This window comes from Callospermophilus lateralis, chromosome 10 (assembly GCF_048772815.1).
Source record: "Callospermophilus lateralis isolate mCalLat2 chromosome 10, mCalLat2.hap1, whole genome shotgun sequence".
In the NCBI taxonomy this organism is placed as follows: Eukaryota; Metazoa; Chordata; class Mammalia; order Rodentia; family Sciuridae; genus Callospermophilus; species Callospermophilus lateralis.
In genome coordinates, this window is record NC_135314.1 from 37,354,797 (window position 1) to 37,643,154 (window position 288,358).

General features: G+C 33.6%; 1 pseudogene; it reads right to left on the bottom strand.

The window, feature by feature from the left end:
• Window positions 1-249,614: 249,614 nt before the first annotated feature.
• Window positions 249,615-252,841, bottom strand: LOC143407783 (tetraspanin-3 pseudogene; annotated as a pseudogene).
• Between the last annotated feature and the right edge of the window lie 35,517 nt (window positions 252,842-288,358).

A 288,358-nucleotide genomic window follows, 5' to 3' on the forward strand; every position in this document is an offset into this window, starting at 1 on the left:
TCCTATGGCTTGAGGAAACAACACAGTAAAAATGCTTGAGTATGAACTTCAGAATTCAACAAATCTGAGTCCAATCCTGGCTTCACTACTAACTGTAAGTAGCAAAGTTCTTTAAACTCTAAGTGCCTTCTTCCTTGTTTGGATGAGGATTGAATAAAATGATTTATATAAAAAATATATATATGTTCTTATGCTTGCTCTTACACATTACCTCTACATATTAATGACTCAGCAATTATTCACTATTATTATTATCACTTCGAAGTTTAATAAACAGTTGTGGAGTGCTAAAATTTCAGAGTTACACAAATGTTAAAAAAATGAACAAGAGCTGGGCTAGGGATGTAGCTCAATGGTAGAGTGTTTGTCTAGCATGGGGAGACCCTGTGTTCCATACCAGCACTGAAGAAAAAGAGGGGAGGGTTGAACAATTGACAAGAGATGAATAGAGCAATTAGAGTATTATAAATATTATATAGAATAAATTAAAATGAAACATCAAGTGGGAATAATCAGGGAAAAGGAAGAAAACTAAGGTAAAAATCTCTAAGCCAAATCAGGGATCTTGATAATTCAAGTTCAAAATTATTTTCCTGATCAAGTCCCAGGATACTCATCATCTCATAGTAATGGAAAGTCTTGACCTCTGCTGATTTTATTTCTGACCCTCTTTATGTGTGCTGAAACCCCTTCCCACCCTTACTCCATGTAGTTGCTAATGCTCAGGAGAGAAACATCTGTTGGATTTGGTTCTGTTTCAGGGAGCCAGCTGTTTCTTGTGCAGAGCTGTTCTTTATCCATTGTTCCAATTGTGGCCATGGTATAAGAGTAGCATCACAGAGTGGTGCTGCCAGTTGTTCAAGGTGGTTTAGCTCACTCTCATAATCAAAGTGTTCTCTTAAAAAGGAACCAGTCTTGGGGCTGAGATTGTGGCTCAGCGGTAGAGTGCTTGCCTTGCACATGTGAGGCACTGGGTTTGATCCTCAGCACCATATAAAAATAAATAAACAAAATAAAAGCATTTTTAAAAAAGGAACCAGTCTCAGAGCCCTAAATGTCAAGATTGTTTAAGTTCTTTTACCCAGATTCAGCCTGTGATAGCTACATCCTACCAACCAAGGCCCCTGTATCACATATTTAGCACTTACTGAATCAATAAATCCCTACACAGTTCACAAACACTGATCTTACTCAGGGTAGAAAATAAACTTGGAGGGCTGAAGGAGAACAATGATTTCTAAGCTCTCACAAGCAAACCCTAAATCACCATTTAATTCATTTTCTCTTGTCCAATGCCATGGTTAATACATTGACTTTTTTTCCCCTTTGCATCTGTGTTTACTCATTTTTTAGTGCTGGATGCCTTTTCCTACCACAGAGCTTTGGCTGTGACCACTCAACTCTACCACAGTGAATCACCATCATAAGAAATCGTGGGGAGATGGTGTTGGGAAAGATTGGTTATTTCTTCCCCAGAAGATTCCTAGGCAAATGCATATCTGTCCCTCTTAAATTATTAAATGATGGGTTCCTAGGCAGAGGCCTATCCTGTACATTGCCCATACCTAAGGAGACCTCCCATATTTGCTACATTATGATCCAGCTCTCAATGAACATAAAATACTTGGTGATTTTAAATAAAGCACTAAATAAAACATATGGCATATAAAATGGGCAGGTTTAAAATGCATGTAGATATAAAGAAAGAATAATTGGGACGGATATCATTGATGAGTCCAAGGGAGAATGTGATAATTAATCAGTCTTGATACTTTTAGCAGAGTTTCATCAAGTAAATGATGTAATTACCATGAAAATTAAGGAATGATTGCATTTTGTTTATGGGGAACCCAACAAATGTTGTTAATTATTTGAGAAAATCACAATACAAGCTCAAGGTATTTGCATCATTAATACAAAACAACAAAAACAAAATAAGAACCTATGTGAATCTACATGTTTCACTTGTGATTCCATAATCACTCTTGATTCTGTAGGTAGGTGCAAACATTTGACTCCTTCACTCTGCCTAGTAACAAAATCTTCCTCAAACATACAGATATTGAAATAACTATTATTTTATCATAACTTGTTGTATATGGATTTTATTACAATAAAGACATAGTACTGGTTTTTCAATATTCATGTAGATGGGCTACATTATCTATGAATTTCCTTTCAGGATAGTAAAGGTGAGAACTTAGACTCTTCCAAAGGACCCCAGATAAAATTGCTGTTAACAGATGTTTTCTAATTGAGAAAGTAAAGGCTTTGTGTTCGTGTCTTGTTGTTCAAAAATATAAATAAATAAGTACCACAAACTGCATGATTTCAAACAATAGAAATTTAATGTCTCAAAGTTCCGAGGGATAGAAAATTCCAAAATCAAGGTGGTGGTGATTATGCTCCCTGAGCAGCCTTTAGAGAGTATTGTCCTTTGTCTCTCCACCTTCTGGGGAACTCAGGTATTCCTTGATAAATGACAACATAATGTCAGTCTCTGCCCTGCCTTAACATGAAGTCTCCACTCTGACTCCCTTCTTCTTCCTATAGGGTAGCCAGTCATTTTGGATTAGGTCCACCTTAATGACTACATCATAATCTGTTTACATCCACAAAGACCCTGCTTCCTAATGGAGTCACATTTACACAGTTGAGGGGTTAGGACTTCAACATATATTTTTGGAGAAACACATTCAACCCCTTATAGACTTATTGTATAAAATATAAAAAGCATAAAATATTTTCAAATGTTTCTAACAGAAAATAAAACTTGCATTTCCAAAGTATTTTGCTATTCTTTAGAAGAGAAATAAAATGTGGGTAAATATGTTTTAATGTTTAAAAATTGGATAAACAAACTTAAGCTCTTACTGTATACAATCAAACTGCCAGGCAGAAAGTCTATGTCAATAGGCTGATTTTCAATCCTTATGTCAAATTGTGTCCTCCAGCATTGTGTGCAGTCATGGCCAGTCTACATAATGGAGTCTGTGGTTTCTACATATTCACTTATTTAGTCACAATAATAATGGAAATAACCACTAGTGCTGTGAATGACATATCATGAAAGAATAAAACAAACCAAGCAACTCCTAATTAGTAAATGGTGGGACTAATGAAATGCTTCATTATCAAAGTTTGAACAAAGCTCTTACTCGCTTCCCATTTGCTATTAAAGTTTCAAACAAGTCTAGAGAATCTTATAGACAAGGTATGCGATATTACACTGGAAAAAAATTGAAAATCATAGGAATATTTATTCATTCAATGTTAAGAATTTAGTAAAGTTCTTTTTTAAATTAATATAAAAGATTTCATATCAATATTCTACTTTTCTCCCTAAAGATACCATGAATTTCATACTGATTCATCAAAGTTCTTACTCACAAAGAAGTTCTTTAAACAAACTCTTGTTGTAAGATCTTGAAAAAAATCATAACACAAGCTCAAGTTATTTGCATGGTACGTGGTGGGAAAAAGAATAAGTTGAGGAGCTGGGGCTGTAGCTCAGTGGTAGAGCGCTTGCCTAGCATGCGTAAGGCACTGTGTTCGATTCTCAGCACCACTTACAAATAAATGAACAAAATAAAAGCCCATCAATGTCTAAAAAAATTTTTTTTAAAAAAAGAGTAAGTTGAAAGTAAACTCAGATTACTACCAATATGATTTTGTAAACACAAGAATTCACAAAAGTAGCAAAGAGAAAATATGGGGAAATAAATGTGAGATATGGCTATGGTCATGACTTCATAGAAAACAGATATATTTATATATTTATATGAGATGATTCTGGAGAGATGGTATGGAACCACAAAAGGGCGGTTGTGAATAGCCTTCACAGAGCAAGTGGAGGGAATAAACACTGAGGACTAAATTTCCTATGCCTTATGTAGGTAAACTAAGGAGAAGATGAATTATGTAGTTATGCTACATGTTGAAATCTGCAAAATTCTCATTATGGACAGCAAAATCAACTAGAGAAGTTAAAGATAGGTCTTATGTCTTAATAAACCACTCAAAGTTAGAAGTGACTTCTATATGGATCCAAGGTGATAGTTTAGCAAAGAGATAATTGTTTCTTAGGGAACTTTGTGGGTCACTCCTTTCCAAACTTGTCCCCTATATTTCAGACTTGTATGTCTAACAGCCTATTAGATACTGTCACATGGATGTCAAAAGAACAAAATTTCTCAAATTTTCTAAAACTTAACTATTTTTCAGCAACATTCTCTCAGCAATCAAACTAAAATATGCTCTTTTGCCATACTTCCTGTCTTAATGAATGTTACCATCATTCATTCCGGTTAGTATCCAAGAAACTGAAACATTGTATTTGGTACCTAACTCTCCCTTGTGTTTCAAGTCCTTTAACTACCTATTAAGTGATTCTTTTTTTTTTTTTTTTTTTTTGCTACCAGGGATTGAACTCAGGGCACAAGATCATTGAGCCATATTCCCAGCCCTATTTTGTATTTTATTTAGAGACAGGGTCTCACTAAGTGGCTTAGCACCTCACTATTGCTGAGGCTGGCTTTGAACCTGTGATCCTCCTATCTCAGCCTCCTGAGCTGCTGGGATTACAGGCATGTGCCACCGTGCCCAGCTTTGAGTGAATCTTAAATCCACAATTATCTCCATATGTCTACAGCCACCATTCTCAAACAATTTATTTAACTTTTAAGGTATTGTAATTTATTTCTAATACTTTCCAACTATCTATTCTTAATTCCCTCACCTCTTATCCTACCTGCACCAAACTGATCTTAGCATGACTAGTAGAAGGATCAGTTGAAAGCATGAACTTTACTGGAAATATGGCTGAGTAGTATTTCAATGTGTGTATATCCCACATTTTCTTTATCTACTCATTCACTGATGAACACTTGGATTGATTTCATATCTAGTATATTGTGAGCAGTACCACAATAAAAAATGGTCACAGTAAGGTGACTATACTTACTAATTTATTGCACATTTCAAAATAACTAGAAGAGAACTTTGAATATTCTCAGCTCAAAGAAATGATTAAAGGACTGGAATGTAGCTCAGTGGAAGGGAATTTGCCTAAGAGAAATTGAGTAGATCCCTAGCATTGAAAAAAAAAAAAAAAAAGATTAATGTTTGAGATGTTGGATACTCTAATTACTCTGATTTGATCATGACACAGCCTTGAAATATCACATTGTGCAATTATTATGTCAATTGAAATAAAATTGAAAAAACAAAAAAATTACAACTTAATATGACATGTAAAGTATTACATAAAACTTTACATTTGCATGAAATATGAAAAAAATTGGGAAGCAACAAGGAAGATATAATGGTTATAGTTTTATGCATCAACATCATTGGGCCAGATATTTTGTTGAACTTTATTCTGAATATGTCCATGAAGGAATTTCTAAATAGGATCAACTTTTTAAAGTTTGTTCTAATTAGTTATACATGACAGTAGAATGCATTTTTATACATAATGCATAAATTAAGTACAACTTCTCATTCTTCTGGTTGTACACGATGTAGAATCTCACCAGTCATGTAATTATATATGCTCGTAAGGTAATAGTGTGAGATTCATTCTGCTATCCTTCCTATTCCCACCCATCCCTTCACTCCCAACTTTCGAATGTGTGAACTGAGTAAAATAGATTGCCCTCCTCAACATTAGCGGGCCTCATACAATTCTTAGAAGGCCGAATAGAAAAACAAGACTGAGTAAGGGAGATTTAATTCTCTGTATGATTGTATTTGATCTGGGACTTTGGTTCACTCCTATCTTTGGTCTCAGACTTAGGCAGGAGTTTACACTATCAGTTCTGACTGCAGCCTATTCTCTCCTGGGTGTCATCTTGCCACCTTAAAACCTCGGGTCTTCTCTGTCTCCATAACTGTATGTGCCAATTATATAGATAACAAGATGTATACTATGTTATATATCTATCTTCATACATAATCAATTACTAATGGTTTTGTGTTTGAGAAGTCTATAATGCTATGTATATGTGTGCATATAATATAACATGCATCATACATATATACAATTACATGTATATAATTGATTCTGTGCCTCTAAAGAACTCTGGCTAACACAGAAGGCTAGGCAGCACAGAAGTTGGCCAAGAACAGTATGGTTAAGGCATCTCTGCAGCCATCCATCTCCCTGGACACATGCTTCCCAAGCCCACTGCCAGTATCACCACCAGCATGACAGGTGCCACCATCATTCCTGCCTCTGTGATTTTTCTGTAACCACAGTGCATATGTTTAGCTGTTACAGAATTTTAATCCATTCACTTCAAATGTAAAATTTAGTGTGGAAATACACTACCAGTGCCAGAAAGTGGGGAGAGAAAATGTCCAGCCCCCTTTATTTTCTGTAGAGGAAGGACAGACTCAACATTTCACCAAAGATTATATAGGATAAACCTTGAATTATGGAGGGAATTCTCAGGTGAGTCAGTAAAATAAATACTGCATAAATTTCTGTGAAAACCTGAGTACCTGGTAAGGTGTCATCTTCATTCCCCCAAATTTCTCATGATACTTCTTCTCAGCTAAGTATCTTTATATTTTTTTAATCCTTTATTGTCTTCCCTTTGTTAATTATTCATATCTCAGCTCATTATCACTTTCTTGGGAAAGCCCCATGTACCAGGCAGGGTAAAAGATTCTCTCATTTTCTCATTTTACCATATATTCTTTTTACCTTTGTTCATGTTCATTTCAAACATATTTTTGCAATATTTGACTAACATTCATTCATCATCCTCTTAGATATTTATATATGTTAAGTAAAGTAGTATTATAAATATATTAGTAGTGTTGTATATATATGCAAAGTATTTAAAATACTTGATATAAGGAAGTGTTGTAAATATATAGAAAATAAAGTAGCAGTAAAGAAGAACATAGATTTTGAATGTGTAAAACATGGAGCTGGAATTCCAGGAAGAACAGGAAGAATCTAGTCAATCTAGAGGAAGCCCTCTCACCAGGTGTCCTATCTAAGAGAGCTGTGTCTTGGGATGTAGATTCTACTGGTCAAGCTGAAGAGAAATCTTTTCCCAATTTTTTTTTCTTAATTCCAAACCTGAAAAGGATTTGTTGTTATAATAAATACAAAGGGAAGTGAATTTTCCCTGGTCTGGTAATACACTTTTCACAACCTAGCATCTGAAAGAATTCTCTACTGGCTTTGCCCAAAATACAAGTTTCAGAATTAAAATTTTTCCGTCTCTGTTTCCCTATCCTATTTTAAATAATTATATTCTATTTTAAGACTATATATATATATATATATATATATATATATATATATATATATATATATATTCTAAGGATAAAATCATGGGTTTTATCTTCTATAAAGTGAACTGTATTGTGATTCTTTCATAAACTCTTCTCTCTATTCTTTTAGAAAACACTTTCACAGATACTATCACAATATAAAAATCAAGTATTCTTCTAATATTCAAAAAAATCAATTCCAAACAAGTTAAAAAAGAAAAGCAAATAACTAAAATTTGAACAAAATAAACTGATGTCACCAGTAGATAATATCCAAAGACAGAGCTTACAGGAAATTTGAATATCATAACAAAAATGTAAGTGACACTGAGAAAATTCCAAGATTGAAAATAGATTTTTTTTCAGTAAATGTCATAATAGACAAATCAGAGAAAGTCAGAAGCTATTCATTCTCACACTGTTTTCAGATTGCTCAGAGAAAAGTGACCTTCTCCATTGCTAAATTCAGGATGCTCTCTATCTAAAATTTTGTCAAAATGTTAAGAATAAAAAGCAGATTTTATAGAACAAATAATATTTAGACACTTTAGATTGTATATTTTACCCAATCAGTTAATAATATATTATTCAATTAACTTTCGGTAGCTTCAAAAGGTAAAAATGGGGAAGAGTTTTCTTTCCAAACAATTTTCTATTCATTCACAATCATTGTGAGCACTCTTTATGTCCTGGGACCAGTGTGAGGCCTCTGTACCTGTGCTACATCGTGGAATCTGCAAAGCCTGAAGACTGCACAGAGAGTAGCTGATTGAGCCACTTTTAGACTGGTGGTATATCTGCCATGTCCTTTCTCTTTCAATTAATTTCTCTGTTGAAGAAACAGAGAATATGTCCTTTGAAACTCTTTCTACTATTTGGATTTTTTAGAATATATAAAATTCATCCTTCATTGTAATTTTGTTTTCTTCATTTTTTTTTTCCAGTGCTAGAGATAGAACCCAGGGCCCTTCACATGCTAGGTAAGCACTTTACCACTGAGCTACACCCCAGTGTTTATTTTCTTTATTTTTTTAAAGGAATCACTTCATAGGTAGTGTTAATTTCTTCTATCTGGAGATACATACCTGTTGGTTTTTCTGTTTATGATAGTAGCAGTCATATGTGTGTATATATATGTATACCTAATGGTCTTTGTTTTTAGTTTTCAAATTAGTGTATTAGTTTTCTAACATGATCTAACAGTGACCTATTAGTTTATATTTTACTTTCTTTATGAAGTCACAAATTTAAACATACTTTGGGCAGTGCAATATATTCTGATTATTATATTTATTGATTATCTAATTTTCCATTTGTAGTCAATGAATGCCTCTTTGTAAGAAGTATTTTGGTCATAACTGCTTACTCTCTGCTATGACATGCCACAATCTCTCCTTCAAATTTTCTGCCCTTGCCTTGAAATCAGCACTTTCTCCTAAGAATCCTTATTTTCTTTTATCTGAAAAATATTAGGCACATTTTGGCACTCAATGGCACTGCATTTTTAATTATAACTATTAGTGTATATTAATTTTTCAAAATAATGAGTTTCATTTTGAGAATGTCATGAATGCATATACTTTGATTGTATTCATCCTACTTCCTTCTCCTAACTGCATCCCAATCTCCTAGCCCTTCTCTTATAGTTCCCTGTCTATAAGGGAAATATATGTTGTCCTTCTGCCCTGTCAGATTCCACATATGAGAGAAAATATGTAATATCTGTCTTCCTGAATCTTTGTTTACTTTTTTGTTGTTAAATTTTTGAACTCTTAATATATTCTAGATATTAATCCTCTTCCAGATGAATAACTGACAAAGATTTCCTTTCCCCAACTGTGTAGGCTCAGTATTCACTGTATAGATTGCTTTTTTTTTGCTGTACTGAAAATTTCTGATTTGACATAATCCCATTTGTCAATTCTTTGTTATTTCCTGAGACATTAGAGTTCTGTTCAGGAAATCATTGCCTATACCTATATCTTGAAGTGCTTCCCTTGTTTTCCTGTAGTAGTTTCAATATTTCATGTATTACATTAAGTTATTGAATCCATTTTTAAAATTGATTTTTGTACAGGGTCAGAGATAGGATTCTAGTTTCAATCTTCTACAGGTGGAAGTCCAATTCTCCCAGCACTATTGTTTTTTATAAATTGCAAGATGGGTGCAAATACTTTGTCAAAAATTTAAGCCAATGGAAAATTTTGACTTTACATGAAATCTTTTAGATCAGCAGCCAAGTTATTTTCAAACAAATTTCCTTGTTAGGTGCTCAGATATTACAGGAGCAAGGAACATATATAACAAAAATCATAAAAGCATTGTCAACCAAGAAATTGACTAACTCTCACAGATTTGTTTCCTTTCTGTTTTATGTTTAGCTCTGAGAAACTGATATGACTCCATTTTAAAAAATAAATAAATAACAGCAGCTTCTACCTCAAGGTCTGTCCTAAGGAAGGGGGCATGACCTTTGTCCTTGGAAAAACCCACAGAGCACTCCTAGGCACATACCCACCCTACTGAGTTGTTTGTCTGTAAATAACAGGAGAGATCTGTTGCGCCAGGTGTCCCTGACTCAGTTAGGCTAGGTGAGGACCCATAGCAACCCCCCTAGCAACCACCAAACAGCATGAGACAGGGAAAATACCTGGGATGCCAGATGATACCTCAATAGTTTATGGTGGTTGATAACATGTTGGGAAACCATGTAGTTCAGCATGTATACCCCTCGTGGCCTAAAACAATCAGTTCAAAGGAATTCCCCTCTTGTACTAACCAATCACCCTTACCCAACTTGTTCCCGCCAGTGAATGTGCTTACCAATGTTAAGAGTTGTTGTTTGATTTTCCCGTGGTATGGAATGATTTGCTGTGTGATGTTGTGATGCATACAGTATCCCCCCAAAACCTATAAAATCTCACTGGACAAAGAACTAGGACTCACTCCCTGGGACCGCTGCATCTGAAACAGTGGTGAATCCAGGCTTGAGCTTGCAATAAAGACTCTTTTGTGATTGCATCGGATTCCGCTCCTGGAGGTCTATTGGGGTCCCAGGAATCTGGCATAAGAGCTCCCAAACTTATAAAAAATGGTATTTAAAATTCTGGATTTGCTATATCCCTTTTCAGGTACCACCATCTGCCATATCACATGGTGCTTCACTAGCCTCGGCCTTTTAGTCAAGGACCTCTGCTTTTGTGACATACTGGATTGTATCTTGACAGCAAAGAAGTGCTCCCAGTATTCTTCACCTGGAGCTGAGGAGTCTGTGAGTCATATAGTCATGCAGAAAACAGTCAGATATCTTCTCAAAAATTTTAACTTTTATGTTGAATTTTCTATTTTCAGTTTTTATAAATGACACTACTTCATAGTCCTTGATAAGTCAGGTACTCTGGGGGAGAAATTTCCACATATAGCATTCTATTACTAACCTTGACTACATTTCTAAAATCCTCATGGAATTAAAATACATTAGATTTTGTAAAAGAAAAATAACAATAATCTTTGTGAGTGTAACTATTGGAAAATTGTTATTTAATGAAAATAAAACACAGAATATATTAAATAAATATATAATCAACATAGCATAAGTTAGCCACTTTCATTCCTTTGAGAAATATATGTATTACAAATAAATAATTAATAGCATCTTTAATTTGTAATATGGAATCTTTAATTAAAGGAAACCTAAGGGTTTCCTTCCCATGAGAACATTGTAAAAATCATTGGTTTGTTGAGGATACATAAACACCAATAATTATGTAATTGATTATATTTGTGAGATAGAGTGAAGGAGAGAGAGGGGAGAGAGATAAGTAAATACATTTTCAACGATTTCCTAACAGAATGAGCTGGAAGTTTTGCCTAGTTTGGCATCCAACCAGAATTTCAGCATGCATGAAATCACTTGGAGCTTCAGAGAGCAAAAACCTCTGGATGACCTTGGAGCGCATCAGTTAGACATGACTTCATAGGTACTCTGGAATCTGTAATTTTATTCAATGTTCCACCTACAATGACTTCATACCCCTATACACAAAAATGTATTTGAGAACTTTGCTCTGACTTTGCCAATCTCTCTCACACATATTATTTACTGCCCTTCTAATAGGTATAGGGTACAGTACTAAGGCCTATGTTCATATTTTTCTTCAGAATCCTTAATTTAAAAAAATTATTGGTGCATATGAATTACACAGAATAGTAGGTTTCATTGTGGAATATTTGTACCTATCCAATGACATAATTGCATCAATTTCACTCCTTCTAGACCTCTCTTTGCATTCCTCCCTTGTTTCCCCCAATCCTTTTCTTCAACCTTATGGTTTCCCTTTTATTTTCATGAGATCCTTTTTTTCCCTCCTTAACTTCTTCCAAGATTGTTCCACTGTTCATTCTAATTCTTCACACATTGTTTAGCTCTAGAGTGTTCTTTTATTCTAAACTTATTTTCTTCTCTTTTTGATTGCAACTAATGAATTATGCCTGTGAACACATTTATTATACTTATATTTATTTATGTTTATTTAAATTGAAAAATTATAAATCCTCATCACATATAAATATTGTTTTGAAATATGTATACACTGTGGAATAGCTAAGTCAAACTCATTAATGTATGTATTACCTCATGTATATATTTATATTTTTTTTATGTTGAGAACACTTAAACCTACTCCTTTTAAGCAATTTTCAAGAGTACAATATATTGTTATTAGCTGTAGTCACCATGTGATACAGTAGATCTCTTGAGCTTATTCCTCCTGGCTAACTGAAATTTTGTATCCTTTGATCTCTCCAAACACCTTGGTCTCTCTCCAGCCCCTGGGACCCAGCATTCTACTCTCTATTATGAATTTAACTTTATAGATTTCACAAATAAGTGAAATCATTCCACGTTTGTCTTTCCAGCCCTGTCATCTTCCACTTACCCCAAGTCCTCCTAATTCATCCATATTGTCATAAATGACAGTATTTCCTTCTTTTTAAAGTTAAATAGTATTTCATTATATTTATATACAATTTTCTGTATCCATCAATCCACTAATTGACATTTTGGTTGATTCCAGACCTCCATACCATGGCTACTGTGAACAATGCTGCAGTGAACACAGAAGTGAAGGTAAATCTTTGACGTGGTGATTTTTTAAATTTGCTTTTGTTATTTTAACTTTTGCAGTGATTGAAATCAAACCCTTGGTCTCACACCTGCTAGGCAAGTGCTCCATCCCTGAGAGCTACATCCACAGGCCTGCGTTTTATTTTATTTTGAAACAGCTCTCACTACATTGCCAAGGCTTGTCCTCAAACTTGCAACCCTTCTGTCCCAGCCTCTGGAGAAGCTGGGATTACAGACATGAACCACTGTACCTTGTTCCTTTAAAAAATACCCAGTAGTAGAATTGCTACATCATATGGTAGTTGTATATTTAATTTTTTTTAGGAAATCCATACTGTTTTCCATATTGGTTCTCACCATTTACATCCTCACCAACAGCATGCAGGGCTTTCCTTTTCTCCACATCATGTCCAACACTTATTTACTGTTTTTTTTTTTTTTTTTTTTATGATAGCCATTCTAATCTAATATATAACATATCATATTCTTGAAAATTGCTAGAAGGAGTAAGTCTTAGGTGTTCTCAACACTTAAAAAACATGTATATGGGTAATATATTAACTCTACCTCATTGTTGTTTTAATTTACATTTCCTTGATGATTAGTAATGTTGAGTGTATTTTGGTAGGTCTTTTGGCTATTTTGTATATCTTCTTTTGAGAAATGTCTATTATGATGCTTTGCCCATTTTAAATAGTTATTTTTCTTACTATTGAATCCCTTGTATATTCTGTATATTCTTTATCCGATATGTGGCTTGCCATTATGTTGGTTGTCTCTTTACTCCATTTGTTTACTTCTCTGTGAATTTTTTTATATGATCCTAATTATATATGTTTTTGTTGCCTACACTTTGGGGTTCATATCCAAAAAGTCACTATCCAGACCAAAGTCATAGAGCTTCCCCATACAGTAGTTTTATAGTTTTGGTAGTTTTATAGTTTCAGATGTTAAGTCTTAAATCCATTTTGAGGTTAAAAAGTCTAATTATTTTCTTTGCAAATGGATGTACCTAGTGTTTTAGTGAGCTTATTGTCTCTGTGACCAAAATACCTAGGAAGAACAACTTGGAGATGAAAAAGTTCATTTTGACTCACAGTATCAGAGGTCTCAGTTCACAGACAGTTGACTGCATTGCCCTGGGCCCAAGTGAGATAGCACATCATGGTGGTGCCGGCAAAATAGCAGGGGTCGGGGGGAGTGGTGACGAACAACTTGTGTACGTTGATACAGCAGGAGTGGGAGCCGTTTATTGTAGGACAACAGAGGCATTTATACATTCCACACAGCTTATCTTAACTAACATAAACTAGATACAGCAGTCAACCAATAAGGAATCTCACACTTAATGGCTCACTGGTGTTACTTCACAAACCACTCCCTCTGGCATTTTGCCAGGCGCCATCTGGGCTTGTTTACAGACTCTAACAGGTGGAAGGGTATAGTGAAGGAGGCTGCTCCCCTCATGGCACACAGGAAGCAGAGAGAGTTGGAGGCGAAAGGGCCATAGGGAAGGTGCACTCTTCTACTGCCTGCCTCCAGTGATGCAACCCCTCCAGTCATACTCGGCCCATTTATTTGTTTTCTTAGTATTTTTATTTGTCTTAATTAGTTATGCATGACAATAAATGCATTTAATACATCATACATAAATGGAGTATAACTTCTCATTTGTCTAGTTATATATAATATAGAGTTACACAGGTCATGTACTCATATATGCTCAAGTATAATAATGTCTGATTCATTCTACTTTCATTTCTATCCCCATTCCCCCTTCTCACTCTTCACTCCCCTCTTTGTAGTCCAAAATAGCCTTATTCTTCTCTCCACCCTTATTGTGAGTTAGTGTCTGTATATCAGAGAAAACATTCAGTTTTTCTTTGATACCCCAACCATTTATAGTTTATACCCAGTTAGTTCATTCATATTAGAATGGATGGATTAGGTTACAGTTTTCACTATCTAATCATTTCACTTCTGAATAAGAGCTTGGGAGAGACACCTCACTTTCAAAACATAACACCTGGTAATTCTGCATTAGGTTTACCTAGTAATACCTTCTGAAGAGACTGGCCTTTCCGTATTGTGTTTTTGGAAACTGTTAAAAACCAATTTACTATGTGTATATGTGGATTTATTTCCAGGCTCTCTATCCTGTTCCATTGATCTCTCTCTGTTTTCATTTCAAGATGATGCTCTTTTTATTTTTATAGCTTTGTAGTATATTTTGAAATCAAAGAGTATGATGTCTCCATCTGTGTTCATTTTACCCAAGATTGCTTTCCCTGTTACAGGTCTTTTATAGTTCCATACTCATTTTAATATTTCTTTCCTATTTGGACTTTAACTTGGGATTGTATTGAATAATATTAATTTTTCTAATACATGAACATAATATATATTTCCATATATTTGTATCTTCTCCAATATTTTTCATTAATATTTATAGTTTTAGCCATAAAGTTATTTTACTTCCTGAGTTAAACTAGTACCTTAGTATTTTATTCATTTTGATGCTATTGTAGACAGTATTCTGTTCTATTTTTCAAAAAGTTCATTGTTAGTATATAGAAATGATGCTTTTGCGGGGGAAGAGGGTGGGTACCGGGGATTGAACTCAGGGTCACTTGACCACTGAGTCACATCCCCAGCCCTATTTTGCATTTTATTTAGAGACAGGGTCTCACTGAGTTGCTTAGTGCTTTGCTTTCACTGAGGCTGGCTTTAAACTCTCAATCCTCCTTTCTCAGCCTCTTGAGCCACTGGGATTCCAGGCGTGTGCCACCGCACCCAGCTGATATTTATTTTTGTATGTTGATTTTATGTTCAAAACTTTACTGATTTTTTAATTAGTTGTAACAGTTTTTGGTGTGGCGTCCTCAGGAATTTCTCTACACAAGGCCATGCTTATCTACACACAGAAACAGTTCTTTCTTTTCAACTTGGGTGCCTGCTATTTCTTCGGCCTTTATTGTACTATGATATGTTTCTTCAATACCTAATTTATTGAGAGTTTGTATCATGAAAGGATGTTGAAATTTGTCAGATGTTCTTTTGCATTTATGGAGAAGCTCATATGGTTTTTGCCCTCCATTCTGTTAAAGTGGTGTGTTACATTTATTGAGTCCCATTTATTGAACTATCTTTGGATCCTCAAGTAAATCCCACTTGATTATGGTGAATGGTCCTTTGAATGTGCTGTTGAATTTTGTTTGCTAGCATTTTGTGGGTGATTTTTGCATCTGTGTGCATCAGACTGGCTTCTAACATTCTATTCTTGTAGTGGCCTTCTCTGTCTATTGTGTCAGGGTAATGCTGACATTGTAAAATGAGTTTCAAAGTATGTCCTTCTCTTTAATTTTTAAAAGAATGTATCAAAGATTGATGTTTAGGCATTCTTTAAATGATTGAAAGAATTCAGCAAGGATTTTGTTTTATGGGAAATATTTTATTACTGATTCAATCTCTAGTTATTAATCTGTTTGGATTTTCTCCTTTGTGATTCTCCTTTGGTAGACATTTAGAGAGTGATCTGTTTTTTCTAGGTTATCTAATTGTTAGATAATACAATTGTTATCTCTTATGGTCCTTTGTATTTCTGTGGTATCTACTTAATTTCTCCTCTTTCATTTTTGATTTTATTTTTCTTTTCTGAGGTTTCTTTTCTTCTTAGTCTAGCTCAAGGTTTTAAAAGTCATTTATTTGAAAAAATCAAGTCTTGGTTTGGTTGATCTTTACAATATTTTCCATCTCTATTTCATTTATTTCTACTTTGATCTTCATTTTTTATTCACAAATTTTGGACTTAGTTTGCTCTTGTTTTTCTGTTTACTTGAAATGTAACAATAGGTTGTTTATTTGGAATCTTTCTTCTTTTTGATGCAGGTATTTATAGCAACCAACTTCCCTTTAGAACTGCATCTCATAAGTTTTGGTACATGTGTTTCCATTTTCATTCCTCTCATTTTACTTTTAGATTTCCTCATTGAACTCATTGGTTATTAAATTTTCATGTATTTTGAAGTTCTCTTTCTTTCTTTCTTTCTTTTTAATTATGCCTCTCTGGGTTGTTTATACTGGCCTGAATCTTCTGATATTTCTGCTTAAACCTCCTTTGTAGCTAGGATTATAGTTAAGTGCTACTATGACCACCTTGTGAATGTTCCAGAAATTCTCCTGTTACTGATTTCTAGTTTTATGCCATTGTAGTAAAAAAGAAGGTACTTGATTTTTATATATGTATATATTTTGGAGATTGAACCAGGATTACATTATCTCTGAGCTACACCCCAGTCCATTTTAGAGATGGGATCTTGCTAAATTGCTGAGGTTCTCACTAAGTTGCTGTGCATGGATTTGAACCTGTGATCTTCTTGCCTAGCCTTCTGAGTAGCTGGGATTGCAGGCATGTACTACTGAACCTAGCTTACTTGATATGATTTGAATCTTCTTATATATTTTAAGATTTGTTTTGTCCTCTAACATACATTCTATCTTGGATCTTAAACCACTATAAATAGTGTGATAGTTGAGGAAGAATACACAGAAGGAAATTTAATGCAGTAAGATAAACTTGAATGCATAAATAAAATTCACTATTTGGAAGTATTATTATGATTAAAGACTGGTAAAAGGAAAGAAAAGGGACTGTGGTTGTAGCTCAGTGCTAGATAAGTAGAGTGCTTATCTAGAACTTGTGAAGCACTGGAATTGATCCTTAGGAATACATAAAAAATAAAATAAAATAATTGTGTCCATGTACAACTAAAAAAATATATAATACAAAAGGAAAAACATTTTCTTTGCTTTACTCTATTTTCAGGTCATATCTTCCCCCTTGGATTTAATTTCACATAATTAGGTAGCACTATTATGTAGTGTTTGAGTTTGAATTTTTTCAATCCAACTTAATATATGGTTGCTCTTCAAATTCTGTAGTTATGTTCCAGAAACAAATGGAATGATCTTCATAGACATTGAACCAGAAAAATAATTATTTTTAAGCTGGTAAAATCTGGTTATATACAGATTCTTTTAAAAATGGAAATTTATTTCATGACCAAATCAAGAATGGGCTATTTCAGTCTGAAATGCAGTACTTTAGTAAATCATTTGGAAATTGATAATTGTTTTAAAGTTCTAGGAATAAAATTTGAATTAGAACAACCTATCAATATTTATCAAATTGCTATTCTCAATTTAATCTCTGCTCTACCAAGCTTTGTTTTACAGAGGCCTATGTGTTCCACTATTAATACAGATGCAAGAAGAGTTGGGAGAAGTGTGTGAACTTTCTTAGTTGATTTCATAAATTCATTGTACCGCATAACCACCTCCCAGACAATGTCCACTAATTATTCAATGCAATAACCATTCAGTTTTATAAGTGAAGCTTTTAAAGGAATCAATTGACCTTGCAGATGTTCTTTTTGGAGAATCAAATTAGGATTTATTTTTACTTGAATCATCTGAATCTAAATATGTTAATTAGGGCTTGAGAAGACAAAGAAAATTGTGAACAAAAAGGACAACCTGGATAGGATCGAAGAGATTTAGCCCAGAACCAAACATTAGTATGTTGAGGTGCTGGTTGAGATTGAAGGGAGGTCAGTGGAGAAGAAAAGATAACTAGAAGTGAAATTTTTTTTTTTTCAGAAGGATGAGGGAGAACAATAACTCAAAATACATTAGCTTAGGATCTTGAAGGCAACCAATGGAGCAATAAGTAGGCTAGACAGATCCTAATGTTAGCAGCAGAGAGAGTCTTGTGGGAAGGGACCTATTTGTTATCTGACAGAAGAAAGAGCATTGCATGTGGACAGCTTTTATAGTGTTTCACTTTGCTGCTTTATTGAATATTTCACTGATTCTTTGGAAAGACATTTTAAATCATAGTTTTAAATGTTATCAGTATATAAGTTCTAAAAACTTTTAAAAGTGACCATTTGTGAAGAATGTGATCCAGGGAAGCTATACATACTTGTTCTCATCCTATATGGCCCAGCTAAATTTTTTGTGTCAACTATTAAAATAGTATTTCAAATATGAATGGGTTTCCCAAGACTGGGCTAAAGTCTAGTCTTCCCCACAAATCCCAACTCTTTCAGTGTTGAGAAGGGAGGAATAAGAGTGATACCTGTTCATTCCTGTACTGTGCTTTTACCTTGAGAGCATTTTGTTAGTCTCAGCATGGAATTAGCTTTTTTTATTCTTTTTATTCATTGATAGGTATAATTATGGAGGGTATTTTCAATATTTTGAAAGTAAAGAGTTAGTTTCCCTGTTCAGTAAAAGGTGAGATACAAATCTATCGCTGCATTGGATTTTTAAATTTTTTGGCACAGTTTTGACTGTGGGTTTGGTTTCACATTTCACAAATATATCAAGAGAGAAAGGAATATTTTTTGGTTTTTGATATTTTTTCCCCTTTCACAGGCTTTAAAGGCTTCATTTTAAAAATATACAATGCCATCACCCTAGTTCTGATGTGAGAGGACAAAGCATTGTTGTTATCATCAATGATAAATCTGGCAAGATAATTTTTAGTTGTTTTCCTATTGAGGTTTTTTTATACATGTCACATGAATAAATTTTCATTTTGATCAAAATGCCATAAACATTTTTGTTTCCTGCTAAAAATATTTTATAGAGAACACTATAATTATACATCACCATCATGTACATCAACCTCTAATACAAAATGTAAGAAACTATTGACTTGAAATGAAATATATAATTTATCTTTCATAAAACAGTCCAATTTAACATGTATAATTATTAGTACAACTGTTGATAAACTTGGTTTAAAAAATAGTTAAATTTACAGTTGAATTCTACAAAAGCACTAATATTTCTTCAAACATAGTTATCCAAGTTTGTCGTTTTATTACCTGCCACTTTTTACTTCATAGTTTTAGCAAATTCTCACAATCTAGTTCACAATATTGAAAGTTCTAAAAGTCTTTTTGTGAACATCTGATAAGGAAGGTTTTGAGAACCTTCTCTAAAAACACACCTGTGTTTTAGAGTGGACCATGTCATCATAAGAGAGAAAAAGACAAATGACTAAGACAAAGTTATAGAAATGGGTCAGTGGTCTAGAAGCAGGTGGAAACAACCCAGAGCCCTCTTCTGATTGACATTGTTCAAAGAGTTGTTCATATATCATTTCAATTAGTCCTCATAACAACCTCATAAAGTAATTACTCTTACTAATTGTCATGTCCTGCATGACAATTCATTCATGACTACATGGACCAGGCTGTGAGAAGGATTAAGACAAGACAGAAACAGAAGTAGAGAAAAAGATGGGACAAGGTGGTTCAGCCTGCCTCTAATGAAGTAAGACTAAGAACAAGCTCGCACGTTTATTATATAGATTTAAATGTCAGAAGGATTTATTGTAAGAAAGTTTCTTCAATATAAACAGAACCAAATTTAAGGGTGAAAGCAGCCCAATTAGAACTTTTCAGCTTGCGCCCATAATTCTCTACCTCTGAGCAGCTAGCATTTGAACCCAAGGTTATGAACTGATAAAATTCCTTGTCTAGCAAGGAATTTCCCTTTGAACAGGGTATCACCATACAACTGGGTGGTCTCAACAGGCTCCTTCACACAGAGAGTTCTCAGAGGGACTTTGCCTCTGTCTCTGACAATCCTTCATTTTCTGCTCCTGATAACTAATCATTTTTTTTTTCAAGACAGAACTGGGATAATAATCACCTTGCCAATCTCAAACATGTAATCGAGGTGACCAGAGTGCACGTAGCAATCTGGGGCAGAGCTCAAGTTCTCTGCCACTAGACTGTTGCCTTCCATTCTAAATATTTCAATGATAAAAAAAAGGAAATTGTAAAGCATTTGGAATTAAGTGGCAATGAAAGTAACAACAAAATTTGGGTGATGTTCCCAAAGTTATGCATAGGATCACATGTTATTCAGACTTTTGCAAACATAAGAAATATGTGAAATAAGAGTAAACATGCAAGTTAGCATACAAAAATAATGGAAAATACTTAAAGGAAATACAAAATTGGGGTTAAAAGATAGAATTAAAAATAAAGCCTGGGTGCTTTGGCACATGCCTGTAATCCCAGCAGCTCAGGAGGCTGAGGCAGGAGGATCAGGCAAGTTCAAAGCCAGCCTCAGCAACTTAATGAGGCCCTAAGTAACTTAGTGAGACCCTATATCTAACTAAAAAAATATTTTTAAAAAAGGGGATGGGGATGTGGCTCGGTGGTTAAGTGCCCGAGTTCAACTCCAGTACAAAAAAAAAAAAAAAAAAAAAACAAGGAAATTAAGTAGATACTGAAATATTTTATAAAGATAATATAAATTTATTATTTGTTTCAGTTGGCTTTTGCATTACTGTGGTCAAAATGCCTGACAAGAAAAATGTAAATGAGAAAAAGTTTATTTTGGCTCATAATTTCAGAGGTTCAGTCCATGGTCAGCCATTGCACTTGGCCCAGGTGAGCAGACATCAGGGCAAAAGGCATGGTGGAGGAAAGCTGCTCAGGATACAACTGCTAGGAAGCAGAGAGAGAGAGCGCCACTCGCCAGGGGCAAAATATAAACCCAAAGGCATACTTCCAGAGACCTACTTCCTTCTATCACACCCTACCTGCTTGCAGTTACCACCCTGTTAACCTATATCAGTGGATTAATTCACTGGTTAGGTTATAGTTCTCATAGTCTGATTGTTTCACTCCTGAGAATTCTTGCATTGTCTCACACACCAACTTTCGGGAGACACTTTATATCTAAACCATTGGAGTATTAAAACATTTAAATAATTAGTTTTGATGAACAATTTTTAGAAAAATTGCTAACATTAACTCAACAAAAGAAAAAAAATAATGAAAAGATAGCAATTTGAGAAATTTAATTGTTAAATAAAAGTAGCCTCCTTTTTTTTTTCTTTAATTTTTATTGTTGGTTGTTCAAAACATTACATAGTTCTTGACATATCATATTTCACACTTTGATTCAAGTGGGTTATGAACTCCCATTTTTACCCCGTATACAGATTGCAGCATCACATCGGTTACACATCCACTGTTTTACATATTGCCATACTAGTGTCTGTTGTATTCTGCTGCCTTTCCTATCCTCTACTATCCCCCATCCCCTCCCCTCCCATCTTCTCTCTCTACTCCATCTACTGTAATTCATTTCTCCCCCTTGATGGAAGATGAAAAGTAGCCTCCTTTCAAGTCATAAAAGAAAGTCATTTTTTTTCAATTTGAAAAGGTTCTAGTTAGCAAAAACTTATAGCATACACAGGAAACTTTAGCCATATCTTCATTAAAATCACTATCATTCTGAGAATACTTGTTATCATCTCTTGTGTTAGTCACCTCTTCATCGCTGACCAAAATACCTGACAAGAATATCTTAGAGTGGTGGGGGGGAAGCTCTAATGTCTCAGAGAGACTCACTGTTTCAGAAATTCAGTTCAATGTCAGCGGACTCTGTTTCTCTGAGCCTGAGGTGAGACATAACATCATGGCAGAGGATGTAGCAGAAGAAAGCTTTTCAGCTCTTGGCAGTCAGGAAACAGAGAGAGAAAGAGGAGCCAGAAACAAAATATAATGCTTAAGGAGACACCCCATCCATGCAGTGATTTACTTCCCCTGTCACACCTCATCTACCTTCAGCCACCACCTTGTAATCTATTCAAATTATTAATCTGTCAAATGAATTAACCCACAGATTAGGTTACAACTCTTATCATCATTTCACTTCAGAACATTCCTTCATTGCCTAACATGAGCTTTTCAGGGAAAATCTCATATCTAAGCCATAACATCTCTATTATTTATAATTCTGCTGGAGATCCCAATCAAATTTTAAAAGTAAAAATATAAGGAAGAAATTTGGGGAGCTCTCAATATTTGCCAGAAAGACCATTTGCCAAATATCAAATACAATAGAAGTGATGTACTTACAAGTGAAGAATTATAATTAATAGAATTTAGGAAGGCTCCTAGAAAGGAGATGAACATGGAAAAATAGAATTAATATTAAAATAAAATTTTCTGAGAATTAAGTCATGAATTGAACACAATTCCTATAAAAATGATGAGGCTACTTTTTAGAAACAAAAATTATAACCATCCCAAAACTCAAATTGGGGGGGGGGGACAGATTTGAGAAGAACAAAATGATTTTAAAGATAAACGATGTGAGAGGACTTACTCGACCGTATACTGATATTTTCTTAAGAGGTAAAATATTCAAACTGACATTAGCTACAGGGCAGAAAATAAAATAAACTGCACAAAGAATCTGGTACAGATCCATATATACTTGTCATATGAGAAAAATAACATTTCAAATGAGTGAAAATCTAGACAGATGGCAATGTTGAATTGGGAAGTTTTGGTGACCGTATTTGAAGAAATTATGAATGTTTCTGTAAAAATATTGCTCAAGAGTGAAAGTGAGATTGTTCCTAAAGTTTTGTTACCATATAAGAAAAAAATCATTTAATATTACACAAAATAAATTAATGATGGATTAAAGGGAAAATGCAGAAAATGAAATTATAGGATATACAAAAGACGATATCAAGATAGGGAAGGATATCTTAACAAAACACAAAAATCAAGATTCACAAGAGGAAAAATGTATACATTGACTAACTATATTAAAGTTTAAATTATTCATATGACAGAAGACACCATAAATAAATTATAAAACCCATACTAAGAAAAAATATTTGCAGGGTTAGTACTAATATAATGCTTTTTGAAAATACAAATTTGTTCCAATACAACAAGGATGTAATTTGAGTATAATGAGAAATTCATGTTTGCTTATACACAATTTCATGTGAGCAAAACACAGGTAGAGGGAAATAAACTTTACCCTGCTGAACCAAACTGTGGTTCAGTACACAAAACTCCCTCCTCAAACTCCACCAACTGCTTCAAACTACAGCATGTGTTATAAGCCACATACCCATTCACATCAGGAGTTATAACTTTCTCTAAAGTTTCAGATCACTCTTCTTCCATCATTTCGCCAAAAATAACAGACCCACGTCTAACTTTTAGTTGGGTCATTGCCCAAAGTAAACATCAGCTGTTTTTCAAGATGATGTGTCATATTTATTTTGCTTTAATGCATTTCTTAATATCATTTTTATGTGTTAGTGATGAAATTTTTAAGTGTATGCCTGAAACTTATTTTCCTCAAAAGTCTGTAATTATTGCAAGATTTAATACAGCGTGGTGATTCCTAAGAAGTTTTCTACACACAAGAATAAATGAACATAACAGAAAAATGAATATGGTAGATCAAAAATGTCTACAAATCATTTGAGCATCTCTTAACAAAAAATGGAGTTAATTTTCCAGCCCTTGGAATCTGGGTTGGCCTTGTGATCTGTCTGATCAATAAAATCAGCGTCTTCTGAATTGGCAACTTAGCACAGGTTGGTAAATAAAGGCAGCAAAGTGTGGGGGCTCCACCTTCTGCCAGCTCTTCCAGTGCCATCTTTCTTTTTGATAGTGTTTCTTTCTTTTCTGATATGTGTGGTTAGTAAATTTTCCAATGCACTCCATGTAAAGTCATAAAACATATCCATCATTATTATGACAGCCCCAGTTTGGCTAATTCAAAACAGGCAGCCTTCAAAAGTAGAAGAGCTATGTTTGAAGAATTTTTAATGTTATTATTTTAACATATATATTTAACATGTTATCAGGCTTTATTTTCACATATCCAAATATATTTCACTTATTTTTATACCTTACATTAGTATATCAGTTTAATCAGTTACATTTACTTCTGTGAACATTCAGTTTAAGTTTTGCCATATCACAATGAACTGGAGAAAATAATGCAGTAGGAATGAGGATGGAATAGAAGCAAATACACATCATCTTTGTTATTGTATGGTAATATTACAAAGAAAAGAGTTAGTTTGGTTATAGTAGAGAGAGAAAGAGAGCTACAACTTGATGAATCAAGTCATAAAACTATAGTTGATTTTCTGCAGTGGTAAATTTTAAAAAAAAAGGAAAAAGAAATCAAAACAAATCAACCATAAGGAAATGAGATACTTAAAATGATAAAATTATATATGTAATTTAGACATACTGAGTCTGAGATGATGACTGAACTTGCTTAGAAAAGAGATAGATATTTGAAGTCAGAAGAGGTACATGTTAAAAATAGAGTCTTTTCAGGTATATCATTTTGTCTATATAAAAGCAGATGAGCCACATATGGAGTGGAATTTAGAATAGCAGAGATTCAATGCTTTGTTAGAAGAATGTACATTAACCACTCGTAATACCTGAACTTTCCAAAAACTTTTTCAGAAATACTGAAATAATTACACACATGCAACCCCCCCAACCCCACATACACAAATTCAGTCATTTCTATGGTTTCTCCTTACTGAATTAGGCATCTGTTTAAAGCAATGGTTAATGGAACCAGCTTAAATTCTGATAAAATACATTTCAGTCTCACAGTTTTCATCTGTCCATCATGTTAATCCAGCTCAATAGAGGGCACTCAGGGTTTAGAATGTTTTTCCTTGGATTAGTAGGAAAGAATTCCTTAAGAGATTCCCATAAGGTGATGCCTTCACTGGCATTTGACTTTAATGGTAAAAAAAAAAAAAAAAAAAAAAAAAAATTAAAGTTTTTTAGGAAGTAGTAACCATTTAAATATAAAAGCAGGATTTTATTCAGTCAGAATCTTGACAATATAGCCACTTTGATTTACTCTGTACTTTCTTCCTCCTAGTCCCCTATAACAGGGTTATCTCCAAAAGGAAACACAATTTTAAACTGTATCACAGGCTCTGATTTATTTGTAGTCATTCATTCACTCAAAAATTTTAAAAGCAGTAAATAAATTAGGATTAATTACAAAAGGTTTAATTTTATATTTTACATTAATAATTTTAAAATAAAAATTTCTCATGGTGCTTGGGGAATGATACAAACATGAGACTTGCATCCATACTTTCTCAGTAGAGCAGGACTCTCAGAGTTGACCATGACAGTTACTAGAAAGTCATTAAGACACCATAGACAAAATGCAACAATAGCTGCAGGCACGGACTACTTGAAGTTACCTGAAATTAAGTGTGCTATTTCATGCCTAATTTCCTTTCCTTTTCTTGTGCTTTCACCACCATTTCAAGAGAGCCCATCCTAAAATTTTTTTTAAAGTTTCTTTGTTTTAAGCACTGTAACTGTAAAGCTGGCCAATTGAGACCTTAAAGCACATTTCCTAATTATCTCATCCACATCAGTTTGTGTCATAGCCATCAACTAGGAAAACTGGTTTACACAGCCACGTAAAAGAAGCCAAGAAGAATGTTCACAGCTTTCTTCATGACATCCTTTTATCCTCACTTTCAGACAGCAAGATTCTGTTCCATATTACATTTTAATTTTTCAATTCTCCTGATAATCATACTTAGTCCCTCCATTCTTTTCAAGTTAGGCAAAAATCATAAAAAATTATTCTAGAGTCACAGTTATTACATTCTGTTTTCCAATCCGTTTTAAAAATTCATTGTTTAATTCATTTCAGAGAAACTGTGCTGAGTGTAAGTCAGTCCATGAATTGTTCTACATGCATAGTTGGGTGATGAATATGTGATTGAGATCTGAAATAGATGTATCACTCTCAAATATCTTCTCATAGTCTCTCTTAGCTTCTAAGGTTACCATAACAAATTAAGCCACAAATCTATTGACTTAACACAAAAAAAAATTGTTTTCTCACCATTTCAGAAGACAGAAGTGCTAATCAAGATGTCTTTGGGATTGTATACTTCTGGAGGTTTCAAGGAGGGTTCTGCTTCATGATTCCCTCCTAACCTATAGTAGCTGCTGCCAATCCTTGGTGTTCTTTAGCTTCTAGATGTATCACTTCTGTCTTTCCCTCTATCTTCACATGGTGGCTTGACTAGGAGCTTGGACTCATGGTTGCTGTCCAGCATGGTGAGAGTATCCCACTGAATATCATTTGTCTGGAAAAAGTGCTTGTGTGTGTGTGTGTGTGTGTGTGTGTGTGTGTGTGCAGACACTATAAAAGGTGTACCTGTCTTTACCAGAGTGAAGCAATATCTTAAAGCATAGCTGAATTGTTATTATGGTAATCTAAGGATGAGAATGCAGAAAAACAAAGGTTTAAAAGAAGCAGAAGATTCTGGGCCAACCACAGAATAAGATCATAAGATAAATGAAATATAACTGATTGAAACAAATGATAAAAATAATTCTCTTCAAAAACACTGTTTTTTCTAAGTTACATGAAGTATAGCATTGCTTGATAACTTTTATTCTAATTTTTAAAACCAAAATTTATAGTTTTAAATATTGTTTTATTGTGTTACATTATATGTGTGCATATATATGCATAGATTGATGCTTGGAAAAAAGAATACCTGATACAAGGCCTTTAACTACTGAAGGTAACAAATGTTATCAGAAATTAAAGTTTCTGTAAAGATCAGTTATACTGTTTGACCTTTATTTATTTATTTTTTTATTATTTGTTCTTTATTTGTTTACTTTTACCAGAAAATAGTATGATAAAGACCAGCACAAAGGATGAAAAACAACAGTATCTCTAGAACTAAGACAGACATTTGGTTTGGAGAGTAGTTATCATTTTCTTTTCAAATCTACCCAATCATATTATAGAAAAAAATTGAATAATTTTGTTCAGACTATCCTTTTACTGGAAATATAAAGAGATAGATAATAGTAAAACAATAGTTACTATGACTAATATTCTTTAATTAAGTAAAATGTTAATACATATAAGAGAATCTAACATTCAAACCAAGCAAACTGAACAAAGAATAAAAAACAACTATTTCCTACTCCCCATCCATGCCTAGGAAATTGGGTTAATGGCCTGGTATCCAGAGAGCCTCACACAGAACTTCTTGTTCCTTCCACTATGTTATTCAGTGGAGTTCAAATTGTGGTGTGCTTCAGGATCATCAGAAGAGCTTGTTAAAATGCAAATATCTGGCCTGTCATAGACCTACTGAAATAGAATCTTAGCAGATGGGCTCCTGTCATCTGTACATTAACAAGTTCTCCCCAAGTGATTCTGATGCATCCCAGGTCTGACTCTGGACTAGGTGATTATTTTAGGACATCTCTGAAAATTTGCCATCTTCTTCTCTTTTCCCTATACTGCAAATAATTTAGATTCTGGTATCTATAACATTGGGTTACTTAGAATCTTCAAAACAACAGCAAAATGTTATCTTGATTTCTAAACATATGATATGATTAAAAAACATACATAGGTGCTTTTACTACAGGTGTCAATAAACATAAGATGTGTAAAACTGATTAGAACAAATAAATTAAATATATATATATAAATAATGCCCAAGTCCTCTCATCCTATTGGACACTAATAAGAAAAAACTTTTGTGGGCTAAATAATAGGTCAATATTTGTAATAACTTTGAGAATTCAGAAATTTTTTCTCCTAAAAAGGTACTTGTTCTCATGGAAATATTTCTATAAACAAGATTTATGTTTGTGTTTTCTTTTTCCTCAACTCTCCCAGAGTGCACTTCTGCTAAGATTAATGACCTTAGACTACTAAAAGAAATAGGTTTGTGTGTTTGTCTGTAATAGGGTCCTTATACTAGCTTAGGAGATCTGACAACACAATTCTTTTTCCCTTTATTTCTCAGCTCATAAGCAAAATTTTCCTTCAAAATGTGGAAACTATCTTTGTCTGATTTAGATAAAGTGGAACTCATTCTGTATTTTATGTGATTATTATTGCACTCTAATAGCACATTCATTTCTTTTGATTGTCAAGAAAATTATTTTCCCACTGAATTTGTGATGAAATAATATTATGAGAAATTTTTAAAAATAGGAACTGCTTTCAGGCTTTGTCCCTAATCGATATTAGTTTAGTTTAAGAAATTCTATTAAGTTTAATGTTATCATTTTGACTAAGTCATAATATTCTAAGATATAAGACAATTTTGATTCTCAGTATTCTTATCAGTCACATTAATTATTATAGTACTGTATCATTTGAAGATTTCATAAATCTGACTTCTACAGTTTTGTCCAAATTTATTTAAAAATGTGAATAGCACAGGATGAAGGTTATAGATTTAAAAGACTAAAACCACTCCCATTTCTCTAGTAATCACTTCAAGTATAGGCATAAGACCATCCCCAAACCTCCTGACATTATCATCCAACACCCAGTTTACTATCTCCCACAAATAATATTTAACTGTATTTTACATATGTGAGAATAAAGTAAAAGAGGAAAAATCATTGGCCTTACAGTCCATGTGAATCAGGAAGAGGTTAAATTTAGAATTGGCTATCTTCATAAAAAAAATCATGAATGTAGTCCAAAAATTAATATCATCTGATACTAGTCTTTTGTGATAGGCAATTGTATCAAAACCACAAGTACAAAACAGTTATTTATAAATATATGCATAACTTGATATCTCTGAAAAAAATTTAAAATGATTAGGTTGTACCTAAAATAATTACAGAATTAAGAATATTTTAGTTTTAGAAATTGTTGTAGTCCCTATTAATAAATACAAGTAAAAATAAACATTATGCTCTAATGAATTAAGTCAATACTTTATTCTGTTTATTTCATATGCTAATTCATTTAATTAGCATAGTCATTGTCATTTGATAGAGACAAAATCAGTAACATTTATGTAATGTACCCCAAGTTAAATAGATGATAGAAAGTAGTTTTTGTATCCAAAGTAGTCAAACAAAAATATGTTATCAATATTGATGTTACTTTAAAGATTATCATGGAAGGGCAAAATGTAATCACCTTTAAACTGAAACCCAGGGGAGCTAGTAGTATTTTGGGAAAGAAATTGTCTTTTGTGGGGAGAGTGAAATAAACTGATGAGCTTCCTGGGCTAATGGGTGACACCCTGAGGTTTTGAAATGGGAAAATCCAAAAGAAAAGAGTGGCAGGGATCTATGGTATGATAACATGAGAGAAATAATTATGTAGAGTTTTATTTGCTCTTTATTTTTTCTTTTAACCTTAGAAGGAATTATTGAGGGAAAAGGAAATAAATAATTAAAGAACAAGATACGAACAATAAAAATAAAAATCAGATTCTTAGGGTGATGATCTAATAAGAAATCCAGGTGGCAAATAGCTTAAGAGGCTTTTAAAAGAATAGAAATTAGATATGCTATATTAAGTTTATATGTTCTTCTCACAGAGGCCTCTAAATCTTTAGTAAATATTATTAACTTATGAAAGTTTTGAGTGTTGTTTTTTTTTTTTAAGTGACAAAATGATAGTGTACCAGACAGGCTGGTGTTATTTATCTGAATCAGAACAAAGTTTCCAGGGCCAGCCCTGACTCAGAAAGAACTGACTGTGGCCACTGGCAAGTGAACATGTTCTTCCTGTGTTTCTGTCTTCTCACATGGACATAACTTACAGATCAAATTTGACCAGTTCATATACAAAGGAGACTAACTTTTTAAAAAGTCTGTATTTTTGGATTCTTGTCAGATATATTTTGGATTATTTATCAGATACATGTTTACAAATATTTTGTTCCAGCCCATAATTTGTCTTTCTATTCTCTGAATAGTTTTTGGTAGACCAGGATACTTTAATTTTAATGAAATCCAACTTTTAACTTTTTTTCTTTCAAGAACGATCCTACTGTGTATCTAAATACTCATTACCAAACCCAAGGTACCCTCGACTTTCTTTTATTTTATCTTCTGGAAGCCTATGTTTTACATTTAAGTCTATGATCCTTTTTAAGTTAACTTTTGTGAAAGGTGTGAAGTATGTTTCTAATTTAAAATATATATAATATTTTCACAGGAGTATCTACTTGTTCTAACAGCTTTTATTGAAATGACTATCCTCTCTCCATGGACTTACCTTTGTGCCTTTGTCAAAGATCACACTGTGTGTGAGCCCATGCTTGTAATCTCTGTTCTGTTCCGTTTGACTATTTCTCTAATCTGCTCAGTGCCATACTGTCCTGATGACTGTTCATAGGAGGTCTTGGTGCTGTCTAGGGGTTTCTGTCCATTCATTCCATGTTGTATCAATGAAACTCTATTCTATATACTTAAATACTGTAAGTTTCATCTCCCTATTTAATAATTCTCTTATTTCTATTGTAGAATATTCTGCCATTATAAGAAATCCAAGAACTGCCAGGGCTTTGATTGTCTAAAGCAAGAGTCACCATCGATTCCAATCACTTCATAGAAAAGAAATGGAAAAGTCCTGGCAATTGCAGCATTGTCTGTTCTGGTGTGGTATCCCTGGCTTCATGTAACTGCATTTCCACAGTCTACATTGTCCATAGTGGAGGTTTTCCTTAAATCTAGCCCAGGTCCAACTGATGGGTTGGGAAGGGAGGAAGTGTACCTCTCTGTAGTATGTTCAACACTGCCAAGTCATGATGTCACAGGTCTGAGTCTCAAATATCACCGGCCAACTTTTTATACACATAGGTATCTATATAGTCTTTGCTGCTATTGAAATCCCAAACCCATGGAGCAGGCCAGGAAAAGCTCCCTGGATCAGAGCATCAGGCTATTTTGATCAAGTTATATTTTCTAGATCACTCAGACCTATGGACTGAGCCCTGTGCCAGGTGACTTTCTTCTTGTGGAGCTAGATGGATGGGAGTTGTGTTGAATCAAGGCTGACAGAGTATTAGATGTGTTCTCATTTCAGTTGAGTGCAATGGAAAAAGAACGAAGAGTTTATTTTTGCCCCCACTTGCCTTCTAAAAGAAGTCCTTACATGTGAAAATTTGCTTTCAATTTTTTTCTCCTCAACAACAATTAAAACACAAAACAAGGAGACAGATGAAGAGAAGCTTTTGTGGAGCCAAAGGTGTCCTGTTATTCATAATTTTTCTCACAACAAGGAGTAGGTAATTGCCAGAAGCCAACAATTTTAACTTTGCCTAATGTTCAGCTAACCTCTGTCCTAAAATTGCCCTCAGCAACTTGCTAAAGAGAGTACATATTTGAATCTTTTATAGCAATTAATTTAATCTCACTGGCATAAAAATAAATGAAAACTTAAACTCAGAGCAGCTAAAATGTCCCAATGGAAAATTTGATATATATTTAAAAAGAAACCTGATTGAAAAAAAAATCATATTCTTCTTATAGCATTAGGAAATGTGACCATTGGTAAAATAAAAATTACACCATGATGGTTTTGTAATATTGTGAAATAATTTTCCTCCTTCTTTCATCATCCTCCTTCTCCTTTTTCTTCTCCTTCTCCTTCTTCTTCTTCATGTATCTCTCAAGCACTTTTATTAGCGCCTCAGGGGAAATTTGTAGGAGAATAGAATATAGAAGAAGGCTATAGTTTTATTTTTTATATGTCCTAAACCCTTAGAAGAATTTAGAAGCAAAAAATAAGGGCAAGACGGTTATCCTTAGTCAGAGGTTGTGCTCCCTTGAAGCAGCAAAGCAAGTGGCAATCCAAGACCTAAAGATTAAAAAGCATGCTCCAAGCAGTACAGCAGAGAGATGTCCTCAATCCGTGCCTTAAGAGCAAAAGGAACCTGTTCCCTACAGACTAACAGCCTTCTAGGACAATGAAGAGGTCCCTGAGAGAAAAGTTCACATTGTGCACAAACAGATGAAACTCAGGTAGGAGGCCATGCTGGTGATTTCTATGACAGCAAGAGATCATAAGAAATGTACTAGTACTGAAGGGGCATGCAGAAAGAAACCACACATCTTCATGAACTTGAGCAGACCCAACACTTAAGAGGGAAATCAGCCTCTCCCAGTGCACTGGCATTGTATACCCTGAGGAGAAAGAATTTTACAGAAGAGGTCAGAGACCTCCAGGGAGAGCTGAGATGAAGGTTTCTAGAACTAGAAATAAGTACTTGAGTTAGAATTTAATTTGACATTATAGAAAAGAAAGTGATGCTTGATATTTAACATTTTTACATTTTAGATATCATAGAGCTAACCAATGAAATATGAACTCGGTTATGTAAAGTTTCACAGGCAAATCCGAACCTGCCTAAACATTAAAAAATACCTAATATTTTGACATACTTTACTTTTTTTCAGGTTGACCCAAGAATGTTGGATTTGTGGATGAATTGTGTGCACAAAAAGAGTTCCCACTGTCAGAAAAAATAAACAATAAAATTTTATAGAGGAAAAAAAATGATAGGTATCAAGTGTATTTTAGAACAAGTGCACATAACAATTATTTTATGAAAATAATTGCAGTAAATACAAAAAATGAAAAATAGTTTAAATTTGCTAAATAGAAAATGATGTAGGCAACTGAATTTGCTTAATATAGCCTATTTTATTGATGAAAATGCACCAATGTTGGCATAATTCTGAGATGAAAACATACATTTATTAACTCAGAATAAACTATTATTAGGCTCTAAATTCATGCAGTTGTGACTTCAGGATTCTTCATTCTGATATATTGCCTACATAACTAAAATATAACCTTCAAATGATTGCTTCTAGAAAGAAAATATAGTTCAGGATCATTTTCTCTTTCTACTTAGAATGCAAAGTTCATCAAATATTAACAGTTAGTTTTAGTCACAATAAACAGGGGTAAAAGTGGCAGGAAGACGTCAAAGAAAAGAAGTAAAAGAAGAAAAGTGAAAAGAGAAACCAAGTGGAAGAGTGACTCGGTCATTTGAGAGTAATTTCAGTGATATTATTTCAGTTAGAGTCAGACTGAGATTACCTGGGAAAAACAGAAATTCAGAAATAAAAATAAAACGGTAGCCTTAGAAAGGCAGTTATTAAACTCATAGCTCAATTTTATGTTAGTTTTAATGAATCTTTTTTAAATTATATATTCACCCTTGGATTCCTCTTCCTGACTTGGTCTGATATTTCTTCCAAGGTTATCAGTTCATCAATTAGTCCTTTAGAAGGGATTTTTTTTTCCTCTGAAATTATGAGGTTGATCCAAATAAACTATCCTGTCCTGACTTGGATTTAGAAGTTTCTTAATAAGTACATGCGAACTCTCTTTGATTTGAGTGGACTATCCGAAAACATTGATAATAACACTTTGTGTCATTGTTTTACAACCTTCAATTTTATTAGTTTTAGTCTTTCTGTACTGACTAGACTCTCAAATAGACCATTAAATAGATGAACTATTAGTACAGATACACTCATTCCAGGTTTTAATTTAAACTTATTCAAAATTTAAGAATAAGTTTTACTGTAGGTGTTCAAGTGCTTTCCTTTTAAGATTTTCAAGATTTTATGTCATGAATGGTTGGTGAATTTAGTCTAATATTACATTTATTTGGGTTCCTATATAGTTTCTCCTTTACAGTGTCACTGCAGTTAAATTTAAAGAGTTTCTGATAAGGAACCTTTCATGCTCTTGTGGGTCACACCTAACTTGTTTATGATGCATTTTTAGTACATTACCAGATTTAGTATCTCTCTTTCTTTGTGATTTTTGTATCTGTGTTTATGAGACCAGCATCATGATGTTTATTTGTTTGTTTTATTTATTCATTGGTTTGGGTATCTAGTTTATGGTAACTCTCAAAAAGTAAAATGAAAAGTATTTTCTTTATTGTTCCTACCATCTAGAAGGTTCCTTCAATAATGTTTGGTAGAACTCATTGGTGAGGCCATCTGGAACAGGAATTTTGGGGGGAGGGAGATTTTTAACATCTGTAAGAGTATAGGAGACAGCAAACTCAGTTTCTCCTAATAAGCTCATAATTCAATCAACACTGAATACTTTCATGACCTTAGATGTGGTGAGATTTTGCACCAAAGAAGCCATCACTTCTATAGCAAACATCAGCTGCTAAGCGTCCTCTCATTCAATTCAGCTCAATGTGACCTAGAAGTACCATTCGATCACAAGAACTGTGATCTCAGTCCTGCCCTCCATTACAGACACCAGTCACAAGTGGTACATTGTCATTTGTACTTCTCATCCACCAGCTATAAATTGGGGGTACCCATGACTCAATGCTTGGGACTAGTTTATTTTCTAGAATGACTCATATAGAATTCACATAAACACTGGAGTGTCCTGGTTGATAACCTTACCTGATGTCACCAGTCCCACCCAGAAGGAAGAGGCTAGCCTACAATGCTGGCTCCTCCAGAAATATTCAGAGAAAATTAGTAGGAAAATGGATTTTATTCAAAGTGAACTTTGAAGAAATATGGAACTTTTGAGACAACAAGTTTCTTTTATCTTTCTGGTTTGATCAAAAATGCATAAAATTCCTTTTTCATCTTTTGCCTATGCCTTATACAACAGGTGGTGGAATGCAGCCAGCCAGGATCCAGGCATGATCCTTGGGCTCGGCTGCTAATAACAAAAACAAGCCTGTTAACAAAGGATATAGATCAATGGCCAGATAGAGGAGCTGCATAGGGTGCAGTATCAGAGAAAAGGCAGGAGATGCCATGCTCTCTCTACTTGCACCACCCTCCCGGAAGCTGCATGTGTTCAGTTATCCAGAGCTCCTTGGACCCAGTCCTTTTGGATTTCATGGAGACTTCATAGGATGATTAATTATATCATTGACCAAGGTTAAAGTTGACTAACTTGAACCTTCAGCCCCTACCTCTCCCCCAGAGGTTGAGCTGTGGCTGAAGATATTACCCCTTTATTCATGTTTTGGCCTCTCCAGTGACCAGACCCCATTGGCAGCTATCTAAGGACTCCAGCCTTCATATCATTAAGATATGAAGGACACTCATATAGATTTTAAGATTCTAGAATTTTAGAAGCTGTATTTCAAAAAACTGGAGAAAGACCAAACACATATTCCTCAATATCAATTGAATTCTTTTAATGGTTTTACAACATAAAAATATTCTATTTCCTCTTAGACAGTTTTATATTTTCATATTTTTAATATTTTATATTTTTTTTATTTGTCTCTAATTTCTTAGTTCATTGGTCTAAAGAAAAGGTTGAAAAGCTTGTTTTGAAAAGAGCCAGATAGTGAATATTTCAGACTTTGCAGGTCCCTATCACATATTTTTGCTCTTTGTTTTTTCTTTTAGCTTTGTCTTTGTTTTCACGGTCCTTTAATATGTAAAAAATCAATCTTAGATTTATAGTTGTACAAAAATGGCTTTAGGTCAACCATAGCCTAAAGTTTTTTGTAATATGTTTATAATTTGAAAACCTATAATATCTAATAATTATAGCCATTTGTCATTATCGATATTGGTTATGTTTGACTTTTCCATCTGGATTCATCTCACCACAGTATTATCAGTTTCATTAGTCTTTTAACAAAGCACAGTTAAATAGCAAGATCATAGCTTAAATCCAACTACATTGAAAATTATATTAAATATAGATCATCTATTCACTCCAATTAAGGGATTGTTGAACTGGATTAAAAAAAAAACACACAACAGAACACCCAATTATTTGTTGTCTACAAGAAATAAGATAAAAACAAAAAGATGGATTAAAATAGGCTATGCAAATACTAATCAAAGGAAGCTGGAGTAGTTTTATTACTACCAGATAAAGAAGGCTGAAGGACAAGAAGTATTGTCAGGGTCAAAAAAGACAGTTCATAATGGGGGAGAAATAACTAATCTATAAACTGTAAAAGTCCTTAATGACTCCATACCCAATGACAGAGCTTCATTACAAATGAAGCAAGAGCTGACATAACTGATAAAAGAAATTGATAACTCTGCAATTAAATTTGAAGATGTTAAGCCTCTTGTCTCAGTAATTACTAGAACAACCAAGCAGTAAATTAGGGAGGATATAGAATTCTTGAGCAACACTGTCAGGCAACTGAGCTTAATTGACACATATAAAACACTGCACACAGTCTTTCCAAACGCACATGGAACAATCACTGAAATAGACTCCTTACTTGGCTGAATAACAGGCCTCAGTAAATTTGTTTTCTCTTTGTTTTCTTGGTCATGTTCTGCTCAATAACAAAGCAACTTAATTCAGAGTCATCTTTGTCCAGGCAGGTGGTTCAATGTATTTCTGATTCTTCATTACCATGATTGTGTAGCCCTTTCTACTTTCAGTTTTATGGGAAGAGGATTAACTGTTAGGTTTCCACTTTTAGCAAATTTAAGCTTTGGAATTTTTTTGCTCTAGTTCCACCTGAGCTTTCACAAAGCAGGCAGAATTGGTGTGTAGTTAATTTGGTAAATGCATCAGGGAAAACATAGGTTTTGTACTCTATCTAAATGTTATTTTTTGTTTCCACTTTGTTTTAAGCTGCTGGTTTGTTTGAGTTTGATACTTTTAAATGTTTATATTTCAAAATTTTATCCAGATTTTCTGTAGTTTTCAAGAGGTATGAAAGAATGAATACTCTGGCCTGCTATAATTATAGAATCCTAACCCCAGTAAACTGCTTATCTGCACTCAATAATATACAATAATGAGATCTGAGTGACCTTGGGTTTCTATGTTACTAGTGGCTGAATGGTATTTCCTGATTAGCAATAACTTCTCTGTGTTTTTTTTTCAATAAATAGCTCACTTATGATTTTTCTGTGCCTTTCTATTTTACCAAAATAATTTTCGAGCATTTAGCTAAGATAAATTAGAATTTCAACTATGCTATTCTTAGTAAAAACAAAGGATAAATCAAGTATTGACTACTTAATATAATTCTGGATAATGTCATGATTTAACAATTTTCACTTTACATTTGACTTTTGTAGCATGAATTTAAAGAGGAAAGAGTTTGCAGAAATTATCCATTCCTTTATCTGTTTTTTCCTTTCAAAATAATTTTATATTCAAGTAAATCTCTTAAAGACTTATCATGTCATCATTCTTGATAATTTTATCTTTTTCAATTTGTGGAAGCATCAGTTATGGTATATTATGATGGACTTTAATATGATGGAACTTTGTATAAAATGTAAATTATATTTACTAAGAAGCCTGATGGACATTGAGTACATGGAGAATTTAAATGCTGCATAAAAGTACTTTTTTATGATATTAAGGAAAAAAATATTTGCATTCTTTTATCAATAATGGGGCTAGAGGCCAACAACACTGTTGGAGGTTAGCCAGTTGAGTTCAATGTCTCAGTGAAGACTAGAGATATGTGTGCTTCTCTACTGCTGTTTATCAAGTTTACATATATTCTCTCTTCTTGTGTCAACTTAATCATGTGGGTTGTAAAGCATATTTATTACCCAAAGTTGAATTTTAAGCTGTGAGGAGCAGACATTCACCAGATTTGTTTAGTTTTTTAATCTACCAATATTGTTTAATATTTTCTCAAGAAAATTTTACCCAGATCTTTCCTTGGCCTGTAGAGATGAATGTTAGCTCCAAAAGATCTGATCCCAACACGATATGAAGTTTAATTTATCTCACAAAACATTCATTTCTTCTACTCATGTGTCCATGACTTTGTATTTCACTTAATTAAATTTATTATCCTTCATGAGATTTTCAATTTCACTTTGCTCTCATTTCACATTGTATTTGAACTTTATATCTGTGAGAACCCGTATTTTAAAAATATTCAGTGATCTGAAAAGATATTAAGAGCAGGCTTAACACCATTTTTAAGCGAGAAGAAAAGGTTATAAATTATCAGTGGTGATGAGTTTTAGTCTCCGAAGCAGAAGCATGCATTACTTCAGGGCCTCGTATTATGAATATTCAAATAAAACAGTCTATCCTGAGTCTGTTTTTTTCTCTTTAATCTTTCCCATTAGTCTGTATATCATAGTTGATATGTACTGTTTCTCTTAACTTGTGTTTTTAATCCAGAATTGCACATCTCACCATCTTGCTATTAGCTTATAAAACTTTTAGGTGGAATTCTCAACTTCTTAATAAAATGTTGTTTGATGTATCATTGGAGTTCTAGTTTACTTTGAGAAGAACTGGCATTTTTACAAATTTGAGTCTTCACATCAAGAGCAGTTCAATTGCCAGGAAAAGATGAGAAGACAATCAAAAATAAAGATAATTTGTTTTTAGGTTTTATTTTGTTTTCCTGAAAACAAATAAGGAGTCATAATGTAATGGGAGTTGGTAGAGTATAATTGCTAAGAGCACAGTGGACTCTGAGCTGGACTTACTTCAAAACCCAGACTCAATAATAACTAGCTATGTGATTTGGGACAAGTACATAATATCTTTCAGCCTCAGTTTACCCATCTACAAAATGGAGTTAACAACAGTAACCATTTAATACGGTATCTGTAAGGATTAATCTGAGTATATTTAAAATGTTTAGAATGGAATTGGCCTATAAGCATTGTATAAGCAAAAGTTTGTATTATTATTTTCCTTCTCAGATTTAACTAACAATTACACTTTGGCAAAATCAAGAAATAAAGACTGTGTTTTGCTGTTTGGGGTTTGTTTTGCTGAATCATACACATGTAGCATGAATCATACACATGTAGCATGAACTTTCTGCAAGTTCATGTAGATCTCTAAAAGACCCAAAACAGTATACAATGTGACAAAGATTCAAATATCTTAAAATCTACGACATGCTAGAAATCGTGAAGGCAGTTTTGCAAACTCATCCCCACTTGACATAAGTGAAGAAAACAAATTCACTGAAAATCTTGGTTTGAAGAGATTGATGGAATTCTTCCAGATGAAGGTGTTGAAGAACTATGAAAGTTTGACTTCTCATGTCAGGTTAAATGGTAGTAACAAGCCAGGGATTAGAGTAGGATTGTTGAAGAAATAAGTCTAAAGTTAAAAAATTGGTATCTGGGAACAAAGGTAGTGCTGTTTGGGAAGTGACCTACATTTTCATATGCATCCGGAGACTGGCACAAACTCATAGACACAGCCCCAGTCCATCCAAGATAACCACTTGGAAAAGCCAAGGGTCTTCCTAGAGGGTTGACTGAAGAATTTAGAGGCAGGCAAAGATGGGAATTGAAAGCAACAGCACAAAGAAATGAGGGCCTCACCTAGGGAGCCAAATTCAGAGAGGTTCTTTAATAGGAGATCTCCAGGGAAACCCAAGAAATATCTTATCACTGGAAGAGCTAGCAATTTGTATTATCTTACTTAGACACTCTAAGCACAGATTCAAATTGCACCATTGAAATAAGACTGTGTTGTTCCTCTGTCTCTTGCCTCTAGTATGACTCTGCAATATCCAGATACATTTAGAGAGCAAGAAAAGTAAGGAAAACAAGGTGAGAAGCATTCCAGTCTGGAGCAGATCCTATTTGCAGAATGGATAAAATTTGAAAATTAATGATGTTTGAAGATCTGTGGTTATTAGAATATTTTTGCATAAAGTTTAAGGAAATGGAAATAGAAATGACTCTAAAAAGTAGGATAAGAAGCTCAGCTTCATTCAGATATAAATAATGAACCAGATACAAATTAAGACCCGAGCATGATTTTACTTTTCATTTATTAAATTGGTAATGATAAAACGTTTGTGACACCATGCTGAAGAGGACACCTGAAACAAGGCACAGTTGCATGAATGGTTGGTGGGTGGTGAATGGGAACATATCCCAATGCTGTGACTGTGAAAATTTTAAATGTACATATATCTATTTACCAGGAAAAATACTTCCAGGAGTATTTCCTATATATAAACGGACAGGTGGGTAAAGTGAATTCAAGTAGAAACCTTTTCATTGCAACATGGTTTGTTATGCAAAATATGGAGAATCACTTTAAAGTCCAACTGAGAAGAATTGGTAAAAATATTAAATAAACCTTTATACAAGGGAACACTATGCCATCATCAAAAATATTGAAAAAACTCTATATAAAAAGTATGAAAAATAACTGAAGACACATCATTAAATAAAATAAGGCAAGGTGCAACAACACATATTCTATGGAATCACTGGTGAAAAATATATCTATGTACATCTTATATACATAAATTTATTCATGTTTAAATGCTTGTAACATCTCTGAAGATACAGCAAAAAATAGCAGTCTTTGCTGAGATTTGACTGGCTCAGAAACAGGGAAAGCCAGAGACTGTTTCTTCCTCATATGTACTTTTAAAGGCTGTATCCTGTGCATTTAGTACCTATTCATATAAAAATAAAACAAAACAACAACAGAATATAGTCTCTCAATGTAAAAACAATGAAATTTGGAAAATTCCTAAGTAACAGATTATCAGCTGCAGTACAAATCAGAAGTATGCTGTTCTTAATAATTCAACAGATATAAATAACGACAATTTTTTTTATTTGAAAGAAGAATACACCCACAGTAATAACTGGCAGTGACTCAAAACTATAATACTTCATTTTATGGGGGAAAGAAGCATAGATATTTGAAAGTGGCAAAAAAAAAATTTTAAAAAGAGAGAGAGAGAGATTGCAGTCAGTTAATCCAAAGGTATATTTGGGGACAGCATCTGGAGTTGCCAACTGTTTACCTTTAGAAGCTCTAGAACTAAGCATATGTGATTAGAGCTCTGATTTTTTTTAGTGACATTGTACCAAAAATAAAACTGTGACATTCTTTTATTTTCTGCTTTTTATAGAAAATTTTTTAGTCCATTGACAGCCTAATAGACCAGCTCATCATGATAACTTGAGACTGGATAAAGAATAAATTCACCCACTTTTTGAAGAAACATCTAATTGCAGGCAAAAAACCACTGCCTTCACACTTCAAAGCAGCCTCATAAAAATCTGATCTGGAGTCAGTCATGGATGGGTTCAGGAATCACCAGGCAGAGAACTTTAAATGAAGCAAAACCCCGAAAGCTTCAAGGGGAATAAACAAAGGTTTTCTTTCTTTAAAAAAAAAAGAAAGAAAACATTAGGGAGAAAAATACACAAAACAAATTCTAAACACAGAATTGGGTCATTAAAAAATAATTGATGCAAAAAAATCAACATTTGCAAATTTGAAATAATCTGTGCATTTTTAATTTGGTAGAATTTATGAAGTCCTTCGGTGTCAATTGTTTCATTTGTCTGTAATAAACCAGCCTTCAGGTATGGAATTTCTTCAGGCTATATCTCTTTATGTAGGAATCTTTGAACCATTATTTGTAGAATCTGCATTTTTTGTCATATTTCAAAAAGTTCTACCTCTCTCAAGATTAATTTAAAATGTGTATCTAATTTACATTGTCCTCCATAATGAAGTCTATGTTAAAGTGAAGTTTGATGCAAATTCCTTTGAAAATATGTCTCATGCTTTTCAAGATTAAAAAAATATATATACTAATTGCAGAAAATTGACAGCAGTTTTCTAAAGGTTAAATGGTGGTAAGCAAGATGGAAATTCTCTGTACCTAAACCGGACAACAATAAAATTATCAATGAGGCACAAGCATCCTAACTTGATAATGATAATCTTCAATGAGGCAAGCCTCCATGTGTCTCATTCACGAAGGAGCCATCGCAGTCCCCTCTTCCAGCAAACAACTGTTTACCTGCCACCCACCTGAGGTGCTTTCTCGAGCACCATAGGTACATCCTTACCTGTCTCAGATTTGAGATACCTTATTTTCACTGTCACTCTTTACTTTTTCTTTTCACTCCACAGATCATTGCTAGTGTTCTATTTTTACTACTTAGTATCAGGGAAATTTTGCAAATTTAGCAACTTTTTTCAAATAACTATAAAAGGAAAGTCACTTCCTTACTGACATTTTTGAAGGATTCTGCTTCAATTCAAATAACTGGTATATTTCATGTTGATATTTACAATAATTTGTTACACAAAATAGATTTTTTAACTCCTAGTTTGAGGATTAAAAATGTCAGATAAATTATTACAAAAACTAATGTTAAAATATAATAATAATAAAGGGATGATCTGATTTCATAAATTATATATATTTTCAAAGGGCCAAAAATCACCAGGATTTTTGAAGAACAAAATTGGAGAGTTTATTCTACAAGATGTCAAGGCATCCTATACAACTAAACAAAACAAAGACTAACAACTAAAAATGAATTGAGAGTCCAGAGAAATCCACAGAATTTTTTTTTCACCTGATTGACAACAAATGTGCTGGAATACTAAAAAAGAGAAAAGGATGATCTCCATAAATTCTTTTTGGACCATCAGGTAACCATATGGAGGAAAATGAATCTTAATGCCTAAATAATACAGAAAGCAACTCCAAATGGATTATAGGTGGTATGCACATATGCATACACACACACACACTATACATGTGCATCTTATTTATGTATGTGCAAATAAAAAACAACAAAGCTTTTGGGATATAACATAGAAGGACATTTCTTAACTTTGGATTGAACAGATATTTTAAACATATAACAAAAAGCACTAAATATGCAAAGAAGAGAATGACAAATTGAACTTTATTTTCATCAGAAAATATCTAGGAAAAATGTAAAAAAAAAAAGACACATAGGACTTTCATTCCATATGTTTAATGAAGGATTCATATCAGTAATATGTAAGGAATTTCTACAAACCAGTAAAGAAGAGATAATGTAATTAAACACAAAATTGATGTACATCAAAAGAGAAGATTCCCAGCCAGATGACATGCCACCATCTGTAATCCTAGTGATTGGAAAAGCTGAGGTAGAAGAACTTTGAGTTCAAAGCCAGCCTCAGCAACTTAGAGAGGCCCTAACAACTCAGTGAAACCTTGTTTTAAAAATAAATAAATAAATAAATAAATAAATAAAAAGGGTTGGGGATATGGCTCAGTGATTAAGTGTCCCTGGGTTCAATTCTTGATACAAAAAAAAGAAAAAAGAAAAAGAAAGAAAGAAAAAGATAAAGAAAAAAACCCTGGAGAACTGAACAGAGAAATCCTAATCTTTTCAATAAATGGTGTCAAAATAAATAAATGTCTATAGATAAAAAAAAGAAAAAGGACAAAAAAGAGCCTCAACTTTTGTGTATGATATAAAGAAAGTGAGCTCCAAATAGATAACAGATGTAATTAAAATTTAAACAAAAATGTTTCTGGAAGAAAACATAAGGGGAAAAATATGGTAATCTTGGATTAAGCAGGAAAAAAAAGAAGAAGGAAGAAAAGAAAACTTAGATCTCTAAAACCATGAGTCATAAAAGATAAAATTCATAAGTTGAACTATAAAAACTTAAAAATCTCTCCTCAAAAGACAAAGAGTAATAAAAGGGTACTCTACTGGTTGTACTCCAATTCCTGTGAGTGTAAGGAGGTTAAATGTTAGGACTCAGCACTGTTTCAAAAATGAAACCACAAACCAAACATATGAGAAAGTCTAAAACTAAAACAAGTAAATATATATCCAGGATATATAGGAACTTATGTCTTAGAGTCTGTAAACAAGTCTGGATGGCGCCTGGCAAAATGCCAGAGGGAGTGGTTTGTGAAGTAACCCAGCTGGGCTGCGGCACTTATGTATAATGGTATAGGATACATAGGTACTCAAGATATAAAAAGAACTTTATATGCCAATGATAAGAAGACAAAAACCCAAATTAGTAATATGTTCAAAAAGTTTAACAAAAGAAGACATATGGATGACAAGCATACAGAAAGTTTTTAGCATCATAGTCATTCAGACAATGCAATTTAAACAATGCATGAATGATCAGAATTTAAACACAGCTGGCAGCATTTTAGCCTGGGAAACTCCAATTAGAAAACATCCATAAAAACTGAATTTACATCTATTATATAACCTATCAATACCAATTCTAGGAGAAACTTAGACATATATGGGAATTTTCTCAGAAGCATAGTTTAATTTAATTTATGTTTTGGTACAGGGACCCAACAAAGGGGTGCTTAAACAATGAGCCACATCCCTAGCCTATTTTATTTTTTACTTTGAAACAGGGTCTCACTATGTTGCTTAAGACCTCACTGAGTTGCTGAGACTTAAACTTGCCATCCTCCTGCTTTAGCCTCCTCAGTTGTTAGTATTTTAGGGGTGCTCCATTGCACTCAGCTAGTAGCACAATTTTAATGGCCAAACTCTTAAACTAAAAATCTTAAAAGTCCATCAATAATACTAAGAATAAATATGTTATATTTATATGTGTGTCATTATATATTTTTTCTTTTTTCCTTTTTTGGAGACTAATAATTTTTTATTTTAAGTTACATACCAATAGATATAAATACAAGTACATAACAGAGTTAAATTTCATTCAGAAACATGTCACAACACGTATCTATTTTTTATTCTAGTAAAGTTTTAATTTTTTTTCCCAGTGTCATATGCCTTTCAGTGAAGTGTATTTTAACAAGACATAAAATTCTCATTTAATTAATTACTTGTATACTTTTCAAATGAACTCTAGATGCTGATAGTTTCTGTGCTCTAAATGGTGATAAACTCTTTTACTATAAAAGGCATTTATAAACTAAACTATCATAAATTATGGTTTTTTTAAATGCCTATATATTTTTGATCAGCCAGCAATCTAGAGAATCAGGCCTTAACTTTAAATCAGTTTGAAAAAAAAGGCTTGCAATAATCAAATTACTTTTTTTATGTAGGTATTTGTATTTTTTTATTTTTTCCCAAACTGCCACATACTGTTGTTATTTGCTTTAACTTAACAGAAAAAAGAAAAACCTAGAAAATAAAACCCTAATGTATTCTGAGTTAGGAGATTTGAGTTCTAATCTGATCTTTGACATGGGTGAACTTGAATGAGCCCTTTAAATCTCCACATGTTATTTTAATAATTTTTTTTAAATGAGAGTTGCAGGTTTTATGGAAGGTATTCCCTAGCTTCAGTATTAGCTAATACAGATGGTTCTAATACAGTTAGTTAATATAGGAAAATCGATTTAAACATAACTCTGCTGCCTTAGACAATTCTTATGCATGAAATACTTACTTTTTATGATGAAAAGATAAATTGCCACACACACACGCAAAGCCTCAAAGCAAGACACGAAACAGGCTTGATTCCAGGCAGTAAAACTGTTCAACTGTTTGTATCCATCAATTTTGAATCTGAAACAAAACAATTTGTTATTTTAGAAACAAGCATGATTATTTCCTTTCTGAACTGTAATTGTACACCTAAAAAGCCATCCTGAAATATTTTCAAATAAAAATCAAGCAACCCTTTTAACTTATTTCAAAGCAGTTCAAAAATTATATTATATGAATTACATCCATAAAATAAACAGAAAGATGACTGCCTAAGTGATTATAAAAGGCAGCAATTGCTCAGAATACAAGAGATTATGGAATGAATTAATTAATATGAAAGCAATGTGTCCAACTTTCTGAGATATGACAAGTGAGGCAAAAACAAAGACAAAAACCACTGCAATTTGCTAAAGATGTAATAGATAATTAACAAAAGGAAGACAAGAACTCTAGCCATCTGTGACCTAAACTCTTGAAATTCCCACCATATGGCATTGCCTAATTCACTCTCCAAAGAAAGTCCTTCTCAGTTTTTGCTTTCGTGAGAGTCAATTCCAGCCATGTCAGTGTTACCCTAGTTAGCACATTCAGAAGGCTAACTTAAAGGCCAGTATTAGTTAGCACATTTAGAAGGCCACTTAAAGGTTAGTATTCTCTGATAAACAAAATCCTGCTTTACAGTATCAGAATGAGATAAATACTAGCTCAAATGTAAAAGTTAAGCTATTTGATTGAATTCATCTTTTATCAAGTGATAGATGAAAATCATAAAACTATCTCTAGGAAGAAAAATTCAAGCTTCAGTTTTCATCCCAAAAAACAACTCTAGTATAAATTACCTCTGCATGCATCATTTACTGATCGTCCCAATCACTTATTCTCTCTTGTCTCAAACCCCATTGTTTCTTTGGCCATTTAATAAAACTTGCCATTATCATACTACAGTGGTACTTCTTCATATCTTACCCAACCTTATCTCTAGACCTGTTATTTGATCCTTCAGGACAAGAATCATTATTTTCCTTCTTATATCTTTAACAGTGCTGCATAGTAATTACTAGACAGTCAATAAATGTTCTTGCTTATATGGATGGGTGAATAAAGACTTTAGCGTAAGAAACATAAATCAGGATAAAAACATAGAAATCAATGCTATAATAACACACCTGTTAATAAATAAGTGATTGGACTAGAAGTAGTCTAATCCATTATACCATAAGGTGCAATTTCTTTAAAAAGCTACGACAATTATGAAAAATTGGCAAAATGGATACAGCTGAGTGGTGATAAGTGTTTAATAATGTTGTACCTTCTACTTCTCTATACACTTGAAATTTGTCACACTTTCAAAATCTATGGGACTCAAGGCAATGCTAATATTTTAATATGTGCCTTAATAACTATTTTTCAAAAACAATAGTAATATTCCAGCAATATACAGATAATATATGATATAAACTACAAGGAAATAAATGAGTGACTAACAAAAAATAAAAAAATTAAAGATTTCTGAGCCAAATAAGGAACATTTGTACAATAGGAACTGCAAGTTTACAGGTTACATGTTTAACAAACCTAGTTTCTTAACACATTTTACTAAGTTTAGCCACAAAGTTGTCATAGTTACTTAAAATTCAAAGGATCAAATGCAAGAATGGGGTTGTAGCTCATGATAGAGCACCTGCCTAGCATGTGGAAGACCCTGGGTCCAATCTGCCACACTGCAAAAATGAAGTTAGGTATTGAGACCATTTGGTAGGATAAATTATTTAGGATCACTTCACAGAGTGAAATGATGATACCCTGCTTGGAGGCAGGGGTAAGGAGTGAGGTCATCAATTCTATTCAGTGCAATCATTAAGAACTCAAAAAAAAACTAATAATTATAAAGATTATGTACTAAAAGGAATTTTACTATTTGTATAGTATTGAAAATTTTTAAATTAAAAAAAATGGTTCAACTTACTTGAAACACCCTATTTCTTAATGATTTGTCTAAGGTCAATTAAACTGAAGAAAACATTTTTAAACCCCTACTATATGCCATAAATTGCTTATGAGGTACAAGAATGATATGAAATTTAATAAATTCAAAAAGATATTGAATGAAGAAAAACTTCAATAAAGCCTATTTCTGAGAAATTATCTTAACAAGGTGCATTACTTAAATATACAAGTCAATTGAGATATGAAATGAAAACTCATTGAATATAGTCAGAGGAAATGAAAAGACTGGAGAGCTATAAAGGGACTGTTCTTCAAAGGAATAGTGTTATAGCAAGTTTTCTGCAAGACTAGCATTCTATTCAAAAGTAATATAATGCCTCTGCCAAGAAGGACCTGAAACAAAGACCCTAATATATGGCCCCAGCATCAGCTTTTAATCAAATGAGCATGACATAATCTGGCAAGAGGTACTTCTTCCTCATTTGAAAAGAAAAAAATAAAATCCCTGTTTCAAAACAAGAGCTGCAACCACAAGGAGAGTCAAAAATGATTAAAAAGCCACAGAAAACTATACATAAAATGACTGCATCTGCTTTTAAAGCTTTAAGGGTCTTTGAGCTTCATTTAATCCAGCCTCCTATTTCACAATTGAGTCAATGAGATTTGCTGATGATTGTTCAGCTTCAGATCTCCTGACTGTCAGTCTACTTCGCAGGATGCTTTTCAAAACCTAAACTACAACAAATAAATAAAACAAATAAAAACATTTGGTTTTGCCTCAATGATCTGATGTTTATTTATTTTCGTAGGTATTAGTAAAAAAAAAAAAATCAAATAACATATGCCTTCGTTTTGGTGTATCCAAGCTTAAAAATTTTCTAATCTAGAATTGCTTCCACACACCAACTGAGCATTCGGGCAAGACAAAGCAATTTTGTAAAATAACAGGAAGAAATTACCTCTGCATGCATCATTATTCTTTCAAAGGTACTGGAGAGTATTCCTAAAACCATCGATCTTCAAACATTCACAGAAAACTGAGGAATTAGCCTGATGTCTGTAACATGTTTCACTGACAAGCAAAATGGAATAAATATCTGAAATCTATCACTTTAGAAATATTGAAGAAATTTTCAAAAAGTATTTGTATAGTAAGATGCTAGGGCAATAGTAGACTAATTATTTTAATATCATATTATTGAAAAATTGTCATATGTTTCACAAATTCTGCAATTATAATTACAAATACAAAAAGAAAAAAAGAACACCATTGAAATGTGGTGGTATACTTGAAGTAAATTTATTAATGTTTTTATCCAAAAAGATTTGATTTATATTCATTCACCAGATTTTACTTTTATTCAAGCCCCATCTATTTGGCAGTTTGAAACCAAATGTCTGGACTACTTGGGCAGCTCTATAAACATTCTGGTATGAACCAGCTTTAGCTCTTGTATGTTGCTCAGGGAAATGCAAACAAGTTCAAATGCTTTGGAAAACTGTCTGCAAGTATCTATCTTCTAAAACTAAACATATGTCTTACCTTATGACCCAGCAATTCTACTCCTAAGTGTATATCCAAAACAAAAAAAAAAGAAAAGAAAAGAAAGAAAGCACAAATCCAATAAAAGACATTTTTTAAAAAAAGTATTCTTAAATACAATATTTATAGTTGCTCAAAACTAGAAATGCACCAAATATTCCTCCTAGGAAAAAACAATTGAGATTTTACAATGGAATATTATACTGCAATGAAAGAACAAAACATAATAACATGTAAAAAATGTCGATGAATCTCACAGATGTTATGTTGAAAAAAGAATCCAGTCACAAAAGCACCCATATTGTGCAATTCCAATTAGAGAAAGTTTATTTTTTTTAATAGGTTAAACTTTCTTTATTGTGTCACAAATGTTGGTACTGAGCAGCAACAGAAGTGAACAGTGTTGAAGAGGTTGTTGGTGCAGGGTGGAAGGAGACAGGAAAAAAATTAACATTTACTGGAAACTGGACAAAAGGCAATTCAATTTACACACTGGTAGAGAAATTGGGAAAACTCTGGTCTAAAGTAACATCTGATGCAGAAAGTAATTTCCTTACAAAGATTAGGGAGCTAGACTCAGTGACTCATGACTACAATCCCATCTACTAGAGAGGCCAGGACTGAAGATCACTTCAGCTGAGGAGTTTGTGTCAGTCTGGGCAAAATAGCAAAACTCTGTCTTAGAAGGAAAGAAAAAAAAAATGGAAAAAAGTAGGGGTGAAATGGGGGATGTGGGGAACAAGGAAGGGATTCATTGTAAGGGACATTAAAAGAAATAGCCTATATTCTCATAGAAGTATGATTATTCTTGTAAAGTGTTTGTTAAAACTGCTTACTTATGTTCAAAACCTTTTGTCACTGATAAATTGTACCTCAATTTTTAAAACTTGCAAAAGATAACAAACATTTTTAAAGTCATTAAAAGACGTTCAGAGTTATTTCCTGATGCAAAGTACTGATCCATGTTAGTCTAAAAGTTGTGAAAGATACAAAGCACTTCGGATTTTTACCATATGCTACAATTTTCAAGTAGCACAAGGCTTGCAACACCTCTAGTTTATAATTGCACTGAGATTTTTCATTTATCTCAGGGTGTGCCACAAATCTCCCTGAATTATCCTGGATACTTCATAGTTTTTAATACTAAAATGTTAAGAAATCTTATGTGTCTGTAACAAACACATGTGACTCATGTTAATAAAAATGATAACTTCATAGTTCAAATTACTTGTTTTAACTTGGAGCTATTTATATAAACCTGTTGAAGCTTTCCATAGAAATAAAGAGTTTAATACAGTTAGAAACATAAAAAAAAACCCTTTAAGTTTCAAAGTACAGTGAATAGACAGATAATTATCTAATGTATGTAGGGAAGCTAAGATAATTAGAAAATATCACATTGAATATTGAAACATATATTTTGATGCATATTTGCGTTGACATTGTTTTTCATGCAGAAAGAACACATTGTCCTACCATTAATAATATCTATAAATGTGAATGATTTATTTTTTGTGATCATTCTGTCATGGAAACATTCATCCTAGATGCAGTAAACAACAGCTTTTCACCTACATAATTTTGTTTTCTTTTGTGGTGCCGGTGGACTTGGCACATGCTAGGCTTGGCATTCACCACTGAACTACACCCCCGGCCCCCTTGTATATTTTCAAACAGACATTTAAGCATGCCCAAATAGCATTCTTTCCATCAGTTGGGCCTGAATTGTACCCTATACTCACAATTCATATGTTGAGGTCTGAACCCCTGGTACCTCAAAATATGACTGTATTCGGAAACAGGGTTTTTAAAGAGGCAATTAAGTTAAAATGTGGTCCTTTGCATGGCCTTATGAGAGGAGGAAATACAGACATAGGCGTAGACAAAGAAGGAAATGGCTATCCATAAGCCAAGGAAAGAGGCCTCCTAAGAAACTACCCCTGATCACACCTTGACCTCAGACTTCCAGACCCCAGGATAGTGAAGTAACACGTGCTGTATAAGCCTCCTGTCCTATGGAACTTTGTCATGACAACCCTTGAAAATTGATGTGCTACCTTAATACAAAGAATAAAGCTGGAAGTAGCGCACTCTCTTTTCTTTTTAGTTTTTATAATCTGTCATTTCACACACCCATTGAGTAATTTGGGATGACCCACATCCAGGTGATTGGAATTTGAGAAGATGACCAAACCAGTTAACAACTCTCCACACTGCCAGGAGAGGAGCAAGGACTCTGAGCCACCCTCTTCCAATGCATAACCTCACAATTCCACTTAATCATCAAACATTTCAATCAACCTCACGTCTTTCTCGGGAGTTTGTTGGAAGTGTGGGATTGTTTTTGGTCAGAATTCTATGAAATGTTCTACTCTAATAATTTAAAAATGAATGTCAGACATTTTAGAATTTTGGTAGAATTTAGAAACTATGTGAGACAAGACAGTGGGGAGGGAAGTACACTGACTAGAAATGAGACTGACTTAATGGCCCTGCTTAAAGGTATCTAATTACCTGAACTTGGACAAGGCTTGCTTGTTTGGGACAATCATTGTTTATTCCCATCAGGGAGTCACTAGCCTGCACTTAATTAGAATACCCTGTCCTAGGAGGGAAACTGAGCTCTCCATGGGTGAGGCGTTGGGTCTGCTCTGGTCCAGCCCACCTGCTCTATCGTCACTCTGTCTTCCCCCGTCTGAAGCGCTCTCTCCATCCTTCCTTTCCTCAACTTCTCCATCCTGTGAGGAGGTTGCCCTGTTAGGGTGATCCATATGCCCTGCTTCTGAAAAACCAAGGTGCTTTTTGAGTCCTGCCTGTTTGACAATAGAAGAGTGAGAAGCTTTGGTGTAGCTTTGGAGTCATGAGCTAATTACAGGCTTTGATAGAGTTTCTACTTTTCCTATGTGTATGTGTGTGTGTGTGTGTCTGAGTTCAGTTTTAAGTTCCCACGGGAAGAAGTCACCATCTTCTGACAGCAGCTGTAGTACACATAAGTACCACTGAGACTCACTGCTCAGACCAGTGGTTAGCTGGAGCATCCTTGCCAAGTGTGATAGCATGCACTTAGTGTGTCTACCTTCAAATTTACACAGGGATCCAGAGGGCCACCCAGTTTCATAAGAATTCCAAGTATCATTATTTAAAGTTAAGGTGTTTCACATAAAACCTGGAGAGATCGGACTGCTCTCAAAGGGAAATATGGTAACAATGGGCCACTGTCCTCCCTTGGCCTCAAAGAGAGAACCAACCTGCAGGGCATGCCAAACAAAGTTAGCTGCAGAATGACCTGGCCTCTCAAACCCTCTGTCTGGTTCTATATCACCTGTTTGCTTCAAGACCAAACGCCCAAGCCCCTGCTCAGGGTTGAATACTTAACCCCCCCCCCTTGGGCCAACAAGGCAGCTTGCAGACCCAGAGACCCCATTAGATTTGGGCTATAAAAACTCCCTGTGCCTGTTCCTTCCCCCTATCATAAAGTTCATTCAGACTCAGGTGGGTAAAATTTCTAATCAAGCTTTTACTAGCTTCTTTTCAGGAATTATAAACTCCTGGCTACTGATGATACCTCCAGTCGAGACCTATGCCGAATGGACTGACGTCATTGTGGAGCTGTGGTGGCAAGGAACCTTCGTTGATACTGGTCTTCTCTGCCCTCCTGTGGGGGCTCCTTACTTCCCTCCTCTCTTTCTCCTACACTGCCCCATTTCAGCAGGAAGCAGCCAGAATGAGTCGACACCCACTCTCATTTAATAACAAAGAGGGGGGAATGTTGGGAGTTGCCCCGGCTCCAAAGACTAACTTCCCCATCCCCCAAGAAGAGCCGTCCAATGGTGAGCCCTGCTGGCTCACATGATTCTGTCATCCAATGGTGAGCCCTTCTGGCTCACGTGATCCTGCTGTCCTATGGTGAGCCCTGCTGGCTCACATGATCCTTATCCACAAATTAGAACACACCCCAAGCCAGCTGCCAAAAAAAAATGTTAAATTGTTAAACTGTTTCAACTGTCAAACCACCCCCGGCTCTATAAATATGCAGAGCTGCCTCAATAAATGGGCATTTTTTCTCCAACAGCAAGCCTTGATTGTTCTTTCACCCTGGAGAGCACTTTAAACAGACTATTATCTGGGACCTACACCTTGTTTTCAAAGTTGCCTAGACATTAGATTCATCTTTCAGATTTAAAAAATAATATCTAGCATAATGATCTTCATTATCAAATTATCATCTACTATGTCCATTAAACTTATATAATTTTTATGTCTCAATAAGACAAAAGGAAAAAAGTATTCATATGTACATCCATCCTCTAGAAATTTTGATTTAATTTGTTTAGTTGATTTGAAATATAGCCTTAACATTGGGCTTTTTGAATGCTCTCTCATTTCAAGGATGATATCCGTTGCCCTGGACATTATTTTTGAATTGGTCTATGGAAGCATCTAGGCATTAATATTATTTAATTACTCAGGAGAATTCAATGTACATTAATTCTTCAGGTTTTATCATGCACAACTATATGATGTAAAGATTAAATAAAACTATTCTAAGCTATAATATTTAGTATTTTTTCTTTCTGTGACATACTTGGTACTGATAAGACATTTCAAATCACACACACACACACACACACACACACACACACACATATACTACAATTTCATTAACTCATTAGAGAGCATGAACTTTTATTTATGTGATTCAAATGTCTTTGACTATTTCTGGGGATGCCCAAGGCGAGAGAGAGAGAGAGACAGAGAGAGACGGGCTCTGTATGAAATTGGGTTATCAACCCAATCCCAGCTGTGTGATGGGTACAATTATTTCAGGGAGGAACACATGCACCAAAGATGAAGGCACAGAACAGAATTGCTTCTATGATAGTAATTTAGTTTCCAAGGGGAAAGATTCAAACCAGCTTCTCCCATTTGTCTAACAACAATTACACAGTTTTCCTTTTCATCCATTTCTTTCAGCCTTTTCTTATATTTGAAGCTTTCTAAAGGGTATTTGAGTGATCTAACATTAACCACCCACTTACTGTATTTACCACTATTATTAGCACAGTGGATGATCTTTACAACTTAGTGAAGCTCCAAGAAGCATTATTAATGATTTTCCTTAAAAGTGCCTCTAAATCATTTGCCATTTGTTCTGATTTATGCACTATGAAAAATTATTTTTAAGTGACCTTGTAGTTACTTCTCTTACCTTAAGCTTAAAAATGACTACAATTTGTGATATGATGTAAATATGCCTTGAACTATGAAGTTTTACATTTTAGTCCACATAAACTCAGAAAGATTATAAGACAGAGGTGACAAGGTGAAAAATAATAGAGGAATGTGGTCCTACATTTACATCTCCCAAACAACTACATAATTATCAGAAGTAAATTAGGTGAAGGAAGGGGATGGGGGCTGGTTTATAACCACTCATAAGAAAAATTGTTACTAAATTTTGGTAGAATGGAAGATATGTAAAGGTCTATATTTAACCTTTAGGAAAGTGAATTCAGTTTTAGTCTCTATATATAGAATGTCCGGAATTGCTCAGATAATTCTGATCATTCATTGCTTACAAAATCAAACTTTTAGTATTATGTTAAGCTTTGAAAAATATTTCATTGTGTTAGTAAACACACTTCATTGTATTAAACAATAGGACAAATCCAGTAGGAAGTAACCAATCCTAGTACATGTGGAAAAGCTGAAAGAAAAATGGGAAGAAAATTTCATAATGTGATCAAAATTTTTTTTTAAAAAAGCTCCATATGTAACTATCAGAAGCCATACTGTGAATTAAAGTACAGAGAATTTTCTAAGCTTCTACATTTGTGAAATTGATAAGACTCTAGAAACTGCAAGCTATTTATGCTAAGGCTGAAAAATATTTGATAAGGAAACTATGGAAAGGATTTATGTGTCAAAGCGTAAGACTAGTGAGAAGGTAGAAAAAATATTATCAGACTTCAGTGATTGCATGATACAACGAAACAGCAATTGTGTTTGACATTAATAAGATAAAAATACATTCAGTCTTGAGGTCTCAGACCACCAAATACTAAGAGTATAAAAGCTTAATTTTTTCTTTATATATTAATACATCTGTCCTCAATTATTTTGACTAAGGCTTTCAAAATTGTTATTGATTAAGTGATCATTTAAAAAAGATATCGTTTTCATTACCAACTTTTCTGTGAGTAGCATACACAGAGTGGTATAAAGCAACTGGATCTTAACTGCAAAAATAAATAAATAAATAAACTGATTAATTAATTACCTCATTTCAAAGGTAATGCACTTCTCCTAAATTTCAGAGACTAAACATGGAAAAAGGGAAACGCTGTTCAATGTACTGTAACACATTTCATAAAGCAGACGATTGGAAGCTGCTGAGTTTTGAATGACTACCCATTAAATATTTTTCAGTATTTGTAAGTTTCTAAACGGCAGAAAAATAGAATTTCTTTCTATTTTCTCCAAACATCTGGACCCAGAGAAAAAAATTAAAACAATACAGATTAATAAAGAAAAAATTAATTCTGTTTTAGTCCTGTCTTTTATTTTGGAAAAATCATGGCCTTGCTAATAGTTTCTGTTCTCCCAAGTACCAAGAACAGCTGCGGGGGAGATGTTTCACTGACATCCTCTCTCAGGAAGAGCTGGTCAATCTTCTGTGTCAATCTAGGTGTCTGCAGGAAAAGATCAGAAGAAACTAAAACAGCCTGTCCTCATCTTGCCTTCCTCACATAACCAATTTTTCTCTGGAGTTCCTTGACAAGTTTAGACACATTGAATGAAAATAAGAAGTTGTTGGGACAAATCTCCTTTGAAAAGCAAAGCCTAGATAGATTAGGGGGAAGATATAGGCACACAAAGAAAAAAATATTTAAGTACAATAGTACCTCCTTCCTTCATTCATTATAACTACAATGGTTAATGTAGTCCAATGATGTTTGAAAGATTTTAATTGAAAATATTGTTAACATGCGGCAATGTGTCACATTTCCAATCCTACATACCAAATTTTAAATAATTGAATCAATAGAAATATTGAGAAGATGGTTTTATTAAATTTGAGGATTATATAGAATTATAGGATCTCAAGGAAGAAGAGAATCAACCCAATGTTTTACATATATATATATATATATATATATATATATATATATACTATATTGTATAAAGATATAAATATAGATGCTATATTTTAGAATGAATAAGTGATACAGTAATACAGACTCCTTAGGTATAGAGCTGATATTGAGCTTCACAACCCAGCCCCAAGAGCAAGAGCATCTGAGAGTCTCTAACATTTGAAAGTTCAGACTCCATGACTAAACCATTTAGGATGTGACAGAACTTCTCTTGACTATTTCCAAGAATGTTATCAATTTAGACAATTTTACATGTTTACCAGTATGGATTTTCAATGACCAGACCACCTGAACCCTCGCAGCATTCTTCTTGCACCCCAAGTCTGTGTAGTACTCCCACTGCCTTCTCTTGCCCACGCACAGAACCACACTGCCATGGGAATTTTCCTGAAAACCTTTCATGTTGTTGCCGTGGGGTGAAGGAAAAGGCCTTGAAGGGAACAGGTTTGTACAAAATCAAGTCAGATACCATTATCCCCAAACCTGTTCCTCTTCTCCACCCTCATATTTCTATTCTGACTTGCACTCTTGTCAAACAAGTTGTTATTCTTTGACTATGTATTGATCTCTCTGCTCAAAATAAGTTTCTCCTCCTTATCTTTTCCTAGGGAGTCTTCCTTTGAGGTCTATGATAGCTTAAATATCCCTAATTTCCCTCACTCCTTTCCCTTAGGGAATAAAATGTCTATTCCTACCTTAGATTCTTTCAGCACATTTTAGTCTCTAATAACTCTTACTCTACTGTATCATATAATTACTCTTCTTATACTGCACTGTGTGTTAATTGCAAGTGACAGAGTTAATATTTTGTAGTCTGTCATTATTCTTCCTTAACTTCACCAAACCTCATCCCCTCAATAGTATTTTGTCCAGGGCCCTTTTATTCCAATGGCTCAGTAGTGCATCTGTTATGTGTCAAGGTAAATTCCTGAGTTAATTTGATACTAATAAAGTCAGAAAGAGTTGATAGAATTTCTATATTTTTATTAAAACCAATTGTCATAAAATTTTAGAATTGGAAAGTCTTAGAAAAATATGTATCTAAATTTTATCCCTCTTATAATAAGGACCAAAATTTTCAATTGATTTATTCAACAAATATTTTATTCCATGAGAGCTGTGTGTTAAGCCCTATTCTATGTGCCACAGGTAGGTGGTTTCATATAAAAATATTTCAATGAGTTTTATTTGTGCAGCTTATATCCGGGGAGGGAAGCAGGCAACAAGTAAACAATCAAGTAAACAGAATATTAAATAGCTATAAGCATCATGAGGAAAATAAGCTAAATAATTAATTCAAGTTCACCAAGTGTCTCAGCTGAACTTGAGCTGGGGTATCCTCTGTTTGGATCCTGATCTCATGTATCTCAGTTTTCAGTTTTACTTTTACAAAAAACCTTATAGATTCAAACTGAAGTCATCATTCAAGGTGGCAATTGTGGAATGGACTATATAGGTAAAGGTAAGTTTTAGGTTACTTTAACAAACATGTTCATAAAATGCCATGACTTAATTAAGATAGACTTTGTTATTTCTCACAAATAGCCCTAAATTCAAGTTTCCAGGATTTGGAGAATGTCTGCCTATATTCTTTCTTTCAAAAACTTAGGATACTTCCATCTTATCATACCATCATGTAGGTTTTTAAGTTACTGGAGGCCTGGAGGAGCCATATTTTATTCCAGCCTGCAGAAAACAGAGGAAAAGTTGAAACACATATGCCCAATTATTTAAGACCAAGGACTGGAAGTGGCTACATGACTTTGCTGATATTCTATTAGCTCACCCACTAAAGCATATCTGGATCCAAGGGGGGCTAAACATATAGATTGTAGCTAGAAGTCACCAGCCCAGCTTAACTCTGGTCAGTTCTGGGTGTTTCTATCAGTTTAGAAAAAATGGAAATTATAATACAAGGAGGGAGGCAATTAGTCACCTCGACCTCCATGGACTACCGTGGACCACCATCATTTACTTTTGCTTGGAGCCTGGAACAAAATTAAAGAATGAGATGAACTGTTATTGAAAAACCAGTTATGAAAAACAATTTCTACTGCCTGAGAGACTCAATTCTAAGTTTTAAGAATATTTTTGTTTAATTCTCCAAGAAAAAGTGTTAAAAGAAAAAAAAGTATAGTGAAAAGAAAATGTATACATTATACATGGTGTCTGTCTGTGCAGTCAAATTGATTTAGATGAGTAATAGTGTCCACTTTAATGAACCATAACTGTAATTTAATCTGGCTGCTCTAGGCAATATTCTAACTCACTTTATAGACATAGAATATTATTTGCAATAACTGTGGTTACACATTACCTTGCTGTGAAGTCAATAGGAAGGGCAGCTGCCTAAAGCTGGTAATTTAGCACTCCCTTGGCAATTCACACAAAATGGCTGAATAACAGAGATGAGAAGTGTAATTGTCTAGGATCCTGGGGTCAATTGTTTCTGTTTTCCCGGTTTGTAAGAAGGCAATGCATTTCGCAATCAGGGCAGACACTTAGTGTTATAAAGAACTTCCTGACCAGTTCTTCATCTTTCAGTCACATGGAAGAATTCACTGTGATGGTATACTTTAACTAGGCAATGATGTTAATGACATCATATTTCTTCACTTCTCATTTTCTAGTAAATTCACTCTTGGATGGATGAAGGGAAGGAATTAGTCAAGTCCTGTCTCCTCTAACAGAGGAAATATATTTTTATAAAGCAAAAAGATCTGATGACAATACAGCAGAGACTAGAAGTCTAAACAACTCACTATCTCAAGGAAAAGAAAAAAAGGAGAGAGAGAAAAAGGAAAAAAAAAAGAAAGGAATGCTGAGAGTTAAGAAAAATACTTTAAAGCCTAAAAAGAAAACATAAATAGTAAACTGTTGAATATTTTAGGATAGAATTAGTTAATAGAGGAGGTACTTAGATTTAATAAAAGGGTCATAAGGGGCTGGGGATGTGGCTCAAGCGGTAGCGCGCTCACCTGGCATGCTTGCTGCCTGGGTTCGATCCTCAGCACCACATACAAACAAAGATGTTGTGTCTGCCAAAAGCTAAAAAATAAATATTAAAAAGCTCTCTCTCTCTCTCTCTCTCTCTCTCTCTCTCTCTCTCTCTCTCTTAAAAAAATAAATAAAAAAATAGAAGGGTCATAAAAAGTCAATGAATGTAATACTATAATTAGATATTTGGAAGCAAGAAGAGGAACTGGAAGAATCTAACAGTATGAAACAGGATTAGTTAAATGTTATAAATAACAATGAATTTTGAACTCAAGGAGACCTACCAGTATGTATTTACTGAGCAATTTTTATGTACCTACTATAAAACAGGAACTGCTGTCAACACTGTATCAAGCCAGTTATGACACAGTATTTGTACCCCACAATGAAAGAGTTTATTCCCATGCATGTATTTTCTCCTATAATACAATAAAACTATGTATACAATATTTTTATTTGTGGGCTTCTGTTTGTTGTTATTGAAGCAGCACATCTCTGTTTGTGAAAGTTAATACATCATAACTATGAGAAAGAGAAACAGCAAGAATGTCTAAGATACACTGGTTAATGATAGAAATACAGAAGATGGGAAGGACACTTATCTTGCATATTTGCAAATATAGTAAAAAAATGAGTTCTCATGAGCTTTGATTTGAAGGTATATTCATCTATAGCTCTACATGTATTTCTAATATTAGGCTTCTCATATAGAAATGCCTGCAGATAGACAAAATGGCACAATACATTGCAATACAGAATGTTGTTCCTGTGAGTCTATAATTCTAGATCCTGGTTCCCTACTCATTCAACCCTTGTAACAACTATTTTCCTTAACTACTTTTGTAAATATTAATGGAAGTTGGTTCCATTAATATTTACAATAGGAGTTAAGTAAAATAGGTCACAGAGCTTTTAAGTGATTTTCAGAATGTCCAAAGAAAAGTCACTGAAAATTCCAGGAATCTCTCTTATACATTCAGGTAAAAATCAAATTTTAAAAATCAACAGAAAATTTTTCATTTTTCTTTGGCTTCTTACTAATTATTACAACATTTAGCTTTACTGGTTTTCACTTTTCTTAGGAAATAAACCAAATATATCCTGAAGTAAAGCAAAGTCTTCATTGAAAATACTGTTTTTTCTATTCACTCAATAACAGTCATTTTAAAATCAGAGAGAAGGTAAGTAGTTTCACACAATCAGTAATGTACTTTATAGTCAGTAACTTTATGTAAACAAATATTTAGAAAAGAATTGTTTTTCCTTTTTATGATTGTATGACTGAATCCTTGCGTGAACTGGGGAATACAGCCTTGTTCCTAGAGTTGGCTTATATTTCTTGTGTCTTCCATGTGTCCATACCTTCACAGGCCATGAGTTGAGTATCTCTCATGCCTCAGACTCTCTCTGACTTCTATCACATGTCTGACTTCAGCAGAGAAAGTTTTCCGCTTTTCAGGGCTATGTGATTAGACTGGACCCAGATAAACCAGAATCACCTTTCAGTTTTAAAGTCTGCAATTTACTGACATCTGCAGATTCCCTTTTGTCTGATAAAACAATATATTCACTTATACCAAGCTTAGGGTGGAGCATCTGGGGAGTCAATAGCATTCTGCCTACCATATCAGTAACCACATTTTCACTGGATGCCAAAGGAATATAGCACATTTTAGTTTCTGCCTTTCTGTTAACTGATTTTTTTAACCTAGGAGATTTTCCTATTATTCTTTTATTTTTTATTTATTTCTGTTTAGTGGGAAAGCTGGCTACTTTTTTATAATTATTACATTTATAATCATTACCACATCAAAAAGTGACAGATTTTTAAAAATCTTCTGAAATGCAATATCATTATGAGAGTTATATTTCTACCTTACATTCGGAACTTTTCACTATGCTTTAAACAAATTTTTAATTCATTTTAGGTAAATAATTAAAGCAAGCATTTCCTGAGCATAGTGGATCTGTCAAAAACATCCTTCATCGTCTTCATTTTTTTAGGAAGAGACAGGGATACTGTGCAGAATATCAATAAATGGAAATGCATTTTCGCGAGGAAACCATTTGAAGTGTGAAGAGAGAAAACATCACACTAAACATTAGAGATGGCTTCTAGAATGCAAAATTTTTGTGTTATAACATTAACTTCACAGTAACCTGTTTTGTTCCTTCTTGCTTTATTTTGTAGTTTGGGGTTGGTTTTCCACTGTTTACTCTTTATCTCCTTCATTCATAGCCTATAGTTCTAGTTAGTCAAGAAAGGAAGCAGAAGTTTATCCTTAGTTTGCTTAGACAGACTTCTGAGTTCATTATCATTTCTCTCTTGCTCACAACTCTCATCCTATTCATCCTTCTGCATCTAACTGGAAAATTTACTCCAGATCCAATAATTTTCTCATACTCTCAAGATCAATTCTAGTTCAGATCAGTCTTATCCTCCATGGTGACTATGTTATTAACTTTCTGATTGCTCTCCCTACTTTAACTCTTTCTCTTTACACCCATAGAATTCGCTATCCCACAGAGTATCCAGAAGTATCTGTCTAAAATGTTAATAGAGCCATGTAATCTCCCTGTCAGTGATTTCCCATTGCAAAAATCAACTAAGTTCCAAATTCCTTACTGTAGTCTCCTAACTTCTCCGTATTTTTGCCAAACTGTCACTACCTCACGAGTCTCCCACTTTCCACCTATTTCTATGCAGGTCACTTTCCGACTGGTGAAGATGGCAAGCTCATTAGTATCTCACTTGGCATTCTAGTTCCTTCTCCTGTCATCTTCAACTCTAAGTTACTTTTAAGATAAACCTCAACACTCAGTCCCTTTCTGCTTTCCCTGATAGAAATTACTGTACTGTTTACTTGTCTTTTGTTTCTTTTCCCATACTCAACATCTTCACCTCCATTAATACATAAACTCCTTACAGAGATAAGGGGTGGCTGGCTTGTTACCTTCTGCAAGTGCTAATACAAATATCAGGCCCACAATGTGAGTATTTACAGACTCTTAGAGAAATTTTGTATCTTTATGATGATTATTTGTGTGTGTATTGTTTGTGTTTAGGATTAGTACCAAGAATAGTTAACTGAATTCTCTCTAGGTGCCAGGCACTGTGTTAAATGACTTTCATGCATTGCCTCATTTAAACATAACAAATGCCCTGAGGTATATATAGATATCATTCCCAAGTGAAATATGAGAAAACTGAGGGTTAGAAAGGTTGAGTGAAGGTTGTAAAACAAGCAAGTGGAAGAGATTGGATTACTTCTCACTTCAAAGAATTATGTGTTTTTCCATCTCAGACTAACATCTAAAATTTCTAAATTTAATAGTAAATGCGTTCGAGTTGTCTGTAATGGAATTTGGAATTAAAATGACTATGTGCCTTTAAATTTTAATATTTCAAACAATTTTTTTTATTTCTTCAATTCTTTAGGCATATATAACTTCCTATCTCATTTCTTTCCCCATGGTTTGTCATTTATTCTAGGTAATCTGGTTCATCTTCTGCATAAATGTACAAATCATTCAGGATTCACATTGAAGCTCTTAGCCTCCAAGATTTCCTATTCTCTGTAACCACTCCTGTTATTAGTAGCTCTTAGAAACCATAAGATCTGAATTGACCAAATTATGTATGTGAATACACAAATATGTAACAATAAAGCTCACTATAATGTACAATTATAATGTATCACTAAGAATGATCTTGAAATATTATGAAACAAAAAAGAACAAAGGGGTCTAATATTCCGAGTACCTCTCAGTGACATCAATACATATAATGTTATGTAATGGCAACACTTATGTTTATTGCCTCTGGTTGCTATTTTAGACAATATAGACTCAGAAGCCTCAAATAAAATTATTTTCTAAACAACAGAACAGCATCTCAATGGCTTCAAACTATTTCTGTAGGTGCTTTTTTATTTTGTTAAACAGTCCACCCAAGAAAGGAAGACACCTCTTATTCTCTCTGAGTTTATCATGTTTCTGTCTTGTTTTGTCCTTGTTCCTCTTTCTCTCAAAGATGAAACCAAAACCATATTAGTGGTTTGGGTCCTGAAATGGCTGTGTGACTCTCACCTGCTGTAGAAAAGCATTTATTAAAGAATTGCTTCTGTTCTACAACATTGCAGCTTATTGAATATAAAGAAAAACAGCATGAAAAAAACAATGAGATGCAGATCTCATTGTTAAACCAGAATCAAAAGCATTCAATATTCAAAAGCAAATGCTACCTATTTATATACTTGCTTTTTGATAGAATTATGAAAAAAATGTGTGTTTAGTTGATAGCATAGGGAAGAAAGAAAAAAAATAAAATTTATAAAATATATCAACAAGGAACCACTCAATAGGATAGCACAGGAGAGTACACAAAATTATGAAAAGGAATGCTCAGAACACCTAGGTATTTTTTCCTAAGAATAGGTAGTTTAACTTTGGAATATATATTTTAAAAAACATCTGATTTGAGTTTATATGCATTTCAAGAAAATCTCCCCTAAAAGTTGTATTTATGAAACATGCTATTATTAATTTTTAATATTAATATTTATAGCATCCTGAATATCATCAGGAAGTTCCTAGGTCAAGGCAGACTTTTCTGTGGTTTACTTATGACATTGATAATAATTCTGATGTTTCAGTTCTTCCCTTTTCTGGACCAGCAATGAGACTGGAGGCCAAATGGACTATGAACATGCACAAAAGCAAATTTCTTGTATTGAAACTATGAATTCAGGAGTTTATATGCTGTTCTTCTCCCCTCCTGAGAGAGGGAAAGAAAACCTTGGTTCCCTTTTTGAAATATAAACATTGCCTCCATGGCTCAGGGCATCTTATCCTGTGGAAATATAAACACAATAGAGATAATTCTATTGGTCTTCTGAGTATTTAATCATCCTTTAACTTCCAAAGCTAGTCCTTTTTCTAGTCTCTAGTTCTCTGTGCTTAGGAATCCCTAGATGTATGGAAATATGAAACTATTCACTCCCCAGCAACAATTCATCAAAAATACTTAAAAATGAATTTTTCTGGATTTAACAATAGGGATTTAAATTTTATAAATCAAAACCAATTAAATATTTGAGAGGTCACAAATAAAATTTAATCAATTATAAAAAAATAAGTATTCATACTACATTTGTTAATCAAAAAACAATAACAAAATCATAAATTCATAAAAGGATTTAAAAATATCTTTCCCAGTGGAAGTTAAAAAAAAATTTTAAACAACTTGTGGTTTATAATTATTGTGAGTGAAATTGTTCCCCCTCTTTCTAAAATCATATGCTGAAGTCCTAACCCCCAGTTCACCAAAATGTGTCCTTACTTAGAAAGTATTTGCAGATGTCATTAGTGAAGCTAAAATGAGATAATATTGGAATAGAGGAGGACTTTACTCCAATCTGGCTGAAGTCTTTGTTAAAAAGGAAAATTTGGACTCAGGCATATGCAAAAGGAAAATTAAGTAAGGATACAGAAGAATCATTCAAAGCCAAGGAGAGAGGCCTGGAACAGTTCTTTCCTTCACAGCAGCCTCCAAAAGGAATCAACATTACCACATCCAACACCTTTATTTCAAACTTCCAGCCTCCAGAACTGTGACATCATAATTCCCATTTTTTTATGCTGTCCAGTTTGGGGTAATTTGTCATGGCAGCCTTAGCAAAAGAATACAACTGTTATCTACGGTCAGTGGTAATGAGAAAACTTTAGGTTAAATCCTCAAGGAATGCTGCCAAAACATGTCTAAAAGGAGAATAACAAACTTAGAGTGTATTTATGTAAAGATAAAAATTTTATAATTAATTCATGTATTTTAAAGATTGAGGGGAAAGAGACATTACCTGTGTAGAAAAAATAATAATATTTAAAAAGAAATATGAGAGAATTAAAGAACAAACATATTATTAAGGCAACAATTTTAAAGATACATTAAAGTAACTGGATCTATGAAAAGATGAATAATATGTGCACAATCTTTGCAAAGGCTGACCAATTAAAAGCATTAGAAAGGCAAAACAATACTTAAGTACAGAGAGGTAAATACTATGCAATAAAGTTTAAAATAAATTATACTAATTAATGAAAGTTAAAATAAACACTGAAAGATGATTTTTCTTTTGAAAGAAAAAATTACAAAAATTGTCTCAAGCAGTGATGAAAAAATCTGAGGAACTCAATGAATATGAAATGAATGGAACAATCAAAAAACAAGCACAGACAGTTTATCAATAAATTTGTTCAAACCTCTAATTAACAGAAATTTTGATGTTTTCTGAATACTTTTCAGAGAAGTGTAAAGAGTTAGAAACTTTCCTGTTTACCTAACAAAGGTATTGCAACTTTGATTCCCAAATGGCATGAGAAAAGTTAGAAAGCTTCACAATGAATTCAATAATCATCATTACAATACTGACTCAATTAAAATGGAAAAAGAATGAACAGAAAAGAGGTAATAGTTCAGTCCGCCTTTTGAACACAAGTGTGATTTGAATATATTACATATAAAAGAGGCTAGACACAAAATTTCTGATAGCTGATTTAGCCTGGCCAAAATTAAGATTTTGAGGGTGTATTAACCAATGTTATCCAGAAAAACAGAGCTAATTGGAATTGGGTCATGTGGATGTGGAGGCATGGAACTCAACTGATCTGTTATCTGCAAGTTGTGGAGCTAGGAACCCAGGTAATATGACTTGATCCAAGTCTCAAGTCCTGAGTGTGAAAGTTTGAGAACCAAGCGTGATGATATGTAAGGGCAGAAGAAGATGGACATTTAAGCAAAGAGAAAATTCATTTTTCTTCTGCCTTTTTTATTTTAGTCAGGCCCTCAATGGATTGTGCTGTGGATTGGATATGTGGTCATGTGTGCAAGAATGTTCCATGCAAGAATGTTCAGATGTAACATGATAAAGCTATAAGAGTTGTAACATAATTAGTGCTTTAATCCACTAATGTGGATTAATTGGATGATAACTGAAGGATGATAGGGTATGGCTGAAGGAGGTATATCACTGGGGACATGACTTTGAGTTTTATATTTTGTTTCTGTTAAGCAGGAATCCCTCTGTTTCCTGGGTGCCATGTCCCAAGCTGCTTTCCTATGCCATGCTCTTCTGCCATGATGTTCTACCTCACCTTGGGCCCAAAACTACAGAGTTAACCAAACATGGACTGAACTCATGAAATAGTGAGTCAAAATTAACTTTCCATCTTCTATTGTTCTTGTCAGTACTTTTGATCACAGCAACATAAAAATTAACTAAAACATATTGGATGATCCCACTCCCACTTATGAGGGCACATCCTCTTCTCTCATTTCAAAAGCTAATCTTTCCCTGAAACACACAAACACACCTAGAAATATCATCTTACCAATTCTCTGAGCTTCCCATCTCTCAGTCAAATTGATTCACAAAATTAACCATCAGAGTAGGGTAAGCAACATTCTCTTGCTATTTTGGAGACAGTAGACATATAAAAGTGATAAGAAGTGGTCACCCTCCAGGAGAATTAAGGAGGCTGATTGAGAAGGTGTAACTGGCAATTGAGCAGAGTTATCGTATGAGCAGCAGACAAAAATAAAAATATCCAAATCACATTCAGATTTAGTTACCCTACAGTTATTAATGCTCAAATCCATCATGTCTGTAAGCATGAAACTTTCATGATGTCCAAACCACGGAACAAATTCCATTTTAATCTCTGTATTATATATCTGATATGCCCTTTAAATTCAATATGCCCAATAGTGAACCTATTTTACACTTTTGCACAAGAATACATTTTTGTGAAAACATACAAATATGTATAGAAGGTAGATGCATGTTTCTGTGGAATAATTTATGTAAAAATGTCCCCTTAATTTAGAACTTCAAAAAGAAACCATCTGTATTAAAAGAGTAAACAAAGATAGTGAATATACATTTTTTATTTGACAGTTTCTTTAGAGAAAATAAATTTATATTTTAATATATTATATTAATTTATATTATGAGGTTACCTCATAATGTAGTTTCATTGTATGCATACAGGTATAGGAAATCACCAAGAAGTCCCACACATTGATGTTTGAGGGATGATAGTAATTAAACTTAGCATCTACCCTGAGCTGGGCATCAAGAGAGACAGAGAAGTAAAGGTTAAAATACTATCACTATATTGAAGGTCTGCTAGCTAAGGCCCATATCAAGGCAAATTTTGACTCTCCAGAACAAAGCATTTACTGTCGATTATTACATTATACTGGTTCTAGGAGAACAGAGGAAAAATGTAGTGAATTCCATGCTCATAGATTTGAATAGGTTATATTCACTGACTAGCAACCATAGGTGAATAGCAGCTACCACCCTCAAGTACCACATTCCACCTCTGTAGAAATACTATAAAAGAGACATTTAGTAAAATGCTTTCTTCTGTAAAACAGAGAGGTAAAATTGTTATGTTGCCAGGAGCCCCTGGCTTGAGGAATTGTCCTTCTGCTGATGTACTCATAATATGAGCACTTTGCTGTTTAATAGGTACCTGGCCAGGGAAGAGCATTCTTATTTAAATCCACTTTTATCCTTACAGTTTTTTAAAAGCCTATGGGCAAATTATGATAAGTGGTGCTTTCTTAAGACTAAATTCAACTTTTCAAAGGAACATTAGAAAAATATGAGAGAATAAAACAGTACTGTATTCTCATGCTTAAAATTCAATGATTTTTAAAAATTATTTATTCTTAAAGTCCCAGAAGGAAATTTATTAAATGGAAAATAAAGTAAATAGCAACTGAACTTTGTAGAAAACTGAAAATAAAGGACAAAAAGGTCTCACTAATGAAGTCTCTATTTTACTTACTCGGGGATCTTCAATACAACAGGAATTACCTATAATATTCTCTCTTTGTACCTTAGATGAGTAAATTGCAAGTTTCTATGAGGATACTTACCCAGAGCATAATTGTTATGTGTTTTGAACCCTCATATGGTATTTTAATTTTCCCATTCTGCATTGCAACATGGAATCATGCATATTTCATGGTCCTGGTGGTACTTACTAAGCATGAATCACTAGGAGACAGCTGCCAAAACTCAAAGGCTATGACAACACTATAATTTTGCATTTCTAATATGGAAGAGAATATAAAAGTTGTGTGTATGTGCAAACACACACACATGAGCATGCATACTCACACACACACACACACACACACACACACAAGGAATTTGATTCAAAATTCTCAAGGGCAGGATAGAACAAGGACTAATAGAATATTAACTAAGGTAATCAGGAATTATAAAATCTTACTGGGAAGCTCTTATGTGAGAAAAGAAAGAAGAAACAGAATCTAACAAATATTCTAAAGTTAATAGCAGTGAAAAATAGGAAAAATTGAAAGTAAGCTAGGATTCTGAATTCTTGTGAAATTTTAAAATGTGGGTAAATGAGCAGATTGGCTTTCCTAATAAAAAGTTTCTCATAAACACTGTAAGTGCTAAATATAGCTCTATATATGTTTGATGTAAATTATTAAATAAAATTTTTGGATGGAAATTACAGAAATGAGAAGATTTCATAAAATTTGGCATGATTATGTCATGTAATTCTATAGATGGCTTGTGTTCTTGAATTTCTCAAATGGTGAGAGAAATCAAAAGCAAAACTAGAACAGTAAAGCATCATTTTCTATATTTTATCATGTCCCAAGACCTGAAAGATCAGGAGTGGGTATGATGGTAAAACAGATTCTTATCACTACCAATCAGAGTACAATCAATTCTGGGATTAAAGCTACAACTTACAAATGGAGAAGAATTTAAGTTGAGACTTAACATTGTGATATTCTTTAATTAAGCTCTCCTCAATTAAATCCTTCAGGTGAGCATATTGGATAACATTTAGTTTATAACACAAGCATTTGTCTGATACAACCATATGTTTATTATTAGTTTGAGTCATCCTACAAGCCTCTTTCCTACACAGCTCAGCTGGCCACTGTTTATATTGATTTTTTTTTTACTTATTCTGGGATAAGGAGGATACATAAAAGTGTTTCAACCAAGCTGTTCTAGTCTCTCAAAAGAGGGAAGGAGAGAGAAATACCCAATACTGAGTATACAAGGAGACCTTTAGCTAGGAAGAGCTTCTGTATTTTTAGGACCAAGACATGAGGACCATCTTGGAATTTGTTAGAAATCTAGATTCTAGACTCCAGTATGGAAGTACTAAATACAAATCTACATTTTAATAAGCTCTCCAGGTGATTCCTAAGCACATTAAAGAAGCCTTATTCTAAACATTATGAGAAAAAAAATTTCTTGATTATTCACTGTTTTTTATCCTAGGTCCAAGCATCCAGAAGAAACTTGATATCATTTTCTAGAAGAATGAATTAATAATAAATTGTGGACTTTTTTTCAACTATCAATTTAATACCCTAAGATGTTAATTTTTATCTTGAAAATGCTTGATTGCAACAATTGTTCAGGGTTACCAAAACATATCTTGACTACTTAAAATGAGTAATGTGTTATGCTGAGATTAACACACCAGGGCTATAAAGCCACACTATTCAAGAAACATATTCAAATTAAGTATTAAGAACTAGATATTTAATTATATGACTGATATATTTAAATTTAGATAGAAGTAAATATTTAAGTAATAGGTTAGGCAACAATAACAAGAAGAAAAAATATTCTAAGAAGAAAATAAAACACAAAGAAGATAAATTATTGGATTTCAGAAGAAAAATCATTTATTGTTATTTGAACAGATAATAATGGGGGTATCTAATGTTTATCATATATTCAGCAGAATTTTCCTGATAGAAGACCACAGAAACCAAGATTCAGTTGTTGTTGAAAATAGCTGATATTACTATGAGCACATAGTATGTATTAAGTGCTATTATAGAGTATTTTTCATCTATTAAGTCAATTCTTATCACATTCTTAGCATAGGAAAATTATTATTGACAATTTTCACTTTAAAAATGGAGTCATGAAACAGTTCTTTAATGGGTCTATATTAGTCATCTCTTCAAAAATACCTGACAAGAACAAATTAGAGGAGGGAAAGTTTATCTGGGCTTACGGTTTCAGAGCCTCAGTCTATAGTCACCCAATACCACTGCTCTGGGCTTGAGATGAGGCAGAATGATGTGGTGGAAATGAATGGCAGAAGAAAGCTGCCCAGATCATGGGTAGCCCAGCCTGTAAGCAAGCAGAGGAAGGGACAAAGGAAAAAAATAAACCCTTCTGGGGAACACCCCACCCTCTGGACCCTGATTTCTCCAACTAGGTTCCATCTCCCAGTAGTAGATTCAGTTATAATGATCCATTCAGCTCTCATGATCCAATCATTGCCTAAAATCTCCACCTCTGAACTTTGCTTCAATGGGAGACCATTATTTCTTTCTTCACTTCCTTTTTTTTTTTTTTTTTTAACAAAAACAAGACAGAGATGCCCACTTTCACCGCTTCTATTCAACATAGTCCTTGAAACTCTAGTCAGACTAATTAGGCAAAATAAAAAAAAATAAAGTGATACAAATAGGAGAAGAAGAGCTCAAACTATGTCTGTTTGCTAATGACATGGTTCTATATTTAGAAGACTCAGAAAACTCCCCCAGAAAACTTCTAGAACTCATAAACAATTTCAGCTAAGTAGCAGCATACAAAATTAACACCCAGAAATCAATTATGTTCCTATACTCCAGTGACAAACCAGCTGAAATAGAAATTAAGAAAACTATCCCACTCACAGTAACTTCACTGAAATGAAATAAAATACTTGGGAACCAATCTAACAAAAGAGATGAAAGACCTCTATAATGAAAACTACAGAACACTAAAGAAAGAAACTGGGGAAGACCTTAGAAGATGGAAAGACCTCCCATGTTTTTGGATAGGCAGAATTAATATTGTCAAAATGGCCATACTACCAAAAGCACTCTGTAGATTCAATGCAATTCCCATCAAAAAACCAATGTCATTCTTCATATAAATAGAAAAAGCAGCCAAGAAATTCATTTAAAAAAATAAGAGGACCAGAATAGCCAAAGCAATTTTTAGTACTAAAAGCAAAGCAACAGAGCAGCAAGAATCATAACCTGACTGCAAATTATACTACAGAGCTGTAATAACAAAAACAACATGCTGTTGGCACCAAAGTATGTATGAAGACCAATGGAACAGAATAAAAGACACAGAGACAAACACACATAAATAAATTATTCATGCTAGACAAAGATGCCAAAAACACACTTTGGGGAAAAGATAGCCTCTTCAACAAATGTTGCTTAGAAAACTGGAAATCCATACGTAGCAGAATGAAATGTAACCCCTCTCACCCTGGACAAAACTCAACTTGAACTGGATCATAGACCTCGAAGTTAGATCAGAACCCTGAACATGCAAGAAGAAGATTTAAGTCAGACACTCCAACATATCATCTCACGATGTACTTCCTTAACAAGACTCCTGAAGCACAAGAAATAAAATGAATAATCAATAAATAGGATGGCATCAAACTAAAAAGCTTCTTTATATCAAAAGGAGACCGTTATTTCAACACATGAGCTTTTTAAATATATATATTTTTTAATTTTTTAGTTATAGATAGACACAATGTCTTTATTTTGTTTATTTATTTTTAAGTGGTGCTGAGGATCAAACCCAGTGCCTCACACGTGCAAGGAAAGTGCTCTGCCACCCAGGCACAACCTCAGCCTCATTAACACACGAGCTTTTGGGGGAACATTCCAGCTCAGTGCCCAAAGCCCCACATCTACAAACTGGGAGGTCATTTATCTCTGATTCCAGAGTTCATTCAAACTAATGAAGCATTCAAAGTGGAGAATGTCATGGGCAGGAAGGTGAGGAGTAGATTTGAAGGGACTGGAAGATAAAAGAACTGTGTGGTCAGATTCAGGGTGCTGACATTAATGTACTGGTTTTGAACATCACAGGTAAAAAAATCAGGATTCTGACTTGGCAAAATCTAAGAAAATCAGGTAGTGAAACAACAGAAAGTGCCAGGTTCTCACCTTTACTACATTGGACTTGAATCATAGCCTTGTGACTATTTGTGGGTTCTGGAACTTCTGGCCTCACTGACCCTCTTTTTCCTCAAATATCTGACAGGCATATATAAGAACATACTCAGTAAGGCAGAACATTATTTTTTGTAGTCACAACTTCAGGTTAATAACCATACCATAAAATTATAAAACTAATTTTAGGTTAATCAACAAAATCACCAAATTAGAAAAAATTTAATAGCTTTGCTGTGTCTCACCTTTGACAAAAGTGACTCAATTTACAAAACTGAGCGCGTTGTTCTAATTTGTACAGCCAATTTTCTGCATGGGTTCTCTTTCTCCCCTTATATAAAAGATTGGGCTTTCTGCCTTTCAGTTGTCTAAGTATCTGAACCAACCTTAGTAAAAAGCAATGCTTTTACAGAAGCCCTCATAACATTAAATGTTTCCTGGCTTTCACACGATTCTCTGCAGCATTATATATGTAGAGGTACAATACTCGTGGGATAATTGTAACACATGCAAATGATGTCAGAAGACTATTATTGTGACACTGTGAAGACTGTTTCCAAAGCATTTTCCTACAAAGTCAATGCAAGTTAAATATAGTACTCCAGCTTGGTTCCGCATAAATTATGGAATTGGTCAGTCATGAGAGATAAAATTACACTTAGAGTTCTCTCTGGCATTATAAGAAGTGAAAATGAAAAGGGCATTCTCACACTGAATAACAGTGCCTGAGATACTTAATGTTGTTTTCTGAATTGAAACAACCTCAGGAGTTTTAAAATGAGCCCTTGGAAGCCTGAGAACATTGTTGCAGTTGGCTGATAAGTTTTCTATTTTCTACTAGGAAACACCATGATTTGATAGAATCTGGCTTATTACGGAATAATTATATTTTTGTGATCTAATTTAATTCTAAACTCATGGCTGCATTTAGTTTTAATATTTTGTTGACCTTCATTTAATAAATCTTCTACTCACAGTGGCTGTGAAGTGAAACTTACCTCACAGCTTGGCATTTCCTTTCATTTCCTCCTAAGATATAAATACTTTCAACCAGAAATTATGCACATACTAGAAATAATATGTTTTAACAATATTTTAAATTTATTCTAGCTAGGTTCAGACCTTATTCATGTATTATTATTTAAGAAAATTAGAGGATTTTTCAGTTACTGGAAATATTGACTCAGTCCTTGACTTCTAGTGGTCAGGTTAGATTTTTTTTTTATCATTGAAACAAATTACAATGTAATTACAGTGTAACCATCCAAGAGTCAAAGTAATGGACTTGGAACCAAGAGTCAAGTAGAATCATGATGTCAGAGTCTTCAGCATATCTTGATAAAAGACCAATTTTATACCACTTCTATTTGCATTATATCATTTAGTTAAAGAAAATGAATAAAATAGGAAATTAAATTGTATACAAAAACATATGAATTAATAACTTTTCCACAAACCAAATCCATGCAATTATTTGAATTATTAAAAAAGAATAACAAGAACTAGAAAAGGAATAGCTGATTCAAAACAAGTTTGTGAAAAATCAATCATTTGTTCCCAAAGTTTATTATCTATTTCAGCAAGCAATCACTCCAAAAATGGTGATTAAGATAGAAAGGAAGAAGAGAGTTTAGAAACTATAGGGGAGAGTACAGAGTACATAAAGTATCTTAATGACTAATGCAGAAACTGGTTAATAGAATTCAAAAAAAGATGGTGATCAGAATGTTTTAAAATCATAATCTTATTAAACAAGCAGAATACACTTATTCATTTTCCTGAGAAAGTGCATTTAAAAATCAGTGAATTTGTTGTTTGTATACATTTTATTGATCATATTTATTCATTTAACACACTGAAGTAAGATTTTATTAACATACACTAGGAGTAGAAATGATATTTAAATAAGAAGTATTGCTTATTAACAGCCCCAAAATCAAACAGGAAAAATATGATTCTTCCCATGGAATGAAAGCATTACTAATTAGGAATTGGAAGCAGCAGTGAGAGTTGCAGAAATTGTTCAACTTCCCCAATATCTATTCCCTGGGAAACAAGTGCAGTTAGAGTCTGTCTTCTTCCTGTATGGTTTGCATAATCTCAGTGAATTATTTTCAATTAACCCTGGACAAAAGCTTTATATGTTACAAAGTTATTATTGCACATTCTAATGCATATGCCATTGGTACAGTGGCAAAGATTATTTTGATTTATTTCATAGATCCTTTGGAGTTATTAGAAATTTTATTCTCTATCTTCTATTTTTTGTTATTACTCTTGTTTTCTGTTTTGCTTTTATTATTGTTCCAAAAGTATTACACCTGCTTCTTTCCTGCCCTGTCCTGCCCTGCTCCTTCTCTTCTCTTCTTTTCTCTTCCAAGCATACTTATTGGCAGGTGTCAATCTAAACTATTTCACGCAGATCTTGAAGATCTGATTATCCCATTTTTGTGCAGTAGTCTGGAGATCTACAAAAACTTTTTTTTTTTAAATGAGGGATTAAACCCAGGGTTACTTAATCACTTAGCCATATTCCCACCCCTTTTGTATGTTTTATTGTGAAACAGAGTCTTGCTAAGTTGCCTAGGGTCTCCCTAAATTGCTGAGGCTGACTTTCAACTTGCAATCCTCCTGCTTCAGCTTCCTGAGCCACTAGGATTACAGGCATGCACCACAACACCTGACTCTCAAAAACAGCTCTTAAGATGCAAGAAGTTTAACACAATGAAGTAAGATTATACTATTGTTACAAAATGTTCACATCCTTCCCTGCCTTTGCATATATTTCCCTACCCACTGTCAGGCTTGGCCACATAAATTGCTTTGATCACATAAATGTAAGTAAATATACATGCTGCATGCTTCCAAAAAGAAGCTTTAAATATAACTTCATGATTCAGTTTGACCTCTTTCACATCTCTCCCTTTTTCTGTCGGGACAGCTTAACCTAAATAGGAACTCCTGCTTCCATCTTGGGTTCTTGAATGAGAATTAACGTAAAGCTGACTACAGTCATCAAGATATAAATAATACATAAGACAGCAAGAAACAAATATTTGTTCTTGTAAGCCATTGAGATTTTTGGAGTTAGTTTTTACCAGAGCAAAAACAATAGAATAGATCTGGCATCTGACAATGTAACTTTGATGTTAACAACAACAACAACAACAAAGAACAAACTAGTAGTTGTCTGCAAGTTATACTCAGAGCCTGAAAAAAAATCAAAAAAATTATTATGTAGTACAGTACAACCCAGGATGATCTGGAAAACAGAAAATGCACATAACATACTTATAATTGGACCAAAATGCTTGAAGCAGAATATAACTAACATGGATTGATTGTCTTCTGCATTTGGTTAATAAACTCAGAAAAGATTGTCTCTATTTGTAAGTAGATATGAAAGAAAAACTAATCCCAGACATTTTGAGACTAGTAAAGTTCAAAAATGAGACTTCTTCTCAGTTACTATCAGAAAATGTATATAAAAAACAGAGAAGCTTTGGACCATTAAAGCTGGTTAGGACTCATTGGTAGGAAGACTTCAGCTCAGCAAAAAGATCTACCAAAACCTCTAATTATTTCAGGTGTATTTTTACATGTATTTAGACATGTGGATATAGATATGGCTATTTACACACAAACCTTGTTGTAATCCAAGAGAGTTCTAAAGTTTGTTTGTTTTATTTATTTATTTTTTTTTCTGATTTGCACTGGTGAAAGTGTAGCATCAAACTGGATTAAAAGAGGCAGATTGTTAGAACAATAAAAAGCCTTTGGGTAGCCAGCCTTCCAGGACAGAAAGAAGGCTGGGAAAGCTTCTGATTCTTCCCAAAATCCATGTCAGCTGTAATCAAGAAAGAAATTAAAACAAAAACCAAAAACAAACAAAAGAAACCCTTCCCTTTAGAGTAGATATCATAGCTATAGAAAATAATAAAAAGTTAATAATAAATAATGAAGAGTTAATCTCAGGGACAAGACTCTGGCCTAACTGAAGAACACCTGCCAATATCAGGGTAACAAGACCTCACATTATCCTGTGGAACTGCAATTCTTACCCTTTCTGAATCTAAGGGTTTATTGTAGTAATTCAATTAGAGCTGGCAATATTCAATAATAACATCACATGTTTGTTATGCTTTTTGGTTATGTGGACATGATAATTTGTCTTCATAGGAAACTTTATTCAGATCTGAGACAGACCTCAAAATCTTGAAGGATCCAAAATATAACAAAATTATACACATATGGATTATTTTAGTTTAGGCAGAATCAGATGTTAGCAAATTTAGAGCATGTGGAAAGGTGTCCTGAGACTTCCAAACTAGGATCCAAAGGGGAAGCATAAAAAGAACAGTGGGGAAATAAAGTTAAATAAGAAATGACTCTTATCCATAAATCTCACAGCTCAGTGTGGAAAAGACAGCAACAGTTTTGTCCAATTTGATAAGTGCAATGAGTCCAAATCAAGATACATTAAGAGAAAGGAAGAAAGGTCTCCAATACTATGAGTGTATATTCAGGTGAAGGAAGGATGGATAACACCTATTGTGGTAAATTATGTCTATCTCAAGCTACACACAACACTGTACATGATGTGGTTTTGTTTTTTATTGTTGTTTTTGTCTTTTGTTTACAACTTTATTTCAAGGCTCCATAACTGTCCATAAAAATATGTAAAAATAAAATTCCCTGTAATGCTACACAAATTTTCATTTATATGATTTAATCTGCATGCAAGTGTTACAAAATATGGGTTGATATAGTTGTTCACTGAAATGGGTAAAGCTATAAATATCTACACTAAACAATGAATGACTCTTACAAATATTTCTTCATGAAACAGAAAATGTTCTTGGGCCATTATAACCTTAGTCCCATACATAAATGCACTGATAAATTATAAATAATAAACCAGACCATGCACAGTTTCACTGGGTTTGTAGGTAAAAGATTGACTAAAATTTGTACAAAAACAGCTATGAGCCCTCCTTTCATTAGAGAGTGGGACTGATATCAGAGAGTCTTTAGAATAAAAGAAAAGCCAAAGGCATTGCCACTTAATTTGTTATTCTTTACATTTATTTCATTGTTTTTCCTCTGCTTGTTGATAATATAAATTAGAATGGAAGACATAAGTTTGAGAATATACAGAAAATTTCCCCTTAAATTCCAAGAGAATAAGTAATTGCTAGATACTCTCTTGGTCTTTACTGAAATGAAGAGATTCTTATACAGAAATATTTAAGCCTCAATCAAGGGGGCCTTTCAGAAATATACAGAAAATATCACTGGGAAGCAGAAAAGATGAATCAGGGTCTGAAAGCCTTTCTTTAATGACTTCCTTCCATTTAGTTTTATTGAGAAATATATAGCTAAGATGCCATTTCTGCTTGACTTGGGCAATCAAGGCCTCATAAAATCTACTTTTCTTTCTTTTTAAATTAAAAATTTCAGAAGTTCTCCCTGCCTATCTACAGTTCACCTATCTTTGCCCCTCTTAATATCTTTATATATGATGCATATTCATTTTAGAAAGAACCAAGCAAAACTCTCAATAGTTGCCTTTTAGATAACATTTTCTAATTAAATCTTGAAATATAATATAAGGTGAAAGACATTAATCCAACAAGAAGAGATATTTAGTATGCTCTTGGCACTTTTGAAACTGAAACTAGAATAATTACAATGCCTTATGATTGGTAACACAGTATTGTGCTAATTCAAATGAGTGTTATAAATCTCTTTTACTGGTGTATATATTGCTCTTCATTTAGAGGAAAAAAACTTTCATATTCTCATTTGACCACTGATATATTCATTACAAGACATCCTAAGGGTTTGTAAAAGGCATGATCAGTGAAATTTGATTTTGTATTTATTACATCAAAATTCAGCTTTGCTCGTTGCAAAGATGCTGTCAATTACCAAGTCTTAACTGAAAATTCTTGAGCACAGAAAATGTAGGTACTTTATCCAAACAAAAGCAAATTACACCACAAATGCTATGACCTTAGTTAACTTGTAATTCTGTCCTAAAAATTCTTCAATGACTCATTTAAATTCTTTTGCTCAGATTCCACTTTACCATCTAATTAGGGCAGTCCTAACTATAGGTCATCCTACCCGAGACAATAAAAACAGCTTTCAGCCATCTGTAGTTAGCAAAGTCATTTTTTTCTAGTCCTTGAGTAAACCGCTTTTCTAAGCAAGCAAACAATTTATGTTGATTCTATGGTCAGTGATGAGTTTCCGTTTGTATTAAAGTCATAAATGTACATGATGAGAAATTTCTCCTGGTGCATGCAATTCTCTCAGACAACAAGAATATGGCTGGTCTTGACCTCATTCAAAGCACACAGAAAAATCTCAGTTGTGGTTTTTGGTTCGGCCATGCAGTCTTAAAAGGAGCAAGGGGTGCCATCAAGAGATTGAACCTGAGGCTTATATTTTTATTTGCTTCTCTGCCCAATCACTAAACAAAGCAAACATATATCCAGTGAGTTGGGAATTAGAATCCATCAGAATCTTCATTGTCAGCAGCCTCCAATATCCCATCTCTTCTACTTCTCTCTGACTGAGAGAAGTAGGAAACCTTCGGCCAAGGTTTTCCTGATTAAAATGCCTGTCATTCTGATTTCAACTCTTGAGTAAACCTCAGTCTTTGTCTATGACCATTGTCTTCTAGCATGCCTTTATCACTCAGTAATTTTATCTCAGTTAATAAAGCATTTTAACATATTAAATGCACAAAAATATGAATTGGGTCAACAGATTGTATGTCCTTTTTTATAGGTAAAAAATAACAAAATTGTAACATAAAGGCAAAATTAGACATTTCAAAGACTTATCAAATTTAATACATCCTTTCCAATTATCACTGAAAAACCAAAAGAAAAAGGAAATTATTCCTGAAATGCACAGAATGCTTTAGTAGTCATATTTCTTATTCAAGTAAAATGGTATTTTGAGTGAAAGCATCCTAGCTTGAAGTCATATATTGAAAAACATGTGCAATAATATGCATCAAAACTTAGTGAACTAGAACCTCAATTTCTGGCAATGCTGATATATAAAATCCAACCTGTAAGGATTACATTGGAATTTTATTTAAGAGATTAAAATAGAATAAGTTCAAGGGAACCATTACCCATCTACGGGTCTGACTCTAGAAGGAATTAAAAACTGATTCTATTTTACTATTTTATTTTTTATGTTTTTGATACTAGGGATTGAACCCAGGGGCACTCAACTACTAACAAAATCCCCAACCCTTTTTTATATTTTATTTTGAGACAGGGTCTCACTAAGTTGTATAAGGTCTTACTAGATTGCTGAGGCTAACTTTGAACTTGCAATCCTCCAGCCTCAGCCTTCCAAGGTTCTGGAATTACAGGGGTAAACAATCATACCTGGAAATTCTATTATCTTTATAAGGGTAGAAAATAGAATTTATACTGCTCCTCTTACATTCTATGTGTGTGTATGTAAAAGTGTCATAGTGCTTGTTGAATTGACGTGAATTTTTACTCATTGATTAATTATGTGAAGACAACTTTCCTGTATCTTAGCACTGCCCCATTTCTGTTTGTCAAATGTCGATCTCAGTGTCTTGATTTTGTATTTCACTACTGCTGCTCTTCATTTGTTTATGGACTACTTTCAACTTTATCATTGTGAAGAAACTAAATCGGAGAAAATTTAGAATTTCTTTAAAAAATGCTTTCTAAAAAGTAAATTCATTAAATTTTAAAATTGGACTTGTTTATGGATCTCAGCTAAACCAACTCTTATATTTTACAAATAATTAAAATTCAGAGACACTGTTACCTGCCTAAGGACACATGGCTAGTTAAAAATAAGGAAAGAAATCAGGTTTCTCACATCTGGTTAGAAAAACTTTCTATTGTTCATATGTTATTAATAAGTTTTATTTTATTGTTTTGTTATGTTTCATTTAGTTAAAAAATAAAATTAAAACTACATAATAGAAATGATATATAGCAATTTCTACAATGTAGAAAATCTTAGATTTTCATTTCCTTTACCATGTTTATCAATGAAAAACCTCTTCCAATATTTATTCCTGTCTTATCATTGCTGTATTATGCATAATGACCTTCAAAATTTGACTTTTAAAAGATATTCTATAAATACCGAAATGACATGAAAGTTGTTACAGAATAATTTGTTATAATACATGAAATATTTTTCACTTCGATTAATCAAATTTGAGATAGCAAAATATCAATAAATGGCATTAGTTTATTTTTCTGATAAAATTTACACTAACTGGAACTTTAAGATATAAAAGAATTTATGTACTTAAAAATTGAAATTATGTGAATTCAGATATATGTTCTTCAATTGAGTTGAAAATGTGCTAAGCAATTAATTATATTTGACCTGAAAGAGAATATAATGGATACTGTTTATTAATGCCTTCCTTTTAATCATGAACAAATATATTTTTAGTACATTGGGAAATAATGAATAATAAAGGATGTGTTGCATTCACAGCCCAAGTGAATGTTTAGATATGTTTTATGCTATAATAAATCGTTGAAAACTTACTTTTTGAATATTTGTTGGAAGGAAGATATTATTTTCTTAATGCATGTAAATTCTTCCTTTTTAAATTTTCACTCAAGTACACTTAAAATAAAAATCCTCTTTGGAGGAAGCAGCCAGGCAGAATAAAAGACCAAAAAAAAAAAAAAAAAACTGTCAAAGGAAAATATGCAGTGGTGACAACTTGTTGATTTATTTTTTTCACTCATCTAGGATAAAGAAGCCCATGGCCTGGTACATTTGCAGAAACTACACTGAGTATTTTTCTCCTTCCATATCTATTTCTTCAGAGTATGTAAAATTTATAATGGCACATATATTATGGCTCTAGAATATTTTTCATTCTGAACTTAAAATGTTTGCTTGTCACTACACTAGCTCTGTAGACTAAAATAATGATTTTAGAAAACTAAAACTATATACCGCATTATATCACATTCTCTCTCTCTCTCTCTCTTTTTTTTTTTGCAATTTCAAGAGTTCATTACATATCCCTCAATCTAAATCTACTGTTTCCTTATTCCAGAACAAACAAAAAACAAAAACACGATAGCAATCAGTTTAGTAACAAATGCAAAGATTAATTTTATGTCATCTCTTTCCTTAATGACTTTATTCTACTAGGAAGTTTTCTTGTGTGATTATTTAAACAAAAATAAGAATCTACAAAATTTAAGGAAGAAAATGGAGGTTCTAGATTTGAATTTTCCCTAACTCAGATTTTTTTCTTTGCTCTTAGTTATATTCCTTGCCTCTCATATCTTTATTACAAAATCAAATAGGAAATAACAAGTAAAGACAATAGTGTTTTGCTACCATGACTGTTGTATTCAAAATGATATTTCACATGATAGCACAGTGCCCAGAAATTGTTTGTTGAATTATTTGTTGAATTCAGTCATTTATCAGATTCAGTACAAATATTTCTTCAGAGCTATGTAATTGTCATAACCTAATTTCAAATTTTCCCCTTACTAATGAACTATACTTGCCCATTTTGTCATGCTATATTTAAAAAATGCTATTATCTCTGAGTGAATGTGAAATCTGATGAGAAAGATCTTAAGAAGTTAAAGAAATGACATATATAGAAGCAAGTTTTTCAGCAAGAACAGACATAAAAGTAAGAGTGTTGAGTTTTTATTTTAGAAAAAAATATATAATTGTTTCAACAGTAAGGCAGACCTTTAGGAAAGATCAGAACATTTTGTGCAGGGTGGACATTTGGAGGTTAATCTCTGATGTTAGTGGATGGAAGCATGCTGTGAGAACTATTGAATAAAGTGGATGAGGCCTAAGAGACCTAGCTCTTAACTGCTTAGTTTTTCATCCAATTTTATTTAAACCTCAAAAGCAGTAATATTGTATCTGAGAAGCAAAAGCTGAAATGGAACAACTTATCATAAAGGTTTTCAAACTTAAAACTCATATTTCAGATTTTTCATGGCTCTATGAGCAATACAAGGCCCAATACCCTGGTGTTATGTGAATTTAAAAGCTAAAATTCAAATTTATCAGATTGGTAGACTGAGGCAGGACAATTTCATGTTCCAAGGTGGCCTCAACAACTTTTCGAGACCCTGTCTCCAAGTAAAAGACAAAAATGGCGTGGGTACATGGCTCAGTGGTTAAGCACCCCTGAGTTCAATCCCTGATACCAAAAATTAAAATATAATATAATATAGTAAAATTCAAATTTATTTAGCAAATAGAAAAGAGACTTTATATAAGTACATGGATTTTCAGTTCAAATGTTGACTTAGCCTCAAAATCTGAAGGACAGACATGGCTTTCACAAGAAATTCTTCAATAAAAAATACTTCCCTTTTTCTGTTTCTAAAAGAACATTCATTTTCTCTTTGTTCCTTTTTAGAATTTTTCTACTCAGAATTACTGCACATTTTTATATCTTCAATAGTCAACAATGCATGGGAAAATGTTCAATATTGTTAGCAATCAGGATAAAATAAATCAAAACTACACTGAGATTTTGTCATACATATATGCTGACACACACACACACACACATACACATAAAGATATATATATACATATATATCATCCAGTAGAGTTCTACTTAGCCATAAAGAATGAAATCTTGCCATTTAAATAGAAGTGAAGTAAGCCAGACTCAGAAAGTCAAGTATTAAATGTTTTCTCTCATATGTGAATAACTAGAGAGAGAAAAAAAAATAAAAATTAAAGGGATCTCACCAAAATAAAAGGGAGATTGGAGAAAAACTGGGGAATAAAATCCACCAAATTATGCTACATTCATATGTGAATATACTGCAATGAATCCCACTTGTATGTGTAATTATGATGCAGCAATGAAAAAAATCAGAAGACAGAGGAAGGATAACAAGGGGAAGGAAAAGGGAAGTACAAAGGAATGAATCAGAGTAAAATATGTTATGTGCATAAATGAATGTCACAATGAACCCCACTAGTATGTAGAATCATAATGCGCTAATAAAACAAAACTAGTTACTTCCTCTCACTCTTCTCTAAACTGAGGTCTATAAATTTAAATGCTAAATATTCTGTTCAGTGTTTTCCATTTTCAGCCTCATTAATACTTTCAATGCAATATGCCTAAAATTGTCATCTACCTCCTCTTCTAATGCCTCTATCCACAAAAGTCTTAAATGCTTTAATGAAGCCAAAATTTTAAATGTTAGGGTGAGTTATAATTCAATGTGTTTCCCAGTATTTAGTTAATAATCCATTTCTGGTGATTTCTCTTTCAAAATGTTTATCAATCAAATTTTCATAGTAACTATTTTTTTTCAGTGCTGAGAAAATCGAACTCTGAACTTGTGCAAGCGTGCTACCACCAAGCCATGTCCCCCTCAAGTAGTTATCTTAGGTTGATTTCACTAGAAGCAGAATATGGGACAAGAATGGGGCACGTGTGATTTATGGTGGCTGTATTGTCAAGAGGAAGAGGGGGAAGGAGGCCAAAAGGAAGGGATGGAACTAAGAAGGATGAGTTTTCCTCATGGGTCTCCTTCCATTTTGATCTCATGAGGCCTCTCATGTATGAATAATGACACAGAGTTGACCCCGCTATTGGGCAAGGAGTCTGCCTTCTGTATCTCCATATTGGTCATTGATTCTATAAATCATTGGTCAAGGAAGCTCCCATTCTGTCAAGAAGGCAGCAGTTCTGAGTGATTAGAAGCCAAATTCAAAGCCAGGGTTGGGTGCTCCAGTCCTTCAGTCTGGATCAGGATGGAACATAAGAGTGTCCACCACCATACCTCAAGGAAAATTTATGCTTACAACATAATATATTGCACACAAAACTTTGCCTTTAATTGGAATTGAAAAAAATCTAAGATTAGTAATGACTTATAAACCATTTCTCCTAAGTAATTCTTCTATCGTATATTCACAGAGTTGATTTCAAGACATATTTATAAAGTCTATTTTCACTGTACTATAACATGTATAGAAATGTCATCCACTACCATAAATAACTTTTAATGATACTTTAGATGTTATAGGGAAAATTACTCTCTGGATTCTGATTTTCAGCAGATAAAAGTTATTTACATGTGCTGAAATGAAAACACATATGCATGCCTATAAACACATTTAAATAAGCACATGAGCACACAATCTGTTTTGGACTCAAGTCTTTTGGAGCATACTTTGTGACTATCAAAAGATTGGATGAAACAAAATGTAAAGGCACAGGAATTCACTCCCTGTGGGGTAAACTTTGATTAATGCTGGATGGGGACAATCTGAGAGAATTAATTCTTTCATTCTCACTCCAGTGGGGGTACTCCAAAGGGCAATACATCCTGTAATACTTCTGGGGAAGTTCTATGGACCACGTGAGCCTGCCTTCTGAGTGACAGAATGTTTCCCAGTATCTAGTTAATAAACCATTTCTGGTGATTTCTCTTTCAAAATGTTTATCATTCAAATTTTCATAGTAGCTATTTTTTTTCCAGTGCTGAGAAAATCAAACTCAGAACTTGTGCAAGCGTGTTACCACCAAGCCACGTCCCCCTCAAGTAGTTATCTTAGGTTGATTTCACTAGAAGGCTCTTTAGGGATCTTTCGATGCAGAGTCAAATGTAGTCATTCATCTCATCACATTGCTTCTTGTCTTTCTTTGTCTTACTTCCTTTTTATTCTTTGCCTTACTGCTCTGGGCGTGATCTTTCCAAATAAAGTAAAATTTTATCCTTGCCATATGTTCTGCTTTCTTTCCTGCTATTTCAAATGTTGTCTCACCATTAATATCAAAATGTACCTTCCTTCATTGAAAAATTCTTATGATATAAAAAATAACAATATACTAAACACTCTTCAGTGCCATGGTTGATTTACATTCTGGTACAAGTTCCCTATTTCATTGTGGACCGATAAATCAACCAGCTAAGAGTCTATAAGTTATTCCTGAGGAACTCTGTTTTAGAGGACAAATACTGAGACACGCAGCATAGGAAGATGACTCTAATTATGTCATATCTTGCCAAACTAAAAATGAAGCAGAAGTAGCTTAGTTGGAGAACTTCCATATCTATATACCTTTCACACAGAACAGACAGAAGTTGAATAATCCTTTCACACTTCTAGTAAGTGAAGAATCACAATGTACTATTTGGCATCTACTTCTTAGTATTTCCCATAGTCTTTGTAAATTCTCCTGACATATTTTTCTTATCTTTGTTTACCATGAGACTCCAGGGATAAATTTATTGTTGGTAAGTATCCTGTAGCTTTTAGAATTGTGAAGCATAGTATTTTTAAATTCACATAAGTTCTTCCTTAGACAGTAAATTTAAAAAAAAAAAAAAAAAATCAAGACTAATTTATCCCTTTCCAATTTCTCATTAAAATAGTCATAAGATACTTATATAAAATCAACAATATCTTAATCAATAGAAATGAAATTGAACACACACCAGCTGTAAAGTCTTCTAAGTGTTATTATAATCACAAAATGATAGATTTTTAAGGTTTACCAATGATTGATTCACAATTTTTCTCCTAAGCTAATGACATTTTAACTTTTAATACAGAAAAGTATAATAGATAATATAAAAAATAGTGATGTGCTTGTCTTACAAAATAAAAATTGCTGTTTTGTCATGCTTTAATAACATTGTTTTCCAAACTATAAATATAAATGTAAGCCAAATTTTCCTCTAGAGTCTATTTCCTCTCTCTCTTTCCCACAGTGACAATTAACATTATTTATATTTATGTACATTCAACAAGAATACTGTGCTATATCAATCAAATGCTTTGCTGAACTGCAAATCCAGGTAACCTTTCTTGGGGCTGTGCCTCAGTAGAGCAGCTGAGGCTATAAAAGATATGAATGTTTCTATAGTAACATAAAATGTCATGTATAGTGAAAATTTACATAAATTATTATATTGCAAATATTTTTCTTGAAGTCATTTTTATTTATTTTTATATTTTGATAGTTCGAGGTTATATACATAGAGCAAATGTATTTATTTTAAACCTGAATAATATCTCATCAAATTAGTATACTCAATTATACCAATAATTAATCCATGTTTTTACTGATAGACACTGTACTGTTTCAATTCTTTCTTCATTAGAGTAACGATGCTGTGAGTATCCTTAAACAGGTCTTTGCAAGAATTACTAAAGATGTCACATTAAACTGGGATTCCCAGGGTATGCAGTACGTGCAACTTCAATTTAACCAAATATTGCAAATTGTTTTTCAAAGTCAACCTACAGTTAAAGATTCATCCAGTCAAAAGTCAAGTTGTGATGTTTTTATTTATGTGATATAGTAGCAAAAAGTAATTTAAAAATCATTAATCTATTTATTTAAATCATTTTTACATTTAGGATATAAATTTTATAGGCTGTGCCATTTTATTTTTAATGATCTTATATGTCAAAGACCTAATCATTAACAGAATAATTATTGAGATAGTAATTTGAGTATCCTTTATTTATATACTGTCTATGAATTTTATGTGAAATTGACGAGGACAAGTTTTTCAGTGGCTAAAAATGTTCCATATTTCACTTTTGAAATTACTCTGGTGAAAATACGAAGCCACTCCAAAAATGTAAGTGTTTACATATTTTTAAAAATTATTGTAAAAGCAATAATATTTCTTTAAGAAATGCAGAAATAATAGAAAATTGTATTTAAATAATATGAAGTCTAATTATCACTTCTATCAATTCACTGAATTTTTTATCAAGTGAAAAGATACATTTATAATGTGAATTTCTCTTCTTAAATCTTATTGCTTTTATCTGAATATTTTGGTTATAACAGTTGACATAAAGCAAATTAAAAAGCTGAAGTTGTGTTGTAGAAAAGATCTGCAGACGAGAGCCCAGGCAAGACAGCCATGGATGTTCCTGTTCTAGATTCTTGTACTTGATTCTGTTGCTTGAGAGGATTCCAGGAAAGACAAAAAACTCAGTAGAAGTCTAACAAAATTTGATAGAAGGGATATGAAAAGGGGATACTGTATAGGAAGAGAGTGGGTTCTCTCAGGAAATGGATGGTGTACGCCTCCTGCCCTCCTAATTCATTGGGGGTTCCAAGGAAGTTTCCAGAGTCCTGTCCACTTAACTTTTGAGTGACATCAGGATGGCATCAGACTTTTCATTTCCTTCTGTGCATGGTCAAAGTCCAAGCCTAGTCACTTTGGCTCATGCTGACCAGTTCTCATTGAAACCTCCCCTTACAGATTTTATGACTAGGCAGAATTATCTGTGTTTTCTTGAGTTCTAAAACCTGGTCTATGTAGGGTTCCCAAAAGTTCCTACCTTCATATAATAGGTTTTTTGCTGAGGAATATAATATATCCTATTGACTTATGCTGCAGGTAAACTGCTTTTTTAAAAGAAAGCACATGGGGGTCAGCCCAGTGAGCCTAATTTAAAGAATTATCCCCTTAACCTCATATTTCCACTACTCTTGTCTCTTTGTAACCTATTTAGTAAATTTTATAATTTTATTATCTTTTAATACTAACAATGTATAATATTAAGTGCTTCTTACATACCAGCCACTATGCTAAATATTCTACATTCTGTACCAGATTGTATTTTGCCAAGAATGTAACATTATCTCCCTTCCCACATGTCCTTCTATAATACAACATTGTATTCCCCTATCATATGTTAGTGTCTAATTCCCCTCCCTTCAAATATGGAAACATTTTTGACAATTAGATTTGGGTAGAAGTGACACTGTGTGACTTCCAAGGCTGGCTCCTGTTGGTTTTTGTACTGCATGGAAGTCATGAGCTACAAGAAAATCCAGGGTGTACAGAATCCAAGCCATAGGGAAATGGGTAGGTGCTCTAGTCCGTGATGCTGGACTTCTGGTAGGCCCAGCCAAGGTACCAGGCATGTCAGCAAACAAGCACTAGAAAATCCCACCCTTGACTATAGATCCTTTCCTAGAAGTAGAGTCTCCTCAGTTGCAACAATGAGGAGCAAAGACTAATATTCCCAGTTGTACCCCATTTCAATTCCTGACCACTAAATCTGTAGTCTTGTTTTAAGCAAATAACTTTGAACACAAGTGATAACTTCTTAAAATCCTGTAATTATTTTTCTTAGATTGATTATTAATCAATGAGTAAAAATGTTTCTTAATGGTTTCTATTAACTGCTAAACTAAAAATTACAAAAATTAATGACCTCCGTCTACTACATATTGTCACTATCAATGCTTCCATAGCATTCTTGAAAGCATTCCTTCTACTAGAAGGAGGGTTTTTGTTTTTCAAAAATATTCATTAAAATGTCCTACATCTAATTTTATATTCTACTCAGAAACCCATAATTCTGTCAGTTTCAATGAGAGAATAAAAGATAAGAAACACAACCACAGAAAAGACATTTGGGAGAGGCCAACATTTTCTAATTAACACCTTTACCTTTTAAACAGTTTGTTCACAATCTACTGGGTCTACATCTTGAATTAGATGATTCTTATTCAAATTTATACTGGGAAGATAAAAATCATTAAGACTGCCTTTAGGATAAATTACACATTTTATTTGAGGTTTTTTTTCTATCTAGAAAAATAAGTCCAATTTACTTTTAATAAACCTATCTTAAATATTTAGTAAGTAATGTCTAAATATCATACATTGAAATACAAATAATCAATTCCAACATTAGGTGCACTTTATCCTTTTAATAATTTAAGCAAAGTCTGTAATTGGTGTCCCTGAAATATTTACTTTTAAACATCATTAAGTTTATAGACTTAATTGTGGGAAACAGACTTGCTTTCACCCTCCTGGATTTGAGTTCTTTCCCCAGAGTTTGCGTTACATTATTATGAATAAATATTCCTATTGTAATCACCCTATTTCAAACCATCAGCACATTCCTGAATTTAAGAAAAACCTTGGAACTAATCTTCCCACATCCATTATTTCCTCCTCAATCCTATCCCTAGGATTTTTAAAGCATACTTCTTAGATATTGAAGAAGTAAATTAAAGGCTATCTATGCTAAGCCCCAGGCCAACATCATTCTAAATGGAGAAAAATTGAAAGCATTCCCTCCAAAAACTGGAATGAGACAGGGATGCCCTTTGTCACCACTTCTATTTAACATAGTTCTTGAAACTCTAGCCAGAGCAATCAGACAGATGACAGAAATTAAAGGGATGCAGATAGGAAAAGAAGAACTCAAATCATCATTATTTGCAGATGATATGATTCTATAGTTTGAAGATCCAAAACCTTCCACCAGAAATCTCCTAGAACTAATAAATAAATTCAGCAAAGTAGCAGGATATAAAATCAACACCCATAAATCAAAGAAAGTTCTGTACATCAGTGACAAATCCACTGAAAGAGAAAGTAAGAAAGCCACCCCATTTACAATAGCCTCAATAAATAAATAAATAAATAAATAAATAAATAAATAAATAAATAAAAAAAATACTTGGGAATAAATTTAACAAAAGAGGTGAAAGACCTCTACAATGAAAACTACATAATGCTAAAGAAAGAAATTAAAGAAAACCTTAGAAGATGGAAAGATCTACCTTGTTCTTGGATAGGCAGAATTAACATTGTCAAAATGATTATACTACCAAAAGCACTATACAGATTCTATGCAATCCCAATCAAATCCCAATGGCATTTCTCATAGAAATAATAAAAACAATCATAAAATTCATCTGGAAAAATAAGAGACCCAGTTTGAATCCATCCCATTTATTGATTCTTGGTTTTAATTCTTACGCTATAGAAGTCTTATTAAGGAAGTTGGGGCCTAATCCCCCATGATGAAGATTAGGGCCTACTTTTTCTTCTATTAGGCACAGAGTCTCTGGTTTAATTCCAAGGTCCTTGATCCACTTTGAGTTGAGTTTTGTGCATGGTGAAAGATAACGGGTTTAATTTCATTTTGTTGCATATGGATTCCCAGTTTTCCCAGAACCATTTGTTGAGGAGGCTATCTTTTCTCCAATGCATGTTTTTGGCACCTTTGTCTAATATAAGATAAGTGTAATTTTGTGGTTTAGTCTCTGTGTCCTCTATTCTATACCATTGGTCTGCCAGTCTGTTTTGGTTCTAATACCATGCTATTTTTGTTACTATTGCTCTGTAGTATAGTTTAAGGTCTAATATACTGATGCCACCCACTTCACCAAAGAAACAAATAACCTAATCAATAAATGGGCCAAGGACCTGAACAGACACTTCTCAGAAGAGGATATATAATCAATCAACAAAATATATGAAAAAAAAATGTTCACATCTCTAGCAATTAGAGAAATGCAAATCAAAACTACTCTAAGATTTCATCTCACTCCAGTCAGAATGGCAGCTATTAAGAATACAAACAACAATAAGTGTTGGCAAGGATGTGGGGGAAAAGGCACACTCATACATTGCTGGTGGGACTGCAAATTGGTGCAATCAATCTGCAAAAACAGTATGGAGAATCACTGGAAAACTGGAAATGGAACCACCATTTGACCCAGCTATCTCACTCCTTTGTTTATACCCAAAGAACTTTAAAAAAAGCATACTACAGGGACAGAGCCATATCAATGTTTGTAGCAGCACAATTCACAATAGCTAAATTATGGAACCCACCTAGATGCCCTTAAGTAGATGAATGAATAGAGAAACTTTGATATATATAAGCAATGCAACATTACTCAGCATTAAAAGAGAATAAAATCATGGCATTTGCAGGTAAGTGGATGAAGTTAGAGAGTATAATGCTAAGTGAAGCAAGCCAATCCCAAAAAACCAAAGGCCAAATATTTTCTTTGATATGAGGATGCTGACTCATAATGGCAATGCAGGCAGGTAGCATGAAAGAAATGGAGGAACTTTAGATAGGGCAAAGGGGAGGGAGGGTAAAGGAGGGGGGAAGAGAGTAGGAATGATGGTGGAATGAGTTAGACATCATTACCCTAAGTACATGTATAAGACAGGAATGGTGTGAAAATACTTTTGTGTACAACCAGTGTCTTGAAAAAATGTGCTCTATATGTGTAATTTGAAATTAATTACATTATACCATCATGTATAACAAATCAGAATAAAAAAATAAGTAAATTAAGTAATGTTCTTCCCTCTGCTTTAAACTTTCCAATGAATCCCATAGAAAATAGAAGAAAAGTTCCCAACTTTTATCACTGTCCCAAAGACATTTATTTATATCTGACTTCACTATGGAACTCTTTCCCTGTCACTCACTGTATCCCAGGCACACTTGCCATTCTTTCTGTCCCATATACTCTAAAGCTCATTCTACCCTTAGAGTTTTTACATGTGCTGTTCACTGTCCAAAAGCTCTGCCCTCAAACATTTAAATCTCTGGCTCCTTTTATCTGTCATTCATTTTTCAATTAAATGTCAATTTCCAATTCAGAGAAATATTTTCAAATACCATAATCTAACATAGCCCTGTTCTTACTTCAGTTCCTGCACTATCAATCCCCTCTTCCTAATTTTACTTAGGTCTTAATTGCTATGTGAAACTATACTATTGTTCATTTTCTAGATACTGTTTAATTCTAGAGAACATAAACTTTTTGATAACAAGGCCTTTATCTGCCTTTCTTTTTCCAGTAACAAATAATCATTTGTTCAATAAGTAAATTATCCAAAGTATTTTTAAAAAATGATTTTGAATAGTAGCAGTGTGAATGGAAACAGATATGAAGAAGATGACTGTATTCATACAAGCTCCAGGGAGATCTACAATAATGACACTGCCCTAAGCAAATAAATATTCTCTTCCCATAGGAGGAACAAAAACTTAACTGCAGACAGGCCAAAACCTATTAACACATTTAATGTATCTGTCTTATCTAAATACAGGACTGAAACAGTTTATTTTTATTCCTGTATATCCAACTGTAAGGCAGTAGCATCTTATGACAAAAGAAGAATATAGAAAAAGTTAGTGAGATCACATATATATGTATGTAAATATTATGGGTAGAATTATGTTTCCCAGAAAGATATGATCAAGTAATAACACCTAGTACCTGTGAATATGATCATATTTGGTTAATTTCATTTTGTGAATTAACTTAACTGGTCCATGTTGCCCAGTTATGTGGTCAAACCTTAGTTTGTGTTTCTGTGGGGTGTTTTTAAGTGAGATTAACATTTATATTAGTGGACTTTGATTAAAGCAGATTATTCTCCTTAATGTAAATGGGCCTCATGCAACCAGCTGAAGGCCTGAATAGGACAATAAATTGACCTTCTCAAGCAAAAGGAAATTCTGCCATGGCCTTGAACTTGAACTGTAATATCTGCTCTTTTTTTTTTTTTTTTTTAAAGAAAGAGTGGGAGAGAGAGAGAATTTTTTTTAATATTTATTTTTTAGTACTTGGCGGACACAGCATCGTTGTTTGTATGTGGTGCTAGGATCGAACCCGGGCCGCACGCATGCCAGGCGAGCGCACTACCACTTGAGCCACATCCCCAGCCCAATATCTGCTCTTACCTGATCTCAAAACTGCTGGCCCATGTTACAGATTTTGGATTAAGTTTATACAGTTGGATTAAGCTTATACATTTTGGATTAAGCTTATACAGTTATACAGATTCATCTATAAGCCAGGGAAATCCAAGAATTTCTGGCAACCACCAAAAGCTAGGAGAGAGGCATGGAATGATTTCTCTGTCAAGCCTCCAGACAGAACCTACTGGGGTCAATACCATAATTTCAGAATTCTAACCCCAGAACTGTGAAGGAGTAAATTTCTGTTATCTTAAGCCATACAGCTTGTGGTGGTTTGTTATGGAAGCCCTAGGAAACTAATACAATGATTCTAAAAAAAAAAAAAAAAATAGTTCAAAACAAAGTATCCTGGGGTGCTAAGTTAAAGGCATCCAGGAAAAAGAGATTAGAACTGACTGAAACTGGAAAGATTAAGTTCAGTGATAACATGTGCAACTCATTAGGTTCTTTTCTCTATTTTATGGTTTTGACAAAAAAAAAAAAAGGTACAAAAAAAAAAAAAACCAAAACCACATGTAAAATGTATTTTTACTTGCTTTGAATTTTAAATCAATTTTTTACATATTGATGGTTCAGGTTTTGTGTCAACCTTTCTTAAATAATTCAGTGTGATCTTTTGTTTGCTTTTAGAGAACTGCTCACAAAAAACCCTCATCACCCCTCATCACTCAGCATTAAAGGGACAATATTTTTTAAGGGTAAGAAAGAAAAATTCCAAGTTACAGAAGTGGATCTTCATTCAGGGCCTGCCTCAGCAAAGTGAAATTATATGACAATTATTACACTTGCAAAATTAATTCTTTAGACAGTATGCCAATGAGTCCTGATTTTTCAAAATAAAACTTGGGTTTGATAGTGCTTTCTACTGCCCATAGAATAATTACTTCTCTTATCTTGGCTAGAGAGATTTCTTTTTTTAATACTCAAGAAGCTTACTGAATTCGTTTCCTAATGAATGCTATAACAAATTACTACAAATTTGATTGCTTAAAACAGCAGCAATTCATTCTTTGGTGAACTCTCTTTGGAAAATATAGGAGAGAAACTGTGCTTTGTCTCCTTCAGCTGCTGGTGACTATCCATATGCCAGTCTCTGCCTCTGTGCTGACGCTGCCTTCTCCTCTGCTGTGTGTTTCTTATAATGACTTTTGTCATTGCATTTAGGATACATTGGGATAATCTGGGATCTCATTACCTCATCATTTCAAAATCCTTAACTTAATCACAATTGCAAAGACTCTTCCCCATTCACCTGCTCCAAGGAACAGAACAAGGACACATGAGAAGGGGGTGACCATTTAGGCTACTATATTTAGATTGAGTTTTACTCATAAATGACTTATTAATTCATTAATTTTGTAATTAAAAACTGATAGTGCTTTATTCATCTCTGGATGTTATTTCTTGAATGAAAATATTTTGCATATCAATCTTTTGAAGCATACTCAATTAGCAACAATTTGTTTTAATTTTTCAACTAATTAGAAAAGGAACAGAAATAGCTATTATCTGTCAAATAAATGGCTAAGGACTCAAAAAAAAAATGACTGAACCTTTGTCACTCCAATTATAATCTGAATGACATTTTATAAAGAAAGTATAAGAGCAACTGATATTAAAATGGACTATCAAACTATAAAAATCTAAGTAGAAACATAAAGATGAATTGATTCATACATATTTATTTAGACTAACAATGATTTTTCCTATTTTTTAAGTATTAAATCACTTTATTCTATTATCAGATTATATCAATTTTGATTCCCTTCTTCTTCAAAGAGTATTGAATGCTACTGTGTTCAAATCTGCTCTGTTCATATTTTTCATTTCTGTTAATGTCACTATTATCCTCTACAACCTGAAAATCTATTATTCCTTTCTTTTTTCACCTACTCCACATTCAGTCATTTATAGAGTCCTATGGATGTTACCTTCTAAAAATCTTTGAAGTCCATTGCATTCTTTCCATCTGTCTCTTTTCCCCCGTTACCTTGGTTGATTTTAAATGGTAACATAATATTCTTAGGTCCTTTAATGTCCCAGGACTTCCTGACGTTGACTTTAGTTACTGGCCCCTTTCCAAAATACAAACATACTCAGTGCATTTCCTGATTTAGAAAACTCCTAGAGTTAGACGTTCATAGGCTGAAGTCCAATTTTTTTTTATGACATAAAAAAATCTTTCTATGCTATTCCAATCACTTTCTCTCTCTCCACATTCCAGCTAAACTGTTGGAATAAAAAAATAAATAAATGCTCATACTATTCCTCAAGAATTCCAGACTACTTTGCTCAAGGATTTTTGTGTTTTTTTTTTTTTACTTGAAATGGACTTTCTCCTTGCTTAATGATTAATCTTAAATCTATTAATCTTAAAATAAAGAGTTCAAATATCTCTCACTCTATGACATCTATCTTCATTAATTCTTATCAATAATGCTCATATTTCTGCACACAACAAGTAGGGGCAACATTCACACAGTTCTCATCTGAATGACCTATTGTTAAAATGTTTCATGCTGGTTTTATAATGTAAACTATTGTCATGAATCCTCAAGTATCTTTTCAATGATTATAGCTGCCAAGGTTCTTTCCTGGAACTTTCAGATCTTCATATAATCAAGTTTCTGAAAAAGAAACACCTAATTGTACAGAAAGACCTCAGAAACTTCTCCTAATGCTATGGTCGACATCAATTCTGACTTGTCAATGACTGTGTATTGTTTCACTTTTTGAGAAGTTGGTATATTATCTCTAAGAAGAAAATATGTTAGTTGATACTCTTTCAAGTTTTTTATGTGGAGTGTCTCTATGAATAGATATAAATTATTCTAAAAATTCAAGGGATAATCAGATGCCCTTGACAGATCTATAGTTAGCAGGCAAGATAATTCATTTATGTACCTAATTAATGTAGAATATTATATAAGTCAGATATTCATGGTACAAAGAAGATTTTGTTATAAAATAGAAAACAATCACTACTGGCCAAAAGGAATATAAATAGAACCTTTAGAATGTATATGATTGTAGAAAAGGTAGAAAGTCACATTGGAGAGGCAATTCCAGATGGACTGAATATTTGGTGCAAGAAGTGAAGTGAGATAATAGAGTGTTTGATGATAATGATTAAGTCAATTTGACTAGAACATTTGCTATGTATAACTGAATTGGGGAAAGTAAGTTAATATGGTTATGGTGGCAAGATTTAAATAATTAAGTGGCAGGTTAAGGAGTATGAATTTATTAATTAGATGGATATTTATTACATTATAATTTTATTTTATTTTTATTTTTTAATTTGTTTTAATTAGTTACACATAACAGTACAATGACCTTGACATATCATACATTTGAATCAGATTGGATATAATATCTCATTTTTCTGAGTATACAGGTTGCAGAATCACATTGGTCATGCATTCACATATATACACACAGTAATAATAATGTCTTCTTCATTCTATTATCCTTCCTATCTCCCCAACCCCTCCCCTCCCCTCCCATCACTTCTCTCTAGCTAATCTAGGGTAACACTATTCTTTTTTTTCTCACAACTTCATATATGTATTTTGTATAACAAAATACATATATGAAGGTCTCCTTCCACCATCCATGCAATTCCCTTTCTCCCTCCCTTTCCCTCCCACCCTTCTTCCCTATGTAGAGATAATGTTCTTTCCATGCTCTTCCTCTCTTCTCCATTTTGAGTCACCGCCCCCCTTATATTAGGGAAGACATTTGGCATTTGTGTTTTGGGGGATTGGCTAACTTCATTTAGCATAATCTGCTCTAACGCCATCCATTTCTTATTATTTTTTAGTGCTGAAGATGTGGGGAAAAAGGTACACTTATACACTACTGGTGGGACTGCAAATTGGTGCAGCCAATTTGGAAAGCAGTATGGAGATTCCTTGGAAAGCTGGGAATGGAACCACCACTTGACCCAGTTATTCCTTTTCTTAGACTATACCCAAAATTCCTAAAAACAGCATACTACAGGGACACAGCCACATCAATGTTTATAGCAGCACAATTCACAATAGCTAGACTGTGGAGCCAAACTAGATGCCCTTCAATGGATGAATGGATAAAAAAAATGTGGCCTATGTACACAATAGAATATTACTCAGCACTAAAAAATAATAAGATCATGGCATTTTCAGGGAAATGGCTGACATTATTATTTTAAATTGTAGCAAAAATCAAGAGTCATTATGTTATTTAATAAAAGCAATGGATGCTTCAATAAAAAAAGAAACAGGAAAAAATAAGGACAATGGTTAAAATAGTTGTGATACATTCATACTACAGTCTTTGAAAACAAATAGAGCATATTTTGCATGTGTTGACAAGAAAAAAAAAGAAATTTTGAATTTTTTTACATTGATGTGTTTGGAGGTGAGAAACTGAATTTGTAAATGTAAAAGTACATGTTTCTCAATTAACCAAAAATGGGTTAGTGGCTTTTCTTAAATTTTTCTGTCTAGAAACAGACTTTTAAAGAATGATTGTGTTTCTATCATCATTTGCTTTTCAGCAGAAGAGCTTTTCAAAACCTGGATACAAAGAATATATTGAATGTATTAAGCCTATAGTTCTCAAATAAGGCATCACTGCAAGAAACAACTGAACATGAAAATATTCTGTAGAATTTATTTCAGAAATTCACCTGTTTCTTCACTGCATGCCTGTGGACTCCATTTAGAGGAATATAGGGCATTGCAAAAAGAGATTCAAGAGTTTTAAGACTAAAGAGAGATTTAAATAAGCTTCATTTCATTGTCCCTTGTTTCCCAATAATACTTAAAGGATCAAAACAAGAAAAAGGGTATCTTTTGATGTCAAGTTCTACATAGAATTGTTTGGTGCATTTTTATTGTCTTAATGAAGCAGAGTCCTTGCCAAGTTGCTGTTCTCTGTTAAAGACAAATGAGAACTACTGCAGAGTAATATCTAGCAGTCTATAGATTTAAAGGATATTTCAAAGCATACCAAGTTGGTGCACTGAAACTCTTCTCTTTATTATAATACTTGACTTTCTGACTTTGAGTTTAAACAGGAAAGTAAAAGAACCTAAATTTGGCAGGACCTTAGAAAACCTGAAATTTGCTATATCGTCACTTAAAAGAAAGAAAGTCTGTTCATTTTTCTCATGTGGTCATATAAGAAACAAAATAGAATGATGAGAAAGATGTGTTCAGATGTCCTATACCCAGAAAACTGTTAGAATTGAATTTTCTTTACATAATTTTATATAATCTCAAAAGAATAATTAAGGTTTGAAATATTCAAAAATAAAAAACAGCCGGGTGCAGTGGTACATACCTGTAGTCCCAGCAGCTCCCAGGAGGCTGAGGCAGGAAAATCGCAAGTTCAAAGCCAGCCTCAGCAACTTAGTGAGGCACTAAGCAACTCAGTGAGATCCCATCTCTAAATAAAATATTTTAAAAAGGGCTGGAGATGTGGCTGAGTGGGTTAAGTGCTCTTGGGTTCAATCCCCTGGTAAATTGCCTTTAGGTTCAAATTAGGACATGAATAAATGAATATCAAATTATATTTACAGGGGCTGGGGATGTGGCTCAAGTGGTAGCGCGCTCGCCTGGCATGCGTGCGGCCCGGGTTCGATTCTCAGCATCACGTACAAACAAAGATGTTGTGTCCGCCGATAACTAAAAAATAAATATTAAAAAATTCTCTCTCTCTCTCTCTCTCTCTCTCTCCTCTCTCACTTAAAAAAAATATTTAAAATTATATTTACATATTTTGCTAAAATATAGATATATTCATATATATGTTCATTTTCTGATCTCTAAAGACTACTATTGGTTTATATAAACTATAATGTATCTTTAGAAGACTGATTTATAAATTTACATTACAAAATTATTCCTATATAATCTATAATGTATGAACTCTTAACATTTATAAAATATATAACTTTCCTTCAGTAGGTTTTCTAATAACAGTCATTCATATAAAAGAATATATCAGTTCCTTCCAGATGATATGAATGTACAGTATTTATTGAAATATATAATCAGATGTAAAGACTTTATGACCAAAACCATTTTCAGGGAGATGAATTAAAATGTAGAGGTAGGGAGCATCTGGGAAGATGTTTCATTTGATTTGTTTTGTTTCTTTATTGGTTACATACTAATGTTGGTATTAGTAAATAACAGGTGCTACATATATAGATATTTATGTCACTTGATATTTATGGTATGGCTGATTGGCTAGTAGTAAATTGGGTAATGCAAGCTGGATCTAAAAGTTATCACCACAGGAAATAACTATGTAAGAGAGAATTTCAGAAGGAAAATCAGAAAAGTGAAAGAACTTGAAGGTTATGGATCTTAACAAGGTTTTCTATTCAAAGAAACATTTTACTTTGAATAGACTTTCATTCAAGTTGCAATAGGAATAGATATAGACATGATTTATTTGGACTTTCATAACAGATATGTACAGTGTTTTTGCATGTGTGTATATGTGTGTGTGTGTGTATTACATTCAAGAAATAGTATTAAAGTAAAATTTTCTAATTTCCTTGAAGAGTTTCAGATACTAAGTATGAATCAACACAGAAGAAAAGTGTGTGTGCTACTTAGCTTTACTTTTTATATTCTCTCCAAATAAAAGTATTTAAAATCATTAATAACTAACATATGATTTTCTACAATAAGTTTTATTTACAGAAATTAGATTTTTTACAAATTTGACAAGAGCATCTAGCTCTGTCAAGGGGCACTGAAACTTTGCTGTGATTGTTATTCACAATTTCTGAATTGCAGCGGAAGTGAAATGGCGGAGGCAAATTTAGCAGTTTAGTAGTAGGAACCAAGTTGCTTTTTCATCAAGATGAGGAATATATTGGTAATGTTACACATGAACAATAAAAATGCCTACTCCTCAGCAATTTTTGCTCTTATGAGTTGAACTATAAATTGTACAAAGCATATAAAAATACCCTATTTGTCTAGTTAGGAGTTTCAATCTAAATAGTAATACATTATATGTTGTAACTAGGCCTTTAGAAGTATCTGGATTTGTAATTCACAGGGTTATATTATCTCATTTCTAAGAGTTTTACAAAATGTGAATGGACAAACTAATATTCATCTATATATATCATATTAAATTGCCAGAACAACTTATGAATATCCTCTCTGCTATGTACATAAGACCCTGCCTTGTTCCAACAGCTAGGAATTTTATGTATTCATATGTTTATGATAGTAAAACGCTTATAATTAGAAGATACATCATTTGCATTAAATGATAAGTTGCATAAACAGGAAAAGTTCTAACACTATGCTTATGTCGTACATTTTACTAGAGTTCAAACTAAGAGCCAAGCCTACACTTTTTGGAGAGATCATAAAATCTTGGACATATTGGAAAATACTGGAAGATTACAGAGAGACTTCAATAAACATCAAATAGATGCCTGTTCTCTGCCCTGAACAATTATAACACAATGTAACTCAGGAAGTAGGATGAGTATCTCATTAACAATAGCCCCTAGTATTTTGAGGTCAAGTTTAAGGTGAACAAACCAAATATTTGTACAAAAGGACTATAATATACTATTGAATCATCTTAATGAAAAATGGATATCAGATACATTCACTAAAATCAAGGATACCATATTTTCACATTGTTTCTTATGTGTTTTTGTGTCTGTGTAAATTTAAATTACCCTAATTTCTAGGGAGCTCATACACTAAGAACTGGCAATCATTTTATTCTACTGAGGTGGAACCTCCTCTAGTGGAATTCATTTTTCTGAATTGCCTGATACTTTCCAAAAGATGATGTACATAATAAGCAAGCTGAGATACACAAGTTTCTTTCTTACACATATTTCAGTATGTTTCTGTGTTGCAGACAATGTACTCACGGGAGTACAGTCGTTGTCAAGGTCGCTTTTGAAATTACTTCAGTTTCAGAGGGAGGTAGACTCAGTGAGACAGCAGAGAAAAGGTCTTACATAGCACATTCTTCTTACTGAGTCAAAAGTCTCAGACAGGTGAACCGAGAAATACTGTGTATGATTCATATTTTTTTATCTCAAACTTAAAGCAGAAGAAGTATTGGATCTGAAGAGAAAAACTATTCTTGTCTGAATAAGAATTGCTCCTAAGAATCCAGCTTTAAGAAAAAAGAAAACTGTTCTATTAAATTTTATTATGTCTAGTGAGACTTTTATAATAAGAGAAAACAGAAAAAAATAAGTTCCAAACATGTTCACAATGCTAAGAAATCCTACTTTTACTTTAAAATGGCATTAATAATTTATTTCTATTAAATATATATGATTTTTACTAATTAAACTATTCAATTCAGATTTTTTTATTTTAATATACTCACAAATAAAAAATAATAAAGGGTTTATAATTCTTAAAAGCCCTCAACATTTTCAATCTACTGTCCTGCAATCTAAAAGGAAGCATTTTAATTATTTTACCTATTTCTGGTTTGTAGCTAATGATTCCATTTGTATCTCTAAATTGTGTGCTTTATTGCTTTTTGTTGATTTCTTGACTTTTTGTATTAGCAACCTCCTATTATAGGTAAATATTTATTTCACACTGTGAAGTACAACATTTTTTATTTAGGTAATATACTCTCATATGTTTTCCACCAAGTCAACATCTTCTGACCTTTTTCTGTAAAATGAAGAATTCTCTTTTTCTCTTTTCACTTGTTCCTTCCACCTTCAAATATTTTGTGAAATATGAAGCCATTTAATTCTGTTAATGGATTGATTTTAAAAGTTGAACATTAGTAGACAGTTTTTACATTGTATGGTTTAATATTTTATAGTGATTTAATATTATTTACCAAGTGGTAAACTGGCTTGTATTTTTCCTGTAATTGCTTATTTATTACCTCTTCTTTATGTCTTCCACAATTCACATTTATTTTCCTGAATTTTAAAAAAGTTTTACTCATTTCATTTGTATTTCCAAGTCTTCTGAATATTTCTCTCTTAGATATTTCTTTCTGGAACTTTACTTCCTCCTACTGGACTGACTGTACTCCAGATCAACTGCATGACTCTTATTTCTGTCACTTCCGTATTGATCTGTGTTTCTTTAAACTTAGATCTTCTTCTTTCTTTGTTTACATCATCATTTGCCTACAACTGACCTTTGAGTAATATTCTCAGTGTGGACTTTCTGGAGTTAACTTTTTTTTTTTTCCTGCTCTCAAGATTTATTGCTTAAGTATAGAAATCAAAATTAAAAGCATGTCCATCCATAATTCTGAAGGCACACACTTTGCTGTATATCTTGGGATCCAGAGTTGGCAATGAAATGTAAAATTTTTGTGTCTCTGGAGACCTCATTTTTTTGGCTTAGAAGTTTTTAGGACCTGAAATGCTGAGCATTTAAATACAACCCTGTGAATATTACTGTGATATGGTCAGATAGTAAACTTAATAACTTCTCTGCAACTCAATTTCCTAAGTAGTAAATTGAGATAATGATAGTTCTTACTTTGTACAGTAGTTGTAAGGATTAAATTAGTTAATATTCATAAAAGATTTAGGGAAGTGGTTGGTACAGAAAATCATGACTGAAGTGTTAATTTTTCACAACATAGTGAATACCTAAAATCATATAAGTAAACATAAAAATAAATATTTCATTGGATTTTCTACTGTCAATAATTATCCACATTCTCACATAGACACACACACACACGCACACACACACACACACACACACACACACAATCAGATTGATTAACATAGGGAGACAAACGTCTCTTCTTTTGAAATTTTTTATGTGTATGGGCAAAGCTTCATTGAAGCTCATTTAAACATTTTTCCTTCAAAATTTTAACTTGATGCCCAAGGAACATGTGCAATCTTTACCTTTCTGTGTTTCATATACAAGGAGCATGGTACCACCAACATAGACTACTCCAGCTCCATCTCTGTGTCACTTGGCCGCCCAAGTCCATTGAACTATCTGTAGACCTCACACATACCCCATTCTTGAGTTTCTATAGCATTGTACTGCCTGTCTAAAATGTCCCTCCCTCAATAACAACACCCTCCTCCCTGTGATTGTCACCCACTCTTTAAATTCAGTTCAGTCTCCACCTCCTTCTTTGAGAAGATTAACTATTTCCTAATCCTTATTTTCACTGTACCTCTCACATCTTTTTCTATCTCCATTTTTAACAGCTATTATAAGTATCCCTATTCTTTACAGTTTGGCCTTTCTCTCTTGTTAGTGAATCCCTAGGAGTAGCCTGTTACTGCTTTTCACAACCAGAAACAGAACAATCTATTCCATTGCCTTGATTAAAACAAGTAAGTTATTCAAAAGTGAAGCAGTTTAATTATTTTGTAAACACAGTAAACCAAATAATGCCCAACTTTGAGTGATAGTAGACAGACCTCTCTCTCTCTCTCTCAGTGTGCACATTCCTGTTGTGTTAATTAGACAGTTTATGATTTATCAGAAAGCATATTCTGGCTTATGAACAGCACTTCATCAACCATGCATTTCATCTGCCATTCATCCATTATTTTTTGGTGACAGCACAATATCTACCTATGGTAATTGCATGCTGGTAATTTATTTTTAATATCTTTCAGCTGGTTTGGCTAGAATTTTAAAATAGATAATAATAGCATCGAGTCTTGCAACAATGTGATTTTTTCCTCTTTATTAGATTCAGAATGACTGTCTTTTGTGAAATAGAAAAATAGCTCAAAAGAATTTTCTGAGACTTGAACATACTAGAAAAAGACATTTAATAAGTCATTACATTTTGAGTGCTAAATCTGTCACTTAATTGTTTTGTCTGTGTATTCCTTGTTATTTCATCCTTCCAAGTAAAGTATCACTTTGATTTATCTTTCAAGTAAATGAAACATTAAATAGCATTAATTTTCTAGAAAATTCAAATTAGACAATTTGAATTCTCAAAGGTCTTTTATTTAGACATAGTGTTGTCTCTCTGATGCATGAAAGCAGGGCTAATATGAGGAAAGTGGAGCAAAATAAAGAATTACTGATTATGGTAAGCTATTAAATGTGTTTGTGAGAGAGATCTAGGTATGACTCTAGTCAAGGAATCATTTTGGTGTACTATTAATAAAAATAAAATATTTTAAATTTAAAGTATATATACAAACATCTAGGTACACAAGAACTAGACAAAATGTGAAGACATTCCAGGACTTTTGCAACAATGGAGTGAAGCAAATCATTAGTATAATACGGATTAAGTTAGAAATTGACCAGATATCATCTTAAATATCTCCTCTAAATCATATTCCATTCCCTTGATCAGTACATCTATATCTTTAGTCAAGACTTCTGTGCCGTTATAAAAAATGTATGTTATGGTTTAGCTATTCCGTGTCTCCTAAAAGCTGATGTGTGAGAAAACCAAGAATTTTCAGAGCTGAAATAATTGGACTATAAAAGCCTTAACCAAATCAGTGGATTAATCCACTGGTATGGATTAACTGGGTAGCAATAGTAGGCAGGCAGGTAGTGTGTAACTGGAGGAGGTAAACCACTGAGGGTATGACTTTAGGAAGTGCTCTCTCTTTCTCTGCTTTCTGGTGGCCATGTCCTGAACTACTTTTTTCTCCACTACACCCTTCCACCATGATGTTCCGCCTCACCTCAAGCCCAGAGCTATGGAGTCAGCTGTCTGTGGACTGAGACCTCTGAAATCACAAGCCAAATAAACTTTTCCTCCTCTAATTGTTCTACAGTGCGGCAGTCCGGCTGGGCCAAATAACTGGGAGGTGACAAGCAACTTGAAGGTTGAAACGGGAACTGCTTTATTGCAGAACAACAGAGGTATATATAACCAACTGATTACACACAGCTTGACTCAATTAGCATCATCCAGATACAGCAATCAGCCAATAAGGAATCCCCACCATCTAAATGGCTAGGCAGCGTTGCCTCACAAACCACTCCTCCTGGCAAACTGTCAGGCGCCATCTTGACTTGGTCACAGCCCTCAACAAGACAGGACTTTTAGTCACAGCAGCAAAAAAGCTGACTAAAATATGTAATTGCCTATTAACATCTAAACTTCAATGTCAAAGAGGCACTTCAAATTACAAAATTATGTCCAAAACAATTTCCCTCCTTCTCTTTTAGTGTCCCTTTCTTAGTAAATAACAACCTTCTCCAGGATAGCTTGAGTTAGAAAACCAGGTGCCATCTTGAACACCTCATGACTTATCCATTCCACTTCCTAAAAAATTTCTCTGCTCACTTTTCTCTATTTTCCCTATCGCCAACCTTCATCCAAACTTCACCAACACTTTCCACTTTAATAACATTCTAATTGTTTTCTAAGAGTTTTATACTCTTACATTCTTCAGTGCAGAAGCCAGAATAAAGTCTTTAAAGCTCAAATCATTTTAATTCCTCTTAACATATTTCAGTGACTTTGTTGTTCTTAATATAATCTCTAAAATCTTGTCAGAACTCAAAAGATACTCAATATCTACTTATCACACTAATCATCATTCTCTATTCACATATTTTTTCTATTGCTTGAATAGCTCATGCTTCATAAATTCTGCTCCCTTTTTCACCTAGATAAATTCTATTATTATTGTGATAAAAGTACCAGAAATATATAGGACTACTGACTATTGCTTATATTAATTAGTGTGTGTCTTGGATAAAAGACTATAAGCAATATGCCCATGATATAAAGTGAACTGCAAAACTTAGATAAACTTCAAAACTTAGATAGACTTTAGTTAGTGATATAAGAGTTTACACCCCAGGCGTACACCCCAGTCCTCACCCAGTTATCAGCTGCAAGCACAATTGAACTAGGACTTAAAAACCTAGACTTTGGGGGGGCCAGTGGGACTTATAGGACCAGGACAGAGAGATCAAGACCTCTGTCACTGCACTAGACTCCTCCAGCGACCAGCAACCTGGAAGACATGTCACTGGTGAGCATCTGGGATCCTTGGGTGTAGACTCAGGACTTAGAATTAGGATGTGAGTCTTCAGTGTGATGAGCATTAATAAAATAGATTTGATTGAATCTAACTGCACCTCAGATTGATCTGTAGAAACCGCTTGTGACATAGTGTTATAATTAGTATTTGGTACTAGAAATTATAGGCATACGCCACCACACCAGACTCAATTCATTTTTTAAGTTTACCTTTCTCATTACTCTTCAAAAGGAACTTCCTTAAATATTCCAAGCTGAATTAGCCCTTTATTTTTATTTATTTATTTATTTATTTTCTGGTGACAGGGTCCAGATATTGCACTCAGGGGCACTCAACCACTAAGCCACATCCCCAGCCCTATTTTGTATTTTATTTAGAGACAGGGTCTCACTGAGTTGCGTAGCTAAGGCTAGCTTTGAATTTGTGATCCTCCTGCCTCAGCCTCTCAAGCCACGGGGATTACAGGCATGCACCACTAGACACAGCTAGCTCTTTATTTTATTACTCGTTTTTTACTTCTCCAACTAGATTGTAATAACAGAGACAAATATGTCGAATGGTAACAAAACACAACCTTGATATTAAGCTGTGGTGGTTTATTCAAGTTATACTTCTTGCATTCCAGTCAGTGAACTTGCTAATGAGAACTTCAAACAGTTGGCTGACTTGAGAATTTATTTTATCCTGTAACCATTGGCACATGAACATTTCCTAATTTTCCTTAGCTCCAGACCCATATGTTCAGCCAGCTCTTTCCTGGATATCTCTAATTGAATGTTTCCAGTGAATTCAGTATTAATGCACTTTAAACAAGTATAACTCTCAGAACTGCTAAGAGGAACAACTACTCTGTGTCTCATAGTTTGGTGTCTTACATATAAAAGCATACCAAAAATAAATTTATTAAAGGACATATAAGTACCTTCGTAACTCAGGTACCTAAAACAGATCAGACCACTACAAGATACAGAACATGCATTCAATGACTAACGCTGTTCAAGGAAATGACTCTCAGAATCTCTTCATCCAGGTCCTTAAATCAAATGTGACTCTAGTCAAATGTAAAGACAGTTTGAGGACTTTGCGGCTGACAAAATCTGAGATAGACTACTTCAGAGGATTGGTTTCATTTTGGAGAGTGGTAGATCTTGGTAAGAGAATAAACAAATAAATGAACTTGTCAAATCCTTTCTCTTAGCAGGAATGCAAAATACTTGTTCTACTATGTCAACTATCCATATTATTGTCTATCTTCATCTTCTAATTTATGGTTTTGGATGTTCTCAAAGTTTTACTATGGTATTCACAACAGTTGCAGATGGGAAAGTAAAAAAAAAAACTTGCTGTTAACATGATTAATATTTTTAAAAAACTTTAATTGAATATAAATGTGTCCAGACACAGTATATATAAGGCATGTTCTTTACATTTCCATATGGAATTAGATACTACTTAAGAGATAATTAAAATTTAAAGTGTTAGCTCTTTATGCAAAGAAATTAAGGATTTTGCAATATTTTCTATAATACATTTATTCATTGTTGTTTTGTTTTGTTGCAGATATTGTAAATGGGTTTGTTCTCTCGATTCCTATTTCAGAAAATTTGCTATCATCAGATAGCAATGCTCCTGGGTTTTGTGAGATGATTTTGTACCCTGCAGGCTTGCTGAATTTGTTTATTAATTCTAATAGATTGTTGGAGGAGTCTGCATGTCATCTGAAAAGAGGGACAATTTGACTTCTTCTTTTCCAATTTGAACATCCTTTATGTCCTTCGCTTGCCTGATTAGTTTAACGAGAACTTCCAATAGACAATGTTAAATAAAAGTAGTGAGAATGGGCATGCCTGTCTTATTCCAAATGTTAAAGAAGAAAGCTTTCAGCCCTTTCTCGTTTATTATTATCTTACCTATTGGACTATTATATATGTGTCCTTATTTATATTGAAATATGTTTCTTCTATACCTACTTTGTTTGGTATTTCTGTCATGAAGTGATGTTGAATTTTATCAAAAACTTTGTGCATCTCTTGAAATAATCATATGGGTGTTGTGCTTCAATCTTTTAATACAGTTTAAGACATTAATAGATTTGCATATGTTGAAATGAAGTCACATCTCAGAATAAATCCCACTTTATCACAATGAATGATCTTTTGAACATGCTGTTAGATTTTATTTGCTAGTATGTTGTTGAGAATTTTTGCATCTATGTTCATCAAGGATATATGTCTATTCTTTCTTTTGTGTCATATTCTGGTTTTGATAACAGGATAATGCTTGTCTCATAGAATAAGTTTGGAAGAATTCGTCCTCTCTGGTGTTTTTTAATAACTTAACATTTCTTCTTTCATTGTTTGATAGATTTCAGGAATGAGATCTGTTTCTAGGTATTTCTTTGATGGTGAAGCCAGAATTAAAGAGGCAGTTAGTATAGAATAGGTGATCACATCATAATGAGAAAACAGAGGCAGATTTGACTCCAGGAAGTTGGAAACAGAACCTGGGACACTGGAATTTTCATGTCTCCAGAGCCCTTTGATACCCCCCTCCCAAATAAAAAGGCTGTTAATGAAGCAACTCCTGAGCAGACAGGGAGCTACTAATCAACAGCCCTGGGCCACTGCTCCCTTCCTGCCTAGCCCTCGATTTGGCCCTTCCAGCCCACCTGCTCACCTCCTGGCCATCTACTGACATCCCCAAGTCACTATGCAGGATGCTGGGAAATGGACAAGATAAGGAAGAAGGATGCAAGAGAACAAGAGAAACTTTAGATGTACCAAAGGGACAGGACTTCCTCATCCCATGGATTCTGCCTCTGAGTCCCCTTCTTCCACCTTGGAGAAGTCTGTTTTACTATCCTTCAATAAAGCTTCTTACTGTCTACTATACACTTGCCTCGGTGTGCTTCTCTGGTGTTATACTTTAACAGATGAGGAAGCAGGACTCATCAAGTTAATCAGTAAATGGCAGGATCAATGGGAGATTTTTAATTTTTGATTTAATTACATTACATTATGGTCAGTTTAGGTTTTCTGTTACTTCATGATTCAATCTTAGTAGGGTGGTTATGTCTAGGAATTTGTCCATTTCTTTTATGTTTATCTAGTCTGTTGCTCTTTAGTTGTTCATAATAATCTCTCATGCTCTTTTGTATTTTTGTTGTCGGTGTGTTATCTTCTTTTTCATCTTTGATTTTATTTATTGGTGTCTTCTCTCTTATATTCTTGGTATAGCTAAGGGTTAATTTTGCTTATCTTTTTGCAGAAGAGTTCCTTGTTTTATTGATCTTGTTTTTATGCTTTAAAAATAAATGTTTAATCTACTCTGGGTTTGGGAACAGTTTACAGGGTTAAAAATTACTTGAAGCTTTGTACAGAATTATATAAGACTCTTATTCTTAAACCAGGCCTTTTTTAAAAAGCTATATTTATATTCATGTGTTCATCTCCTAGGAAGTAATATGAAAGGCACATAAACTAGATAATAGTGGGTAACCTTTCCTCCACAGGCATGATAGATGCAGGATGTCTCTGTATGACCTACAAAAACTGTTCTCAATACATTTTAACAGAATTCTGGTTATATCAAAATAATTTTTTGAATTTAGGTGGGAAAAACTTCAATCAAGATATTATTGTGAAATTATTTCTGCTAAACTATGTCACAAGAGTGTAGAAATGGCAACATTCCACAATTTTAGCTCTTTCTCAGTAAGAAACAATGCATCTGTCAATGTGTAATGTTGATCATGCACCATTTTTGTATTCATTTGAGGATGAATTTTTCAAAAAGGTATCACATGCGATTTAATTTCATTTTATTGATTTTACATTGAAGTAATTACTGAATGATTTCATAAAATGTACATACTTCTGCATCTTACTTTGGTAATTAATATTATTTAGGTTAGGTTGTGATAAACTTCAAGACAATTACTTCCAAGAGTATTGCTGAGATGTTTTATTGTATCACAATCTTTATATAAATTTGAATCTCTAAACCATGGACTTTTATAGTTTGGCTTTTACTTGTAGAAAGACTACATATAAAAATGCCTTAATATTCTTCAAAGAAAGTATTGACAGACTGACTCATTCTTCATGCACAAATGTAAATACTAGATAAGATTCAGCTGGCTTACAAATTAAAAATATAAGATCTATTGATTCTTTTCAAAACACAATTAAGTATATCTATTTGCCTCATTGCTCTACTTTATTAGTATTTTATGAGAAAATCATTAACAGTCTGTTTTTAGTATAAGCATCAATATTTTCTGAAAAAAATGGGGAAATATACTTCTGAACTTTCTTTATATTTTAGACTATGTATAGTTTTATTTTGCTCAATAGTTAGGGAGGGAAAATTATTTTGTAGTAAATAACCATATTAAGAAACAATATATACCAAAAATTATGTCTCAAGGACAAATTATAAATTATATGAAAAAATTATTATTTGACTTTCTTAAAAATATTCATTCAGAATTATTTTCAATATTTTGACTGAATTTTTTTCCTTTCTTCAGAATTGAGCTTGAATTAAGTTTTCTTTACTCTTATTTATAAATTGTAAAATATTTGGTTTGTTATTTTATATTTTATTATAGAAAATTTAAATATGCATATATAATTTGAATTCCAAAGTGCTATGTGTTCTTCCCCAAAGGGCAAACAATAAGCATATTTTATCATTCTTCACTCATCCCATTCCTTAAATTTTAATAAAGGAATGATGATAATAACAACTATGCTTATGGTAATGATTATATCAGTCACATATTCATTGCTGTGACAAAATACCTAAGAAGAGCAACTTAATGAAGAAAAATTGATGTGGGCTCACTGTTTCAGCGGTTTCGGTCCATAATTGGCTAGCTCCATTGCTTTTGACTTGACGTGAGACAAAACATAGTGGCAGAAAGGAATGGAGGAATAAACCTGCTCACCTCATGGCAGCTGGGAAGAAGAGGAAGAGGAAGGGGCCAGGACAAGATATATTCCTGAAGGACACACACAAAGGATCTGTTCTCTCCAACTTGGTTTCATATCCTAGAGTTTCCACCACCTCCAAAAGTCAACTCATTTAATCAGTTTTCCATCATGTTTTTCATTTATTTCAATCTTATATTTTCCTAGAAAAATACGGTTCCACTGAGATTTTTAAATGTGTTTGAAAATTTTACATTATGCATCCCTATTTAACTTAATCTTCTCTCTATCTGAGGGAATATTCCCTTCCTCATCCTAAAAATTGTCTGTTTTCTCTCTTAGGTTTAGAATGAGATATTCCACTAATTTTAAAGTTGATTTTCTTCTTGGTATGATTTTGCACCATCCTATAAACTTTGATATGTTTTATTGGTTTTGGTCATTTCCAAACACATCTTTTTATTTCCATGATATTTTATTATTTTATTTTACTTCATCTCTTTGTTTTTTAAATTTCATATCTGGAAAAATATTTCATTTTATCTTAATGCTATGACTTTTACTGTATTCCTCAAACAAAATTTTCAGAGACTTTTCAGTTTTGTGTGATAGAATTCATAAATCTACAAATTCTACCAAAAAGGCAGTTATTTTATTATTTGTGATGTTAGCAATTATGTTGCATTAGTTCTGCTTTCAGTTTAATTTCTTACAGCTACATTGTTTGATTTTTTTCTTTCTTTTTTTCCCCCATCTAATCCTGACAAGAAATAATTTGGTTTATGTTTTCCATTTAATTATCAAAAGTTATTAAGTTCATGATGTTAAATTATTGCTTAGGCTAATTACTACAAATTTCTAAATATATTGTATATTTCACTGTTGTGATCTTATTTACCATAATAGTTACACCCTTTTAAAGTAATTCCTCAAGGTATTTATGCATTTTTGATTACCTTAACAGAGCTTTAAATTTTTAAATATGATTTCTTCCAAAGCCATTTTTAAAGAATAGCATTCCAGAAGTTATTTTACTAAATGTCATACAGCAAATTCATGCCAAACCTTTTTACTTCTTGGTCTTCATATTTTCTATTAAACTGCAAAAGCATTTTTCTATTAAACACTTTATGAACATTATCATTCAAATATAAGCATTAGAGAGCTCCTGTAGTTTGAATTAGAACAAATTATATCCTATACTTGTATAATTATGTCAAAATGGATTCTTTTGTTATGTACAAATAAAAAGAAGTAATAAAAAAAGTCTTATGTGATAAAAATGTTGAAAAAGTTAATAATTATTTGTTTTGTTTGGTTAGTTAACGGGGATTGAACCTAGGGCTGCTTAACCACTGAGACACATTCCCAGCCCTTTTTATTTTTTCTTTTGATACATGGGTCTCACTGAGGTGTTTAGGACCTCACTAAATTGCTGAGGCTAGCTTTAAATTTGCAATCCTTCTGTCTCAGCCTTCTGAGCCACTGGATTTACATACATGCATCACCATGCCTTGGTAGTTGATAGTTTTAAAATGATGTTTCTCATGAACTATAGACACACACACACACACATACACACACACAATCATAACAGATTTATCCCAAAACAACAAAGTTTTGACAAAATTAATTCTGTTTACTTAAAAATAAACTAGTAATTAATCTTCCCCTTAGATCTTATTTTTTCTTTGATATTATAATGGTTCTAAAGCTTAACATAGATCCTCTACTGAGTGCCAAGATAATTTTATTAGGTTTCCAAGTGGGGTCAGAAGAAAATAATGGTTAAAATATGAGTCCATAAGTTCTCAAAAAGCTAGGCCTTTTATCTATGACACCTACTTTAAGGAATCATGCCATGTTCTGGAAATTGAACTTTTTTTTCTTTTCTTCACAAAGGGAAACATTTTTACATAGAGCAGCAGTTTTTCATTCTTCATTTTTTCAAATAATAGATGATTTCACTATCATTGGTATTGTTTTTACATTTTTTACCTATTTAATGAAATCACAGAAGCTTCAATGCCCCTGGCTAGATAATTGGTTTTCCACAGTGATTAATATCAATAGAAGCAATTTGCCCTCTGGAGAGAATAATCTCATCCATTTCTAGCTTGTGAGTCATATTATGAAAAGACAGAGAAGCCAGCCTTGACATAACAGAAGATCATAAGATAATCACTACTTTCTCCAACTCTATTCAGCTTCAAGAACGGGTTCTTGCTTTTGGGGTAGAGAGTAGAATTTTCTATATAACTACTAACCATGTTAAATCCCAGCTGCTCATTCACATCATTGACAACTACTATTTTTTTGGAACAGAGAGTAAAGTTTGTCACATGAGAGAGGCCTTTTCAAGAGCCCAGATGAAGGAAGGACAGTGAGGTCAGGTAACCTCAGGGTTCCCAGACCCCAGAGCATAGATTTCTACAAGTCTAAGAGGAGCACTAATGAGGACGAGTGATGGGAGAAAGCACTCTAGAATTTTTCTAACCATCTTGCCAAGTCTCAGCCCTACGTGTTATAATACAGTTAACTAGAAATTATTGTTTAAGTGTCAATTTCCTGTTTACTCTCAGATAAATTAGGAACTTCGGAAGTGAGGCCTAACCATCAGCATTTTTAAAAGCTTCTCTTATGAATTTTATGAATGTAATGTGCATTTCAGCTTAGAAAATGAGTTCTTGGTTTTAAGCTCAATACTGGTCACATTATTTTCAGAGAAATAGCTTTGACAGACTAAGTACAAGAAACAATAAGTATTGTTAGAAAATATGAAGAACTGAATCTCCTCACACTGAGATTATTAGCTTGTCTCTCAGAAAGGCAAAATTTGATGTGGAGCTGCCTGTTTTGGGCACTGTTAATTGTGCTAATGTGAATTTGGCTTCTTGCTTTCAAATATGTCATCAGATTTCACAGTACTATACTTTGCCTCTATAAGAAAGACATAGCAGTTCCATTTTTTAGCACAGACTTTTGTATGATGGTACCTCAGGCTTGGTTTATACTGACAATGGGAGAATGACCAGATAGCTACTGGAAATATCCACAGAATTTGGCCAAACTTTAAGGTCAAATCTTCTCCAAGTAAAGGTTCAAAAGAGTGAGAAAGCAGAGAAGAAGAGCATACAGGGATTCTGGAGTAGAAAGTTTGAAATTCCAAATAGAAGAAAGTTGATTATGGAAATGGTATTTATATCTGAGCAGATGCCAGGCTACTAGGGCTACAAAGGACAAATGCTGGGACCCAAAAATTAGTTCTAGAAGAAAAGAGACACTAAAACAAGCCCTCGGGGTAAGCAAGGGGACATTAGGTTCAACAACTATTTTAATCATACCAGGTCATTGTCTCAATGAGTCCAAAATTAGAATAAAATCTAGAGGACTGAAGAATGCCACTAAGGACATAGCTTTTGTCACACTTATTTTGAGTATTTTGTTCTTCAAGCTCAAATGGGTTATTTCAGCTTGTACAGATCTACTGGTCTGCTAGCACTTTCTTAGCAGGAAGTCTTACAGAATATAATCAGGTGGACCCCAAAATTTCTGCTAACCTGTTAGTGGAGCTCCTTCTATTAATTATGGCACACAACTAGAGACAGACTAGCTCCTTACTCCATGCCCATATTTAATTTCAAAGCATACATTTGGGGTAAGGAATAGGGAATGATCTACTTTAAATTTCTCTCACCTATCTGTTAAAATGCAGAACTTTTTAAGGTATACCTCTAACTATCCATACCTTTTTGCAATGACAAATTACTTTTTTATGTGTACAAGTGGGGGTTCTCCAGCAAAAAAGTACAAATAGAAGATACATAGATAGATGGTAGGTAGGAAGATAGATAAAAGGAGACTTATTGGGGTAATTGTCTCACATGTTTATCAGGGCTGACAAATTTGAATATATGCCATCTGTAACCTGGAGACCTGAGAGTAACATGAATCAGTCCAAGTCTGTAAGCCTCAGAGGCAGGGAAACCAATTGTGTAATACCCAGTCTTGGGAGAAAGGCCTAAGAATCTGCAGACATATGATGAAAGTTCTGGGGTTCAGAGGCTGAAGAGAAAGTTCTGATGTCCAAGGGCAGGAAACAAAATGTTTCTCAGCCCTGAGAAATAAAGAACAAATTCATCTTTCCTTTGTCTTTTGTTTTATCTGGACCTTCAGCTTACTAGGTGGTGCCACCCCACACTGAGTTTATTATCTAGAGATGTCAAAGAACCAAAAATAAAATCAAAATGTGAGAGTTTACTGTTTTCCAGTTGCACGAGCCATTCCATGGCGGCCTATCTGCTGCACAGGCACAAGAGATCAAAGACGCGCCCCCCACCACCTCTTCTTGCCTGAAAGATCATAAGATTGCTCCACAAGAGAGCTTTATGTTTCCTTTCAGTCATATTGTTACTCTAATTGAACTTCTGTGGGACTTTGGACAGCAGCCAAGGCTCAAAGTATTGAAGCTTTTGGAACTTGAAAATCTTATTGCCAGTTTAGATGATTTGGCAAATTCTCAGTGAGAACTCATGATGATTTACCAGTCACGGAAACAAACAGCACAACCCAATGCAAAGAGTGAGATAGTATACAAATAAATAAATAAGAGAGCAAATACATTAACAAGGGAAGTTTCTGCTTACTGCAAATATCTGTTACGATTACTATAAATGGTACAAAATATTTACAATCATTTTGTATATTTTAGGAAATTCCAAAGACATGGGATAATGCAAAATTATATTTGAATTGTTTTGCTTATTCTAATTCTTTCTAATAATTAGAATAAGAAAAATTATATTTGAATATTGTTTTGCTTATTCTAATTCTTTCTAATAATTAGAATAACAAAGGATGTTTGGGGCTACTTTTATGTTTTATAATTTTTATGCTATGTCCAAAGACATTATTTATTGATAAATAAAAATTAAGTGATGTAGAAAAGGATTATTTAGGAATGACTATTGAAGTTTTCCAAGGAAATATGACATAATGTATTAATCGAGAATATTTCTTAACTGCAAATTACTAGCAGTCATTATTTTCAAGAGTTAGTGCAGCTTTGCAGCAGGTGGGAAGGTTTGCACAGAAGTTTTGCTCTAGTGCTGGAATAAGGCTGCCTGGGTTTGAATTCTAGCTCTTCACATGCCTGTTCAGAATCTCAGGCAATTTATTCAACCTTTTCAAACATCAGGTTCATAGTTTGCAAAGTTATAACATGCTAGGTTCCTTCTTTATAAGATTTTGTGGAAATTTCGTGAGATAATCCATACAAAACCCCTAAGTCCAGAATCCTTTAGGTATGAGCTCCTAAGAATATCATTTGGGTAATTTTTCAGCAAGCCTCTGTCAGTTTTATCTTCTAAAGACCCACAAAGCAATAGTAATTTTTGCCTACTACTTGCACAATGATTTAAAATACCCATTCTAAATGGGAGATAATCAACTCTGTCATTGTGAAATGGCATCACACAGCCTTTCCTATTCCTAAGATTTCAACATAATTTCACTCTGATGAAGAGAAGGATCCTCTATTTTTCCAATCAAAAAACTACTAACTTCTAAGACAAATTTTACTCAAATAGAACAATTTAAGCTTTATGCTAATACTGTGGTAGTGGTGTTTTTGATAATTGTAAATATAAAAATTATAAAATTTCTTTTAGAAAATACAACAAATATTTAAATACAATCACCTCTGTTTTGTATTATAGTTAGTTAAGAGAAAGTATAAAAGAGGATGGGGCATGGGAGAAGAGAGAATGAGGTTAAGGTGAAAAATAATGTGGGTATTTTAAAGAAAAAGAAAATAGAAGGGCTGGGGATGTGGCTCAAGCGGTAGCGCGCTCGCCTGGCATGCGTGCGGCCCGGGTTCGATCCTCAGCACCACATACAAACAAAGATGTTGTGTCCGCCGATAATTAAAAAAATAAATAAATATTAAAAATTCTCTCTCTCTCTCTGTCTCTCCCTCTCTCACTCTCTCTTTAAAAAAAAAAAAAGAAAATAGAAGAAGGGAAATAAGCCGAAGAATGAAAGGAAAAAGACATAGATATTGGGGGTATTGAAGCAAAAATCATCTTTCAGGAGACAAAGATGAACTCTGCTGGCCTCAGGTAGCCCAATTTATAGATGCAAGAGGGGCTACTATTATTCTTGTCATGATCCGCCGCCCCCCCCCAAAAAAACCCTGCTTTTCCTCTCAGGCAGCCAGCAACATCTTCTCACCCTAGTCCATATTACTTCAATTTGCAATTCCAAAAATGTTCTTGAGCTTTCCTTATTGTACAGCTGCCAGTTTGATGACCATTCTTCAAGCACAAGAGTCAAACAAATTCTCTCATCTTTTATTTTTTGTAGCACCATATATCAAGACACCACATACCACTCCACTGCCTCTGCATCACCCAGTGACAACACTAACTATAGAGAATGTCATAATATCATTGACTATTTCTTATCTGAGTTGCTGAGAGCAGCAGGCTCCTATTACAGCTTTTTTTTTTATCATGAATGAAGGCTTACATTATGCTGTAGATCATTAGAATAGGGTCACCCATGATGTTTGAATCTTAGGTTCTAAAATCTCCCTATGCTACCAAAATATTGCCCCACTCTTTGGATTACACAGACTTGAAATAAGATCTCCATAAGGAGAAAATCTGGAGGATGTCAACTTGGGAGAAAAGGAGGACAGTAAAACACCATGTTCCTGAGATGCCTCTTTCCATTCCCCAAAACCTAGCCAAGTCAAGGGAACAATGAAAGTGGGTCCTGGCTGGAATGTCCAGGTATTATCTTGAAGGACACTGACTTTCTCTCACATATGTTAAAGATTAAGGCAATTTAGTGTTTTCTGTAGAAAGCTGCTCTCTTGCATGCAAATCAAGTTCCTCAGAATGTTGGTCATACAATGGGACAAAGCAAGCTAATGTCACTTCTTCTGTAGTCTAACCTATAAAACTCCTCTCCCTTTGGTAACTGATACAGAGCTGATGATAATTGCCCATCGAGTCAGCTGTCACTGGGCAAAGCACCATGAGGGATGGAGGTGTTATTTGTCCAGCTATCATCATTGGGCATTCCCTGTAAGCAGTTTTCAATAAATCTTATATCTTGCATGCTATCTCTGGGTATTTTCTATAGAATCTTGGCCATCTACCTTACTGTTTTAGCATAACTGGGCTGTATACTAGACACCAAGTGAGATATTTCTTTTTTCTTTCTTTCTTTTCTTTTCTTTTTTTTGGGGGGGAGGGGGGCACTGGGGATTGAACTCAGGGGCACTCGACCACTGAGCCACATCCCCAGCCCTATTTTATATTTTATTTAGAGACAGAGTCTCACTCATTGTGTTGCTGAGGGTGGCTTTGAACTCACAATTCTATTGTCTCATCCTCTCTGCTGGGATTATAGGCATGTGCCACCAAGCCCAGTGAGATATTTCTTTTTAAGAAGGCAAATTTGTCACTTAACTTTCCTTTTTGAAAATGTTTCCTTTTAACATGGATTCATAAGCTCTGCATTACCTGGCTCCTAACTGGATTCCCAACCCATTTCCACCCACATTTCCAACCACATCTTGCTTTGTTTTCTGCAATTCAGCTCTGCATATACACTGAACATCCACATGAAAATATTCTTCCCTACTCTTGCCTACTGAACTTTTAAACATTCCCCAGGTTTATTGTAAATATCACCTTTTCATCCAGCTAAAATGTTACCTCTACTAGACATCATCCAGTTCCTGCCCAGATTATACAGACTCCCTCTTTAAATGTTCTGATAGCACAATCTACTTTTACTTCATGACATTTAGCATATCATGGTATGTGTATGTGCATGTGCATGCATCAGAGATTATTTGATAAATGTGTTTCTCATTTTATAAGGTCCATGAAACAAGAAATCAAGGTTGATACTTTTATTGCTATATTCCTCTTGTCTCAGGAATTATTTATGTATGGTAGATGCTAAAAATAATAATTGTCAAGAGGATGAATGACTGAATTATATTTTTAAAAACAAAACACTGCTATCACTTTCAATTCCTTTAAAAAGATCATTTTGGAACCAAATTATAAGTAATAATTAAATTTTAGAATAGGGAAAGTGTTAAAATTAAAATGACTTGATAAAAAATTAAGTTTCTTACTTTAGGTTTCTTACTCTATTCTTTGTCATGTAAAGTCCGAGATCTATCTTTTCTTTGCATTTAAAGATTGTCACAGAAATAACATAATTATTTCATATTAATATATTTTAATAACATTTGTTAGAAATGTGATAAGATGGCACAGAGACTTCTTTTCATTAATACAGTATCTTGAGTCCTACAAATAAGAACCATGTGCAAAAGGAATCTTCTCAATTTCTAACAGAAAATAAAGTCCTTGGAATTTATTTTGGAAAATTTCTATTGCTTCCTCAATAGAAATTATATATATATATATATATATATATATATATATATATATATATATATATATATATATATATCAGACTGTTCATATTTTCCCTAAGCTTGTTGTATTTTGTTAATTAACACCAAAAGTCAGAGTGTGTTTTTTAGTTTTTAATTATTTTGGCTGTCAGTGGGATGGGATGGACAATAGGAAACTGAGATGTTAAGCCTGGAATATGAATGTGTGCAGCAAGATTAAAATTTCAGATTGAAAATTATATTAGGGGGTGACTAGTCACAGACCCAATATAGGCTCCAAGAAAATGACCAAAGCCTACATTTGATGTCTTATGCTTTTTGGCTGTTTTGAAGTCAACTGAATGTTTGATGGTTTGAGCCAAATGGAACTATACAGCAGAGATACAATTTGTTTCTATTGGAATCCTATCTGTTAAGGTCAAAGATGTTTGGACATCATGTAACAACAAATAAACTAAAGAAAAATGTATGTTAACTATGCACATACATATTTAGAAAATACAATGGCAGGTCATTTATATTATGCTTAAATATTTCCATCAGCATGGAAAATAAAACATTGCTAGGAATGAATATTTAATATTAATCAAATAGTTTATAATGTCCCAATTTATGTTTTGACTTATTATTGAGTAGGATGTGATTTTTTGACTTAGCTATAACATTTTCAGAAAATTATTTGTACACACAGGTGATACCCAAAAGGGTATAAAATATGCTTAATGTTTAAGAATTTAGATCATTCTTTTCCTAAATACACAGACATAATCTATCAGCATGCAAATAACTCATCACTAATTAAGGCTAAATAAAGGGCAGGAAGGTGGCACAGTGGCAGAGTACTTGCATGTGTAAGACACTGGGTTTGATTCTCAGCACCAATAAATAAATAAAATAAAGATCCATTGACAACTAAAAAAAGATTTTTTAAAATGTCAGGAAGGTAAGAAATTCTAAAATCTGCCCACTCATCATGCTAAAGGAATAGTGATCTGTTTGGATGTTGCATTCCCATGAATGGGTAATTGTTCCTAATAGCAGCACTCCCATGGACTTTGAGTACTACTGAACTGATAGCCATAACATCAGTGTGCCAACAACCTGTCCTCAGATTTGAATTTAAGATTTTCTGGTGTGAGCAGTATTTATCTTTTGTGGTATTTAATATTTGATTCTTGTGCTGATGCTGTTAGTGTTAATATAAGTTTTGTTTCATATTTGGATTAATATTATCATAGGAGACTTCATAAAAATAGTTTCAGGACAAACCAAAGATCTTGGCCACTTAACTAAATATGAGGTGATTTCATTCAGGTCTTTATAAATCCTACCTTGCATAACTACAGGGTAACACCAAAATGTATTCACTGATTGAGGTTGATATTCATTTTCTTTCTTTGTTTCTTTCTTTTTTCCTTTGTGGGTTTTTTGTTCGTTTGTTTGTTTGTTTCTGTTTTTTGTCTTGTTTTTAATTTTTTAGCAGCTCTATGGTCTTACCATGTCCTTTGTTTTAAAGACTTAAGTAGGGTGAATGGTCTAAAATGATGTTAGAAATGTATTTCACATACCTCTTCTTATAGAAATATAGAAAACATAGAAAACCGGCTGCACACATTCTCCCCAGTACTTTTATGGAGAACATTGGTACACAGTGATGGGTCGTAACCTGCACTACCTGAAACTCCAGCCATCTCTTTCCTCAAACAGAAAAACTTGAGCAAAGACTGGGGTGCACACTCAAGTCATCTGCACTTTCCTGCCAAAGACAAAGACAATTGTTTATGTACCTATTCAAATCATGAAATCCACTTTACTTTGATGCTAGGAAATTTTGTGTTTATTCTGATTTCAAACTTTTCCTGGGCATCAAATTCTCTACACTCCATATTTTTACCATAAAGAAAACATCTAAAAACTTCTAAGAATTTATGATTTGTTGTAGTATTTTAAATCTGTACCCTTGAGAAATAATATTAGGAAATAAAATGATAATTTGAACAAAATTAGTGAATAAAATAATGCCTCTGGTATTTCTCGGGAACAATGGTGAGACTGTAAATTGAACAGAATCAATCCAATATCTAGAGCTACTATCCACTAATGTGATCAAATAGGTGGATCGATTGTATTTCCCAGAATAAATAAAAAATATTGCCATCTTTCTGGATGTGGTGTTTGCCTACTTTATCAACCACTGGGCTAGGAGCAGGAATTATCAAAATGACCAACACAGATTTGACCTCTGACCTCAATCATATTACAGAATATAAGAGGCTACAGGAAGTCATACTGATTGATGAGAGAATAACAGGAGGCCTAAGCCACTCAGAGCAATCAGAGAAGGCTCAAGAAGTACTTTTCCTAGCTGAGAGCTAAAGGATATGTAGATATTAACTTGAAGGATGTTTGGGAGGCTAAAAAATGAAAGAAAAAAAATCCAAATAGTGCAAATAGCTTGAATAAAGGCTTAAACTGAAAAGTATTTTCACTTGTAAATAACAAGTAGTTTCCTTCATTTTGATAAGGTTGGTTTTGCTCAGAATTTCTGTAGAAGGAGTTTCTCTGAATTTTTCTCTGTTTGTTTTCTACAATCTTTCTATTTCAGTATGCTTGGTGTTAGGATTAGCCGTGTATCCTTTGCATAACTAATTGCAATTAAAATAAGGACTTCTCTGTGAAGGCATTGTACAACCTACAAAATATAATTTACAAAAGGCTGACTGGAGAAATGTCATGCATTGTGGATTTTGTAGGGCCTGCGGTATCTTTTTGAATGTTTGAATCTTAATGAGTTCTTGCAGAAAATATTGATAAGGGACTACTCCTCTTTATAGTGAGAAACCCAGAGATTTGGTATATGACATACAGATTATCAGTTGGAAATCTATTGATAAGGAATGAAATCCTCTTTACACAAATGTGTCAGGTTGTTTTTTTCATGTACACATGTACAAATACTTTCCATTTTCCTAGCATGTCACCACTGGAAGGGGGATAGGTGGAAGGTGCAAGGGAAATAGACTATAGAAGTTCATATTTCACTCTCTGCCCCATTGAAGTATCTAGAATGTGTGCTGAGAGTCTTATTGACTGCTATTCCTCACTCTTATCAGTGCAAAAACCTAGAGAAGCAAATGTTTAGAGAAGAAAATGCAGAAGGCCTTTTATATATCTGTACCTGGGGAATAACTAGTTGCTTAGCAATGTCTATCAACACAATGAAAATGGTTTTCATAAAAATTATAATCAAATTAGTGATGTTTTTGAGCATCTGCTGTATAATAGAGTGTTATGCTCTGAAGACAACAAAAGAACATTTAACAAATCAAACATGTTCCTTTTATCAATAAGATTGACCCCTATGAGAGAAACAGTGCACATTTATACTAACCAAATAATAATAGAAGGAAATGTGTGATAAGAGCTATGGTAATCAACAGCTAGGAAATAAACACACTGAGTAAACATTGACCATTATGTGGAAGATTAAATAACTATATCAAGAGCATGCATATAAAATTTATATTTCATTTAATTTTAAAATAATCATTTGATCTCAAATATTTATTGAATTTGCATAAAAGCATGAATATTACATATTTTAAAATAAATATGCTGATGCTGAAGAATCTATGATGAGACAAATATTAATATTAACCTAAGTTTAAATGTATACATAAAACATTTATTAAATACTGTACCCTGTGTTTCCAAAACCAAAAATTTGAATATCACAAGAGAAAACTGAAAGTAAGTCTAACTGCATTCTACAAAGAACAGAAAAGAGAGGCATTAAATATATCTAATATCAGAATATTGAAAAATCCAATATTATAATAAAAATGACCAAATTAAGAAAAGTAGAAGGTAAAAACAGATACAGTGCTAACAATATTCTTTCTGGTGACAGATATAAAAATAACCTAATTTAATTTGACCAAAATAGAAATTGTAGCAAATAAATAAATATGAAGTTAAGCATTACATTGCTGCATAAAATTGGCACATTAACTATTAACTCAGTGTTGGGAAATAATAAAAAAAAAATTTAAAGTGACTATTAAAAGGAATAGATTAAAACAAATGTTTTAATCCTTAAATTAAGGATTACAGATCAATGTGTATTGATGAAGATTTCAAAATGTAATATCAACAAAAGTCATAAAACAATAAAAAACCTTCTAAAGAACATTAATAACATATTCCAAAAAGCTCAAAATTAAACAATTACATAATATTAATTGTTATACTGACCTTTTACTTTTTTCACTTTCAAATACCTAGAGAAAAATAATGAATCAAGGACAATTCTTTACAAAAATATAGCAATTGACATATTTATTTATTCTCATATTCCTAGATTATTGAAACAACATGAAAATACAGCTTAAAAAAGTTATGAAGTGTAGCAATAGAAATTCTTAGAGGGAATTTTATAGCAATAGATGTGTAAATTAAGAAAAAAGAAAGATCTCAAATTATGTAAATTCATACCTCAATGAACTAGAATTAGAATAACAAAGTAATGCCAAAGTTAGTAGAAGGAAGGAAATAATAATAATAAGAAGAAATTTTTTAAAAAGATACTAGAAAAACATTAGAAAAGATCAATGAAGGGGTTTTTCAAGAAGGTCACTTTCCTTTATGCTCTGTGGAGTGAAACCAAGAAAGACACCCAGCTTCTCAGTAAGGTGGGTGAACAAATGAAAGTGGGGCGACTTTACTGGAATTTAAAACTGAACATTCAAAGCAGATCAGGTACTCATTCAAAACAGATCAAGAAAGAAACCCCCAGTGACATAGCCACTGCCATGGCAGACCAGAAGCACCAGCGAGAATGGTCCCTCCAGGAGCATAGTGGAGAAATAAAGGAATTAAAGGAACTCACATTTGGGGGAAGCCCAAAGCATGTGTAGGTATGAAGCATTTAGAGAACAAGGACATTGCCCAGCAAACCTCAAAGAGCACTGTACAATGTCTGTGTGTGGGGAAAGAAGCCACCATCTCTCCAGGTGGCATGGGGAGGGCAAAGGAAGGAACCATTTTGCAACTGCTGCTTGGGGGCAGCAGCTGAAAGGGCTGATTCTTGACAAACTTGAATCTGGCCAGAAATACAGGAAATCAAGTGTAGAAAGAGGTTTACACAGGGGACAATTGGTCATAGAAACCCACCTGGCTCTATCAGTGCCTCTCCAATTTGACTGCTTGCAGGACTGGCTGGGAGAGAGGCATCTGGCTGGGAACTCAGATGGGTTGGGGGAGGGGGAAATGGTTTGGAGACTGATCCCAAGACCAGGAAATATGGGGGTCCAAGGGTGACAAAGGAAACTAAGAATTGGGTCCCCTACACACATATGGAACCCAGGGGACATCTCTGACATATAGTTTTCCAGCATGGACCAGTCAGTACTGAGCACTGGGGGTGTACCAATGTAAAATCTCCAGACCAACTGGCATTCAGTGAAGAGCCTGGAGCCCACCTAAGCCTAAATTCTGCCTCCAGAAACAGGATTACCACTCTCATTCTAGCAATCCAAAGGGTGGAGCATCACACTCCAGATACCCGCCTAAAATGCCTGAGAAGAGAAACTGAGAATATTTTCAGAAAGAATTCTTTAATTTTTTATCAGTATCTTTTTTTTAAAATTTGTTTTCTCTGTTTAATTGTGACTTTAATGGTCCATGGGCATTTATACATATTCATATCTTTTTTCTCATTTCTAGCATTTTTGAAGCCAGTTATTTCTCATGGATTAGTTTTTGTTTTGTTTGTTGGTTGGTTGGTTGGTTGGTTTTTGTGAACTACAATGTTTAGTTTGAATAGTTTTGTTTTGTATTCTTTTATTTTTAATTTTTTTTAATTTTTATTTTATATATATATTTTTTTTCTCCTACCCGTTTCCCTTCTCTCCTTTCTTCTGCTAACAGCCAATCTCTATTGTTCTTTCAGTCTTCCTTTAATTTTTTACTTCTACTACTCTCATTCTCCTCATAATCATCACATCATATATCACTTCTGCTCTTTCCCTGTCCACCATTTGAAATTGTAAACCCTTTTGAAAACTTGCTGTTTCTACTGTGAGCAGTAATTGATCATATCATTTCTGTCTATTCTGATAATTAATATTGTAGATTTCATAGTAGGTACTACTTGGATTCATGCTGTATATCATTTGCATTGGTTGTTGTTATTATTTGTCTCTCCCTAAACAGTGAGGGACTGGAAACCTTTAGGGACGCCATAAGTCCACAGGGTAAAAACTCTACTGCCTCAGATTCATATGTTAGACACACAAAACAACATGAAAAAGCAAGGGAACAAATTGCCCCAAATAAAACAAGACACTCCAATAACAGAATCCATGAATGCTACAGTGGAAAAAATGTCATAGAAGGAGTTTAGAATGAATATAGTTAAACTGATCTGAAAAGTAAAGGATGGTATAAGATATGAAATCAGAGAGAAAATGCAGGAAGTGAAAGATGATTTCAATAAAGAAGCAGAGGTTCTGAAACAAAAAAAAAAAAAAAAAAAAAAACAAGCAGAAGTCCTTGAAATGAAGGAAACAATAAACAAATTAAAAATTTAGTAGAAAGCATCACCAAAAGACCAAACCACTTGGAATACAGACTCTCCAACAATGAAGACAAAATATATAATCTTGAAAATAGAGTTGACCACCAAGAGAAATGTTAACAAACCATGAACAGATCTTCCAAGAACCGTGAGATAACATGAAAAGATCAAATTTAATATTTATCAGGATAGATGAAGGAACAGTGATACAAACCAAAGAAATGCACAATCTTTTCAATGAAATGATATCAGAAAATTTCCCAAATCTAATGAGTAAAATGGAGAATCAAATACAAATAGCTTACAGGACCCCAAATATAAAAATATTACAACAGACCCACACCAAAACACATTATAATGAAAATAGCTAGCATATAGAATAAGGATAGAATTGTAAAGGCTGCAAGAAAAAAAATATCAGATTATACATAGGGGGAAAACAATTTGGATTTCAGCTGATTTCTCAACTCAGACCTTCAAACCTGAAATAACATATAACAAGCTCTGAATTGGGGATGCCAATCAAGAATCTGATTTTTAAATATATTTTTTAGATGTTGATGGACCTTTATTTTATTCATTTATTTATATGTGGTGCTGAGAATCTAACCAGTGCTTTATAAGTTCTAGGCAAACACTATACCACTGAGCTACAACCCCAGCCCCGCCAACCATGAATCTTATACTCATTGGAATTAAGCTTCAGATTTGAAGATGAAATAAAAACCTTCCATGATACACAAAAGTTAAAAGAATATACAACTATATACCTGCACTATAGAACATTCTCAACCAAATATTTCATAAAGATGAAATGAGACCAAAAAAAAAATGAAAACCAGCAAAGGGGGGAACTACACTAAAGAAATTGTCAATCAAAACAAAAACTAATTCAAATTAAAAACTAGAAAGAAACCAAACTAACAAGGAACAAATCATGTCTCAATAATTACCTTGAACATTAATGGCCTAAACTCATAAATCAAGATACAGACTGGCAGATTGGATTAAAAAACAAGATCCAACAGTATATGCTGTCTATAAGACACTCAGCTCATAGATAAACACATCCAAAGACTGAAGGTGAAAGGATGGGATAAAATATCTCACTCACATGGGCCACAAAAACAAGCATGGGTTTCTATCCTCATATCAGATAAAGTGAACATTAAGCCAAAGTTAATCAGAAAGGACAAAAAAAGGTTATTTCATACTTCTTAAGGAAATTATACATCAACAAGACATAACAATCATATATATTTGTGCCCCAAACAGTGAGGATCTATATACATCAAACAAATCCTTCTCTACTTCAAAAATCAAATAGACCACAGCATAATAATAATGGATAACTTTAACATACCTCTGTCACCACTTGATAAATCCTCCAAACAAAAACTAAATAAAGAAGCTATAAAAGTAAAAAATGCAGTTGATAATTTAGACTTAACAGACATAGACAGAATATTTCACCCATCAATTCCTGAATATACTTTCTTCTCAGCAGCATGTGGATCCTTATCCAATATAGACCATGTTATGTAAGCTATCACATATGTTTTTAACATATGTAGCATTATTTTGATAGCTCCCTTTCCATTAACTTTTTTATTAGACTTGTTTGATTTTTATCAAATCTTAGTTATATTATTTCTTCTCTGTTTCATATATTTCTGCTCCTACTCTTATTTTTTCCTTACTTCTACATAATTAGAAAGTAATTTGATTGTTATTCTAGCTTCTTTCCATACAAGTACTTTAGGTTATAAATGTTCATCTAAGTATAATTTCATCCCAGAGATCCTCATATTTTAAGCTTTGATTATGACTTAGTTCAAAGCACTTTTTATTTATTTTTCTTAAGCTTTATTCCTTAACTTCTGAGATATTTATAAGTGCACCATTTGATTTTGAAATAGTTGACAAATGGGGATGGTGGTCTATATTGATTGATTCTAATTTAATAAATCATGCAGGAAGCACAGTTCTCATGATTTCAAAATAAATAAAAATATTTTTATATTGACTGTATAAGTTACATACATGTCAAAACTTATCAAATTGCATACTTCAAATATGTGCATTTTATTGTACTTCAATTTTACCTCAATAAAGCTATGGATGACAAAAAAGCAATGAAATTCAATAATTTTTGAAAAGATAAACCATTACTACTGTGAACACTTACACACAAACAAATTAGATAAAACACACAAAAAAAGGAATACATTCCTACAAATCTATAACCTACCCAATTTGAATTATGAAGACAGAAAATGAGAATGATTTCTTATGAAGAGAAAACCTTGTAAATTAAAGATGCTCAATAAGCCTGTTATTTACTTAGTACAACTAACACAGTTGTTATGATGAATCATAAATGAAAATGACAATAGCAGAAGTAATTTTTTATTGGTAGGGAGCAGGTTTTCATAAGAAAAATGTTATTTGTATCCCCCTCAAAATTATGTCGAAGTCTCAATCCCTAAAACTTCAGAATATAAACAGAGTTGAATATATATCCTTTAAAGAGGTAACTATTAAGGTTAAATGAGATCATATGCCTAGTTCTGATCCAATATAGCTCTTTCCTTATAAAAAGAGACAGAAACTTTCTCATCTTCTAAAAACATATGTATATACAGAGATATGACTATTTGAGAACAAAGTAGTAAGAGGATGGTACATACCTATAATCCCAACCACTCAGAAGGCTGAAGCAAGAAGATCTCAAGTTCAAGGTAAGCCTCAGGAATTTAGTGAAATCATGTCTAAAAATAAAAATAAAAAGCACCCCGGGGTTCAATTTTTCAAAGTAAAAGAAAGAAAGAAGAAAAAAAAAAAAAAAAGAACTGTCAGGACACTCCATCCTGGCTTGCAGACTCTAGCCCTTTTGGTAGTGTTCTCCTAATGGTTCTGGACAAATAAGTATTTGTATTTGCTGCTTAAAGATTCATTACTGTTTCTCAGTCCAATTCCCTTACAGGAAGTTTACCATGTGACTTTAACTTTCCACAACTCTAACATATTGCAATTCCCAAAGTATCTTCACAAAGATCACTTTCTTTGATGATTTCATTCCCAAATACCCAATGAAAACACAAAGGCAAGTAAGAAGAAACAACAGTCAAGAGTTGGAAAGGATTAAGGACTTTGAAAAGTTCTGAGAGCTCAGTACAGTAAGTTGAAGAAATGAAGTCAGAAATGCTACAACCCTTGCTGATTCATCTAAGGTCAGAAGGCAATGAAATCCAGATGGGAGCCTGAGGCTGACTCTGGTACATCCTGCACAGTATGGGCACACCTAAGATGCTGCTTTAACCACCAGTAAACTTCACCTAAAAAATCCACCATACACAGAGTAGATAATTTTTCTCCTTTGTAAAGGGAAAAACTCAGAAAATAAAAAGTTGCTTCCTTGGTAAATATCCACACTACACCCAGCACAGCCTAGGACCAAAACTAAAGTTGAATCTGATTCACTCTCCAAGGTGTGAGTTTAAAACAATGGTGCTCAAATATCTGATAATTCTCAGCTATTTAAGCTGGATTTTCAGTGTGTAGATTTTATTTATTCTAGCTTTGTGCCCTCCCATCCCTGATTCACAGGTGGGCAAACATGAATAATTAAGAAATAAGTTTGTACCAATTTTGATCAAACTCAGGAAAAACTGCATGAAGGCAAAATTAAGTCTATTTAATCATGTACATATTCCCTTCCTATTCATACCCGAATTGGCCAGTTTCAAGGAGCTGTTTATGGAGATGGTAGGGGGGCAGGAGAATAGTGAGAAAAATGCAAAATGAGACTGGGGCATGAGGACTGTGATAGAACCAAAGAAGAAATCCTGCTGATGGCAAGCATATTTCTTCAGCACAGCTTTCCTTTCTCTCCCATCACATCTGTGACCTTGGAATCACTTCCCCAGTTCTCACCAGGCACAGTGTGCACCGCTGTAATTTCAGTTACTCAGGAGACTGAGGCAGGAGGATCTCAAATTTGAGGCCACCCTGGGCAACTTAGTGAGACCCTGTCTGAAAGTAAAACACAAAAAGTGCTGGGGATGAAGCTCATTAGTAATGTACCCTGGGTTCAATCCCCAGTACTGGGTGGGTTCACCAGCCTTAGAAAAGACATTGAGCTCCTCTCTGTGTTAATTTGGAACTAATGGGTGAATAAATAAAACTCAAATTATTAAATGCATTTATTGAATCAGACTAGCCAACCGTGGATCATCAGAAAAGACTTGTTCTTTCTCTGTGAGATATCAACAGGAATTCTAAATTTTCTTCCCACTTCTTGCATTAAAAACTATTTACTGTGAAGCAAACAAAGCATATGATATAAAATTCCTTGTGTTCCCATGGTCAGATATTTTTTATAGTATTTTGGGGGAAAAAATCTCTTAAAGAATGTCCTCAAAATTTTTTAACTCCTGGACCCACTTGTCTTTTGAACAGCAACATTTAGACTCCCTGTGAGCTTCAAGCTTTCTGCCTGTATTTCAGGGGAATGAACGTACAAAACCAAGCTGGGCTAAGCTAAGTTATGGCCCCATTTAACAGCAGATGGGCTCACTCATGGGTGGCAGAGAGTTAAAGGTAGTGTTAATTTCTCAAACACCACCCCAGAGACCAACAGTGGGCACTTTTTGACACTATTAAAAGTTGTCTCACACTGAGCCTATATATTCTTTCCCTTAGTCATTTAGTCATTGATGTCACCACCTTAACATTTATTAAGTAGGAATTTTGTGTTAGAAAATTCAATTATTTGAGACAATAGATTTGGAAAACTGAAAAAGGATAATAAAAAATAGACATCAAAATCATTTTAGGCAACAATTTTACAGGAAAAAAATCACTTGAATATGAAAACAAAGATTATCTTAGGGAAACCATGAGATTTTTGAAATTTGATTTAAAATATATTCTCTTTCTGAAAAGCTGAAAGAAGTAATTGACACTGCTAGAAACATGTAAAGACTAAGAAATAAAAATATCCACAATATGAATGATATAAAATTAAGGAGCAACAATGACAAAAATTAAACAAATAAATACATAAAAGATGAAAAAAAACTTTGAACTCACATTTTAATACTCAGGTTTAATGTTTCTGAACAAAATGGAACTATAAAAGTAAAGGAAAAAATATCCATCTTATTTTGTACTTTTAATTTTTGACTTCAATAAATTAAAGAACAAGTTGAAATCTGATCTACTTTTTAAAGTGCCAATGATTGTTCTCTTATCAAAAAACGTTTATTTGCTGACTGAATATTTGAAAGTGATAATTGGTCTTCCATGGGTGATAAATTAATTCTTGTTATTTTATCGACAAATGACAGGTATTAACTTCTTATAGAATTTTTACTTAATTTCCCCCAAAACATTTATCAGAGCATGTCTTAGTTAAACTGGAACTTAATTCCTAATAATATTTTAATAAAAAAATATTCAAAATATCACATTAAATACTCATGGAACATATCAACATATAATCACAGCATTCTAAAATAATCAGATTGTTGACTCTGGGTATTAAACCTAAAATAATATTTTAAATTCTGTTTATTCTGTTTTCAAACCTTACCTGCATCTCAAATTTAGAAAACTGCATTTGATTTTCTGGGTTTTTTTTTTCAATCTTCATAAAGAAATAAAATTTAATATTATCTTCACATTTTCCCTTAAATGTTTAACACGATGTCTTTCAAAATAACCTTTGAGGAGAAATCCATTATTCCCTGAATCAGGAGCACATATGCTTCCAGATGAATGATTGTAGCTTCAACTGAATATTTAGCTGTTATATTTAAATTCCCAAAAGAAGTTCTAAAGATCTCCTTAGGATATGATCTAATTTAACAGTTACTCAGAAATTAATCTTTATGAGTGGTAACTCTCTTACAATGAATATAAAATAGTTGATTGGATTTATTGCTTTTGATTTTGTGAACTGAAAAGAAAGACTATACTATTAAGCTACATCATATAAGTAACTATTTTTTCCATAGAATGTTAACTAGACTAAGTACACCAAACTCCTCAGGTAATCCATCTCTTAACAATAAATTTAAATTTAAATAACAATTTAAATCTCTTACTAATATCATGTGTAATGAGATAGAGAGCTATATGAAAACAAACCCTCAGAATACAATAAAGAAAACAAAACATGTTCTTTCAATGGGTTGCAGCTTTCCTTATTTCTGTCAGGAATAACTGCCAATCGGGGTAGTGGCAGAAGAAGGGCTCAATTTTCAGGAAGCTGCACCTGTGATTTCAGCTGCTTCAGGTCAATGGCAGACATTGGAGCTGAAATTACAGAAGCTATAAAACTGTTGACAGCAGAACTCAGTTTTATTGCACTCACATTCCAAGAGAGCCCATCAGAAAAAGGATTAACCACTTGCATGCCGGTCTCCAGGCACTGCTATCAGATTAAGTCATAATAGTTTGACACTCCCTTTAATTTTTACTGTTAAGTATCATTTTAATAACAGATAACTTTAGTTGAGTGCTTATTATAAGCTGTTTTGCATGAGGTCTGAAACTCAGAAAAGATAATTCAGCCCTTTCTCCATTTACACAGTGATTTGAATTGACCTGTTTGGTTCAAAACCACATAAGATGGTCCCTTAGACAGGCAGTAATCCCTTGAGATCTTATAAGAAATACAGAACCTCAGACCTCACCCTAAACATTTTTAATCAAATCTTCATTTTTGACAAGTTTCTCATGAGTCACATATACATTCAACACTCTATTTATCTGAGAAAAAAATTCAAGGGCTGCCCCAGCCACTCAGAACCCACATCTCAATACCATATGCCCGATATGACACTATAGGATTTATTTGCCCAACTGGAGTTCAGTTTATCACATTCCTGGCTTCTGTAACCCCTATTTCTTCCTTTTTGAATGGTAATTCTCAGTTTCTCTCATTGTATATGGGAAGCATAAAACTTAGATCTTTATTTTGCTGGTGTTCTCAGCTAAGAATTTCCCTTGAGTCTTGGGGGAGACTTTGGACTTGGACTTTTGAGCAGTGCTAGAACTGATAAGACCATGGAAACTCTTAAAGATAAATGGAATGCATTTGCATTGTGAGATAAGCATGAGCCTTTGGGGACCAGGGGTAAAAGATTGTGGTATGGATCTAGAATGTCCCCACTAAAAACTTTATTAGACGAATTTCTGATATGGAAATTCATGAAGGAATGCATTTGGTATTAGTTCATGTTTTTTTGTTGTTGTTGTTTTTCTCAGTTCAATGTGACAGGCAGAGATATTTTATATGTAGTGGCAATTAAGGCATATGGAAATCTGTTAAAACATATTATCCTAAAACATGAAGATTGATCATATAGAAATAACCAAAATTATTGGGGCTTCCTTTATCTATTTGAGGGGAAACAAGTTCTTCATGATGTATTTAGGGATGGTAGGGTGGATCTTAACAAGAGAGGATTTGTATTCATCAGAGATAGTTCTATAATCTTTAGTTAGGATGTGTTAAAAAGAACTTGAACAATCAGATTCTCACAATGTGCTTGCTTAAGCTGAAAAGACAGTAAAAACAAGATTTACTGCTACATACTCTGCTGTCTGCTATGTAAATTTGGATTTTATATACAACTGTCAGAAAATTTTATAGATATCAATTATGACATTACAATTCTACAAAAATCATAATAAAACTCACATGTATCTATGATCCATCATTTGACTATGTTGTAGTTCGTTTATATTCTATATAAGCATTCCACACTTAAAGACTTGTAAATCATGCAGTCGGCTCACTATGAAATCTACAATGTACTTATCATGCTATTTTGGTTTCAGATCCACAAAGAATGAGATTCTTCACTATTTTTTAATATATCTATCTACAATAAATATATATAATTGCTTTGTAATATAATTATTTACAATGATCACTCACCCATCAAATCCATACTCTCGAAGAACTACAATTCATGCTCTCGAAGAAATAATTTTTGTTTCAATTATGAGACAGTCTTTGAATATCGAAGTGGTGACTATTATGACAATTTGTAGTCTTCACTATTGTCCTATTTTGGGACCTAAAGAGAAGAAATATCTGGATGCTTAATTTGTCTGGTGGGCTTACAATGGCCACAGATGTGGATTCTAATAATAAAACATTTTTATGACAGCATGACTAGCCATAGAAATGAATAAGCAAGAATATGAAATTGTTTATCCAGTAAAATTAAATGCAATTCTGCAATAATATAGTAACGTTTTTCTTTTGTTCCCTTGTGTTCTCTTTCCCAAGTTTAGCAATGAACCAGTACCTTTTGGATAGCACTTTAACATCGATAAAGTACTTTTGAATCAAAGTAAAATTCCTAGAAATCTAACTACCTAAAGAAATTATGTTACTTAACTAATATTGTGAAATTTTTGTCATTTTATTTACTTTCTAAATAATCATTTTCTCACCCCAAAAGTTTTATTAAAGAACTTGGTTTGAGAACAAATAATTTGGCTGGTTAAATAACTTTAATGCATAAGTTATTTATTTAGTAAGATTATATATAGCATTGGGCAATCTATAAAACTTTTCAAGTTATTACATAAAGGCAGATTTCAACATATTTCAAATTTTTTGATAATAGGAGGAGTCTGAGTGATAAATCACCACAAAATTAAATTATAATTTATAGAAATTAATATTGACCCTTTCAAAAATATCACAAGCAAGAATGTATCTAACACAAGCAACTGTACTACTACACCTAGGGAAAATGTCACAATAATGGTTTTGAGTTCCACTCTGGATAGAAGTACATCAATACCACCCTGGCAATTGACTCAGATTGAAGAGATTATACACAGGGAAAAAAGTAAGACTCTGATACTTTCTTTCTAGTCTTGATTATTTGTGCACTCAGGCACCATGGATTTTTATAGTACCTATAGACTTGAAGGAGTATTTCTAGGGTGCCACCATTTATATTTTTTCCCAAATAGGTTAATTTTTGAAGAAAGAATGAGAGAAGAATAGTTGGCAGCATGTGCAGACAATTTCTAAATCCAAATATGTATGTACTCAGAGTATAGAAGATCTTCTCAGGGGAAAATGTAAGAAGACTAGTTGCTAAATTTTTTTCTTCTAACTTTAGTCTTATTTGGCCCTTCTTTTACTAGCTATTTAAGGTGTAAGCTTAAAACATTGATTTGAGATCATTCACATTCCCTAATATAGGCATTGAAAACTCTTCAATTTCTTTTGATAATGTTTTCTAAGTCTTTAAAATATTTTATTTGATTTAGGTAATTAATATGTTTTTAATTAATGTCACTATTAATAGCATCATTTAACATTTCTTGCTTTGGAGGTATTTGGGTAACAAGTTTTAATTTGATTACATACTCCAATATTTTATTCTAATTATAATACTAGGAAAAATCTTTTGATGAACATTTATAGACAATGATGAAATTTAAGTAAAAGCAAATAGTGCTCCCTCAAAGGAATGTGTTTTGTAACTCTATACAGTGATGCCTTATCATGCAAATATTTACTATTGAAAGGATTGCTATGAAGAGTACCAAAGAAAAGAGTACTCTGACCATATCTTCCTTTACAAAATTGCAATTTCCTCAGTTGATTCCTAAGATGATATCACAATTCTGACAGCAAATCAGATTTCACTGGTTCATAAGTTCACCTAATAATGCAAAAATCTTATCAAATTTGAAAATGTTTCATTCTACACTTCTCCTAGATTGATTATTCTGCAAAAGGCTAGTGAACCTCTGACAGCACAAAATTGAGGCTGTTTCTGCTGAGTACTTCCATTACTCTCCCAAGTATGCCACCATTCTGCAGGACAACTGCTACTCAGCAGACACCACCAAAGACTTTTTGTTTTTTTACAAGAAAAAGTGGTAAATCCCAGGAGAACACCTCTCTGACCTTCCTTTTCTACTCTGCTAAGGGATTTCAAAACGTTGATGCTTACACATCAAAATTTTAGAGAACTTTCCACTTCATAGGACTCACTTGGAGGTGAGTCAGTAGATAAAAACAAATAATGAAAACTATATTCTTCCTAATTAGCCATTGAGTATAACCTTTAAAATTTATCATAATTTTGCTTATATATTTCCAATTGCACAGGCAGATTTTACATAAATGTATATGATATGTGTTTGAGAGACACAGAGAAAGAAGGAAAGAGAGAGAGAAGGAGGCACATGGTTTTGCAAGTGATTAATACAAGAAAAATTTTTCTAAAGACTAAAAAAGTTTGATTGATGCCGCAGTCTCTGACTGGGCACAAATCACGAGTCTCCACACAGCTTGTAGATTCAAACAGCAATTCTTTATTCCCGAACTCACACCGGCCGTCTACAAACACACTCTGGGGGAATCCACGTTCTCTGCCCAAATCCACTCTCTCCCAAATCCACTCCGCATGGGCTTCTGTCTCCCAAAATATACTGTCTGACCCTAAGCACTCAAGAGGAACTCAGAAGCAGGATACGCCCTATTCTAAAGGGGGAACACCCTAATCTCCTATTATGCTAAACTGCCCTATTCTAAAGGGGGAACACCCTAAACACAGATCCTGCCCTGGTCCTTGAGCAAGGTCACCTTTCAGAAGTCCTTCCACTAGACAGCATGGGAGTAAGCTGGCAAGGAATTTGTCATACCTACTTGGCTGATGGCTCCCAGCATCTCCCCCCTTCTGATTAATTAAACAACAAGTAATGTGGCTTAAGGACCGTGCCTGGTAGGTTGTCCAGTTCAACATATGGCTCTTACCCGTCATTGGAAAACTGACCTTTAGGCATCAGCCTCCTGTCTTAGGTTGATACCACTGCAACTGGATCATACCCGTCACTGACTACTGGTCCAGCATACAGCCATACTTGTGGATAGGTCTATGCACCAGTGGGGGGGTGAGGTTCTTTGCCTCACCTCTGTTGGCCCCCAAATTTGGCCTTGGTGCCAGTGGGGGAGTGAGGTTAATGTGGCTTAAGGACCGTGCCTGGTAGGTTGTCCAATTCAACATATGGTTCTTACCCGTCATCGGAAAACTGACCTTTAGGCAACTGACCTTTAGGCGTCAGCCTCCTGTCTTAGGTTGATACCACTGCAATTGGATCATACCCGTCACTGACTACCGGTCCAGCATATAGCCATTGGCCCCCAAATTTTAGATCATCACTAGCAGAAGGGAGGAGGATACAGAAATGCCACGACACCAAGCCAATTGACAGTTCCTTTGGAAAAATTGCATCATTGGTGACACCATCAGCAAAGATATGCCAGCATTACCACAATTTGCTGCACTAAACGTAGTTACATAGTCCAGGCAAGTTCTGTAAGCAGTTCAAAGGGGAGGAATCTATCAATCTGTCCGTCTCTTCCCAAAGTCCGTTTCCTCCCAAAGTAAGTTGACTCCTTGATTGAGCATACTTGTTGAGTTATATTCATTGGGATGAAGACAGGAATTCTGGCAACGATGCTAAAAAGACATTAACCTGAAAAGAATTATTAAATATAATGAAAAGGAAAGGTGAAAGTAAACAAACAGATCTGTTAACCTCCTTAAAAAACAATCCTTAACAGCTGTTTACCTGATTTAAATTAGTAAACAAGCAGATCTGTTAACCACCTTTAAAAACAATCCTTAACAGCTGTTTACCTAATTTAAATTAAGCCATTTAAATCACGTGAATAAAAAAAAAAAAATTCGGATCCATTTTCTCATGAGCGCTCCTCATATATGAAATACACACACACAGACATACAACACAAAACACAAATGTGCAAACAAACGTACAACACATAAGATAATAATAAAGGCCTTGTAGCTTTACCTAGGTGAAATCTCCATTGCAATGTTTAAAAACTCTATAGTCAAAAAATAAAACTAATCAGAAAAACATTAACCTAGGTTTGTATGAGCTCAAAAAATAAAAATAGAACCTTATGATGTGGAAAATGCAATAATAAAATAGATATTGAAAAAAGCATCCTGGTTAATCACAGTCGCAGATGTAAGAATGGCCAAGCTGGAGTTCTGGATATCAGCTGTATGGATTTGAGTCAAATCATCTTCTTTTCGATCTGTAGAAATCGTTTTGGATAGTCTTTCTGGAATCCAAATCGGCTGCTGTTCTCCCTGTGGAAACACGCAAACAGAGCCCCGACTCCAGACAATCACTGGGTCTGGACCTTTCCATTGTCCTGTTAGAATATCTTTCCAAAGAACTTTAGGCTTATGCACATTTTTTGGATACATATGCCTTTCCGCAGCACTAAGTCCTGATGAATCCAAATTTAAAAAGTTTAGAGTAAAAAGCGTTATTTTAAGTTTATCTTTGGGGGATATATACCCCTTTCCAATTCCCTCTTTTTGTTTTAGTAAGTACGTTTTAATAGTTTGATGAGCTCTTTCAACTATGCCTTGTCCCTGTGGATTGTATGGAATTCCTGTTATATGAGTAATACCAAATGATGAGCAAAATTGTTTAAAAGAGGTAGAGGTATAGCCAGGACCGTTATCGGTTTTTAACTATTTAGGAACGCCCACAGTGGCAAAATTTTGTAAGCAATGAGCTATAACATCTTTAGTTTTTTCTCCGGCATGAAGGGAGCCCATCAAAAATCCGGAAGAAGTATCAATTGTAACATGTAAATATTTTAATTTTCCAAATTCTGGCAAGTGTGTGACGTCCATCTGCCAAATATGGTTAGGTATCAGTCCTCTAGGATTGACTCCAAGATTAACTTGTGGTAAAAAGGTCACACAATTTTGACATTGTTTTATTATATGTCTGGCTTGTTCCTTAGTTATTTTAAAACGCTTTTGTAAAGTATTAGCATTAACATGGAATTTTTTATGAAAATTCGTAGCTTCTTCTAGTGTAGAGAAAATATGTATGTCATGTGTAGTTTTATCTGCTAAATCATTGCCCAAACTAAGGGCTCCAGGCAATCCTGTATGTGCTCTAATATGTCTTATAAAGAATGGATCTTTTCTGTCCCAGATTAGACTTTGTATAGTGGAAAACAAAGAGAAATCAGTAGAAGAAGGGGAAATCCTACCAGCATCTTCAAGAGATACTATAGCATTAACTACATACTGACTATCAGAAAATAAATTAAATACAGAATCTTTAAACATTAAAAAGGCTTGTAATACTGCATTAAGCTCTACCTTTTGAGCTGATTGTTTGGGTACTAAAAATGTAAAAGTTTGATCAGGGGTAACTACTGCTGCTGTATCATTATTTGACCCATCAGTGAATATATTTGGAGCATTCATGATAGGGGTTTTTCTTGTCATTTTTGGAAAAACTACAGGATGCTTAGACCAAAAAGACAACAAAGGATTAGATGGTAAGTGATTATCAAATGAAACATTAGATTTACACATGATTATTGCCCAAGTATTTAACTCATTAGCTAACTCATCAATTTGATCCATAGTATATGGAGTAATAATTTTATTGGGAGAAATTCCAAACACTCCCTTCGCTGCTTTTATTCCTTTGAGTATTAATTGTCCTACAGCCTCAGGATACCTAGTAAGAATAGTGTTAGGAGAATAAGATAAATGTATCCACAATAATGGACCTTCTTGCCAAAATACTCCTGTAGGAATATTTTTTGTTGGTAGTAAATAAATAATAAAGGCAAACTTATATCAATTCTATCCAAATGTATATTTTCCATATATGTTTCAATAATTTTCAATGCCTTTCTTGCTTTAGGAGTTAACATGCGAGGTGAGTTTGGATCTGATGGACCTTTTAGAATATCAAATAAAGGTCCCAACTCTCCTGTTGGTATGCCTAGATAAGGCCTTATCCAATTTATGTCTCCCAATAACTTTTGAAAGTCGTTAAGTGACTTGAGTTGATCTACTCGTATTTGAATTTTTGGTGGACGGACCATGGTTGAGGATAATAGAACTCCTAAATAATTAATTGGAAAATTTAATTGTACTTTATCTATTGCTATCTCTAGATTATAATTTTTAATAAGTTTGTAAGTGTGGCATAACATTCCAGCAATATGTTTTTATCTTTATGTGCCAATAATACATCATCCATATAGTGAAATATTTGTAGTTCAGGATTTTGATTTCTAAGTGGCTGGATTGCTTTATTAACATATATTTGACACATAGTTGGACTGTTAGCCATCCCTTGAGGGAGTACTTTCCATTCATATCTCTGATCAGGACCTTCATGATTTAATGCAGGGATAGTAAATGCAAAACGTGGACTATCCTCGGGATGAATTACTTGGCTGATGGCTCCCAGCAGATTGATATTCAAAAATTCCTACTAAGTGAAACGTAAATTTGCCCACTAAGGCAGAAATTTATATGCCTGCACATGTGTGTCTATAAACACACTCACACACACGCAGTGGATGCAAGATAGATGTTTTTATGAAAAGAAAGTTGGCTGTCACTTATTCTATAATGTAAGAGATAGTGATATGACTTTTATCTCACAATGTCCTTAAAATTGAGGTCTGAAATTCCAACATGTATATTCATCTTACCTAAATTTTTAGAACACATGTTATGTTGGTCGTGAAATGATTGGATAGGAGGACCTGGGGCTACTGTATCCAAGAAAGATATTAAAAGACAGAGGAAGAGTGATGTTGGCCATATATTAACTCAAAGAAGGAATTCTTTTATCCTGCAAGGCTGAGGTGGTGAGTTACTCTTCCTACAGCAAGGAAATAGAATGCATCCCTGCCCAACACTACACATGGGTAGAATACAGATAGAGTGACTGAGATCACAGGTCACTTAGATAAAGTGAAAAGAGAACATTTGATGTATAGAAAGGAAGATAAAGTCAACTCTGTGAAATGTGCTGGAGGTATTTTTCAGAGCAAACTGGAGGGAATGCATATCCTCTAGATTTCCTCTGATAACACTCTGGCATTTAAATTGAACTTTGAATTTCTGCACTAAATGGCATGCATAATGTCACTTCTTTTGAAAATTTAATAATTCTGCAGTAAAAGGATTTTTAAGACATTACCTGATAAACATGGAGGAATAACAAAGGTACAACAGAGGACAAAGGAAAAAACAAGTGATTGACAGACAGTATCTAAGAAAACCAAATCTTAATTCAGCAAAGGTCAAAAGCTAAAAATAGTTTCTTGTTTATATCACAGAATGCTCAAAAGCTTTATGGACCCAGAGCATCAATTACTTCTATAGCTAAAGAGCAGGGAATCAAAAAATATCAGAAGTCTTGGGGAGAAGTTATTTGAGGAGCATTTAGTTGGCCATTCCACACTCCTGGATAATAGCCCTCTCCCCATTCCTTCACCGCTACTACTTTTCTCTGGAGAGGTTTTCATTAAAAAGCCTATAATGAAGAGTATTTAAAGTATCTTTTGTTATATACAGTTGAGGATCTGGGCTGTATACCAAAAACAAAAGTGTAAGTGAACATATGACCATAGGCCTCTTCTGCAAGCTTTCAAAAAACTTGGTCTCCTCAGGAAAAAAATTAAATTAAATTATTTTTACCCTCTGGGAAATGTGAGGAATCAAGTCAATTGAACTAAAAATGAGGTCATAAAGATATTCTAAAAAAATTCTTACCTTGATTACCTTAGGACAATGTTCCTCAACAGTGAGTGACATTACTAACATTTTAGAAAGAATAGTTTTTTGTTGTGGGGAGCTATCCTGTGCATTGTAAGATGTTTTTTAAAATCCTTGCCCTCTTCCCTTTAGACATGAATAGCAACCCCCCCACCCCCCAGGCATAATAACTAAAAATGTCTGTCGGCCGTACTGAATGACCTCTGGGAGGTGAAATCACATAGTTAAGAATCAGAACCTTGGGGTGACACTCCCAGTATCTTCCCGCATGTCCTCAATGACACTTATTTAGAAATAGTAGATACATGAAGAAAATTTCTACAGGAAATTATAGAAACCAAAATAAACGAACAAATATAACAATAGTAACAGACAAAAATAGACTAAGAAGAAAATTTCAATAATTAATATCATTTGAGATATTAGAAAAATGTCTGCATCAATACAACTACGATGAGATATTGAGACAACAAAAAGGGATGTTTGGAAATTGAAGTAGCACAGAAGAAATGAGAACAAAACAATCCATGAGCTAGATACAAAATGAAAATAATGGAGGAAAGATACTGAAACCAAAAGAGTGGTTTTTAGGTACAGAGCCTCTAAAGATGGGTTACCTCAAAAAGATAAAAAGGAAAAATGAAAGAACTACTTCAAGATAATTTTCAAGAAAAACGTTAGCATTAAAGGACATGAGTTGACATAGAAAGAATTATGACATTTGCCAGTAAATAGATGAAACTGGAGACTGTCATGCTAAGTGAAATAAGCCAATCTCAAAAAACCAAAGGCCAAATGGTCTATCTGATAGGTGGATACTAACACACAATGGGGGGGGGGTGGAATAATAGACGTTCATTGGATTAGACAAAGAGGAATGAAGGGAAGGGAGAGAGGATGGGTATAGGAAAGACAGTAGAATAAATTAGACATAACTTTTCTATATTTGTATATGAATACACCAGTGAAACTTCACATCATGCACAACTACAAGAATGGGATCCTAATTAGAATAGCTATACTCCATGCGTGTATAATATGTCAAAACATACTCTACTGTCATGTATAACTAAAAAGAACAAATAAAAATGATAATAAAGGACACAAGCTGATTGATAACAGCAAAATGAATGAAAATAAGTTCACACATCATAACTTCCATGATTCCTGTGTCAAAAACTCAGAGTATGTCTATATACAACTAAAAGGAAGAGTACTGCATTCTAAGCATTCTAATTCTGATCGAGGCACCAGTCATCTCTCAAGGGGGAAAAAAAAAAAAAAGACATGTGAGAATTCAGAAATCATGTGACCCACATGCCTAAATCTAAGGAAATTTATAAAGTACCTCCACGGGAAAAAAAAATGGAATTTTTTAAACTAGAAAATAATAAATAAAATAAATTTGCTAATAAAAGATCTTAGAGCATATTATTGAATTTTTAAGGATTTAGATATTGTAATATCATAGAATTTGTGATGTAAGATTAAATCAAAGTGTGAGACATCACTGATTTTCACCAAGGTATGGCTCTCCTTCCCTCTAGGCACACAGGGGGCTTCCTCAACACCTTGGGCTAGCATAACCAAGAGACCTACTTTGGCAGTCAAAAATAATTCATTCCACTGTCTTGTCAAGCTCTGTTCTGCAGTGAGTTCTTCTCCTGCCATGGGAAAAAGAAAGAATATGTCCATATATAGATGCAGCATTTCATGTGAGCCAACTGTCCTGAGAGACCAATCCTGAGAAATAAATAAATAAACCTTTGTTGGCTTGAGCCACTGATGTTTTAGTGTTACTTGTTACTACAGCATAAATTGACTTTTTCTAACTGATATAATAACTCTTCCTAAAATTCTTAGACACTAATGGAATACCTAGAACTTGAAGTTTTAATCTGTTTCAACAAAGTGCTAGAACAGGTGTAGGAGTTGGGGAGGGGGTAAGGTGAGCAGGAGACAAGGAACAATGAAAACAATTTAAAAGTTTCATCTGGGGATGAATAAGAGGAAAGCAAGATAAACTTTCTTTTTTTAATAGTATAATATAGAAGTGCAATTTAATTAGGAATGTAACCGTAACTACTTACAGAACTGAAAATTGCAGTAGTATTTCAATATACACCTGAGGAAAAAGAATGATTAGGAGTTTGAAGAAGCTGACAGAAGTAAAATGGAAACAACAAAAATCTAAGGAAATTATAAGCATCAACAGGGTCTATGCATTAAAACCAATTAAACGTATGATGAGGTAAATTCTAAACAGTATGAATCAAGCTATAAAAATCATAGACCGTGGATTGGGTTAAAAAAGTCAACTCTGGTTATTTTTGTTTGAAAGTAACCTAAATTAAGCAGTAAGAAATGTTGAAAATAAAAGAAATAAAAACAAACAAAATTCAAGGAAGTATAACAGGGTAAAAATATTCTTACCAAAAAGAGGATTTCAATGTCCAAAATATTCAAAAATGAGAAAAAACATTCAATAATAAAATACACACTATGTGTAGAAATTATATTAATATTCTTTGAAACATCAAACAATATTGTAATCATATATATTATGTATACATCTTTAGAAATAAAAGACAAATAAAAACATAATTATAGTGTGAGATTTTAATAATTACATTGAAAATTTTGCAAATCATATCAAAAATTAGCAAAGAAAACATAAAATCAATAAGCTCAGTTTAACATGCCCAGAAAAATAGTATGTCCTTCATAAATTACATGTTGCTATTCCATAGCAACAAAAAAAAACAGCATTTTAGTAAGTAGATATTTGATGGGCAATATTCCCTGAATTTGATCCCCACTCAAAATTAGAAAAAAATAGCAAAATGCCAACCAAGTCTTAAATACTTAGACATTAATTAATCCTTTTAAAAATCTATGATGAAAAGATGAAATCCATACCAATGTGATGATTTATTTAGCAAAAGAATAGGTTACATAAGAAATAGAAACCAAGAAGCTGAGAAACAGAAGGCAAGATGCTCTACCTTGATATTATTCAGGGAAATGCAAATCAAAGCAACGAATTTCAGTTGCTAATTTAGAAAAAAAAGAAAGTGAAACACATTCAATCTGAAGAAATGGGTGGAACCAAAATTGATTTTTCATACCTTACTAGTGGGATCCCAAATGTTTATACAGGGTTTGGAGAGTATATATTATCCCATAATCCTGCAAGTCAAATATATAAGTAGTCAAGAATATATACTGGAAGGTATTTCTGAAAACTTACAGGTGGTTTTAAAGAAAAGAATTATCTTGAAATCCCATCATAGTGAGAACAATTAAGTAAATTATATCATATTCATTCTTTGCAATATTTTGCACTTATAATAAGATAACTTCTGAAAAAGGGGTTTTCTCTTGATTTAGAGGAATATTTGTGATGGATTGCTGAGTAGAAGAGAAACAAGTTGCTAACTAACATTATAGAATATCAATCTTATTTCCATAAAATAAAACAACAGCTCAAATAGCCATAAGACAATTATTCATATGTTTAATTTTATATGACTATATAACAATAGGGATGTGGAAGGATACACAAAAGTTGCTAACGATAATTTTACATAATATAACATATGAAAGATTAGATTTTCTGCTCTATTTATACTCAGCATTGTAACTGAAGTTCTGCAGTGAAATCAAGCAAGAAAAAGAAATGCAATTAATTTGGCTTAGAGAGAAAGAATATGTCCAACAGGTAAGGAAGAAGTAAAACTAGTCTTACAGGACATGATCATGTAGAAAATTCAATGAAATCTAAAAAGATGTTAATTCTTGCTTCCTCCTTATCTATAGACACCATCAGCTTTTTTCTGCCACTGTGGTCAAAATGCCCAATAAGAAAAATTAAAGGAGGAAAAATTTATTTTGGAGTTTGCAGTTTCAGAGATCTTAATTCATAGAAGCATCATCCATAAAAGAACAAATTGATAAATGAGAATTTATCAAAATTAAGAATCTGATCCTCAAAAGATAATGTCAAGTGTAAATTGATCAGCAAATAAGGAGAAAAATATTTGGAAACCAAAAGCTTGATTAAAAACTTGAATCAAAAATGTAAAAATTACCAGAACTTGATAAAAAGAAAATTTTCATTTTTAATAATATACAAGTTTTAAACAAACACTTTTCAAATAGTTATGTGGAAACATGCTCAACATCATTAGTCATTAGAGGAATGCAAAATTAAACCACAGTTACATACTACTAAAATATCTACTAAAAAGACTAGTTAGGCCTAGGGATATAGCTCAATGGTAGGAATATTTGCATAGCATGCAGGAGGCCCGGCTTCAATCCTCAGAACAGATGAAAAAAAAATGGCTATATTAATTGCTAAATGGGAATATAGAGTAACAGGATTTCTCATATACTGCTGTTAGGAATGTAAAAGGATATACACTTTGAAAAACAAAAATCCCTACCTTATCTGTCAGCTACTCCACTTCTAGTATTTACCCAAAAGAAATGAAAGCATTATATCCATACAAGTACTTGTACATGAATGTTCATGGGAATGTTATTTTTGACAGGCAAAACCTGGGAACAGCTCAAATGTCTATCAACATTTGGATAAGCAAATGATAATGAACTAATTATAGTATGCTATTTACAAAAAAAAATGAAAGAACTGTGTGTGTATACTATCACTTGGATATATCTTGAAATAATTATGTCAAGTGACAGAAATTTTTTAAAAATTCTATTTATAAAAAGTGAAAGCTAATATAAAGTGATGGAAAGCAGATGGATGGTTGCATGAATTGGAGAGGAGGAGAGGGAAAATTTTTCCAAAGAACAGGAGCGTCATGGATGTTTTCATTATTTAGGTCATGGATTCCATGTGTGTATACTTACATCACATTATTATCACATTGTATACTTTACATATTTTGAGTTAATTGTATGTTAATGATATCTTAACGAAGTTGTATAATGATGTTGTCCTGCAGCCTTATGCGTACCATGATAGAAAGAACATAGTTCTTTATAGCAAGAGATATTCCTTGCCATCATTTTTGAGGGTCTTGCTGGAAAAAGATACTTACTTTTTTTTATTCTAGGGATTGAACTCAAGGGTATTTGAGCACTGAGCCACATCCCCAGCCCTATTTTGTATTTTATTTAGAGACAGGGTCTCACTTAGTTGCTTAGCATCTCACTTTTGCTGAAACTGACTTTGAACTCACGATCCTCCTGCCTCAGCTGTGATTATAGGTGCGCACCACCGCACCGGGCACTAGCTTACCCTTAAAAGACTTGTTTTTCCTCCTGAAAATACAATATCCACAAGTAGCTTAAGTCACACTTAAAGATTGTGGTTATTTAGAATAACTCAATATATGATAGGAAAATAAGGCATTCTTCCCTCTTCAAAGGGGTTGGAACTACCTGGGTCAAATTTCAGATTGACATATAATGTTTTCTTTTATGTTTAATGTAAATCATTTATATTAACTACAAAACTCTAACTTAAGCCTGATTCTAATAAAAGTAAATTCTGAGCCTAGAGTTCTGCTTTAGCTTTTAACTCTTAGAGAATAATATTCTTATATTATATCTATAGAATAAGAGACTGGCACACCAAAAAATAAACTCATGATGAACTTGGAGTGAAAATCAGTACCCAAAAAAATGTATCTGATTTGTGTGACTAAACCATTAATAATGGGCTCAGAATTTTTTACTTTTAGACATTTTGATAGTAAAATCACTGGTCAATATAAAAGCAGAAATTTTGGAAACATATTCTATTATAAATGTTGCTCATACTTCTTATTGAAAGTACAATTTTTATGTAAATGAACATAATTATTGTTCAAGACATAATTATTGACTCATTCACCTATTCCATGGACTAGTGGTGCCTTGAATCCTAGAATAGAATGAGTGACCAAGGATAGGAACAGGTAGATGGTATACCCCCTTTATTGCAGTTTTATGCCAGTTGGGCAGATTGAAGCTCAGAGAGGGCAAAGACAATACCCAAGTTTACACAGCAATAATGGTGGCACCAGAATTCACATTCAGATCACCTGTTTTTCCCACTGATATCTCCTGGAGTGGGTAAGTCTGGGAAAGGGAATAGTAAACTTGAGGAGAAGGGGTGCAGGCCAATGGCTCAGGTCCCAGAACCAGTTCACTCCATTACAAAACTAATATCCTTTGGAAGCATAGTGAAAGAGAAGACTGGTTAAAAAAATCTATATGGAGGCATAGAGAACATGAGGGACATGGACATAATTCTCAGGGGATAGCTACTTCTATAATAACTAATATTTAAAAGTTTGTTAAGTAATGAGTTAACCACTTTCAGAACTTTATTTCTCATCTGGGAATTTTAGTTTGAGCATTTTCAATTTGATATGGCCTTAGTATTATTTACCTTCAACAAAAATTAATGAAGGAAGATATCTATTTTATTAATATTAATTAAACACACCCATATTCATATCTTAGTTTATTCAAGCTAGATAGAAAGTTTCACTTTTTGAGAATTTTGAGATTCAATTTACCATGACTGTCCCTATCGATGACATTTCATTGACGAAGTGATTTATGGGTTTTTGAGGCTTTCTATTTAATTTTTCTCATTGACAATTATAAGTGCAATTAGCTGGTTAATATAGAGAATGATTAATCCTGTCTTTTGTCAAAGATTTTGGACTTGTTTTTCAAATATGCTTCAAGGAGAGGAGAAAGGCTGGGGATATACAGGGTGGGGGACATGGGTAAAGAAAACATATTGTCCAAGCCACATATAGATTTTGTTGCTTTAAAGATAACTAACTTTCTGAGTCTCGGCAATTTAGCAATGCACCAAGCATCGGAGACCTTGTCTCTAAATAAAATACAAAAAGGTCTGGGATTTGGCTCAGTGGTTAAGCTCCCTTGGATTCGATCCCTGGTACCAAAAACAAAACAAAACAAAAAGATAACTAACTTTCTAAGTGCTTAAAAATGCTCACTCTATTATAGCCAGAGTGGCTTGTATCTAATATGCTAAATTCAGATTTACTTTTCATTTTCCTTTTTAGTACTGGCTTCAGATTATTCCTCTAATTGCTTTATATCTTTTTAAATAATTTTAACCTTGTATACCTAAGCAGTATTCCTTTTGGATTTAGGACCTGGAATATTATACCACTAGAGTAGCTTTGGTAAGACCATGGAAATTCTTCAAAGGCCCCTTTTCACTAATAATTTATCTCTCTCCTCAAGCAGTATTAGGACTTACTCTGAAAGTAATATAGACATTTTCTAATAAGTCAATGGAAAATGCCCCTTTAAGTATTTTCAAAAGTACAATTTATTCCTATGTTGGAATATTTCCCTTCTCCGACAGGAAAGGGGTGAAAATAAATAATCAGTGAACAATTATAGCAAATAAGCTCATTCAAATAATTGTAAATTGTGTCTGGAAGTAGATATAGTAACTCATTATGATTCAGAGAAAATGCCAAATGTAGACTTTCATCATGCCGATTGCAGTAGCTTTAGAAATTGGGATTTGTAAATTTGACACTCAAATGACTATTTTGTCCTGCTGTATGCTGTATCTCATCTAACTGGACCAGCTTGCACCTGATAGGAAAATTGAGTCTTGCCATTGAAGTGAAACTCATCAAAAAGAAATAAATTTTCTCTTTAATTAGACTTTTCTATAGCTCACTAAAGCAGTGAGGGCTAAATGATTACTGAGTATTATTTCATAAAGATATAATGAAAAAAAGAATAGACTTCATTGTAGTCTAAAAACAGTCATGAATATACACTGACTCCTGTTTTTTTTTTATTTTTTAACTCTGGACTTCCTTCTGAACTGAATTATTCATAGATAATTCATGATAACCTCATTAAAATCAAAAGACCAGGAAGTTTGTATGGTCTGAAAGTTTTCATCACCCTGAAGTTCATTTGTTGAAATCCCACTCCTAAGGAGACGGTATGGAGAAGTGGGACCTTGGGAGGCGATTAGGTCGTGAGGGTGGGGCTCATGTGATTGAGATTAGTGCCCTTATGAAAGAGGCCCAGGGGCCTGCCAGTCCCTTCCATTACGTGAGGATACAGTGGAAGGCATCATCTGTGAACCTAGAAGACAGCCGTCATCAGACTCTGGATTCGCCTGTGCCTTGATCTTAGACTTTTCATCCTCAAAAACTGTGGGAAATAAATGTGTTTGTAAGGCACCCAGCTCATGGTTCTTTGCTATATCAGCCCAAACTGACCAAGACAAAGGTGGGATAAGCTGTGTGATGTTTCCCAAATGTATGTTCACCTGGAATATATGCATGTGACCTTATTTGGAAATGAGATCATTGTAGATAAAATCAAATTAAATGTTGTTCTCAGTCTGGGGTTGTGGCTCAGTGGTAGAGCATTTGCCTAGCATGTGTGAGGCATTGAGTTTGATCCTTAGCACCACATAAAAATATATAAATAAAATAAAGGTATTGTGCCATCTACAAGTTAAAAATTTTTTTAAATGTTGTTCTTGATTAAGATGAGTACTAAATAATAGCTAGTGTCCTTACAAAAAGAGGAAAGTTTAAACACAAAGACACAGAGAATATCACATGAATACAGAGGAATAGATTATAATAGTGTGTCTATAAGCCAAAAAATATCAGATTGCTGGCAACCACCAGAAGCTAGAAAAGAGAAAAGAAGCTTTGGAGTAGACTCTTTTTGGAGCCTTCAAAAGAAACCAGTTCTGCTGACAAAGTGAAATCAGACTTCTAGTCTACACAACTATGAGAGAGGAAGTATCTGCTGCATTAAGCCAGCCAGTTTATGGAAGAAAACTAGTAGAGGAGAGATGTACAGTTTTGATTAAATTGTTAGGACCTTTACTTTCTAATGTCACATTCACTTTGTTTACTTCTCAGGGGGAAAGCCCTGTTTTTCTTTTCTAATTCCCCTGTGTCTTCTTATTTAGTTGTACTTACAAAAACAAAACAACAACAAAAAAGTAGATAATGTGATGATGTTAATAGATATAAAAACCTATCATAATATTTTGTTAAATCAAAAGGTGTTTTCCTTTAACAGTTCTTCACCTTTTCCACAGAATGCTTCCTTACACAGTCTGATAAACTTCAGTTGAATAGTAAGTTATGTAATATTAAATATCTCTGCACTTTGTAAAAAGACTTAGAAATCTACTGTTCCTGCCTTGGACTTGTAATTGTTTTGCAAAGTAAATAAAATTATGCAAAAATAGAAGATATCTTGTTTATATTATAGAAATATAATTAAAGTACTCTGGGCGGGGATCTACCTAGCCCCTACTTTTATCAAATAATCAAGATGTTAGAGGATGCTAGCCCAAAATGAAATTAACCACAGAGTATCTCCATGAAAGAGTAACTATTTAATGTAATTACAAATGATGTCATGACGGTTGTAGTGGATATTAACTAATACACTAAAGTTACAATATACAGAGAAAGTACTATTGAAGGAAGGTAGGGACATCAAGAAAGACATCCATTCTTATTGATGTCAATGTTCAACTCACTGAGAAGAAATGTTATATGTTGTCCTTATCTTTATTAAAAATAAATTAAAATTACTCTTTTTTAGGTCTATAATGCCTTTAGAGCCCATGATCACACTAATATTTTGTCCCTATTTTCAGAAACTTTGCGTCAGGAAGGATGTATATTCACCTACATGTAGTTGAAATTCTACCAAGTTTTATGTAGCTATTAAAGGACTAAGAAAAAAACATTCAATCTGTCACATCTTCACTCAGTATGTCAAATCTCTCAAAAATTAAACAAAAAAAAGTTCTTTTCCATAGTTACTTCACAGAAAAATTTCCATTAAGTTAAAGAAATATGTTAAAAACACATTTTTAAAAAGTAAGTACTAGTAACATACTATAGAAATGATCCCTGAAAGGAGACCCTCATCATTATACAAAATACATGCATGAAGATGTGAAAAAGTAAATACTAGATATGTGCAAGTACTAGACACTTCAGAAACTGATCTTTAAATATATGTAAAGATGGAACTAATATATTTTAACTATTTGTTGCTAGAGAAATAAGATATATCATAATAAAAGGCAAAAATTTTTATAAGAAAATCTAAATTTCAATCACAAAAATTTTCAAGCAATCAATATCTAATATGATTTTTCTTCACTTCTATTTTGAAGTTGAATAAAAATATTAATTATTTTTGGGTTACTTTCACAAATATCATATGGAAAATGTCTTCTAGTTTCACAGATCTATAGTTCTAGAAAAACAGGGAAAAGTCTAATATTAAGATTTTTGTTAAGTCTGAGACTCTGAAAGATGTGGATAGTTGGTTGGTAGTTGGCTTGTTTTTACAAGAAAAAATAATTTTAGGGAATTGTTTTTTCCTATGTTACTGCTTTTAGAATTCATCTCACTTTTTAAAGTATCACAAATTGAGAGTAAAACATGTATTTCATTGGTCCTCAAAACCACCCTCTAATGTAATGATTTGCTAAAACAAATTGCAGAATTGAGAAAATACATAAAGTTATTCTTTATTATAGTAAAAGGATTCAGGTTAAAATCAGCAAAGGGAAGAGACACATAAGGACAGGGCTCAAGCATGAGTATCCAATTGTCCTCTCTTAGAGAGGTTGGGTGGATGCGACCCATTTGTCCTAACGATGATAAATGGTAACATTTGGGGAGTATTGCCAGACAGTGATGATCATCTGAGCCTCTATGTCCAACATTTTTATTGGAGATTGGTCATATGGGCAAGGCTGACCTCCATGTGATTGTCCTTATATCTAGCCCCTCCAGAGGTCAAGTGGCTATCACATGGTCCAAAGTTTGCCCATAAATAACATTGCAAATAAAGACCTGGCATAACTTAAACCTCCCATACAAACACCCTCATGAGGCAGCTGTCTTAAAAGTTTAGAGATCATCTTCTTTGAATAGAGACTAGGTCAAACTTCTGTATGCAGGGTGGGAATAACTCAGACTTGCTGAGTTCAAAGACTGTAAAAGGGAATATTGTTAAAATCTTTTATTTTACTGTAAGAGTAGCCTTTAAAAAAATTCTTGACCGTGGTCCCACTTCACATTTTTTAGATACAAACTTGATTTTTGAAGTATGATCCTTATTATTCTTTGCCTATATTTTCCCCTTTCATTTCTTGAAATATTTGTAATGCCCATCTCATACTTAGACAATTGATAAAACTGACCTTTGAATTTTGCCTCTCCACATCTCCATACATACTGGTTTCTATATGTGCAACTTCTCAGATCAACCAATTTGGATAAGAGCTTCCAATTACTATTTTACTTTTGCAGAATTTCTTTAATGCCATTCAAAATCAAACATCATTTTTCCCTGCAAAACCACTACAGCTTGAATAATCACATCTCATAATAGAATATTTGAATAATTTTTGAAAATTAAATTGGATATTTTTCAGCTAAATTGAATACTGTAACTCAACTGAGTTAAGTAAAACATATTACAAATATTTTTAGTCAATATTTGTAAGACTTCATCTTGTAATGAGGAGGGAAATCAGATTTGATTATAAATCCAATTCTGCTGCAAACTTACCACTCTTCAAAATGACTGTCTTAACTGTTTCTCTGAAATTAAAGTCTTGATAAGTATGAAGATGTTCCTGTGGTCTGGTTAATATTAAACTATTTAAAAAAAAGAATTGCAAAATAAAAATGACAATTTATTCTTCTGTATTTAGAAAAGCTTAAAGTAACATGTTTCCCATTATTGTCCTTAGACTTAGGCAAGAATGATTATTGGTTAAAATCTTGGATTTTAAGGAGCCACACAATTCATACACCTCTTTTATTTAAGAATAAAATAAAAATGGTCTCTAGGTCTCAGAACTCACCATTCAGTGGTGACAGTAGAATCTGTACCTCTAAACGTCAGCCCTCATTCCTAACTATTCAGGCTTGGGGCGGGGGGAGGTGGGGATTCATGGAGGGGCCTTTTCATTTTCTCTTGCCCCACTTCCTCCAAAACAAAAGTTGGTTATTTCCAAATGCAAGGAAAATCTGAGAATTTTATGGCTGCCCTCTCAGACAAAACACTGCTAAAGAGAAAGGAGGATATGAGTAGCAGAAGGAGGACAAAAGACAATAAAATTAATAACCTGTTTTCTGTCAGCGTGAATGAAATAAATTCTCACATAGCAAAGAACGCCCATTAATACACAGAACCCCAACACTGACAGAAGGTGGCTGGGAGTTTTCTATACTAAACATTTCTCATTACTCTTAAATTGTGTATATATAAGTCTAGACTAAACATGATACAGACACTTTATGTTTGTATTGTATGTACTAAATGTTTTATTTGATGGAAATATTTAATAAATCTGAAGTATTCAAAATCTGGCTACAAATTTCAGTTTAACACAATAACTTTGAGCTATATTTTTAATTTCTTTTTATATGAATTTATTTTACATAAAATTTTAATTTATATATTATGTTTTAATTTCAAAAACTTAAAGCATGTGACAATTTTTTTTTCTTTTTATATCAGTAGAATTTCGACGGGTATATATTTATTTTTTTATACTGTGAAAACAATTACAATTTGTTAGATGACTGAAAAACTGTTTAAACTGAGATCACGAAAATATACATATTGAAAAAATAGGAAACATAGTTTATGTTTTTAAAGACTATATCTTATTTAAGCATAACCAAAGTAAATTAAGCATATATGACACTACAAGTGATTAATGCAGAAATAATTTTTTAGCAAAATAATGAAAATGATAAGAAAAAATATCACATTCAGAACTTGGACAGGTCAGATGAAAGTCCTGCAATTTTACTTAATCGTTTTTTTTTTATTTAAAGAATATATAGGATGTGACACACACAAAAAAATGTGCAGTTATTATTATAGCTAAATGAAGACTGAGTAGACATCAACTCATAGTTTTCAATAATTCTGACAGAATGCCAATAAAGCATAAAAGTTCAAAGTTACTTAAAGAATAAAATTATAAGTTCTTTAAATACTTTAAATATCAAGTGATACAATGATTTTATATATATTGACATAAAGCAATAGAAAATATCTGAGTTCAGTTGAAATGATATCAAAATGTGATTCAAGATTGAATAAATGTAAATTGATATAATGAAGTAATCACCATGAAAAATGAAAATATGTAAATGGAAATTAACTTATCATGTGTTGAAAAAAGAAACTACAAATAAAATTAAAATTACTTCACTTAGCTGGATAGTACCTGAACAAGTCCTGTGGAACTAATATTTATTATACATGTAATTGAACTACCAGAAGAAAACAGGAGATTATAATTAACAAGGGTTTTAAAAGTTTATACTAATTATAAAACCACAGGTTTTGACTTCAGTGAAAAATTAAATTTAAAAATTCACAGATTTAAAAATGGACATATAATCTACAAAAGTAAACTGATAATTATATAATTAATATATACTCAAAATGGAGGGAGAAGGGAAGTAAAATTAGAACAGTTATGGTGTTCCCAAGTTCGAGGTATAAGGGTGGCCCTTAGAGATACAGGTGGAGATAGAAAGGAGGATCAAGTTTGCTGAATAGAATCAACTCACTATGAGTTTGCTTATTGAAATCACCATAAATAAGAAGTAGCTTTGTGATAGTGGTCCTTCTAAGCATTTTAGAGTCATTTTTGCTTTGACACAGTGATAGCACTTTTTTAAAAATAATTTTTAGTTGTTGTTGGGCTTTATTTTTATTTACTCATTTATATGTGGTGCTGAGTATTAAACCCAGTTGCCTCCGGCATGCTAGGCAAGCACTTTATCACTGACCTACAACTCCAGCCTAGTTATAGCACTTTTGATAAACAACTATTAGTTTAATCAGAGTTGTTTAAAACTGTATGTCCACACCAAAGAGACCTCATGTGTGTGATGTAACATTTGGAGATGGGTCAACTCAGAGTCTATAACTTACAAGACAAGTTATGCTTAACCAGACTCACTTATCAAATGGAAATACTCAATCTGACCCCAGCAGCTTTTCAGCTTTCCATGAGAAAGTGTGGCACTTGAAACTGTGGGGGACATTATATTCCCCTCTTCACTACTTAAAGAAAAGGTACCTGCTAATGAGTCCTCACATTGCTGAGACTCCTCAAAATACATTGGCCTGGTTTACTGATGGCTCTGCTAAATTCAAAGTTTATGGTGTAATGAGGGCTACAGCAGGTGCAAGACCAGCTATAGAAAATTATTTAGATCCATGATCATTCCATTTGGTAGGCAGATCTCAAACCATTCTCAGGACTCCCCTTGTGGAATATTTTCAGGTTTTCACTGACTCTAAATCTGTTAGAAAAACGTCTAGAGATCTGGCTGGCCACTTAGAAAACTATAAATCATCATACTGAAGAATCTCTTCTTTGGTTCCCTAAAATATAAACATAGATCCTGGCTGCTAATTGAACTCTTATCCAATTGTGAAGATGGCATAAAAAGGCCTTTTCTGATGAGACTGATTGGAATTACACTACTGAAGACTACACTGACCAGACTGCCACACTAATTGCATGGAATTCTTCACTCACTATTTTGTGTTTTTGAACAAAAAAGAAAGGCTGGTCTGTATTTCTGATGAGAAGGCTACTATCATGTGCCAAATGCATGAGTCTTGCCAGAGTCAGACCATTGTCTCAGATGGTGTAGAACTTGGCCCCTACCTAATCCATACAAACTGATTACATCAGACCCCAACCATCTATCAAGCCTAATAATGGTGCCTCATCGATGTCTGGCACATTTTCAGGTCATGGAATCACTGTCTCAATCCAGACAGCTGACTCCAGTCAGACCATTGGGGCTCTTGAGATTCATCTTTATTATAGGTTTGGCTTTTGGACCATCTTTAGTCTGACAGTTGCTGTGAACAGCATGGCCATTAATTCAGGTATAGGAAGAGGAGATGAAGAAAAGACAAACAGACACACAAATAGAGAAAAATCTGGGACTCAGTGGATCACTAAACCCTGGTAGGGAGATAGTGACCAAAAACCAACTCAGCATGTTTATTTCATAAGTTTTAACCTCAAACTTATAAACTTATTGTAAAAAAGTCTTCAAAACAAAAGAACCAAAGTCATAGGTATGAGCAGCCCAATTATTATCATCAGCTTGTTCCCATAATTTTATTCCCCCAGGCAGCTGATTTCTGAACTTCAAGGTCAAAAACTCATAGCCCTGTGACTGGCACAGAATTTTCTTTTGAACAGGGCAACACTATAGCAACTGGGAAATCTTTAATCAACACCTTCATACCAAAAGTTCCCCAAAGAGGTATCACCTCTGTCACAGGACAGCGCAAGAACCAAAATTCACTCACCGCTCTCAACAGACAATGACGCTCCTTTTGTCACAAAATATCAGCAATCTCAACAATGCAAGATATTTATTACATCCTCCATACTGCCTACCATCTCCAGGCATCTAATGTTATTGAGTATTGGAAAGGTATCAAAAGTCAATTCAAAATATTTTTCACTATCTACTTAATGTCTTTCTGGACTACACACCTAAATAAAGCAGCTTGGTCATTAAATGTGCATCCTATGTTCAGGATGAAAGTGGTAGTGGGTTATTTACACTTATTTTGAATATTTGAAATTCTAGCTAGTTTATTCCTGATAATGATGCTTCTTTCTTTCCCTCATCTGGCCCATTCTTGAAGTGGTAACTAAGCCAAAAGGAATCATAAGGGATGCAAACATGACTGATCTACCCACCAGATTCTCTGGTTGAATTTATCTAGCTTTAGAACATAATAATAGAATCTTTGGCTTAATACACTACACAAAAAGTCCCCAAGGTGGCCACATATGGTGGGAAAAGGAGATATACTTAGTCTCTGAAGCCTTCATAAAAAAAAAAAAATCCCTTAGCTCTCTTGCAGCTGACCCTTCTAGATAAAAATTTTAGATGACAATAGAAAATGAACAAAATAAGAGCATGTATCTACTGTAATGGGGCATACAGATTGTGTGGTAGTGACCATGATACTTTAGTAGGGAACATATTTGCTGTAGAGTCATGATAAAAGAGAAGTGAATGATCTTTTTGCATCTCAGAATTCCCCTGGGAACTTCCTCTGATAAAGAAAATACCCTATTGTTGCAAGCAACTTGAGTTTAACCAACTGCTCAGTTTTCTATCCCCTTCTAAAACTATGATGATGACTTTATCATCATTTCTTTTAAATATATATTTATAAATCCACTGAAAATTGCAGAAGAGTCTTCATTTCCTCACATGTGCCTCATACACTTGTTAATACTTCCTCTTTCCTACCTCCATGCTTGTAGCAATTGCTCTGATACTCTATGGGTAGATGAATATTCCTCAGAGGGTGGCTTTATTTTTTAGAAAAACTTTTTAGTTGTTGATAGACCTTTATTTTATTTATTTATTTTTATGTGGTGCTGAGGATGGAATCCAGCACCTCACACATGTGCTAGGTAAGCACTCTACCACTGAGCCACAACCCCAGCTCAGAGGGTGGCTTTCAAGACTAGATAGGTCACTATCTGGCCACTAGATAGTTCCTTCAAAAACATGAATTAGACTTAATTATTCAGAATTAACTGGGAAAAATCCTGGTTGACAGGCAGACCCTGTGAGACAGTGAGACAGTGTCAAACTGTATTTCCTAACTAATGTGAGTCCCACATGAGGAATTCTGAGAATTGCAAACACTTTCTTTCCAAGTGTTCTTAACTTTAATCCCTTCTGAAACTATGGTGACTTTCAATTTAAGGGTGGTTACAAAAGATCTTCAAGTATCTAATTGAAGACTACAGAAATCTCTACGAAATGGCTATTCTAGTTCTCTGGGGGAGATTCCTGGAGAGATAACTGACTCATTATTCATGAGTATTGTTTGAGCAGTTGTACCTGCAACAAGATTTATATAATTAGAAAAGGAGGTATGAATTTGAAAAATTAAACTATTGTACATAGAATTGTTCATATCTCTAATAATCAACAATTCTAATGCAAACCACCATTGATTGTGTTCTGTCATGAGCATAGGTAGGCTTGGCAATCTTAGTGAGTCTACATGAGTTCAAATTTCAGATGTCTCACTGGAATGACCTTGGGAAAACTAGAATACTTCAGTGCTTTAGATTTTTTATTTCTGAAAATGTAGATAATGTTACTGAAACTGACAAAGGACATGAACATGTTTGACAAAGTCCCTGTCATATACTATAGTTAAATAAAGTTTCCTTTCTTTTCTTGCTTCACTTAGAATTTTTAATAATAAACTGTAATGTTTACATTATTTTTCTTAATCATTTATTATTAGAAACTTTTAAGTTTCTGGCTTTCTTTAAGAGGGGGAACTAAGGAAAATCTCTTCTGCATCATGTTGTGCTAAAATAATTTTGTAATCTACACACAAACCTAGGTACTCTTGCAGGTTTCATCACTCTCCATCAGTGTAGACTTAGCCATGTTGCATAAATTTCTATACATAAATTTCTATTCCTAAACAATTAGAAATCTGAACTAAATGATCATTGCTGTACCACAAAAATTTCTAAAAGAAGAAATACCTCTAAAAAGACTGTATATAATTACTAAAACGTCTTTTAAAAACATGCAAGCTATATTATTAAGGATTGGAAATATCATATCTAAAAATATATTATCTATATTCTTGCATCCTTTGAAAGTATCATTTAACCAATTATTGATAAATCAAGATTACCATTACAGTCATTAACTATCACAGTGTGCCATAACACATGTGATTCATGCCTGATGCTTTGTAAATTTAAAGTTTCAGAAATATAACCACACCTTTCCAAAATCTCACAAGTGTAAACCCTCATTTAAAAAAAAAAAAAAAGTTAAAAAAATAGTTTGTCAATTTTTTTCAGCTGAAAGATAAACAAGAAAGGTTTTTTTTTAATCCTAGAGGACTCTTATCTAAATGTATATACAATAAGATTTCCTATTATATTACATTTATTCATAGAAAAAATGCATATTCTAAATCATCATTAAATGCTAGGTATTTAAGCATATGCAGAAGACTGTGCAGCCCCAAGTCAGCCGCACAGCATAAGATTCTATAAGGTGTTGGGTCACAGTGGTGAGGGGACTGGATTCTAAGCTCTATTGCAGCTCACCACTAGTCCATGTTCCATGCACAGATTTTCACAGAACAATGCTTCCAAGCATGAGTGCATTCTGGCGGTTCTTTTCAGATAGACAGCCAAGGAGTGAAACTAATGTCTAGGGGGTTTGTGGGGTGGGGGTGGGGGGGTAATAAATGATGGATATTGTATACTATTACATTTGAGCCTATTATTTCACTGTTTACTTATTATTCAGATTCATCAGAAGCAAATTATCATATTTCTTAAAACAAAGCATCCAACTGCCATTTGAGAGGCAGGGGCAAAACCTTTTCTAGATCTCAATGACCTAGACTCCACTCCTACTTCAGTGGCCTATGGATAAGATAGTCCTTTGATACATTGGCAGAAACAGACTTGGTAAAGCAGAGAGGCCATGATTTAAATTGCCTGATCAGCACAAGAAAGACTGCTTTCAGACAGGAAATTTAAATATAAACATGGCAAAGATACTATTAAGCACTGGAGATGAAATGTGGCACATATGAATAATCTCTGTTTATATAGCGTCCTTGTTACTGAGTTCAAGGTAAGTTGTTGCTCTTATCTCAGATTTAGCTAGGTAGTCTCACTGAAGGCATCATCTTTCTGTAGTGTTTTTGTTTTGTTTTTTTATCTTCCCAGCTCCCTAACTGTGTGATTTAGAACTGTTTCTTCATTGAAAGCAAAGTAGTGAAATAACTTGCCCACTCTTTCATTATATCTTTAAAAAGAAACTGGGGTAGGGGGCGCGGTGTTGCTGGGATTGTGGCTCATCAGTAGAACGCTTGCTCACCTAGCAGATGTGAGGCACTGGGTTTGATCCTCAGCACCACATAAAAATAATAAATAAAATAAAAGTATTGTGTCCAACTACAACTGAAAAATAAATATTTTTTAAAAAGAAACTGATGTAATTCTATGAGCTCTAGGTATTTTCTGATCATTTTGCTAAAAAAAATTCATCTGATACATTAAAACAAGCATGCAATCTAAAACATTGTTAAAAGAGCTAACCAACTTTTTACCTTTTTTGTATTAATATTCATTTTGGAACATTTACACAGTGCTTAAACCAACAGTTGTGTTGGTTTAGTTTATTTGCCTAAAAATGACATTATCAGTGAGAGAAGAGAGAATCAATGATAATTTGAAGGAAATACTCTAGACATCCTAATATAATATTTCCCAAATCCTCAATTACCATGGAAAAAAATGGTTTACTTATTATTCTGGCATAAAAAAAAGTTTAAAGTATTAACTTTTTAAGTTGTAAACAGTGAGAAAAAAAGATAAACAGTGGAAGGGATTCAATAAAAGGACAAAAATTATTGATGAGGTATTTATTGCATTTCTTGCCTTTAAACTCTTGACTTCTACCCTTCCATCCTGGCAACTTTCTCCACGTGTGAGTCCCAAGAGATTTCTGAACTTTCTTCCCCTTCATAATTTATTTTCTTGGCATAAAGATTTCTTACTGCCTTCACTATTCATTTATATAGCTTTTGTTTGCAAAGTGCAAACATGAGAGATATTCCTAAGGAAGAATCAATAGGATCTAATGACTTATTTGACATTGGATGCAAGATAGAAAATGGCATTTAAATAAATAGCATCTGAAGACATTCGTTACTAGCAGAAATTGAGGTAAGATTTTTATTCACAATTTCGAATGCAAATCTTCTGCTGCACAGTTCTTTTATTGAAAAGTTTGCTATCAGTTCAGATTCCAGGACCTCTACCCCTTTATCATTTTCCCAAATATTGGTGAAATCTGGAGTGGTAAATCAGATCTTTCCTAACCATCCACTCAGAGATTTTGTTTATTTTAGGACGATTTTCATCATTACTGACCAAAAATAGTTTTGATTTTTTTTTCTTTTCTGTGTAACTTCACTCTAAAAAGAGATAATTTTTTTTCCATATTTCGGTCATATGCTTTAAACTGGGAACTTGAAAGCTTTTCAATGGAAAATATATTCCCTTTTCAAATGTGTTTATTCATAAAGTATGACAGAAAATGGCCATTTCTTGCATTCAACTCTAATAAACCATAATCCACTATGATGCCAGGCACTGTACTAGCACTGGATGCCACAGTTTGTATGAGTGACTCCCAAAAGCTTTGGAAAGTGTTAGGTGGTGTCTTTAGGATATGGGACCTAGTGGGAAATTCTAAGGTCATTGGAGGTGTACTCTCAAAAGGAATTGTGAGACCCAGGTTTCTCTCTTTCCTGGCTCAAAATATGACCACTAACTACAAAAATGCACTCCTGCTATGATGTGCTGCTCTTACCACAGGACCAATCCAATGGAACTGTCCAATCTTGGACTTCAATCTCCAGAACCATGAAGCAGAATAAACCTCTATTTAATTCATTAGGAACTTTTGTCAGGCATTTTATTGTAGTGACAGAAAGATGGCTTTGAGAAAACATCCCTGCCTCCAAAAGACTTAAAATTTAAACATGCAAAATATAAATAAATTAAAGGAATCCAATATAGCAAGTGTATAGTAAGGGAGCAGAGACCAAGTCCATGGTATATTAATAAATTCTACATAAGAAAGCGGCATTACAAATTTCAAATGGCATCGCAGTGGGGATGGCCCTATGTCCTTTTAAGCAAAGAATAGGAGTTTGCAGGTGAATATAGATACAGATAATACAAATAGACTGATGTGCTCAGGGGGTGGTAAGCAGATCAATATGTATCAAACCATAGTGGCAGACAAGTATTATTCAAGAGATAAAAAGGGACAACAATAATATTTACTTTGGAGGAAGAACCATGACATTCCTCAGGGCATTATGGTTGCCTGTCCTATACTCCTTCAGCCAGATCCCATTATGTGTCAACCTTGTAGTCTGGGTGGGATTCACTTCACTTCAAATTCAAGGGAAGGCCATGATTGGCCTCCACCAAGAAAGCAGCCCCACTCTCCTCACAGTTTGGTTCAGTGAGAGACACCAGCCAACACCATGCCCTGCATTTCCCTACCCCAAGAGACTTGTTCAAAGAAGCTCCAGTCAACTTAAAGGACCTTTGCTATATGGCTGTTGGAATTGATGTAATTTAATCCCTCTCAAATAGGAAGCTCCTTGAAGCTGAATAAATATCTGCCTAAGGATGAGGCTAATGGAACACAAGAGAATTGTGCTATGTGGAGCACAAGAGAATTGTACTATATGCAGCACAAGAGAATTAAAACTATAGGAAGGCAGGGCAGGGAGAGGGGATGCATATGACCCACTATTTTAGTGAGATGATCTAATCAATTTACTTTACCATTTAGACACATTTGTGTTATGTTTTCAGATATAACACCTCATAGAAGTCATGGAAACATTTTAGAGATGTGAAATAACTAGTCTTACGCTTTTTTTAAAAAAAGAAATAGGAATTGAATCCAGGGCCTCATACATATTAGGCAAGCACTCTATCACTAGGCTACACCCCCAGCCCTTTTTCATTTTACATTGAGACAGGGTCTCACCTAATTATACAAGCGAGTTTGAATTTTCCATCTTCCTAACTCAGGCTTCCAAGTAGCTGGGGATATCATGTGCCACCACACTCATCTACTTTTATGCTTTTGAAAGGTCATTCAAACTACAAATTAGGAATAATTTGAAAATTAAAAGGCTGAGTTTAAAATCCTACTTCATAAACTCACATGAGAGATGGTGAAGGTCTACACCATCTCACGTGGGTTCAAAGTGGTGCAGCAAGAAAACAGAACCTATTAGGATTAATAATTTGGGGTCTGGGGCAGAGGGGTCATGAAAGAAAAGGGTTAATACATAATCACCACTAGGTTTTGAGGTTTAGACATACTTCCTTATATTAGGCAGGAAATGCAGGAGGTGAAGTAATTTTTCAAGAAGAATTGGCATGGCAATTTGGAAGCAACTGTAAAAAAAATGGAAGTTATCAAATAAGCACTGGATATACCCACATTTAAAAAAATTGAGAGTCATATACATCTAAAAAGGAATATACTGAGTTAAAATTAAAAATAACAAAAGGTAAAATTCAGAAGATGACTTATATTTAATGTGTGCACAGAGGAAAGGGTTCCAATAAAGAACATACAGGAAAAACCTAGCAAAGTAATGAAAGAATCAACAGGATGTTGTATCTGAAACCAAGGAGGGAAGGAATGACCAGAAGAGAATGGGGGAGATGTTAACACTAAGAAAATAAGAAGAAAAAGATATCCTCATACATCAGTAGATGTTAAGTTCTGACTTTGTGCTAGGTGATGTTCTGAGGACCAAGGACACACAGATAAAGTGCATGTTCCAACCCAGCTTACAAGGCATGTCACTCATTTCTCACACTTGATGAAGCAATTTCAGTGCATGGTCAGGAAAAATCTAAATTACCAATGTGGAAGAGAGCAAAATGAAAGGAAGCAACAGCTGAAATGCTGAGATGCATGACTCTGAAACAAAGCCTAAGGAAATATGAGTAGTCCAGAGGCAGGTTATTGTAAGCTATTGATTTTTATTTTTGTTTTTAAAATGAGAATAAGCGTGTTTAGGCTGTGGGACAAAAGAATACCAGACAAAGGCATTAAAATATAGATAAGAAAAGGAGCAAAACATGTGACTCAGAGAATCCCAAAAGAGGTGTGGAGAGTTTGAATCAAGAATAAAAAATGGGAAAGTTAACCTTGAATAAGAAATAATGTGCAAGCAAGGAAGTGGTTGGCTGTCCTTACCTATTCAGAAAGAGGGGCTCTGTTCTGCAATGTCATCATACTTACAGTCTGTACAGCACCTCTACTTTATTGTTCTGATTTTTTTAAAGTGCTTTTCTCCCCCAATAAACTGTGAGCTATGAGCAATCAGCGGTGGTGCATGTCATCTGTGTTTCTCTAATAACAAACACAGTGCCTGTAACATACCATATGCTTAAAAAATATGTGTTAATAACAAAATGCTCCCAGATCCCAACTGAGTATTCTCGATGTAAAGGACTGTATTCTAATGATAAAGGAATTTGGGGCTGGTAGAGCACTTGCCTCGAAAGTGTGAGGCACTGGGTTCGATCCTAGCACCGCATAAAAACAAGTAAAGGCATTGAGCCTATACACAATTAAAAAAAAAAAGATAAAGGAATTTCTGGACAACTTCAATTAGCTCTTGGTTGGTCTGTACCATAAAGTAAGTAAAATAAAATATTTCAGGGTTATAGTGAGGTTTCTTGCTATTTTTTATTGGGTTTTCTTACCCATAACTATAAACATAAAACACCAACAACCCTATATGCTTTAAACTTGCACCCATGACACTCATCATCTGTTTTCTTTGAGTGAATGCCGAATAGAAACTTGTTTGCTATTAATTTTTTTAAAAATGCCAAATAAATGTTCGTGTTACTAGAGCTCAGACTACTACACACAATCTGTCCAGATCAGCCTTTCCACAGCATAGACATGGAAACCCCACAGACTCGTTGGTATCCATGAAGTTGGAACTGTTTTGTGAGCTAAGCAAGAACTCTCTAATGATTCACTTCACTAAAACTCTTTATGAAGGAATCAGATAAAACACAGATTGGCCTTTGCCTTTATATAAGATGGCACACAATTACAATAGCCCTTTGTCTCTTTCTTCTCAAAATGCCTCATAATCATACAAAGAACTATAGTTTGGGTGGCACACACTTGTAGTTCCAGTGGCTTGGGAGGCTGAGACAGGAGGATTTCAAGTTCAAAGCCAGCCACATAAATAGCAAAGGCACTAAACAACAGGCAAATCCTTTCTCTAAATAAAATTAAAAAATAAGGCTGGGGATGTGGCTCAGTGGTTGAGTGCACTTGAGTTCAATCCCCGGTACCAAAAAAAAAAAAAAAAAAAAGAACCACAGTTTATGATCCAGGGAAGAGGAATAAAATGGTTTGCTTTTTAAGATGATGTTTCAGAGAGACCTTGAATACCTTCAGAGTTCAAGTCACTGAAATTTCTTCGTTGCCAGTTGTTTAAATTTCTGAATGAGACAGGAAGAAATAAAATTGCGAGCATGCAGCCATTACCTCACAGGCAGTCATTACCTCTGACCCCTACAGAAATTTTGCCCTCTATCAAGAATATACTTTGGGTTGGGGATGTGGCTCAAGCGGTAGCACGCTTGCCTGGCATACACATGGGGTGCTGGGTTCAATCCTCAGCACCACATAAAAATAAAATAAAGATGTTGTGTCCACCGAATACTAAAAAATAAATATTAAAAAATTCTCTCTCTTTCTCTCTCTCTCTCTCTCTCTCTCTCTCTCTCTCTCTCTATATATATATATATATATATATATATATATATATATATTTATGTAATTGTAAGCTGCTGGGATTACAGGCATGTGCCCCATATCTGGCAATAGTATATATACTACAGATATGGGGCACACGTCTGTAATCCTAGCAGCTTGGGAAGCTGAGGCAGGAGGATTGTGAGTTCAAAGCCAGTCTCAGTAACTTAGAGAGGCACATAGCAACTCAGTGAGACCCTGTCTCTAAATAAAATATTAAAAAGTGTCAAGGATATGGCTCAGTATTGAAGCACCCCTGGGTTCAATCCTCAGTACCAAAAAAAAAAGAAAGAAAAAGAAAAGAATATACTATTGATATTTCTTACCACATCTCAAATATAATTACAACCAAAAATTAATATGCTTAATTATTACTTTCAAGCTCTTAATAATGATCCACTTAATTCATGTGCTTATCAAAAATCCAACATTTGCTCTATAAATGTTGGTTTTAATTTTTGCTGCCCTGTTACATTCCCTATTGATTCTCTTATTATGTGTATCCATTAAAAAATGTTTGCCACTTTAAGTATCAGAAAACCCAATGTGCAATGATTTACATTAATAGGGGCTTGTTTTCTCACATAATGAGAGGTGTGAAGTAGAATATCGCTACAGTTAGCTCAAGTGCGCTATAATGTCATTAGGGAACTGCTCTTTCCCTCTCTTCTGTGCCATCTTTAGCATGCTGATTTTTCCTACGAATACCAGATTATGATCACAATCTGTCTGCTTCCGGTCCAGATATCCTGTCTATTTTCAATTCCAAAAAGAAAAAAAGAGAGAAAAGAGGAATGATGATGGCCAAAACTATTTCCTATTTCAAGAATGGAAACTCCTCCACATACTGGCACCATAAAGAAGGTCCTGAGAGGTCCCCCAAAATGGGAGATGGACCTCAACTCAGGTGATGAGGGCCTTTTATGTTATCTCAGAAAGAAATTTGAGAATGGGTCAAAATTAGGCATTGATGGAATTTATTGAGACAAAGAAGTGCACATTCTGAGAGATAGGGTAGAGTGTGGGCACTGGAGAGGATCATGTCAGCTACATCTCAGCTAGGCATATTTACCATGTAAGATCAATGGAACGGGCACATAATCTAAGAGGGAGATTTTAGTTCTCCTTTGTGTTGGGAACTGGGCCTTTTGACTGCTACTGGGACAGGTGTGTCATTTAGTGGTGTATTGGAGAAGGGTAATTTTCTTCATTTTTGATGCATTCTGCTTTGTGAACACAATACAGTGGTGTCCCTGTGAATAAGGTCTAATAATGATTTAATAGTGGTGTTTGTGATCAATATATGGAATAATTATTTAAGGCTGATTTTAATCCATGTAAAAGTGGACTTTAAATCATGTCCATGGAAATTGGAATGAAGAAGTTGGGAAGGTAGAGACAGAGAAAAGGATGAAAATGAAGAGGTCAGGATGTCACAGAGCTGGGGTTCTTCAAGAAACTGAGGCAATGCAAAAACTTCTATCTTCAAACCCCAATTCTTGCCATCAAGTTAGAAAGATTTCAGATATGTTGTTCAGAGTAAAAGATATGAGTTGATTAAAGGAGTGGAAAAAGGGAAGGGAGACACTCTCAACAGAAGAGTGTGTGTCCTCTCAGAGAGGAGAGGGACAATGTGCCTCTATTGCACTCCAGTTTTGTTGGGGATCCCAGAGAAGTTTCCAGAGAATCCTGCCCAGGTTTACTTTTTGACTTTTGACTGACAGCAGGGTAACATCAGACTTTCAAGTACCCACTGTCATGGGCAAATCCAAATCACCTTGTCCTATGCTGACTTGTTCTAATTGAAATCTTAACCATATATTCTTCCAGGTTTCATTGTTAGTAAAAATTATCCTTATCTCCCTGATTTACAGGATTGGGTCACCAAAGTCTCTTGGGTTCCTCCCACCCATCTTGGGCCTGCATTTCTCCTGCAGATAACAGATAGTGGGCTGAGGAATGTGACATATCCTGTTCACTTCCAGGCAAGGCTCCAGGTAAATTGCTTCTTGGAAAAGAAAGCACGCGAGGGTCAGCACAGTTAGCCTGTTTTATAGAATTATTCTCTTAACCTTGTGTTCCCACCATTCTCATCTGTCTGTCCCCAATCAAGGAGAGGAGAAGAGCAAAGAAGTCTCAACTACCAAAAGACTGCCAGAGTCAGATGGTGCTGGAGGTGCAAATGTTACAGGAGGTTGCACTGTGTTCTGAGCTCTCCTGCTGTCACATGACAAGATTTTAGGCAAGACATGAGACTTAGTAAAAACATAGCAACATTTATTAGTAGGGAAAAAAGAGACACTCTCAGGAGAGACAGTGCATCCTCTCAGAGAGGAGAGTAACAATGTGTCCCTTTTGTTTTCCAGCTCTACTGGGGGTCTTAGGAAGTTCCTAGAGTCACCTCCAAGTACCATCTCTTTTTTTTTTTTTTTTTTTTTAGTTGTCAATGGATCTTTATTTTATTTATTTATATGTTGTGCTGATAATCGAACCCAGGGCCTCACACATGCTAGGCAAGCGCTCTACTACTGAGCCACAACCCAGCGCCCCCCCCCAAATACCATCTCTTAATTTTTGACTGCATCAGTGTTATTTATTTATTTATTTTTTTTTTAATTTTTTTTTTTAGAAGAGAGAGAGAGAGAGAGAGAGAGAGAGGGAGAGAGAGAGAGAGAGAATTTTTTTTAATATTTATTTTTTTAGTTATCGGCGGACACAACATCTTTGTTTGTACGTGGTGCTGAGAATCGAACCCGGGCCACACACATGCCAGGCGAGCGCGCTACCACTTGAGCCACATCCCCAGCCCCTGCATCAGTGTTTTATAGTTGGTGTTTTTCACTTTTAATTATCCTGTCTTCCTGAGTCCTGCAATCTTTGGTCTGTATAAAGGTCATTAAGGTTTCCCTTTCAATGGTAATTTGTGTTCATTTTATGGGCACAAGGCCAAGATAACAACTCTGCAGATAATAGGTATTTTGGTGAGGAACCTGGCATATCCTATTAAGACAGAGTAAGCATAGTAGCCTTTGGTAAATTGTTTTTATTCAAAGAAAGCACGTACAATGCACAGTGGGAGTCGAGGGGACACAGTACCCCCTAGTAGTAGGTACAAGTTCCTACCACTCATGTCTATCTCCTACCTATCACAAATGTGAAATACAAGCATCTCCAAAGTCCTGGAGGGAAAAGAACATGTAGGTTGATTTACCTATGCATTTGCAAGTCTAAGAATAAAACTTGGATTGGATTAAGTACTCTTTGGTAATAAAATACAATGGAAAAGGCTTTTAATTATATGGAGGCACAATGCTCAAAAAGATATTTCCACCATTTTAAACAGTATTAAATTTCATGAAGTAGGCCAGGATTTTCTGTTCCTTGTTGATTCTTTTCCTCCAATGCCCACTCGATCCTCCATGTTCTCCCTTCTGCAGAAGGGAGACCTTGGATAAACTAAAAAGAGGGCTCTAGATTGCTGAGTACCCTGCTAGAAGAATCTTAGCAGAGCAATTCAAAGAGGCACTTCTTAACAAAATTATTGCCTCCAATTCCCAAGAAATTTGCATGTCTTAATTACTTCCTCCTTTTCCAGCTTTTCCCTGACCTATTATTTCCCACTCTTTAACATCCCTTTCTCATGATATTCTAAATTCTAAAAAAAAAAAAAAAAAAAAAAAAAAAGTAAAATGTGCGCGGGGGCATGGTGGCACATACCTGTAATCCTAGCACCTCAGGAGGATGAGGCAGGAAGACGAGTTCAAAGCCAGCCTCAGCAATCCTGAGGTGATAAGCAACCCAGTGAGACCCTGTCTCTAAATAAAATACAAAATAGGACTGGGGATCTGGCTCAGTGGTCAATGTCCTGAGGGCAATCTGTAGTAAAAAAAAAAAAAAAAAAAAAAAAACAATGAAAATGTTCATCTAAAGAGAAAGCAGACTTTTTGCCCCAGTAAATAGAGGTTCCCATAAATTATAATAAGGGTGATATTTTGGGGAGAGGGCAACTCCTATGAATTTCCTGCCTTTTGTCTCACTATACCCCTTGTTTCATAAAATCCTCTCCAATCCATGAACCCCTGAAAACAGAGATTTGAGACTATGCAAATGCAGTTTGAATAAAACACATTTTTCCTCAATAACCTGCGTCCCCAGGTTTAGTGAAAGCCTTGAATCCTTCCTCCTAGAAGCACAGAAAATTTTACATCATTTTTTGGACTAAGTCTTTGACAGGCTAACAATAAGAATGTTTTCTTTCTGGAAACAATTTGTCTGAGCAATCTTTTATACAGCTCAAATGAGAAGTGACTTCATTTTTTTGCAGATATTTTTACAGAGATTTTAATTTTTTATTAAATTATTGATATATTCCTATTTGTTATAAATGATGGCAGAATGTAATTCATTTCATATTACACAATTTTTCAAGTCACTGATTGGAGTTTTTAATTTTTATATGAAAAAAAAAGTTGAAAAGTGTCCCATAATCTATTACAATTAAACACACGAGAAAAGTCTTGGTAAATTGCCAAGAACTATGCCATCCTAGTGTGAGTTTGCTTTAATTGCAAAGCAAATATGTAGGAGGAAACCGTCTCATAAATATCATGATTCTTTGCAAGTACACACCATTAAAATAATGGAAAATTCAATAGAATCATAAAAATTTAAAGCAGGACTGGACCTTAGGGAACAATGAACCAAACTTCCTCATTTTAATGAAGAATAAACTAATATCTAAAGCTTTAGAACTGAATGGCAAATGTCAGAATAAATATCCAATGTTGCATGTGTTTAATCCATTTCATTATGCTATATATAAATTTTTAGAAAATATATAACAATCTCTTTACCTGATTTGTCATTATGGTTATTAGCTAAATTAGAAAATTTTATATAAAAAATTTAAGCTAATTCAAAACCAGTTTGACCAATTTTCAACTACCTTGAATTGTCTAATGTCTAACAGGATTATAAATTTTAAAACTCTGCACATTAAATGGGTGTTCTTGGCTTTTACTATGCATAAATTATTATTTATATAAAAAATTAATGTGGAAGTTTATGTGTATACTTGCCTATTAAATTCTAATATGCATAATATAGACATTAAACCTGGGGAAAAATCTGTCAGAGCTATTCTGCAGCTGGTAATATCAAAGATATGGCTATTTGCCTTCAAGTTAATCTCAAATAACTTTTGTCTGAAACTGAATAGCATTACTGCAGTTTTAGATTCATTTAAAACTGATCCAAATTGTGTATGTGGTTGCCAGAGACTAGGTTAAAAAGTTAATCTCTTCATTGAAATGTTATGCTCTAATCATTTGAAATAGTTTGTGATTATCATAAACATTGTTCTACCATGCCAACTTCCTTAATTGAGTAGCAAATGTTTTCTTAATTATGTGATATTAAATGAAGGATGTCACAATAAATAGCATGGCATATTTTTATTTAATTAGTGAAATGTAATTTGCTAGATAATAGATAGGTGATTTTGTCATTGCCCTTCTAGAAGGGATTCTCCATATATCTTATTCTAAAACTTAGCTGAGCATCTTATTGAACATATCAAAGCAAGCCTGATATAGTTTATTGTAATGAAGCCATTACTCCTTCATTTGTGAAGTTATAACCATGTTTTCTAAAAAATCTACATTAATTTTATATTGTCTTGTATATTATTTGATTTGTTAGTGTCAACAATGATGTGCTTCTTTTATACCGTTTTGTGCCTCAAGAATAATTTAAATATTCATTTTGATTGAAGAGATAGAAGGGTGTGTTTGACACTTAACTATCTCCATTGTACAAAGAGCAAAACATGGCAGCTACATTTGGTGAAGCAAAGCTCCATCCTAGAGGTACATTGAGTTGAGCTATATCATTGTTAGCAAGGAGAACGGAGACTACACAGTTGAAGAGGAAAATGAGAGCATGTGAATAGAGAAAAAGAAATTAGGAAGCAAGAAAAAGCAGAAAGTGTCACACAGGTAGTGTTGCCAAAAGCTCAGTCCTTGTCTCTGATGCCAATCCAATAGTGAGGACATGGTTTTGAGGAAAAAGATAAAGAAGTTTTGATGTTTTGCTAGCAAAGGAGAAACACAGGGGACTCCTGTGCTGAAGGCTATGATTCTGCCCATCTGCAGGAATCAGAGGGCTTTTATAGAAGTGATTCAGAGAAAATGAGATTAGAAAGGAAAGATCAGGAAGTAGAAGTTCAGGGGGAAAAAGTCAGGGAGGAGAAGTTTAGGGAAAAAAAGATCAGGGAGGAGAAATTTAGGGAAAAAAAGATCAGGGAGGAGAAATTTAGGGGAAAGAAGATTGGGAAAAAGAAAAAAACATGTAAATTTCAAAGCCGCAAGAGATACAATCAAAACATCAAGTGAACCCCTATTACAGTAGGAGACACCAGGTCTCTGTAATGAAGGTGAGTTTCATGAAAAAAAGAAACCCACAAATTTCAACTCTCAGCATTGTGTAAAAGGAAAAGATAGTCAGAGAAGGTACAGTGAGTGTCCTAGAGGAACACAAACTTTCTGCGGTTGCAATTTCACTTGTACATTCATTATCATTGAGGTCCATTTCCTGTGACTCTGTTCACCATTGTATGCTCTATTTTTTCTTTAATAGCTGGCAAAGAACTGATCCTCAATAATATTTACTTTGAGTAAATGAGTAAAGGAACAAGGGAGAACCACAGGAAGAAAGGCTAATACCTTGTTCCACAAAATCTGGTCCTGGGACCAGTGTTGTCATCCCATTTGTGATTGCTAGAACTTCACAATTTGAGACCCCACCCAAAACCAACCAGTTCACAATTTAACTTTTAAAAAATTCCTCAAATTATTTGTGTTTATTTTAAAGTTTAAGAAGCATTGGGTTAGATTTTTTTCATGTTCTTTATACTTTTATAGATAAATTTAAGTTCCAGCAAAAATAATAGGCATAATTTCATGACATGAACTTCTAGGAAGGATTATGGCAACCAATGAAAGTTGAGAAGCTCTGGAAAATTAAATGCCAACTTATTTGATGAAGAATAATGAGTGTGGTTTTTAATAAAAATACCAAAATCATGTTGGGTAGGATCTGAGTCAATGCTTTTAAAACAGCAACTATAATACCTAATATTTAATAAGAGTTTTCTACATATCAGACATTGTTCAAGGCTCTTTATATCAATTAGCTTGCATTTATTAATTATTTAATATTAAATCCATGCAATGAAAGGAATATTCTCTCCAGCATAATGCAACACTGAGGCACAAAAGCATAATAAATAGCCCAAATTTAAATAGAAGATGAATTATAAAGGCAATTTACAAATCCAAATCCAAGAAGTAACTTCCCTACCAGTTATGATACAAAAGAACTATAGTTAACTGTTGCATTTTATAGTCTCAAGACCAAAATGACGCTTGCTCCAAATCTCCAAAATGAAAATACGTTTTTCTTTTTTTGTTGTTTTCTTTTGAATTGAGTTTAAATGAAAAAAAAAAAAGGATTATTTTGTAAGCTTTACATTAATCATGTTGAAGAGACAAACTCTCATGTTTACTGTAGTACTATTCTCAACAGGAAAGAAATGTAAACAACTAACTTTCCCATAAACTGATGAATTGATAATGAAAATGTGGCATACATAAGCAGTGAAATAGTATTTAATCATTTAAAAGAATAAATCCTCTCATTCACAATGCCATAGAAGGAATTGGATGTCATAATGCTAACTGAAATAAGTCATGCATATAAAGACAAGTACCACATGATTTCATCCATATGTAGAAGCTAAAAATATTGATCTCATAGAAATTGAAAATAGAGTAGTAGTTATGAGAGGCCTGGCAAGTACGGAGCAGGGAAAGATTGGGAGAGCTTGATCAATGTCTGTTAATCAAAATTTCATTGATGTGATCAAAATACTTGACAATAGCAACTTAGAGAAGGCAACATTAATTTTGAACTCATGATTTTAGAGGTTCAGTCAATTGTCAGCTTGCTGTAGGCCTGAAGTGAGCCAGAACACGATGATGGAAGGGCATGGTGGAGGAAAGCTGTTCAGATTGCAGAGAGAGAGAGAGAGAGAGAGAGAGAGAGAGAGAAGAGAAGGAACAGATAAAATCCAAGGTTATGTCACATTAACTGACTTCCTTCAGTCACAACTCCTGCCAGCACTTATCACTCAGTAGTCATTCCGATTATTAATCCATCAAATGGCTTAATCTTCTGATGAGATTATAGCCCTAATCACTGCCTAAAAGCCCTACCTTGCTGCATTGGGAATCATGCTTTAAAACATAAGCTTCTCAGGAGACTCTTCTGGATCTAAATGGTAACATTCTGCCCCTAATCCCTCAAAACTTCATGCCCATCTCACAAATCAAAATGCATTCAGCTCATTTTCAGGAGTCCCAGTTGTCTTAAAAATTCCAGCGTTGCTCAAAAGTCTAAGTCTGAAGTCTTTTCTGATACCCAAGGCAAATTCTTAGCTGTGAGCCCCTATAAAAATTAAAAGCAAGTTACACATATTCAATATACAATGGCACAGTGTAAACATTCAAATTCCAAAAGGAAGCAATAAGAACATAGAAAAAGTAAATGGGGCCAAAATAAGACCAAAATTCGTCCAGGTGGATAGCAAATCCTGTAGGTTCATGTTCAGCCTCTGGGGCTCAGGGCAATGAGAGGGGAACTCCAAAGGTAGCCTCACCCCTTCGCCTTACTCTGTGAAGCTCACAAGGCCTCACTCTGGACCTGGCCCTGCTCCCTGCTTAAAGCTTTCCTCAGCAGACAGGCCACAATTCTGGCATCTTTTAATTCCTGAGGACTCCATTACAGCTTTGGCTGCACTCTCACAACTTCATGGGATTCCCCCCCACCCCGACCCCCACCCCCACCCCCGCAGAGACTCTGACCCACTTACACTCTGCCTGGTCTCCCTGGCCTTCCTTTGACACATCCGTGAAAGCCTCTGTAACCTCCTAATTCCAGCGCACTGCATTCCTAAAGAAGGAACACCACATGGAAGATGTCAAGGTTTGCCACCAACTGAAGTAGCAGGATCCCCTTGGGCCACAGATGCGTGCCCAGGTGGCTGAGCATAATCAAACAATTTCCTAAGCACCCTTATGTGGAAAGAATGCCTCCTGATCTCTTCTCAAAGAATTTTCACTTTCTCCACTTGGCATTCCCTGGGTGTCACTGGATGATTCCTGATATGGCTTGGAGGCATCTTTCTTATTGTCTCTGTGCAAAGTAGTTAGCTTATCTTTAGTAAAGGTAATCTATTCAACAATCACACCTTTGTTGGCCCCAATTCTACACATGCTTAAAACTGCAAGATTTTAAAAAATCTTCCCTCTCGGCTCTCTGCTTCCAGTTCTCAGAGTAAACCTAACTAAAAACTGCCAGCAATGCTCATGCCATCACCTGAAGGCTGTGCTCCATTGGAATTTCTTCTGCCTGGGTTAATTAGTCCTTCACATTTAAATTCAGTCAGAGAACACAGAAAACATATAGACAAGTTCTTGGCTAGAACCTAACATAAATGGCCTTTAGTCCAATTCCCAGAGAGTCTTCACTCCCATCTGAAATATCATGAACACAGTCTTTACTGCTCACATTCCTAGTTGCATTCTTGTCTTCTGAGTTCCCACAAGAATTGCCCAAAAAGCTCTGCTTACAATATTCTAAGGCTTCTCTAGTCTGCACCTCAAAACTTTTCCAAATTACTCCCACCAGTCAGTTCCAAAGGCTTCTGAACCACAGGATCAGGTCCTGTCATAGCAAAAACCCCACTTCTGCATACCAGTTTCTGCATTAGTCAACTTTTTGTCACTGTGATTAAAAAGCCTGTCAAAAATAATTTAGAGGTGGAAAAATATATTTTGGGCTCACAATTTCAGAGGTTCAGTTCATGATCAGCCAACTCCATTGCTGAGGACCTGAGGTGAATCAGAATATCCTGATGGAGGAGCATGATGGACAAAAGCTGCTTAGCTCAGAGCATCCAGGAAGAAGGGAAAGAGACAGAGAGAGAGAGAGAGAGAGAGAGAGAGAGAGAGAATATGAGAGTGAAGGAGATAAAGGAAGGGGCCAGGAATGTGTGTAGTCCAAGGCCAAACCCCCAGTGATCCCCTCTCCTCCAAGTCCAAGACCAAACCTCCAGTGGCCAACCTGTCTACAGTAACCACCCTGTAGAATATTCAAATTATTAATCTATCAAAATCCACTAATGAGGGCACAGCCCTTAACACTGCCTAAAAGCTCCACCTCTGAACATTTCTGCACTAGGGATTGTACTTTCAAAATGAGTTTCTCATTTCTAGATCGAAACCATGAGAAGTGGGTATTATGTTATGAGACAGGCATAAGATGTCTGGTGTGCTATCGCACAGGAAGGTGAGTGTGCATAATAGACTGTGTATTTCAATAGAAAAAAAAATGATAAATGTTTGAGTAAATAGTTATATTTACCCTGAATTAAACATTACACAATGTGTACATGTATCAAAATATCACATTACTCTATTAATATGTACAATTTTATGTTCTCCTGTATTAGCTAAAAAATAAATTTAAATTTAGAAAAGAAACATAAAGTATAGAAAAATGCATCTAATGTTTATAGGAGAATTTGTGGTGATCTTAGTATGTCTTCAATCTACCTATACTTTATAAAAATTATATAAAGTATATGTATTATATTAGATACAAAAGAAAAACTTTATGAAGCAACATTTATTGAAGACATGGTTTGTAAGGATCCTTTTCACCCCATAAGTCTTCGTATCCAGCAAGACTCACTTATGTCTTTAGGAGGGAACAGATTATTGTAAGATAGACTCATGGTAGCCATAGTGGACTTATGCAAAATAAAAAAAATAGGACTTCAAGGAATCTTCCTGAACCTGATAAAAAGGCATCTCACCTCAGCTTAATAATAGATACAAATTGGTATTGTTCAAAATGTTTCTCTGCATCCAATAAAATGACCATGTAATTTTCTTCCATATATCATTAAAATGATAGATTATAGTCACTTATGGTAGAATGCTAAAGCAACCTTGCATTCCTGCAATAAACCTCACATATTTATGATTCATTATATTTTTAATATGTTGTAGGATTCAAAATACTATCTTAGTATCCTTTAAATGTTATAAAATGGGTAGTGTTAACTCCCACTTTATTCCTAAAAACTAGAAAAATAAGAAAGGAACTATGCAAACTGCTGAACATCTGTAATAGACAAGTAGATCAATGAAATAGAAGAAAATCCCTGAAATACATCTATAAATGCAATCAACTAAACAAAAGGAATACAATAAATCAAAAACACTCTTTGTGGGAACTTTGGCAATTTGGGTTTTTTTTGTTGTTGTTGTTTGGGGGTTTTTTTGTTTGTTTGTTTTTGTTTTTGTTTTTTATATTGGGCATTGACCCCAGAAGCACTTTACCACTAAGCTACATTCTTAGCACTTTTTGTTTTCATTTTGAGAGAGGGTCTCACTAATTTGCTTAGACCCTCACTAAATTGTAGAGCTGGCCTTGAACTTTAATCCATCTGTCTCAGCCTCACGAGTTGCTGGGATTACAGGCATGATCACTGTGCTCAGCCTTGGAATTTGGAATATAAATCTAGACAGGGGCCTTACATCCTTTGCAAAATATAAAATCAAAAAATATCACAGACCTTGGGGCAAGAGATGTGGCTCAAGCCGTAATGCGCTCTCCTGGCGTGCGTGGGGCACTGGGTTCGATCCTCAGCACCACATAAAAATAAAATAAAGATGTTGTGTCCATCGAAAACTGAAAGATAAATATTAAAAAAAATCACAGACCTATATGTAATATCAAAAATTATTAAACTTATAGAATATATCAGAATAATGTTAAATAGCTTTGGTTCTAATGTTGACTTTTTATATGTGACCCCAAGGACATAATCTATGAAAGAAAGAATTGTTAAATTGTATTTTACTAAAAGTTAAAATATTACTCATTGAAAAACAATTTTAAGAGAATAAAAAGAAAAATGTTATAGTTTAGATCTGGAATTTTCCTCCCAAATCTCAAGTATTGGAAGCCTGGTTCCCAATACAGCAAGATTCAAAGGTGGGACTTTTTGACAATAATTAGGACTCTGACCTTATCAGTGAATCTCATTTGATAGATTACTCCATTCATAGCTGAATGGACTACTGAGTGGTAACTATAGGCAGATGGGGTGTGACTAGAGAAAGTAGGTAACTTGGGGCAAGCCTTTTGGCTATATCATTCCCTAGCCTCTTCCTTTCTATCTGCTTCTTGGCTACCTTTAGCTAGACGCCTTCGTCTGCCACCATGATATTCTACAGCACTACGGGCCAAGAGCACTAAAGTCAGCAAGCTATGGATGGAACTTCTGAAACCATGAGCTCAAGATAAATTTGAGTTCATTTGTCAAGGTATTCTGGTCACAGTGATAACAAGCTAACACAACAAACCACAGATTTTGAAGGAAATATTTGCAAAACACACACCTGATAAAGTACTGTTAAATAAAACCTTTTAAAAGAAAACCCCCACAAAAAAAAAATTTTCAAATATGTCAAAGACCTGAATAGACATCTCACTAAAGAAGAGGTAAAGTGTTTAAGTGAAATAAGCCCATCTGAAAGGGCTATCTACTGTATGATTCCAAATCTATGGAAAACTAGGTAGGTAGTGGAACAATCATGGATGACCAGGTGTTGGTGAAGAGAGTATGTGAATAGGCAGAACACAGAGGATTTTCAGGACAGTGAGATGACTCTGTATCCTAACTACTACAGTGGTAAATACATGTAATTGTACATTTTTTTTTACAAATGTATAAAATGCACTATATCAAGAATGAATCCTAGTGTAAACTATTGACTATAGGTAATTAATGATGTGTTGATATAGATTCATCAAATATACCTCACTCCGATAGAGGATCTTAATAATGGGAAACATTATGAATATGCAGCATCAGGCAGATATAGAAATCTCTGTAGCTTTCTCTTAATTTTGCATTGAACCTAATATGACTTTAAAAGCATAGTCTTTAAAAAAAACCCTCTCAATATAGATGAAAAGTCAGTAAAACTGTTTTCATAAAAATGGAAAAATAAATGTTTTTCACACAAACAAAAACTGAAAGAATCCATTGACAGAAGATATATGCCAAAAGAAATGTTAAAGGAAGTTCTTCAGACAGAGGTAATATGGTGATAGACAGAAACTTGGATCTACACAAAATGAGGAGAGCTCCTCTTTATTGTTTTAGAGAAAACTTCTATTTTCCTGTCTAGGTGCTTCTTCCCATCATCCCATATTTTAATATTGCAATGCACCATGTGTTGATTTTTGGACATATCCTTTCTAGTCTCATGGCTTTAATATCATTTATTTGTTTGTGGCTTAAAGTGGTATGCCCATTCTGCATCTCTTCCTTGAACTTCAGAATCTTAGATTCAATGCTTACTTAACATTATCAGTTAAATGTTTAATAAATATCTCAAATTTAATTACCCAGAACTGAAACCCTCTTTCAGTTGATCAAACCAAAATTCTGCATCCAACCCCAACTTATTCCTTTTTCTCACACCCTACTTTTAGCAAACCTAAACTCTATTTTCAAAATATATCCAGAAACTCTTTACTTTTCACCACTCTGCTCCACAATAGTAAATGATATCCACATTTCTCATACAAATTATTCCAAAGTCTTTTAGCTAGTTTCATTGCTATTACCCTGTCTCTTTCAATGTGGCAGCAGTGATCTTGTTAAAATATTACATGATCTTCTTCTATTTAAAAATAGCCAATGTATTTTTAATCTCAGAATAAAAGTCAGCACCCTCACATGACTTTACCCCTCTCTTTTCATCTCAGGTAGCTGCCCCCACTTCATTCATTCCTGTTCAACACTGTACTTATTGCTATGCCTCTAAGATATATACTGACTCTTCCACTCATAGTCTTTGCACTTACAGTTTCTTTGGCTAGAATTCTCTATTTCTTTATTTTATTCAAAGCTTTATCTGTATTCCTTTATAGTTAAGCATCTCACATTTTATTTGAAATTCCAACTCCTTCCATTATCATATCCTTCCCTTTCTACTCTCATTTATTTTTATCCATAGCGGGCTATATGTTTTCCCAATAATGTAATTTATTTTCTGTATCCAGTGGCAGAGATATTATTGCTCAGCAAATACTCACATACTGCTGTTCCTTACTCTTCATATCCTTTGAAGGTAGGAAGGGCCAGTTTGGTTATGTGACTAGTTCATGTGACTAGTTCTTGTAGTCAAAGTTACACACACCAGATCCAGACCAAAAAGTAAAAGGTAAAGTCTCCTCCATTGCAGAAGAGCTCAACAAAAAGGCTACATGCCAACCATGTAAAAATTGGCACCTGTAAAACACATGTTGAGTATGCAGTGCATCCCTGAAAGAGAAATAAACTTTTACTGTGTGAAGCCACAGAGATTTATGCTTATTACCTCAGCATGATTTAAAATATCCTGATCTTGAGACTACATTTACTCCATGAAGGCAGAAATTATTTTAAAATTTATTTTAATATATGTATTCCCAGGATTTCTCACAATTCATAATACACAATAAATATGTGTTGGAAGGCTGAATAAGTAATACATGAATGGTATCCCTACCTAAATAACAATGCATCCTGAGTAGTTCAGTGTACATTAAACCTATGTACAAAGGTTTATTTTATAAGTAAACTGGATTCACTTCCATACATGCTCAGATTAAATAATTACCTGATGAGATATTGAAAAATCAAAGTGGAGGCCATGTTGCCTAATGTGAGGTGGCTCATCCCGTAGCAGGGCAGCTGGAATATCCACTCTTTCCTAGTGATACCTCTTCTCTTCCCAAAGAGCAGAGAAGGCAAAAGCAACTCCAATTAAAAAAAAAAATTGCAGAGAGTAGAATGACTGCTATCCAGAAACAATGACTTTATTAAAAGTAGGAAAGAACTTTAGGAACAAAATTACCAAGAAATTAATATTTTAGCTGCCAGAAATTCTCTCTAAATAGAAGAAGCAAATCTTTTTTTTTTTTTTTTTAATACAGTAATTTGACAAGCTGTTGGGAAGTGATACTATGAAAAAAAACTGATGCTCCAGAACTGCAGTTGGACAAATTATTCTGTAAAGAGCCAGTTAAAAAGTAGTTCAGGTCTTAGGACCATACAGTTTTTGGTCACACATTTTTGGATGCTTGTTGTTGTTGTTGTTTTATTTTTGTTATAATCCTTTAAAAATGTAAAATCCATACTTAGTTCTGTGGACATATTAAAAAAAAAAAAAAAAAAAAAAAACAGGCTACAGGCTGAGGACAGGTTTTATCCTACAGGCTGGTCAGTTTGCCTGACCCCTGTCCCACAGCAACAATTCTGAAATGTTTGGTCTCAGAAACCATTTGTACTCTTAAATGTGGTTGGAGCCAAACTTGGTGGTACACACCTATAAATCCAACTACTCAGGAGGCTGGAACAAAAGATTCACAAGTTTGAGGCCAGCATGGTCAACTTAGTGAGACCCTGTTTCAAAACAGAAGTTTTTAAAAGAGCCTAAGGATTTAGCTCAGTAATAGAGTTCTTGTCTAGCATGTGCTAGGCCCTAGGTTCAAACTCCAATATGCTCCCCCACACACATAAATTCAAACATAAACTTTTAAAACACTTATCAATTAAGTTTTAAAAACAATAGTTAAATATATATAAATATATGTATGTATGAATGTATGCTTTTTTAAAAAAATAAAATGATAAGTATCTTTTATATCTTGTAATTTTTTAACATCTGGAATATTATAAGATGACTGGATTCTCATTTATACTTCTACAGTCAATGTGATGTGATGTATCATTTTGGTTTAAGTACATTAAAAAAATGGAGACTCTTACCAGAATGTGGCTTGAAAAGAGGACTATTTAATTATATATTTTAAATATATAATTATTTGAATTTAATTATATATTTTAAAATATTATATCAGTACTCAAAATGTAGTAATTCCTTAAATATTAGTTGCAAAGTAGAATCAGAAACCTTATCAGTGAATTTTACCAACTCTTACATTAAAATTTATATGACTTTGAATAGTTATATGCATAACTTGTAAGGTCATACATTGGTCATTTGGAAAATATTAATTAATTAAGGTATTCATTTCTATCAATTTATTACACAGTATTTTTTAAATTAAATTGATTAATATCACTACTGGTTCCATGAAAAAAAAAAGCCTTTAAATATTGAAGTAACTAGAGTCCTGTATATGTATCCGGACAATACATTTCTCAGTTCTTGAAAGACAGTTGAAAGACAGATGGGATAAGGATAAAAGATTTATTTAGCAAAGTGCAAGAATACTCCAGAGAACAGGGAGAAGGCTGTCTGTCCCAAGAGAGGTGGCAGCCTGGGGCTTTGCACATGGCAGGCTTTTATATTTGGCCTGGAAGCCTCCCTCCTCATGTATTATGTATTTGGGGCAGTTACTGTGGTTTTGCACCATGGCTTGGTGTGCCTGCATTGATTTCTCCATGCTGGAAAATTTCCCTTTAGTACCTAAGTGAAACAGGATAGGGTCAAAACTACAATATAAACGATATTAGAATGAACCTGAGGTCATCTAAAGGACAGTACCTCAGCACTCTTGGAATGCTCTGAAGTTGGAAAATCCCTTAAACTGGTTACTCCTGGTTCTTTCTAAAAAGATTTAAGGAGATAGTATCTAGCTATGAAAGAGTCAGTTTATGGGAGGGGTTCTCCACCACCTGAGGTGGAGTAATCTTTCATCACTCAAGATGAAGAGAGCCCTATTCTCTTTCTCTTCATTCCTCTGTTCTTGTCTATCTACTTACTCTATCAGACACAAATTTCCAAAAATTCTAATTTTTGTTTGATACCTCAAATTAAACAATATGTGTGTGTGTGTGTGTGTGTGTGTGTGTGTGTACACACTATTGAATTTAATGTCCTTGAAATGAAAATCCCATTTCTTTATTTCTGGGAAAATGTGTACCAGAAACTCAATTCTGAATAAACATACTCTTTTTAAAGAAATCAAGGACAAAGTGTGTTTGTCAATAAAAAAAATACTTGAGGTATCAAGCAAAAGCTAGAATTTTAGAAAATTTTTATCTAGCACATTAAGAGTTCAAATTTAAGAAATCAGAAGCTCAGTAGACTTAAAGATCCCTTAATAGAGATTATGAGAGTGGAAAAACAGAAAAGTAATTAAGAAAAATGAAGAGACTCAGAGAAATGTGGTATAATAGTAAGAAAACCAATATACACTTAATGAGATCACCAGAAAGAGGGGAGAGGGAAAAAAATGGAAAAAAAAAAATCAGAGTATCCAAAGGAATAATGGCAAAAAACTTCCAAAATTTTATTAAAAATATAAATCTACACATACAAGAAGAAAAATGAAATCCAACTAAGATAAGTGCAAAAGCGTAACATAACAAAATCCATACCTAAACATAACACAGAAAAAATACTGTAAGAAAATATTGAAAACAGCAAGTGACAATGACTCTTCACATACAAGGGAACTTCTATAATAATGGATTTCTTATCAGAAACAATGGCAACCAGAAGAAGTAAGATGGCAGATTTCAAACAGTCAACCAAGAACAGATTACCCTCACTTTCACTAAGAAATAGAACAACTGGGCAAAATATCAAGAAGGAAAGCTTGGAAAAACAGCATAAACAAACTACATCTAACAATAATTATAGATTGATCCATTAACACCAGAATTCATGCATTTCTCAAGAACACATGGGACATTCTTCAGGATAGTCCACATGATAGGTGATAAAGCAGGTCTTAATAATTTTAAAGGGATTAAATCATGTAAAATTTGTTATCCTAACACAATAAAGTGAAATTAGAAATCAAAAACAGAAAGAAGTTTGGGGAATTGGCAAATATTAACACACTTCTAAATAACCAGTAGATCAAAGAAAATACTACAAGGGAAATTGGAAATATATTAATGAAAATTAAGATATAGCATACCAAAATTGAAAGAATACAGCTTATGCAGTGATTAAGGGGAAATTTATAGCTATTAATGTTTACATTGTGAAATAAGAACAATCTTAAATATCCTAACCTTACACTTTAAGACTCTGAAAAAGAAGAGCAAAAAATATCTAAAGCATGTAAAAAGAGGAAAATAATGAGTAGCAGGGCAGAAATTGGTAAACTAAAGAACAGGCAATCAATAGAAAAAATCAAATTCAAAAGGGTTTTTTTTTATGTTAACACCAACATAATTAACAAAACTGATTAGACTCACAAGCAGAAAAAGATTATTCAAATGACAAAAATCAGCAATTACTATGTACATCAAGAAATTAGACATCTTCAAAGAAATGAAAACATTTATAGAAAGATATAAACTATCAAAACTGACTCAAGGAGAAATGGAAAATTTGGATAGATCTATAACAATTAAAGATATTAAATTATTAATTAAAATACAAAGAAAAGCCATGATCCAAATGACTTCAGTGCTGAATTGTACTAAACATTTTAAAAACAATTAATACAAATCTTTCACAACCTCCTTCAAAAACTATAGAGGAAGAAATACTCTAAAACCTTTCATGATGCCAGAATTACCTGAATACCAAAGCCAGATGAGGACATCAAGAGTAAACTACGGTTGAATATTCCTGATGAACATAGAGGCAAAAGTCCTCAACAAAATACTAGCCAACTGAATAAAACAACATATTAAAGGGATCATTCACCATGTTCAAGCAGGATTTATCCCTAGCATGCAAGGATGACTCAAGTCAATATATGCAAGTCAATAAACACAAAGTATCACATTAACAGAATGAAGGACAAAAAGCATATGGTCATTTTATTAGGAAAAGCATTTGATAACATTCAACAGCCTTTGATAATTGACATCCATAAACAAATTTGGTGTAGAAAGAATGTACCTCAACACATTTAAAGCCACATACATTAAGAATACAGCTAACATTATATTCAATGGTGAAAAATTGAATATTTACAAATGACCAACAGACATATGAAAAAAAATTCTTTAAAATCAGTAATCATTAATGAAATACCAATTAAAGTCACAATATCACCTTACTCCTATAAAAAAAATTGGTGCAACCACTATGGAAAGCAGTATGAAAATTCCCTTAGAAAACTTGGAATGGAACCACCATTTAACCCAGCTATCTCACTCCTCAATTTATATCTAAGGAATTAAAAACAGCATACATTTATGTGACACAGCCACATAAAATGTTTATACTAGCACAATTCACAATAGCCAAACTGTGGAACCAAAGTAGATGCTCTTCAATAGATGAATGAATAAAGAAATTGTGATCTCTCTCTCTCTCTCTCTCTCTCTCTCTGTATATATATATATATATATATATATACACACACACACACACACACACACACCGTGGAATATTACTCAGCAATAAAAAAGTATAAAATCATGGCATTTGCAGGTAAATGGATGGAGTCAGAGAATATCATGCTAAGTTGAGTAAGTCAATACCCAAAAAACGAAAGGCCTAATGTTTTCTCTGATAAATGGATGCTGATCCATAATGGGGGGTGCCAGAGGGTCATGGGACAGAATGGAGGAACTTTGGATTCACCAAAATGGAGGGAGGGAAATGGAGGGGGCATGGGGATAGGAAAGATGGTGGAATGAGACAGACATCATTACCCTAGGTACATGTATGGTTGAACGAAGGGTGTGACCCTACTTTGTGTACAACAAAAGAAGTGAAAAACTGTACTCCATTTGTACACTAGATTGCTCTATAATAAATTGAAGAGCATTCTGCTGTCATGTATAACTGATTAGAACAAACAAATAAATTAAATTAAATTAAGAAACAGAATTGACCACAAGCTATTGATTGTTGAAACTTGGTTTGGGGTATATGAATATTCATGATGGTACTTTTTCTGTGCATGTAAGTAATATATATACTAGTTTTTACATATACACAGTTCATATATACAAATTATTTTTTCATGATTAAAACATTAAAAATAAAAAATCAGTAATCATTAAGGAAAATAAATTATAATCACAATATCACCTCACTCTTGTCAAAATGACTACTGTCAAAAAGGTAAAAGACAAGTATTGACAAGGTTGTGAAAGAAAGGGAACATTTGTATACCATTGATGGGAATGCAAATTAGTACAGCCCTTATGGAAAACTCCATGGTTGAAAAACAAAAAACCAAAAGTATAATTACCACATGATGCAGCAATATCACTTATAACTATTTATACAAAAGATCTGAAGTCAACCTGTCTTCATTCTCATGTTCATTGTAGCACTGTTCATGATAGCCAAGTTGTCGAATCAGCTGAAGTGTCAATCAACAGAAGAATGAACAAGAAAAATGTGGTATGTAAGCACAACAGAATATTATTCATCATTAAAAAGGAAAACCAATTCTGTTATTTACAACATGGAAGGAATTGGAAAACATTATTCTAAAAGAAATAAGCCAGGCACTAAATGACATACATCATGTGTTCTCACTTATATGTGGCATCTAAAATGACTGAATTTGTAGAAGCCAAGAGTAGAATGGTGGTTATAGAGGCTGAGAAGTGCAGGAAAAGGAAAGATCTAGTCAAAAAGTACAAAGTCTCAGTTACACAGGAAGAATAAGTTTTGAGACTTTTTTTTAAATATATGGCATGGTTTGGTAAGTATAGTTAATAATAATGTTTTGTGAATTTTGAAATAGCTGAAAGTAAATTTCAAATGTTTTCACCACAAATATATGATAATATTGAAGTTATGGATATGCTAATTAGCTTGTTTAATTAGTCCAAATTGTATTCATGAGCCATAACATTGCTTTCACCTTATAAATATATATAACTGTAATTTGTCAACTATAATAAACATTTTTTTAAAAAAAAGAGACAACTGAGGAAAATATTTGCAAATTTTATATCATATAAAGGGCTTGAATAAAGAATATATAAAACTCTTATAATCCAAGTAATTTTAAAAAATCAACACAACTACAAATGAGCAAAGGCTCTGCATAGATAATTCTTCAAAGATTAAAATTGTCAGTAAGCACATGGAAATACGTTCAATACCACTAGTCACTTAGGGAAATACAAATCAAAACACCAATGAGGCACCGTGTCACAACCAGATAGTAAAATAGCTATAATAAAAATAACAGCTAATAGAAAGGTTTACAAGGAAATGAAGAAATTGAAATGTCTAACTGAATGTAAAATGGTGCAAATGTTCAAAAAAAAAAAACAATCTGGTAATTTCTGAACAGAATATAGAGTTACCACATAGCAAGCAATTCTACTCTCAGGTACACAGATAAAGAAAAACATACAACTATGCAAAAACTTATAAAGAACATACACATCACCATTGTTCATAACAGTCAAATACTGCAAACAAGTCAAATGTCCTTCACTTTTTAAATGGATAAATAAAATGTGGTGTATCCATACAGCAGGATACTACTCTGTAACAAAAAAGGAACAAAGTACTGCTACATGCTACAATGTGGGTGAAACCTGGAAATATCCTGAGTGAAAAAAAAGCCATCCACAAAAGATTACATAAGACATGGCATCAGTTCCATAAAATGTTCAGAACAGGCAAATCTACAAAGACAGAAAGTGAGCTGTTGGTTGCTGAGGACAGAGAATCAGGGAAGGGGAAAGGGGAATTTGCAGTTAGTGGGTGCAGGGTTTCTTTTAGGAATGATGAATATGTTCTAACATTGATTGTGATGATGGCTGCACAATTTTGAATATGGAAAAAAACATGAAGTTGCAAAGTTATGGGTGAATATTTTGGTTTATGAATTTCAGTTCAATGAAAGAAGAAGGAAGTGGAAGGGGTAGAGGAAAGACAATGGGCTTGGGGAACAGTAGATCATCAAGGCAAGAGGCTGGAATTTGAGATGGTCAGATATATGTTACTGATATTTTTAATTGTGTTTTAGGGGAAAAACTTTACTTTGGAATCAGTCATTAGTTGGTTTTAATCCAATGCATGCTACTGAATAGACCATTGAACATGAGAAATTTGCTTAGCTCCTTTAAGATTCAGTTTCCCCATTTGTGAAATGAGGATACTAATAACACTCTTTTGGTCACACAAGACATATAAGGTGCTTGTTCTGACATAGTGTTGAATTCAATAAACAGGAACTCTTGGACACAGTAATAATTATTGACATTCAAAGCAATAATTACCCTGTGCCGCAGTCTCTGGCTGGGCACAAATCACGAGTCTCCACACAGCTTGTAGATTCAAACAGCAATTCTTTATTCCCGAACTCACACCGGCCGTCTACAAACACGCTCTGGGGGAATCCATGTTCTCTGCTCAAATCCACTCTCTCCTAAATCCACCCACATGGGCTTCTGATTAGGTATGACAAATTCCTTGCCAGCTTACTCCCATGCTGTCTAGTGGAAGGACTTCTGAAAGGTGACCTTGCTCAAGGACCAGGGCAGGATCCGTGTTTAGGGTGTTCCCCCTTTAGAATAGGGCAGTTTAGCATAATAGGAGAGTAGGGTGTTTCCCCTTTAGAATAGGGCGGTTTAGTAATAGGAGATTAGGGTGTTCCTCTTTTGGAATAGGGCGTATCCTGCTGCTGAGTTCCTCTTGAGTGCTTAGGGTCAGACAGTATATTTTGGGAGACAGAAGCCCATGGGGGTGGATTTGGGAGAGAGTGGATTTAGGCAGGAGTGGATTTGGGCGGATTGGATTTGGGCAGAGAACGTGGATTCCCCCAGAGCGTGTTTGTAGACGGCCGGTGTGAGTTCGGGAATAAAGAATTGCTGTTTGAATCTACAAGCTGTGTGGAGACTCGTGATTTGTGCCCAGCCGAGAGACTGCGGCAACCCTGTTTGCCATATTTTTCTGGAAGTTCTACAAATAAGAAAATCAAAACCCTATTACTTAATAGAGTATTGTTTCTAGGTCTTAGGGCATGTAGATAATAAAGATTTTCCTTTCTAATTCAAATCAAATAGCTACTGAATGGCAAATATTTCTCATTATATAGAAAAATATGGGAAAAATAAATATCTGACCTTAAGCCTAACAGTAAATCATTTCATAGTAACTAAGTATCTCACTGTGAAGACACCATTCTAAAAAGAAAATTAAACTGATGGGAAAATAGAACTAGATGCATAGTGAAATGAAAGACTAATAAACATTAAAAACTGAATAAAAGACTAATAAAACTTGAAATCTCAATAAAAGAAGAACAAGAAAAATGCAATTAGGAGCAAATAATTATCATTCTGTCAATTTTAAAAATGGAAAATAACAGAAAAATTTAAACTAACATATAAGATGTGCCTGTAGCACTATCATATTGTACCACAGCATAGTACACAATTATACATAATAAGAAAAATTATACATCTGCCTTTTTTATAGATCCCTGATTAAATTTTGAAAGGTTAATTTGTGAATTTATCCATAACACCCTAGCTAAAATGGTGGTAATGAAATAAAATGATATTAACCATAAGTAACAAAACAACAGAAGAGCAGACATATTTTCTGAAGTGGTGGGGAAACTGGTAAGGCAGAAAAGCAAATAAATGAGTGGCAACTGGCCCCTTTGTGCCTATGAAAGGCTTAGCACTAGAGAGTATAAAACATTTTAAAAGGTAGGGTGCAGCCCAGGGCTGAAAATAAGTCTTTTATAAGGAATGGACATGCTTTGTAGTCAGGTAGTAATTTCACTACCCTCACACCAGGAGAAAGACTGAGATTTACCATGTACAAGATGCAATATAGTAAGCCTAAGTAAAAATCTATGTAATATATAACAGCATCTCCAGAGAAGAAATTGGAAAATTTCTCTCTGTAGTAATTGAAGAGTCCCAGAGAATAAGTTCCTCTTTCCATAGAATGTCTGGCTCACTGACCAATAAATTTTAACAAGCCCATTCTTAAGATGGTTCATCTTGGCACACAGAGCTTCTGTGTCCCACTTTTAAGAATTAATGAATATTCAAAGAAAACTAGACATTTGAAGATACCTACAACATGAAAATAAGGGAGTGACAGGAGGGGGAAGAGGAAGAAGGCTTTTGTAAAACAGTGTCATTGGATGATACTATAAAAGACACTGAATAACTTCTATCACTTAATAAATAACATTTTTGCAAAATAATAGCTGTCAAGTTTCACTTAATATAAAAGTCAAATATATGCACATTTATTCATGTATACATTTCAATACTTATTAGGCACTTCTGATTTCTAGACACCAGGTAAAAATTTTTTTGACACTAGGTAAATTTTTAAGGGTAAATGAAAATGAATAAAATAGTGTCTCCTTAAAGTAGCTCAGGAAAAGAAAGACAAATGCACAAGCACACACACACACACACACACACACACACACACACACATACACAATTACAACAAGGTGTGATAAATCATAAAATAAAATGGACTTATAATCTGAGCATTATTTAGGAAAAGAATTAAATGTTTGAGGGAGTCTACTTCCCAAAGCAGCATTAAAATGTACTTTAAAACTCACTAATAAAATCACATGTCCAAATATGTGCTTTTTAAGGTAATATGAGGGAAATTTATAATTTAAAAATGTTGAGAAACCTGTTTCTTTAAGAACAAAAGCTTTGTAAGTAATCCCTATGTCAAAGAAACTGTCTCCTTCATCAGATGTTTCTGGACTCCAAATGTATCAGCAGAGCTAAGTCATACAGCTACACTGGGTTCTCTCTTCTCAAATTTGGGTTATTACTATGAAGGTACTTTAAATAGTTAAAGAATTGGCATGGAGCTTCGAAAAAATTGTATTGAAAGCCTTCAAGAATTTCAATTAATTAAGCAATAATAACACATCAATGACTTTATCAAGCTGTTAGCTAATTTGTCTCATTTTAGACTCATAGAAAAAGCATCCATTATCAAGACATGATAAACAGGTTTTTTTTTGAGAGAGAGAGAGAAAGAGAGAGAGAGAGCATTTTTTAATATTTATTTTTCAGATTTTTGGTAGACACAACAATCTTTATTTTATTTTTATGTGGTGCTGAGGATCGAGCCCAGTGCCCTGCGCAAGCCAGGATAAACATTTTTAAAAAACTTGTCCTTTGGTCAGCATCTTACATTCCTAAAGTTAAGTGCTGCCTGGTTCATTTGTACCAATGATTGTAATTGATACTACCATCAAGGAAATATATTAATCCATTTCCTAAATATTAATGTTTGGGGATAAGTTTGTTCAATTTTAAACTCAGAATTTATTCTATTCTTTTGTCACAGTAAAATTCCAAGATTAAATATCAATTACACTCAAGCCTGTTTTACATATAATATTAAGAATTGGCAATGATCCAGCATAGGATTTTACCTTGATTTTTTTTTTCAAAAGTATTTTTGTTTTTATTGGTATTATCTGTTCTACTACATCTATATAGTAATTAGCAGAAGCACACTGTAAAGACAAGAAGGAAACACCTGTTAATCTTAAGTACATACTAGTTTTTCAGCGTTACCATTGGATACTCCAATTGGTCAAGTGCTCAATGGTACAAATGCATGCAAAGTACCCTATCTGGTTGTCCCAAAGCTGAATAGTTGCAAATTACATTTCTATAAAATACTTTTATTTTAAAATTTTCTGTTTTGACACAACATGATTCTAATGAAAAGATTAGCAGCCTCAAAGATGCCTCATTGAGTGTCAAAGCCTGGTGATTTATTTGTGACTTCATTGCTAGCTTCATCCCATAACTTGATCTTCTATTGTTCAATATTTTCCAAAGTATGTCAATACACTATTTTCTAATATGTTACAGGTTACTTGTGGAGGTATATAGACTTGTTCCCATATTACATGTTAAGAAGCTGAAAATGAAAGAAATTAAATAACTTCCTTAATTTATTGAACAGCTTAATGAGTAGATGAAATTAAGCACCACATTAGTTCAATTCTAAGAAAGTTTCCTTACTGCCTTTTTTTAGCTAGTTTTCTCATGAATGCAGAGACATAACTGTTTTCTCATTGCCTTAACAAATATGGCATAAATGAGAAATTATGAAATTGTATTAAAAACATTGAGATTAATATAAACAATGTCTCTAGGTTAAAACACAACTATTATGTAATGGAGAATAGTGTCAAAATTACAAAGAGGTAAGTATATATTAAATTGATTGTGTCTTGCCATAGCTTGGCTTGTTAGAAGAGTTTGATTATGTTAGTAATTTAGTGTCGTTAGCATCAACTTTAACTGACTTCAATGAACTGTTATTTTTTCTCTCATATTTTTTCTCTCATAGTATACTTAGTAACTATTTCTTTTAGTACATTCCATATTCTTCAACTCTTTTGCCCACTCATATCACTCAGAGTATGCAATATACAGTGCCACCTTTATTTCAGCTATGGAGCCAAAGAACAATGTGGCAACAGATAAGAAATCATTTTGATATTCATGTCCATTTTGCTCACTATTAACCTTCCTAATTTTAGAGATGAGCTAACTCTGGCTTAATTTACCTAAAGAAAGATTGTTCCATAGTGGCAGACCTGGAACCTCCTCTTTCACCAGTCTTTTCTGCTATCATATTGCATGTCTGGTGAAAAGCTCATAAATTTAACTAACTAAGATAAAAATTTTAATTATTTATATAAAAAATCCAACTTGTGAACTCCATTATTCAGTTGGTACTTTACATAGGACAACACACTCTAGAAAGTAGCTCATTTTATATTATGAGAAAATAACCTTATTTAATATTATAATAAAATCAATTTGCCAATCTCATCTTATTCCAAATATTATGGAATTATTAAATTATATTTATTCAATATTCTTACATTTTTCTATATGACTTTTTTCCAAAAGGAGAAGTAAGCAATTATCTGATAAATTTAATGAATGCATGAAGCCAATTTGAATAATTACAAAAATACTTTTTCAGTAAACTTAGAAAGGGATTGGTTATTTGATTGCTTTTATTTGCATTAAGAATTTGCATTTTGCTCTGCAGTATTTTCTCCAAAATGAAAAAAAAATGCACTTAAAATGTTGCTCCTAAAAAATGACCTTCTGATGCTATGGAATGAGGCAGTATATCTGACTTATGAAGTATAGGAAGTCAGACTAATCTTCAGGTAATCAAATAACTGAAGGAAAACATTAACCATTTTGGGAAAGGTTACATTATTTAGGACTGCACTATTTGTGCTAATTCTATTTTACCCTTTAACAACTTCTTAGCTTTTTCTTTAATTTTGCACATTGTAGCTGACTTTCACAGCTATCTTAATGGTGCAGTCAGTTTAATTGAAAGAAACAAGAAAGCTTCAACCTAGTCTTAAATTGAGATCAATATTACCAAAACAGTGCAATTTGTCCTTAATAAAATCATTTTGGCAAAAGCTCAAGAAATAGAGCTTTTGCCTATTAATACATGTGTCCTTTGTTCTGCATATTTAAGATTAAAAATAAACAAGACTGACACTTTCTGGATTTTCATCAAAGCTTTCAAAAAGAACTTGTCTTGGATGAATTAATTCTTTTTAAACTTAAAATTACCTGAGAATCCTACCTCTTGCTCACTGATTCCTGCCTCTACCATGTAGTCCAATATTTAAAGAATCAGTCTTGAGTATTTAATCTATGGTATCCTCTAGTTGCTCAGAGAAAACCTTGCTGAGTGCTAAGACTGTTCTGTCTGCTAGGTTAAGCATTTGTGCACTGAATAGCAATGCAATACCTCTAGGGCACAAGGTCCCTCTGTAGCATGCAAGGTACATTTCATCACTGATACCTAAGCAAAGTCATTTGCTGCAATAGCAACAGCAGAAGCATCTGAAACCTTGTATCTCTTTTGTATTATATGTATGGTCTTTTCCATGTTTTCACTTCATATAATCTATTGCCTAGATGTATTTTCAAATTTTTAACTCAAATGGCACAAGTCCAAACATTCCATCTGGAAACATTCTGAAGTTGAGGTCTTCAACTCTCCAGATCTCAAGTTGGTTACTACTGCACTAACAGAAGAATAGAGACAAATGTCCTTAAAGCATCTTTGCTTCTCTTCTGGACAACCTGCTCTTTGGACTAATGTTGCAGAAACTATAGATGGTGAAAATATTCTCGAACTGCTTGTTGATGTAATCTTGCACTTTCTCTGTGGCTGTGATCTATAAGATTGTTACAGAAGGATATGAATGTAAAATAAAGGTAGTCAATATCATATCTTTTAGGGAAATTACTGTGTCCTATTACAAATGTTATAAATCTTGACTTCTGGAATTCTTTTCAGTGTAGCAACCTAAATAAATAGCCATAACCACATTATCATATATTTATAAGGAACAAAGTCTGGAACTGTGCAAATCATGGCACAGAAAATTGAAGTTTAGGAATTATGTGAGAGAATGAAAACGTGAAATAAATGCTAATGATAATATGAAGTCATTACCCATGATTCAGCTAACATTTACTAAGTGCCAAACATTATGTTTATAGACAGTATCTCCTTTAAATATATGATGTCAGAGAATAAAGATGGCATCACCAACAGAAAGAAGATGGGCTGGATAAAACAGGTTTGTTCTTTAAGAAAGGTTTACATAAATTTGTCTTTAGATGGAGGAATTATTGAGAGGTGGGAGAGTAGATAGGGTCTCTGTGACAGGAGTTCCATTCTGGAAATGTGAATCTAGGACTGTCAGTCCAGAGGGTGAAACTTGGTTTTGAGTTGGTCCAGCTGTGGACTGAGAGTTTGATGGTTTGTATGAAAACTTTGGCCCACTTCTCCCAACATTGGAGATCTGTTTAATTGCTGGAAAACTGCCACCTTCCAAGAAGTTTTCAAGTTTCTGGGGTCAGTCAAAGCAGATTTGGGGAATTCCTATTAGACTGACAGGATTGTTTACAGGGCTATAAAAACATTGACCTGGAAAAATTTTAAGACCAGGAATGGGAAAGGTCAAATATTCTCTCAAGGTCAAATCCAGGTCAAAATACTAGGGATGTATTCTAAGGTTTCTTCATCAAAACCACCGGGGATGATGAAGAAGACTGTGAATATACCTTGACTTCATTACCTTGCCTGTCTCCCTCCTCGTTTTATCCCCAGCCCCAATTCTTTTTCAGGAAATGCCTTTGTTGTGAAACAAAATAGATCCCTGAGCCCATCTAACGACTGGTTTGCACTTGCACTTCCAAAAATTGCTGCTTAAAACATCCCTCCCTCTTTCCTTCTCTGCCTTCACCTTATTCGTAGCCACATGATCAACTGAGAGGGAGATATAAAGATGAAAAGTTAAAGGAAACGAAATGATTTTATTTTAGACATTTTCAGAAAGGTTATTCACGTCATTTCCAGATTTCACGAGCAGATAATCTCCAAGGTATCACTCAAGTTAAAGGGATGGGACTTTTTCCCTCCCCCGCCCTTCTCCACGCATCAGTGGAACCGGAGGGCGGAGACGGATGAGAGAGGAGACTGGAAGGAGAAAAAGTGAAAGAAGAAAAGAAAGGGGTATTGATGAAACAAATGAAGGCAAGAAGAGAGGGGTACTATGGGTGGCGGATAACCCCTCGCGTCCTCTAGTGTGTCGATTGGCGCCAGGTTCTGCGCTCCTAACGGCAGCGCGCACTCAGCTCCGCGGCCCCGAGAGCAGTCCGGAGGCGCCACTGCCCTCCGGACAAGGCTGGCGCCGCGGGGTGTGACCCCTACCTATCCGTGACCTGGGCCTGAGGGGACCACCTCTCCCTCGCCGGATTGCTGCGGGTAGCGCTCAGGGTGAGTATAAGCATCTGCGCGGAGCAAGGGGGAGCGCGTAGCTTCCATGGCTGGAGCGCAGGTGGGGAAGGGGAACCCGGACCTTGGCCAGCGCCTGCTCTCAGCGGAAGGGCTGGAAAGCCCTGAATGGCTGGCGATAATCCCTTTCCCACACTACTTGGACAGAACAGCGCAGGAATTCAAAAATCGCCCTTCCCATTCACGCCCTCAACCTCTACTCCCCCCGGGCGAACTTTGGGGGAGCAAGCGTGGAGCAAGCGTGAGAGGAGCAGGTGGTCCTTACTGAGACGCATGCTCCCAGGCCCTGGGGTTAGGGGTGGCGGTTCAAATCAGTGTTTGCCCACTTAGGACTTTGGATCCAGGCTCTCCCACCTTGGGTAGCCGCTAAGATGTTCAGAGATAGGACAAGGGCTAGAATCCGGCCTTGGAAGGTCAGTAGAGTCCTCGAATCCATCCCTCGGTCGCATCTAGAGAGGATGGGTAGGGAGGAGAGAGGATAAATAAATATTAGTCAGCTGGAGGAAACCATAGATCGGAAATCATTTGTAGTTTTCCAACTTGATTTCCCGCGGGTAGGAATCAGTAAGGTAAAGGGGTAAGAGAGCTTCCACCCCGCGGCTGCAGCATACCTGGGACGCTGCAGGTATTGCTCAAGGAGGGGCTGTTAACACCTTTCGGTTTAGAGTGACAGTTGAGCAAAGAAGAAAAGAGAGTCTGAGTGGCTGGCAGAGGGGTCCATTCTAAGGGTTGCTGCCCCAGTGGGGCTGGGAGAGTCAGAACTGTGTGCCAGATGGTTAAGGAATGAAATGGAGAAATGGGGAGGAAGAAATACCTAAGTACAGAGATTAACATTTAGGGTACTTTAAATACAGGATTTGATTTTTGTTTATTTGTTTGCCTGAAACAAGTGGATGGTGATAGGGCACTGTGTGAAAACAGAACAGGTGTTGCACCGCACTTTGGAAGACACCTTGAGATGTGGCTTCTTTCTCCTGTAGCTAGGTCATTCCAAAGCACTGTGACGATTGTAATATAATTTAAATGATTTGTTAAATGAACATTTACGATGACATAGGCAAGTAGTGTTACCCTGCCCCCCCCCCCCCCAGTTTTTCTGGAATAGCTACGTAATGACTGCAGTTTGATTACATTTTATGGGATGTGCTATACCCAATGCAGGAAAATAATTCACATTCAAAATGGATTGCACTTCAGTTCCTTTTACATATGGATCTTTGAAATCTAATTTATCAATCAATCAACTATCTGAAGATATTTATCTTTGATTGCCCATTTGTCTATGTGTTTGTTAGGGAAGGTAAACTGAACCCTGAGCTGCCTTTCACTGATGGAGTGAGAGCCCACAACCAATGGAAAATTCTGCCATCTTCTCTGATCTTACAATATCTCTTCCTCCTTTGATTCCTTTATCTTCTCCAAACTCATAAGCATGTTCAAGTATCACTACTTCCTGTTACCTCAAATGACAGTGTAGTTCTTGCTTCCCTCTACCGGATTCAAATCTGTTTCAAGGTCAGTTTGGATAATGAGAGTAATTATTCAGTGTATCCAATCAAAAGTGGTTTTCTAAGCTTTGGGTAAAGTATTTATTTAAGGAACAAAGTCAGATGTTTCTAGAACAAATATTGTACTTGTCTGGTGTTAGTTAAGGAGTTCCCAGCTGTGAAAAATAAATTAGTTTACTTATTTCTAGTCAAGATTTGTTTTTATCATTTTCCATAGACCCTTTTATTGATATGTGTCATTTGTCCAAGTCTCATTCATTTAGGCTTATTACAGAGCTAATGAACTTAAGTTATATCAAATAAGTGGTTTTTTTTCAACAGTATATAAAGTTCTCTATTTATTGGAATGAAGACTTAAAGAATAGTATTATATTTTCACCCTGCCTCATTAGCCAAATAGCTAAGTTTTATGTGTGTCTAGGATTGAGCAACAGCACACTTGTGAAGGCAGCTTTTACAATTTTAAAATAAATACATTTCTTAACTAGTTTTATAAGGTTATTAGGTATATTGTTCTTATGCAGATTATCATATAGTTTCTATTGATGTGAAACCAATAGAAAATGGTGATATACAACACATATTTCTTAGGAAATACTTTACTTTATTTTAAAATTGAGGGATGGGGATATGGCTCAAGCGGTAGCGCGCTCTCCTGGCATGCGTGCAGCCCGGGTTCGATCCTCAGCACCACATACAAAACAAAGATGTTGTGCCTGCCGAAAACTAAAAAATAAATATTAAAAAATTCTCTCTCTCTCTCTCTCTCTCTCTCTCTCTCTCTCTCTTTAAAAAAAATAAAATAAAATAAAATTGAGTACATATTTGTTTGAAAGACTTCCAAAATTATAACTTCTTAGTAGGAAATAAAGAGTGGTAGTCTGAAAAGTTTCTTATCTAGCAAATGTAGTCTCTTTTGAATTTGATTAAATATAATTGAAATCATTTCAAGGATCTTTGAATGATACTTTCTAGTATACTAGTAATAAATGGATAATGTAAAATAATATGGACATTATAACATTTGAAAAACCCTGGCAGAATTCTTTTTTTCAATATGAAGAGGTGGGAGGGATGCTTTTTGAGCAGAGTAAAGAAGATCTGATGTGTCATGTCCTGATTGCTGTTAACTGAAAGCACTAACATCCTTATGGGAAAAGATCCAAAGACCCCTCAGGAAGCATCACTAGTGATCCAATGAAGAACAACTGTTCCTATGCCCTGCAGTGGGAACACTTGCTGTTTGTGTTCCTCAGCATTAAAGTAGGCAAGAAATGCTCGTTTCTGCTCCAAAAGTGCAGTAGGAAAACTCAGAAGTAGCATCTGCAACAGAAATCATTCTCCCACTTGCAAACATATGTTTCAGAGCCTAGGAATGAACACAAATAGGCGAAGATTTTAACAATGAGCACAAAGAGAGAGAACTATATAATATGATAATCTAACTCATTTGTGGTGCTTCCTTTTTCAGAAGTAATACAAGGCCTTTAAACCCATGTGGTGGAATTTCTGTTGACTTCTGTATATATAGGAAGGCATGAAAACACTTCCAGCAGGAAATATTTTTGCCAAGATCCTTTTGCTATTGTGTGGAGATTACCTACTACAATATGAAAGGGCATGCAAGAAAGCTGTCAGAAAGCTACTAGAGTACCTTAGTTTAGACTTTAACTGTGATACCAATAGAAAACAGTGAGAAGAAACTGAATGCTATATGTATTTGGAGGTAACGGTGACAGAACTTGATGATGGATTAATGTTTGCTGATGAAAGGAAAGGAATGAAGACTTATGTATAGATTTATGTCAGGGTAATGGAAGGCTGTAGTTGACACCAAGTGACATGGGAAGACTAGGCAGGAGCAGTTAAGTTCTGAGCATCTCAGGAGATATCCAAGTTCAGGCTTCTCAGGGATAGTTGGGACAGAGTGCAGGAAAAAAGTCAGAGATGAAAATGTGTGTCATCAATTCATAAATGGAGTTTGGAACAATGGAATTTTGTGAAATAATTTCAGGAGACAATGTATTTGAAAGATCAAACTGAGAAAAAAAAGAATTCTACAATAGTTCAAAATAGATATTGAGGACAGTAGAAGACAGAAAAGGAAACTGAGAAGAAGCAGTCAGTGAAGTAGGGAGAAACCCCAAGGGTTGTAACATCATGAAAACTAAAAGAAAAAAAGCACTTTAAGAAGAAGCAGTTGATGATCAACTGTGTCCAATGCTACTGAGGGGTAAATGTGTATACAAAGTGTTAACCTTGAACTTATATGACCTTGTTAAGAGCCATTTTAATCAAAATGGTCATGAATAAAGATTAGTAAGGATTGAACAAAAATTAATAGTGATTCCTGCCCTAGGAATTTATCTTCCAGATAAAATTGTACTTAGGTAAAATAATATATGTTCAAAGTTACTCTAGGCAGCTCTCTATATAAGCAAACAATTGAATACAAAACATATATCTATAAATAGAAAATAAGCAAAATAAACCATGCAAATCCATTCAATGGAATGCTTTCCAACTGTTAAAATTATTAAGACAGCTTTCTTTGTATTAGAGTAAAAAGATATTCACAGCATATTAGGCAAGGAGAAAAATTTGCAATGCTGTATGCCCGGTATGTTACCATTTATAAAAGAACCAAGAAAAATGAGCTTATAGTAAAAGTTACTTTTAAAATAATCTTGGTTGCCTATAGAGAGGGAAATGGATGCCAGGGAATAATGCAGGGTAGAAGATAAACATTTATATGTATTTAAACACCTTTGACTTATGTGCACATAAATTATCTATCCAAACTCTAAATAAAATTGTATACATAAGTCTGAAAGGTACTTGTGATTTAAAATAATAAGAGAAAAGAAAGATGGGGGTGGTTAGGAAATTTACTGTATATAACTCTTTGAAAAAGTTTTCAAAAAGAAGATTAAAGGAAGCTGGAGGGAGCCATGGAAACTTTTTTCTAAAATGGGAGTTATTAATGTCTGAATTAAACTAGTGAGAAGGAACCACACCAAAGGAAAATTTGATTTAAAAAATAAATAAAGGTGGCTAGTGTGGGAGTAAACTCATTTTACAAGTAGAAGGGGATGACATTACAGGTACTAGTAAGAGAAGGCACTAGAATGACTAGGAACAGGGACAAAGCCATTTCCTGGGTCAGCATCTTACATTCCTAAATCTCAGTGCTGGCCAAGGTCATTTGTATAAACACAACTGCAATTGATGCTGTGATAAAATCTCTTTTCAAATCTTTTCTTACCTGATTGGCACTAGCTCTAGTTGCCCTTTGCAGCTGATCCACAGTTTGTTGTCCTTCTCAAAACTAACTATCTCTGCTCCCTGCAGCTTCTCTGTCAAGATGAATCTTCACTGGGAATTCAGAGGCTCTCAGGAATTAATCTCCCTCACCACATCTAACTCATACTTTTATCTGCTCAGCTACTCTCCTTCCCTCCAGTTCTGTTGTCAGGCTGACCTCCTTCTCTGCTCTGGATCCCACAACAGAGCCACTCCAGTCTGAACCTTGCTTCAGAAATCGTTCTTTCTCTCACCTGCAACTTTAACTTCTTTTATATATAATAACTCCACCAATGTATTATTAAGATCATGTCACTCCCATCCTTAAACAGAAAAACTTTTCATGGTCCTGAACACTCTTGTACCTATAGTCCTGGTTCTCCTTGTTTCTCAACCAACTTCCAGAAAGAAAAAAGAAAAAAAAAACTGATTTTTATTTCCTGTCAACATCTCCTCCTATCCTATGAACTTCTCTTCTACCACAGTCTGGCTTCCACTTTCACCACCCCATGAAACTGCTTAGGCAATGATCACCGTATTATTAAATTCAAGGCTACTGATAATTGAAACCTGAGTTCACTGAACTACTTATTGATTTTTGACAAAGTTAACCATTAATCACTGGTGCCTTCTCTTCCCTTTGAAATCTGTGACAGCCCTCTCTTGGTCCACTTCCTTTTTCTTTGAATTTTACCTCTTCATTCAGTGATCCTTTTCTATTATCTATCCTCAACTGTCTTCTCCATTCACTTCTACTTTTCTTATTCTCTCTTTTAGTCAGCCTTGAGAATTTATCAACAAACAAGCAAACATACAAACAACTTGCTAACACTGTTTCCTTAGGAGGAAAAAAAAAATCACATAGCTACAAATATTTGCAGATAATTTCAGGTAATGAACAGACTCACTTGAAGCCCTTCAATGGGAGTTGGGTATTCTTTCTCGACCTTCTCATGAAATAATTTTATCAGCTACTGTGATTGCAGTTACTCCAAATGATGAAATGATGAGCCCTTATTATCAAACCGTGAGGATGACTCAATTCTACCATTGTCTCTTAATGGGCTACTTGTGGCTCAACACAAATTGCCTTGTTGACTTTTTCCATACCTGGGTACCTCACTAGTTCTTCTTTAATGTCTCCTTAAATAGAATCATATACTAATATATCAATAAATAAAAAATAAAAATTCTAACAGAAAATCAATATTATTGACAATTAATAGGAGACGAGGAAAATCGTATAATCGTATAAAAGTATAGTGATGTTATTAATCTTTTGTGTGTGTGGTGCTGGGGATTAAACCCAGGACCTTTTGCATGCAAGGCAAGCACTCTACCAACTGAGCTATATCCCCAGCCCAATGTTATTAATTTTAATCAGATATGTATTGTTGGTTAAAACATTTTGAGCTTGAAGCTGACTTTTTTCTTGGCTTAAAAGGAAGACTAGAAAAAGTTTAGAACAAAATTTTCACCAAATTAAAAGTCTCTTAAGGGGTTAATCCAAAAGGAAAGAAAATTGAAAGAGAAGCGAATTCCTCACTCCCTGACAACAGTGTCAATGCCATGACCTTGTCCAATAGTCATGTTGTACAGCACCAATGGGACCCATCTTACATTTGGGTAAATTATCCTCTCTTCTGCATACCTAACCCAAACCTCTTCATGAAGCTTAAATCCTAAAGATTAGTAAATGAACAGATCAGTGACCTCTAAGCCCAATCAACAGATCGATAATTAGACCCACCTTTCTCCCTGTAATATTCCAAAATCTTATCAGAAAGACTCCCAGATTCCTTCCTTCTTTTTAATTTTTCTCCGTACCTAAATTCAGTCAGTCCATTCCCACTAGGTCCCTTGAATCCATTAACTCTAGCCTTCTGACCACCCATTGCTAATTTAACTCAATATGCCTGGGCTAGACTAAATACCTTCAAAGCTCATCTGCCTGAATCCTTTGCCTTGCCCCCATGAATCATTTTTCCCATATTGCCAACAAATTAATTTTAGGATTAATTCCATCCCATGCTTAAAATCTTTAGCCACGCCACCTTGCCTGCCTGCCAGCTATGCTTCAACAATATGGAACTACTCATAGTTCTCTGATACGTGGGATTTCCTTTGTTCCCCAGTCTATTCTGAATGTCTTTCAACCTAAAGAAATCCTTAGCCATTTGCTAGAATGTTTATGTATGTATGTATGTATGCATATATATTTTTTTCTTCCCAGATCCCTTCCTTTATCAAAGAGTAACCCACTCTTCCACTTGAGCAGTGGACCTTTTAAAACTCTTAAGAGGTAGAAATTGAACTCAAAACAAAGAAAACTTCTTTCTCAGGTTGTCCAGCTTTAGAGTATCTATAAACAACCCATGACACTGAACATGTTTCAGCTATGTTTGGGTTAGAACAATTTTCTAGAAACCCTATCCAAAACTTATCTTTCCCTGTTCAGTGGTGGACTCTATAACATTTCCTTCTTTCAAACTCTTTCATAAAATTAAAAAGAAAAAAGAAAACCGGAGGAGCTTCCTAACATAATCTTCTGTACCTACAATCTCCAAAACAGGCTATTTTTCTTATATAATAAAACCTCAAGGGAAGAAAATTACATAACCTCACTCAATAACCTACTTTAGTTTTCAACTGCCTTTATTTTATATATATATATTATAAACTGATGGCTGCAGTTATTCTACGCTTTTTGAAATGGACAACATGGGGTTACATTTTCTTTATATCAAATTTTCATCTATTTCAAAACAATATCAACCAATATTAAACAACAATATTTCAAATCAGGAGTTATGATACCCATTCTTGTTTTGCAAATGTTTAACTTTCTGTCTTATCCAAGATTCAGAGGATTTTTGCCTTTAGTTTCTCTCTTTTTATCTTGTAAATAGTATATCAATGTATTAGCACACTAGTACTGAAAATTAATGGAGTAAAATTTTCTTGGGATAGATAATCTGCATAAATAGCAGTATATATATTAAAACAGTCAATGCTGTGTGCAAATATCAAGGCATGAAGAAGCCATTAAAATATTTTATAATACATTTTAATTTCCTAGTAGTTTGAATTTTGAAGCATTTTTTATATTTTGGAAAATATATAAATTATGATTTTGTTTTCTAATTACCTGTATAAGCAAGATTCCTGAGTACTTTCTTAATAGCTAAATAACCTCAGAAAAGACTAACTTGGTTGATGCTTACAAGCAAGAATAACTCAGTTACATGATACCAGTAACAATGAATAGGTTATTGTGCAATAAATTCCAGATTTGGAAAGTGGTCATTTCAACATTTTGTGTGTATAGTATCCAGTGCATGCCACCGTAACACCACACTAATAACTGAAGGCATCTTTAGCTGTTCAATGGAATCTTGGCAGCTGAGCATGACAAGCCAAAGACCCTTCAATCTTCATAATTTTAGTTGAAATAAAAGCAATGCAGATCTCTATTCTTATCTTTGATAACTAAATCAGGATTCTATGATTTGGAAGCTTATTGTTATGACAAAAGAAGCCTGATTTTTAAATGGCCAAAGAACCATTTTCTCTGAAATTCATGCTGGGATATTTCTTTCCTCTCTCTTCTCCTGATTAGATTCAATCTGCCACCACCAGTTTTAGGAAAACAGGAGAGAAAAAACTAACATCATTTCTTTCATAGTCCTAACCTTGAAAAGAACTTTCAAATAAATGGGTTAAAATTCTGACAAACATAATTTCTATGTATAGAAATTTATCAAGGTTAAGCTCAATTCTATGCAAGTTTCTCTTTCTCTGATATATTCTCTAACTAAAAGAGGGACAACCTTTCATTGAACATCACTGCTATCCACAGGCCACAATGGGAGACAATCTATGATTGTTGCATTTTTTAAAAAGTTTATAAATGTGTTGTCCTATTGTAAAATTGTAAGTAGACAGTACTCCTGCAGTAACTAAGGAAAATTACACTGAAACAATGTCATATGTTGGAACATTACTTTTCTCAGAAAAACATCCAATTCGGTGTTAGACACAAATATGTAGAATTCACAGTGAAGAGTTAAAAAGGAAGTGCTTTCTGGGTGAATACATTTACAACTGCCTGTAGCATACAAAAATGGTACCAGACCTCACTGATGAAAAGTACAAGGAATACCCTGCCCTAGATACAAACTGAGTAGCAACAAGAATCATTCTGTGAATACATCGATGGTAGTTTGAGGATGCACTGTTTGATGGTTTTAACAGATGCATTCCAAATATGTTATTACATTTTATCTTCACATCTGGACAGGCATGAATATCCTTATTTTATAGAAAAGAGAAGTAATATCCAGAGAAACCAAATGGTTTGTCTTAAAGCAAGGGCTGATAAATGGCTGAAATGGAGGTGGAAATCCACATTTCTGACGCAGCCCGGGTGGCTGGGCAAAATAGCCGGGGGGTGATGAGCAACTTGTGTAGATTGATACAGCAGGAGTAGGAGCCGTTCATTGTAGGATAAGAGCGGTATTTATTCATTCCACACAGCTTATCTAATTAACATAAACTAGACACAGCAGTCAACCAATAAGGAATCTCCACATTTAATGGCTTGCTGGAGTTACTTCACAAACCACTCCCTCTGGCATTTTGCCAGGCACCATCCAGACTTGTTTTCAGACTAACACATTTCTACTTGTTTCGATCATCTTCCAATATGTAAGAGAAAACTACATCCTCTTCTGAATTCCTTTTTATTAAGAGTTTTATCTCTTGTTTGTTAAGCTTAAAATAAAAATGAACTGTGGTATTTTTACTTAAAACTAAATGTATTTTCTTTCATATTGCTGACTTTACAGGTGTTTCCAATAAACAAATATATGATTTTATTCTAATCATATTTTCCTCATTGTTGAAAACATGAGTGTACAAAATAATTTAAAGAACAAAGTAAAATACTCCATAATTCTAAAACAACATTCTCACAAGAATTGAGTATTGTATTTCTGTTCTATTAAATAATTGATTGCCAAAATCATGTCTCAATACTTGTTGATATCAGTACATTTTTCATTTGATTACTTTTAAAGTTGAATTTATTTTTTTCCTATTTTTGTGATCACTTTAATTACTCCTTCTTAGAATTATCTGGCAGTGACTTTTGCTCATATTGCTTTAGATATTTATGGTTTTCCAAACATTTTCTATTATGAGTTGTAAATGTTTCCCCTTGTTAAACTTGGTCCATAGTAAATGTTTATGGCATATAAGTTTAAATTTTGTATAGTTCAATATCTCAATTTTTTACTTTATTTTCATGAAACCAGAAGTTTTCAACTTTTTATCATGATATTAGCTAAATATTTGTTCATATTTTCTAGTTTTAACGGACATGTATTATATATTTTTCATCAAGCTCAAATTCACTTTTATATATCATGTACATAAGTTTTGAGTTTTATTTTTTTTCCTAATCAACCTATTTATCAAAATACTATGTCTTGAAAAGTTATTCTTTTTATTCCCACTGGTATAAAATATTAAATTTATCATATAGTAGGTGCTTCTGTTTGAAAGGATCCTCAGCAATACTTTTCTACTTTTAAAGTCTGAACAATAGCATATAATTATATGCATAGAGATATTCCATTAAAATTACTATAAATCAAAGCAGAGGGTATAGCTCAGTGGTCGAGCACTTGCCTAGAGTTCAATCCCCAGCACCAAAAAAAAATTATATCACTCTCAATTGTGCAGACCAAATTTATAACATTGAATTATAATGTTCCTCTTTGTTAAAGAAAATATTTTGAAGAACTGTTTTAAATCACATTTTTTTTACTTTTTCTGCTTATACATTTTCTGTTGATACTCATCTTAGTATTATATTGTGGCCAGAAAATGTGAATAGCAAGATTTCTAATTGAAATACTTAACTAAGTCTTTTTTTAGGGATGCTTGAATGTATGTAAATGTATGTTTTCACTATGTATCAGGAAAATAGACAGTATTCTGAGTACAACACTTATGTTCAGCATTATATTGAACACTTTGGTATTCTTATTTTATAAGGTGAACACATTATTGATTGAGATGCATCATAATCTCCCAGTAAAATTGTACTTATTTTTCCATTGGACTTATTCAATGGGCTTCATATGTAAATTTTACTTAATTTTATCTTTTTTTAATGGACATCATCTCTTCTAAGCCTTATTATCCTTCCTTTCTTTGGGTTTGCTTAAAAGTTGTAGATTTACTTTATTTTTGAATTTTTCTTATAAGCAAAATACTGTTAATTTTTTAAGCAAATGTGGATACCCAATCTGATTATTTTGTCCTTTAACTAAATGTAGTCATTTTTTTAGTTAGCTTACTATAAATATCAAGTTTTGTTTTACCTAGACCAAACTATTTTCATGTTATTTTTTCTCTATTTTATCATTTATTATTATTTTTTTAAATGATTGTCAATTCCTTGATTTGTTTATTCTTTTGGAGTAAATACACTTTGGCAATTTGAATTTATAGACAAATGAGTTTATTTGGTTGTGGTAGAAACTGGTATAGGTCATTGTTTGAGTTCCTTGTCATTTCCAAGATCCTGAAGCCTAACAGTAAGCAAAGAGAACTAATAGTTCCAAAAGAAATTTCTTTCATCAAAATGTCACTGTTAATTATATTAATATTTATGTCTTTACCACATACACCTGGGCAGGACTAGTTCTATACTTTACTAGAACACATTTCTGTATGTTAATATGCCATCCAAAGACCCAAGCAGACTGCAGACCCAGGAATAATACTTCATATCCCTCTCCAAACCTTCTTTTGATGTCATTCTTTGACCTATAGCTGTAGTATGTGGCTGGTTGAGTATGAAAGTTTTATTTTCACTTATCTCCCAGAAACTCAGCTTTTTTGAAAGAGGAAATTGGCAATAGTGTATTTCCATCTTCTATGACTTCTATCAAACTGATTTACACTCTTTCAGATAAAAATTCCTGAAATTTTGACCAGAAAAATGACAGTATCACTAATTTCAAATAATTTCCTTTACTAAGTTTATAAATTGCTTCAATATGAAGTCAAATAGGTGAAGAATAACACGAAAACTTGAAAAGAAATTCCCTCAGTTGTGACTTTTGACCCAGTTTACATATGATACGAAGAAAGAAAATACTAACTTTGCACAGGAGTTACTAACTGTGGGAAGTTCTTGGCTAGTATGCATATACACTGAATTCATCTATTTGAAGTAGATATTCTATCAGTGCACATAATCTTAGAATATTAATCTTTCTCTTGTTCTTCCTCAAATAATTCGACTTTGTATTTTATGTGCCAATAAGTCATAGTCCAGGTACTAATAAATAATCCTGATTTGGAATAATTCATTAACATTTTTTCTCACAGTTGAGTAAGACTCCGTACTTCATACTCCTTTAGGTTCTCACTTAGGAAACATTTAAAATTATATATAAACCATAATCACAAAATTGGAGATAACCCAAGACTCTGGTTCTTTGTCTTCTCTGAATGATTAACCATAGATCTGCCCTTGCAGCTAATAGATCTCTATTGTGAAAAGAAGCATCCCTACAAACAAGCAAATTACTTGACATAGGATAGTTCTTGATAAAACTACACAATGGAATTGCAATTTTACAAAGAAGCAAAGGAGGGCTATGAGGAAAATAGGGTGAAAAGGAAATTGATATGTTTTGTTTTTTAATAGTGAGAAGTCTTTGAAACATAAAGGACATGACAATGATATTTACATGTCAATAAATGAAAACTGAACTCTAAAAGGATACAGAATAGCAAAGGAAAAATATTATTGTTAAAATTGTGCAAGGATGTTTATAAAGAGTCTAAAAAGTGTTTTGGCTAGTGGTATTCCAGAAAATGTTTACCAACCAGCTATGGGAGGGAGAAGAATTTGTGAAATTTACCAGTTTTCCTAGTATAAACATTTCCAACATGATCAATTTCAAACTGTCAACCTGAAGTTGCTGAACAGAGTCAGGAAGAAATGTCCCCAGTGATACTTACAAACCAATGCAAACCAGTTCTAGAAAAGTACTGGTATAATCTTGTAGCTTTATTTTATTTTATTTTATTTTGGTGCTGGGGTTTGAACCCAGGGCCTTGTGCATGCAAGGTAAGCACTCTACCAACTGAACTATATCCCCAGTTCTCTTATAGCATTTGTTTAATAAATGGTTAACTGGCTCTGTAAGACTTAATTGATGGAGGCAAATAGTCTCTTGTGCCTAGAGGTATATACTTCCCAGTTAAAGTGATGAGTCAATCTGGTTTTAGTATCACATTACAAGGGATTGGATCAGATGGTTCATGTGTTTAAATCCCAGCAGCATGACTTACTGTGTGGCTTTAGCAAAATTACCTTATTTATCTAAGTATTCATTTGTTTTATTCATTTTTAACTAGGCATATAGAAATTGTATATATTTAGGATGTATAAGATGAAATATGTATATATTATATAATTTGTAAATCAAGCTAATCAGCATATGCATTATCTTGTGTATTTATTTGGGGTAATAACACTTAAAGTGTTTCTAAATAATTTTAGGTAATGCATTGTTATTAACTGCTATTGCCATGTTGTATAGCGGATCTCCACAACTCATTCCTCTGGCCTAACTGAAACTGTTCATCCCTTGACTAAGCTACTCTAATGCTATCTTCCCGACCCTACTAGCTTCTATCCTACTCTTCTTCTATGCGCTTGATTATTTTTAGTTTTCCATGTATTAAGGCCTAATTTATTCATCTGTATGAGCCTAAAAAATCAGAACTATTTAGCAAATATAGAGATTAAAAAATATAATAAATACGGATGTAGCTGGTATATAAATAGATTATAATAATAATTACTTTTCTTTTTGGTTCTGTATTACTCATTTCCTTCTTCCTGTCCTCACTTGCCAGAAACTACTAAAATGAGGTCAGAAGATGTAGTATAATTAGAAAAGCAATGATTATGACTCTAATGTTTACACACTCATTTAGCTACCTGAAAATTGTCCCTGTATGGGGGGAAAGTTCAGAAAAAATACAGACACCACAGGAAAAATTCAGTACCAACATTTGTTTTCCTTTCTATTTGAAGTGTCAAAATAAAATAAGTACACAACTTTGAAGACACTGCAGGCCATGGCACATGGATAATCTTCATGACCTGATTTTGTCATATCATTTTGCAGCTTCTGTGGTTGAGGAAAAGAAGTCAAGGAATGTGGAAGACATATTAAGTGATCCAGCTTATGGTATTTGCCACAAAAATATAGCTCTAGAAAACAGAAACAGTATGTTGCAGGAATTCATGAAAGAAACTATTTTGGCTACAAAAAAAATAGATGAGACTTAAAAACCAGGCATTTAACATGGTATCTGCAATTTTGGGTAGATTTAAAGTTACTCATATTTAGAACATTTGGGTGAGGTCAGAAAATAAAGGTTACAGAAATAAATGATATAGAAAAAAAACAATACTTGGCAGAGAGTTAAATAAGTAGCCTCGTGTGTTCCAAACACAATATAAACCTAAGATAGGATCAAGATATATACAACAAAAGGAACCTATGAGTTTGTTCTTTATTTCCTACCTAATTACATATTTGAAGAAGCATGCACTATATTAGCAGATATTCCCAAATAATACTAAATATAAATTATAGCTTCATTTTACAGAAGAGGACACTGATGACCAGTTATATCTGGCTACCCTGGGGAATACAACTTATCACTCAAGAGATTGAAACATTTTAACAAGAGGTATAACATGATGGGGAGTGTTCAATTCCCACAATTATTTGACGATGGGAATTAAAATCCTTCACTTAATGCCACATAGAAGCACTAATGACTCAGACACCAAATAACCATTCTGCACATAGCAGACATGTCTTAGTAGCTTTCTTTACAAAAACAAGTTGTAACCATCTAGCATTTTACTTACCTCCTTCCTCTGCAATGAGTAAGGGCAAATACTTCCATTCTTTCTGATATGTAAAATGTAAGTTATCTAGGTAATTATTTCAGACTTTTTAATCCAAATTTTCTATAACAAAAAAGGTAACATCTGCACTCTTATGAAATACATTCATTTGGATTAATTTTTTTCAGTTCTATTTGCAGAGAACTGAGCCTTAAGAAAATTTGAAACATGACAGGAAAGTGTGATTAAGGAAAAGACAAAGTTTGCCAGTATATAATTCTAGTTGAGAAGGGGGATTTAGTTGAATGACTAGTCATTCTAATAATTCTCTAATTGTTCTTTCTGGCCTCCAAATTGATAAATCAAAAGAAACAATTATGTATCCCCCAAAAGCACTGTCTCACGTGTGAGAAGGTTTCGTGGAGAAATATTTGGGTTGTGAGGGTCTTAACCTAATCAGTGGAGAAATAATTGGGTTTTGAGAATCTTAACCTAATCAGTTAATTAATCTCTGATGCAATTAACTAAGTGATAACTGGAGGCAGGTGAGGTGTGGCTGGAGGAAGTGGTTAACTGCGGGTGGGCGTGGCTTTGGGTATATATTTGTATCTGGAGCCAGAGTCTCTCTCTCTGCTTCTTGATCACCATGATGTGAGCTGCTTCCCTCTTTCAAGCCTTGAGGAATGGAGCCAGCCTTCAATGGACTAATACTTCTGATACTGATCCCTCAAATAAACTTCCTTCTCTGTAGTTGTTTTGGTCAGATCCTTATAGTCACAGCAATGAAAAAGCTAACTAACTAAAACAGGTCCCTCCCTATCTTTATCTCATCAGTTGACAACATTTGACTATGGTTTACAGATACTACTGCTTTTTTAAATTGGAGCATTATAATTATAGACACAGTGAGATTTGTTGTTATGTATTCATACATGCACACAATGGAACAATATAATTTGGTCAATTTCATTCCCAAGTACCTCCCCTTTCCCAGTTAGTTTCTATAGTAACATTCTTCTGATTTTTCTGGCATTTAAACTATTCTTCTCATAGTTTACATAATTTGTTAATCTGTTTGTTTTTGTTTTAGTAGTGCTTGGAAGTGGTTTGTTTATGGTAAAAGCAAGCATGCAGAAGAGTGATGAAGTCCTATATCCTTAATATGATGTAAACGTTCTTCATAATCTGACCTATCTGCACTTAGAACTTTCCTTCTAGACTCACTTTCCAAACTCAGAATTTCTTAACAATCACAACCTCAACAAAATCTTCTCAGAATCGCTCTCAAAGTTATTTAATTTACTGAGCTTTTATAATTTCTATTTGTATATCTATTGTTGAATTTACCCACATGTTCGTATAGTTGATATATAAAAATATCTCCACCACCTCACTATACCATAAACTTTGGAATGGCAAAGAACATGTCTCTAACCCTTATGTACTTAATCACTACAACAATGTTTTTATTTATTTATTTATTTTTATTTTTTTTTTTAAAGAGAGAGTGAGAGAGGGAGGGAGAGAGAGAATTTTTTTTAATATTTATTTTTTAGTTATCGGCGGACACAACATCTTTGTTTGTATGTGGTGCTGAGGATCGAACCCAGGCCGCACGCATGCCAGGCAAGCGCGCCACCGCTTGAGCCACATCCCCAGCCCCTACAACAATGTTTTTAAAAATCAACAAATTCATGTGTAATTGACTAATGAAAGTCTAGTGAATACTGCCTGGTCCACTTATTAGTAGGATCAGCTTAGTCAAATTTCTAAATTCCTTTTTATTTTTGTTTTATCAAAGGACAACAATTCAGTTTGCAATCTTAATTGGCTTTAATTATAGAATCTGGCAACATTTTATTCCATAAAATAAAATAAGTTTTTTGATGTGCTGAGGAGAATAATTTGGTTTTATAGGCCGAAAGCAGGAGAAGAAAACAGAAACAAAAGGAACAAAAAATAGATTGGTTCCTTGAAGGCAGGGATAGGGATCCAGAACAATAAGAAAATAACTGATTGATTAGCATCTGCCTTTTTTAAGGTTACCTCTTTTATGTAAGAATTAAAGCAAAGGAAACTTCAGTAGGTCAGATAAATGGTTTAGCATCAACTTGGTCATGTGAAATTTAGTGTGGGTGACTCCATTTTGATTTTTAGTCTCTCGTTTGGGGCCCAGTGCAGGAGCATAGTCCAGAACAATGGTCTCCAGTAATTTTTATTTAACTGTCCATTTACCTGCAAAAGGAGGATAATAATCATTGTAACCCTTCAAATCTCATAATCAATGTTTGTTATCAAAATAAGAAAACTGATGACAAAAACATTTTATAAATGTAAGAATTTTTAAGTGTTTAAATTAAAAATTTAATTTAAACACTTAAATTCAAGTGTTTAAAGCCTATAAATTTATTGGATTTTTAAATAGCCACATATACATTTCACAAATGAAATGAAATAAGATGCTACTGCTTTTCTTATCTTTACTAATTCTTTTGTATCCCAATGTGTAGAGAAAATGTCAGCTTTGCTGATTCAGTAGCCCTTCATTTGAATGTTATCAATGAAGAGATATAGTGACTTCCTTCATCATAGCTTTTTGAATCATCTTAGTTATATCATTATTACTCACTTTGATGTATCTCTCTGTATAGAATATAATGTGTCATTGTACACAAATAGTAAAAAGCATCTTAACATTGATTGTGACTTACTGAATGGTTATAAACAGGATAGGAAGGAATAAAAAATTGACATGCAATTTTAAAAAATCAAGCAGTTGTCCTTACCATTCCCATTGCAAAATTCTTACACATAATGATATGCATTTAGCTAGAAAAACATTATTTATTAGTTCTTGCAACCATACCAGTTGGGAATGCTACACTTGTTGCATTGCTGAGAGCTCTGGCCTTTTATTATTGTTCTGAATTTGAACTAAGCAATGGTTTTGGCATTCTGCACAGTATTGAATGTTACAAATGAGATGCACTGCTGGAAAGTAACTTGACCTCTGTTGCTGGCAATCTTTCACATGCCTGTTCTCCAAGTGACATAAGGGAAGTTTAAATTTAAAAAGCTAAAAACAAATGGTAAGACTACTGGGGTGTTTTAAATGTATGTCAAAGTTTTCACTCATCATTCATTGGTTTTACAGATGCCGCCTCAGTACTATTGCTCATGTTGCTGATGAAGCTGTGCTATATAAAGCACAGTTCTGTCAAAGTCAGGAGAGTTAGTAGAAAGACACTCTTTGTCAGAGATGGAATTGACAAGCACAAATTCCATGGAAACTCTCTGATAACCTTCAGAAATGGCACTGTGCTTTTCCAGTGTCCCCAAAAGGCATCATTATTAAGAAGAAAAACAAGAATTCTTGTGATTTATTCTTTGTTGTTCTAAAGAAATCCACAAATGCAGTGTAACTCTGGGGAATTCTGCACATATTATTTCCTTCTTGTTTCAAAAGCTCTTAACAGAGATATTGGCCAAGATTTAAAGTAACCCTCCAAATGAATCACAAAACCTGGAAATAATTGTTCAAAATGCATACTTACATATGACAAAAAGTTCATGTTGTTTTTCTATTATTTACATTATTTATACAAATAGGTTTAGAAACCAGAGTTTCTGATAGAACATTAAAAATACAGCTGGCTCCTCCATGTTCGTGGGTGTGACATCATAGATTCAACCAACGAGGGAGCAAAAATATTCAGAAAAAAATTGTATATATATTAAACATGTACAGATTTTTCATCACTATTCCATAAACAATATAGTATAACAATTGTTTACAGAACATTTATAAGTAATCTAAAGATGATTTAAAGGGTATGGGAGGTTCTGCATAGATTATATGCAAACACTACAGCATTTGCATAAGGAATTTGAGCATCCATGGATTTAGGTATTTTCAGGGCTCCTGGAACAAATCCTCCATGGACACTAAGTAATCACTGTAATTCACGACAAAGGGATGGGGTGAAAGGAAAGGGGACAGTGGAAGAGTTGCAGGCTCACATTTTATCATGGCAAGGTTTCATATTTCCTACATGTCCAATGAAAACCAGAAAATACCTGCATTTGAGCTAAATTGCCAAGTACCCCATCTGGAAGGTGGTTTAAAAAGTAAAGCAACTCCAGTAATAAAAAGACCAAAAGGATTGGTAGAAGATGATGACTCAAATCTAATTGTCTTCCTAGGAGACGGATTCACAGGGGATCTGCAACTCTTCCATGCCAAACAGTGGCCTTCAACTACCACGCCTCTCACACCATCATCCTCACCCTGCCTTCCTATCCCTGCCTCTTTCCTACTACGCTTTCATCAGTTTGTGTATCCCACAGGCATACCATCAAGTGTACAGGATGGGAAAGAAATCTGGAGCACAAAACTTAGGGAGGCTTGTATTTACCCTTGGGTCTGTGCAAATGCCTCTTTAAATTTTGCACCCTGATCGACAACTGAAAAAAATATTTTAAAAAAGATGAGTGGGGGCTGGTATTTTAGCTCAGTGGTAGAGCGCTTGCCTAGCATGTGTGAGGCACTGGGTTTGATTCTTAGTACTGCATATAAATAAAGGTCCATTGACAACCAAAAGAATATTTTTTAAAAAATGTATACCCTGAGTCCATCACTTGTTTGGGAAGGAAGAGGATGGAGTGTCTGGATGACTTTGCAAGCCCTTCTTTAAGCTCTGCAGGAATTTATCCAACCTGGAAACTTGTTCCTTTCTGTCTTAAGCTTTAGCTCAAAATTCCAGGAAAAATGTCCTTTCACTTTCTGTTACATATAGAACCACAGAGTTTACCTCCAGATTTTTATTATCATAAAAAGCTCAGTGAATTGTCTTACGTGCATAGAGTTTTATTTTGTTTAAGTTATTTATGTTAAATATCCAGCAATATAATTACTGATCTAATGATATGAATGTTTTGAAGATGCATTATTTACTGCCAAATTGCTTTTTTTAAGGAATCTTATCCATTGTCACTGTAAATTTGGATGACTGTGTTTCTTTTCCCACAACCTGACACCCATATAAGTATTTTAGTTACTAATCCAGCTGGTATAAAATTATATGATTTTTTTTTTGCTTCATTCTTGAATGTTTTCTCTTTGTGCCAATACTTTTATCTTTTATTTATTTATTGGTGGCTTATTTTTATAAATATTTTTAGTTTTTATCACATTTATGTGTTTGGATTGTCTATGGTCATGGAAAAATGCTAAAATATTAGCTGAACCCTACCTATTATTTTCTCTTTTTTTTTAATCCTTTAAATATCAGCATTATGATATTTCTTTTTAAAAATCCTTCTTTTGCTTTTATTTATATTTATGCTGAAATTTGGTAAATTACTATAGAGTATTAATATTGGGAAATAGGAATTATTAATGAACAAACTTTATAATTGACCAGTATCTCCATTATGTTAATATACCACATTATGAAGTTTCAATGTAAATGATAATAAAAACAATTGCTTGTAGAAACAAACATATTTTTTAATTTTATACATTTCCTCAAAATGAAATTCAATATTCATTAATATTCACATCAAAATGTGTGGATACTGTTAACAAACTCTAGACTTGAGCAAAATGAGGAAAAAAATAAATATTGAAAGTTAGAAACTTAAATCTTAAATTTATTGAGCATGTTGCAATGAAAATGCAATGGTAAATATAGTATTGATGATTAATTTAAACATTCTACTTTTTCGCACTGCTGTGTATATGTTTGTTTGTTTTAAGAAACAGAAACAATTTATACTACATGTGAAGGAGTAATTATGAGCCAGTCAAAATTTTAAAATCTGATAGAAAAAAATGAAACAGGTATGGGTAAAGATTGCAAAAGCTCTATTTTCTTAAATCATGGACAGCTTTAATACGATTTATACTCACATACAGAACAGAGGAAATGGCAATTCTGAGACGCTGAGAAACATTCAGCAGGATGGCCTCATACATTAAACATCCAATTACATATTAGGAAGTAAGTTGTTTTAAAGTAATTATTCAATAGCCCAAAATGAACATATTTTTGCAACGTTTACATATGAAATGTAATAAGTTTAAGAGGTAACATTAGTATAATTGATTAAAATCAATTTCACAAATTTGTCGTAACTACCATTACTCATTTCTCTCTTAAAAGGGAAGGAATGAGCATAAAATAATATAGATAAGATACACAGATTCAAACAGCAGAGTTTACATTTGATAAAGATTTTTGTGACTATTTGAATGTTAATTCAAGTAAATCAATTTCAAATTTAACTTGATTTATAACTAAATATGACAAAATCAAATGTCAGTGTACATTCTTGACCTTGTCAAATCAAATAATTATTTTCCAGTTGAAAATAGTATTCATTGATTTCCTGAGTGATTTAGACAAATAATAAAATTGACAATGAATAAACCAATTCTGGTAATATTTGGTAATTCTTATCATTTTTGTTTTATTTAATATTTTATTCCTGCCTAGCTCTACTAAATATTGGATGATTTATGGTTGTGTTACACACACATAAAATTAAATTCTATGTGGAACTTTTTGTATTTTAAGATCCATAGGTTTTCTGCATTGTTGGTTTTATTCAATGCCAGTGTAAAGATTTCCAAGAACCCATAAGTTGCATGTATGAATCTTTATATTTTCTAAACTACTTCCTAGTGTACTATCTCTTTTGGGCCTCATCTCAAGTCTCTGAAATAAAAAGTCAATGTCATCAGTTTATTAGTGTTGTTTTTCCATGATAAATTGAAACTAAGTTGATACATCCAGTTATCTTATGATATCTTAATCCCAGAAAATGTGGAATATAATATGTCATTGTGATTTGAAGTCCCTCGCCTTCTAGAAATAGAATTTTCCCATCATGCCTAAAATCCAAAAATATTAGAGATTGCCTTTTCAGTTATTGGATGACTCTAATCCTACTTCTCTGTGTAGACAGTATCTTAAGAAAGAAGTTAAGGGCTGGAGTTGTAGCTCAATGGTAGAGCACTTACCTAGCACACATGAAGCACTGGGTTCGGTCCTCAGCACTACATAAAAATAAAATAAAGATATTATGTCCACCTATAACTAAAAAGTTTTAAATAAATAAAATAAAGGAATTGTGTCCATCTACAACTAAAATTTTTTTAAATGAAAGAGCACAATTAAGCCTCTCACATCTCATAATTAAATATGATACAATTCTCTAATTGATTATCTAATCAAATGTCTAGTAGATAATGACAAATATTAATTACAAAAAGAACAAGTCAAATATCCAATGACTAACATATACACACATACAAATCTTTTTCTTTTCTTTGACTTCTAAATTGATGATTTGTTTATTTTTAAAGTGGTTATTGGTGGGGAAGGAAGAAGGAAGTGAAACAATTGTTTCAGAAGATCAGAGCTAAGATGGTCAAGGCTGGCAGAATTTCAGAATAGAAAATAAATAATTTGTTTCATTTTTTTAAAAGGAGGGACTGAAGAGACATTGAATTGGACTGTGAGCCTTTCACTAGCTTCTCATCAGAACAGGAACATAAAGAGGTGGAGTGATGATGAAAACCAGCAATCCAAACCATCACAATATGGTGAGCATTCTCAGATCCAAACCACAAAGAACAGCTAGTTGAGCATTGGTGAGAAAATGAAAAAAAAAAAAAAAAAAAAAAAACAAAAACAAAAAAAACACAATGCACTGAATCAAAGAAGTGAAAGCAAAAGTGGCATTGGAGTGGTGAAAGTCAGCATGAGTATGAGTATTGTTTGCAGGAAAGGGCAATGCCATTGATGAGCTGGTTTCCTGAGGCCAATAGTGAAAATGTGAAGGGTTAAGGTTAAAGGCGAAAGAAAGGGTGACTCCAGAAGCCTACTGTAAGAAAACAGAATAGAAACTTGGAAAATTATTAAGGCACCATTGGGTTGAGTGCACATAAATTAAGAAAAGAGTGCATTAAGGGAAATGTTTATAGAAAATTTAAAAAATCACATAAAATACTATGTCAGAAAGAAAATCTACATTTTGAATTTAACAATCTTATCAATAACAGTCATTGTTGTAAAAATCCAGGTGGTTTTTTTTTTCACTATTTGGAAAGATGATGATTTGCCATGAAAGGATTAACAATGAATTTTAGCTCTCATCTTTCCATATCTCTAGGATATTTGAAGTAGAATATTGCTTTAAACACAATCACTACTTATGTTGCTCAGTTGCAAACTGCCAGACTGAGGGAGACATTAATAGCTTATCCATGCAATGTATAACCTGTGCAACCCATACACATTGTCTCTGATTCTAGGTCTACATAAGCAATCAAATTACGTAATAAATGCTGATCTTGGGAAGAGCAATGGATCAGGAGTCTTACAGTTTCTGCTTAGGTCACAGAACATGTCTGCTAGCTCCTAGCTGGATATTATTCAAGTGAATTAACCTCTTTCCATCCACTGTGCTTATTATGCAAAACGCTGGTAATAATACTTATCTTTCCAAAGTTTACTCAGTTGTCTTGGTAAGAAAGTTTTGGAAAATTTTGTTTTATATAAGTGCCCATTTTTATATAGAAGATCAATACAAACTTAGGATAGTCGTGTTGTTACATGTATGTATCTTAATCTATTGAAGAGATGGAATGACATACAACATCATGGAAGTTATAGTTACATGTTAAGCTAGAAGTATCTGTTTAATAAGTGATTTTTAATTAAATGGATGGTTATTATGTGCTATGGCAAATATTTTCAACAGTTTGTACTACTTTTTAAATTCTGTATATCAGATTTAGAGAACTCCAGTGGTCCCATTCTCCTCAGGATTCCTTTTAAAAGTTCATTTTCATATTATAATAGAAAATGCAATTACAATAGAAAATTCAATAGTTTCTGATTCAAGATCCTTTCATCCATGCAGTCTACTTTGCAGATCATCTTCCTTTTCAAGACTTCCAGATATTGGAATACTTTAGGAATCTGTCTTCAACCCTCTCTCCTCTGTACAAACTGAGGTTTTCTCAGCTGGCCACATGACTTAAAAAATTCCATATGCAAAAGTCTTTCAGATTTATAGCTATATAGCAGAATTCTCCATGACATTTTTTGGGGAGTGGGGTTTACCAGGGATTTAACTTAGGGGCATTCAACCAGTAAACCACATCGCAAGCTGTACTTTGTATTTTATTTAGAGACAGAGTTTCACTGAGTTGCCTAGCACTCACTTTTGCTGAGGCTGGCTTTGAACTTGCAATCCTCCTGCCTCAGCCTCCAGAGCTGCTGGGATTACAGGTGTATGCCACCATGGCCAGCCCTCCATAGCTTCTTGATTTGAGTATAAAATAGCCATGTAAATCTTTTTTGTGTGCCTAATCATCTCACAATAAATAGGTACCAAGTCAACTCCACGTTCCATCTAAAGTTGTTTCTCCCTAACTCATCCATATTTTTATAATAGTGTCATTAAACCCCTGGTTGCTTAAGCAAAAAAAAATGGGTATCATTCCTGTCCTCTTTGCTCAATTCATCAGCAAACCCTGTTGGAGCTACTCCACACATGTCCCTTGTTATGCTCCATAAAATGCCACATTATTGGATCCGTGGCCATTATTTTATCTATATAAAGCAGGCTTACCATTTTCCATAGCATATTTCCCTCCTAGAAATTATTATGCTATATATATATTTATTTATTTATTTTCTCTTTCCCTATTAAGAACGAACTTTTTTTAGCTTCATTCCCAGGTCCGGAGCTAACACAGTGCCTGGCATATCACAGACACGCAATCATACTGGTGAATGAGTGAATTCACAGCCATGGTATAAATTCTTGAATAGAGATAGGCCTGGGATTGTTGGGAAATCAGATCAACTGCTGCACCTAACCAACAGCAATGCTGAATGGGGACATGTGCATAAGTGTTTTCACAAACACATTCTCTGTTTATGAAACATATTCTTGGCATTACATTTGACTTCAGAGAGGCAAAATTGTCAAATTGAGCCAAAGAAATAATTCTATCTACTTTCAACTCAAGTTTATAAAAATGAAAATTCTCAAAAATAAAGCAAGGAAATGTATTTTTGTTTATGTTATAAGCAACTACTCCAACCACTCTTTGTACTTTCCAAATTTTTATACTTGGGAACCTATATGATATCTTTTCTTTCCTAGCAAAATTGATATTCAGACTGAATGCCAGTGATAAGTAAGATTATGTCAATTTTTTTTCAAATGCCATAATAGCCAAAGCACATAAAAACATCACAGTAACAAACCTGCTATTTCACTCCTTCACAATCTTTTATTTGCCCTAACAAATTTTTAGACAATAGCTATAATAAATGGACTCTCTAGTGTGATTCATACATCTCTCACCAGAAAAATAGAGTCAGTTTCACAACTTAAAGTTGTATTTGGTACACTTAAAAGATCCTAAATACTAATCCCCAGAGTTATGCTGATTTTGTTGATAATGAATTTTATTGTTCACTACATTGTCTTTTGACCAGACCTGCAACTAGTTACTTGATAGAAATATAAGAATTGAGCTATTGTCAGATTTAATCTCCTAATCAAGAAGTTTGTTCCTCCTTTCATATTTTATGTTGCTTGATGGTTCCCTTTTTTATCCAGTTTCTCATGCCAGAAGTCATTTCTTGCCTCTCTTTCACATCATCTTTTAATAAAGAGTCACCATGTCCTCTAGGTTCTGCATGCAGAATCTGTGGTCTTCTCTTCAGCACCATGGCCTCTGTTAAAGACTGTCCCATTCTAGCCTCAAAGAGGTGTATTCACTCACCTTCTGACTTCTCTGATGCCTCTTTCCCATAAAATCAGAGAGGAGGTAAGCTCAGTATCACACCCCAAAGCCTTCTCCCTGAGGTTTGGAAAAGGTCATCTCACTACTATATATCCAGCCAAAAAGATGCCATTTGAGGTACGAAATTCTACAGAAAGAGTATAAGCTGTAATACCAGGCAGGCAGTTTCATATTTCTTCTCTGCTTCTTCCAGTGGTATCATTTTGGGCAATTAACTCACCTCTCTGGAATTTAGTATAGCAACATTTGATTTTGAGAGACTATTTTACACCATATGTTGTTGTAAAAGCTAAATAAGGTCATGTAATTTACAAGATATTTGCTAACACATGTTGGATGCTCCCAGATAATAGTTCCCTGGATGTGTTCTCCTACCACTTCTAGATACAATCAGATGGTACCCAGAAACCCTGTGTGCTTACCTAGTCCTTTTGGACCAATATCATCTGGGACCAAGGATTTCCTTACTTCTTAAACAGTATGTGAGTTGCACATGAGATGCTTAGAATATGGATGAGACTTAGAATATGGATGAGACCCCATATTCTGTCTCAGGAAACCTGTCTGTTTCTATGCTTCTTCAAAGCCTTGTTCTACAATACTGGAAACTGTTTCTCTCCGTGCTGTTTTCTTGCTTTACTATGCATCAACAACTCTCCCTAGATTAAAATCAAAACAAAGATTTCTGAGTCATTCCTACTCTATTGTTCTTATGCTTTTATAAAAATCAGCTCTGCCACTTGTGATTTTTGCCTGTTTGACTTCCTCAAAAAATTCATGGTGCCCCATATGGCCAAATTTAGAATGCACTACCCTGCCTGTGTGTTCTGTAAATGCCCAGTATTCCCAGATAAAGTCCTCAATAAAACTTAGGGAATCTTATCTTCATCCCAAAGAGTCAGTTTTTCCCAACTTAGTGTTCCCCATGCACTTCAATATATCTCTATGAGCAGATATCTTGTCCTATCAGTACCATTTTATATTAGTTATCTTAGCCACCACCATGTATATTCTTGAATGGATAACAGTATTACAGCACCTAAAATATGCTTGAAGATTCATAAACAAATAAATAATGAAGGTGTCATTATTTCTATTGTCTTTACCTATTTAAAAAAATATTTTCCCAGTCACATTCTTATCTGAATTTTGTCACACTGTGCTACTGCTTTGTATTTGGTATCATAAACAAGTGTGATTTTTCATGCAAACACTATGTTCATATAATTCTAATACTAGACTTTAAAACCTAGACAAATACTCAGAATGTATGTTTCTCTCATTTGCATAAAAATAGCATTCTACAATTGAGATTTCAAAGTGAACAAACTTCAAAGCCCTTGTTAGGGGAAAAAAAAACCTTAAATAAATTAATCATATTTTGCCAGTTTATTAAATAAATAAATTGGAAAGCAATAGACCATAGTTTGAACAACCTTCAAAGTAAACACTTATAATTTATCCTCAGATAAATTATAAGTCTCAAAGTGGTGTTAAAACATGAAACCCTACCATGATGATCCTAAGACATTCTACTTGGAAAAAGATACTGAGATATAGGAATATTTGGCATCCAGCTATTGTATTATACTTAAACTACTGCACAGTAAGTGTACCCTTATCTCCTAGAGTAACTTAATAAACTTTTACAATTCTCTGCACAAGATCTTCATCACTGAGATAAAGACCAGAAACAGCAGAACACTGAAACATCTATGTCTTAAGCCCACTCCATAGTAGATCTATATGATGGATCTATATGAGAAGGTTTGAAGATTTCTATTGTTCTGTGTGGCAAGGGAAGAGTAATAGGTATGGTTCCTTCCTATATTGATGATGTGCTTATAATTTTACATTATTTAGAATCTTTTTTAGAAATTCTATTGCATCTCTCAAGAAATCTGGTAATTTATAGTTTGTCTGCATTCTTCAGCTTATATGAGAATTTTTCAAAAACCCACTTTATAAAATAACTGACAGTGGGGAAATTGTACTTCCTGACACAATATGGGTTGGGAGTGTCATTCAAGTTTGATTAGTCAAACATTAAAAAAAATATTACTCTCATGCCTGCGACAAGATAAGACTATTTTTACCTTCTTTTCCTCACTTTAAAAGGAAGATTCTAACAAATTCCTTTTAAGAATAAATACAACTTTTAATTATAACAATGGAAAATTTTCAAAATTAGAACCTCCAGATAATAAAAAAATTTATTTTAAGAGCTCTTTAAGCCTTTTTTTCAATGAACTTCTTAATTTTGGTTAGAACTGAGAATTAATTTGAGTAGATTCTATCATTCATATTTAAAATACCTCTTTTTCTACTGATCAGCAGTACATTAGATACTGAGTAAAGAGTAGTTGGAAAAAGCATGCTTAGAAACCAAAGACCAATCAACTCACAAATTTCATATCTAACTCTTGAAAATTTAAAATAAAATAAATCTTCAATTAGGTTTTATAATAGCAATAGACATTCTAAAACTAAATGCAACATTTTGCAATTGAATTCATCATGGTAAAGGCAAAACCCATGACCTCTGAGAGAGTTCAGCTGCATCACTGTCATCTCAGTGTTCCACATTCTATGTGATCAAGAATCTATATGAATGAAATAATGATCTTGAAAGTTATACTTGAGATCCTTGAAATGTTTATTAAGAATTTCAGAAATGAATACATTGTAGGTAGTGGACAAGTACAGCAAATATATTCAAGGCTTGCTGTGTATGTTTGTTTGTCTGTTTCTCCAAACTGGTATGATAGAATTTGAATGCCTAGAAATCCCCATTCCTTGCTAGAGGGTTTTTTTGGTTTTGGTTTTTTTTTTGTTTGTTTGTTTTTTGGTTTTTTTTTTGTTTTGTTTTGTTTTGTTTTGTTTTGTTTTCTTTTGCGCTGTGGACCTTAATCAGGAGCAACTTTTTTCCAGCTGTCGAGAAAGAGCTATTTGTGTGAGACTTGCTTCTTCTTTAGAATTTTTAAGGGGCAAGGGGTGACACTCAGTTTGTCCTTGTCTGCAAGGTGTTGTTCTTTTTTTTTTTTTCCTGGTCCTAAATCTGCTTGAAATATTGCCATTGTTTCCACTAGCAGAATCTGCTTCCTTTGAGAGTTGTTTTTAAATGAAGACATATTGAACAAAGAGACCTCTGCTTCCCTGAAGTGCCTAGAATACTCCCAAACTAGGAGTAACTGTTTTCCTCATAAATCCAGGTCCCAAGTATTGTCTCTGGGCCTGCTATATCAAAATAATTTAATCTACTTGTTTCAAAAATTCAGATTTCTTAACTTTATTTCTGACCTACTGGGCTACAATCTCCAAGCTAGAACTAGGGAAACAATATTTCAACAAGAAACCCAAATGACTCCAACACCCATAAGGCACTTTTTAAAAAATCCTCTTTGTATGTTTATGGCATTGGGACTTAGACACAGATTTTAAGTTTTATTTAATTAAAAATAATTTGTAGTTTCAATAACTTCAGAATCAGCACTCACATGGTAAATATTGATTAAAGGAAAATTATTTTGTTCTGTCTTCAAAAAATATGCAGATTGACAGTTTAACTCAGGAATATATTTTGTTTTATATATAGCAAGAAACAGAGAGAATGAGTATTCTAATTTTTGCAAACTCCCAGATAGTCATGTTCCTAAATCATTTCATTGGTTGTATTTCTAAAATAAGGATAATATACTGTCATCTTCCATATCTGTACTTTCTGCACCTGAAGATTCAAATAACAGTAATCTAAGGGTTGAAAACAATTATGTCATATTGAATCTATACAGATGTTTTGTCTTCTTTTTTTTAAACATGTTGATCATTCATATATATATATATATATATATATATATATATATATATATATCAGCAGAATGCATTACAACTCTTATTACATATATAGAGCTCAATTTTTCATATCTCTGGTTGTATACATAGTATACTAACACCAAGCCTTGCAGATGTTTTTTCTTGTCATTATTTTTAAAACAAATACCTTTTATTAGCTATTATAAGTAAAGGTGATTTAAAGTTCAGGAGTATATATGCTATATGCTTTAGGTTATATGCAAATGCTATGCTATTTTTATATGATACTTGAGTACCTCAGAATTTGGTATCTGTGGGGATCTTTAAACCAATCTTCCCCAAATACTCCTGAAGGATAACTGTATTCAGATATAAAAAACCAATTTGGGATTTCTATAACCAGTAAACAACACACAAAGCATGATTGAGTTTCTAATTCAGAATTGTAAGAAGTTTTATGTGTGTGGGTAAAATGTACATATTCACATGATGTGTGACACACATGTGTGTATATACTCATAAATGTGAATATGTAGATATATGAAAAATGAAAATAATTTGAGACTTAAATCCATATTATTTTAGGAAGGACATTTTTCTTTATTGCAAGCGATTGTCCATTATTCTGTTTTCATTTATTTGTTTGGCCTAAGAAAGTTAACACTAGTTGGCAAATATAAACTTCAAGGTCTAGATCACACGGATTCATGCCTGACATCTAATGCTCATTTACAGTGATTAGCACATATCAATGAATAGTGTTGAATGAATTAATGAATGAATGGAAAAACAGTGGCTTAGTCCAAGGGTTGGTAAACTATGCCTGCTGGCCATGTCTAGTCTATCACTTATTTTTCTATCGTCTTGGAGCTTCACATAATTTTTACATTTTTTCAATAATTTCTAAAAGTCAAATGGTTGATGATATTTCATGATACATAAAATTACAGGAAATTCAAATTTTACTATCCATGAATAATGTTTATTTTAAAAACTTGTTTAGGTATTACATATGGCTGCTTTTGTGCATTATGAACATTCAATTTAGAAAGATGGCCAAGTTTTCTTGCAAAAAAAAAGGTAAAAGATGGATCTGAAATTGAAATCAGTTGTTTTAGTTTCAAATTCAAGACCTTTCCCTTTATACTATTCCAAACCTAGAGAATTAATTTAAGTTCTGGACATTGCTTGCTGTTAGAGGTTCTTGGTTTCACACAGAACTGAATTTGAACCATGATTCTACTGAGGGTTGGCTGCATAATTTGTGAGGTTCGACAGATAGGAAACCTTTTGAGCTGGGAATGCACTAAATGTGGGGTTGCCCATCAAAAGTGCAATGGAGCCACCAGTTCCAGGCATGGACAACTACTGCCTTCTTCCATAACCCCTCCAGTAGAGGGTGGCAGTGTCGGAGAAGAGAGAAGGAATAGAGAGGAAAGGCAGGACTGAACTTTGCCTGAAGCTCCAAGCTCCTGGCTGGTACTCTATTGTCCTCCTGAACTTTGAATACAAATTCAAAAACAAAATCACCAAGAATCTCAACCACAGAGCAATGAACCCCAAGTATAGGATTTCCCTAAGCCAGAGCACACTGGTGGTACCTCCCATGAAGCACTAGAACACATACCTTCCCAAGTTAAAGGATCTATCTGAGCCTGTCTTTACATAACGATTCAATATAGCTCCTGATATCTATTTCAAAAAGTTGGGAAGTCACAATAGAACTTGCATATAAAGCAGTTAGCAATGTTCTTGGTTATTGTTTTTCAATTTTCTGTTCTTCCTCCAAATTCTTCCTCCAATTTGTTCTTCCAGATGTAGTATTGCTAGCACAAAAGACTACCATTTCCCTATTCTTGAGACAAAACTTCTTACTAGCATAAAGTAATAATAGGTATGTAATATATTCTCCTACAGAGGTGTTAAATTGGATTTAAATTGAGCCATTAGATAGCTCCATTTTGGTTTCTTGAGAATAATTCTTTCCCTGGGCACTTGTAAGCTAATCTATGCCCTCCCATTCTGAACTTTACAAAGCAAATGAGAAGTATTCCTTTGCATTCATTGTAGAGTGCTATTGCAAAGAGTCCTACCTTCATGATAGGTCATATTTAATAGATGATAGGGCTAGACAAGACTAGCAGACATAGTTACCAACCCTTGGACTAAGTACTAAGCACTAAGCTTACACCAAATCTACACTAAAGCTACACTGAACCTCCAACAATCCTAGAGATTCTTTTCCAGGATTCTACTTAGCAGAAAAGGAAATGTCATCTATATATTTTATTATAAACATTTTATTTTCTACTAGTGGATATGCTGGTCATGAATTTCATAATAGGGTTCATCATCTTTGGTGGAAGTTGTTGTGAGTCTATAGAAATGATTCACAGCTTTAGGAAAGAAGGCAATAACCTTATTTTGCCATTAGAGAACTAAGATTGTGAATAAACTCAATGTACTCATGAAAATATCCTTAGCAAGAGGCCTGCCCTGCCCACTGAGATGTTGGTAGTTTTTAACATTAAGAAGGATATTGCTTGTTTAGCTTTTGCTAAACAAGTTTTATTTTTCTTCACATTGAATAACGTTAAATTATTTGGAAAAGAATTTAATGTCCAAAACTGGTTGATTTTTTCATAGAACTGATCATTTGTTATGAATAATAGAGGCATCCAATAAGTGTTTAGTTAAGGTGAAGTTATAGAATCCTTTACTGGTTTAAAAATCAATTAGTTTGCAACTTACCAAGGGCTAAGATTTGCTGTTATGTGACATATCTCATTAAACTTTAAGTGTTATTTGTAGTACCACTATCTCAGAGAAGCTGACAGTACTTACAGAAGTAATTTACTAATTCCCCAGATACAACCTTGAGGAAAAAGTTTAAAAATATGTGAATCAACTCTATCCTACATCTTCTAAAACTGAAAGTCAAAAGGATCAGGCTAGGTGTTATAGAATAGAAACAAAGTCTTGGAGCCCATTATTCCTCTTATAACTATATTATCTACTCACTCCTATTCTTAGTTATGTATTTAAAAATTAATGAAGGTCACTTTTAATATTGCTGCTTTTGTTTTTCTTTGTGCTGAGGATTGAACCAAAGGGCTTGAACTAGGAAAGTGCTCTACCAATGAGCTATATCCAGTCCTAACATTGTTATTAATATAGTGTCATTTCAATAACATAATACTTAGTAGGTACAAGAAGAACATTCTATATTAGTGATATGTTATGATTAGTTTTTCTTTTGTGATAGAAACATCAGGGTTTTGTTTTTCAAGATTTATTATGCATATGAAGAATTCAAAATGACATGGATTCCTTAACATAGCTTATTAGTCAATAATAACTCCCTAATTGGATATTTGCTTTCAATAGTATTAAATATGTTTTTTAGTTATACATATAAACAAGCCAATAATACTTTCTTCTGTTGATAAAGAAAGAAAAGATTTGATTATATAACAAAACAGGTTAGGAGTTTAGGGTGTCACGTTGTCATAAAATCCCAACCTCAGTTCCACTTTTCCCAGTGTTAGCTTCATCATAAAATTTTCATTATCTTAATGAAATAATGTAGTCACCAATAACTTCAGGTTTTCATCTTACTAGTATAGCAATACCAGAATAAAAGAAAGCCTCTAAAAATTCCAGAAAATTTTCTGAAATAAGCACTGTTGGAATTCTTTGGATGGTCAACCTCAGGCATGTTTACTTTAATTTGAACATTTAATTTAATCTCAGCAACAACTGAGAGTATATGGGCAATCTCATGTGAAGCACAATGGAAAAGAATGAAGAGAATAGTTCCCTAAAGTAAATCAGGGTACAGTTACTGAGAAAGAGGAGACTATACTATACATAGAAAGAATAAAATAAAAACAAAAAATGTCTTTCATAGTTTAACAACAGAAATAGATGAATCAAAAGAATCCAAGCCCATCTTGATAATTTATTATTAGTTTATTATTATGATTAAAAGTAAGTCCATATCATGTACAACCACAAAAATGAGAAGTTATACACCATGTATGTATGATATGTCAAAGTATATTCTACTGTCATGCAAAACTAAAAAGAACAAATTTTAAAAAGTATATTATATGTTGACTGCTGATTTTCTAAGTTTTGCCTTATATTTTCTTTTGGAAAAATATTGCATGTCTTTCAATTAAAAGGTACTTTTCTATTTCCTTGTATTAAATTACATTGAATATGTTCAGCACCCTTCTTTGACTTATATAGATAAAATATTATTAAACCACATTATCATTGTCACTATTGGAGAATATCTTATTTTTATCTATAGTCTAGTAAAGTGTTATATTTTCATTTACTTACTAATGTGCAAATGCTATCCAGAAATGGTGATTCAAATTACTGAACAAATTCTTTCAGAAAGTAAAACATTTATTTAGTTGAGATCACTGAAAAGAAATCAGAGTCAAACTTCAAAAGAAGTCCACAAAGTAAAGAATAAAGAAGAATCTTGATATCATATTTTCTATTAGGAACTGACCCTAAGGGAAGAAGATGTGAAGTCTGTTAGCTGGAGTAAATGATTTAGCAAGTGGCTACTAATCAAAACAAAATCCCTACAATTTTCTGTCTTTTCTCAATGGAAGAGGGACTCTTCTAGTACCTTTAGTCTGTGTCCCATCCCTCTCAAACATTTCAGGACGTCAGTCTTTCCACTACTCCCACCTCTATCTTAAATCTCCATGACTTTTTCTCTTCTGCTCAAAACCATTACTTTGTTTTTTTACCTCTATGATTTTTGTCACTTTAAGAAGGTTATATAAATGAAATTATACGATATTTGAAACTTTGAGATTTTCTTTTTTCACTCAACATAATCTCCTTGAGATCCATCCAAATTATTAGACATACCAATGGTTTATTCTTTTTTGCTGTTGTAATTACCTTTTGTTGCTTTGTAGTTGTGCCCTTGTGAACCTCCAAGTTATTCTACATGCCAACAGTATGCACCTTTTTATTGTTACAAGGGACTTCTTTTGCTTTGTAGTTGAAGAATCTTACATTTAAATTATTGCAGTATCATTAAGTAATGGACTAAAATAAAAACCAATTGAATTGTACACATGAATTGTGGAAATAATAGATGAGAAAAAATAGATTAAAAAAATCTTCTGACTATTGTCCCTCTGTCTACCTTCCTTGGCATCTTTAATCCTAAAAATGCCTTCATTTGATATTTTCCACCTTTTTTCTTTCATTTATTCCTCAACATTATTCCTCACTAATTTTAAAATCACTTTTATCAAAATTACAGTGATCACACATTTGCTAATTCTGGAAAATACTGTGGATCCACATATTATTTGAACCCCTCAGATATTTAGCTCTTTAGACTGTTAGTCATGTATTTTTTAATTCTTTTTATTTTTGATTTCCATAAATAAGGTTTTAACTATGTCTCTGACTCCATTTCCCTGTCTCTGAATACCCCCCAACCTGATCACTCCAGAGTGGTTTTTACCTTGTATGGGTTATATCACTACAACAGTCAGAGAGCTAATAAATCACACAGAATTTGAACACAGTCCTTCTATCCAAGACAGATTGTGGGTTCTATTATATTACCCTATAGGTAAACAATTATCACATTGATTATTTTAAATCCTCAGTTCTTTTTTTAAATTTTAGACCTTTTATTTTTGTCCATAAGCAAATTATATAAATTTTAAAAAATGCCTTTTGGCAACCCACTATTAGGGAGAAATAATTAACAAGGGCAAAGTAGCCTTACAAAAGTAGCCATATGGTTATGGGTTTGTATCTGTAGCAGAAATGTATGACAATGCATTTTTAAACTGATTTTTATAAGGAAATTTTTATTTATATATGACAGCAGAATGCCTTACAATTCTTATAACATATGGAGCACAGTGTTTCATATCTCTGGTTGTATACAAAGTATATTCACACCAATTCATGTCTTCATACATGTACTATGGATAATGTGTCCATCACATTCCACCATCATTTCTAAACCCATGCCCCCTCCCATACCCTCCCACCCCTCTGCCCTACCTAGAGTTCATCTATTCCTTCCATGCTCCCCCTCCCTACCCCACTATGAATCAGCCTCCTTATATCAGGAAAAATATTCAACATCTGGTTTTGGGGGGATTGGCTGACTTCACTTAGCATTATCTTCTCTAACTCCATCCATTTACCTGCAAATGCCATGATTTTATTCTCTTTTATTGCTGAGTAATATTCCATTGTGTATATATGCCACATTTGTTTTCCATTCATCTATTGAAAGGCATCTAGGTTGGTTCCACAGTTTAGCTATTGTGAATTGTGCTGCTAAAAACATTGATGTGGCTGTGTCCCTGTAGTATGCTGTTTTTAAGTCCTTTGAGTATAGATCAAGGGGAGGGATAGCTGAATCAAATGGTGGTTCCCCAAGATGGATGCAATGTCTTACATAGATAGGGCTGAAAGGGTGGGCCTCATACACTCTTTGGGATGCCTGCTCTGAGATGAAGCTGCTTCTAGGCCCTGTCTGTTGTCAGAAAGTTAGGGGCTACTATGTGGGGAAGGCTTTGGCCATGACTGCAGTGTCCCAAGTTGGAAGTGAATTAGGCTTACGCTGCCAGGTGAGGGGGAAGTGAACTCAGACCTACCCTGACCCTGGGTCCTGCGCGGGTCGTTGTGGGCAAATCTGGCCTGGGCCTAGGCTCCCAGGGTAGTTGTGTGCCTGGGTCCCTTGCAGGCTGGTGTGGGAGAATCTGGGCTGGGCCTGGTCTCTTGCCATAGTCTGTAGTCAGAAGAGGCAGTCCTGTGCTGAGGTTGGGCTCCAGGGTGTGTATACTCTTCCAGTGGAGGTGATGGACCGGCGTACTTTGAGGCTGGGTCCCACGCAGGCTGGTGTAGAAATCCTCAGTTCTTATGGGGACTTTAAAACAGAAGATTTATTGCTAGAACCCTGACATAAAAGGAATTTTTATGTATATCTAGAAAAACCCAGTAAAAATCCATGAAACTACTATAATCCTTTTCTTTCCCCTTATTCTGACACTTCCTTACATCATTTTGGCTGGTACATTTATTAAAATAAGTATAATTAATTTTGATTCTTGCCTTTATATTTCACAATTTCTAATTTGTTACTAAAATATACTATGCAGAGGAGGTGATTGAATACAAAAGACTTTTTTTTTTTTTATTTCACAAAGGCAAACTGTAAGACTTGAAATTTCGGTTTATTTGTTATTTCCAACACATGACATAATACGTAAAAACCTATCTTAAAATTGAAATTCACTAGAGACAGTTTCAAGTTATCAAAACTTTTATTATTTGCTAATAATGGTGGTCTTTTAAAATTTTTAAATAGATTCACAAGAAGTTGTAAAATAATACAAAGAGGTAACTTGTACATTTGACCCCATTCAAAAAAACCTAATACTTTTACGTAAATATAACACAATATCACAACCAGAAAATTGGCTTTGGGAAAATATGCCTGCATATTTCTGCCATTATATTAGATGTGTAGATTCATGTAACCACCATAAATGAGATACAGAGCAATTCGGTCACCTCCAAGGTCTCTCTCCTGATACCTTCTCATAGGTGCACCTTCACTTTCTCCCATAGCCCCTGTCCCCTGACTGCTACTACTCAGATTTTCATTTCTATAATTTTGTCATTTTGAGAAGGTCCTATAATTGGAACAATGCAGTATGTTAAATTTTAAGACGAGCTTTTTACACTTATACAATGGCCTTGAAATCCATCTAAGATATTGTATATTTCAAATAGATTATACCTTTTTATTGTTGTAATGGACTTTTGTGGCTTTGCATTGAAGACTTTTATGTTAAAACTTTTACAATATTGCTCAATAATTGATTGAAATGAAAACTAATTGAACTGTACATATGCAGTTCATATGGAAGGAAACAGATTGGAATATCTCCATTGTCTTTCAATCTGGTCATCTCTTTGATGGCAAAGTCTAGAAGGAAAACCTACTTAGTGCCTGAGTAGAGTGGTGGCTTCCTCCATGCTATCATCTGAGTGGGTCTAAAATCTTCCTTCCTAAGAAAATACTTGTCTAGGTTTTCTTTAATTCTTTAATTCTCTTAATCAAATCTGTCAATGAAAATTCTTCTTTACTTTCAATTGCATTATATAGTTGAAAAGAAAAGAGGAACTAAAATATTAATCTATTTTGCAATTAATTATTTTAACAAATATATGGAGATACAAGAGGAGTTCACTCTGATAAAAGGAGTGACAAGGTTAAAAGAAATTAATTCTACATATATTATTAAAATTCTAGATTTCTATGAAGTTCAATAACCTTAAAAATAAAATAAAATAAATTTTATCTTTTGAAGTTCCCCAAGAACTTCTGCTCAAGCCTTATTCTCAGTCATGTTCCTTTTCTTCTTTCCCTAAAATTAGAATTTGATTAGCTTTGGAAAGCATCTCTCCATTCCCATTAAGGTTACATTATACACTCATTCTTCTGGAAAATGAAGAATCTTTAAATATTATCAACTCAATAGTTCAAGACAATAGTTTTTTTTAATAAAAAGACTCAACACATTGAAATGAGTTATAAAACATTACATGTGCTATAATAGAATTTCAATTATCTAGGATTTTGTTTTAATAAAATAATTTTGGAGGACACAAAAATAATGGCAGCTACTAAATTATTAAAGTCAGAAAAATGATAATGAAATAATACCACTTATGTGATGATTTTAAAATTTCTATTTCCAAACAGTACCCAAACTCTTTCTGCAGAAAAAAACGAGACTGGAAATCTCTACAGATTACAAACTGGGAAATGTTTTAAGACTTAACCTTTACAAAACAATCTTTTGACACTTTGTCTATGGTGTATTAGGGTAGATTTTTCTCTATCAGAGACCAGAGTCAAAGCTGCAAAATTCCTTTTAAGAACCACGAAACAGGGGCTGGGGTTGTGGCTCAGTGGTAGCGCACTTGCCTAGCATGTGTGAGGCACTGGATTCGATTCTCAGAACCACATACAAATAAATAAAATAAAGGTCCATCAACAACTAAAAAATATTTTAAAAAAAGAACCACAAAACAATGGGCACAGATGGAAGAGACATGCTTCCAGCTGTGGTTTGATCTTAATAAAGCAAAAGTATTGATCAGGGTTCCAAATTCAGACAAGCTTTTGTGGCCATGGCTGGCAGACTCCCTGATTCATGTTCACCTTTATCATCAAAACTTGGGAAATTATATATCTCTACCTATGTACTAGGAAGGATGCTAGACCTCTTTTACAAGAAATTATAATTTATCTTCAATCAAGAACAACCTCAGAAATGAAAATATGAACAAAATTAAAAGTACAAGTAATTTGTAAAATCTTTTGGTTTGTGTTAGTGGTCTCAATAATATAAGCTGGAACTATTTTGGCTTCTTAAAGTAGTGCTGATATGTTTAGCTGGATTCTGTTTAAAATGTTATTTATTTAACATTTTATGGTTTGTATTCTAAGATGTTAAGTGTAAGTTGTATTCTTCCTGAATATATTTTATAGTATTTCTGATGTTTGTATCCTAAGTGTTGTTTTGAAGCACATATGACCAAATATAATAAATTTCTTGCATTATATAAGCATACCACGGTCCTTCACTATCCTTTCTTTGGGTATTGCCATGCTTTGCTCAAATTCTCATTATTTCATTTAATATGTTCTTTCTTCAGAGTTTTTTTTTAGATCCTAATTTATTATTCAAAGATGGAATACATATTCTCTTCTGAAATTATTATATTGGTGTTTTCACTCAGAAATTGATCTCCTAGGTCATACATTCTCCTGAAGGTTTTTTTTAATTCATCAAATTTCCAGAGCCTAACATATAGCAGTCATCCAATTCTTTAGAGATGTTTTAATGGAACACTCAATACATGCTAGTACTGCCAGGAATAGAGATAAGCAGCTACCCAATGTCCCTGCTCTTGTAAAACTGCCTCCTCCTGGGGGAAGGACAGAAAGTAAATAGAATATAGCATGTCATATAAACATGACATGAAGATAAAGCAGAATAAATGAGAGTATACCAACTTTATACAACTGTATGCATTTTTTTAACAAATAGACAAATAAGGCTCATAAAAAGGCAAAAACTTTTCCAAATCACTTAACTCAATAACCATGTAGTCAGCATTTCAATTTGTTTGTTGTCTTTTTTTTTTTAATTATAAATCCAATGTTGCTTTCCCAATTGAGTGAGTGCTGGTTTTGTAAATGGAAGGAAGACACTATCTAACAATATTACAAGCTCCTCCCCTTGAGCAAAAATTTGAATGAGCATTTTCTTTAAGAGAGTAATTGTATCTTAGATATATAAGATTTATTGCTTTTTAAAATTTGTTATGATTAGTTATACATGACAGCAGAATGTTCTCTCTGATAAGTGGATGCTGATTCATAATAGAGGGGGTTGGGGGAAAATGGAGGAACTTTGGGCAAAGGGGAAGTGTTGATGCAGCAACACTTGGTGCAGGGAAGGGAGGGAAGGGGAAATCTATTGCTTTTTTTTCTTTCTTGCTGGAGTTGAATTTTAAAGTAGTTTTATAAGAATTTTCTAGCAGATAGTGAAATGTCATTCTTTGGTCAATTGCTCTGCTAATTTACTTTATTAACTAAAAATAAAATAATATTTGTATGTTTAAAAACATCAGTTTTCCAGATAAATTATATTATTCTGTTTTTAATGTATATAAGGAAAAAAAATAAAGATAAAGATAACACAAATATCCAAATACAAAAGTGGGAGAAAACAGAGGAGCATTTAACAAATGAGAATTGTACAAAGTCAATCAAAATGAAAATTAACTACTTTTTTTGTTTGTTTTTTTAAACTTTCAAATTAACAAAGATCTGTAGAGAATCAAAATGAATATTTGAGAGAGGTATTTTTACTTTACACTCTGGCAAGCAAATTACTTGGCACAAATTTACCAGAGTTCTATTTGATAATACATATTAAGTACTTTGAAAAGTTCTACAGTTTAAACTGGAGAATTCTGCTTACAGAAATTTATTTTTAGAGGAAAATATCTTGTGAAATCACAGATGTTTTATAATTCATTTAAAAAGTGTTGAGTTTTTATTTTTTGTTCTTGGATATTGAATATTTCAAGAATCCTCATTTTCCAAAAAAAGAAAATAAATATTGTAACTTGAATAGGAATAGAAAAATTCTTTTTTAGTCTTATCAATTGCTAGTTTTAGAAGAATAAAGTGACCAGGAGAGAGGCAGAGCAAGAGTTCTTGGGGATTCTTAGATCATTTTTAAGTTATGAAGCTTCAAATTCATCTAAAATTTCTAATAAGATAAAAAGAATGCATTTTCTTTATGCAGATGCTATATAAAAGGAGATGTTTAGAATTGCAAATGCAAAGAAATATTAAATGTTTAAAACTGAGGATGATTTAATAAATCAAAAATTGTAATATATCCATAAAATTATACATGCCCATATACAAAATATTTTGAAAGATACTTAATGATATAGAAAATCTTACAATGTTTTATTAAGCACAAATCATTAAGAAAAATATATGAACTCTGAGAATAAAAAATGGCATGTATACATTTTTCCTTTTTGTAAGTATATTTTTAATTTTAACTGACATAAAAATTATATATATTTATAGGCCACAGTGTGACATTTTAATACATATTTGCAATGTGTAATAATCATATCAGAGAAATTGGCATATCTATCACCTCAGAAATAGATTTCTTTGTATTAGGAACATTTAAAATCCTCTCTACTACCTATTTTGAAATTTTCAATTAATTGTTTTAAATCCTAGTCATACTAATTGCTATAATACATTAGAAGTAATTTCTCTTATTTCACTGCACTCTTGGACCCTTTGCCCATACTCTCTCTACCCCAAACCCCACATCTTCCCAGGCCCTCCTGACCACTATTCTATTCTCTCATTCTTTCAGTTCAACTTTTTAGCTTACATGTACAGATAAGAACATACAGTATTTGTCTCTCTGTGCCTACCTTATTTCACTTAACATTATGTCCTCCAGTTTCATCTGTATTACTGCAAATGATAAAACTTTATTGTTTTTTAACAGTTGAATAATATCTCTTGTGTCTATGCACCCCGTTTTCCTTATTCACTCATCCATCAATAAATAGTCACCTAGTTTGATTTCATACATTGGCTGTTCTGAAGAGTACTACAATAAACATGGGAATACAGGTGTCTCTTTAAAATAATGATTGCTATTCCTCTGGACAGATACCTGGTAGTAGGATTGCTAAACCATATAATAGTTCTAGTTCTTGTTTTTGAGGAAACTCCATACTGTTTCTGTAATAACTCTACTAATTTATGTTCCCATCAACAGTACATGAGAGTTCCCCTTTCTCCATATCCTCTCCAGTGCTTGTTATATTTTTGTCTTTTTGATAATAGCTATTCTACCTAGAATGAGATATTTCATCGTAGTTTTGATTTGCATTTTACTGATGATTTGTGATGTTGAATATATGCTCTTTTGAAAAATGTCTAGTCAGCTCATTCATCCATTTTAATTTGCTTATTTGTGTTGTTATTATTCTGTTGTTAAATTGTTACAATTCCTTATATACTTTAGGTATTAATCTCATGATGAGTGAATAGTTCGCAAATATTTTCTCTCATCCTGAAAGTTGTCTTTTTATTCTGTTGATTGTTTCTTTTGATACAAAGAAGGTTTTTAGTTTTGTTGTATTCCTTTGTCAATTTTTGCCTCCTTGCCTGTAAACTAGGGACATAGCCAAAAAAATCTTTGCCCAGATCTATGTCTTGAAATAGTCTCTCTGTTTTATTTTTGTACTTGCATAGTTTCAGATCTCCCCACGTTTAAGTTTTTCATCTGTGTTGAATTGATCTTTGAATATGGTGAGAGATAGGAATCAAAAGTTTCTTTGTCCTGCATATAGACATCCAGCTTTCCCAGCACCACTCATGACTTTCCTTTCTCCAATGTAGGTTCTTGTTGCCTTTGTCAAAAATCAGTTGGCTATAAAACATGGATTTATTTCCTTATTCTTCATTCTGTATCTTTAGTATACATGTCTGCTTTTATGCCAGTACTATGGTTACTTTTGATTTGTTGTGTGTTTTGAAGTCAACTATTATAAAGACTCCAGGTTTCATCTTTTTTTTTTTTTTCAGGTTTAATCATTTAAAAGCTTAGGATTGCTTTGGCTGTTTGGGATTCTTTCATAGTGCCACAGAAATTTTAGGAGTACTTTTTCTATTTATTGTGGTGGGTTTTCAATAGTATTTTTAAGGAGTTGCTTTGAATCTGTAACTTTGGAGGCAACTTTACTGAATTTATCATTGCCAACAGTTTTTGTTTGTTTTTGAAGTCTAGGCTTTTCTATATAAAAAATCAAGTCACATGCAAAGAAAATTTGTTTGGATGCCCTTTCTATCTTCTTTTTTTTCTTTTGTCTTAAACTCTAGCTAAGACTTCCAATCCTCTATGGACTAAAAGTGATGAAAGTGAACATAATTGTCTTGTTCCTTAGAGAAAGCAATTTCAGGTTGTCTTCCTTCAGTATGATGTATGTTGTGGGTTTGTCACATATAGCCTTTATTGTGTTGTGCTACATTCCTTCTATACATACTTTTTAGAGTTTTTTATTCATGCAAGGATATGGGATTTTTATCAAATGCTTTTTTTCCCTGTATGTACTGAGGTGATCATTCTATTGGTGTGATGTACTATATTTTTCAATTGGTTTATATTGAACTATTCTTCCATCCCTGAGATAAATCCCACTTAATAATGATGTATAATCTATTTTATGTACTGTTGAATTTGATTTGCTTACATTCTGTTAACTTTTTTTTTTTTTTTTTTTTGCATCTCTGTTCATCAGGTATATTGGTCTATGGTTTTCATTTTTTGATATGTACTTTCCTGTTTTGGGTATCATGGTAACACTGGCCACATAGAATGATTTTGTTAGCATTTTTTACCTTTTAATATCCTAGGGTAGTTTTAGAAGAATTGGCAATAGAGCCTCTCTAACAGTTTAATAAAAAACTTAGCAGTGAAGTCATCTGGTCCTGGGTTTTCTTGGAAACCTTTCACTGCTTCAATCACATTACTTGTTTTTGAAATGTTTAGTTTTTCTTTTTTTTTCATGGTTTAATTTTGGTAAGTTATATGAATCCATATAAATACACATATGTATACACAAATATATACATACATACACACAAATCCAAAAAACTCTTTCTAAAATTTGTTTTTATTTGATTGCTTCATAATTACTTAACAAAATAGAATATTCAAAGGTAAAATCAACCCTTTCAACCTTCCTTCCAACATCCCACCTTTTTTCTCATCCCACTTCAGTAAAAAAAAAAAAATATTCTGGGTGAATCTTTCTGAATAGTTGATACAAGACTATACACATCTAAATATTTCTAGTTTCTTTTTAACCAAAACAAATTCTATTATGATCATTTCTCTGCAATGATCTTTCATCATTTAACAGTATCTGATGATCTCTGACAAGCAAAATGATCTAATAATTATTATTCAAGATGTTTATGCATGCATCATTTACACACATATAATTTTACTGAAATGGAAGCTAGTCATGTAGGTTTTGTTTTATTGTTATCATTTTTAAACTTCCTCTAATTCAGTCCCATAACTTGCCATTCATTTCACTCCCAAGCACAGAGAAGGATTCACTAAAATTTGCTGATATAATTATCCACAGATGTGAAGGGCTTTATTAGCTTTTTGAAAATGTAATACTTATGTGCCCTGATTTGTATGTTATTTTTATTGCTTAATACAACTTTCTGGTACACTTAAAGTCAGCTATGTTAATTCAGCCTTTTTAATGAGAACCTGATATTCCAAGTTGTTGATAGACCAAAAGTATCCTAACCATTCCTCTGTAACATTCTTTTTATGTTTATGTAGTCAACATCCCTTAGTATTTATCCCAGTGAATTGATTCCTGATTTGTGATGGGATATATTTACAAACATGACATTAGCATGTCTAAGAATATACGTTAAAATAGTAACATATTATTCTTCCTTTAACAAAAGCTATAAGAATGTACAGTTTTATGATCAATAATCAGAATATATTTTCCTAACAGTCCTTCTATAAATAAGGATTACTGCCAGTCTGATAGATATGAAATGGTATTTTGTTATTACTTTCATGTGTATTCCCCTGATGAATGAGTTTTATCATATTTTACGATTATTCACCTTTGGATTTATTCTAGTGTGAAGTTATTATCCATAATTTTTCCAGTGTAGCTTTCTGTTGTCTTTTGTCTTTATCTTGTCAATTTGCTAATCATTTTTATGAGATTTTAGCCTTTAATCTACCATCCTCATTGCAAATTTTATACCAAGAGTTCCCCTGATTTGTACATTTCTGCTAGTTTAAAAAGATTTCTCTATCTAAGGCTTTTATCTGTAGCCTCCAAGGTTTACTTCTAAAAGTGTTATTACTTAAAACATCTGGAATTTATTTTGCATATTATGTGAAGTAGAGGTTCAATGTAGTTTCATCCTAATACCCACATATTTATTAATTAAACCACATTTTCTTCACTAAATTGATACTGTGTGCATAATTCTGCAAATAATTTGTAAATTTTTAATCTATTTTATTGCTCTCTTTTCTTCCTCTAATACCACAGTAATATGATCTGTTTTTCATATAGGCTATTTGCTAAGGCAAATCCTCTCTTAATAATTTTCATTTTAATGAGTCTGTTCTTAAACAATTGTTTGTTTTAGGAGTTTCAAGGTTAAAAAACATAGTAAATTAGAATGGAGAATTTAGAAGTAGGAGTCAGGGAGATTGATTCTTCTGAGGTAATTTTTATTCTGATAAAAACTATTTTAAAAAATACTTTGCAACTAGAATTTTATAGTAAACATGTTAACAATGGTTTTAAAGAAAGTAAAGTTAACATTGTAGATTCTTTCTTTGGGGTGCATTTCACATTATTTTTTAACTTAGTGGTATAAAGTAGGAAGAAGAACATATGGAATCCAAAAGACTGGATCATGAAGGACCCAAAATGACATTTTTAAGAGAGAAGCTATGGTTAGTTAAGACTGCAAGTAAGCATCTTAGGCCAGAATGGATTTTTACTTGAAGCTTTAATTACTTTGGATGGGTTTTCTCTTCCCTGTTGCATACCCCCATTCTTAATATAAGATATTTAGAATCAGATGGTTCTTGCTTTTTAATACAAATTTGTTGGGCAACTATGATTTGAGTCCTGATTCTGCCATGACTTCTATTTCTCAGAAATAAGCATGTGTGAACATACCAAAATAGGATAGCTTCCCCCTACCTTTCACGACTTTGTAAACAAATAAAATATCAAAGTAACAGGCAAATGAACTTAAATTCTCCATCTGGTTTATTTACCAAAAATGTACACTTTTTCCCCTTTAATTATCAAAACGGATGACTTGTAGGAACATGTTTACACTATATATTTTTTACTTAAAGTAAATGCCTTGATGTCATTCCTTGTAATTCATTGCTTACCCACCTGGAGATACAAGGATGAGCTGTTGATGGATTATACTCTATTGGAAAGTAGGATTGTTGATTAATAGCAGATCCTTTTTGTGCTTTTTATTATGGAAGATCCTGCATATGTACTGAGGTTAGGTGTTCTATGTCTCCTTAAGCAGCTCTATTTTATTAGGACATCTGTTCTCTTTCTCTCCTTCTCTCTGACATTTTTGCTGTTCCCCTCCTTAGACATGCTGCTACTTTTTCTTTATGTATTCTGTGGGCTTCCACTTCATCTGAAGGAATTCCTTCAATATGGAATCTCAGATAGTCAATGATGGACGATGCTTTGTTGTCTTCCTTGTGGGCAATAGTACTCTGATCCCCTGTTCACTTGTGCTCTTCAAACCTTAGGGACAAAAAGAATTTAGCTCAGGTATTTAGTTACTTCTCACCCCTTTGGGGAAAAAAAATGGAGATCTAATGAATTCTTACTATAAATATCAATTCTCTCCTTTTCCTGATGTTACAGGATCAGTAACTAGGACCTAGCTCTTCCTAGAATTACTTTGTAATTTTTTTTCAGATATTCATCTGGACCCTTTCTCCAAAAAGTAGAGTACAAGCCCTCCAGTGAATTTTTCTTTAAATCCTCCATCCAGTCTAAATGGCACACTCACAAAAGATAATTAATTTATTTTTATATTGAGTCTAGAAGAAAATTGGGGTATATTAGGCTGCTACATTTCTAGAATCCTTTTTATTCATTCATTCTATTATTTGGAATAAAATAACATTGTAACATGTATGGGAGACAGAACAGAGGGAATTTCTATACCTTATGCTCAATTTTGCTAAAAATCTTCAACCTCTCTAAAATAATAAAGTCTATCATTTAAAATTAGGAATGAATAAGAAAACATATTTAAACATGATTTAAAAGTGTAAAATGTCCAAGGGACTACCTGTATTTAATTGACTTGCATACATAGATTAGACATCTATACCTGTTCTTGGTGGCATACACAAAACTGCTTTCTGCAAAGAATTTCTTCCAACATTACTGAAAAAGATAAACCTAAAATCAACTGCTAACACATAATTATTAAACTAAAAAGATAAAAAAAATTTGAATTTATAGTATGCAACTAGACAGTTTTCTCTTAAATATGTGCCTAGGCATATGTGTTCATTCATACAAACATAATATAGAACAAAATAGTGCAGCCTGAGATTATACTTCTAAGAATTTATAAATAAAAAATATATATAAATAAATTTTAAAAACAAAAAAGAATGGGAAAAAGGCACAAAAACTGCTTTTATAAAATTTATATGCAATCTGTATGACCCCATGTTAAGTTTTTACTCTATGAAGCCCTCAGAACACAGACCTCAGGCATTATTAGTAAAAAAATTATTTGTCTATGCTCTGCTGATTCTGGCAGCACTCTAGTGGAAGAACAGCCTTAGTTACCCCTTTATTTCTCCATGCTCATTTGCATTTTATGTCTTTCTTTGTGATGTTGCTCTACCTAGGAGTATTTTTGAAACCAAGAAACTTATTCATCATGTACTCTATTGTTTTTTGAAGAACACAGTGAACATTGGGCAGATTAGAGAAAAACAGAAAAAAATTATCTCTGAATTTTCAGAAATATAATTTGGCAAATATATGTATGATGTAACAACTTAAAATGTTTTCCAATAAAGAAAGAAACGTCTAGACAAAATTGTCTCATTATTGTGAATAGTGAATACAGATTACCGAATCATGATAATTTGTGTTCTAAATGCTGACTATGATGAATCAGATGAATAACAAAAATGTAATCCGGGTTTTTAGAATTTATGTCCCTATCTAAAGCCATTCAAACAGATTTATGATACATGCCAAATACCTTCCAAAAGATAGAATATGCTTAGAGATATTTTTCCTTAATAAACAGACCCAAAATAGAAAAATTAAAAATAATTAGTTTTTAAAAAGGTACTTTATATCTTTCAAATGTACATTGTTTCCATTAGACTCAGAACACAGAATTTTTTAAAATCTTCCAAAAGTGTGCTTTAGTAGAGTAAGACATCTTGAATTTTGGATTTCAGAGTAATACATACTTTGTTATGAACTTTGACTCTCAGTAGCTCTGAACCTTGGTTAGTTCCTCATCCCCAGCTGGTTATTGTTGAAATGGGTTCCTCAAGGTTCTAGCACAGGCACCTTTCTTTCTCCCCAGAGTTCTCTTCTTGATTTGCCAGTGATTCCCAAATGTGTTTCTTAAACCTAGGCCTGTCCCTGGAGTTCCAGATCCACAAGAGTAAATGGCAACTCAGGGTCCATGGTTGCATGTCTCAAAGAAATCTCAAATCCAACGTGTCCCATAGAACTCAAAACCTTTCTTCTGAAATGAGCATCTCTTGGAACATTGCAGTGCACAATGGATATCATGTTCCCATTTTTCATAGCAAAATTTTAACTATTATCTGTCTTCTGCAGTTGTGTCTTCACAAATATTTTTTCCCAGTCTCATTCTCTTTATACTGTCATTTGTGTAGCAGAAGACTTTAATTTTAATGAAGTCCATCCAGCTTATCAATTCTTTCTTTTATGGACAATGATCTTAGTGTTGTATCTAAAAATAGACATTTGCCATATTCCAAATAATGAAGGTTTTCTCCCACATTATTGTATATAAATTTTATAGTTCTGAATTTTAAGTATAAGTATGCTGTCTGTTTTGAGTTTGATTTGTGAAGTGTATAAGGTTGATATGTGGATTGATTTTTTTAACATGCAGATTTATCAGCACCATTTGTTGAAGACCATATTTGCTCAATTGTATTTCATCTGCTCCTTTATCAGTGATCAGAAGACTAACTAGCTCCATGTTTTGTTTTGTTTTGTTTTCTTATTTTGTTCCATTAATCTACTTGTCTGTTCTTCACCACACTATCTTTATTGCGGTAATTTTACACCACGTCTTGAATTCAGGTAGTATCAGTCCTTCAACTTTGCTCTTCCCCTTCAAAATTCTATTGTCTTTCCACATAAACTTTAGAGTCAGTTTGTGAATATCCATAAAATAAATTTATAGTATTTTGATTAGAATTGGGCTGCATTTTTAGATCAATTTGGGATGCACTCACACATTAAAAATAGAGAATCTTCCTACCCACAAACACAGTGTATCTCTCCCTCATTTAATTTTCTTGATTAGAGTTTTATATTTTACTTTATCTACATCTTATCCATATTATTTAGATTTGTACCAAAATATTTAATTTCTGAGTGCTAATGTAAATGGCATTGTATTTTAAATTTCAAATGTAACTTGTTCATTGCTGGTATATAGGAAAGTAATTCACTTTTGTATGTTAATATTGTTTCCTACAATTTTGTTATAATTGCTTATTAGTTTCTGTAGTCTTTCAGATGTTTTTCTGTTCATTCTTTAAGATTTTCTACACAATCACAAATGTCATTTATAAATAGTTTTATTTCTTCCTTCAGAAGAAATATATATATATACTTTTATTTCCTTTTCTTGTCTTTTCATTATGTGTTCAATGACTTTCTTTTCCGGCAAAATATAGTGGCAATGACTGAAGGAATTAGGTCAGTTTTGTTCTTTTTGTCACTATGTAACAATACAAAATCTCACATATTATACATTAATAATATTTTTTAAATATTTTAAAATGTTGATCTATTCCATGATAAAAAACCAGGCTCCCTCCTGCAGATTACCTAATGAGTGTCATTTTTACTCCCAATTATTGGAGGGGACACCTGTAACTCAAACATTGTGGAAGTGGCTGTCAGCTGTTCACATGACAAATGGCCTGGAGAAAGAGGGCCATGTATCAATTTCCATGTATTCTGATACTGCTCACTGCTTTAAACACAATAGTGGCCTCAAATCAGGCCTATTTCATGTCCCCAATTATATGTTCTTAGTCTGTTATGTCAATCTTCTTTATTCTCTACTGTAACCAAGCTGTGAACCCAAGATGTTGGCTTCATGAGGTGCCCTGGCCCCCGCAGAGGCAGGGAGGGGAGACTTAAAGTCACAGCTCATTCCCATGTGCCTGATGTCATCCTGGATTCTGGGTTCTGGGATCTAAGAACCAATTAATATTCTAAACTAGAAAACAATTATTTGTATTCACATTTGGTTCCAAGGATTTGGAACTTTAGTGGAATACAGGATAGGCCAACAGAGAGAAATTACATGTGTATATTTTCCTCATGAGTTTCTGCAGATGGTCATGGAGTGACTGAGTGTCTCACACAGGATGGAAAGAAGTCAGCCAGATTCCCATGCCCCTATAAATTCCACACATCCATGATTTTGACAGGCTTTCTTTATTGAAGATGGCCATCCCATACACCCAGGTCAGAGTTCTGAACTGTGAGTCAGAGCATCATAGGCATAGGTCCCTTCTGTGAGAATGCATCTGGAGACTTGCACCAGCACTCCCAGAGACACAGACAGACAGGAAAGGCAGGGGAAGTTGCCCTAGGAAGACAGGATTGCTGTGCTGAGGTCAACCTCATACTTCAGTGTCATAAATGAAACTCTGTTCTATAAGCTTAGGACACATTAATATTTTATAGAGAGAATGAAGAAGTGATGAAAGTCAGACAAACTATTAACATGTGTCTTTTCATCTTTAAATTGGGGATATAAATCCATATCTCATAGGTCATTATAAAAGATCAGTGTAAAGTGTAGGGTTGAGGTAATACAGTTTTGTAAATGATATCAGTTTATTTTCTTCCCAGATTTTGCATATGGGAAGAAGAAAGCTTTAGGATTTTAGTTACTACAAACGTAGCCTAAACTCCCAAAGTTATTATTTTGCAATTCTGTGGAAGTTCAATACAGGTATCGTTAAGGGCTATTTTCCACAGGAAGTCTCCAGGGCCTGCTGTATTCCCTTACCTTTTCCAACATCCAAAGGCCAACCCCGTTCCCTGGTTTAGGTACTTCTTCCTTCATTTTCAAACAGCAGACTGACTCCTTCTCATACTTTTACTCTTATTTTTATCTCATCATTCTTACCCAGACAGGAAAGTTCCCCACTTTTAAGGACTCATTTTATTAGATTAGGCCTATTTGAATAATCCAAGATAATCTTCCCATTCCAAAGACTTAATCACTTCTCCAAATTCCCTTTTGCCAGTAATATATTTACACTAATATATTAGAATATATTTACACTAATAAATTAGGATCTGGGCATTTTTAAGTGTAATAATCTCCTAAATAAATAAAAATGATGTCAAAATTATTATTATTAGCCAACAAAATTTCTTCAATATTCAAATTTTTTACAGTAAAAAATTAATAATAACAAAGAAAGAAAAATGGATTTCAGACCCAGTAGCACACATCTGTAATTCCAGTGAGTCAGGATCTTGGGACAGGATGATTGAAAGTTCAAGGCCAGCCTTAGCAACTTTCTTAAATAGCAATACCTGTATTTTGGAACAAAAAATATAATGAAACATTTGTTAATATAGTTTAGTTCTTGCAAGCACCTGCATTTATTTTTAAGACTAATTTTTATCTGAGAAATGTTGATATTTTGTGGTTTTTAATAATGATATCTTTTGAACGTTTTCCTTAATCTTTTATTTTACTAAAACTAGGCACAATGTTAAACTGCTTCTAGATCCTTTGCAAACCTAGGCTACAAAAATCACAGGCCTGAGGCAAGTGATTAAAATACATAATATGAATTATAAATTTCCCTCTCCAACAGTGCATTCCCTTCATTCAGTTTAAAAAACTTCAGCCTAAGAATGTATTATTGCTGCTTATCACTGTGACATATGAATCTCAAGTCATTCATTCTGAAAGAGTATTGCATACTACTACATTGGCCTGACTCAGGTTTCTGGAGAAAGGCCAAGCAGACCATGTGGTTTCTCAGTATACAGTGTGTCTATTCACAGACAACAACAGGATTGCGGTACTAATAGAACCACAAAGAAATGTCATCCTTACAGCCGTATGACATTGACTGGATTTTATAGCTAAGATTCTAAGGAATCACTGGGGCTACAAATTAAAAGAGGCAAACATTCTTTTTCTCATATTCTGCAGATAAGGAACTGTATCATCTACTGCTTTTATATTTACCCCTCAAGGGTAAAGTTCCTGCCTAAAGCAATATCATGATTATATTACAGATAGCAACATGAATCTAATTTCTGAGTTGGGTAATTAGTATATACAGTTGACATAGTTGCCTTACAATGAGTTTAAATGCACCCTGATTTTAAAATTCCCTTGTAACAAATTTCTTAATACTACTATGCACAATTCTCATGGTTTAGAAGCTACTTGAGATGGCTTATATAATTTATCTTTGATTAATCCAGATGTTCTGCCCTTGATAAGGAAATTAATATTTACCAAATCAATTTTTTTACAAACAGAATAAAAGTATATTAACAAAATCATAACCATCTCATGAAATTAATTTATATAACCTTTATGTCCTTGGTGCAGCTTGGCATACCGCTTGTGATTCAGCAATGATCAATGAGTTTAAAAAGGTGCTGAAGATGTAATATCTAGTGTGGCAAGAAGCACAAGCGGGCAGAGCATGCTTACTATCTGCCACTGTGGCTCTGCTTACCTCTTCCTGCATGTCCACAGGCACACATCACTATGCTTTATGTAATTCATCTGGTAGTCCATGTCTTCATAAAAGCAAACTAACACTGGTCTTTGATTTAGATGCCACATCTGGTCCTTGATAAAGCTGAGGAAAAAAAAAACAATTGTACTTTCTGTGTATTTTCACCCAGAGACCAAAATCATGAATATTTATGATTTAGCCTATCTTCATAACTCATTAAAAAGTCAAGAGATTCTAAGTAAAAGAAAACAACAATAATAAGAGAAGAATATAAATATTGAATTTTCACCAAAAGTTTGACTCTTAAGGAAACAGTCTTTCCAAAGTAACCACTTAGGGAAAATATACACATTGAAGACAACTTAAAATTTTTCAAACTGCACCTACATAGACATAGAACTTTACTGAGAACTGTGTAACATATTATTTTGAATTTATTATTTTACATTAATAATACTTTATCATACGTACTTTACAGTAAAGAATGGAAAATTTCAAATGGAATTCAGGCAGTTTTAAAATAAGTTCTTGTCTAGATTGAAAACAATAACCATATTTTTAATTTACCATGCCAATTGATACATACAAAAGTTCTTCTAAATTACGTAAATGTATGTATGCCAAATGCAACTCAAAGAACCAGGTTGTAGTTTTTGCTGTTGTTGTTTTAGGGATCATACAGAGTTTATTGAATTAGATTTTTCTATGTATAACCGAGATTACATCTACATATTATTTTGCTAGTCTGTGTGGGTACATTATCTCTAATGAGTTTAAGATTTATGATGAATAGGCTCAATCATAAAAAAACACACTAATTGTTTAAAACAGTAGTGAATACATTAATCTCCTTTTGTAAAGCCAGCTTTGATTACAAACCACTAGTTTCAAAGATCAGACTCTGATTTTGAAGATTGAAAAAGATAAACTCTGTATGATTCTAAAATCTATTTTAGCCATTTTTTACAGTTGCAGTCTTATCAAACTACAGTATATGGTCTTCAAAAGAACACTGATGAGGGGCACCATCTGGTGTCAGCTTAAACCAGACAGCTGGCTTCCTCCTCCTCTCCACCAAAACCTTTGGCCAAGAATTCTCCACATTAAAGACTGAAAGGACCTGGTGATACTATGACATCAGTCCCATCACTATTTGGAGGCAACAAAAGCGGCATATGTCCTCATTTAATTCTATGGCACTGTGCACCTTGCAAGTGGTTCTGAAATTAAAATATTTACCACTGAACTTACGCATTAAGGGGCATGGATAGTCAGCTGAAATAAAGGAAAAAAAGTCATAGGTGTATAGGTAAATGGGTAGGTACATGAAAAGCCAAGCTGTTCCATCCAGCACCAGTGTATGTGTCTTTAACTAGATGAACTCAGGAGGCCAACTGCAGCAGACCTGCTCATTTCACCTTCCAAATCAAAACAAGACTAACAAGCTCAAGCTTGAGATATCTACTGTGCATAAGGAGCTTATAAGCAAGATCTCTAATCCCTCTGCACAACATGATGCATGCACCCTGCACGCCCAGCATCTGCACTGCTATGAAGGCCAGCACTGCCCAGATAACATGCATCAGGATTTCTTGTAGCTTCTTCACAACTAGAGCCTCACACCCCTCAGGATAGGTGAGAGGGATTGGCCAGGATGCCATTGCATCTAATAGCAGACTCTCTGGAGCAATTAACAGGGATAGTCTAGTTTTGGGTTTGTTTGAACCAACCTGTATTCTCTCAGTCTGAGTAGTTATGAATTCCACAATAGCACAGCTGTCTCTGTACATAATCAATAGCCGTGCCAGCAGCATCAGGGTTTGATTTCATTGTAGGTCTTATAAACTTTCTGCATCAACCTCATTTTCCACCTCTGCTTTGTAAGCGTATTTGAAAATCATTACAATAACTTCCATGACAAAAACCAAGAGCAGGATGAGACAACAGTGGTAAGTTCACAGAAATTTTCCAGATTGTGGCACAGAAGGCAATTAGCACAATGATGAAAAGCAGGGCTCCTACCTCTGTGATCACTACGGGAGGTATGAGAAGGTACATATCTTCAAAGAAGTGTTCATAGTCATCATAAGTGATGAAGATATAGGCTCCCACATAGCATAAAATGCCTGCTGGTCCCCCAGAAGATAGGGTTGAGAAAGACCAGCAAGGTCTTGGAGGAGGCAATGCTGTACTGGGCCAATGTGGCTGCTCAGGGAGGCCCTGCTGATTGAGCAGAACAGCACTTACTGAGCCTTGTGGCAATCCTGGTGGCTTCTCCAGGCTAGGAACTGCTTGACCTGCTTCCTGCAGACTCCTTCCTATTTTTATTTAATTGAGACATAACTATACTGAACTGTAGTCTTTGGAGAACATGATGTTGAGTTAGGAATTCTTTTCCTGTCCTTCTTTTGTTGGACTCTGACACCAGACCATATCTATAATCAGACATGCATCCTTCTTTGACATTTGCCTTCTTTTTTTGTCCTACATGGATTGTTATTACTTCCTAGATTTAAAGTCATTCTTGGTTGTTTTTTAAAAAAGGAACCTACAGATTGAATTTTATACTAAAAATTACCCCTCTCATCACAAGTCATGTAATAAACAGAGGGAGATAACCACATTTTCAGTTTTACTAAGGTTCAGACTTAGAATCAGAAAGGATGTTGAGTTTATCTAATAGCAGATCAACATGTGTTTGCTTGCATAAGAAAATGGTATAATAATTAAAATATTTTAAGTTTTTGTGCTCAGAAAAATTTAGACTCAGTGAGAATGTGAATAAATGATTTCAGAAGTCCAAAGTGACTTACATACAAATACTATTATCAATTCAGAACACATTGTACCTAAGTAAGTATGAAATTCTGGCTTTTGTTCACACACAAAAAAAAATATTGATAGTGGATTGACTGGTTTTATTAAGAATCAGACACTCTTCTTTTATCATAATATAAAATCAATTTTTAGGGAAACGTAAACAATTAAATTATGAAATGGAGCCCCACAAGAAAGGATGAAGAAAAAGAAACTTTCAAAATGATTGTCACATTTATTCTGTGGCTTTAGAAGAACTATATTCCCATATAAAAACTAATAATAATCTGCCCTTGCATAGACTGGCACTATTTAACATGCCTTATAGTCTTTATTATATTAGATTTGAATTTTCCCTAAGTTTAATGCCATATGTTTCATAAATTTTAGGAAAATAAATAAATAGCTTATTTTCATTGCACTTTGAAAATTTAGATAGCAGAGTGCTTTCCAAAGGTCTTCTACATAAATGAATGTAGGTGTTTCTAAGCTTTTGTTGATATTAACCTTTATTTATTGTTTTTTTATGTATTTCCTTGAATTACTTTAGGTGAGTGCTCTAGGGACTACATTCTCAACTTAAACATTCTAGTCACAGTTAACATTGTACTATTACACATGAAATTTCAAAACTACATAGCCACGTAGGGTCATTTATTTCTCCTATATTACACACACACACACATACACACACACACACGTGTGTGTGTAATGAAAGTGGGGTACATATTAGTTTTCCATTACTTTTATAATAAAGTACTGCAAATTTTGTAAATTAAATCAATGCTAATTTGCCTTTGAATTTTGATCATCAGAAGTGTGAAATGGTTTTCCCTGGACTAAAAGCAAGGTCACAGTCCTTTCTGGAGGCCTCTAAGAGAGAATTCATTGTTTTGCATTTTCATCTTCTAGAAGCTACACTCATTCTCTTTGACTCATGCCCACTTCAATCTTCAAAGCCAGCCAATAGCTGTTCTAGTCTTTCTCATATTACACTACCCTGAAACCTACTTTACTGCCTCCCTCTAACACATTGAAGGAGCTTTATGATTAGATTTGGGTTCAGCACCCTTATGATCCAAGAAAAAACAAAAATTCTTTTTCATGGTCTGATGATTAGTAATCCTAATTGAATCTCTTTCCACAATTCTCCTTTGGCATATAATTTAACATATTCAAAGATTCTAATAATTAGGACATTGACATCTTTGGAAGGTCATTATTCAGCCTACAAGAACAGCTTAAAGTGCAAACTACCTTCCTTGCAATGTTGGCAGCCCAAATCTCAGTTAGCTCCTTTTAGCATCAGATAGACTTAAAGGAGTTTTCCCCACATGTGTTGTTTTGACCAATCAAAGAATTGGTCAGGGTTTATGTGTAGAATTCAGCACTCCTACTCACAGGTTCTCCCACTTCTATGATCTCACTTGACTTTATCCTCTAAGTATAGTTGACCCAAACTCTGTGCTCACTTTCTTCAAGCTAGTAAAATTGTGCATTTGCTATTGAGATTATAAGCTGCCCTACCTGTCAGTTCAGTTGATTAGCCACGACATATGGGAAATTCACCTAGTGTAATTGCTTCTACTGAGTGTCAGTTTCTTTCCAGTATCTGCTTTTGAACATTCTAGTGCTTTCAGGTATGTTTTCATTTATGTCTCTGGAAATTAAATACAGTTGTTATCTACATAAGTTTGGCCTGAACTATTTAGCCCAACCAGAATCCTTGATAATCATTTTTAAATTTGTCAATGACCTTATTTACTTGCTTCAACATGTTAAAATTTCATTAGAATGATGTTTCCTTCTTACCTTTCATCACCGCTTTAACACTCTATTTTGCATCATAGTAAATCTATCTCTCAATACCTGATGAATTTCTCCTGCTGCTAGATGTTTTTAGGAAAATATTTTCATTGAAGTTCTACATATATAGTGAAATATTCACAAATCAAAAGTATATCATTTGAATATTTTTTTCTCAAAATAAACAGATCTTGGTAGACAGCACCCAGATCAGGAAATAGGATGTTATCAGTACCACAGACAATCACCTATGCCACCTTCCAATCACTGTAAACCCACTTCCCTAAAGCTAATAATTATCTTGATTTCTATCACTATCACTTCTATTAATGGATTTTGATGTGGCACTTCCATACAAGTATATATTGTGCACTGGTCATGTCTATTCTGCCTTCTATCTTTTCTCACCCTCCTTTCTCTGCTCTCTTCCTCCACGACTTCTCTGTCCCTAATAGTTTCTCTTCTACTTTCGGGTCCTTTTTTTATTATTCTTTTAGTTTCAACATATGAGAGAAATGTTTTCTCATCTTTCTGTGTTTGATTTATTTCACTCAACATTAATTCCTCCAGTTCCATCCAAAAACCTCACATTTGGATTTGATTTCATGGCTTCTTTTTTCTCATGCCTAAATCATTAGATAAAGGTTTGCATTTAAGCAGTGACTTTACTGTACAAATGGCACAGGTCTAAGTAAATATAGATTGTTTAGTTATGGTTTGTGATCTGGTTGACCTCAAAAGTTCCATTAGCTGTTTCATTAAGTGTTTTTCTTCCCTGTTGTTTCTTGTATCACTGCTAATGTTTTGCTCTTTCTCCCCTCCTACAATGTTAATTAGCCATATTAATTCATCAAATAAATTATGAATAATTTCTGACATTTTCTTTAGTATATGATTTTGTTGCCATGGTGCTTTTAGCTTGGAAATTTCTGACATATTTTGGATTTCCTTATATTTCCTAGTCTTTTATTTTTTTCTAAATAATGAAATGAACTTCACTAAGATTAACATTTTAAAAATTCATTAAAAATTATAAAGAACTAATCAAATTAATTAGATAATTTTTGTCTTATTGAAATTTGGCTTGACATGTGATTTTCCTTTACATATAGTAGTGAACCTTATTAAAGATAATTCTCAGAGAAAGAAACACCTAACTAGAATATTCTTAGGTAGACAGAGATGTGCAATACAAATCTTGGTACCAGGCTTTCTTAAATTTTTTTTTTGTCCTTATTGGCTTTCGATATCTCCGATTATATTCTGTTTTCTTAGGTGAAAGTTTACTTATCTAAATTATTATAAAGTAGTTAAGATTTTTGAATGTTTCAGAAAAAAATAATTTATATAATTTTGCTAAGGACTAAATAACATGAAGCTCTAAAATATTACCAAAGAATTAGCAAAAAGATTCTGCTACTAAGCCTGTGTCTATAAAATGTACAAAAGAAAAAAGATGTTATTTTTTAATCAGCATTTTCTATTCTATGTTGTGAAGAATTCAATTAAATGCTTCTAAATTATACTGTTTTTCATGAAGTTAGCTTTATTGCACTGAATACCAAGGTGAACTTACTTGCAAGGATTCTGATCAGTCATCTGAAATCATATAGTCTAAAATACTAAAATATCACTTAAAATAAATGTTAATATTTTCTGGGCAATTTCAGTAAGTCCTACTCTTATTATCACAAGTATTCTTTTAGAGGTTTTATAAGACTAGAACTTTTAGATAATTTATCTAAGTCCTAGTCTGAGTATCAGAAATATTTTTTATACCACGTGATAGGTGAATTCCTTAATAAATTGCCTCTAAAGAAATAGAACCAATTAGACAGATAGATAGATGATGTTGATAGGTAGATAGATAGATAGATAGATAGATAGATAGATAGATAGATGATAGATAGATAGAATTTATTATAAGGTACTATTTCAAGCCATTGTAAACACTAAGAAGTCCAAAGATCTCCAGAATAAGTCACCCTCCAGGTGAGTCAGCAAACTACAAATCCAGGAAAACTGTTCAAATTTGAAGTCTGGCAGAACTGAGACACAGAAAGAGCCAGAATTTCAGTTTAAGTCTCAGTTCAATAGCAATAAGTCAGAAGGAATTCTCTTCCTCAAGAAAGACGTCAGCCTTTTGGGTCTATTCAGGCCTTTAACTAATTGAGTGAACCAATCCAAATCAGAGAAGACCATCATTTTTTACTCAGTCTAATGAGTTAAATGTTAATTGCAACCCAAAGTAACCTCACAGAAACATGTAGAACAGTGTTTGTCCAAACATCTGGGCATGGTGTGGCCCAGTGAGGTTGACACATAATTTAAGCATCATAGGTGAGAATGAAAATTTCATATTCTAATTCATATAGCATTTGATAAAATCAGTGCTAAAAGTGAATTCAATTCTTCATCTTCTAACCTATCATAAGTAAATGAATAGTAAAGATATTTTTAAGTGTCTTCAGTGATTCTACATATAAAAAGCAATGAAACTATGTTTACATTGAAACATTTTATTCTTAAAGGAAAAGGAATTGAATCTTTGCTGAGCACCTTCTATGTGACAAGTTTTGTACATTGGTTCATAACTGAAACACATCTTTGAGTTTCCTATAATTATTTTAATAATTAAAAAATCTGTATTCCTAGTAAGGATATATAAGATTCCTTGTCAAAATTTTCCTGACAAGTTATCAAAAAATATTCAAGAAACATTCTTAGAGTGCTCCAGCTTTTGTGTAAATAAATCAAACTATTAGAGTGATGGCAGCAAGATGGTGAAACAGGAAGCCTCAGAATTCATTCCCCTGATAAAACACTAACTTAATAACAATATATTATATAAAAAGTCAATGAGAACTCTAGAAACCAGTTAAGAAGTTGTCATGCCCTAGGCTAGCACCAAGCCCAAAACAACCATATTGAAACAGGGAAAACTCAATGAGCTAAAAGAGAACACAAATTTTTAAAACTAAGCAAAATCAGAAAAATGACAAATACACAAAATGAGAATATCAGCAGAGATAGAAATTATTTTTTAAAAGTGGAAATTCTGGAACTGAAAAATAATGTAACTGAATTTAAAAATTCACTAGAAATGTTTAATAACTGAATTGATCAAGGAGAGGGAAGAATGAATGAATTCATCAAAGACATCATTTGAGCCAGGTGCAATGGCACATGCCTGTAATCCCAGAACCTCTAGAGGCTGAGACAGTAGGATCAAGAATTCAAAGCCAGCCTCAGCAAAAAGCGAGGCACAAAACAACTCAGTGAGACCCTGTCTCTAAATAAAATACAAAAAAAATAGGGCTAGGGATGTGGCTTAGTGGTCAAGTGCCCCTGAGTTCAATTCATGATACCCCCCCCCAAAAAAAGACATATTATTTGATATCATCAAGCAAGTGAATCAAAAAGAAAAAAGAATGAGGAAAACTAAAGAAGCCTAAGGAATTTATGGGACATCTCAAGCAGGAAAATATAGGTATTACAGAAATTCCAACAGAACACAAAGAGAGAAAGGCACAGAGATCATTCAAAAACATAAATGAAAATATCTGAAATATGAAGAATAAAATGGAAATGCAGATTCAATATCCTTAATGGATTCCATATAGATGCCATTCTGTAGGAGGAACACAAAAATCTATGTCTGGGCTGGGGATGTGGCTCAAGTGGTAGCGCGCTCGCCTGGCATGCGTGCGGCCCAGGTTCGATCCTCAGCACCACATACAAACAATGGTGTTGTGTCCGCCGATAACTAAAAAATAAATATTAAAAAAATTCTCTCTCTCTCTCTCCCTCTCTCACTCTCTCTTTTAAAAAAAAAAATCTATGTCTGAACACATTATAATTGAACAGTCACCAGGCAAAGAGTGAATCTTGAAAGCAGTCAAAAGGTTAGGGGTAGGATGTAAAAAAGCAGAGAAATAAAAGATAAAAGAAATAAATCAATTCATCATGTACAAGATAGTATACGTGAATATCAATAGATATTTCAACAGAAACCTTAGAGGCCGAATGGAAGCACCCAAGTATATGAAGCACCCAAATATATGAAGTATATCTTGTATTGGAAGGAGAGATAGACAATAGCACAATAATAGTAGAATATTTTGTTGTAGGGACAAACGAGGCAAGGCATCGAAGATAGCAGGAAACAGTTTTATTTGGCTGCAGCCAGGTTCAGAGGGCACAGCTTTTGCTGTAATCAATTAATCCCCTGAACCCCGAGTTCAGAGAGTTTCAGAGTTTTGTACCCAGCCTGTAAGGGGAGGGGCTCAGAAGTTCACAGTCTGCAGAAGTTCATATAAAAGTAGCTTTTTTTTTTTTTTTACTGTTTTGGGCAAGTTAACCCTTCAAGGACAACACCTGAGAAAGGGAGAGCTTCTTCTCCCCTCTTTTTCCTCCCCCTGCCAACTGTTACCATGGAGCCCAATTGGTAACTTATTTTAAAAATGTAGCCATCTCTATGAAGCCCAGCTCAAGACCAGAGGCCTTGTTTGCACATTTCTACAAACTACTATACTGGATATGTTTGTGAAAAACTGGTAAGGGGGTGTCCAGCCCCTGGAGTGCTGGTACTTTCTGGGTCAGTGGCCAAGTAAAACAGGGCAACACGAAAATAGGAAGTTTATCTACATTGAACTCTTTTGCAGAAACTCTTTTTGCTGACAGTCCTAAAATCAGTCATGGTGAAGATTTCTGGAGAAGCCCAGTTAAGACCTTTCTGTGGAGAAAGGGGGTGCCACTTCAATTTCAGTGCTCCACTCTCAATAATGAATGGAACAACTAGAGAAATGATTAATAGAGAAAAATAATAATAGAGACTTGAAAAATATTGTGATCTAGTAAAACTAATAAACATGTACAGAACATTCTAACCAATGGCAGAAAAATAAACATTCTTCTCAATGGCAGACAGAACATTCTCTAAAATAGGTTATGTGTTAAGTCACAAAGTAAGTTTTAAGTTTTAACAATTTTTTTTGGGGGGGGGTATACAGGGTCTCACATATGTTAAGCAAGTTGCTTACCACTGAACCACATCCCAAGCCCAATTCTTTTTTTTTTTAAGAGCTTTATGGTTATACATAGTAATTGAGTTCATTCCAATAAACTCATACTTGCATGAAAAAACATTTCAATTCTCAGCCCAAGTCCTAACAAATTTTACAAGACTGGGACTGTGCTAATTATCTTTTCTGGCCACTGTTAAGTGAAACTAGAAATTGAAAAGAAAAGGAAAATCAGAAAATTTGCAAAGATGTGGGAATTTAATAACATACACTTGAACAACCCTATGGGCCAAAGGAAAAAACTCACAATGCAAATCAGGAAATATCCGGAGATCAATGAAATAGAAAATACAATATATCAAAACTTGCACATAAAGCAAAATCAACACACAAACAAGGCAATTTATAGTGGTAAACATCTATATTAAAAAAATTCTCTAATAATCAACAAAGTTCACAACAAAAGTAACAAGAAGAAACAAAGCCCAAAGTTAACTGAAGAAAGAAAATAATATATATGAGGGTAGAAATGAACAAAATTAAGAATATAATAAAATGAAAGCAATCAATAGAAATTCATTTTTTAAGAAGATCAATAAAATTGATAAACCCATAAGTAGTCTAAGAAAATAATAATAAAATTAGAATGAAGAACAAGTGAGGAAATACAAAAGGGTATGAAGAAACTTTGGGGAGTGACAGAAAATTCCATGTCTTGATTATGGTAAGGTTTTCAGATACATTTAACTATTAAAATGCATCAAACTGTATACTTTAAACAGATGGCATTTATTATATATAGATGACATTCAATTAATTGATTTTAAAAGGAAGATACACTTTACACCAAGATTAATCAACTCTTCAAAAGATAACAATAAAAATACAACACAATGTGAAAAATATAAGTTGCAGTGAAAAAAAACATTTTCATTTAATAAATAGTGGGTATTGGAAACCTGGTATGATCAAATGCTGTTTTATAAGTAAATTAACTGGGTTACTCAATACACAAGAATAAACTCTATTAAAAATATTTCTACAACTTTTTCATTGGTATCCCAAACTAAAATTTGCAACGAGTCTTAAATGGCTCAGCTACATACAAAGTGTGTGTGTGTGTGTGTGTGTGTGTGTGTGTGTATGTACATACACTGCAGAGGACTACCACATATGGAGGGCCAGAAAGACTGAGAGAAAGAGTCAAAAATAGGAAGCAAATATAACAAAAATAGATAAGCTTATATGGGTTTTGTTTTACTAGTCCTCCAACTTCCTTTTAGTTTTAAAATTTTCAGAAGTAAACTTTTGAGGTAAATCTTAATCAATAACTTACCAAATTTAATCAGTTTCACACTGAAACCATAATGTATAAGGGAAGGTTATACTGTGATATGGGTACATATTTTATAAGGCATTAAAGTAGAAGTATGAAATGTAGCAAGAATGGGGAAAAAAACATTGTGAAATAAGGAATATGGACTTAACAGATTATCAGCAAATTCCATGTGATCTCTAAATTTTCAAACCAGGAAATCTGTTTATTAAATGATTTAAAACTATAATATTAAATAGTGACTATAAGCTTCAGCTCCACTGTCTCTTCCTTCTTATCCCTTACTAACTTCCTTGAAACTCAGTGTTCATTATATAAAATGGAAAGAATAAAAGTACTTAATCTTTAGGATTGTTGTAAAGATTAAATAAGATAATGGGCTTCAAGTGTTTAGCACAGTACTTAGTACAAAATAAGCATTCAAAAAATGTTGGCATCTTTAATTACTATTATTTTAGAAAGAACAGAAGGATGTATATTCATAAAATCATGACTAAATTTATACTACAAAAAAAGTCAGATTTTCCATCTTACCACCTGCCATTTCCCAATTATAATGAAAGACTCTTTCACTTTTAGATTTTAGATTGTTCAAAAAAGACTTTGAGATTTCTAAAAGTACAAAAGATCTAATCTTATCAATGTAAGCCTAGAGAACAGCTCCCCCCACTCACACTCCAAATTAGGATAAGTTTTTAAACTAAGAAGATTTGGAGGTTTAAAAAAAAATCTCATATATCAAGATTAGAAACACAAAAGGAAAATGCTAGGCAGTTGAAATGTTCTTTGAAAACAAGACTGTGTTGTCGATAATTCAGACTATAGAAAATTTGATTTTCATCTGTTTTACTCAAGTGAGCTATGTTTGACAATCTGACATTTACCATTTGATTATTTAATGACTGGAAATATATTGTGCTCAGTAATTGCCGACCTGCTATCTGACAAGAGAAAATGAAACAAATGATGTAACATTATTGACTTAGATATGGTAGCCTTTGAGTTTAAATCACTGGTCTTGTAAGGCACCTCTGTTGAAAATGTAATTTAGATTTTAGTGAAGTAATGAACATATCTTAAAATATCATAAAAACACTTTATAAAGATTTTCTGGTACCAAATTGTCAAAACATAACAATAACAAAAATGATCTTATGATTTAATAGGAAGTTTAGACCTATTATGTATTTGTACACCCAGATTTGTACCTTATATTTATCTACATAATATGATGTTATCATTGAGACTACCTATTCAGGGTGCTTCTTTTAAAGAGTTTTGGCATCCAAGTCAGTAATCCAAAATTTTCATTTCATTGATGGTTTGCTCTTTGCAGCATCTGAAGGAAGCAAAAGTAATTCAAGATGATACTCAGTATTAACACACATAAAATTTACTACTTTTAAAATATATGCATTTATAATTAACCTTAAAACATAAGTGTTGGAAGAACATTTGAGAGAACATAAATCATTTACAACTTTGCAGGTTTTATAAAACTTTTATATCTGTTATAGATCATTATAACAATCCTTTTGAGGATCATAAGATGACCTTTGTTATAGGTGTGTTTTCACAAGTTTGTAGAAGGAAAATATAAAGTATTTCTATGTTGTTTTAAAATATGTCTATTAGTTCATTGAAATGCAAATCATAGTTTCAACAGAGATTCTTGATAACAATATTTGTGTTCTAAACTTCAAAGACTGTCATATCTAAAATGGCTGTCAAATTATGTCAAGTAAGTAGAGAGACTAGAATTTTTGAGAGCTTTAATTAATAATTGGGAAAGAAGAGACAGATCTTCTTTACAGTAGAATTCCAAAGAATATCAGGAGACAGCTCCCTCCTCTAGAAGGTGGAATTCAGCTGCCAACATATGCTTCAGAATGTGATCTCAACTTTATTCTAATTTAAGGAGAAAATATTAAAATGGAAAGATAGGATATATACAATGGAGAAACCTGCAAAAACACCCTAAGTAATCAAGATAGCATCACCAGTAATGTCATCTGGATACCATGTACCTACTAAAATGATAGGATGAGAAAGGGACTTCTGTTGATTCTAAGTTATTCCAAAATAAATTTGTTTCAAAACACACACACACACACACACACACACACACACACACACACACACACACATATTGATCCTAGTGTGGGACTAGAGTTCTAGCTGAAAGGGCTAGCCAACTCTACCAAAAATGATTAACTTTTTAAAGTCAAAGAATACAACTTTGTGTATAAATACAAAAAAAGGAATGCTTACAGTTGCTGATACTTTAATTTGTATTTAATTTGTTAAAATTATAATTTGAAGTAATTATTCTCAAAGATGTATAGCAAAAATCACATCTAATAAACTCTCCTATAAATCTAGTATTTTTGTTAAAATAAAAAATATGCATTTCTCCCTTCTTCTTTGAACAAGTATTCAATTAATTTATGAATTTGACTGATTACTTTCTCCAATTAATTTAACTTATTAATTAAATTAATAAACCCAATTAATTTAATTTCTTTGACACTTTAAATTTCAGTTCTAAATTTTAATAGATTCTAATCTTTCAAGCATTTCAAACACTTAAGATGAATAATTTATTAAATTAAATAAACAACAATCTCTTAAATTCTGGGCCACTACTTATGAACCCCCAAAAGGCTGAATTTCTAGAGTATTAAAGTGTTATTTTAAGTATTACTTACAACAACTTCTCTTTCCTTACAGTTATTCATTTAAAATTATAAGTACAAAATATATGTCATTTAATCATTTTATCCTAAAATCAAAATTCAAATATTTATCAAACAAAACTTAAAAATTCAAATTGAAAAAAATCACAAGTTTAGCATCAATCTCATTTCTTAAACGCTTAAAACAATCTATCCAACACAACGGATTCTCTAATGTCAAATTCAACATTTACAAATTTAGTAAACAAAAACCACACACACGTTATCATGAGGATTATACAACTATTATGGTACAAATGTAAGGTGTCCCCCAAAAGCTCATGTGTGAGACAATGCAAGAAGGTTTAGAGGTGAGTTATTGAGTTATGAGATCCTTAACCTAATTAGTGAATTAATCCTCTGATAGATTAACTGAGTGGTAACTGAAGACAAATAGGATGTGGCTGGAGGAAATAGGTCATTGGGGGCATGACTTTGAGACATATATTTGTATCTGGTGAGTGAAGTCTCTCCTACGCTTTCTGGTTCCATGTCCTGACCTACTTTCCTCCTCTCTACCCTTCCATGATGATGTTCTGCCTCATCTCAGGACCAGAGGAATGAAGTTGACCATGTATAGACTGAGACCTCTGAAACCTTGAGCCCCAAAATAAATGTTTCCTCCTCTAAAATTGTTCTTGTCAGGTCTTTTGGTCGCAGCAGTGGAAAAGCTGACTAAAACAACAACCTATTCCTAAACTTAATGTATGTGTATTATATACCCGACTTCTATATTTTTTCAGTGCCAATATATTAACATTTCATTATTGCACATGGCTTGGGGAGTCATTTTCTCACAGGAAGTGGAGTGCCATCTCAGGCCGGATTCAGGATTCATGAGTAAAGAGATTAGCATATGAGAATTCGAGTTCATCTGTCAGGATTATTTAGCCAGAATTTTTTTTAAATGAGCCATGTCTTATAATAAAGAAACTTTCCAAATGTCCTCTTTTTATTGCAAAAGTCTTCCATGACTTTTATTTGCCTGAGTAAAATTGAGATTCAGTGTCCCCATGCACACTGCAAATAATCTGCTTATTACCTTTTTTGGTTTCTGAAACCTCTTTATGTTTTACTTTCTTTTCTTGACAGACATCATTTTAGATCATTTGACTGACATTTCATTGTTTCCCAATGTTTCACCCACTTATTTCATTTCCATGAAGGAATACCCACAAAATTAGCTGTTCTATTCTTCAATTATTCATTTTGCAATGTGTGTCAAATTCTTTGTTCTATTCATTAATTTCATTAAGACATAATTATTTCAGGAATACTGAAGTAATAATCCTGTTATCAACTATACTTTTATCATTATTTATAATTAATCTCTTTAACTACTGTACAATTCCAGAAGGCAGTAGAATCACAGACCATTTAAGTAAAGTTCACCTTCTTGTTAAGTTGCCAGTTCAACATGTATTTTCACTATCCCACTCAATATCTTTTATTTCCTGGATCTTGTAGGAACCTAATGGGAAAGAATCACTCTAATTCACATGAGTGCATTAGCCCCATCTTTTTTTTTTTTTCTTATTTAGTTGTCAATGGATTTTTATTTTATTTATGTATATGCAGTGCTGAGAACAAACCCAGTGCCTCACACATGCTAGGCAACCACTTTACCACTGAGCCACAACTCCAGCCCTTAGCCCCATCTTCTGACAACAGCATCATTTTCTCTTACCAGAGATCATCAATAGCTCTGTGACTTCAGTTCTGATGATTGATGATCAGAGATGAATTGTCTCACTTATACAATTTTATTTAATTAAATAATAAGCCAAAGAGCAAGCATCAGAGAAATGATGTTATGATACATTAAAGGCATTGATTTGAAAAAAAAGGTGGTGAAAAATATAAAATAAAATATACTGCAAAATAGCCAGTTTAATTCTGTTATTGGCATTTTCCCTAGAAGATTTAAATGACTGACTCCCTTTCATTTAGCATTTCTATTCCAATGACCAATACAGTGTTTCATTTTAATAGCTAGAACCATTGTAATGTTTGCTTGCTTCATGATTACCTTAAAGACAGCAAGACATAGTTGAAAAAACTTGAGCTACAAAGTCAGAGAAACCTAAGTTCAAATTGCAGAAATTTTTAATTAACTTTTTTAACCTTCGGTTTCTTATCTTTTTTTTTTTCACTATTTGTTCTAATTATTTATACATGACAGCAGAATGTATTTCTACTCATTGTACACAAATGTAGCACAACTTTTATTTCTCTGATTGTACATGATTTCAGAGTCACATCATTCGTGCAATTATACATGTACACAGAATAATAATGTCCATCTCATTCCACCATTGGTTTCTTACCTTTAACAAGAAGATAAAATCTAGCTTGAAGTAAGACCTCCATAAAGCTACCTAGTACAGTTACTGTTCTTCAAATGTCAGTACTTTTTTATGACCTTGCTTTTTGGCTTAAATTTGCTTTGGTTTTAATTACAAACAAAATGTTCTTTATTTAAGTGCAACATTTTTAAATAAATCAAATTAATCATATTATTGCAAACTCTTAGCTTTATTGTGCTTTCATGTACACTGTGATGAAGAACACTTTGTTTAACCTGGGTCTTTGGGGCACAATTACAAATATTTTTGTGATGTAGCTGATATCACCATTGTTTAATAAAGAACAATTTGCTTAACAACACCTCTCAGGACCATTTTTAACAAAAGGATTTTTATGAATAATTGACAAAATTTCTAAAAGTAGAATGATCACTAACATGTTAAAAATGTGTGTGTGCACACACTTTTTATAGTACACAGAGTTATTAAAATACACAGAGTTACAGAGCATTGGCTTTAGTACCTCCCATAGAAACCAATATTCTAAGATGCTCAATTCCCTCATAACCTATGCAAACCTCTCATATACCTTAAAACACCTGAAGGATACTTACAGTAAATAATGTGATATAAATGCTAAATAAATGCTTGTCACACTGCATTTGTTTGAGGAATAATGACAATAAAAATATCTATACCTATTCAGTACAGATGTGGTATGGCTTTCCTAACGTTTTCCATTCACAGTCAGTTGAATCCACAGAAAAAGAACTCACAGATATGGAGGGCTGACGGACTATGTATATCTGAAGAAGTCTCTTTCAACTTACAGATTTCACTGGAGATAATATGAAATCAAAATATGGCACAATTCTGTTTAGATGTCAAACCAGTGATTAAACCCAGACCTCTTGAATCCAGTTTGACTATTACACTATAATGATGTGGAATGTATATGCATTAAGCCTTGCAGCCTTGATAAGATGTTTTTCTCATACATAGCTTCCTCAACCAGAATCATGCTGAGCAATATTTAATTAGTCAAATTTATAACTCCACTTATTAAATCTGAATTTTCTCTTTTTGGTATCCATTTACTCAAGTACAGAATTCAATTATAATTTGGATTTATATTTATTTGATTTAACTATCTTTTCAATAAAATTATGAAACAAAGACACAAATGCAAAGTGATAATAGACTGAGCTGAAAAAATCATTTTACTTTCTTATCTTTATTATTATGTCTTGAGATATTTTTCTGCTATGAGAAGTGAATAATATTTTGGCACCATTTGGCCCAAGTAATCTGGCACCAGCTCTGCACTACAGTGACCAGCTATATCAGTCTGGTCATTGATTCATCTTGTCATATCTTGTTCAATCTTCCTTGCAGACTGTTCCCAAAGCTCATCTGAGTGGACCAGAGGATGACAAAACTCAGGCTAACTAATGAAATCAGATTTTCTCTTCTCTGTATTTGAATTTAGAATACAAAATTGTATTGGAATGTATTTGACCTGGGAGGTGATGAGTCTCAAAGGCTAGAAAAGTACTATTTTTATACATATTAAAAAAAGAGAGAGACATTAGAGTGAAAAGTAAACCAATGTGCGAGGCAGAAACAGAATCAAGAGACAATACTGACTGGGGAGGGATGTGAGGAGCTGGCTCTTGTCCTGTATGTAGCTGCTCCTCAGTTGCTGATTCCTAAAACCCTCCAACTAGAATTTTATCTGTGCATGCCAGGAAATTGCCTTGACCTTCCTAATGTGTGTCTTTCATTATTCCAATTTGTTCTCTTTTATGCTTAATCTTATATGCTCACATGCACTTTTGGTTTTTGAAATTAAATGTTTCTGGAACAGACAGTATTTTCTTATATCACCTTGGAAAAGTTATTATCCTCTATCATCCTTAATTCTCTAAACTGCCTCAATGAAAAACCTAGTTGTAGATATATTAGAGCAATTTATGTAAATAAGTAGATTATTATATACTTTTGTATATGTCATATACAGTGTAATTTATACTATATATAGTATAATTTTTAAAATAAATATTGTGTTAATAAAAAAAACTGCTTGGGGGGCTGGGGATGTGGCTCAGGTAGCGCCCTCTCCTGGCATGCACGGGGCGCTGGGTTCGATCCTCAGCACCACATAAAAATAAAATAAAGATGTTGTGTCCACCGAAAACTAAAAAATAAATTCATTCTCTCTCTCTCTCTCTCTCTCTCTCTCTCTCTCTCTCTCTCTCTCTCTCTCTCCTTGGCATTCAAAGTGTAGTTCAGATACCAGCAGCATAAACATCAACTGGAGTTTAGTAGAAACAGGAAATCTTAAGACCACCCCAGACCTAATATATATATATATATATATATATATATATATATATATATATATATATATATAAAAGAGTGCATGTAATATATAAGACTATATATATATTAGTCTTATATATTACACTCACTTTTGGTTTTTGAAATTAAATTACTTCTGGAATAGACAGTATCTTGTTATATCAGCTTGGAAAAGTTATTATCCTCTATCACCCTTAATTCTCTAAACTGCCTCAATGAAAAACCTATTTGTAGATATAATAGAGCAATTTTATGTAAATATATCTTCACATGATTTATATTCACTAAAGCTTTAAAATTATGGGTAATTTTCAAACATTGTGTGAATGATTCTGTGTGTGTGATATATATGTGATCATACTATATGATAACCGAAAAATTTGCCAAGAACTCATTCTATACTGATTTACTCTAGTTAATTATTGACTATTAGTCTGACAATTAGTTAAAAACAAATAGAATTCTTTTTTATTTTAAATTTTTTTTCTAATTAGTAGAATGCATTTTGACACATCATACATAAATGGAGTATAACTTCTCATTCTTCTAGTTGTACATGAGGTAGATTTACATGGGTCATGTATTTACATGTGCATATAGGGTAATAATGTCCAATTCATTCTAGTACCATTCCTACCCTAATGCCCCTTCCCTTCCCTTCACTTCCCTCTGTCTAGTCCAAAATAACCCTATTCTTCCCTAAACTTATTGTGAATTAGCATCTGCATATCAGAGAAAATATTCAGCTTTTGGTTCTTTGGGATTAGCTTATTTTGCCTACCATAATATTCTCTAATTCAGTCTATTTACCAGAAAATGCCATAATTTTATTCTTCTTTAAGGCTGAGTAATATTTCATTGTGTATATATACCACAGCTTCTTTATCCATCCATCTGTTGAAGGGCACCTAGTTTGGTTCCATAGTTCAGCTATTGTGAATTGAGCTGCTATAAACATTGATGTTGTTGTGTCATTGTAGTATGCTGATTTAAAGTCCTTTGGGTATAAACCTAGGATGACTGAGTCAAATGGTGGTTCCATTCCAAGTTTTCTTAGATATAGCCATACTGTTTTCCATAGTCGTTACACCAATTTGTAGTCCCACCAGCAAAGTACAAGTGTACTGTCTTCTCTACATCCTCGCCCACATTTATTGTTGCTTGTATTCTTGATGATTGCCATTCTGAATGGAGTGAGATGGAATCTCAGTATATTTGGAAATAAATCTAACAAAAGAAGTGAAAGAACTCTACAATGAAAACTACAGAACACTAAAGAAAGAAATTGAAGAAGACCTTAAAAGATGAAAGATCTCCCATGCTTTTGGATAGGCAGATACCAAATAAATTAACATTGTCAAAATGGCCATACTACCAAAAGATTTAATGCAATTCCTATTAAAATCCCAATGACATTCTTCATAGAACTAGAACTAGAGAAAGCAATCATGAAATTCATTTGGAAAAATACTCTTATTTTCCACATAAGAATAGCCAAAGCAATCCTTAGCAAGAAAAGTAAAGCAGGAGGTATCACAGTATCAGACCTTAAATTATACTTCAGAGCCATATAACAAAAACAAAATGACTTTGGCACCAAAGCAGATTCACAGACCAATGGTATAGAAGAGAAGACACAGAGACAAACCCACACAAATACAGTTATATTAGAAAAAGGTGCCAAAAACATGCATTGGAGAAAAGATAGCCTCTTCAGCAAAAAGTGCTGGGAAAACTGGAAATCCATATATAACAAAAAGACATCAAACCCCTATCTCTCACCCTGCACAAAAATCAACTCAAAATGGATCAAAGACTTTGCACTAGAAGGAGACCCTGTGCCTAACAGAAGACCAAAATCTCCACCATGCCAGCTTAGGAAGTGACTTCCTTTATAAGACTCCTAAAGCGCAGGAAGTAAAATCAGAATCAATAAATAGAATGGATTCAAACTAAAAAGCTTTTTCACAGTAAAGGAAACAATCAATAACATGAAGAGAGAGCCTACAGAAAGGGAAAAAATTTTTACCATGCACACCTCATATACGGCATTAATCTCCAGGACATATAAAGAACTCAAAACACTTAACACCAAAAAAACAAATAACCAAATCAGTAAATGGGCAAAGGAACTGAGCAGACACTTCACAGAAGAAGAAACACAATTGATCAGCAAAAAATATGAAAAAAAGTTCAACATCTCGAGCAATTAGAGAAATGAAAATCAAGAGCAAACAGAATTCTGATAAGAGAATTGCAAAACTTTTTGAAGTGGGAATTTTTTAACTTGACTGCATTGATACATAATTTGATTAACATCTACTTATATCAAATATTTTTTGCAGCCTGGCTATTTTCTAATTACTATATGCTCATGACTACAACTATATTTTCTGAATAACAATTTAATTTTCAGTTGCTCAGTGTCAATAATATAAGTATTTCTTGTCATATGCTTACATTAAAATCATTTCAGTTTGGGAGTTGCATATTTGCATAGATTTATCTAAACCTCATCTGTGAAACATAAATTTAATGAGTCATTAAAGGAAGCCAGAATAAATTAAACAGGTTGACTAAGTTCTATTTATAGAACATTGTTATTTCTCTGTAGCCAAAACTAAACATTTAAGAGCATTGCTGAGCTTAGAGATTTAGGTTAAGTATAATTAGTTAAATGCATGTATATATAGTGTGTGGATTAAAAAGATGTGTACTATAGTTGGTACATTCTTTTAATAGATGAGATAGTTGGCTAAAAGTATAAAGGGATTTGGACCTGATGCTTTTACTTCTTGTCCAATGATGGTGTACCTATGAAAATACAGTTATTAATCTAGAAGTCACTTATTTGGAACCCCCAAGCTGTCAAGCATGACCAAAGTATATAGGATCTCTGAATATCCAAATTGTTGATACCAAATCCAAAAATCGACTCTAATACTTGTATACTATTCACGTTGTTCATCATTCCCCAAAAAACAATTTCAAGCAGTTTTATGTGTTTAATGCTTAAATTTGGACAATCCGTTAACTCTTTTTAAAGAAAAAAACCCTCAAAGAATCCTTATTCATCCCTAGATTCCACAACTTTTCAGGCTATTGTTTGAGCAGCAATTGGCTACTAAAATATCTGACTACAAAAAAAAAAAAAAAAAGAAGTGTTTAAGTATAGTGATCTGAAATCATTTAGTGATAGTGCAAATAACCTTACCCACACCAAAGGCCCTTGAGGGAATTTATGCTTTGTAATATGTGACAGTAACCAGTGTTCTCTCCTGAGATTCCTCCTGACATTGCAGAAGAGACCCCCACTGTAGAACCCAAGTGAGGCAGCTATGGGCATGCCCCCCTGGATTCCTGTGTTCTTGCTCAAGAGGATTCCAGGCAAGACACAAGAATTAGTGAAAGAATGGCAAAGTTTATTAAAGGTATAGGAAATGGGAAGGCGGGGAAGGGAAGCACTGTCAAGGAAGACAGTAGGTCCTCAGATGGAAGGACAGCCTGACACTCCTGCTCTTCAGTTTTGTTGAAGGTCAACAGCAAAGTTTCCAGAGACTTCCATCCAGGTTCACCTCTTGACATTTGATTGACAGCAGAATTGCTTCAGACTTTCAAGTCCCAATTATACATGGTAAACGTCCATGGCAATGTTCAAGGCAATTCTGGGTCACTTTGACCCATGCTGACAGGTTTTAATTGGGACTTGTTCTTTCAGATTTTACAATTAGAGGGCATTATCTTTACTTCTCTGACTTCTGGAAGCTGGTGTGTATAAGGGTCATAAAAGGCCCCACCCTTCAGGGTAATTATTCTTCTGACATACATGTAGAGACTGCATTCCTCATGCCAATAACAAGTTGTTTGCTGAGGAATTTGACATAACCTGTGGAGTTAAATCAGGCAGGGCTAAAGGTAAGTTGCTTTTTAAAAGAGAGCATTTGGGGATCAGCACAGTGAGCCCAATTTATAGAATTATTTTCTTAGCCTCATTTTATTTTTCCACTTTTTATGCCTGTTACCTACCTCTGAGTCACTTCAGAAAGTGAGTTAATATATAAAAAGTGCAAAGAAAAATCACTAGCACATAGCATGTAAGAAGGGCCATAGGAATGGTGGTCATTATAACTATTCCTAAGAGTTTTGGAGAAGCTAGAGTGGAATGGTGTGTACAGCACCACAGGCATAGTGTCCAGCTCATGATTAAGGCTCAGTGCATGGTGATCTTACTCCTGTCACTGCTGTAGAGTTAAACAGTAAATTAAGTATCAGTCCTGAAAGACTAAAGGGCTTTAAATTGTTTGCAAAATTCAAAATTCGTTTTACTCAGAGGCAGCAAGTCTGGTGAAAAGTCACAGATGTGGGTCACAGACTTGAAGTCACTGACGTGGATTTACCTTTCACTGGTTGAAGAGCTGAACAAGATATTTGACCTCTGTATGGATAAAATGAAGTGAAAATAATTAAATAAGTTAACATATACAAATATCATAGAGAGTAAGTACTTCACCAATATTAATCTTTTCTCTTTTCTTTCAAAAGAAATTGTTACTGGTACTGATTCCCACACAATATGAAGTACGTTTTTCAATTTTATCCAATTAATATCAAAGTTCATTTTATAGATAAAAGGGAACTGAGTTCAACTGAGTAATTTCTGTTCCTTATAGTTGTCAAACAATTATAATCCTTAAATTATTCATTATCTTCCAGATGAAGTGGGTGAATATGCCATACTTACAAGTATTATTTAGAAAGCATACATCATTTAAAGATTCCTTAAAATGAAGTTAAGACTTTAGTGAATTTGGGGCATTTTTCTAACAGTTGATAAAATCTGTACAAGTAGGATAAGGGTTAACAGTGCTGGCATCAAAACATATAGAGAGAAACACAGACAGGTGGTATGATGATTAAGTAATTTATAGTAGTGATCAATTGAAGTCCTTCCAAAAGATGTATTTATAAGAAGAGCTTTCAAAATGTCACCTATATTGCTAAACTATAAATTCTTTTTTTTAAAATAAAATGGGAAAGACAAACTATTGTGAATCATTGATTCCCTCCTCTTTGGGACACTGATATTATGAAGGGAGAACAAGCTCTACTTGTCTTTCTGCTTTTTCCCAGGGCTGCTCTGCAGGGACCTCGATGACTATGTACTAGTCAATCTATTTTGCTCCAGGGACATTAACTGAAAGGGGCTCTACCTGTCCTATGCATATGCTAATATTAACAGCAGCAGCCTTGACATCCTCCTGAAGAGAGAAAAGAGTTCTGGAACCTAATCAGATTTCAGGGGAAGGATTTTTGGAGTTCATCTGCTGTTTTATATAAAGGCCTAATGTGTGCCAGGCATTGTGCTAGACGTTTATCTTCATCTCATTATATTATATAGCCCAAGATAGAACATTCTTTCTATCTTTTTTCAAATTGATTAGCTAAAAGAACACAAGTGATTTAAATTTTAAATAGGTCTATCTATCTATCATGCTTGGCAATGATTTCTTAAATATTAAATCAAGAGTTCAGGCTACAAAAATCAAGAATAAATAAATAAATGACCCTACATCAAACTAAACTGTGCTAGTTCATAATATTGGTGGATATTTACTCTTGTTGTTTTAATTAAGCAAAGGATTTGTGTAGTGCCTTCTTCATATTTTCAAGTTCTTATTTCTATAGCAAATAATATTGAGCACTCTCTAAGGTGAATTTTAATCAAAACTGTTATGGATCTAGCTCTGTCATGCAGAGGAATCCTTATGAACACAACGCTGACAAAACTGATAAAGGCTGCAAAGATTTCATTAAATAACCAGAAAAACAACAAATTCTTTGAAATTTAGTTAAGCTAAGGTTTCTGCTTTTAGAATACCTCACTGTGGTAATTAATATTTTTCTTGAAACTTTCCCTCAAATTGAAAATAATTATTTATTTATTTATTTTTTTTTTTGGTACCAGGGATTGATTGAACACAGGAGCCCTTTTTAATTTTTTTAACCACTGAGTCACATACCCAGACCTTTTTAATTTTGACTTGAGACAGTTTCCCTAAGTTGATTAAGGCCCTGCTAAGTCACTAAGGTTGGCTTTGAATTTATGATCCTCCTGTCTCAGTCTCCCCAGCCACTGGAAATACAGATGTGTACCACCACGCCTAGCTAGTTTTACTTTTTCTGATTACTAAATCAATATAATATTATGGGCATAAAAATATGAGTGCTATAGAGATGTGTAAATAAGAATACAAAGTCCCTTATAGATCACCTCCTGAGAAATAATCATTATTAACTGAACTTTTTGACTTAATATTCAGGTTATTTCTATAACTTAAGTTCCTCAACTTAGATTGAGGACTTTGTGTGGATCATTTTTTACAATTTTCACATTTTAAATAACTTACTTAATTTTCTTCAATTAACACATATCAACTGAACCTTGTCAGACAAGGTTATTCAATTTTGTTTGAAAATAAAAACTAAAAACTATCTTTAATTTCTTAATGGATAGAGTGATCCCATGAAAATATTAGCTCATTACCTTTAGTTTATTAATTCATGTCAGTCCTGCAAGGATTTTATTTTAATTAGGGTACCCAGTATGACATATAGAACCTTTGATGAACTAGATGGCACCAAATTTTCTAGCCTCAGTTCCCATTACCTTCTTCTTTCCTTCCTCACATTGAAAGCACACATATGGACTTTCGCAGAAGCAACAATTTTGCTTTTTTCACTCCTTATGTGTTCTTACACTCCTGCTTATGTTATTTCTTATTTTTCATTCTACCTTTCCATACCATCTTTCACCATCCTGAAATTCTTACTTGTACCTCATATTGGAAATTTTTCCTATTCATCCCTAACCAACTTTGTGATACAAATAATTTTATGTAATCTTTTTATGGCTTACTTTAGTCTGTTAAAATTGAATTCTATAATATATATACATATATATATATATATATATATATATATATATATACACACACATATATCTTATGTATTCAAATATATACATATATTTTATATATTAAATATGATTTTTATATAAAACATGATTTATATATATATATAATTACTGTAAGCCTAACATAGATTAAATGTTTTAACAGTTTAAAAATGAATGAGTAGATGAACAGATCAATAGATAGACGATGGGTATATGGTTTGATAGATGAATAATGCATGAAAATGGATACAAATACGATTAGAAATATAGTTGAATGGGTTCAGATAAGACAGAGTGGAACTCCCTTTAAGTTTTCATTAGAGAACAAGGAGGCAAAATATAAAATAACAAATGTAAGTGACCAAATTACAGCACAGTGTGACAAGAGCTCCAAAAGATTTCTATACAACTTTATCCATTATTTGTAGAATCTTAAGAGTTGTGGAATAGCAAAGCATGGAATTTATCTTAGTTCTTACAGTCCTAGCCCACCATTTTACAGAAGTAGAAAATGATACCTAGAAATACAAATTTACTTGAGGCCTAAGGTAAGACACTTAACCTTTAAATCCTTCAGATCATGCTGACAATTTTCCTACAGACAGAGAAAAATGAAAGGAATAAATTGGCTTGTGACGTAAAGCTAAATCATAATTTATGTCTCAGGAGATTAACTGTTACTAAGATTAAGGTAGTATGCTATTGTAATATGATTCAGCTCTTCTCTAGCATTCTATATTTATTAGAAAAATTAATTTTGCATGGAAAATGACTATATTTTTTTCTTTTACAAATATTTTATCGGTATTTACCATATGCTAGGCTTGTTGATATAGCTAGTTAGATATGGTATTTGACCACCTTCTTTTTTTTTTCCTCTTAAGGACTATTTCTTTTTAGCTTTATTTAGATGCTATTGATTTATATAAATATTTTATTTGTTATTCTTCATTATTTGCCTACTGAAATTATTCCTGTAAGAAATGGTGCTTATTAATAACATGGGGAGATTTTAGCTATATTTTAAAATAGATGTTTGGACATTAAGAGTTTGATTTAGAAGTTATTTCTGAGGCAAAACATTTTTTCTTGTGTATGTTTTTTTTTTTCTTTTTGACAAATACAGTCTCTTCACACAGAAACTATTTACCCTTTGTTCTGAAATTGTAACAATATTCTGTGGTAAGAAATAAAACACTGAGTATATATAACATGTTCAGGAAGTGAGCACTGATATTAACTGATATTAATTTCTGTAAGGGAATCAATTTGTATTTTCTATGCCTTCTTTTTTTTTTTCTTTTTTTTGGGAGGGTGGGAAGGGGGAGAGAGAGAATTTTTTTTAATTATTTTTTAGTTTTTGGCGGACACAACATCTTTGTATGTGGTGCTGAGGATCGAATCCGGGCCGCATGCATGCCAGGCAAGCGCACTACCGCTTGAGCCACATCCCCAGCCCTCTGTGCTTTCTTTAAATCTTCTAAATGTTTCATTTCTTAAAATTAATATGAACAACTTCAGTAAACATCGCCCTTCAACAGTGATAATCAAGCCAAATAATGTATTAAGAAAACCAAAACTATTTTTTCAGTCTCGGACACAAAGGAGAAACTGTCCTCAACCTTTTTATGTCATCTGCAGTGTTAATATACCACAATGTATTTTAAGTTTGGGTTTCTTTCACCACACTCAATACTGTTATAATTCTTTCATTGATACAGCTTTTCAAAATACTTACTTGCCTCTTGGTAATGAGTTTCTTAATGTTTAGTTTTGTTTTTGTTTTCTTTTTATAGTACTGGGAATTGAACTTGGGGCACTGTACCACTCAGCTACATCCCTGGCCCATTTTTAGTTCAATTTTGAGAAAGGATCTGACTATATTGCCAAGGCAGTTCTGGAACGTGCAATCCTCCTGCCTCATCCACCCAAGTGGATTATATGTGTACATCCTGCACCAGAATTTGCTTTCAGACATTTATAAAAATGAAAGCGCATGTAGGAAAAATAAATCATTTTATAATTTTCTTTAACATATTTTACATTTTAGTCTATATTTGGACTAAAACACCATATCATTTCAAAGTGCAGAGAATGCATCATTGAATCAAAGAAATGAACGCTCCTATATGTGAAAATGCTCCTTATGTAAAACCAATATTTCACATAAGCTCTGTGTGTATACAAAAAGACGAATATAAGTCAAAATAAAAATGTTATCGTGTAATATCTTAAATGGTATAAAGAAAAAGGAAATATAGAGGATAAAGAATAGCACAGTGTTATAATTTTAAATGGCACAATAAGAGACAGTCTCATGGATGGGGTAGCATTTGAACAAAGACCTAAAGGATGCTATTAAAAATTTACCCCTGTGAATCCATGGGGAAGGAACTTCTAAGGCAGAGGCATCAAAAAGTGCATTCTCTGTCTTTGTTAAGGTAATAGCAAGGAGGCCTATGTAGCTGGAGCAGAGTGTGAGGAGTGAGAGGTGTTAGAAATAAACTCAGGTATTTGGGGGTCAGATCTTATAAAAGAACAACTAAAAGCTATTCTAAATAGTTGTCTTATTTAGTTGTGCTAACTAAAATGGAAATATTTGTGAGGTTCTGCCACAGTGGATAGGCATCACTTGTGTTTCAGCAGGATCAACCTGACTCCAAGTCAATGAAGGTGTCAGAGGTGCTAGCAGGGAAACAATGAGAAGGACATAGCCACAGCCTGGATCCAAGGGACAATGGAGGACACTAGAGAGTTGCTAAAAGAGGCAGGAGGGATTAATACTGGTTATATTTTTTAAATTAGAGAAAATAACATTTACTGATAGACTAAATGCAAAAGGAAAGGAAGTGCAAAGGGTCTCCCAAGGGTTTTAGCCCAAGTAACTAGAAAGATAGCATTGCCACTAACTGAAAGAGAACAAGAGAAAAGGGGCAGGAATTTGGTTTTGGATGTGTTAAATTCAGACACATGTTCAAGACCCATGGAGAAATTTTGAGTGGACAGCTGTGTTTATAAGTAGAGGATCCAAGGAAAAGATCTGGAGATACAAATTTGGAAGTCATCAGAACATATATACACACAGTGAGAAAAGCCAGGAGAGCACACATAAAGAAAGACATCCAAAAACTGGAACTGGGACAGACAACAAATGGAAAAGCACAATATCAAGTGTGACTTTGCCATAAACAATAATTACCCCTACAGCATACACAAATGTCAATTATGTATCGATTATAATTCCAAATATGTGGCTCATAATTCTAGATTCATCAAGAAAGTTAAAGCTGAACCATAGATAACTAGAAAGTTGTAAGATATCTATCCGATGAACAGCTTTTATTCTAAATTATCAACAAATCCCACAAATAAATAGAAAAAATAGACAATTTAATTGAACACATAATAAGCAAAGGACTTGAACCAATATTTCACAAAAAGGACTATTCCAATGACCAATACATATAAGACAGGGTATTTAATCACATTAAAAAGCAGAGGGGAAAAAAAACAAATTAAAATGACAATGTGATACCACTGCACATTTAATTAAAATGCTAAAATTTTAAAAGCTGATGACAGGAAGTATTAGGATGATGAGTGACTGGATATTTTGCACATTTCTGATGAGAGTGCAAAAAGATTCAATCATTTTAGAAAACTGTTTGGCGGCATCCGTACTCTCTCAGTAAGCAATGTCTTCCCTGGTTATTTGTACAGAAACATGTACATCTGTATACTCTCCAAACGACAAATAGTTAAAGGTCCCTCCAGCATTATTTTTAATAGACCCAAACTGAAAACAATCCAAATTCCCATCAGGAATAGAACAGATAAATAAAGTGTAGTATACGCATACTATAGAATACTATACATTTATATCATAAAAAGAGTTAACTATGGTTGCATACAATAACATGAATCTTACAATCATCATGTTGAGCAAAAAGAAGCCAAGCACAACAGAACATACACATATCACATGATTGCATGCATATAAATTGAAATATCAGCAAGATAAGCTAGGTTGATGGAATTTAGCATAGTGGTCATCTTTTGAAAGGGTTGGGAGCAATAGTACTTAGGGGTCTCCAAAGTACTTCTCAGGTACCCAAAGAATCTTGCAGCCAGATCTAAGAGGTGGCTTATGATATGTTCCCTTTATAAAAAAGAAGAAGAATGTTCAAAAACAAAGAAAAACACATTGGTACCATTTATATTAATTGTTGTCCTCTACTCATCCAGCATTCTCTAATGAAAATCTGCCTTTTTCTTCCTGATTTCTTCACCGTTCCTTAATTAACTTTTTTTTTCTTTTTCCTTGTGGCTATATAGATTGAGCCAACTTATAGTGAAAAAAAATTGTGTTGTCTGCACAAAGAAATAAATGATATAATAATAAATTATAAAACGGTTGTATGCCTCCTATGACAATACTGACAGCCATTTAAACAGCTTTTTTGAAATGGATTCCTTCTAAAGAATGGTGTTACTAATTGTCTATATTTTATGTGAATATGAGAACAATATAAATTTAATTCATTCTTCTTTCCTTAAGAAGGACTCAAAGGCATAACCTTTTCTATTTTAAAAGCTTTCTGTTTAGCAAAATGGAAAAGGTCCTTCTACTCCTTCCTCTGAGGGAATTGGCAAAAAGATAGCACTTTTAAAAATTTAAAGTAAAGTTCTTAAAGTGTAAATGATGGTGCCTAGGGATATACATTTGGGTGATAAACTCCAGGGAAACAGGGATATGATACTTAAGTCAAGATAATGTTTACTGTTGGAGGGAGATTGAGGGTGACAGAACAGGAACAGAGGGGCTTTGGGATGACTCGAAATGTCTAATTTATCCTGGGTGATGATTACAAGAGTGTTTACCTTATAAAAATGTATTGAACTGCACATTTGGTTTGTGTTTTCTTTTAAAATAAAAATAAAAATGCATAAAATGTTTAAATTCTCACTTGGAAAAAATCAGAGGAAAAATGCCAAGATTGAGGGTTTAGAATAACTTTTCAAAATCAGTCTTCTATAACTAGCGTTCTTGAATTTGTTTATTTGTAGGGTCTTATGAAACTGACCCACCATCCTGTTCTTTATCTTTGTTGATATTGCTCCATATGTGTTGTAAAAAGCAATCACTCTTAGGGAACTGGAAACAACAGGATTTAACAAATCATTAGAAGAATGCTATGCCAAAGTTGTTTTATCATATTCAATTTTGAAATAAAAATCATTTTATATTGACAGTCTGCTGGTAAATAATGCTGTCTACCAAAATGAATTATTATAGTTTTAATTAATAAGAATGAAGTTAATGACATTTTTAATCAAATAGCTTGTAAACAACAGAAAAAAGCATGAATTAAATTTAATTATGTTTTTCATAATTTTTTAAAGTAGTTGTCTGAAATAAAATTGATTTGGAAAATCTTGTTAAGCCTTAGAAAGTTCATCAGAAATTTTAAAGATGAAAACTACCATGGTAACCATTTATTCTAGAAACAATTATCACATCTGTCATGAGAATGGTATTCTAGTTTAAAAAATGTGCAGGACATACCCACCAGAAGAATGAAGTAATTCAGACTTGGGGATGGTTCAGAAGACCTCAGAAATGTCTGTCTCCCAAATTAACAAGTGAATTACAACTCCCAACAAAGAACATGTGAAATGTAGCTTTTGAATCACTTCTTTAAAATCCCCTCTTCTTCCTGATGAGAAGAATCACAGCCTCCCAGAGGTGTTTCTCCTTTGCCAGAAAAGCAATAAACCTTCTTTTCCCTTTTTAAAAAAATGTGTGCAGAATAGCTTTTATTCTCAAAAAAACCTCTTTTAAGGAATAAATAAAATATTAATTATTAAATTAAAGGTAAATGAAAGCAAAAATTGTTATACCAGAGTTAAATATATGATTTAACTCTAAATCATTTAATATTATTCCTGAATAGAAAAATACTTTCTTAGCATGAAGCAATCAAATAGCAAAGAAAGGCAATAGTTTTTGATAAGGGTTTTAAACCAAAAGAAAAAAGTATCAAGTTACTAAATATTGGAGTACAAATTCATAAGTTTCTGGAAGCAATTTAAAGTATGCACTGAACTTATTCTTTTGAATTTATGTTCATGTCATTTCAACTAATACTTGCATTTCAAGACATCTATCCTGAGGAAATAATCAGAATTGGGAAAAATGCTTTTTCAAATATTTCCAGAAGTGTTATCTAATACATTGAGAAGATAAAAGCATAATAAAAGCATAATATCCTCTCTATTGAGAGATTTCCCAATAGAGATATTTTTCCAAGTTACTTGAAATTTTGCATTTTCTGTTGTAATACTTCTGGTACAGTGATACTTCATATAGGATATCTCAATAGATACCATTATAAGGAGACAAAAAGAATTAGATGTCTCTAATTAAAATGCCAGTACAACTTTAGGTTTGTGGGGGGGAAAGCCATATTTTTAAGTTATTGTTACAAAATGTTTATGCAGTTGACTAGAGTTGGCTCATCAAAAAAGTTTTCTCAGTATCTCATCCCCAGAAAAATCCAGTTTCTTTACTCAGATATATTCTTTTAAAAATTCCCCAGTTAGGACAAATGTTGCAGCAATATCTGAAACATGATGATACAATTAATTTCCAAGAACTATCTGGTAACTTAAATGTATTTGGAAGCTACAGTGCTGTTGCTGTATTTTAAATTAAGTTAATTTTGAGAGAGAATTTTAGAAATATTTAGAGTCATGTCCATTTCCCCTTCTAAAATCCCATTCCCTATTCCCTGACTTCCATGGGTCTTATCTAAATTGCACCTAGCAGACGCTCAATCAGTGTCTGCAGAATGAATGGATGAATAACCTAGTGTGGATGTTTGTGAATCTTTAAGATTGAGTGCCCATCTTTTCAAGCAGAGACTTATTTTTCAGTTAAATTACCTTTCACCTGCAAAAGAAAGATTAGTCTTAAAGAAACTCTCATATGGAATTGTTTGACTTCGTCCTTTCTAGGGAAATTAAACTAATTAAAGTAGAACTTCATGTCCCTAAAGTAAGAACATTAATATGCATTGAAAATGTTCATATAGATTCTTCTGCAATTTAGTGGAGTAGTAAACAATATTAATGTTCTCAAATATCCAGTTCTCTTCTGCTTCTAGGTATGAGGAAGACTATTCTTCCCAAGCCCTTGAAGTTAGTATAGTCACATAACTAATTCCTTCAAATTAAAGGTAAGCAGTAACTAGCAGGAAATACTGGTGCTCAAGTACCTTGCTCTTCAGTGCTACAAAAGAGATATCATATGAAAATGGAGTGGTTACTTGGAAAAGAGCCCCCAGGGAACTCATATTAAACCTGGACCATGAGCTAGAAATAAGTTTTGTTGCTATAAGCTATTAAAATTTTGGTGCTGATTGTTGCCACATTATAACCTAGCCCATTTGCTTCAAGATACCTCTATTCAGTTTCTATATATAAAATCTTCAATATCACACATACTTTCACTAATGCTAGTGGAAAAAATGTGTTAATGATATGCTTTATTTGCCTAATGTTAAAGTTGAACAATGCATTGATATGTCTTTAAATAGTTCAATGCATCAAGTAATAATTTCCCTTTAGAGGCCTACTGTTTCCCTTTAGTGCCAGATGCTTTGCAGAAATTCAAGGGCCCTGGAGATACAGAATCAGCCTCTCTCTATCTGAAGGAGAAGCTGCATAAGACAGAATTAAAAATTAAGATTTCCCTAAACGTGATAGAAACTTTTTGTTGTTGTTTGTTTGTTTGTTTGTTTGTTTTGTGTATGTGTAATGAAGCTGAGCTTGGAATGTAGGGCTAATATGGTAGCTCCATGGTATTTTCAGAAATATAAGTCCTATCTTTCTGCTCTGTTTTCTTTGGTTTATGACTTTATCTACAGTACCAATTTATTTGTCTAAAAAAAGCTGCTGTAGTCACAGGCCTGAAGTAGAAGAAAAAAAGAGAATCACAAGAGTATACTATCCAACTTTCTCTAAGCAGCTTTCTGGTTCTTCCTGGCAATTCCCCATGACACTTCCTGTGCTGCATCTTATTAATCAGAACTTGATCATATAAACATACTGAACTACAAATGTGCTTTAGAAATGTGGTCTTTTATCTAGAATTAAAAGGGGGGTGGAAATTAGGGGGCAACTAGAATCTGTGTCATATTCCTGCCAAGGTTTCTATCCTATGTTGACTATCCTAATTATATATATATATTCTTTTAAGTCATTAAAATTTTAACTTCTATTCTTCTCATCTTTCACTAAATATTGATATTATTTTCTTAAAAATGTTTACATTTTCTCTTTTCTTAATCAATCAAATGATCCTTTTTCATTTCAAATCCTTTTTAGCATCTACCACAACTTGAATCTTGTCCAAAAAGAAATATTATTTCCTCTTGCTTCTTCTCTTCTTTTTTGATTAGACCTTTTCTTGGGTTTTTAATTTACTCTCTTACAACCGCACACAGGATCCTCTGTAGTTCAATGATTTTGATACAATTCTACATATTATAAATGCAACTGAATTTTTAATTGCCAATGAAAAAAGTGAACTTAACCTTTCACATTTGAAAATAAGCTACAAACAAATGGCTGTTGCCAGGGGATGGGAAGGAGTCATTAAAATTCAGAATATACCATTATCAAAATATACCATATATCAGAATACATTTTAGTATTTTTGTTAACAGCCTATATCAAAATAGAAAATGATACTGAGGGTGTTAAAAAAAAAAACAAAAACAGAACCCCTACAGATCCTTGGTAAGAATGTTAATTAGTTCAGCCATTATGGAAAACATATGATTCAGCAGTCCCAGTACTGGGTATATATCCAAAGGAAATGAAATTAATATGTCAAAGAGATATTTGCACCCTCACAATTTTGCAAGACTGAAAAGAGATGAAAACAACCTAACTGTCCAACTGATGAACAGAAAAAGAAAATGTGGTACATATACACAATGGAATACTATTCAGCATAAAAAGAATGAAACTGTAATTTACAGAAACACAGATGAAACTGGAGATCCTTATGTTGAGAAAAATCAAACAGGCACAAAAAGACAAGCACCATGTGATCTCTCTCATTTGTGGAGACTACAAAAGTTGTCCTCATAGAAGTTGAAAGCAGAATGATAGTGACCAGAGCCTAGAAAAGTAGAGAAGGGAGGGAAAGGGAAATGCTGATGAATGAGTACTTACAGCCAGGAGCCGGAAGTTCTGGAGTGTCATTGGGCAATAGGATGACTATAGATAATGGTAATGTACTGTGTATTTCTAAAAACTCTAAGAAAGGATTTTGAATGTTTTTACTGCAAGGAATTTAACTGAGGAGATAAGTATGTTTAACCTAATTTAAACATTACACAATGGATACATGTGTTACAATATCATATGGTATTCCATTAATATATAATTGCTAAGTTTTTATATTTCAGTTAAAAATTCAATTTCATCTAAATTTTTAGAACATTTATTAATTTAAAGCAGGAATTACTAGAATTTATACCACTTGAAAATAATGCCTTTCAAATTAAACTTGTTATGTCTGAAAAAAATGTACAAAGATAAAATAACAGAGCATCTAGAGTTTAAGTATATGAAAAATTAACTTATTATATTAGGAATAGACAATAATTTTGCCATAAGAATTGGATTTAGGGAAGAAATTTGGCAAAAAAAAGTAAAGTAGTAACTAATTTTTTGGTATAATTTATGTGCACGTTCCATAAGGTTGTGAACATTTTAACTTGAAATATATTACTACTCTTTTCATTTTCTGAAAAACAAATACATTTATTTTATAGTTTAAGGCATAAGCTTAAATTAATCTCTTTTATAGTAGTACAATCATATATACACACTTACCTTTCTTTGACGTTACAGAAGTAAAAGTATGTCTGTGGATAAAGTTGGTATTGAAAGGTCTTGCCTGGTGTTGACCTTGGAGATTACATACAAGATCTTCTCAAAGGATACTCCCATGCAGGTCATTCAGGTTTGACTTATAAGGTTAACAGGTATAACATTAACAATTATTTTGAGTGGACAGTACATCAAATTAGGGTCCATATACAACTAACATTCCACATAGAACATCTTTCCTGTCTCACACTTGTCAGCACAGACTCACATAACTGTTTGTACTATGTGCTTCCACAGCACTTTATTTTCTCCTTAACAGAACACCTACAATATTTTAATCATTAATCTATGTCCCATATGCTATGAGCCTCTTTTGATGAAACATTGTGCATTAATCTTTGTATTCTAAATTACAATGACTGTTATGCATGAAATTTCAAAGATTACTTGGTAAAAAAAAATAAGGATTAAAAATAAAACATATTGAAATGCCATTGATTTCTTCTCCCTTAGTCTCCTGGCACAAATATAACTTGCATATTTCTCAGTAGATGTTATACTGTATGAAAGATTTTTAAGCTAGGAAAAAATTCATTGGCTTCTTCTGATAAAATACATTCTCATTGCCGCTGTCTGGCTGGGCACAAGATCACGAGCCACTCAAACAGGAACAAACTTTATTTGAAAAAACCGCCAACACAACGTCCGTGCCCGGGAAGCTTCCCGATCCACCCACGCGGCGTTCCGCCGGTTCCTTCCCGGAACTCCAGCGCAAGCGCCTCCTCCGGAATTCCCTCCTACTGCACTTTCCCAACCAATGGGAACTCTCCAGGAGTCCCGCAGCAGGAGTCCGGTATCCATATGAATGTAATTTTTAACATAATCATATCATCTCAATGACTAGCTGGCATCACCTTTCAATCAAAAATGCCATGCATCATATTAATTGGCTGTGGCTCCCAGCACTCATGATACTCAGGGTTCATCTTAATCTTATGAAATGGGGGGGAAAAGCCACGTGTCACTTAGGAAGACTGTTGCTACCATGCCTGTCCAACAATCTTCTTCTAAAGATTGCTCAGTAATATACTTTATTTCAGGATCTACTGGGAAACACCAGTTAGTTAAAGTTGACCAAAATATTTGGAATGCAACCACTATTTGACCCAGCTATCCCACTCCTAAGACTATACCCAAAGGAATTAAAAATCAGCATACTACAGTGACACAGCCACATTAATGTTTACAACAGCAAAATTCACAATAGCTAAACTGTAGAACCAACCAAAATATTTGGAATGCAACCACTATTTGACCCAGCTATCCCACTCCTAAGTCTATACCCAAAGGACTTAAAAATCAGCATACTACAGTGACACAGCTACATTAATGTTTACAACAGCAAAATTCACAATAGCTAAACTGTAGAACCAAACTATATGCCCTTCAACAGATGAGTTGATAAAGAAACTGTGGTATATATACACAATGGAATATTACTCAGCTTTAAAGAAGAATGAAATTATGGCATTCACAGGTAAATGGATGGAGCTAGAGAATCTCATGCTAAGCAAAATAAGCCAATCCCCAAAAAACAAAGGCCAAATGTTTTCTGATAAGCTGATGCTGATTCAAAATGGAAGTGGGGCAAGGCAAGAATGGAGAGACTTTGGATTGGGCAGATAGGACTAAGGGGAGGGAAGAGGGCATGGGGGTGGGAAAGGTGGTGGAATGAAATGGACATTATTACCCTATGTACATGTATTATTGCACAAATTGTGTGACTCTGCAGCATGTACAACCAAGGATATGAAAATTTGTGCTCCATTTGTGTACTATGAATCAAAATACATTCTACTGTCATGTATAACTAATTAGAACAAATGAAAAATAAAATAAAATAATAAAGTTTACCGAAGTCTAAGAATGGGAAAAGGTGACAATAGGGCGATGGTTATTGTTTCAGTGACTTCTGCTGTCACAGATTTTGCTAGAAGATAAAAGAGAAAAATGACAAGGGAGTGGTGCAGTAGTTCTGGGCCTTCTAGAGAACGCTCAGAAATCTTACCTGAACTCTCCCCTATCAACAAAAAGCTGGTCCCATGTGTATATGCCACAACTCTACGTGGAAATAATCACCAGCAAGTGCACAAAGGATGTAGTTGCACGAAGTGCTTGAAAGAGAGCTGACCGCTGAAGAGAAAGCTATCTCCTAGAACAAAAGAAGCCTGAAAGAAAGGGAAACATAAGACACTCCGTGTTGATTACAGGAAAACATTAATTCTCCTCTGTTCTAAATAGAAAAATAGCTTGATTACATATTTAAACTTAGCGGTCCATATCATGAGTGTTCCCAATGAACAGAAGTTCATGAAAGGTAGACAAAATAATGTGTCTTACAAAAATCAGGCCTTGGGCTGGGATTGTAGGTCAATAGAAGAACACTTGCCTAGTACATGCAAGGTCCTGGATTTGATCCCAGGAGAAAAAAAAGAGACTTATATGATCCCTATAGTTACACACACACACACACACACACACACACACACACACTGTATATACATTTTAGAAACCCCAAGTGGTAAATTACATTTTGAAACCTTAATATCACTTCATGCAGAATTATCTGCTCTTTTAACAAAAAAACAATGAATATGAACATTTGTAGTACATTATTGATTTGCCTTTCTAACCATTTCTGCACATACTAAGGTTTTCAAATACCTCAACGGAATTATTGCATTTATTAATTTATGTATGAAACAAATATTTACTGAAGTCTACTGAAGTGTTCCTAGTGTAAAGTATAATGCTAGCTACTGAAGATATAAAAAAAAAGTTTATACAATTGTTCTTCTCACATGTAGCAATAAAATCACAATAAGTTGAATACACATTAGTGTATCAGTTATATAATCTTACTGATGATTCATTTTATTGATCATGAAATGTATAATTTATCTCCACTAATGTCTTAATAAATGATTTTGTAAATCATTTTCTGTGCCTTAAATTATATGTGCAATTATCAGTTGTTCTGATAATCTTCATTTATTTCTGATTGAAAAACATATAAGGATTATTCAGCTGTAGAGTGAAATTTGTGTATTGAATATGCTTTATTGGATGACTCTATCAGTTCTAAACAATAATATATGTGGCTTTTTGGATCATTTATTCACATACTATTTTATATTTTTTGTTTCTTGACCATATATGATTACCTGTATCTCTAAAATTAATATTTTCATTTGTGCAAATACATTAGCTCATAGTCAATTTATGTACCAGAATCAACTGCTGCTATTTGCTATGGTGCCAATGAAATCACTCTACCCTCTGACAACAGTGCTGAAATGAAGCACCTTCCACAGATGTAGATTCACCTCATTTTATGTTTGGATTTTGGAATATTCATTCTCTAATTTACCCATTCACCTTTTATGAACTCACTTTTCCTCCTGCAAGATAATAACAAGAAAATATCCCTGCTCAACTTGAGAAGAAAAGAAAAACCTTAACTTGTAAAGAGGGAGAGAGTAATAATCATTCTATGTGTGAAGGAACATGTCAGTCCCACTGAAATCTATATGCTACTAAGAAAGTCATGAGTAAAAAAGAGCTGCCCCAGTCTAGTGGCTCCTCAGGGCCGCTCTGTTGGTAATAACATAGTGAACACACATGCATTTTGTTGGCAAGACAGCAATGTCTAAGTTCAGAGAAGGAGGACTGCTTACTCTTTACATTACCTTGTCAACCGGAGGCAAGCAGGGACATATGGCAAGATGGATTTAAAGAGTAAGGACTTGGGTTGAACACGAAACACCCAAAGGGTGGGGAAACAAAGGTGAACAGTGAAGGTGCTTCCCGTTCAGGTGATGTTGGCAGCTGCATGAACATCATGATGACCAACCCTAGGAGTAGGACACCCTTGCCACCTGGCATGTCAGTGACAGAGAAAGTGTAGAAAGTGTTGTGGTTCTCAGCAAAACAGTGATGAAGTTTAGTCATCAGGGCAAAGCTTCCTCCTGCTACTGACTCCATAATAATATAATTGCAGGCAACTGCCATAACACATAGTGGCAATCAGGTTATCTGTAACTGAAAAACGTCTTCAACATTTACTACAATTTGACCTTGAATGTAATTTCTCTGTTGCAGGAATAATAATGGTAGTATTTATTTCATAGGCTTAGTGAGTTTAAATGAATTAATCGTGTATGTAAAGTATTCAGAACAGTGCCAGGTACATAACTATTTCTGTATACATATGAACGACTAATACTATCCATTTATATGCATACCAATACAAATATGAAGTTTTTTGTTCATGTCTTATAAGAACAGAGTCAGGTCGTACACATTTCTATGCCTTTATGTTTTTCTCTGTAAAGAATAAGATCTTCTAGAAATTCTTCTTAGTCAAGTAGCTTCAACATCTTACATTTAATAAAAAATACCATGTCTTGGTCTCTCTTTAAATAATACTTTTCCCTCTGCTTGAAAGGCATGAGCAAGTCCTTTTCTCTGCCAAGGTATTTTCTGCCTTATAGTGAGAAGACATTATTTCCTGGGGCCAGCCACACATGACCCTGCTGTCATCAGTTTCTATATTTTCACCTTAAATTTCTACTGGTCAGCTCCCACAGTCTCAGGGAAAATTATCCCTGCTATAGGTCATGTAATAAGAGCTCCTTAATCTTTTACCCACTGTCATGGCCTTCATCTCCATACTACTTTCTGATCCACAAGCTATTCTTCAGTGAGTTATCTTGACCTACTTAAACCCTGTCAAGTTACTATCACATCACATTAAGAGAATAAATAAGAGGGAGAGATAATGTAGCAACAGTAAGAGCTAACACATACTGAGGGCTTCCTACCTGCCAAGGCCACATAGAATTGTA